The following is a 269174-nucleotide window of genomic DNA, read 5'->3' as shown; positions in this document are numbered from 1 at the left end:
CCCCGCTCGGCTCGGGGGCTGCTGCAGGCGCTGCGCGGGACGCCGCGGTTTTGGACCCCAGGCAAGGCCGCGGCAGGAGAAAGGAGAGAGAGGGGGAGCCTTGCCAGCGAGTACTGCACCCCCGTGGAAGATGAGAGCACAGCTTCGGAGCACACAGAGGTTTGCCGTTCCAGGTTTGGGGAGGGAGGGAGAGGGGGAGGGGGACGGCGCAGAGGGAAGGGTGTTGAGCTGGCCATGGGGGTCCTTCGACTGGCGGGTGGGAGAGCAGGGCTGTCCCGTATGAAACAGCACATCACATGTGAGCAATGCGCCTGGAATTTGTGGTAACACAGTGGAGGAAGGATAAGGTCTGGGTGGACAGTGGGTTCTTTGATTGATGGGGGTCCCGGCCAGGCTGGGGCCTTGTAAGGTACCTCAGCCTTGGACAGGTACGGGGGCCAGAACGGTTGGTCGGTTTGTTTGTTTGTTTGTCTATTTATTTCTTTCGTTTTGGCTCTCCTGCGGCTACTGCCCAGGTTTGGCATGTTCTGGATATATTTGCTTTGCTCTGTTACAGCCTGAAAGAGTGGGCAGGACAAAGGGTTGTTACTGGAAATAAAAGACTTGCCCAAATCGTTCTAACAGGAACGTAGCCTATGTACCCCTATGTGGTTGCGAGCTATGCTGGCGAGGGTTCATGCCTTCGGTAGGGTCACCCATGCCAGACAGGTCAAAACCATAGGACCAGATACACTACATTCTTGGGCAGGATGAGCTCATTAGCCTTCTGGCAGTCATCCTAGGAGAAGGACAACTCTCATCCCAAACCCGGGCAGATGGAGCTCGCTTAGCCCTGGAAGGCCATCCATCTCAGAGAAGGTCACTCTAATCAAACCTACGTCCTGAGGACCTCGCTGCCACCGTCCAAGCTTGCTTGGCCCTGGCAGATGAACCTCAGGATTAAAGGGTGGGTTCAGTTCCGCGCATACTGCATCTCACCTAAAAAATCCATTGCGCAGGCTTGAAGGCTTTACCCACATGCAAAAAGTCCTGCAGCGACGGGCGAGGGTCGAAACGGTAGGTGAAAGGTGCACTGGGAGCCGCAGACTCAACCCTGCATGCAGGCGGTTCAGGATATTGGTCATTTGAGACTGACGGAGATGAGAGTCTCTTGGGGCAGCACCCTGAACGACCAAGCAGCCTTTTCAAGGACAGCACTGCTTGCTCCACTCGGAGAGGGGCCTAGAAAAGGTGGCCTAAACAAAGCTCATCTCCACCTTCACCCGGTTGGTTAACCGCAGACCGACGGGCATCTTCTTCCAATGCGGTCGCACAAAGAGCAAAAAACAAAGGCATGCACCTGCCTCCAAAGGTGTACTCAAATTAACTCTAGCATGTTGGAACATCAGAACCATGCTCGACTCTGCCAATAGTGGACGTCCTGAGCGACGTTCTGCCCTAATTGCCCATGAACTGGCTCGTCTCAACATCGACATTGCTGCTCTCAGTGAAGTTCGCCTTCACGAGGAAGGCAGCCTCAGAGAACATGGTGCCGGTTACACACTCTTTTGGTCAGGCAAGCCCAGAACCGAAAAACATCTCTCAGGTGTCGGCTTCATGATCAAAAACTCCATTGTCCCTAAACTCGAAAATCTGCCGACAGGTCACTCTGACCGCATTATCTCCCTACGCCTTCCACTAAACAACAACCAACACGTTGTCATCTTCAGTATATATGCCCCAACTCTCCAAGCTGACCCTGCTGAAAAAGATAAATTTTACACTGACCTGCGCTGTCTTACCCAAAAGGTGCCCGCAGATGATAAGATCATTATCCTTGGTGATTTCAACGCCAGAGTAGGTAAGAATTTTGAAGCCTGGAAAGGAGTATTAGGCAAGCATGGTGTTGGAAACTGCAACGATAATGGTCGACTTCTGCTAGAATTCTGTGCGGAGCAACAGTTCACCATCACCAATACTATCTTTCAGCAGAAAAATAGTCTGAAGACAACCTGGATGCACCCCAGGTCTAAGCATTGGCACCTCATTGATTATGTCTTGGTGCGACGGAGAGATGTCCGCGATGTCCTCCATACCCGCGTGATGCCCAGCGCAGAATGTCAAACAGACCATCGGCTTGTGCGCTGTAAACTCAACCTTTATCTCAAATTCAAACCCAAGAGGGGCAGTATCCCAAGGAGAAGACTCCAAGTTAACGATCTCCAATCAGCCACAGTAAGATTCCAGGCAAACCTTCAAACTAAGCTTGATAACCATTCCACAGATTCTGCAGTTTCCTCTCCCGAAACAATTTGGCAGCATATTAAAAGTAGCATCCTCCAATCCTCTGAAGAATCCTTAGGGTTCTCCCTCAAGAAGAACAAGGACTGGTTTGATGAAAATATTCAAGAAATCCAGGAATTGTTGAGGAAGAAGAGAACTGCCCACCAAGCACACCTTGCACTGCCATCCTGTCACGCTAGAAAAACAGCCTTTCGTCTTGCTTGCAGCAAGCTCCAACAGAAACTCCGTGACATCCAGAACAAATGGTGGACCGATCTAGCTGCAAAAACTCAACTATGTGCAGATACAGGGGATCACAAAGGATTCTATGAGGCCCTGAAAACAGCATACGGGCCTACATACCAAGTCCAAAGCCCACTACTCAGTGCAGATGGTCAAACGCTCCTGACAGATCAAACCTCCATTCTGAATAGATGGTCTGAACACTTTCAGACTCTTTTCAGTACCAACCGTGTAGTACAAGACTCAGCAATTCAGTCCATCACACAACAACCGGTGAAATACGAATTGGATACTGCCCCCACTCTAGGAGAAATCCTCAAGGCCATACAGCAGGTGAAAATCGGCAAGGCAGCTGGGGTTGATGGAATCCCACCTGAAGTCTGGAAACATGGGGGCCTTGCACTCCATGCTAAATTTCATGAGCTTGTGGTGCGCTGTTGGGAACTAGGCGAACTACCATCAGACCTTCGTGATGCAGTCATCATCACCTTGTATAAGAAGAAAGGTACTAAATCAGACTGCTCAAACTACCGTGGTATTACTCTGCTCTCCATTGCTGGCAAAATCTTGGCAAGAATACTCCTGAACAGACTAATACCCGCTATAGCAGAAGAAATTCTACCTGAAAGTCAGTGTGGCTTCAGAGCCAACAGGAGCACCACAGACATGATATTTGTTCTCAGACAACTGCAAGAGAAGTGTAGGGAACAGAACAAAGGTCTCTATGTAACCTTTGTCGACCTCACCAAGGCTTTCGATACTGTGAGCAGAAAAGGTCTTTGGCAGATTTTGGAACGTTTAGGTTGTCCCCCCAAGTTCCTTAAAATGATCATCTCACTTCATGAGGATCAGCACGGCCAAGTCAGATATGGCAACACACTTTCTGAGCCCTTTCTAATAAAGAATGGTGTGAAACAAGGCTGCGTTCTCGCTCCTACCCTATTCACAGTCTTTTTCAGTATGATGCTCCAAAGGGCCACGGCAGACCTCGATGATCAGGACGGTATCTACATACGATATCGTACTGATGGAAGCCTATTCAACCTAAGGCGACTGAAGGCCCATACTAAGACCCTTAACCATCTTGTCCGGGAGCTACTCTATGCTGATGACGCCGCCCTTGTTGCCCACACAGAAGCAGCTCTGCAGCGTTTAACATCCTGCTTTGCAGAGGCTGCTGAGCTCTTTGGGCTGGAAGTCAGCTTAAAGAAGACAGAAGTTCTCCATCAGCCTGCACCTCAGGAAGTCTTCCATCATCCCCACATCACCATTGGCCAGTCAGAACTCAAATCAGCCCAACAGTTTAATTACCTAGGCAGCCTCATCTCCTCGGATGGTAAGATTGACGGGGAGATAGACAATAGGTTAGCGAAGGCATATAGTGCTTTTGGAAAACTCCATAAAAGAGTATGGCGTAATAAACACTTGAAGAAAAGTACCAAGATCAGTGTTTACAGAGCCATTGTGCTGTCTACTCTTTTATATGGTTCCGAATCATGGGTCATCTACCGCCACCACCTGCGTCTCCTAGAACGCTTCCATCAACGCTGCCTCCGTACAATCCTTAACATCCATTGGTCAGACTATGTGACCAATACATCTGTTCTTGAACAGGCAGCAATTACGAGTATTGAGGCCATGTTGCTGAGAACGCAACTGCGATGGGCAGGGCACGTCTCTAGGATGAAGGACCACCGCCTCCCTAAGATCCTGCTCTATGGTGAACTTGCCACTGGCTGCCGCAAGAGAGGAGCTCCAAAGAAAAGATACAAGGACTCCCTGAAGCAACAACTCAGCCTTGGGCATATTGATCACCATAACTGGTCCACTCTGGCCTCTAATCGGGAGGCCTGGAGACAGACCATTTATAACGCTGCTGATGCTTTTGAGAAAGCACGCAGGATCACTCTTGAGGAGAAAAGACAACGCAGAAAGAATCGAACCTTGCAGAATATACCATCTAAGGAGTCTTTCTGCTGTGTCTTTTGCAACCGGACCTGCCTTTCTCGTATTGGCCTTTTCAGCCACCAACGCGCTTGCATGAAAAATGGGTAGAGCCCTTCCCAAATCTTCGTTCGCGAAGCCTAGCCATGATGACTGTCCATATGTTTGTATACCCTACTGGGGGCCTTTAACTTTCTCCTCTAGAAACAGAATTGCATTAAGGGCTTCCTTTCATCCTTAAAAGATTTTTCTGATATTACAAGTTGACCACTGTCATTTCGAGTGTGATAAATACACATTACCCTAAGCAAGGTTCTTCAAAGATAGTGCTTGGTGTAACAGATTAGCATAAATACTAACTTGATTAATCCAGAAATAATTACAAGCACCAAAACAAGCCTACCTTTACTGCACAGTAGTCAAAGAATCCAGTCTCTGAAAATATGGCCACCAAAACCATCTACCAAAAGAGGAAGAAAAAATATAATAATTTGCAACGGAATTATTACTCAAAAACAAAGTGAAGCAGTTTGTGATACTGAAAAATGTACTTCTTATCTGACACAGCTCTGAGCATCTGATCACCTTCATATTAGAATATCCACTACAGCTGCCAGATATCTCTAGTTAATGCATCACATGCTGAAATTTACTTCTCAACTCTCAGCAGTCTGTACATGTCATACTAGTCTGGTTGAATTTTATTCATAGTGACCAAGTAGGCATCATACATTAACTACTCAATATATTTCCCTTATGTCATTAATCAAGAAAAACCAATAAGTGTATTTGCTTTCTGCAGTAATTCTCTACAGAGTACAGAAGATAGCAGCTTCAAGAATTACTTGCATTTTCCCACATGTCTGGGAGGTTTCCTGTCCTTCTATCTTTGCTCCCATCAGAAAAATTTTTGCTTTCTTTTTCTGTGGGGAAGGTTGGGAGCAGGGACCAGTGTCAGGAAATAAGAAAAGCTCAGAATGGCAACAGATAATTGTAATTTTGTCTCTGTATATTGTATATTCTGTGCCAGAGTTCAATAGCACTTGAACAACTCTTTTTACCACAAATAGCTCTGGGCAAAGTGATTAAAATAATACATGATTATAATCTAATCAGATATTTCTTCTCCATTTCTGTATTGCTTTTTTGTCGCTCCAAACATAGCAATGACTAAGATAAAGAAAACTAGTTTTCCAGCAGAGTGTGTTCGAGGAAGTTTTTGAGTAAACAAAATTAAAAAGATAAATGAGAGTGATAATACTTGCCCCTTAAACGGGTCTTTCCATTTATAGACCCTGAGGATGTTTTTAACATGTTGTCAACACAATTTCACAGATTAAAAAAAAAAAATAGAAAAGGAACAACATTTCAAAAGACTCATTCAGGGGTTTGATCATCCTCCATTTTGGTAAATTCCTTCAGGCCCAAATTTTCATCCTAAGTTATCTCAGTAAAGTGCAATTAACAAAATGTTTTGAAAGAAAACATCTCTATACTGAATTTGATTATTTCAGCACATTTAGAGCAAAAGGTTTGTTACCATTCCAAAGAGCAATGCCAGTGTCTCATAGTCAATCCACTCCACCACTTTGACCATACTTGGCCTCTGCAATCAAAAAATACAATTACCAGTGAATGCCACAAAACACCTAACTTGTGATTAGCTACGAAATACAAACTCCACTTAATTGATGAACCATTTAGCTGTGATGGAAATTAATAAGTGTTCTTACAAGGTACACAAAAGGACTCTGTATTATTGCCATTACTACTGTATTATTACTAATTCAAAGTACTGCTGGCATCCTAAGTGGGTCATTAGCAAAAGCCTATGTTAGGCTGTAGGTTGGTCTAGTTGTTCCTTACATGGCATTACAGAAATAAAAAATAACCAAATTATATGGTACACTCCAGTTTCCTTTTGGTAAGGGAACAAAAGCATACCACTTCACCTGTGAACAAACTGGAGGGAATTTAAGGGAACATAGCAATGATGTGACCATGAGAAAAATAGAGAACATCAATCCGAATTTTCACTATATATCAGCTAAGAGTAAGCAGCGGGGGAAACAAAAGGTTTGGAACATGCAAGCATGAAGTGTAATTATTTGGGGTAGTATAAAGCAATGTATTTCCATTTTGATTTGCTTGGTAGCCTAACATTACTGAAAATAACAGTATTAAACGAACTCTGAATTAAGCTGAAAATGGTTGTACTCCACTTCCTGCAAATCAGAACAAAAAAGCATTTACCGACTTTTTTGTACCCTCCTTGTCTATACAGTAGTCTGTCTGACTTGTTTTCCTAACCCAGTATCTGTCCTACCATCTCTCCTTCTTAAAAAACACTGCTCTGTCATGTGCCCAATCACAAAAGGGCAAACATGAAAGTTTATGATACCTAACACCATACCCAAAACCAAAGCGAGCACTTACAGTTTGGTAACTTACCTCCCCAACAATAGCTAAGGCGGCTAAAGCTGCCAAAGAGCCCAACATCGCCGCAAGGGTCCTGTGAACAATCTGCAACAAAGGGTAAGAATTGACCAGAGACTCCTCTAAATATCTCTTTGCTATCAAAAAGAAAGAGGGAAAAGGATAGAAATTGCTGTAGTCAATCCTTTTCTTGTTTTGTTTGGGCTTTTTTCTGACCAGAGTATGGTTAATTACCTTGCCTTACTATGGGATGTTATTAAAACCAAACCAAAAACCAAACAAACAAAAAAACCCAAACCATAAAAAACCAAACCAAAACAACAGCAACAAAAAAACAAACAAAAAACCAGCCAAACAAAAAGAAACCCACAAAAAAAACATGATGCCTGTGCAAACCCTGCTAGGAAGTCTCAGCTCTAATCTCCAGGTAGAGAAGGGACTTCAGCATCAGTTTCTTATGTCTGCCAGCAGTTCACCCAAGAAGGAAAGCAATTCATCTTCCCTAACTTAAGGATCAAAAAGCATAGTCCTGTTGGCTTCCCTTCACAGCCCATGGGAAGAAGATGCATGCCTAGGAGGTGCTCCACCTGATTCTTTATAGGTGCTTGTTAAGCAAGAATGCCCTGAAAATGTGTTGTTTTCTCCAAGTGCTCATTTGTAGTTATGTCTGGAAGATCACAGATTGTGTAAAATAACTCAGTTAAAGTAAGAATGTAATTAATGAAAATCACACTACCAAAGACCAAATCTAATAAACAGCTTTTACTATTAATGTATTTAAATATTACTCTGGCACAAGTTAGAATTATTCTTAGAAAGAAATAAGACAGTCTAGAAATATTTCATTTGCTGCTAACTTCATAAGAAGTATTTTGCTGAAAAGAAGTAGTAGGATGAGGGCATCTCAAGACCCTCCTGCCTGCTTGTAAAGGAAAAGCAAAATTTGATTTTGTTTTTCTTCCATGAAAATAGATTTTTAACAGAAATGGTAAATAACTACACAATTTACCAAGTTACTCCTGCTTTATGGTGAACTTGCCACCGGCTGCCGCAAGAGAGGAGCCCCGAAGAAAAGATACAAGGACTCCCTAAAGCAACAACTCAGCCTCGGGCATATTGATCACCATAACTGGTCTACTCTGGCCTCCAATCGGGAGGCCTGGAGACACACCATTTATAACGTTGCTGATGCTTTTGAGAAAGCACGCGGGATCACTCTTGAGGAGAAAAGACAACGCAGAAAGAATCGTGCCTTGCAGAATATACCATCTAAGGAGTCTTTCTGCTGTGCCTTTTGCAACCGGACATGTCTTTCTCGTATTGGCCTTTTTAGCCACCAGCGCGCTTGCAAGAAACGTGGGTAGAGCCCTTCCCAAATCTTTGTTCACGAAGCCTAGCCATGATACCAAGTTACTAGAAACATAAATATATAAATTACTAACTCGAGAGTAAAGAAAAAATATGTCTCATTCCCTGTTTTTCTTCAAAATTCACTGAAGAATAACCTACTTATATGATAAAGCAGGAGATTAGATCAAGGTTTTTATGTCCTAATGACCTAAAAGTACATAGCATAGATTTCAGCTCCCCCAGAAAATGTGTGTGATAAATCACAGGTTCATTTTTAATTTCCAGTTTCAGAGGATTATATGTACATACACATATGGCCCTTCTGATTCTGCAAAGGTGGGGAGCATTTGATAATTTTTGATAGTCCTTGTGTCTGACGATGGGGTGCAGCAATTAGACCTTACAGCTCTCTCCAATAAAAGATGCCAAGTAGAGATGTCTATTAGGGAAGGGGATCAGCTTCTTACCAGAGCAAAGTAAGTTCAAGTCTAAGCTACTGGGAAATCCTCAGACTGAAGGTTTTCTCCTCATCTAATCACCACCCACGTTAGATAGCTCTTTTGCAGTTCTCAGAAAGATATCATAGGTTTCCTGAGACTTGTTTGGCTATGGATTTTTTGCATGTTTCCACATAAGCATTTTTACTGTCACTTCTGTATACTTAATTGCATAAACTGGGTTGACTGCATTTTCAGTTTCCAAGAGTTTGCTGTCACCTATGGGTGAAGTCTGCTTTAACTTCTGGAAAGATGGAGAGGGGGAAACTGTACAAATGGAGTCATCCGTCAGTTCCTTCATCCTGTATATCCAAGAAGGATATACAAAAATATATCCTGAAGAATGAACAAAGAATATTAAGGTGCAAAACTCTATTACAAAAAATTTTTTAAATGTACAACTCTTCACTCCAGCAACTTAACAAGTGAAAGTTCTAAATAACATAAAGCCTTGAAAGCACACTTATGTAAACTCTAACATGTAAATATTCAAAGTTAAGATTTGGGAAGGTTTAGGAAAGGGTGGATTACTCTTTAAATTTCTTTTCATATAAAATAAACCCCAAACAGATAATTGCAAAGGCATTTTTTAAAGTCTACAAATGGAGAAATTAAGAGATGGAGGTCTTTGAACCACAGTTCCATCCAATACACATTTGGAGGTCATTATATTAGGTAAAGTTCCATTATTATTTTTTTGGAAAACACTGCAGATCTGATCCAAACCCTTTAGAAGCTTGGCAGGAGGATGAGTCTCTTTCCAGGTTGCATCTCGAAGTGTATCCATAAACAACAGCTCAGGTAGAGAATTGAAAGAACTCAGAAATAAATTAACACAAGAGATTTAATCCCAGAAAAGCTGAGAGATTTAGTGGACTTCTGAATCTAAAGATATTTTTAAAGATTAAGTGAGAAATCATCTGTACCTATCTGATCCTTCTCATGCCTGAGAAAGTGCATACCCTCATGCATTCTCTTAAAAAACAAACAATGACCATTGAGATGAGAAAGAACAGATAAGGAACACACACAGCTTTTAGTATATCAGTTTGCATGTTAGAGCTCCTCACCTCCCAATCCAACTGCAAACCTTATAGATACATAAAAATATGATATATATGTTTAGTATACACTACTGTATTTTATATCATATTAAAATATTAATATATATTGTATATAAATATAATACCTATAAATATATATATACAAAGAGTTCATACTTTTTGTAGAAAGGGCATATTCACCATGAACATCATTTTTTTCTGAAGAATGCCTAGCAGTGCTGACTTACTGCAACAGCAAAGGATAGTGCCTGCCTTTTACAAAGGGACAGTTCTTCCAATACAAACTGCTACTGTAAACAATGCAACCCAGATTTCACTCTTTACAATGCACAACTCAGTTGTAGAGCTCACTGATACAGGACATTACTAGGCTTAGAGATGAAGAAATTGCAAAAATAGGAATGGATATTTACAGAATTTTATATAAGTAATGAAAATACCCAAAGCTGCAACAATTATGGCTCTTAAAAGCAGCATCAACAATGTAGGTGTGTTGACAGCAACATCCTAGGGTCAATGCTACAGCATCAATTCAGAATGAGTGAAGAACAGGAAAAACTTCTACAGTGATTTTGTTTCATAATTTTCTGGTGAAATTTGTCTCACGATTGCCTACTGTGTGATAAACACAATCTGCTAAATGCTGGTTATGTATAACAGTTTCCATACTATTAATTCAGGAGTTTATTTTAAAGTAAGAAATTAAAGCAACCCAAACAATTTATGCCACAAGTTCTTGTACTTGATATGAATTAAAAATATATAATTCCAGAGATATAATGCAATTTGAATTTAGACAACCTAGGCTTTCCTCAGATTTAAATTTCTTTATCTATCTGAAAGTGCTTTGGAATCTTTACACTGAGTACATCGAATCGTTTGGTAGACTACAAAAGCATCATTATAAAAATGATTCAAAATTCCAAACACTAAATCGTGTATAGTGCTCCAGGAGGTAAAAGGAAATTATTTAGAAGGCAATTGATGGTGACCTGTATGACATTTCAGAGCATACATTTCCCAGTTGAAATCCAGGGCAGGCATATTTCCAAAATATGCTTCTGAAGATATTTGATAAATTCTCTTTTTACAAGTCCTTCATTATAAGTGATAAACAGCAGATGAAAGATGACTGCCAGTAATTTTGATATAAAGTTTCAAATGCAGCCTCAATTCATTTCTTATCCATTTTTTCTCCAGAGAAGCCTGTTGCATTAAGCTACTTATTTTACCGATAAATTAATTTACATTTGATTGAGTGGCAGCATTGCTGCATTTCAACAAGGATGCAGTTATTACCAAGCCTATATCCACATAGAGGTTTTATGCAATTTTTACCTACCTCCAGAGTAACTCAGATCTTCATTATAAAATCAACTGCCAAATCCCTCTTAGACTTTATGAAGTTTCTAGCTCAATTCTTTATTCTCAGGGGAAGAGGAGGGAGAGAAGGGGAGTAAGATTTGCTCTAGGATATCTTTTTTTCCTGACAATGTTTTGTATCTCTTCCTTTTTATGTTTTAATAATGGTTTATTTGGTTAAAAAAGATATCCTCAGCAGTGGAAGATTTTTTTCAGACAGAGTTTGTTTTTCCTATAGATAATCAAGACAGTATTAGCCTGAATGCCTCTGAAAATGTGTTTCTCAGTCAGATCCCTTGATGGTGTTTATCTTATAATTTGCTGTCACGTATCTTATAAATTTTGGTAGTCTGCTTTGCCTTCGAGCTATTTTAGCAGGATACAGATGAAACTTTAGTCTTTCATGTGTACACATATTTGATTCACTCATAAGGGAATCAAAAAATCCCATAGTTTGGAAAATTAACACCAAAGTCTAAAATTGGCATCAGAAGTTGAAATCAAAACTGAAAATCACAGAAAAACAATGGTAATTTAGCTAACTAATTAAGGTAATTTTTCCTAACTGTCAAGCTACATAGCTGAAAATTTGGGCTTATGTTAGAAAACAAGTATTAAAAAAAGCCTTGCAACACTTTGAATTCTGTCCTACTGTAGATGCATTTCAAAGCTGAGTGGTATCAAATTCTCAATTCACAGAAATTTGCTTTATTTCTGGCAAATTGCACAATTTGGACAGAACCTAGAGTAACAGATTAGAAATACAGGATATAGTCAGATACACATGAGGTCAGAGCAGCAGCAAAGGAAGGTCTGTGGTCCCAGATATGTTTACTTGACTTTCTACATGCCACCTACAGTAAAGAGGCTGACCAGTACCAGTTAGTGAAAGCAGAGCAACATACCTCCTGTATCCCCCTTGCAGGGGATGTGTCTTAACAGCAAGTGCTAAATGAATGATAACGTAAAATTAATTGTCTTAGAATTACTTAGTTAAGCAGTAGCATTTGTAGGGATTTTAATGAGGCAAAAGGGACCTGCTTGACATAGTTTAGAGAGTACGACTTATGCTGATGCAGTATTCAGGGATGGGCTAAAGCAGGTCTTAAAGTAAGCATGTAGGATACAGCTGATGATAGATGATCATAGAAATCGGTGACAGCAAGAACAGCTATTTTTAGCTTTGTCTGCAGATTAGTACTATCCGTATGTATTCTATACATGCAGACATGCAAATCCTATAATAAGACTTCACATTTGGTTAAATATTTAGAAAATCTTGTTATTAATCTCACTTTTTTAAGTCAAAATATGTCAAAAACATATCACCGTACATAATTATGCCTTGCTTGGGAAAAAACTAAAATCCTGGACCAAAAGTTTACTCATTTTTACAAGAAATCAGTGGTGATTCAGTATAATAGTACTACCATATACATGAAATATGTGACCAAGACCAGTTTAGAGCAGACTGGAGAAATCTGTGGATTTAGAAACATTAGCTGCGTATTTTAGTATTAACATGCATTCTTATTAATTGCATAATAAATGGCTGATGTCTGTAACTATGAAAATAGTATTCCTTATACATTCAATAAGCTCTTTTAAAGACAAATTCCCAACCCCAAAACACTTATTTTTTTAATGGAAACATTAGATTCTGTAACAAACTTTGTAACTCCTGAAGAACATCTACACAACCCCAAGGTAAGAAAGTACCCATCCATAGCATTCTGCTATAATACCCCTTTCCACTAAGATAGTATGCCAAATCACTTGTTCTGATTCGATGTCAGTGGAGGAAGTCCTGATATAAACAACCCTGCCTTAAGGAAAGTCATAGAAGGCATCAATCTACCACTTCCTGATGCAATGCTTCACAATATAGGAGGACACTACACAAGATTATCTAAAACAGAAAGTTATTAAAAGTAGTACTGTATGGTGTCCAAGACAATACCTGGATTAGTTCACTTTTATCCCTCTGGTACATTAACTGAACTGGCTAAGAAATACAAGGTATATTAGGAGTTTTGAAATTCTATGATTAGGTAACTACATAAATTTTCATCAACTGACGTCAATTCTATCTATGTGTAAAACATAGTGCATAGAAGAGAGAGAGACAAATTTCAGAAGATCAAATTATTTTCTGTGAAAAAATAATCTGATTACAGAATCGCAGAATATGAGTTGGAAGGGGCCTACAAGGATCAATGATTCCAAATCCTGGCACTGCACAAGACCATCCCCAAGAGTCACACCATGGGCCTGAGATTATTGTCCAAATATTTCTTGAACTCTATCAGGCTTGGTGCTGTGACCACTTCCCTGCAGAGCCTGTTCCAGTGCTCAACCACCCTCTGGGTGAAGAATCTTTTTCTAATACTCACCCTAAACCTCCCCCGACACAACTTCAGGCCATTCCCTTGGGTTCAGTCACTGGTCACTGCAGAGAGGAGACCAGTGTTTGCTCCTCCTCTTACCCTCACAAGGAAGTTGTAGACTGGGATGAGGTCTCCCCTCAGTCTCTCTTCTCCAGGCTAAATACACCAAGTGACCTCAGTCACTCCTCATATGGTTTCCCCTCAAGGCCCTTCACCATCTCCGTTGCTCTCCTTGGGACACTCTCTGATGGCTTAATATCTTTCTTATGTTATGGTGCCCAAAACTGCACACAATATTCAAGGTGAGGCCTCACCAGTGCAGAGCAAAGCAAGACAATTCCTTTCCTCGACTCGCTGGTGATGCTTTTCCTGATGCCCCCCAGGACATGGTTGGCCCTCCTGGCTGCCAGGGCACTGCTGACTCACATTCAACTTGCCATCGATCAGGACCCCCAGGTCTCTTTCCATAGCACTGCTTCCCAGCATCTCATTCCCAGTCTGTACAGACATCCTGGGTTGCCCCATCCCAGGGGCAGAATTTGGCATTTCCCCTTGTTGAACTTCATATGATTGGTGATTGCCCAGCCCTCTAATTTGTCAAGGTGTCCCTGCCTTTGAGGGAGTCAGCAGCTCCTCCCAGTTTTGTGTCATCTGCAAACTGCCTGAGTATCCCTTCCAGTCCTGCATCCAAGTCATTTATGAAGATGTTGAAGAGCACAGGGTCTGAGATGGAGCCCCATGGAACCCCACTAGTGACAGATCACCAGTCTGATGTTATCCCATTCACTATTACCACCCATGAGCCCATTGCTCACCCACCACATGATGTGTTTATCCAGCTGTGGGCTGGACATTTTGTCCAGAAGGATCCTGTGAGAGACACTCATTGAAAGCTTTACTGAAATCCAGAAAGATTACATCAACTGGCTTCCCTTGTTCAACTAGGTGGGTTACCTTGTCATAAAAGGAAATCAGATTTGATAAGCAAATAATTCCTTTCCCTCTTCTATATTGAAAATCTGTAAGTCAATTCTATACTCTTCAAAGGTATTTTCTATTCCATAGCTCTATAAAAAGCATTGAATGAACAAGGTGTGCAATTTGCATTTTCAGTGTCTGTGAGCTTTCTTCCTCAGTGATATCACTGCTTGCTCTTTGTAGAGAAAACCAGATGGACTAAAGCTTCATGCTGATATGGAACACTGAATTAACAGGTTCAAAGCAGCCCTTTAACAATGCAGGGACAAACATATCCTTAGTGTATGAAATGAACAAGACTGTTGAAACCCTTATATTTTCCTACCTTAGAAACCTGGGGGGGAAATCAAAGCTGGAAAAAAGAGTGTAGAGCTAGGAAGGAAGGAGGGCATTAATATTTGTACAGATGTTGGAGAGAGGATCCAGAAGGGGGTTTAATCCTATATGATGAGGGTTAAAATGACTGCTTGACTGCTAAGTTAAGTCTGGTTTTTAAATAACTTCCCACTTCAGAATATTAAAGTAAAAAGGGATAAAAAGGTATAGCATCATACCTAGTCAATATTTCTATTGGATTCATACAGAAGAGAGGAAGCTGCCATATCTACATCACTTCAGTCACACGTGGATGTTTTCCAACCTGTTGCGATGGCTCTGATGTAAGAAAAAGACACTCACTCCTGTAATATTTTAGCTACATAAAACATTTGCTATATAACTTAAGTAAAGAGTTCTGGTCATGAGCCAGTAAGGGACCTAGAAGATGATAAACCAAAGTGCTACTGTGGGCTGACATGACCAAAGCCACTGTGTATCAACAGAATGGCCTAGCAATGGGCTTTCAGTCTTGTAGACCCTTTTGCAAGGGTCAGTCCAGTCCTCCAGCACCTATCTCAGCAGGCTTAGCTGACTCCATCCACTCCACTCCATGCTTTGATACCATCCCCAATATACACCCTCATTTTTTGTGTCCTAAAAACATCATTTGTGAGGACTGAAGGACCCTCATCACATTTGCAGTTTCAGAATATTTTTTGAAACTGAAGAGGTTGCCACCATTTGTATTTCCCTAGTTTTTTGGCATTCTGAAGACTAATGAGATTGTGAATTTCTAGTAAAGCAATTACATAGAGCAAATCACCAAACTGTGGGGGAAATATGCTTTATTTTCCCTGTGTGAATCTTTGTCCTGGGATCTTCGTTCGCGAAGCCTAGCCATGAATGAATCTTTGTCAGCCTCCTTTAGAGAGTAGGATAATATAACCATATAGAATTATATCCATGCACTAAGAACAATGGTATGGCAAACCGCAGTACTTGCATTGCCTTTATAGGAAACTTTCTGCTCTAGCTAGCAGTTCCTCTGGAGAGCCTTTCACCCCTGCCATCTCCTCTCTTCTTCACGTCACTTTTCTATTCAGAATTTTTTTCCTCTTTAAATCATGCCATAACACCTCCCTACAAGCCTGCCCTCTACACTTACATGTTTTTCATTCACTTTTGGCCTTGATTTTGCTGAAAAAAGACACCATTTGAGGCCTCAAAAAGAACTGAGTGGTTCTCATTCTTGTTTATGTGCATTAGAAGTGTATGTGTGTTCTAACAACTTGTTAAAATTTTAAGACTTCATGGCTCTCTACCCCTCTGGTTGCCGTAGGCAAGGTAGAAGCTGAACAGCAGCATTCAATTAAGCTAATTTAATGTTCTATTGCATCTCTCAAACAGAAAGGAAAGACACCAATCCACAAAATACGTAGTATGCAAGGCAGGGAAAAACATTTGTGTTTGTCAGTCTTTCACAAATTGAACAAAATACAGTTCAAAATTAGGTTTAAAAGGCAATTGAAAATAGAAAATGGACATTCGGGAATTAGTTTTTGCATTTACTGTTGAAAATATGATTCCCATTATTTCAAAAAATCACATTCTGTGAAAAGTGGAGCCTGGGCAACAACATCTTTTAAAGTAGACAACCCTACCTAGTCCTTAGAATAGCAAGCAGCACCATCCAGTGGCAATTTTTTCCTATTAAGGCCTTAATTAGGGACAATTTACATACATCAGAAGTATCATAGCACCCAAAATAAGGTATTTTTCTTTAAAGTACACATATTTAGAGCACAGCTAGACTTCTACCAAGACAGATCTAACAATTAGACAGGCAGTAGTCTGCATAAAATCAATATTCATATTGGATTAATAATATGAAATTGTTATTATAACATATCAAGCTGGGATCCAACTGAGAATTTTGTTTGCTATTATACTGCATTTTTGTTTTGAATTGAAACTCATCCCTTCCTCATCTTTCAGCATTTTGCTTCCTTTACACTTCCTTTGCTGCAGTTAGGGCAGGTAAAAATGACTAGTTTATCTTACTGATGCTGGTTCTGGCCTTTTGTAGTGTCCTTCTTGGTGGCAGTGGCTTTGCTCTACACAAGCAGTAGAAATCCTGGCACCTCAGGGTTACTGATTCAATGCTCCACATAAGAAACAACTTGTAATGCTCCTGACAGCTGCTTTAAAATAACTTTGAGCCTCTCCAAATGCACAGAGGTCACAGCCTCCTCCTAAATTAGAGAAAGGCATTAAGGAATAACAGAAAACCTTAACTGTCTGTACTGCTTAATTGGTAGCTCAGTGACAGGCTGCTCTTTCTGCGACAATATCTAGGGTACCACTTGGTGAGTATTACACTCTGGGCAGAGGGATCTGCCCTATGTCTGGATCTCCTTGTTCTACCCAGTCCTCCAGCATCTAACTCATCGGGCTTTGCTGCCTCTATCTGCTTGACGTGCCTTGATATCATTCCCAATGCACACCCTCAGTTTATGTCCTAAAAGCATTACTCACGGGGACATCAAGAGTGCCCTCATTATAGTGCACCGTTTCAGATAAGGGGGAGGGGAAAGTAGACTTTTGAATGGTAATCATGCTTTAGGGTTATGGGGACTCCAAATTGGATCCAAAACCGCTTGCTGCCCAGGACGGATTGCAGCTAGACTGCTCCAGAAGCTAGATTTCTATTCAAGATAAGTTTTGCTACTGGATTTTATGGTTTAGGTTTCCCTACTCTGAATGTAGGTTCTGTGCAACCCCCCAGAGTCACAGCATTTATGACTTTTGGGCTCTTTTATTCCCTACCATCCTCAGACCAGAGGGCAGATGAGGGGAAACTTTTACTCTTGCCCAGGGAGGTATCACTTAGACTTACCAAAGACAGTAGGTGGTTTGTCCAATAATCAGACCCTAATTTTCTACCAAGTTCTACAACAGTGTTTTAATTCGTCTTCACAATTTTTTCATCCTAGAACAAATGAAATCAATAGCAGTAGGAATATCTTCTCTCCCACAAGGGCTAGGGAGAGCAGCAACTACTCTTTTCTTTTTTTACGCAATCTTTTCCAATAATGGCTATAGATTTTCTTCTGTTCCTTTGCTACCAATCTTTTGGGAGGATATATGTGGAGGTGGGAACATTCTAATCCACACTCTTCTCAGTCTATATTTAAAGACAGATCAATACAAGAATGGATGGGAACTGAGAAGCCATGCTGAGTAAGCTGATCACTTCTGTGATCACTCACAGTTTCTGTGACTTTCCTTATCAGGAAAAATCTCCCTTAAGATTAGCCTATTGCTATCACTTAGTATTATACTTCATATAACCAATGAATATTTCTTTCCTTTGCCTATTCCCTCTCTAGAGCATAATTTTCTGATGTTATAGCCTCATTACTGGAAATAGGCAAAAACTGGACTGCGTGAGCATAGACTGCAGTAATAACATCTTATTTCATTTGTAAAAGTGTTTCCTGCAAGGAAACAGCGGTTCAACCAGCCCACAATGCTAGAAAAATAGTCAGACTAAACCACATAAAAGTTTTGTTCTCTGAAGTTAATTTCTGCTGGTTAGACGCTATTAAAAATCACTCTGCTTTGAGTTAAGGAAATTAAGCTTAGGGGATGTTTATTCATAATTTAAGATAGTTAATAATAGAAAAGTAATATGGAGAGAAACTGACATGCCCCGTTTCCATTAAAGTAATAAAAACTGTGATTATAAGCCCATACTTCATGCTAGTAAGAAGCTGGAGCTTTTAAGGCCAGTTCTTGCACTTTCAAATATTTGTGCTTTAAGAAGAAATACAGACACGTAAATGTCATTCAAGATGACAGATCATTAAAATGCTATTTAAAAGATCCTGCAAGATCTTTTTTAGGAATACTTACAAGACAGGATATGAAGCTAAATAATAATGTCTGTGATAAAAAAACAGATCTATGGAGACTGTCACAGAATTTCTGATACTTGCTTGTATCACTTTTCTGCTATTTGCTATGCTATTGCTATCTCCTATTTTTTCTTATTTTTTAAATAATTTAATGTAATAAATTTCATTCTGCCTTTTTTTCCCGATTAAATGAAATGTTTTATAAAATAGCTTTTAAAAGGCCATTACTTTCATATTTGCTTCTGCTAGTTCATTTAAGTAGCGTAAACAGCTAACACTCCATTTTAACACACAACACAAAACAAATACATTATTAAAGGAAAATATTGGACAAGAGCACACATTCATTCATTTCAATTAATTAATTAATGAGCTATAACTGATGTCTAACAGTCCTCCTTACATATTTCAAATTAATGAAGCCTCAACATAGCTGTGAATAAGCAGTTAGTGATTATTAATAATAGCTTTAGCAATTCAAGGAACTTTTCTGAATACCAGTAACACTTTAACATTTTAACAGATATTTTAAGATAGAGATAGACAGATAGATCTCTTTTTAGTGTAACTGATGTATTATACAATTCTCTGTGTAGGCAATACAGGGAAAATGGGACACATCAAGGATATCTAACTGTATTTATCTAATATCTAACAATAGATTTTACCTGCACTACTTTTCCTTGACCATGCTGTATGACCAGAAACAACCATACACCACTGCTTATTGAACCTGAATGGTCACTTTAGTTATATACATAGGAAAATGTTTTTCTAGAAAAAAGAACAGAAATCAAAGAAGGCAAAGGATAAAATACACTCTTAGCTGAAAGAACAAAGATAATTGGAGCAAAAAAGAAAAAAAGTAAAAAAATTAAATTTTCTAAATTTTTCTTTGTTTGATTTTTTTCAAATTCTCAACAAAAGAGGCTACACATTTTGACAATCAACACTAGAAAAAACCTATCTGAAAATACATTGCGAACTAATTTAGGAGAGCAATATCATCTGTACATCAGCACTTTACATCAGATGTCCCTGTGGACCAACATGAAAACATACTTATAGGCTGCCTAACTTGTGCTCCTCAGGTCAGACAGCAGAGGTGAGATCAAAAAAGATAAACCTCTCTCTTTCTTTCTTTGTCTCTTTCTTTCTCTCTATTTCTTCCACTTTCTTCCTTTCTTTCATTCGAACATGCACCCGTTTGAAATTCCTGCATGGTGGATGCTTTCAAGAACAACATTAGATATGTTGTTGTATTCATCAAGTCTATAAAATAGTATAGATTAGATTTAAGCAAAAACCCCACAAGAATCAGAATGTTTTTCTCCTTTGGGAGAAGGGAAGGGATTAGAAGACTGAAATGCAAAGAGAGAACTGATTGATATTTGAAGATAAATTGATTTCAAGAGAATTAATATCTAGTTACCAAAGGAAAGGATGATTGCATAAGAGGAAAAAAAGAAAAAAGGCCTCAGATTTCAAACAGAAAATGTAACTAAGAGATAATCATCTAAAGAGAATTAAAAGCAATATACAAAAATTTCAAGAGATAGAGTAGTAGAATTGCAAAGTAAGGAATTATTCATGTTTGTGGTAAGCATGAAAATAAAAATCATTAGAAATTAAGGAGGAAAAGAGGCATCTTCTTTTACCAGAAACATATTTGTATTTTATGAATATTTGTATTTTACATATATGTATTTTATGTAATCAGTTTCAAAGAAACAATACTTTAAATAAATGCCTGAAGAAATTAAATTCAACAGTTTAGGATGTTTTCTGAAGAACAGCACTTTCTGAAACTTCTTCACTAACAAAGAATGATGCTGGATACAGAAATTTCATGCTAACATAGAGACAAACAGCTGCTTCAAAGCAGAATTTACGCTGTGTCTTTACAGTGGTAAAAGTTTGGAGATGATTGTTTACAATAAATGCACTTCAGTTTCCAACTGGAACCTCTTACTTCATCAGGTTCTCCCATCATCTGTACCTGCAGGATGCAGAAGCTCTTACAGCCTGTTCTGCACAGTCCTTGGTGACTAAGATAGCAAAGAATACAGGGAGAAGGGGAAGGAAGGATTAAAAGATGAGGACAGTGTGGTGAGCAGCTCGTGGGCACAAGATCCATTGTTCATGTTTGGGGAAAAGGGCTGTGCTGAAGGAACAGGAGGCATGCCTTTGTGTGGCTCTCATGATTTGAAAAGATAAAATGCTTCATTCTTTCTTCATTTTTAAAGAAAATATGTGAACATACAGCTCTAAAACTGGTTTGGGTGTCAACACCGTCTGAATTTGAAGCTATATTGCAAATAATAATTAATAAAATACAGGAAACTAATAAAGACTGACAAAAGATGGGGAGCAGCAACGCTGAAAATGAAAATCCATGAAAAATTGCTCCCACAGTAACACCCATTGATTTCTGTAACAGTGATAACAGCTAATGGAATAGAGAGTGAAATGTGTTGAGAAAGCAGGACTTCAGTCACTGAAGTTATAAATACTGAATAGAAGGAAAGCGACTATTACATATTCTAACAATATTAACATCCATTGCTTGCAAGAAATCCATGAGGGAACCATACAACACTCCAGTTTTGTTTCTGTGATAATTATTTCCAGCTTAAAAACTTATAGTTTAAAACTTACTCTGGTTGTAGCATTTGTCATTCCTACAGATGTTATGGAGAAAATAGCTAACATCATGACACAATACACGACTTTCCACACTTTAAATTTCAAAAAAGTTTACTTCTAAGTATTCATTTCTATCTTCGAATTTGCAGAAATAATTTTTCTGCCCACAACAGAAATCTTTCCTTGATCTTTTCACAGAAACAATAAGTTAACAAGCTGTTATAAAGCTTTTTCTTAAAAAAACCAGGAAAACAAATGCTTTCCCTTTTCAGTTTCAAGCCTTTATTTCCTTTTCCCCATGCATTTTTCCAAAGCAGTTTTCCAGGAAGCAAACACAAAACCACCCTTAACATACGTTTAAAACCTGATGCTTTTGCAATTGCTGAAGAGTTGCATAGTTGGGTTTTTTTGGAAAATAAAAGCTGCATTTAAAAGTATTAAGATTACTTTGGTGCTGTGCTGCATGTCTACATATCTTCATAGTAAAATCTAGTCCAATCCCACTCCACGCTTAATATTATATCTCTTTCCTCATTTATAAGGTACATAGAGGCATTTTTCAGTCCATAAAGAAATCACCATTGCTGAACAACATAATCTAAATGTCTGAAGCATCTGTCATGTTGTGTGCATCCATTATTGATATTTGATTAGGTGGTGTTCAACTACCTTACCATTTTAATGGGCAACAAGATGAAAAGCTTAAAAATATGCAAGATGTGGAAGAAAAATGAGCATGTGGACATATTTACTATGGAGCACCTTGTAGACTTGATCTGATTCATTTCTTTGTTTCATACTAATGTAAATCAGATGTGATTCAACTCAGAGAATTCATTGACAGTGTGAATGCGCATATGAATTAAAAACAATTTTTAAAAAAGCGTTCCTCCCCATTTGCTATTTTTTTTAAGTTAACCAGACAGTAAGTGTTTTCAGTTCAAATAAACCAGTCAGACTTCTGTGCAGTTTCTGACTTTTTTTCTATTCTTTTTGTGATGCAATGCATTTTCATTGGATTTGGTACCTCAAGGTTTTGGAATGATGTTGCAATGTATGTTTAAAGTTCCCTGTCCCTTGACTTCATGTTAACTCAGACTTCATTTTTCTTCAAATAATACAGTGAAACAATGCCTAAATGTTACTTAATAAAAAGTGTGTTCATTTTAACCTTTTAAAATTACACTAAATTCATAGCTTGAGGTACCTTAGGGAAGGCAAATATCCAAAGAGTTTTTTCTTTTACCTTACCTTAAAAAATATAACTTTAAAACAAAATTTTCACACCTTTTACAACACAAACGTATTATCACTGTAATGGCCAAACTATAATTCCCCATAATTCTAGAACCTAATAGAAAAATGTACAAGATCACTGTAACTTGCCAAAATCAGTTACAATTCAGAACAATTTCTTCACACATATCTTATTCATGTCATTAGCAATACTGATGGTACATGAAGAAGTTGCATACACATTTTAAAATCATATCAAAACCTAAGAATGAAACCCTTCCTTGTGATCCATTTACAATGTAGGGGAAAAAATAAAATCAAAGTACAAGACTGGCTTACTTCGAATATGATCAGCACGTAGACACCTACTAAGATGATGGATGCAACTGTTACTTGTGCCTCTATGTTTGCATGAAGGTATTGATGCTTCATGGAGAGAGGAACACTTCCAGACTCCTGTAGGAAAGCTTGAATGTTTATGAAGATGGTGCCTCTGGTGAAAGGAAAAGAAGTTTTGCTTATTCCTGGAATGAAATACCATTAGGTTTTTTTGTGCATTAATTTTATCTTGAGTGTCTGTAAATATGTACGTTATATCTTTAAAATTGCAAGCAACTCCTCGAACACTTTCACTCTATCCTCTAAATAGTATTGTTTGGAAAGTAACTTAAGTACAAACCAGCCTTGTAAATCCTTTTTAAAAGAAACAAGAAGTCATCCTTTCCTGCCCCTCTGAATCAGGCACTGATAGACTATTTTAAAAACATTTTCTATTCCTTCATAATCAAGTCTATGTAAACTACTACTTCAGTGGATCATTTTTCAGTCTCTTAGCCAACCTGTTTGGTATCTGAAAGGTTCTAGTTGTGATGATTTGCTGATTTCTTCTTGAACTTAAGGGTAGAGACCAGTTGTACACCACCTGCAAGAGAGTCACATTTGGCAATATTAACAGAAGTCAGTGATAGTGATATGCCTCTGATCTAGGGTTTTATTCCTCCTTTTTATCTCTCCTGACTATTTAGGAGAATTTTTTATGGGTCAGGCATAATACATATAAGTCTAAATTAATTCCCCCTGATTAGGTATGTTACAGATGCTGAGATTGGAGCAAACTCATCCTCATACCTTCATTCAATCAGTGAAATGACAGACACCTCTTGGAGGTCCTCCAGAGGAGGGATGCCAAATCACACATTGCATTGACTACAAGGAGCATCTAGGGCAGACAGGCTCAATGACTACAACATAGTTCACTTCTAAAGACTGACTAGGAGGAAAACTAACTTCCATGAGGCAGAGGCAACGAAAAGTACAGGAACAACATCATGACCCCAAGACATCACGAAGAGGACAGTAAAAATTCAGTAAAGAAAATGCTCCTTTAGTCATGGATCACCACTGGTGTGCCAGCAGAGGTGGGCTGCTGCAGCCAGCTGTGCTCTGGCTGCCCCACAGCAGCACAAAGGCTGCTTGGGGATCACTGCTAGCAGCACAGGTTGCAGCAATCTCCTCATCACAGGGCTGGGTGGTTTAAGATGGTAATTGGTGTTGTGGTATTTTTCGCCACACTGAGGTAGTGGGACTAGTCTTTTGCTGTAGACTGTGAGATGGAGTGTAAGTGGGAATACTGATGGCATTGTTCAGCTGTGCTGGCCCTGGTGGAGGCAGGTCAGCCTGTCATGTATACAGAATGAGAGACATTGTTTTTATGTCAGTGCTATTTATTAAATGATGAGGCTAATTTTTATTTCTCAGTGATATACACTGACAGGCTGTAAAAAAATCCTCTTTTACCAAATTGTCTGGGAAGAGCAGAAGGAACTCATTACAAACAACATCAACAATGACAAAGCCTTAAGAGAAACAAAGCCAATAAATGTGACACGTTTGAAAAAATAATTTGCAACAAAATGTGAAAATGTGTTTCAGTGAGCGCAAAAAGGCCCTTTGCAATCGTTTTTGCCTTCAAAGACAACTTTTTAAATATTGGCAATTTTAAACACATGAACATCCATACTCCGTGTCAGCCAAGGGGCATAAGTTTTATGAAATTTTAATATAGGAAGCCAGGGGAAGTCTTATAAAGGCAAAAGAAAATACAACTTTACTCTTACTACAGTAAGTTTTCTAATGCTGAAGTTGACACACTTCACAGCAGGAAAAAGCACGACCACTTAATTCACACAGTGGTGATGGAAATATAACTGATAAAACACATCTCAGAAAAAGTGAAAGAAAATTTAGACACCATCACCTGCTGCTGGCGTCTCCTCCTTGATCCTGTGTCTTCATTCTGGCTGATTTGTACTATGATGTATTCTTCTGTTTGCTCATCAACTACATGTGCTCCAAATGGGCCTCCTATGTCTAATTTCAACAGAGCAGAATCACGAAAGTCAGTCAGATTCATAGCTGTTAATAAAGTTAAGGTGTAACATTCCAGTAAAGATGAATATAGGCTGTACAAACTCTAGAAAAAAAAAATAGATTAGTCAATTCATATTGAAAAACACATTCTTCAGCTGAAATGTTTCAGAAACTGTGAAATGAACAGAATAAATGTCTACTTCTTAGCCAAGCAGTACTGTTCTGATCAAGTTTCTTAAGAAAACAGGAGTTGCAAGTTCAAAACAAATACACCTTTCTAGTGACTTTTGGGATCACCAGTCCTTTCAGAAGCTATTGCAGATATAGCAAAGCTTCAAAATAGCATACGGAACTACACAGAGAGACAGAGAAGTAGGGTTCTCTAAGCACTTGTACTAGTTGAAAGGCTGCATCGTTAGCTCAGCAATTTAACATCACAGAATTTGTACTGGTGAAAAGACTGTCGAAATCGTAGAAACTCCAACCACAGGGAAAACTAAATTAATATCCTATTAGTGCCAGAGGATTTGTTTCTTAGGCAAAGTTTTGCTCATGATGTTTCAAACATTTGAAAGATGTATTTTCAAGCTCCTCTTAGTTGAAGTTCTCACAGACTCCTTCACCTCCAGCTCCCTCATCTACTTTTTCTTTTTTGCCTCCTTAGATGTCTCATATGACGTGTGGTCAAATTACATTCCTAGTCTAATATAATTGAGAAATCAGCTAATCATAACCCACAAATCCATTGAAAATTCTGGTTCTATTAGTCCCAAAGCATCTAGGACTATTTAAACCTAGTATTGTAATAGTCCACTTCTGGTATGGTTGAAAAAGAAGCATCCCTGTGGGTTGGAGAAGGCAGAGGTGGGGGGAGGAAAGTCTGAGCTTTTAAACAGTTCACAGTTCATTTGTTACTATAGTAGAGCTATACTGTAATTGTTTTGTGCCCATCTGTGACAGATAGAAAGTTAAGGCATCACACAAAACAAAAAAAAACCCAAACAAACGAACAAACAAAACCCCCTTGATTTTACACGTATATGTTCTGTTTAAATCATAAATCTTAATCACATGCTTGAGTATTTTAATGGTTTTAACACCTAACATTTAACTGAGCTTACTACAAAGAGTGAACCTGTAAAAAAAAATCATATACCTATCAAAATAATTTTCCCAAAAGATGTTTTGTTGCCCACAGAACTCAGAGACTTTAACAAGAGAAGAAAAAACCAGCATAGTTAGAGGGACCCAGAGAAGTGCTCTGCCCTGCCTCCAGTGAGCCTCATTAAGGCCATCCGTGTTAGATCACTGTCTAATGGATAAAGCTTTGTGACATTATGCAAAGGTCCTTCTGGATCTGGTAAAGAGTAATCTCTCACAATAATCTAAAAAAGACCCTAGCAGATCTAGTGGCGAGTGGGCAGCCAATGCATTCAAAGCAATATATATGTCACCCTGCTTAGCAAGGCAAGCAGAGCAATCACCACCAGTGACACCCACATGCCATTCATTAAAAAAATTAACCTCCTACACCTTGCTTAAAGAAATCACAAAGGAAAGGATAAAAAGATAACCTCACATGCAACAAATCAGGAGATCAAGTCCAATTGGAAGAATTTACACACACAGCCCTTCGCAAACATAAACAGAAATTACAATAGTTCTCTTTTGTTTCTGAAAGTTTTAAGTGTCATTTGGTATTACAGTCTTTCTGTCCTGATTGATACATAATAATAGTATCAACTGGAACTATATCTATACCTTTAATTATAGACGTTTAATTATAGCTGAAAGATCTGCTGACCTGAAGTCATTAACCCAATGGTTTGGGACAACTTTTGACAGTCTGCCTTTTACTGGGAGTGTAGCAATTTATGTCTTGAAAAGCTTCAGGTGCACATAATTATGGCAGCTTCCTTTTAAGAAATACTTCTAAAATAAATCCTGTAATTACCTAGATGACACATTCAGGAGCCATTAGAAAGGATGCTTAAAATTAAAGGGGGGAAATTAAACCTTATTTTCAAGAAGAGTGGCTTCTTCCTTCTTTTCCTCTAAAGATAAGGATACTTTTTCCATGCACTTATAAAACCATCAGAAAGATCTATAGCAAAAAAAAAGGTTGTCCTTTGATTGCAAGTGCAACAGAACATCATTCACCAGTCTGCACTGAGGCTCTGAAATCCCATCAGAATTATCTTTTTCCAAACAATATTTAGAGATGCTGTCATAATTCCATTGTTAGACTGCAGGAGATAGAAGCCTTTATGAAAGGTGGAATCAAAATAAACCAGAAGAAAACTTCAGACATGCTTATATGAATCCAAATGCAACTATTTTTTCTCAAGCTGATCTTCAGAACATTTTTGTTCTGCTTTACTTTGGTTTTATATTTCCCTTAAACTGCCAGAACGTGATTTTCTCTAAATTTTAATCATTCAAATATGACCAACTTTTGGGGAAACTATCTTTTTATTTTTAATATCTCCTTTTATTCTGCAACTTAAGCATGCTTTTTCTCTTCTGAACTTTTTCTTTGTAATGCAGCCTCCAGTGTGTCCCTTTAAAGCAAAAAAATCTCCCTGACATGATTTACAGCCAGAGCTGTTCTTTTTTATTTCACTTCAGCTAAACTGCCTCATTTTGATGTAGTTCTATTCTTGAAATTACATTAATGCTGTGAGTTAGCCTGTTAAGGGATTTGGGTTTGTGTTTGCTTTGTGAAGCATTACACAGTGGCTGTCTGTATTTACACCTGGCACCAGACTGGGTCCACTGCTCACAGCTAAACCAAGAGCCGTTTTTTTCTGACCTTGGTGTTCTGACTAGTTGATCTTAGAAGGTATTGAAGAGTGTGTGAGAGTCAACTCATGTTATTTCATTTTTATGTGGCTCGTGTAGACAACATGATAGAATGGGATGCAGTAGCTAAACATTTGAATTGGTATTCATTCATCATAGTTTATGCATGTGTACTGTGGACATCTGCATCTAAGTTTGTTACTTCCTTAAAAACAGTGAAAAAACCGTGTTTTTAAGATGGAATTCATTGCTTCATTTTAGACTACTAGGCAAAGATGAGAGGAATTGCTCACGAGAAATGTCAGTTCTCTCTATTAACTATAAAGAGAGCCTAGGATGACTAATTCAGGTATAGCTGAGATGAGTCACTCCACAAAATATCTAGTTCCTGTTCTACCTTCCATCATGTAATTAATTCAATGTACAGAGGCAGCCAAAAAGCCACATTTGACAGAGATTCTCTGTTATATTTGCGTGCACATGGCTGACTTTAGGCTTTCTTTAACATCTACTTGTATATCCTCTTCTGCCTACTGTAAAATGTACCTTGAGAATGCTATATGTACTGATTATTTTTCACCAAGTTTCTGAGGTAGTTATATATTATTTATCCTGATTTATGACCAGGTCACTTATGCTTGCTTCTCTAGGATATTACCATTTTAAAGAAGGCCTTTTCCCTGGGTCTTAGCATCCATTTTTGCATAATGTCCTTAACCGTGTTTTTTTCTGCGTTAGTATTTGTGGTTTTCTCTTTTGATTTCCTATTCCTGTTAGTAGCTTATGAGGTTGTTTCTACATCATTGCCTCATGGTATAACAAGCTTAGCCACTTGTAACCCAAGTAACCACTCTGTCCCTACTGGTTTCCTCACTGGAAGAGTGTTGTATAACTTCCCCCCCACCACCTTTTTGGAGTTTTAGCAATCCAGTTCAATTTTTGTCTACATTGGATCCATCCTATCTCTCTGTGCTCCATCAGTTTTAGAAGTTCTGTGAGTCCCTAACAAACTGTTTTCTATAGCATTTTGTCAATTGTGCCTTGATGTTCTGCTCCTTTGCCTGCCTCTGTACATGGTCCCAGTCTTCATCCATCCATTTAACAGCTTGAACATTGCCTGCAGCCAAAATGCTTAGTACATTTCTAACAACATCAACAAACAGAATTATTTTTAAATGTTTTCTGTAAGGAAAAATGATGGAGGAGTGCAGTAGAGAACTAGAGTTATGAAATAAAAAATATTCAAAGGGGAAAAAGAATTAGAGAGTTTGTTTCATTCATTAAGTTAATTTATGCTCTGTGGGTGAAAAACCCATTTTTAGGATCTCCAAGGAAGATGAAAAGTTTGCTAAAATCTGACTATATTCTTTGCCTCACAGTCTTTTTTTCTATATATACATCTGATTCAAGGAGGACAAAAACATTGATGTAAACAGTATATTGATGGGAGTTTACAGTTGAAGTTGTCACTGGTCCTACTAAAAGTCTCTTTATTTCCTCCAAAAAGCAATCTCAACTTTTAATTATAAATTGCCCTCAAGCACTAACATTTTCTTCCTCATTTACCCTACTAATTAGCACATTATATAGTGTCATTATTGGCCACAATGAGAATGCTAATAATCAAATCTATTTAAAATGGACTCTCCCTGCTCAAAATCATGGAGCTGACCAGTTAAGTAGGAGAACTCAGCGTTTCAAAAATTGAATTCTACTGCAGCTTTTCAAAACAAGAAACCTTCCAACAGTTTGTGAAATATATCTACAGGCGAATCTTCTTTTAACATTAGTGAAATAAGAGTCAAGCAGATTGTGGATCAGACTAATTAAATTAAAACATAGTGAGAACAAGAAACTTAATTTATTACAATTTATTGTAATTTTTGTTTGTTTGTTTGTTTACTAACTGAATGTTCATCCCTCAAAGACTTTTCACATTCAGATCTCTACTCACCTGTGATGAATCATTTTTATTTGTGGTTATTCTATTGCTTATTCTTCTGAACAGTTTCTTGGTCCCAACAGGTGTCATTCAGTAAGACTTGGAAAGGGAGCATGGCTGTGGTCTGTGCCAAAGGACAAGTCCAAGTGCAGCCAAGGCTCTGAGAACATCCAGTCCTCCCATGGTATAAGACAGAAAACACCCACCCTTTCAACCAGTTTATCAATAAAACTTCAGATCAGGGTTGTTTTCAATGAAAGAAGGATACAGAAGCTTTCCAGAGGTGATACAGCCAACATCTGCCATGGAACACCTTGATCTGGATAAATGCCGAATAAAATCTAGGGCAAGGATAAAAACCAAACATTCATTAGTGACACAAAAACTGAAAAATACCTGCTAAACTTATCTCAAATAGCTAAAAAAGACTGTCTCAAATTGTACATTCAACTGTGAGACTGTTTCAACATTTTCAGGTGTTTCCACCACAGCTGTAAAGCACCTCTGTGATACTTAACAAGGGCAAGTAATATTCCACCTGTTAACTTAATACCAAAGTCACATATTTGATGTATTTTACTCAAATGTCTCTTTGGACAGGATTTGTCTGGAAAGCAACACCCATACCTTAGGAAATGCAGCGCGTCATATATTTTCCCCCGATACAGAAGCCCTACTACCCAAAAAGGAGTTCCTAACAACGGCTAAAAGAATACACTCCAACTTTTCGAAATTTTTCTCAAGTCTTGCAGTCTAAGATTTCTCTGATTTTGAAGATTTTGTTAAGAGAGGGCAGCACTTTGGCCACCCCAGTTAGGAGAGGCCCATCTCCCCATGACCTTCTGGCTTTGATGCTGTGAGGCACTGCCATTGCTGGTGCATCCTCCCCAGCACGTCTTTTTCTAGGAGGATTCCTCAGGTGCCAGTATGAAAAAACTCATGCCAAATTCAACAAGCAACCATAAGGGACACATTTGAGTGTAAGCTGCCTCCTCCTCCAACTCAACTGCTTACCCAACCACATTGCCCTGAGTGGTGATTAGTTCACTGAGCAGGGTTCTGATTAAGCATGAAGCCCTGTACGGTATTGTCATTTTTTGCTATCTTGCCCCCAACCTCAAGACATTTTTTATGAGCTAAGAGAAAATATCACAGCCCATTTTGAACTAATTCTAAGGCAATGTGGGCCAGGAGAGGATTGCAAATTCAATACTTACAGAGCAGACAACTACAAAGATAAAAAGGCCTGAAACTTTTAGGAATTTTAGACAGCATCTGAAATACAAGAAACATATATTTACTATATGGTTAGTTTAAAACAAATCTTTCTGTTCTCTTAGTAGCTCTGACATTTCAGAAACATCATGGTAAGAACTTTAGAGTGATAATATCACATCCGAGTATGGACATCAGGATGCAGGGCCAGTAGAGGTTTAGGAAGCCTTGGTGACTAAAAAGGCTCCTGCCCCAGGTCTGCTGCCAGCTGGATCTCAATACACAGGAAGGAGGCTTTACCCACTGGGAAAGCTAAGGGAAGGCTGCAGCGTGAGCTGGCGCTGGATCCTGGAGCCACTTCTCCACTACTACTGCAGGCTCCTGACAGATCCAGAGACCCATCAGCTCTTTCTGGTCTCTCCCAGAGAGGCAAAGGAACGCTTCCGTCACAGGGAAGCGTCATGGCTGTGCAGAAAGCACAGCTTATTGCATACAGGGATGGTGTCATGAATGACTTCCTCAAAACTGGACTTTTAATATACTCCCTGAAAAGTATTGGGGAAAAAACACCTGAAGACAAGAACAAGCTTTAAGAATCTTCTGGTTTTAACAGTGTCTCTTTAAATCAAATATACTACATGAGCATAAATCAACTAGCAAAACCAGGTATTTTTCCATAGCACACCTGTGCCCTTTGAAAAAAATGTCCTGTTCTGGAAATGTGATACCATAAAATCTTCTGAAGTGTCAGAGCTTACTATTGAGTGCATTAAGCAAGAATAACTCTAAATTAAAATATAGATGTTGAAAATGCATGCTCTTGAGCAACAAATCTCAAGATTCAGCACTTTTAAATTACTTTTTTTTTAACTGCACCCTGAAATACAACTCAACTAATAATTTTCTGACTGCCCATCAGTATGTCATGCAGATGTCTTAATTTACAGAACTCTTTCTGTTGATTTGCCCTCACTACATATTTTCGCTAATTGAAAGCATTAATGTTCTTAATCCATTTTTTTTCAAAGGTAAACATTCAAACGTTGCTTTTCCAACAGAATGACAAATGTAAGGTTTGATTTAAACCTGATGACAAACAAGAAGGAGAAGATTTCAAGTTACCAGGATAATTAGTTGAAAAAGGAATAGTGTAAAACCAAGCTGCATTGATAGATGCTATAGGACAAAATATTAAAGCAGAGTAGTCTGAAGAGTGTCAGAAATAATTTTTAATCACAGCGGAAATAAATCCCTAAATCAATTCATTGACTGAAAGAAACGTAAATGACTGGACACCTATTTTTGGAAAACATTGTTTTCTAAAGTTCTCCTCCTCCTTAGAATTTTCCAAGCAGAGGCTAATAAAAACCAGCAGCTAATAAAAATATGTTGCCACAGACAAACTGGTACAAAGGGGCTACAGTACTCTATGAAATACAGGTGGTAACAACTTTACACAAACTTTGCACAGCATGAAAATCTAGAGAAGGCAGAGGAAGAGGGGAAGGAAGCCAGTTGGCTTCTAGAAATTCCAAGTAGCCCTGCTCTACTGAAAAACAAGATGGCAGAGAGGGGGAAAAAGATAATAAAGGCTTGAAAATAAAAGAATGACAACAAAAGCCATTATCAGCACTTCATAACTGATAACTTTTATTGGTATTGTGTGATTTATGGAAAATACCTAGTGCCATCTTAGTCGTGAAGCCTCCATCCTGCTTGTCTACTCTCCCCATCTCTACAATACAGTTTTATTCTGGTGTTTTTGAGAATTTATTATGTTATGAATTAATAAATCCTAATCCATACTGGTTTAATTTTAACGTACTTGTTTTTTTTTGTTTGCACTTAGGAATTATAATTTACAATAGTAATTCAAATTATTATTGAAACAAGAAACATAAATAACTTGATTTTAAGACATAAGAGAAAAAACATGAATTAAGCATTTATAAATTCATAACAACTTGTCTGTAAATATCAGAAACTCATCTAAAGATGTTGGCAACATATAATAAGTTTTTTGAAATGGTTATTTTATTAAATGTAGAATTTAGAACGATCTTTTCCCCATCTGTTTGTTTTCATGGCATTTTTTATTAGGGAAGCAACACTTTTAACAGCTTAGAGTTGACGTGATTAGCTTTTGACTCACCCATGGTTTGCAATCTGTCTCTTCCATTCTACAGTGCTAATCTGGCACAGCAGTGCAAGTACAAACACTGTGCCAAATCCTATGCTGATATATGCCTCTGGCACAATCCTGTTTGACTTCAGTTGGAAATGCACGAAGCATAAATCTATGAAGGATTTCACCCCCCTGTTCTAAACCAAATGATTTTTAGTCTAATCCACATATCGTATCAGGCAGTTTAACTTCATTTGTTATCTCAGCAGTTATGCTGATTTGTGACAGCCAAGGAGTTGATCCCATATGTACAACCCACACTAAAGCAACGAAAATGGTTCAAGGGAAATTCTGCCAGAAGAATGTGCTCCTCCCCACATTATAAACCTATGCTGTACTGGAAACGATGGAGTCCACACTCATGATCAATACCTTTGTTCCATCAAATGCCAGGGAAATCTACCATAAATGTGAAGAAAGACACCTGCCATACTCCTTTGCATATGCTCGTTTTACACTAATTGCAGTCGTTTAAATCCTCCTGCTCCATTTGTTCAGCGGTAGTGCAGGAGAGCAGCACTCCACACAAAACCATATGCACAATTAAAGAAGGAAAGCAATTGTGGAGAGCTAAGACAATATACAGAGAAGGAAAAGATTCACTGACATCTCGCTGGAAAGGCTCCACGGATCAACGAGGAGATGGGGACACGCAGTGCTGGGCTCCATGAAAATCTGCAAAACTAGCTGCAGACACCAAACAAAACTAGAAAAACCCTTGAAACTCTGGAAGGGACAGAGGGAATTAGTATCCAAGATTAAAGGTTTTGCTGGTTAAATCCCCAGCAAAAATATCCTGTGAAAATTTGAACTTAAGGTCTTATCACATTGCTATCTTTTAATATATTAACAGATTCGGTTTCCTTCACGCCTAAATGAGGTAAAAGACTACTTTGAAGTAAGGAGTGAAATATGTTAATGTAGTTCAAGACAGAAAAATATTGTTATATTTTGCTTTGTGTGTATGTGAAAAGCTACTACAGTGACTACAAAAAAAACTTTTAGGTACATATTTTAATTAAAATGAAGGAACAAAACACTGAAGAAAAAAAGCTGTGGAATCAAACCAAAGGGCTTTTAAGAAATGGTTTCAAAGAAATGTTAAAAGCAATAAAGAAGGCATTTAATTACAATTTAGAATAGGTGCTATGACTGATGCTTGTAAGAACAAGGGGTTATTAATCATTAGGTAGAGACTGTAACCAATTTCACCAGGGTTTATTTCTAAACTATCAGTGGCAAGATATGGTCTAAACATGGAGCGCTATTTTATTAATTTGTGTAAATAAATAATTTTCTAGACATCTCTGCTTAATAAACTAATACCTGCAGTAATTAATATATATATATATATAAAAGGAAAAAGAAATAAATGAATGTTTGAAGTCAGACCTCATCTTTGATAAATTGAACTTGACATGAAGGTTGTCCAAGATTTCATATTTCTCAGAAGAAGCAGATCTGGAAAAACTTGTCATTTCACTTTCCAATTGAAACCTTTGCTCAAATTCTGCAGAGCTGTTGTCCCATGAATCATCATCTGTGGTAAAATCTGGATTATGAAGAGCCATGCACTGCAACCTGTCACACATTTTCAGTAAACATAATAAAACAAAACAGTGCTTTATTTCAACAGGTAGTAGATGCAACTGACCTTGCAAAACCTTATGTTCAGTGTGATAGATTTTAATGGAAAAATTAATAGAAAAAGAATTATTCAGTACAGACTGAGCTCCCCTTGGTAATACTGCTGAGTAGATGGCAGAGCAAGAACAAGGAACCCACTACATTTAGGTGCGCCTGAGACAACCAGTTCTCTGATACACCAGGCAGATGTGCTTCAAGATTTGGTGTGCAAATCGTGTTATAAGGACCTTTCCTACAGCTCTGCTATGTCTTTCAATGCACCTGATGTAACACCACATGGAGGAAATAAGAGCACAAAACCTGCAGTTCCCTATCAGGCTCTTTAATCACTCTGACCTCAGATCCTACATCCTTCCCTATTTACAGCCTCTTCTCTCCCCCCAAGGTCCTCCAGAGTAATTCTTTGCTTACAACCCCTGTCATTCATTTTATTTCCCAGCAGGTTTTGTGTCAGGATATAAGAAAGAACCACATACAATTAAATAGAAGAGAGCTTAGGAAAAAACATTTTGAGTAAAATGAAAGTAACTCACCCATTTTCCTCAGAGGAAACCTTCAGTAGTGGTGTCTTCTCTGTAAAGCCAGTGTTTTTTGACCTCAAGCTGAATAGTTTTGAAAAATTGAAGTGATATCTTTGGAGGGAAAAAAACCCAAAACAGAATAATAAGTCTAAAGTAAAATGATTCACTACACTTCTATGGAACATTTTGCTACAAGTCCATCTAATTAGTTAAATATTCTCTAAGAATGGTGCTCACCTAAATTTGGGGTTTCATTAAGTTTGAACTAGACATGGTAGTTACCTCCCTATGCTCACAGAGGACTCATTCATATAAGTTTACACTAACATACTTCTGAAAATATAGAACAAAAGGATAATTTATTTCTCATAAATGTTATTTCAGACATAAATCACCATCTGCAAATCCATTAATCTCTACAGTAACCTTGGCACTCTTGGTATTAGGGAAGAAAACTTTATCTCGATACAAGTATGTCATTCCTGCAGTACAATCCCTTCCAAAAAGTTTCTGTCAAGTCTTGCTCCTAGTGCTGCAGATAATGAAACAGAGAGCAAGCTACTTCTTGCCGTATTGCAGCTTAGCGTTGTTAAAAAGCCTTTTGCTAAAGCATAAATCCCAAAGCTTGAGAAACATCTGAAGACAATCAAGGACAATCACAGTAATTTTAGAACATCTTCCCAAGACCTGGCTCTTTCAGAGACATTTCCCATCAAAATCAGTGTTATTCGGACACACTCTGATTTATTCCATTCAAAACTGCAGCCACCAACCACCAGAAGGTCTCGAAGAAATCTCCTAGACATACAGTCAAAATGTCTGTACCTAGAAGCAGACACCTAGAGGAAACCTGAAATTTCTTTTACTGTTGCTGGACTGTGAGAGAAAAGAAATTATAAAATCTTAGACAACCAAATAAGTACACAGAGGTGACTGCTAATTCAATCTTCTAAATATAAGGCCAGTCCAAAAAGAAGGATTTGTGTATTTGACTTTATACCACAATGGAGGACAGAAATTCCTTGCGATTTGTAAAGATGTATGTAAAACTTTGTAAAATTCAAAATTAAAAAATTAAAACCTCCAGTTAATGCTTCAGCTTGCTTGTTCAGTAGTGTTTTCATTCAGAAGATGTGCTAGTGTGGAGCAACTGGATATGGTTATTTCAATCTTGAGTAGCCACAATGCTCATTCAAACTCTGCTGTAAGCCCCGTATTTTCAGTCTCAACAGAAGAGAATGAATGAGTTAGAAAGATTGAATTATCCAGTACCTCGGGTCAAATGTTGGGCAGATTACAACTCAGGTTGTCAGTGCCATTGCACTGACACTCCATCTGTGAAGAGATGATTGCATACTGTGAATTACATCTTTTAAATAGGAGAATATCATTCACACAAAGATGTTCAAGTGGAGAAACTTCTATTTTGAAGCAAGTGCTATTCTAATCTTATCATGGTCTTAGATGTAAATGGCTACCTAGAGCTTTTGCAAAAGGGAACCCATAAGGATAGCAAGAATGCTATCAGGACTTTAAAGGTGTGCTCACTGAGAGCTGCTGATATGCTCCTGGCTAATCTAAGCATTCTACTATACTCAGTTTGCATCCAAAGGGTACAATTGTGACAACAATTCTGATGGTGGACCTTAAATTTGTGCATTCAGAAGTTTAACTCATGCAAAGACCAATCAGCTGTTTCTGCTTTTAAACAAAACGATGTGACTTGTTCCACAGAAAAAAAAAAGGCTTCAAATAATATATACTCTATGCTGTTCTGATCTAGTCTCGCATTATGTACACCATTAACCTTTCCACACTGACTTGTCTACTTTTCTTCCTAGGACACATGCAAATTCCAAGACTATTAACCAGAACACTTTCTACAAAAACTTCCATTTTCTTCTACTTGTTAGGAGTCAGTACCAACACTGCTTTGTGTTACTCAGGCACATATATATATATCCACTGACAATCCTCACCTCAGCAACTCTTCACGACTACTGTGAGTGACCAGTCTGCAAAAAGTGCTGAAGTCAAAGCAGCCACAGGATTGGCAACCAGAAAGAGAGGACAAAGGTTTGGTGGAAGGTGGTTTAAGTGACAGAACCTGAGGTGAAGAAGGCTAGTTAAAGACATCACCTTCACTTTCTTTTTGCACTTCTGTTACCCCCGCTTGCTGGTATATTATCTGCCATTTTTAAATGGAACTGCGGAGCTGAACAGATGTCCAAGAATAATGAAGACAGTAAAAATGGAAAAGGTCTTCAGATAAAGTGAAAACAATTAGTGCATGACAACATCAATTTGCAGAGAATAAAAACACATAGACAAGAATAAGCAGCAGGAAACAGCCAGGCTTGACAAAACAAAAATAATTAGAGAAAAAGCAGAAGAGCCTTAACTCCCCCATGACATGATTACTCTAATTAAAGAATGAGAGCAACATAAACAATAAAGCTAATTAGGGCATAAAAGAATCTTGAAGTCTGAAAGCTCTAGAAAGAAAAGTTGGAAAAACATCACTAAAAAATAGCATGGATTATAAAAATCAAAGTCATCCCTGGACAGAGAGCCTAATGCAAGCCCCTCTGTGCCCCTCATACTTCTGCAGAGATGCTATTGGTGCAATTTGATCATCCACTTAATCAAAAGATAACAGAGATCATCTGCAAGCAAAGCATAGGAAGGCCCAAGGATCCCCCACTAATAGAGGAATAAGTCTACAGTGCTCAAAAAACCCTCTTAACATCATTCTTGATGCCCCTCAACACTGCAAGTAGCTGGTAATTGTGACACTGTGTAAATAAGGGAAAAAAACCAATGTGACACATTTCAAAACTTGGGATCAGTTTACACTTTGAATGTTTCTTCACAATCAAATACCTGGAAAATTTGGTTATACCCACAGGCAATCCATGTCTACTGAGCAATTCAACAGCACTACCAAGAGGCTAATCACCAGACCAGCTCATTAACCCATTGTGAGTAGGACTGTTAATAGGATGAGAAGACTGCTCTGGATTTATACTATGTGGGGGTGAGGAGCTGGTTAGCTGGACACCAGTTGTGTTCACCGTTCTTCTCTCATGGTTCAGACCCAAAAATCATTAGCATGTTTTACATCAGATATGAGAATCATAGAATAGTTTGAGTTGGTCAAACTATTCTATGATTAGATGACTAGAGGTCATTTAGTCAATTCCACCTACAGTAAGCAGGGGCATCTCCAACTAGATCAGGTTGCTCAGAAGAAACATGAAATAATTGCATTTACACATGTATATATTTATATTTAGATATGCACACAGATCTTCACACAAAAAAAATTAACATTCTCATTTCCCTTTCATTCAAAATGATGGGAGAAAACTAAAACCAAACCCTATGAAAAAAGTATTTTACAAGGACTTCTTCAAGGATTTGCAAAACATTACTTACAAAGAAAGATCCATGTAGAACTGACATCAGAAAAAGAAGTGCATGACCTGCCTGCTGTATAACCACTGCTGGGGACATATTCATTCTCACATTTGCTGCTGCTGGGCATGGGTTGTTTTTTAATTTAGAGGAATCTTTCTAACAGAAGATTGTGTTCTTAACCACATGGCCACTGCTGTGACAGCTATATATGCAGATTTTGGCTCTCTCTGCAGGAGTACAGGTTTGTTCCAAGGAAGCATGTCTTCTGAGCTGGTTACTTGCAGTCCAAGACATACCTTCCCATGCCTAATCTTTCAAGAAATTGCAATTTCTGTCTCCATAGTAACCCAGAGTAAGAACCGGCATTGTAGGAGGGCTGTCCCACCCCAGATGATATAGCATATTCTGCCAAGTCATGGAGATGTCCACAGGTGAAGTACCAATTGCCTGACAGCAGCTCTAGAAGGACCTCACCCACAGCATTAAATGAGCGTCCAATTGCAAGCCTTGGGCAACAATTGCAGAAGCCCTGAAAACCTGTGGCTGTGCCACTGCTCTCATGGATGAACAAGGGTCACACTCTTTTGGTGGCATTTTGTACTTCTCTACAGCTGTACACCAGAGACGTGATCTTCAATCTCCTATACCCTTTTGAGCAGCTTAAGGAGAAGCAGTTTCCCCCTGCCCTCCTGGGCCTATGGAGAGGTAAAGGGAGAGCAGGAGAGGAAGGGCATGTGGGCAACTCCAGTTGCTCCCACTGATGGGCTGATGACTCATTAGATATTAGTCAGAGGGCTGCAATTTTCACCTACAACACACTACTGTTTCCCATTACCTGTAGGTGATAACTTGCAAAATCTTCAGGGAACTTTGGATGAAGTGCAAAGAGAGAACTTAATTCCAGCCATTGAGCCCTAGATCTGCCCTCTGACCACATTTTCAAGCATTTGCTAATGTGATTACACCTGCCACTTTAAACAAAAGGAAAAGGAAGACTTTGTGGTGGCACTGATGTTAGTCCATAAGCAACCTTTCAATCCCAAATGCATTACAGCAAAAGACACCAAAAAAACACATATCCTACAAGAACCTGAGAAAGAAAAAGACCATACTCATCCTAGTTAGGCTGCCAACACTTAAAATAATCACAAGGTTTGACTGGAACCTATTATTTGCCTTGTATTGAAATGATAAATCATGCCACATAATGCATTAAGTTTTCACTCCCTATAATAAAAGGCATACATTTTAAATATTGGCTAATATAATGCTTCATCTCCCATATGCCACGTTATGCACACAACTATCAGTAAGAGAGCTATTTCTATAACAACAGAAGCCAATAATTCTCACTTCCATGGAAAAGATTTAGTCAGAATTGAAGACGATGTGAGTATGGAAGCATAGGTATTGTGCAAGAACATCAGTAGTTTTGAACACAACTTATTAAAAATTTCACTATATAAAAAAAATTAAAAGCACAATCTCTTCAGGGAAAAAAAGTTAGCATGCTTCCCTGAATTAGTAATCATTAAAACTATTATAAGCATGAGGTTGCCTCTTACACAAAAGCTCAGAAACACTACTGAACCAAGAGTTTATAACAAATGCAACAACAATTTAAGCAAAATTTCCTAGAAGAGAAGTCCAGAGTAAGAATACAAGAGCTAATTAATCATGCAGGAGACTAGTCACAACAGCATGATTTTAATTTATCATTTCTACATTCTTTTAGGCTAAAGTTTCATTTCAGAATCTTCCTATTCCCTGAATAGAGAACATTTATATTAAATCATATGTACTGAACTAATTACTCTTATCGTATCCGTAAACAAGCATAATGCACAAATAAATTGAAAAAGAGAATTGAAAGAAAAAAACCAAACCAAACCAAACAAACAAAAAACAAACAAACAAACAAACAAAACCCCACATCAGCTTTTGACTGCACTTGAAACACATTCTCCTACCAGATTTGGTTATTTGTCAGTTTCTAATAAAGTCTGCTTTTGGAGAACAGTTACATGGTACAAACCGTGCTGACCAACATCATAGCACTCAGCTCTTAGATATATACATGTACTGTGTGCTAAGCAGCTGTACACACGCATACATCCATCAACATTATGATATATATGTGCCCACATGGAGACACAACCCTCCGTGACATTTTCTCCTCAGTGGTAGGATGTCAGGGGAAATTGTTATGACTACCCGTCACGAAGGAAGTATGGTCAACTGATATGCTCAGAGCCAAGGGAAGGTTCAAAGACTCCTGAGCTCACCTCTCTAAACAGGCTCCAGATGTTTTCTGATGACTGTTTTATGTAGCTTCACCTAAATCAGAAAATAACCTCCAGACCCTTTAAAAGCATGCACCATTAAGATGTCAGAAAAATTTAGCAATGAAAGCATTACCTAATGCAGACTCATTTTCTCTTTGACTTTCCTTTCTATTAGACAGGTCTGTACAGGATCCCCCAGAGGGATCCCCAAAGGTGGATCATGTGGGGCTGGCACTGGCATTACCTGACAGCAAGACACTGTGAGAGGTACAGCCAACAGGCAGGTCTCATATTGAAAGACAGTGAGGTGCTGGAGAGTGTCCAAAGAGCAAATAAGCTGATTAAGGGTCTGGAGTACAAGTCTTATGAAGAGCAGCTGAGGGAACTGGGGTTGTTTAGCCTGGAGAAAAGGAGGCTCGGGGAGACCTTACCTCTCTCTACAGCAACCTGAAAGGTGGTTGTAGTGAGGTAGGGATTGACCTCTTCTCCCAGGCAACAAGTGACAGAACATGAGGAAATGGCCTCAGGTTGTTTCAAGGGAGGTCTAGATTGGATATTTGGAAAAAATTTTTTGCAACAAGGGTTGTCAAGCATTGGAACAGGCTGCCAGGGGAAGTTGCTGAGTTACCACCACTAGAGGTATTTAGAAGATGTAGATGTGGCACTTAGGGACAGGGTTTGGTGGTGGATTTGGCAGGGTTGGATTAGTGGTTGGACTCGATGATCTTGAAAGTCTTTTCCAACCTAAATGATTCTATGATTCCAAATTAATAAGTGTATACCGTGGTAAGACCCCAAACAATTAAAGAACATGTTTAAGGAAGATGTAGTGAAATGTGTGCTGAGCTTATCCTAGATGGAAATGGTTCCTTATATAGGACACACACAATATGCTTGCTTCATTCACTTCTGATGGATTTGGAGAGTGAACATGTTCTGCAAGGGCAATTGTAAGTTCAGAAACAGCTTGAAAAATAGAGTGCTTCCTGTGGTTCCTTTTTTAAATCAAATCGGCCTTTGTAGGGTTATAGTACTTTCCTGGAAAAAATAAAATTACATTTCCAGATATCTCCATGACTTGGTAGCATACCTCAAGAGTCTCTGTCTGCCTCTGTCAGGGAATGTCTTCATCAAGAAGACATTGGGAGGTAGTTAACAGACTAGGACCTCATTGCAGTGGGTGAAGCTAAAAGAAAGAACACTTAAGCTGCCCTGAAGCTTCTCTGACTCCACCTAAGAGGATTAAGTTGTTCTCCACACATTTTCTGCTCCCATGTCAGGGTACCATGAGGTCTGGCTGCCCTGTGGGAGGGAGCCAGGTCCAGAGGGTGGACGTGGGTCTGGCAAGGCCATGACCTTCCCAGCCTGAGTCCATCCCACAACATTCGACAAGGGCCCAGGGACGGGATGGGGACCCAGGCCAACCCAGACCTTCATGACTAACCAGCTGGACCACAGAGATAGGGCAGGTCAAAAGGGCCTACCATTTGAAGGAGTGAGAAGTTACCCTGAAAAGTGTATCTGCTGTTTCCTCCTCTACATTTTCTGCTTCAGTAAAAAAATTGGAAAGCTACAGGAAACCACATATAAAACTGCAGACAGTCTGAAGGAGAAAATACTTTTTGGGAGCAGGTGCTGCCAAAAGAGTTTAGCTGTTAGCAACTGCCAGCAAGCTGCAAATTTGAAAAAGGCAGCAGTAGCCAGTTTGGGTAGTGGTCCAAATTCAAAACCCCCAGTTTCTCTGTGGATTAAACAGATAACCTTTTAAGAGGTATTATCAGCAAATACTGCAAGTCATATTGAAAAATGAGTCTACAATAGGGAAGTAATTTATCAACACTTAAAGCATGACTGCACTTGTAATTCTTTAGCATATTCTGCAGGCTTGGCTTTTAAATGCCAGCATTTTTCCTTGGCATTCATGATGGGTTTTAGCTCAACCAGCACTGTTGCTAACTTAATTTATAATTTAAATAAAGGGGGATCAAATTTTTTTTCTAGCCCTTGAGGCAATTTAAAGAATATCAAACATTAAGAAAGTGGTTACAACTTAATATTTTGAATTTATATGTGAACATACTCTCTTAAAGATGCAATATGGGGCACTTGGATGATGGACACATGAACAGAGGGATGGGTCTGAGAAAAAATTGGATTATGTGACCATCTTGAGAGGTTATTCTTCAAGAATTACAGTGATACGATGTCATAGTCTCAAAGGTTTGGGGGAACACATGTTCAAGCTTTACTTACAGATTAGCTGAATTGAAGAATGATACAAGAAAAGAAAGCACTATTAAAGCAAGATCACAGACCACTTCTGAGATGAGGGAACACTTTCATGCACAACGGTAAAACAGGATTATTTTGATAAAATTTTCCTTAATTCAATTAATGTACTGACAAGCTGTCACATGTAATTATGCTTCTGGCCTTGCATAGTCTTGTAATATATTCTTATGCCACTCACCCCAGTTTTGGAGATTGAAAAGAGTAATTTGTGAGCTATGAAGTAATGAAGACTCTTTTTCCTTTTTTTTAAACACTTTGAAAATTGAAGTTCCATGTGTTTCATTCCAGGAATTTGGATATAACATTACTGATAACTGCAACTTTTAGATAAAAAAGTAACTTTGCCACTAAAAAAATTGTCTGCCTTGCTTAGAGTTAAAAAAAGGAGAAAGCCAGACATCTACAAAAAAAGGCTCATTAACATGAAAAAATAGGGTTGATTTCTGTGCCTGGAGGCATGTTAGAGAGAGAAGGTGAAGGCAAGCAACAGGCCACCACACATCTTAAAAACAACAAGTAGTCATCAAATTAAGCTTTGTTTTAAAAAAACCCACACGATGGATCCAAACTATTGTAAGCTTGCTGGGACTTGCATTTTGTCCTTTAGTCACAGTGAAACGAAACAAGTAAAGTTCAAGCATATTAATTTCTGCTAAATAGTCAGGTTCTCATGAGGTATTTCAATATAACTAGGACAACTTACGTAGTCTTTATGTAGATCCTGATCTCGGTGGACTAGACCCAGCAAAAATGCTAAAATTTGCTTCAAAGCTAGGGCATGAGATACTCAGAGTAGACAGAGAAGAAAGAACAATAAAATTTTCAGATAAATAATTTGTAGGGGGAGATATAGCTTCCAAATTTTGAATTAACATTATAGAGCTAATAAAATAATATGTATTTTTTTAACTGTATTGGAAGTCCTTCCATTATATTTACTTTTAAAATTATTTTAGTTATTAATGGAGGTATTAAGAATTCCTTTTCAGGTTCTGGCTGAGCATGAGACACTGAGGTTATTCATATGACCTTTGTCATCTAAAAGTCTGGTCTAGGATAATTACAGTCACTGGCAAGAGAGAGATCTCTTCAAATAATTTTCATCCTCCCCATCTCTCATGTTGACTATACAAGGAACCTGGGGAATTAACTTTGAGATAACAGACTTCTTCACTAAATAATATATAAGCCTTACACAAACAATGTCTATATTACAGTATACTAAAAATTACTTTTTTTCATGTACTTTTTATTTTCTCTTAGATTAAATCTCTTCTTCGTACAGAAGACTTTTCATCAAAAAGTCAATGTTGAATTAGGTATATAGAAAAATATCAAGTCCTTCCAAACATGACTTATTCATAACTTCCTACAAGTAACTTCCAAAACAAAGTAATTCCACATCATTGGTCATTGCTTTCCATCTTGATTTATATCAAAGACAAAAATTTTTAAAGCACTAAAAATCTCAGAGGAACAAATTAAAGAAACCAAACTGAATAAAAAGGTAGCTTATAACAATACAATATTTTCTCGTATGTTTGCAGAATATTCAGCGAAACCATTCAAGAATAAATGCAGTTTTATCTCACAAAGATGGTGCTCTTCCCTGCAATAGCCCTTCACTAAGATCATTGTAACATATTAACATGCACTTTAACAAGCTTCAGGAAACTCATTCCACAGTATTGGGTTCTGTTCTGCTACCAGACATCTTTTTCTGCCTTGAAAGGCCTTGAGTATCTGTAAGATCTTAAGGCTAAAATGTCAGAGAAGAAGCTATCTAATCTGTGTTAACAAACAGCTTTAAAACATAGATTTTTGATTCAGTGCTGATGTGAGACAAATTGGAAACAGAAAATTTGAGTCCATAAGCATATTCAACTGAAATTCTCAAATTAAAAAGAAGCGGGGAAAAAACAACAACTAAACAAACAAATCAAACCAAAACCCAAGGATTATAAATAATGCATTCCAAAGAAACTCTGAGAATTTTATTGTCTCATGAAAAGTAGCATGCAAATTACATTCGGCAATTCTCCCCTCGAGTGGTGAGACTGACCAAAAACAAAGAATAATAATGACATTTCAGCTTTCCTTCCTCCTGATTTAAGCTCTATCTTTCTCCAGGTAAGAACATACTCCTGTGCACTGAAAAGACAAAAAACCCCAAAATTATGGCTCTCAGAGTTCAGAAGGAAATTCCTTTCCCTACATGGCAGATGGTTTTGTTCCAGCAACATGGTTTAACTGTACATCATACTTCTTGATAGCACGTCTTTCCCCCCAGTCATACAGATGCCACTCTTTCCTCTCAGACACTACATTCCCTTTGGCTCTATATAGAATGGAGTAACTTTGATTACTCCATAGTCTCACAGAGGTGATTTCTTTCCATGTTGCTCCTGAAATAGCATATTCTTGATGAAATGCCATATAACCAGCTATGTATATTCTAAAAATCAGCACGGTACCAAAGCTAAATAAATCCTGGACATTGATCATTAAAAAAAATAGATAGTATTGTGCTCAGTAACCATGTGGACAATAACTCTTCACATGCACATGAAAATTCCCGGCCATCCAGGAATGAGGTTACATCAATAAAACTTCAGTCTGTGCTCCCAAAGTAGAAAAGGGGAAGTGTCAGTGCCCCTGACTTAAAAAGAAAATCCTTCAGCAAGGGATTATCTGCAGAAAAGGGGAAAGCCCATCCTGATACGGTTATGTCAGCAGCTTCCGTACCAGTAGCTTCTGTACGAGCAGAGATGCTGTGGAGCACAGCTAATATAGAGATTTAAAGACAGAAGAAATTTTACATGTGTTTTGATTCCTCAAGCAAATACAGTGCCTGAATAATTTACTAATTTTTCATTCAAAAACACCTGTTAGCATTCTTAAAAGGATGAAAAAAAGTATTTACATTTTAAAAAAACAAGTCTTGTCATTTTCCATGTGTTGGACCAGACAGTTATGTAGCTATTTGATTATCACCTCAAATGGATCAAAAAGGTTTAGTGTTCTTGAACAAACAGCTCCTCTGAATAAGAGAAATCTGAAATGTAAGAAAAAGTACTAACAGAACACGGCATCTCACACATATTTTGTCAACAGTCACTGCATCAACAAATGTCTTTTTTAATACAGTCTGCATGGGCACTTTGCAAAAAGAAATTATCCTCAGAGTGTGACGCAAGGAAAAGTGAAGCATAGTCTGACCATATGGAAGTGCAAAGGAAAAAGTGGATATTGAAACAACAGAACAATAAACAAAGTAACAAAACAAGACAAAACCAAAACAAACAACAACAACAACAAAGAGGACACTAAAATGCCCATAATCAGATATTTTTATTAAAAGTTACTGTAGAGGTAGCCCTTCTGTGCCTCAAGAATCAACACAGAATAATAGTTTTTCCTCTACATGAAAAAAACAGTTTAAAGCCCAAATAATGGAATCATGTTTGAGTCATGGCACTTAGAAGTAGGCTACAATTGCAAAGAAACATTTTTAAAACAAACAAACAGAAATGCTTATGAAAAAGCAGAGATCTATAGCACATTTTCATGGAGAAAAGTATAATTTTGTACTATTTTAATATTAGGGAATGCGAAAATTAATTAGAATAGTGGAAGAACTAAAGCTACAGAAATTATCTCCTTCAGTTGCATTAGGAAAAAGTATGGCTGGAGAGAAAAAATATCATGACACAGAGCAGAGCTAAAAGAACAGATTTTAACTTGAGTCAAAAGCATATAGACAAAATTTTAAGAGGACACTGATTTAGAAAGAGTGGACTCCATCAACATTTTTTCCTCATGGCAAGAGGTATGTTACAGTCTCATCTCTGAGGTGTTACTCCAGTTTATATATTAATTTATTTTGGTCCACAACCAAATGCTGTAACCACAATAGGACAAAGTATACTCCTACTTGCAACTTTCTTGTTAATGAAGACTAGATGCGATGTAGACCATAACACCCTGAAGACTTAATTTCTGAAGAGATACATATGCAGCATGGGTAGGATCCTGATGATTAACTTTGAGTAAAAGTAAATAAATTCCATTATATATAAGGAAACTGGTGTCAATACTTAATGTTGATGATCTCAAAGCATTATATGTATGACCTAAATCTTCCCTAGTTCATACAGAGTTTAGCAAGCATAAAGAGACAGAATTCTCTATTCTCCATCCTGTCTGCTTGAGCAAAGAAAACATATGCTGCCAATGTATGCAACAGAAAAATGCATATTTATATAATATTACAACATAGCCCTTCCCTTTTAGCTTGGAAGATTAAAGACACATCAGAGAAAACAGAAGGGTATTCCTTGTTACCCTCATTCTGGTTTTACTATTCTTTTTAGCAGACAGATTCACTAAATTCAGGTTTATGCTTTTCACTGTAAGAGGTTTACATGATGAACCAGCTGTCAATAAATTCCTAAAGAGGATTGCAGGTCACATGTCACTGATATGAGTGAAGAGGTAGAGATACTCCTATCACTTCTAGAAAGATTAAAAACAAAATAATATTTGAAACTGCTTTTACTTTTTTATTTTCTCAGCAGCAGAGAAAATAAATTACTTAAGAACACAAGAGTGAGTGGAAAAGTCCCCGCAAAATATTTACCTACCCTTCCCAAGAAAGTACTGTATTAAACCAGGATTAGACTTCTTATAATAAATTCCTCAAAAGCCTAGTGCTTCCTCCTCAAACGCCAAGTGCAAAGCCCTGCCAGACATATCAGTTCAATGTAGCTGCCAGCACGGCCATCTGAGAGAAATGCTTTCATAATCCCCCACTGCCAGAGCTCCATGTTGAGCAAGGGAGTCCTTACAGAAACTCTGCTCAAGGATACCAGGGAGTGAATGGCAGATGGGCTGTGTTTACTGTCCTTACTGACTAGCACAGAAAAAAGAGTGGCTCTGAAAGTGGGAGGAAAAGCCTTCAGACTTTCACAGCTGCTTCTGGATGCTGCTAATTCACAGACAGGACTGACTCAGTAGCTTCAGTTGAGCTTCTGAAAACTGTGAGTGGCTGTAACTGCCAATCTGTTTCCTATTTCACCCTGCTCAAAAGAAATCATATAAAAATGTGCAAGGGAAAAAAAATAAAACAAAAAAAACCAAACCCAAGTGCTTTACTTCTGAACCTACCCAGTTCTGACAGCCCTGGCTCCAGCTCACGGTGCTGTCCTTGATTTAGCTTCAACCTGCTGTGGACAGAGCTCTGTGTGGTCTCTGTGTGCTGCTGGTACATTAGCACAATTAATGCATGTTGCCCCTGTAGCTCCATTAGCCCCTATGAAGCAGAAAATTGCTTGCTTGGTCACTGGCTGTAAGGATTTTGGTGACTCATTTATCAGCTTTTTCTGTATTTCAGAGAGTAAATCACTTGAGCTCCTTATGAATAGCAGGTTTTTAAAAGAGCCATATGATTTGCCAGACTACAGAATGTGACCCTATTTTTATTTTTTTTTACTTCACTGGCTAATTTATTCCATCTGCATTAATCTATTTTTCCATCAACTACATTCAATTTAACATGAACTTCAGTTCTTAAATGCATGACCATCTTTATCTGGGAAATTTTTGCTGCAGTTGAGGAATGATTTCCAGTGCTCCTAACACAAGAGGACAAAACACTCTGATGTTAATTAATTCTAATAGGAGAGACATTTAAAATTTTGGACAAATTGAAACATCCCTATTGCCAGCAGAACTATGTTTTAAAACATCTGCTCCTAACAGTAAGCTATGAAAAGAAAAAAAAGAAAGGAAGAAAAGGGTTCTTTCTGTACCCCTTGCAAGGTAAGATTGTTTTACTCTATGAGGAATCATAGCCTTCCATGTTTTTATCTTGTTAACATGTCTTTTTTTGTTTGGAAGACCAAACTGTAAGTACTCACTACTAGAAGATATTCAGGGTAAGCAAGGAATGCTGCTAACTTGGCTATCCGGCTTCCAGGTTTGGGACTCACAGGTTCATACTCTTTTTTTAACGGCAGCTCTGTGTGGAGTTGAGGATTTTTTATCATATCCCAGGACTGATTGTATCAGAGTCTGGCTTACAACAACAGCATTAGCTTGCTTATAACTGATTCAGTCTGTAGCTCACTACACCATGCTCTCACTCTGTATTTCACGCTATATTTCACCTTCACCCAATATCTTTTCGTAGCTGCATGGAAGGGTTTCCATTCATCCTTCCCAGTATTCCTACTGTCTCTGCATTTTATTAATAGTTTTTCTTTCAAATGCTTCTTCTTACACCTGTATCTCAGAGTCCTCTCTCTTCCCTCAGCACTAGCTCTCCACCAGTTTGGGCAGAGGCTGAAGCAATTTTTTTGGTCAGTATGAGCTAAGCTAACCAAGCTCTCACCTGATCACCCTGACTGTTAGGAAAGACTGCAAACCTTCCTGTGTTCTTCCTTCAGGCCCTTATATTTTCAACAGAATAATAAAAACAAAAAAATAATCCAAAAAGCTGATTATCAAGAAATTTTCTTAGAAAATAGAATACCTAAGTTACAGTTGCTGTTTCAATTGATGTTTTATTATATATTTCAAATGTTACATTGAAAAAAGAAAAAAAAATACGATTGCCTTGGAGTCTGGTGACCCGTACGCTTACTCAAGAGTTAGGAGGTGTGTGTTTAATACCCCTCAGAGCAGAGTGGAGATTGTACATCCACCCCCTGTGGAACATTCACAGTAAGGAAGCCCCAGTAACATTACTTCTTTTTTTGACTGTACCATAAAATAAAGCTGCTTTTGTCCTGTATTCTCTCCCTCTATGCTCTGCAAAGTTTGAGGGCTTCTGCTCTACCTTAGGTTCATTGAGGTTCATGGCTTAAATTTAAGTGACACAATCTTACTGCATCAGTCCATTTCTCAACTATTTTTGGCTTCACTTTCAGGTCTTGTCTTGTTCTATCCTTCAACCTCAGAGCCTGGGCCCACAGAAAATTTTCCATGTTATCATGCAGACCATTTGTTGCCCAACAACAGCTCCGCAGCAGCTGGCTATCCCCTTGGCCACCTGATGCAGTGGTATATGTAAGGACCATGGATCTCTAATGCTTTATTTTCCTTCTTCCTAGTCACTGTCAGCAAAGACTCAATTGTTCTTCCTAACATAAAACTTTTGCACATCTACATAGTAGAAAAATTGGGACAAAGTGGAAATCTCATTAGTTATTAATTAATATTATTAATTAGTATAATTTGACCACCCGCAAATGTGAAGTTATGATTTCTGCAAATTATTTAGTATGTCAGAGCTGCCACCTGCACACATGCACATCATCCAGGAACAAAGCACACAAAACAATTTTTCAATGAAAAAGCTTCATGGAGAGATACTGAGTATCTGAGTTATTTGCTTCATCTTACATAGCTAGGTACTCCTCACATCAGCTATTTAAGCCCCAGGCATTCCATCCTGATCAACTGTGACTGTCCCTGTGCAACACATTTCTTTTCAAAGTCTGACTGACTGGTTGGCTTAACCCTTCAATGTAAAAGAATCATTGCTGCCATTAAAAGCCTTTCCTTGTTTAAACAGCAGTCTACATGAGGAAAGAACTGTCCATCCCCAAAGAGGATTGCATCTTGTGCATTGCTGGCATCTTTCCGCAACTGACCTAAGAGGTCTCACAATGACAAGCCCCACACAACCGTATTATTAACTATTAGGAAAAGAGCAGCTGCTTGCAAAATTTAACAATTTTGTGCAATGTCACAGGGACTCAATTGAAACATTTGATCTTTGGAGATTAGTACACTACAAGTTTTTCACTGAGTCCGGAGTTCAGTTTTTAGCCTGACAATCGGAAAAATGTGAAGCAGTTAATTAGTACCTCCTATTTCTTTCAACAGCGCACTTAGACAAAACATTAAAAACCGTGGGGTTTTTTTACAAAATGTTTTGTCAGAATCAAAGAGCATTTGAGTGGCTGCATGGTAGCTCCATGGTTTTAGTTTGTCAATGGCAGAACAGAAATTGTATTACATGACCAATGTCAGATACCATGAATAATTATAAGAAATAAGCACTGAGATGATGAATAATACACAGCAACAAAGCAATTAAATAACTTTGAACTCAGGGAAAATTACTATGAGTGAGGACTGTTTCTGTATGTTTCATTAAAAGCAAAAACTATGTTAAAATAGTCTTTTGCTGAACACAGCTCTTTTACTCAAATGAAGTCAAATCCTCTCCTTAAGTTACATTGTATAACCAGATTTCAGTCTTCCTTCTGTTACCACTGTGAGATGCCTTTTTCCCAGGAAATGGGGAACAGCAAATTAGAATAGGGCAGCAGAATCTTGCAATAACTTATTTGTTTGCTTAATGTGATCTTTCTGTTATACTTCCAATCATTCAATCCAAAGTTTTGCTACAACTTCTTATTGCTTCTTTTGAGCTTTTTAGGTTTTGAATGGTATTTTATGATACAGTGGGGGTAACAGCAGGGAGCTCTAACCCAAGCTAAGAGTGTCTCAGCAGTCCCATGCCCCTACATGGTTTGCTCAGGACAAGCTGTGTTGTAGCCACCTGCCTCCATGTCAGCAACAAATATTTGAGAGATTGTATCTAAAACCAAATGAACCAAACTAAATGAATCAGCAAAGTTGTGACTTTAAAACTTCTTTAATATTTTCATTGTCCTAGCATTTAAAGATCCTCATGGGGAATCAAAACTCAGAAACATTCACTATTGACAAGAAATGGAAAGAAAGTCAGAAGTGCCATCATTTAGGCAGCAAGCAAGATCACCAGGAGTCACATGAGAATGATGATGAAGGTGGCAGTTTGCTGTGAATTCATCTATCTGTCCTGAACTCTTATCTAATGTTTGTGTGGTTGACATGAAAAGTCGGAATGGTTCGCACACAAACATGCAATTATGATGTGAAAATTATGCTTTCCCTGTTTGACTGTTGAACAGAGAATGATCCCAATTTGCTCTAATTGCCAAAGATCAAAATTAATCTTAAGATACACAAAAAAATATGGTTTTATTGGTTTTGAGGGTTTTTTTTCCTTCAGCCTTTTCCCCTGTCTGAAGAAGCTTTTAAATTGTCACATAAATTTTACTTATTTAGACAGAAACCATGTCTTCTTGACATCTAATTCTAAATCTCATAAGCATCTTTTAAAAATAGTAATACATCAACATAGTTAAAAATCAAAATTAGATTTATAATCCCTCAAGGCTAAAGGCATAACTTCACTCTCATATTGACTTTTCATCATACATATCTTATCCTCTCCCAGTTTCTCCAACTAACAGGAAATAAAATTGCAATCTTTCCATTGTATTGCTACAAACCAAGAATTTGGTAGATATTTTTAACTCACTGATCTTCTCATTGCAGACCAATCTCCCTACTGATTCTGGATCCACAGATTCAGGACAAAGGAAGAGTTGGATTTGGTTGATTTTTTTAAACTTTTTCTTACATAAATGAGCATTACATAAGTGAAACTGAGGGACAGGAGAAATGCTGAGACAAATAGTTTTGCTTGATGAAAAACAAATTCAAGTAGATTCAAAAAAACCCCCCACGACATTAATTTCCATTATCCCATACATGAATCTTCTTAATCATAGAATCATAGAATATGCTGAGTTGGAAGGGGCCCATCAGGATCATTAAGTCTAACTCCTGGCCCTGCACAGATCATCCCAAGAGTCACACCATGTGCCTGAGAGCGTTGTCCAAACACTTCGTGAACTCTGTCAGGTTTGATGCTGTGACCACTTCCCTGGGGATCCTGTTACAGTGCTCAACCACCCTCTGGGTGAAAAACCTTTTCCTGACATCTAACCTAAACCTCCTCTCACTCTGTTTCATGCTGTTTTCCTTGACTCCTGTCACTGATCACAAGAGTGAAGAGCAGATTTAATACCAGGCAACAATTATGTTCAAATTTACTCTTTGAAGTAAAGAGAACAAGTACTTTGAAAGTTGATTTTTAGCTCTCAAGGTGTTTAAATATCATATCATAATATATTAACACAGAACATGTCTAAAAAATGTTGGAGTGTAGGAATTCTTTATGACACAGCAGACATAAGAAAGTATCCTAGCCATAACCCTTGGGCAACAGAGGCTGACAGAAGTCCCGTGATCTGAAGGAGCTGGACCCTTCTCACAAGACCTGTAAAAGTTCTGCCTTATGGATTAAGCCTGGCTCCAGCAGAAATCAGAAAGGACTCTTGAGATAATTGTATCAGACCGTATCTAAACCCCTTTAATCCCTTTCCCCCTATGTAATCTTGGTTGAGAAAAACATTAACCTATTGGCTAAACTGCAGTAAAACTTTTGTAGCTCCCTAATTAACATAGCTCGTCCTCCTCATTAACATGTCCTGCACCCAAGACCCTTATATTGTGAGGCGCATGTTCAATAAAGTATTCCAGTTATACCTCATACTGGGATTGCGTAGTTTTTGGACCCCCACTAAAAAATACTCAGATACAGATTTAAAGACAGCACAACATACCTATCTTTGTTTAAATGAGACACAAAGAATAAAGAAAAAAACTTCCAAGGAGTATCATATTAAATGACCAGCAGATTCCAGGGCCAAATTCATCCAAATTCATCACACAGGAGTGGAGTAATGCAAAGTAATTGTTTATATGGGATTAAGAATTCCTGTTCATCTCATTTCTGTAGAGGTCTTTGATGCTTACGAACTCATAAGCCAAAAATATCTGATTTCACCCCTTCCTGTGGATCACAAAGGAGGATTTCAGATTTGCTTAATATAAAGCTACGCTGTTAAGTTTTTCCCACTAATGATGATGAGACCAAAGGGGCTTTTTGGGGGCCGCATCCCACACATACAAAGACATGATGGAATGAAGCAGCCTGTGTCTTTGGAGATGTAAGTACTGAGCAGAAGAGCATTGCCCATGCTGCCACAAAGCAGCGTGGAATCTTCCTGCAAGGCAAGGGGCTCAGGAATTTGCCTTGGACTAATGTCCATTGACTATAAAAGTCACTTTCGTGCAACTGCAATAAAAAAGAGCCTGGTCAAGCCATTGTTTAAAGGCTGAGGAAAATGAGACAAGTGAAGAATCAAAATACAGATTTCACTGCCATTTTTCAGTACTTTAAAACCTTCATTTTTGATAGTCCAAACATACACCTAGGCCAGGTGCATTCCCACAGAACTGAACGCCACTGGAGCTCATTCATAGTCCACTTCAGAGAAGCATGCCTACATTTCCCACAGTGAGCAGGACTGAAGGAAGTATGTTGCTCACAAGAAGGCAGACAGGTTTATTTCTGGGGGAAGGATGCTCTGGAAAGACAAGGTCATTGAAGTGACCCAATGTGAATGGTCCAGACCTCCTCACACAGAGCCATGGGAGCCTAAGGCAATGCAGTCAAAGCTGGAGTCAGAAGGTACTGCGCTTCAATATGCAAAGTAAATGAGAAGGCATTTTGACAGGCAGGCAGCTGAGATAATATGGACTAACCACAAAATACCTGCAGGATTGTGCTGCAGTCAAATGGAAATGTTCAGTCCAGGATGGGGTGGACACCTATGTACCCGGAAAAAGGGCCCCATTTAACTCAAGAACACTTTTTTTAAGGGTAATTTTAGAGACCAAGATAAATCCCTTGTTCTGTTAAACAGTTTCTTTGGGAAGTCTTGTCTCAGTGTACATTTGAACAATTTAGAGAACCTAGGAATCTTATCCCTGGAAGATAATTCAGCAATTTACACTAAGTAGATACATTAAAACAAACCATACAGATGTGCCAATTCAGTGAACCACTTAATGGGGGGAAAAAAAGGATTAGGTGTCCTCTTTTTTAATCATTAATAGTTTTCTTTGCAAGCAAAATAACAATTTACATTTAAAGCTTATTCTCATTCTAATGAAACTAATCAAACAACTCATCAGTGTGCAAAGGTTTATCCATGTTTCTATCTGCATTGTGTTGAGTAGTCCCAATGACCTAAGGGTCATACTAGAGGGGTCATACAGGTCACATCAGTATTTTAACTGCACCTAATGTATATTGGTTAAAATACATGCTAAGAAGAGCCTGGTAAATGTCATTTCCATGAAAGAAAAAACAACACCATAAGAAAAATCAATATTGGAGGAGCAAGAGTTAAGGATCAACAAGAAGAAATTTCAGAAGATCCTTTCCTGAGCCCTAATATATTGCAGTAGAAGATTAGATATAGATTTGTCTGCAAGGGAACATGGGGATGGTTATTTAATTGTGCATTCCTAAATCACACACACTGACTACAGTTTACTCAACAGGAAAACAGTGTTAGCAAAAGACCTGGAGTTACTTCCTGCACTCGCAGGAAGGTGGACTCCCCCATGATCTTGTCTTTTCCATCTCTGACACCTGTGACCATGACTACCAAACCATGGCTCATGGGTTCACAGTAAGTTCCATATGGTCAGTACACAAATTCATATCACTCACTGAAAAATAACAGAAAGAAGTTTAACCAGAAGGGTGAGAGCTGGTCCTGTGCCAGGATAGTAAACACCACTGGCAAACAGAGCTGTAGCAAGACATAGATGTGAATTTAATGAAAAAAATTGTTTCCAGATGCACTCAGTCCTTCCCTACCCTGCTTTCCTCCCATCCTCACATATATGTGGTAGTTACCATGCTCTTTCAGAACAAGACATTAGCTCTTTCCCCCCATATGCTGAACTGAAGAACTTTTACAAGATTTAGTCCTTAGTAAAATTCTTAGTCAATACAACAAATACTCAAACACTGAAAAAAATTAATTTCTAAAGTATTTATAGGGGTTTTGTGGTAAAGGTGATAATTTGATTAATTTTTTAATATTTGGAAGCATAGTTATAATGATTTCCAATTCTCACTCTGACAGAAACACTTTCAGATTTGCATACTGGGTTTGCTGTAGATAAGTAAGAACCACAGCAAAACTCACCCAGCTAGCCTGGCTCCCCCTTGCCCAGATCTGGGAACTTACCAAAATGCCCCGAACTCCCTTTCTTCCCAGTATAAGCACATTTCTTTCTGAGATGCAGAGGCATTAGATGCAGACAGATCTCAGCCCTTCTCAGCAAAGCAGAGATGTGACCAGCCTGCCCAGAACTGGGGGGGGAGCCCCAGGTCTACACTTCCCACATTAACATGAACAGCTATGGAGAACCACATGATGAGGAGGGAGGGAAGGAGAGAGAGAAACAAAAGAAAAGTCTGGGGTTTGGATAAAAATTCTAGCTGACTACAGTTAAGACCAAGGATTCTTATCTGTATTACACTTCTAATTCACTTTAATTATATCATTAAATAAATCGTATTTTTGTGTTTGTGTAATTTTAATTAGTTAAAAAAAATCTGATTTAAACATTAAACTGCTTTGAAATCTACCCTGTTTTTTCCTAATTTGTAGCCATGCAACAAAGTTCTCCAGCATCAGGTTCCAGAAATTGTGCTGGCACTCTACTCACCACTGCAATGTAGGCCATCTTGCTTGATGCAGACATCCCCAGGTGGCATTTCAAGGCCTGTGCTCTACAGGAGCTTGGGATTAGGTACAACACTTCTCTCACTTTAGGCTCTGTCAAGTCACCTCCAAAAATTCTCAAAACTACCTGACAAAGTTGACAGTCCACCCTGGCTGCCTTCCACTCACTGTGGTTTCTTCTGGTGCAAAGCTTGCTCCATTCTGCCACCAAAAGTGGTAACAAAGTGAAAAAGCAAAAAAGAAATGTTTAAAAAGCCACCTGAAATATTTTGGGGTCTATGAAATATTTCTAAATACTTACAAATAGAATTGCTGATGTTGTATCTGTCACAACAGGAAAGATTAGAACCTCTTCTCACCAACCTGCACCTTTGCTGATGCAGGAGAGGATACATGAGGAGCACACACACCTTGTACACTTGATAGGTGGTGTGTCAGATGTCACAGTTGATGCCATTAGTGGCTGTTAGTGTCACTTTAGTGTTCACAGCCCTAGCTGTAGTGATTCTGTTTATGGCTTTATGATGCATTTTTCTGAAACAGGTAAAGAGGTGGGATGTGAAAAATGTCTCTGTGTTTTCTGACACGAAGTAGGGAAGAAAAGCCAAGTGTCTGATCTTGAAAACAGAGCAAAATTTGCCCGTGTCTGCTATTAAAGGTGAGATTAGTTTAGAAATCCAGTGATCCGCAACCCCTCCATGGCAATTACAACTGCTCTGATATTCCATTAAGCTTCCAGTTCTCTATGTGGGTGAGAGAAACAATACTCACTTAATGAACGTACATATCTGCTCTACAAGGAAATAAAAATTAATTTGGATTTGGAGAAAAAATATTCTGTTTGTCCTTATTCTTACCTTCCCTGCATGGGCACAGGAGTGAAATCCTTCCCCAGAGCAATGCAACCATCCTCCCCTATTGCTGATTTTTCACAGAGGTTCTGTGGTTCTCCAAGACTCGCTACCATGCCATGATACTCTTTTAGTAGATGCAGCTCATTGCAACTTCTGGTCACTGTTTTGGCTGCCACCTTTGCAGACAAACTGGTTTGATGTGATGTCTGATTCAGCTCCATTTCTTGTTGTCTAGAAATTGTACTGTCATCTTTGTTATCCAAGTACATCTGTCCCTGGTGGGCGTTCTCCTAAAGAAAGTGAAAACAAGTATATTAGGATTAAATTGAATTGACTCAATGTTTACTTCAGTGCAAGAGTGTTAAAAATACCAAGGAGAAGATTTTTTGAGTGCATCTTTGGATATTTCTCCTGTTGATTTATTTCCACCAGGAACATTTCCAATGTTTTAAACATCTTGGTAACTTCAAAATTAACCATTATAAGAAGCATTGAAACAAATACAGGCATGGGTCTTCTACTTTTTTCTTGTCTACCCACAAATTTCCCATCAACTTGCACTGACTTGTCCCATAAAATAAGCCAAAATCATCTCTCCATCTGTGGCACAATAGTCACCACTGCAGAACACCTTCCCAGCTTACACCAGCACTGCTTCACCACAACGCAGCTTTTCTCCAGCAGCTACAGTGACAGCAGCCTCATGGAAGACACCACTCTCCTCTCAGCCCCCGAGTTCCCTTGGAAAAGCCCTGTCATACTACCAATCTGCTTCGGATGATGACCCCTCGTTAAGCAGAGAGCAGGCACTTGAGTTTCATGAAGACGGTATGCTGCTCCAGCAGTTGCCAGGGGCATTCATGAATTGTAAATCAAATCTTGATGAAAATTAGGTTTTATTATATGATTATTAATGGTGATTATAACAACAAAAACCAGTGCATAACAGTCAAAAAGCTTTTATGTTCTCATAATTAAAATTCAGTGTGAAAACTTATAAAAAACACTTCAGAATCTGACAAAATGCACAAATCCAACATGATAACTGAGTTAAAGATCAGTCTGTCTTAAACACACGCTGTGGAGTTTAATCATGGGAATATTTCAGCATAAAGTGCCAAAACCACTGCAGGGGACAGCAAGAGCTTAGGAAACAGGCCCGTCAGCCTCCAACATCCCTATGATGGGGGAGCACAGCCTTGTCAGAGCACATACCTGCTCCTCCCTGTGGAGATCTCAGCACAGGACACACAGGTAGACTTGCAGGGCTGTGGGGCAAAAATAGCACAGTAATAGTCTCTGCTTCAGTCCCAGTAGGAGAAATCACTTGAAACAGAAATAACAAAAAGCTAATTATGATTTTGTGTAGACTTACGCTCTCGTGACCTTGCAGGCTAGAAGGTAATGGAAGCTACTGAAAAAAGACTGCACATACAAGCCGCCACAAACACAGGTCTTAGCTCCAAGCAAAGGCAGGCTTGCTAGCCAAATCTGAGTTAGAAATTCCCCAGGTGACATTTCCTTCCCCAGTCCTGCATTTCTTTTTCTTTCTATTCTCCATGCCCTTAGTTCATGTATCCTAGTCTTTTTCATCTGTCCTTACAAGTAGATTGACAAACTTGACTCTTCCCATAATTGCATAGTAGCTGGAGTACTATGTCCAGTCCTAGTCCCCACAATTCAAAAAGGATGTGGACAGACTGGAGGAGTCCAAAAGAGGACCACAAAGATGATCAAAGGGCTGGATAAAAGACTAAAGGATTTAAGAATTTTCCCCCTGCAGAAGTGAAGGCCCAAGAGAACCTCATCGTAGTATTCCAGTAGTTAAAAAACAACTAAAAGTAGACAGGCTCTCTCTTCACAAGGAGCCACATGAAAAAGAGGCAAAGGGTACAAGTTGCATGAGGATATAAGAAAGACATATTGCATCTCAATATAAGAAAGACACTTTTTACAGTAATAATAACAGTAACAACCTCCCTAAGGACAGTGTAGAGCTCTCACTGCTGGAGGTTTTCAAGACATAATTGAACAGGGTGCTAAATTACCTCATTTAGGCTCTCTTTCCCACAAAAGATTGGACCAGATGGTCTTTTGAGGTCCCTTCCAACTTGAGCTGGTCTACAAGTCTATATTTAACAGTCTGGAAATGATCAACATAAATAAGCCTTTATTTATTTACTTGTGATTTCTTGTTTTTCTTGAAAGGGAGAAAAATGAAAGGGAAGGTAGGGACAGTGTGGTGAGTTACTGAAATTTAGAAGGTAGCAGCTATTGGCCTCACAGGGTTCTCATTTTTAGACATTGCTAGCATATATCAAGAAACACTAAAGACAACACAATTTTCAAGGGATAATACCTCTTCTCTGGATATTTCCATGAGGGGACAAGCCCTTTTCTCACCTGGTGTAAGGAGCACAAACACGGATGAAGTAAAACCAAACACTGTCACTGAGCCAGTCCAGGGCTTCTCCATGGGCTGAAAATCATAGATCTTTTGTAATCCAAGACAAAATCCTGAGTGAAAGTCCTGGAAAGCCAGGTTTATCACTCCAGCACTGTGGAATCTAAAGCTGGAGGTGTTGGTAGGGCCAACACACACCACACAGAGGCCATCACTGCCTCACCAAAGCTTTCTCATCATCTCTGGTAGCCTACTGCCCTACCAGGCAGCAGTTTTGCCTGTTCTAAAATTGCAAACTGCCTTCCTTCCTAATAAATAACTTTGAAATGCAAATACTTCTCCCAACTCCAAGTAGAAGAAATAACTTTTTTTTGTCTTCAATATCACTTTATCTATTTACATACTGGTTTTATTAAGATACTCTGTAAATCATAATAGAGATATATGCCTACTTATTCCATTTTTTCATAACATTTGGTTTGTCTGAGTGCCTGCTGTGAAAATACACAGATTTTTTTAAATTATATTATGCTGTGGAAACATTAAACCTACAGCAACTCAGGCTGTACTAGTTTTTAAAAGATGAAAACCTGAACACAACCTTTAAAATTGGTTGTTTCTCACCCCATAAGTGGGATTTTTTTTTTATCTTGAGGTGAACAGGGACTAAATCAGTCAGGCTCTCATATGTACAAAGCCTTAGCGTGAAAGACATTTATTTTCAGAATTAACATCAGTGAAAAAATAAAGAATTACAAGGAAAAGAAGCTTGAGATAAAATCTGATATCTAGGTAAAAACTCATAAACTGCATTACTGCACATTCACAAAAGCTTTGCAAAAGGATAAAATAATGCAGCATCATTTTGCCACAAGAGACAGGTTGGATTGTGATTATCTACGTGGCTAAAACATTGCTAAGGCAACTATCTCCATGGTATCCTAGCTTCTAAGACATCAGTGCATTTACCATTCAAGAAATTCTCAAATGATCACATTTGTCTGTAGTTACAAAACTTCACTGTTATTTCTTCTTTCTTTTTCTCATCTTGCAATGGCTGCATCAGCAATTAGACATAGGTGAGATATTATTATGGGAAAGTACAGAGAGGTTTTAGCCAGGAAAAGTTCATTTTGGGTACATTCTGGAGCTATGCATCGGCAAGGGTTTTTTAGCCACAACTACATATTGAGCCAGCAACCATCCATTTTGTGTTGGTATAACACAGGGTTAATAGATAAATAAAACAAATAAAAGGGCTAATACAGTACTTAAGCCATCTTTGTCATCCCTTTCATCCCAACCCAAGTTGAGCATTCACTTAAAAATATTCGTGGAGAAGTAACTTTTCCTTCAACTTTTTAGGTGCAAATAAGATCAACAGGGTATGTTATTTTATTTAGGAGGCTTTGTGTAGCCTGCTTTTTGGTTGCAAAACAAAATGCTGCAGGTGAACTATGTATCTGGTAATATATCATCATTTAAAACATTGTTTTCCTGCGTATCAGTAAGCACAGCATAGCATTTTTGCAATCAAAAATTAAGAAGAATTGAATCTCAGGTTAGATATCACATCTGCTCTGGGTAATGCCCAGGAATAACATGTTTCCTGTCTTCCCCATCTTTTTATTTAGCAAAGCCCTTCTCCCACCAAGATTGGAAAAAAATATTTCCTCTGCACTGTCACCTTCCCATTATCAGGCATAAACTCAAATTCTAAAAAACTGCTACCTGAGGAGGGATGCATATATCCTGTATATACATCTCCCTCCAGGTATGCATCTCCCAACAGCTTCTTCACAAGTCAGACAGTTGACGATATACTGGCTTCCCATGGCAAAGACATCTGCAAGTGGTCACAGCAGCACAGAGATGAGTTGTTATTCTTAGCCTGAGGCCTGGACAAAGAGAGCAAGACTTCAGTACCACAGCTCAGAAATCCTCCACTGCAGGCTTGTCCTTGAATGGCCATTGACACCTGTATCCCTGGCCCTACCATCCTGGGGTCAGGTAGATGAAAACTCAGCTGAAAACCTATCCCTAGAGTCACAATCTAAAATCACACACACACACACACACACACAACCACTGCCAAAACACACTTACTCATATTTATTTATGTTAAGTAAAGGAAGTGTCTAATGTTGCAACATGTAAAAAAGAATTCTTTGTATTTCTTAATTGGTGTCTTTTCTCTTATACATTGGAAGTGTTTCTAACTGTAGGAAGGCAGCAAGACTGGTTTGGCCATATAAATCCCTTTGATATCCAGGATTTCACAGTACCTTCCAGTAATGCTGTTTTACAAAAAGCCCTGCCCATCTTACATATATGATCCTCATTATCCCATAAGGTAGCATTAGGGATTGCACAGAATAATGCTGCACAGAGCAGCCCTCTTGCATGACCACCTGGGAAGGCAACAGAATATGGTGTACAGAGTGGGGCTGCAGGACAGGCCACAGCAGGTTGACACTTCTGACTCTTCCATGTTTTTGGGATTGCCATCCATCAGTGGCAAGAGAAATGATAGCCTTTATCATTATACACCAAACATACAAATAAGAATCCCTGAAGCTCATGTTTAAGATGAATAGGACTCCTCACTTAAGTTCCCCATTAATTCTTGGCCCAGGGTTATGGGGAAGGTTATTTAGCAGGTGGAAATAGAGTGGTGGGCTATAGGAAGCTTTGTCTCCATTGGTCTGCCCAAGAAAAAATTGCTTCAAATTGTCCCCAAAAGAGCTGTTCCCAGATGGTGGCTCCCAGGCACACCAAACAGTTAAAGCCCAGACACCTTATATTGTCTCTCATCTGGTTGTAAAGAGTTTAAAATACCACAATTACAAACTGGAAGAACTTAACAGCCTTCAGCAAGTTGCTGCATTTCCTTAGCAAGGTTTCCTTAGGAGGGTGTTTGCCTGAGAGCATTTTCCTAATCCATGTACTACAGGGCCAGACCTGCTGGATGTGGGACAGTATGGAGCCATCTTCTATGGCCTCACATTTTATGCTATTGATCTGGCACGGACATTCATGTGTCTGGGAAAGTGAGAAAAGGATCCAGCTACAGCACCTTGCAGGAATTTAAGACCCTAAATCTTGGGGCAAGATGGTCTTTGCTGCACTTTATTGCCTTCCTGCAGCTGGGAGGCAGCCTGTGCTGGAACAAGGCTCTTACAGACTTCCCAACTCAGCAAGAGTTCCGACACCTTGCTGTCCAGATCTTGCTGTTTAGACCCTACTGCTTTGATCCTGATGCTCAAAGCCAGAAGCTCAGACCTTACCACTGTGTTAAGGCAGCAGCCCCCGATGCACACAAAAGACCTTAACTTTGCCAGTGTTTGTGCTGCTTCCCTCTCTCTCTCATAGTTCAACAGGGCTATGGGGATCCAGCACCACAGCTTCACCTGAGGACTCTGAGCATAACAGGGCATGGTAGAAAACTTGCTGCACTCAGAGTCAAAACCTGGCCCCTGCAAATGGTGAAGTTTCCAATCTCCTCTACACTCAGCTGATGATGCTGCAATCCAGCAGCTGCCATTCCTGGAGACACGGCCTTGCTTCCTGGGAACTGGCTTTCACTAGACTCCCACAGAACTCAGAGGAGATAGGGGAATGGAGGCCTTGCAGGATGGAGGTCCCTCACTGCAGTGAGGTGGTGGCTGGGGTAGAAAGTCCTGGATGGGAAAGGGAATGCACAAATTGTGATGGCGAGTCAGAATGAGTAAGTGGGAGGTCTGCACCAGAGGGGTGCTGAGGAAAGCTGAGGGCTTTGGGCTTGGCTGGTAACAGGTAACAGGGTGTGTGGAGGGAGTCCAGGAGTTTATTGTACAGACATGATTCAAACAGATTAAGAGGGGAGACAATGTGCAAGGCCACAAAGGGGGGGGGGGGGGAAGTAACATTGTGGAGAAACTCCCCTGCAGGCCATACACGGGCACAGGCTGCCGCCTGCCGGCTGCCTGACCACCGGTCAGGAACGGGTTTTCCTTGGAAAAAAACCTCCTTTACTAGAGAGTCCCATTTTTAAAGCCAAGTGTCAGAGGAGGGTCAGCGCCCCCGGGCCAGGGGGAGCTGCAGAATTTGCCTAATTGTACGCGGATAAAACATCTGTAATTACTCATCAGAAGCTGTTTCTGCAGATGTGGGATTGGTTTGACAGGGCATCCCTTCGTGTGCAGGTGTGATGGGAATTGGTTTGTCAGTATCTTACAGGGAAGTGACTGCAGTCGTTCACGCACAGACTACAGCAGTCAGGCCAGCTGGACCTTAAGAATTTCATAGATAGAATCACACAACAGTTTGGGTTTGAAGGGACCTAAAGACCATCTAGTTCCAACTCATCCCCCTGCCATTGGCAGGGACACCTTCCACTAGACTAGGCTGTTCCAAAGCCCTATCCAACCTGGCCTTGAATACTTCCAAGGATGGCGCATCCACAACTTCTTGTGGCAACCTATTCCAGTGTTTCACCACCCTCACAGTAAAGAATTTCTTCCTTATATCTAATCTAAACTACTCTCAGCTTAAAGCTTGTCCTATCACTGCATGCCTGTGTACAAAAGTCCCTCTCCAGCTCTCTTGTAGCTCCTTTAGGTACTAGAAGGTGCTGTAAGGTCTTCTCAGAGCCTTCTCTTCTCCAGGCTGAATAACCCCAGCTCTCTCAGCCTGTCTTCATAGGTAGGGTGCTGCAGCCTCCTGATCACCTTTATGGACCTCTGGACTTACTCCAATAGGTCCATTTCCTTGTGTTAGAGCCCCAGAATAGGATACAGTACTCCAGGTGGGATTTACCTTTTAGGGAATCTCATCTGACTCTATGGAAGATGGTACAGATTCCCGTCGTTGTCTGGGCAGTAAGTGATCATTCAGTTCAAAGATTCATTTCCCCATGTAAGCATTACCCTATGCAAAAGATCCCCATAAATTAGGATTCCTTTTTTTTTTTAAGAAAAAAACTCTGTCCCTGAGTGTCTATGTGCCAGCGCTTGGCTCTTGGTCAGAGTTTATTTTAAGGAGTTGGTTTGGGGAGTCCTTTAGCAGGAGCTTTTTCTGAAGGAAGAATGTAAGCGAAGAGCTACCAACCTCGCCATTAAGAACAGGGAGCACTATATGCATAATGACAATCAAATAAGCAAAAAAAATCCACATAAAATCCACATAAAACAGTAATTTCCTTTTTCCTTTCCTGTTACATCTGTCAGAAAGGTCACCACAAAACTCATTCAAATGAGTAGACAGACTTTTAAAGTGTCTAATCACATACAGATAAACAAATTGCAATATGTTGTATTGTTAGCCTCCCCCTCACCACCACTTTTACCTCCTAGGGTCCCTGTAGAACCCATGGAGAGAGAGAGACACTGACCACCCAGCTGCCATCCGACTCGTGCTACAGTGGATCCCTGAGACAGGGTCAGCACACCATGCTTTAGGAGTGCCTGTACCTCTCCCTGACCACCAAGAGACCTCGGTAGAGGGACATGTAGTAAAGGTATGATGTGTTGTAAAGACATCTCAGCTTTGGGGATTTCATTTCCAGAAATATCACCAGCTTAGCATTAAGGACTGGAGTCACTGGGAACATGAAACCTGTAGCACTGAGTAATGCTATACAGTTACCGGGACCAGCTCAGAGGCTTGGACCTTTGAAGACTCACTGAATGCTGTCTTGCTGAATGCTGTCACTGAAGTAGATTTCTTGCTGGTAAGCTGAGCAAGTAAAGGAGGAGGGAGGGTGAACATCGATATTAACACAACAAGCCACTGAACAACTTATTCTGCCAACGCCATTCAAGTGTGATAGTTGCTTGATCTGTGCACAGGACCTGTGAGGCACCTTCACTGGAACCAAAACAGTGCCCACAACTTAGACAAACAGGAGAGAAAAGCAGCTAAATACTATCTACATTTATAAGCCTGGAGATTCAGGGGGCTGTGTTAGAAGTAGGCTGTAACAGAAGGAGGACGATGCAACTTTGAAAGACTTTTTTGGATTTAGGTCTTACTTCGAAAAAAAAAAAGGAAACCTAGAAGACACTTGCAAAATATAGCTAGAGACCCTACAGCATGTGCAGCTTACTCTGATTAAAAGATGCTGAGAAATCAGGCAGATCTGAAAGGATCTTCCTGTCATGACCGAGGTGTAATCCCAGAGAGGATTTTCGTCTCTCCTTAAACCGTGAGGGTTGCTTTTTATGATATAAAGTTAATGTTTCTGTATTCTCTTAAAAATGAGATCAACAGCAAATACCTTGTCTCGGGAAAGATAAATAGCTTGTTGAGATGACCAGGGCCTTTCATGGCACTTCTGTGCAAGAACGTGAAATGATTCACACCAATGAGTAAAATTTTAGCACTATAGCTCTGCTAGAGGACTTTTGAGAGCTTGATACTTGTCTTTTGCACTTCATAACCTTTCCTTACATGATCATGGGAAGACAATGAGATCTCAGTTTCTCAGGTCACGCTGAAGAGCTTCTGTGGGTAACTGCAGAGGTCTCGAGGTAGAGAAGGGCAAAAACCACCCAGTCCAGCAGCCTCTGTAAGGGTCTACAGTCTTTCCAGCTGCCATAAGCAAACACAGCACAGGATGAAGATAACCCAGACAGGAAAGGCTTCAAGGAACGACTACTCTGAAATCTGAAATTTTTTCCAACTGATCTTTATTGGTTACTACAGACTGGTGATGTTACTTTACTTCAGGTTCTTTATCCTTCAGACATGTCAGACTAACTATATAGCAGTGCTCTATCCTGTTATTGGGTGCAAATGAAGGTTTTTATAGCTTCCTTTTTAGTAATGAGCAAGACAGTAGGAAGGGGTTGATTAGGTGACACTATTTTTAAATCATTAAAATAAGCCTGGTTAGTTTCAGCTTTTTTTTCCAGAAATAAATAAATAAATCAGGGAGTCAAGTGAAAAAAGAATACCTATATCAAGGGTTGGGGGTTTTATTAGTTTTATGTCCACATTCTACTAATAAATGTTACAGATCTCTAACAAATTATTCTACAGACTTTCAAGCTGAACACCAAGTTCCTTAAAACAAAGTGCAGGAAAAAAATGTGTTATTACCTCCTGAATGACATGTCTAGATGATTGTTATTCCCACAGTGTCAATTGTTCTTATGTTTAACTTGATAAACTGCAGGTGCAACCAGAATACTGATACACAATAAGCAAAAGCTCATGTCACATTTTTCCTGTCTGCTGTTAGCCTAAATTTACTTCTTGGAAAAGATGATGATAAGGAATCTCTGCACAAAGGAACTAGAGCCTCCATATGTCTTGGCAGCTGTACCATGGAAAAAAGATAATACCAATAAGGTGCAGAAGAGTAGAGTTCACAATATTGCTGGTTTCTCCTTTATTGCAAACAAATTGCAGCAAAGCAGAATAAATCATTTTCCTGGAGACCCAAGTGCAAATGGAGGTAACAGTGAGATAGACTTGAAGTTCTCAGCTGGTCTCTTTGCCCTAGTATTATCAGACTGGAGTTGGGTTTGTGAAATGCCCATTGGTGCAGCAACTACTTCAAGTGGTAAACAAAGCAGCATACTACTTTTGACTATATAATTATACTTTCGAAAATTAATGCAAAATTTTCATAGCCTGAAAATATGACTGGAGTTTTTACTTAACTAGTTCCCATAATGTCCCCTCTTTGGTTTAATTATCTTGAATGTATTATGGCCAGTGTCAACAAATCATGTTATTTTTACCTGCAGTGAAGTATTTTATGCATTCATTTCCATATTCAATGCTCAAAAAAGTTGCAAAAAAAGTTTTTGTTTACTTTTTTAAAATATTTTTTATTTATTAAAAGAACTGTTTCCTTCCTGTACTAAACAGTTTCATGGTTATATTCAGAAGTTAATCATCACCACAGGACAAAACTATTCCCTGTTTTACATTTATTTTTGCTATGAATGCAAAAATGTTACTCTTCTGAGACAGTCATGGCAAATAGCAAAGCACTCCAGGAGCCAGACAGGGACCCTGTAAATGGATGTAGCTGTACTGATTTCAGACATCATTAGTATTTCTTCTTTCCAGACAGCCAAAGGGATTTGGTTCTGTTCCTATCAAAGTTTTGCTTTGATTTTAGCTGGGACAGGGTCAGAACTGATTGAGCTAATAAGTCTCAGTTTGGATTAGAAATTTCAGTGCTATTCTAATAACCTGCTCTGGGGTATGAATTAAAAACAGGCTGAGCCTACATTGAGTAAGCAAGAGTGAAAATGAAAGCAGATACATTCAGAACTTTCTTTTCTGGATTTGGGTGCACCATTAGCACCCTCCTGCTTTACGTATTTTTTACCTCCCTCATTGCAAAAGAGTCTGCTATTATGTACATTCATATTTCTTATGTGCAAATGTTCATGCACTAGAAGTACACACAGCATCTTCGGTGAAAACTGGTGTTTCTGTGCTGTTGAGTTCACTGGTTCATGTTATAGTCCTGACAAATTAACTGTTCTCTCAGCTTTAAAGCATTCTTACAAAACCAAGAAGCTGAAAACACATACTATGGGATGTAGATTTGTGAAGCTGGCAGCTTTCTGGAGTGTTAAAGCTTATGAAAATCCAAATCCAAGCTAAAATGTATGGAATGTGAGTTGCACTTTAGGGCTTTATCCAAAATACACTGAGGCTAGTGAGAGTCCTTCTATTGACTTCACTCAGCTTTGGATCACACCTTTCAAAGATGTAAAGCAGAGGTTTGAAATGCTTAGCTTGCAGGAGAGGTTTGGTTACAAAAAGAAGTTGTCCAAGTTCATGACTCCAAGGGGAAACCTAAGTGATGCAATCTCAGGGCCAGAAGGTCAAAAATACACAAAGAAATTGCACCCTTTGTGTTGTCAAGTTGGCAGCACAAGCAGAGGAAACGTGGAAAGGGAAGGACACTAGACCAGCTCCAACCCACATCAGACGTGGAGGTCTATGAGTAGCAATGCTGACACTGGTACATTTCTATTTTATGGGACTGTTCTCTGCAGACCACAGTGTTTTCCTCCTCTCTCACCTATGGTCAATGCTCTTCTCACGCTGGTGGGAATGTGATTATTTTACTTGGGTGAATTGTGAATTATTGTATTTAGGTATCCCTGGGAAGAAGATATTTAAAATATAGCACAGAAACAGAACTTTCATACCACAGTAAATGGGAAGAGCAACAAAATCTCTAAAGTGTTCAAGCAACTTAACTGTTCGAGCAACTGGGGATTGCTTTAAGCGTTTAAGATGAGGGGGGGAAGCCACAGCCTAGCATCTGCTGGAGACAAGATGGAATTTTCTGTTCCCTGCTTTCCTATGCATTTAAGCTTGTCTCAGAGCTAAGGTAAGCATTGTCAGCTAAATAACATTTGTCCATCAGGTTTCATTTGGCAAAGCTGTAATTATTTTGGTCCTTTGAGAAAGTACGTTACAGTAATAACAGTAACAGTCTTTGTTCATCAACATCTTCAGCCTGTGTGTCAGAGTGCCGAGTGCCTTTCCCTGAAAGGGGAACAAGGGCGGCTTCTCTGTTCAGATTATCTTAAGCAAATCGCCCCCAATGAGCGACTGTGTTTTTTGGCACTCATGGAAGACAGTGCATTCCTGGGCACAAAGTTCACTGCACAGAAGAGTCATTAGTGAGCCCTTACGTGAATCCCTCCAAGTCTCCAGAAGGTCTGCTACAAGAATGCATTTGTGAAGCAGCTGCTTAAAGATCTGAGGGAAACTTGGCTGGAAGAATAGCCACATGATCCTCCAGCCCCTCAAGTATTTTTGGCTTTCAGATGCTAAGTCCAACGTGACATGACAGCCTTACACAACTGAAAATTCACAATTAACCAACAGAGTAAGTGAAAATTAAGCAGAGTGGGAGCAGGAGATGTGCACCCACCTTTCCCTTTCTTCTAAGTTTTTTAGCTTCTAACAGTTCAGATGAGAGCAAAAATATCCCACAGAGACTCTGGCTGTGGTGCAGGGCAGCACAACAGCTGCAAGCAAGTGGTGCTGAGCATGCGTGAGCACTGCGAACATTTTGTGTCAGGGCAGACCCCTGGGCACAGCCAATTCCAGGTTTTTGAAAAGTTTGGATGAGTTTTTTTCTCTACCTCTAGCTCTCCAACATCATGCTATCACTTTAAAAATCCCTATTGAAATATAGCCCCTGAAAAATATAATTTGCAGATCATAGAGCTCAACAGAGGGCTAGAAGAAACTATCACTTTGTCATGTGACAATTGCTGTCACTCTGCTCTTTGTCCGTATCCTTATATTCTGGAGATGTCACCCCATTCTCACTGTAGAACACAGGTACAAATAAGTGGAAAGGAGACAAAACAATAGGGGCTGATACTCACGCTAATTGCTCTACTCCCAACCACATAGCTAGAGCAAGATACATTTGCACTTTCCCTAAATCCTATTTTCACTGTCAAAGTGGTGTAAATGAATGGTAGTGTTGGCGGGAATAAGGACTATTTTCTTCAAAGAGATAAATTTATCTCTCTGAAGTTCACAGAATACAGATTTTTCTTTTCCTGACGAAATTTGGAAATTTTAACCTAGCAGTCATAAGAAAGTGAAAGACAATGACTAGATAATTTTGTGCATCCTAAAGTCTTTAATTTAATCATGGATCATACTTCATGAGATCTGAAGATATTATGTACTATTCAAAGATATGTATGAATTTCTCATCAAACTGCAGAGGTTTGTCTCTTCTGTTTCAAACAAGATAATTGCTAGATTATGGATAATCATTAAATAAAAGAGTCTTCTTCTGATTTATCAAAGTTTGCAAAAGCTTCCTCACAGCAGAAATAATTCTGAATTAACAGAGCAACAAAAAAGTCTAAATAATTAGCTTTCTCTGACAGCCAAATAGTCTGTATTTTAAAGCTAAATATCAGTTATTTGAAAGTAAATCAAGTTTCTTTGATGCTCAGAATTTTAGCTCAACTAATGTATTGTTTAGTAAAGTCCAAAATTTTTTGAAACTGTTCATGAAATATGTTGCATCCAAAATTACGACCTTTTTTTTAATGGTACTTTAAAGCAGTCTGTAGGTATAGGCAGAATAATCTGATTACCAAAAAATTAATTCGTTTCCTCTCTGTTGCATTAAAGACAAAGTGTTGGAGCTCTGGGTTGATTTACAGAGCAGAGAATAATATATGGCTAAACAAAACCAATTCATATGAAGGGGGGAAAAGCTGCCTACAGTCTGTGAATGACTGATAAACACATCTAAAGCATTTGTAAAAGAACATGTAGCTTTGTTCCTTTCAAAATTTAAGAATAAATAGTAACAACTGTTTAGCCTAAGTACTGCTGGAACTGGCGTGAGAAGTTTCTCTTGGAAAACACAGACATCTTTAGTTTAGGTTTATATGCTCAAAAACTATTGACATATCTTTACTTAATGGACAGCATTGTCATTTGAATTTTTTATACCTGTAAACTGTTTTTAAGGCAATGATCTGAGCAAACAGCTCTGTAAACAGACCTATGCAAACAATAGGTCTAGGAACGAGGGATGCAGTCTATTTACAGAAAAAAAAAATGAAGCTATATAGCAAAGAGCTGTGGCCCTAAAAAATGCTTCAGCATTTACCAGACAAAGCAAGCCTACAATCACCTGCACTATGTAGCAAAAGAACAAATACAGTCCTTGAAGGCAAGTCCAAATAATGGGCAGTAATTGAGATTGCTTTTTTCCCTTCAAGAATTTGTTACCCACCAAATGCTGGATACAGTTCTGGGGCTCCACTTTTGGAATACAGTTTGAAAGGAGGGAGGCAGTACAGAAAAAAAACCTCAATGAAAATAATTCAAGGACTGGAGAATTGTCTTACCACAAGAGAGATCAAAGGTATTCCATCTATCCTATTTTTAAAAGAAAAAAAAAAGATGGAGCAATGACTGATTTGCTAGGCCATCTTCACAGAGTGAAGGTGCTTGAACTTAGGGGAAAAGGCATAACAAAAAGTGAAGGCTGGAAGCTGAAGCCAGATCAATTCAAAGAAGAAATACAGCCTGAATTTATTTTTTTAAGTCATCACATTGACCAAGTACTGAAACAAACTACCGAGGACAGCAGCCTGGCAATGTTTTCTTGACTAGAGCTATCAGGGGGAAATCTACTTAGACAAGGCACGCTGCTCAGTCTAAATCTTGGAAAACTAGCCGAAATGTGCAAATGTGTGATAACAATGCGAGAGATGGAGTCAAGATTCCCCCTCAAGCCCCAAAGGCTATCAAAGTCTGGTGTACAAATTTCCTTTTGGTCCATGATCTCAAATTCATTTAAGTTTAATTTTTCAGCTCAGGAAATCAGTCTCAGTACCAACTGGAATTAGGTTTTTCAGACCTTGGCTTTGCAGATCTTTGATAACAACTGGGGAAAACAGAAATGGTTATCACAGTAGAAAAAAAGTTGTTTCAAAAATCCTTACAGCAATCTATTCCTTTTGGACCTATAAAGCCTCTAGGAGGCTTAGGTGAAAAAAAGCATCTAGTTATGGAGATTTTTTAGTACATTTTCATGCTTTAAAAGCAATGCTTCTGCCAGCAATTTTCATTGAATACTGTTATTTATAGAGCCACTTCAGCAATGAAATAGGAAGCTGTAATCACACTCTACATGCTTTGGCAGCCCTTGATATGGGCAGGATGTCTGAGAGGTACTGTATTCAGACTATCTTTTTTTTCCTTTCTAATAATAATGAAAAAGATAATAAAAATCTGTCTTCAGAGCTTCTCTATAAAAGGAGAGAACTCATTAGCTGAGAGACACACAAAATGAAAAGAGCTTATTACTCTTTTGTGATGAAGATACCAAGTTTAGCAAGACATTGTATTTTAATTGGATTTTCCAGCAATAAAAGAAGACTCTCAAAACAAACCCTCCAAGGGAGAAGAGGAATGGCTCTGCTCTTTCCCTTTGAGCCCCTGTGGCCAATGGGATGTCTCTGTCTCTTTGGCCCCATGATTCCAGCCTCAGTGGAACAGCTCACTCACCCTCCCTATAGAGGAGGAAGCTGATGATGATGATGACTGCTGGTGCCTGAAGCCTCCCCTCCCAGGCCCAAGGTGCTGAACCTGCAGAAATACCTTCAATAGGCCATGCCAAACAGGCACTTAGTTATCTCTGTTACTCTCATCAGCCCAACTCCTGTTTCAAACCTGAAAGGCCTCAGCCCCTGCTTCTTGGGAATCTGCTAAAAGGAACACTTCTGCCCAAGAGGAGCTCACTGGGTTCAGGCTCCTGCCTCCAGCACCCACACGTGCATAGGTGCTCTACTGCAGCACAAACAGGAATAGTCCAATAGCCTTACAGAAGAGAATTAAAATCATGCTATGGTTTTAATTCTCTGTGTGGCATAATAAGGGATTCTGGAAAATTAAGGTAGAGTGGCTTTTCTTCCTTTTAACAGTCAGAGTACAGGTAAAAAGCTCATGGCAAGCTGCTTTCTCACATAACTTTATATCTTTTGTTCTTTAATATCCTTTTTAATGACAAAGACAATGAGATCGACTGCTCCCTCAGCAAGTTTGCAGATGACACAAAGCTGAGTGGTGCAGTTGACACAACAGAAGGAAAGGATGTCATCCAGGAAGACCTGGACAAGCTTGAGAAATGGGCCCACGAGAACCCCATGAAGTTCAACAAGTCCAAGTAAGGTGCTTCACCTGGGTCAAAGCAATCCCAGACATGAACACAGACTGGGAGAAGAAGTCATCGAGAGCAGCCCTGAAGAGAAGGACTTGGAGGTTCTGGTGGACAAAAAGGTGGACATCAGACAGCAATGTGCTCTTGCAGCCCAGAAGGCAAACCACATCCTTGGCTGCATCAGAAGGAGCATGACCAGCAGGTCAAGGGAGGTGATTCTGTCCTCCCTGTATTCTGCTCTTGTGAGACCCCACGTGGAGTACTGCATCCAGCTCTGGGACCCCCAGTATAAGACAAGCATGGACCTGTTGAAGTGAGCCCAGAGGAGGGCCACAAAGACTGTCAGATGGCTGGAGCATCTCTCCTCTGAAGACAGACTAAGGGAGTTAGGATTTGAGCCTGGAGAAGAGAAGGTTCTGTGGAAACTTTATAGCAGCCTTTCAGTACTTAAAGGGTGTTTATAAAATAGATGGAGAGAGACTTTTTACACAAGCAGATAGTAATAGAACAAGAGGGAATGGTTTTAAACTAAAACCACCAAGCTTCATTGTGTTTTCCATATGCGTGCAAATGAACTATTTACTATTACCTGATTTGGACCATTTAAGTTAGTGAAGCTGAAGCATGTGTGACGTGATAGTTGAGCCCAATTAAGCAATAAGCAAAAAAATAAGAAAGAGATGCAAAAGGGTGCTAGGAGGAACAGTAAGAGGGAATGGAGAAAACAGCATGACTGCTGACATCCTCAGCCATATAATCTTCAGTAAATGCAAGAGTTTCATCAGGATCTTATCAGACATGTCACTTAGAATGATTCCTTACCACTTACCAAACACACTGGGTTCTAGTGCTTGAACAGCCTGTATATCCAAGACAAGAAAAGTGCTATGTATGAAATCTGATGCATGGAAAATTATATTCTCCAGGCTTTATGACCACACAGCTTTTATAAAGACATACCCTCTGAAGTTATAATCTTCATGTATTTGGCACATGTGAGTGCTAGAGTGTACACAACACCAAAGATGTCCCATGATGGCTGAAGACAAGTGACCAAGTGATGCATAAATTAGTACTTACCTGCTGAGAATTTCCTTGAAAACAGAAAAAGGAGTGTAAGAGGAGTATCTCCAGATACATTAGGTCCATACTCAACACCAGACCAAGTTACATGCGATGGTATGTAAAGTTATTCTATTTTTTCTGATGCCAGTTGCCATTTAGAATATTGAAAGACTTTCTGGCCCCTACCTAAAGCATCCAATGCCACTGCAAAGCAAAGTTTGCCTGGTGCAGACTTTCAGAGAGTTTGTTTTTTGATTAGGAGTTGAAACATTAGCTACATTTGAGTGCATCTCACACAGACAGTGTAGAAGGGAAGGAAAAACTGCTGTCATCATGGCCAAAGAGAGATATTAAAGAACTGACCTAGTAAAGGTTACCCTGCCCTGGTTCTATTGTTCCATAGTAATAAAAGAAGACAAAAGTGCTCCCCATAGTGTCTGTGGCTACATCTGTATTGGTAGCCACATCTGTGTTGTGGCACAATAGGCGTGAATCTATAGGTGAAGGGGTTGGTACTGAGGTCCTAAATTTCATTTACATCTCAGAAAGCCTTAGTGTAGACTATGCTTTGTCTGGTCCTGTGGACCCAGCAGCGGTGAGAGCACATCTCTTGGTTTAATTTCAGTTGGAGGTAAAGTTTGTGCATTCTGAGACTGTTCCCCCACACAAACCAAAGCAGAGCACGGGGAGATGGTGTGGAGATTCGGTTCAGACATACACTGCTGTTCCACCTTAAAATGCACCCAGTAAGACTGGAACCAGCACCTACAAATAGTCACATGAAATGGAGGAAAGGAAAATGTGTGAAAGATTAGCCCCACATGCCAAAGAAAAAATATACAAAGACAAACTTGCAACTATAGCCACCACTAGTTAAGAACACCTGAATAATTGTCCTCAAGGACGGACTGAAGCAAGTCATCCTCTCTACCAGGGCAGATCCAGAAAAAACTGTCATGGATAGTCTGAAAAAGTTCACTGCTTAGTGGGTCTTGGGAGCTAACAAGGACAATGCACAGAAAAAATCAAGGGAAAAAAGAAGAAAATTCCTTACCACATGGTACTCAAAAACCCCCCCACATTAGGTTATTAATTGATATCAAAGCCCATATTGTTCACTGAAATTACTCAGCTTCCTTCCTCAGAAGAACAATGTTACAGCACTGTACAATGCTCAGAAGGGAAAGAATGCTCTCTAACAGCCTGACAGTCCCTCTCTGAGAAATGCTAACACATCACAGGTCACTGCGGTTACAAAGAGCAACAGCCCTCAGATTCTTAAAACAAATAAGAGTTTTAGTTGTAAGGGGATGTGTATGTGTGACTGTTATATCTGATTTTTCAAAGAAGATGTTTCTCTCATTCTAAATTCACATTTACTTGTTTTAAACTCCATTCGTTTCCTGTTTTTCATTTTTACTCATCTAGGAAAATTGCTTGGAGGCAGGCACAATGCACTAACTGTTGCCCAAACTTGCATTTGAAATGAAAAGCCTGCAGCCTCACAAAACAGCAAATACACAATGACACAAGAAACTCTCATTTCCTTCCTCAGTTAAAGTCAGGGATATAGAAATCTTTGCAAAAATATTTCTACTGCAAAACACGTACATTAGGTTGTAAGACCGTCATTAGGATACAAGATAATGTGAGGATGTGGTGTGTGGAGTAAGAATCACAGCACTGCTGCTGAAATGCAGCAAGATTAAAGTTAAGGCACAAGTCAGTGATCATCCCAGGATAGCTCAGATGTCCTCTACCCTGAGTCCCACGTCCTGCCTTCCCCAGTCTACAAAGACTTGCAGCTCCTGAGCAGGTGATGGTAGCTTTGCTCTCCACAGCCCTTGTTGGACTTCATGGTATGAACCTGTCCAGACAGCTGTTTAACCCGAGAAAATACCAAGTATTCACAAATTCCTGCTTCAGAGAACTCCTGGCTCATGACACTTCATTGTAAGTGTTATTTTATTAGAAGAAGGTTTTCCTGGACAAGTGTAGACATTCTGGTTAAAAACAGACTGAAAGAGGGATCAGGAAGTATCAGGAAGACCAAGGGCTCATTGGGGATACAGGGAAGCTGAGTTAAAATCTCTGGTCCAAAACTATCTGCATCTGAATATCTCACTAGATCAGTATTTGACCTGACCTTTGATAGTCTACTGTTAATATCCACCAGTGCAAGCTATTGGAGCTATACCAGTTTCTATAAACTGGTTGACCACATCAGTTTCTGTGTATCTCGTGATTCAGGGAAAAGAACACTGGACAGCCTGTGGTCAGGGCACTAATTTCCTGTGGGTAAGATAACAAAACAACCCACTACAGGTACCCAAAGCAGCCCAATCTTTTGACCAGGAGCTTGTTGAGTATGTGAACCCAATATAAGAAGGGAATGGGCTCCCAATAGCTGGTAGGTTATGGCTCCTGGGAGGCACAGATATGGAGTTGGTGTATCTCGGGGCCAAGCTCAGCACAACCACCAAACTGTCCTTCAGGGAGTCTTCATCTGCCTCCTAGTCCTGAATTCTTTATTTCACCTCAATACCTATCATAAATTTTTGTGAAACATCACAGTGTCTGAGGACCACGCACTTAATCCGTTTTCCTGAAGGGTTTAGGCAGAACTCGGTATCTCCTTATCAATTCACAAGGTCAGTTTTCAAAGCTAATGTAGGTCCTTATTTTATCAAGACAATTCTGAAAGGTTTATCTTCCACCCCATATCTGCAAGCCACCACCTGAAACTACACATAGGCATGCCACGCGAGGGCCAGACCCCAAGGCACATGACAGCAGCCAGAGCACTTGGCTGACTGACGCTCATCCCTCAGCTGACCAGGCAGACCATTATGTAAAATTCCTCAGAGAGCAGTGAGGCATTCCCGGTCAGACACCAACAGTCTGAGGAGCAGCTGAACACAAAACCCAAAACCCACTGCAGGAGGAAGTGAGGATGTATGAACAGACTCCCTGTTTTCCCACACGCTTACAGAAACCCACTCCGGTTCTCTGCTCTGCCGGAGTCTCCCCTGAGCTGCTTCAGGAAGAGCCATTAATGAGCTTAGTCTCTCCTGTGCTTCTGAGCTTCCTGGTGTAACACACCACAAAAAAGAATTTCAACAAGAAATTGTATCTGCAGGGTGAGACACGGATTTATATATTAAATTAGCCCCTTTCAGTGCACTATGAAATTTTAAAATAAATGAAGCAAGGGCATACAAGTACAAGACTGCCAATTTTGAAAAAAAAAAGTATTAGAAGTTATGAAAACAAGTATAAAACATCAGAACAAAAAAAAACAAACTAAACACTTAAGGGGGTCTTGCTTTCAACAGACTGTAACAGGGTCTATTGTTGAAAAAGTCAGGTCTGTGACTGAAGCTTGAGCCATGTTTGAGGGTATTTAAGGCTCTCCCTTGAAGAAAATAAATTTTCTTTACCTATTAGTGAGTATGTTCAGCTGCCTCATTTCCTACAGAAGTGCTGCTGAAGTGTCTCTGCCTCTCCCCCCCTTACCAATTTTCAGAAGCTTTAGCTTTGAAGCACACAGCTGTCTATCCACATATATCCCATGGCTTACTCCGGGTTTTTTTCCAGTTGCAGTGATATCTGTATTCAACGTCCTGTAATTAGCCCATGGCTCTTCACAACTGCCAAGTAAAATTCTCCCTGCTATTGGTGAGACAGAGCAAGAAGGATTAATTACTTAATCGGTAAATTAGAAGATAATTAACAGAGATTTATGAAGATAAATTTTGTCTTTGAAAAGGTAAAAAAAAACATATTGCCTGAGCTACCAAACAGGTAGAAACTATTCTTGCTTTAAACAATCCCCCTAACCACAAGTCTTCCTGCATACATTCCTAAATATAAATGGCAAATATTCAGAAGTGCTTTATGGTATGAACATTACTGATGATAAGTGATACCATTTTGGCAAATATTTCTGCCTCCAGAACTCCAGTTAGTTTTATTAAAGCAAATTCCTAAATTACCCATCTATCGTGAGATCTCCACAGTGTTGAGAAATTTGTGGTGGCTTCTATAGCATGAACTATACTAGAAACTATAACTAAATGTCCCTGTGAAGAGCTACAAAGACCAAAATTAACAGACACAGTTGGTAAAGATAAATCACTAGACACAGGCATGCAAACACTAAAATGGCTCCTTCATAATCATACAATTATTAGATGATGTCTTTATAGATGAAGAGTTACTGCCTCAACTACACTCATGCCTATAGGCTACGACTAATGTCTGACTTAAAAGAAGCTGCAGTTTAAGAGCAGTTATAGTTTGACAGTAATCTGTAGTGCTAGATCCTGAGCAGTTGCATCATCATAGGTTGGACTCAATGATCTCAGAGGTCTTTTCCAACACAGTTGATTCTGTGATCTCTCCAATTTGTACTTAAAGAATCACAGAATCAGTTAGACTGGAAAAGACCTCTGAGATCATTGAGTCCAAATGACCACCTTATCAACTAGATCATGGCACTAAGTGCTACATCCAGTCTTTTCTTAAACACCTCTAGAGACAGTGACTCCACCACCTCCCTGGGCAGCCCATTCCAATGCCCAGTCACCCTTTCTGTGAAGAATTTCTTCCTAACATCCAACCTAAACCTCCCCTAGTGCAGCTTAAGACTATGTCCTCTTGTCCTATTGCTAGTTGCCTGTGAGGAGAGACCAACCCCCACCTGGCTACAACCTTCTTTCAGGTAGTTGTAGAGAGTGATAAGATTATCCCTGAGCCGCCTCCTCTCCAGGCTAAACAACCCCAGTTCCCTTGGCTACTCCCCACAGGACTTGTGTTCCAGACCCTTCACCAGCCTTGTTGCCCTTCTTTGGACACGCTCCAGCACCTCAACATCCTTCCTAAATTGAGAGGCCCAGAATTGGACACAGTACTCAAGGTGTGGCCTCATCAGTGCCAAGTACAGGGAAAGAATCATTTCCCTGGTCCTGCTGGCCACACTGTTCCTGATACAGGCCAGGATGCCATTGGCCTTCTTGGCCACCTGGGCGCACTGCTGGCTCATGTTCAGCCAGCTGTCAATCAGTATCCCCAGGTCTCTTTCTGCCTGGCCACTGTCCAGCCACTCGGTCCCCAACCTGTAGTGCTGCATGGGGTTATTGTGGCCAAAGTGCAGGACCAGGCACTTATTCTTGTTGAACCTCATGCCATTTGTCTCAGCCCATCTATCCAGCCTGTCCAGGTCCCTCTGCAGAGTCTTCCTGCTCTCCAGCAGATTGACACTCCAACCCAATTTGGTGTCATCTGCAAATTTGCTAATGGTACACTCAATCCCCTCATCCAGATCATCAATGCCCAACACTGATCCCTGGGGGACACCACTAGTGATCGGCCACCAACTGGATGCAGCACCGTTCACCACCACTCTCTGGGCCTGGCCATCCAGCCGGTTCTTAACCCAGCAGAGAGTGCCCCTGTCCAAGCCGTGGGCTGCCAGATTTTCCAGGTGTGCCATGAGAGACAGTGTCAAAGGCTTTGCTGAAGTCAGGTAGACTACATCCACAGCCTTCCCCTCATCCACCAGATGGGTCACCTGGTCATAAAAGGAGATCAGGTTGGTCAGACAGGACCTGCCCCTCCTAAATCCGTGCTGGCTGGGCCTCATCCCCCATCCATCCTGCAGGTGTTGTGTGATCACACCCAAGATGATCTGCTCCATAACCTTGCCAGGCACTGAGGTCAGGCTGACAGGCCCACAAATTCCCAGATCCTCCTTCCAGCCCTTCTTATGGATGGGCGTCACATTGACCAACTTCCAGTCATCTGGGACCTCCCTGGTGAGCCAGGACTGTTGGTAAATGATGAAGAGCAGCTTGGCGAGCTCTTCTGCCAGCTCCCTCATGGATGGATCCCATCTGGTCCCATAGACTTGTGAGGATTCAAGTGGCTCTGCAGGTCACTAACTGCTTCCTCCTGGATTACAGGGGGGCTATTCGGCTCCCCATCCCTGTCTACCAGCTCAGGAGGCCAGTTGACCTGGGAACAACCTGTTTTATTATTGAAAACTGAGGCAAAAAAGTTAGTAAGTACCTCAGCCTTTTCGTCGTCTTTGGTAACTATATTTATATTCCCCACCACATCCAATAAAGAATGGAAGTTTCCCCTGCCCCTTCTTTTGCTATTAATGTATTTATGAAAACACTTTTTATTATCCTTTACTGAAGTGGCCAGATTAAGTTCTAATTGAGCTTTCACTTTTCTAATTTTCATTCTGCATGACCTAATAACATCCTTTAACACTTTGTGAGTTGCCTGCCCCTTTTTCTAAAGATAATACACCCTCTTTTTTTCCCTGAGTTCCTTAAAAAGCTCCCTCCCCAGCCAGGCTGGTTGTCTTCCCCATCAGCTCATCTTTTGGCACATAGGAACAGCCTGCTCCTCTGTCTTCAAGATTTCTTTCTTGAAGTATGTCCATCTTATGTAGCATAACTTTTGGCATTTTTCACCTTGTACCTGCCCTATTTCCAAGAAAATGGAAAAATCTTACGTATTTGTGATGCTTGTGTTATGAATTAAACATAGTATTCACAAAGCAGTTTAACCAATCCAGCTGTTCTGCTCAAAAATCTAGTTGTGAATTTATAAACATATAAAGCCATAGCAAAAATGTATTTCTAGGACAAGCAATTACAAAATGCTGCATTCCATTACTTCTCTGAAAGAGGACCTCTTTTAGAGGAAAAATCACCCATAAATGCCCTTTATGACACTTTAAGAAACAGGATCTGGCACCAAATGTCAGACTTTAATTTCTGCTTTGATTTAGTTTCAAACAAACCAGTAAACTTCCCAGCACCCCCACTTGAAGCAGTTCCCACAACTGCACTTTCCGGCACTCACTGCGCTTGTCCTGCTGCAGCTCCTTGCAGAGCACAAAATACATCCCAGCTGGGACAGCTGCTTCCCTGCACAGTAATTAACAAATTCATGCTAATCACAAATCCACAAATCCAAAAGAAGTCATGTAACTCTACTGGCTTCCTGCCACTGGACTGAGATGAAAACGTATGCTTCAAGTCTCCCGGTCTGATGATAGGCAAAAAAAATGAGATTTTTAACAAATTATCCCATAAACAATGGAAAAGAAAATACTATACAGACTGATACAATGCCTGAGACCAGAGCAAGCCTCTGGATTTGGGGCAACCTGGGAGCACCCCAGCATGAGCAAGTCTCTCTCCTTTATAGTTGACTAAACATTTCTCAGGGGTCATTGTATCAGTCAGGGGAAAACAATGGCACCACCTCTAATCCTGCTAGAGAAGAGCACCAGGTAAGCCACTTCCATGAGGCTGCTGAGAACTGCAGCACAGCTATGGCAGTAGATGAATGAGGCTCTACGTCATTCCCCAAATCCAAATCTCTGATGGCTGAGCTACAAGCTGCAAGACCACAGCAATAACAGCAGAAAGCAGTTTTATTGGAGCTGAGCAGAGTTCAATAGCTGGGAATTACTGCAAAAAAACCCAAACAACCAACCAAAAAACAATGAAACATGAAAAAAAACCCGCTGTCCCTTTGTGTGAAGCAACAAAAGAGACCATAGCCCAGTCTATTGAAAAAGAATAATCAATGCTGTTGTCAATTTCGAAATTACAAGTTATAAGACTTATGCCAAGATGCTTTATTTAATTAACACAGAAATGCAGCAGATTGATTTTCTATGTTACATTAAACCAATAATTGTAATGATATGGGTAAAAAAGGTGAAGTTCTCTGCTACAAGCAGTTGATGTCAGAGAAGAGAAATGGTTAGAGGCAAATTCAAGTACAGCATCCACAGGGTGTGCTGGAATTGTCATAGATCAAATAAATGCAACAATAATTAGCCCTCCCAAGAGAGTAAAAAAGTCATGAGTTTATGCAAATCAGTAAAAGGCAATGAGCATCAAACGAGACCTCTACAGCGTTGAGCTGACTGACCCTGCAACCCTCTGAAGTGACATATGACCATGAAAGAAGGATATCTGCTGTTGAGGAATGGAGCCTGGGGGTGTGGGGGGGGAAGGGGTTATGTGTGGAGATGGATAGGGAATGGCAAGCAGACTAAAAAACCTGTAGAGGACAGATGCTCTCAAGCCCTTCTTTATCCTGTGCCATGTAACTAATGAGAGGCTTTTATGACACACTTCAATAGCCCCTGGATTGGGTACCTTTTGCACTTACTGATGGTCCATTTTAAAAACCATCCTCTTTGAGAAGTCCAAAGCCCCACAAATCCCCACTGTGGCTGATGCTACCAATTAGCAAAGTCCCATCCTCTGTCCTTGTTTTACTCTTTTTTGCAGGGTCCTGAAATACTGCAGACTTGGTACCTAAACCCATTGAATGTTGCAGAAGGATTTCTGAAGTCTAAGACTCCTTTTGATCGGTGTCATGAAGATGACTTCAAAACAAGGTAATGCATGCAATAAAAAGTCATTAATCAGCCAGAAGATATTGTACCCTGCATAGAATCAGGTTCATCCCTTCATTTGCTGAACAGGAACACAACTTTTATTTTATTTTGGGCTTTTTTATCTTTTCTCATCTAAAGACACTCCTTTTTCTGCTCTTTTTGACAGGAAAATGCTGTGTGCAGTTATATTTCTGCAGAGATCAAGAAATTCAGTCTTTTCAACAAGATCACAGGATCAGGGCTAAGACATGGAAATGAGAGGAGTATGAAAACCCAAATGTTGATTTATGGCTGAATACATTTTTATGTTCAATGTACCTTAGAGTGAATGGATGCTTTTGGCAGCACTATGCAGCTTTTCTAATGGACACAGAATGTTTTTTTCTTCTTCCAGGCAAATTAAAATATCAGTGGATTCATTTCTTTTTCCTATTTGATCTGTTTCTTGCTGGACACACAGATTTTAAACCAACTGATGATACTACAGTGACCACATTAAGAAAAGCAAACATCTGCCAATCATTACCACACAGTTTTCTGAGGTTTCTGAGATAATGCTCCATTTGTCCCTGCTCAGAGCAGTGACACGCAGTGTGCCCGTTGGAAACAGTAGGATTATTGCCGTATTCTGTCTCCTTTGCCCAAAAATTGTAGGAAAGGTTGTCTAACCTTTGCTACAGAGATTTCAGCAATTTTCTTTTCTAAGTAGGACAGGCTGACAGGGTTCTCTAAAGCTCTTGAAGAAGAAACCGGGTCATCACTGTATCAATAGGCAAACTTTATTGCACTATTAACACTGTGGTAATATTTGCTCAATTTTTTTCCCTTTGTTTTCAATGGAATGAAATAAGCTGAAATTAATATAGTTCCAATTGTTTCCCTTAAAAAATATACTGGCTATGTGGCTATTTAACAAAATGTACAAAGTTACAAAAGTAATTTACCAAAATCCCAGCGGTTTAATCTGTGAAAGAGCAATGGCTAAATCTTAACTGTATGAACCTGAAGGCTTTCTACTGTAACAGGATTTAGTAATAACTTTTAATTGGCAGTTCAAAGTTAATCCTCAGGGTAAAATGTGATCTGGCAAAAGCAACCAGTCACAGAATGAAGGAAAAAAAAAAAAGAAACAAACTATATTGGTCTATGGAGTTTTTTCTCAGTATTTTTACAGCTATTGTTGTTGGGAAACATTATAGGAATAGTTGTTGCACTGTCTCAGACTAATAAGGATCTTCTTCTGTGATACATTTTATCTGTCTTGTACTTTATTTCTCTACCAGTGAAAAAGAGGGCAAAAGTTTAAATTTCTCCGTTCTAGTAGGCTATAGTTTCATTTAACACACCTTCTGAAGGCAAAATAATAGGCAAATCCCTTAGACTAATACTCTCCTCTACCCTTTTTGTCCCTTGACATCATGCCACAAGCCTGAATTCTTCCTATTTCTACATAAACAGCATCTGAAAGTTTTGCAGTGAGGAACCATTTCTTCTCCTAGATTTAGCCATAAGAAAAACCTGTAACACAGGCAATTCTTCTGGATTGGACTCACTAGGACCTAAATTTCAGCAATTCTTTCATCCACAGTTTCTCTTATTTTTCCAGTGATGTTTAAGACTAACTCACGGTGGCCTGCTTAACTTAGAAGAAAACATACGGATGCCTCAAGAGAGAACTGAGGAGGTCCAAATTAGCCTTCTACCAATAGATCAAATTCTGCATTGAAAGCCAAGCTTTCAGCAGCAATTCAGGAGTTGCCCTCTTAACTATTAGGAATTCTGATGGCAGCATGTGAGAAGACCAACACTTCCTGTGAGAGTTCAGGTAGAAATTGTCTGGTTTTCATCTATGATTGTATTAAGAAAAATAAAAAGATTATATGTTAGCTGAACCACAACTCTTGAAAGTCACGGCTCTTCAACACCTAATTCATATGAGTAATAGATTTTATTCTAAAAAAATATATACATATAAATATTCCCCATCAAAAAATTATATAACTACATTTAAGGCACTAATCCGCTGGCCTCCTGTTTTAAGTTTCATTGAAAACCAAACATTCGTAGCTAACTTATAAAACCTCAAGCTCTTGGGCAGTGGGGCAGGTTTACCCTCTTCCTCATTTAGCAAAAACAGGGCTGAGCAGAACAGACCAGCCCATTGTTGGTCTGCAGACTGCTCTCTTGCTGGCAGACTACTACAGCAAAGTGACTGGAAAAATCACAACAGCTTGTTACAAATACAGCCAACATGAGTAAAATCCATGAAAAGGAATGCTTCAGAAAAGTCATTCATTTTTTATTAAATCATTTTACTTGAGAGAGGTATTCACTCCAAAACATCAATGTGTTATCTCTGAACACAGATATAAACATACTTTTTAAACATGCAGCTTCATGTTTCACAGAACATCTAGTCCAAAAAGTAAGACTGAACTACTTCCCTTACACATAAATTGAATATGAGGTGTAAAAAAAAAAATACATTAACAATTGCAATACGTTTGAGTCCCTAAAGAATCTACAATCTAAAATAAGGTAAAACAATCTCTAAAATATTAAATACTCTAGGAAAGGTTAATTTTTGAGACAATGTAAAGGTAAAAGGGAACAGAACTAAAAAAAAAGATTATTATAATATATATTCCATGTGCCTCACTGATGTTTTAAAATGCTGAACACTCAGGGACACATAAACCATGTCCACAGACCCTGCACTAATTGCAAAGTTTTACCAATTTTTAATATGTAATATTTTATTGCATACATTAAAATATATCCTCACAAAATAACAGAAGTGCATTAAACTATTGAAGAAAAACATTTCTTGTAGAAAAATTGCATTTTACCTGCTCTTTTGAAGAATTCTTGAAACGGTTCTTTTGTTTGAAAATAAAAACCTACAAAATGGAAAAAAAAAAAGAAGGTGCACAGATGTTAAAAATAAAAGACCTGCTTCAACTGAGGGAGCCGCAAGATCCTGGTGCTTTCTGATGAGAAAGTTTATTTGGGTAAATAACTTTGTCGCTGTGGAATTCAGTTCAGTTCTTTGTAGTAAGCATCTCTGGATGGAGAGAGAGTGACATTGCATACTGTGCACACTCATAAATGAAGCAGGAATTCTCAGATTTGCCATCATGTGATTTCAGTGAGGAACTCGACTTACTCCCAACACCCGTTACTTTCTGCCCAAACACAGCTCTTCTGAAGCCTGAGATGGTTGTAACAAGTGTCAAAGAGAGAAAGAGTACACAGATCACGATTAGCTTCACTGAACAGACACTTCAGGCACTGCCCGGAGTTCAGCAGGAGGCAGGAGGAGAACAGAGCAGAAGTACCATTGTTAAACTGCCATAGAAGTTATAAAAGAGCAGATAAGTTCTGTTATAAGAAGTTATAAAAGAACACTTCTCACTACGAAAATTTGGTGACATTTTTGGGGGTTGAGAGGTGGGAAATTCACTTTTTCTGCCATCAGAAATTACTAACAATATTATCCTGACAAACGCTCGTTCTCTTCTTTATCCTGGAATTTCAAGGATTTACAAATTCCACTGCAGTACTCAATGTGATGATAATTAAGCACCACACCAGCCAAACTCTTTTTGTCCGTATCAGACAAAAAAAGTGATAAAAGATAATATAAACTACACTCCACATACAGTATATGCCAACTGGAGAAACAGAGGCTACATTAATTTCAGAGCTACAAGCAGAGTAACACAATGGAAAAATTATACAACAATCATTCTTCACAAAGAGAATGGTGCTATTGACATTTTGCCTTGAAGAACTGCATGTTATTAAGTAGCAATGAAGGTTTCTGCTAGCTGAGCCTTCCTGAAGAAGAAATTGTTCTTGAAAGATGAGTAACCATTTTTGATCTTCTAAGATTCAAATCAGAGATCAACAGTTCCAGCTTCCTCAAGATTATCCATGATGTCATGAAACTTATATCCAATGTTCTCATCTGATGTGCATCGTGGATGCACATCTATGGCTTGTCTCCCTTATTGTTAGGGAGAGGTGCTTACTAGAGGAGTCTGGTGATGAAATGGAATAAGGTGGACCATTGTGGAATTTCTATTAAATTGTACCATTTGTGCTGTTGCTGGAGATACTTAATTGTACAAAAATGTGCTTTTCAAAGCTTGTTTTGTTTTGTTTTTTTCCCCATAGGCTGTAGAGCACACGTAATAGATGCTCTTTTATTGTAAAATAGGTTCCAGTTTAATCTGGTTGTCTACAAACACCAAGGTGACAATAGCTTAAGATACAGGAAGTTATTTATGCCCCCGTAACTCAAGAAGTGTCTGTTCATGTTTTGTGAAGGCAAACATCTTTGTACCTATCTCCTCATCATGGCTAGGCTTCGTGAACGAAGATTTGGGAAGGGCTCTACCCACGCTTGTTGCATGCGTGTTGGTGGCTAAAAAGGCCAATATGAGATAGACAAGTCCGGTTGCAAAAGCCACAGCAGAAAGATTCCTTAGATGGTATATTCTGCAAGGCACAATTCTTTCTGCGTTGTCTTTTTTCCTCAAGGGTGATCCTGCGTGCTTTCTCAAAAGCATCAGCAGCATTATAGATGGTGTGTCTCCAGGCCTCCCGACTGGAGGCCAGAGTAGACCAGTTATGGTGATCAATATGGCCAAGGCTGAGTTGTTGTTTCAGGGAGTCCTTGTATCTTTTCTTCGAGGCTCCTCTCTTGCAGCAGCCAGCGGCAAGTTCACCATAAAGCAGGATCTTAGGGAGGCGGTGGTCCTTCATCCTGGAGACATGCCCTGCCCAACACAGCTGTGTTCTCAGTAACATGGCCTCAATACTTGTGAAATACTTGTGACTGCTGCTTGTTCAAGAACAGATGTATTGGTCACATAATCTGACCAGTGGATGTTCAGGATTGTACGGAGGCAGCGTTGATGGAAGCGTTCTAGGAGACGCAGGTGGTGGCGGTAGATGACCCATGATTCAGATCCATATAAGAGAGTAGACAGCACTATGGCTTTGTAAACACTGATCTTTGTACTTTTCTTCAGGTGTTTATTTCGCCAAACTCTTTTATGAAGCTTTCCGAAAGCACTATATGCCTTTGCTAACCTGTTGTCTATCTTCCCAACAATCTTACCGTCCAAGGAGATGAGGCTGCCTAGGTAATTAAACTGCTGGACTGATTTGAGTTCTGATTGGCCAATGGTGATGTGGGGATGATGGGGCACTTCCTGAGGTGCAGGTTGATGGAGAATTTCTGTCTTCTTTAAGCTGACTTCCAGCCCAAAGAGCTCAGCAGCGCCTGCAAAGCAGGATGTTAAACGCTGCAGAGCTCCTTCTGTGTGGGCAACAAGGGCGGCGTCATCAGCATAAAGCAGCTCCCAGACAAGATGGTTTAAGGTCTTGGTGTGGGCCTTCAGTTGCCTTAGGTTGAATAGGCTTCCATCAGTACGATATGGAATGTAGATACCGTCCTGATCATTGAGGTCTGCCGTGGCCCTTTGGAGCATCATGCTGAAAAAGACTGTGAATAGGGTAGGAGCGAGAACGCAGCCTTGTTTTATGCCATTCTTTATTAGAAAGGGCTCAGAGAGTGTGTTGCCATATCTGACTTGGCCGTGCTGATCCTCATGGAGTGAGATGATCATTTTAAGGAACTTGGGGGGACAACCTAAACGTTCCAAAATCTGCCACAGACCTTTTCTGCTCACAGTATCGAAAGCCTTGGTGAGGTCGACAAAGGTTACATAAAGACCTTTGTTCTGTTCCCTACACTTCTCTTGCAGTTGTCTGAGAACAAATACCATGTCTGTGGTGCTCCTGTTGGCTCTGAAACCACACTGACTTTCAGGTAGAATTTCTTCTGCTATAGCAGGTATTAGTCTTTTCAAGAGTATTCTTGCCAGGATTTTGCCAGCAATGGAGGGCAGAGTAATACCACGGTAATTTGAGCAATCTGATTTAATTCCTTTCTTCTTATACAAAGTGATGATGACTGCATCACAAAGGTCTGATGGTAGTTCGTCTAGTTCCCAACAGCGCACCACAAACTCGTGAAATTTGGTATGGAGTGCAAGGCCCCCATGTTTCCAGACTTCGGGTGGAATTCCATCAACCCCGGCTGCCTTGCCGATTTTCACCTGCTGTATGGCTTTGAGGGCTTCTCCTAAAGCGGGGGCAGTATCCAATTCATACTTTACTGGTTGTTGTGTGATGGACTGAATTGCTGAGTCTTGAACTACACGGTTGGTACTGAAAAGAGTCTGAAAGTGTTCAGACCATCGATTCAGAATGGAGGTTTTATCTGTTAGAAGCGTTTGACCATCAGCGCTGAGTAGAGGGCTTTGTACCTGGTATGTAGGCCCGTATGCTGTTTTCAGGGCCTCACAGAATCCTTTGTGATCACCTGTATCTGCGCATAGTTGAGTTTTTACAGCTAGATCGATCCACCACTTGTTCTGGATGTCACAGAGTTTCTGTTGGAGCTTGCTGCATGCAAGACGAAAGGCTATTTTTCTTGCGTGACAGGATGGCGGTGCAAGGTGTGCTTGGTGGGCAGTTCTCTTCTTCCTCAACAAGTCCTGGATTTCTTGATTGCTTTCATCAAACCAGTCCTTGTTCTTCTTGAGGGAGAACCCTAAGGATTCTTCAGAGGATTGCAGGATGCTGCTTTTAATGTGATGCCAAATTGTTTCAGGAGAGGAATTTGCAGAATCTATGGAATGATTTTTGAGCCTAGTTTGAAGGTTTGCACTGTGGCTGATTGGAGATTGTTAACTTGGAGTCTTCTCCTTGGGATACTGCCCCTTTTAGGTTTGAATTTGAGATTGAAGTTGAGTTTACAGCGCACAAGCCAATGGTCTGTTTGTCATTCTGCGCTGGGCATCACACAGGTGTGGTGGACATCGCGGACATCTCTCCATCGCACCAAAACATAATTGATGAGGTGCCAATGCTTAGATCTGGGGTGCATCCGTGTTGTCTTCAGACTATTTTTCTGCTGAAAGATAGTATTGGTGATGGTGAGCTGTTACTCTGCGCAGAATTCTAGCAGAAGTCGACCATTATCGTTGTAGTTTCCAACACCATGCTTGCCTAATATTCCTTTCCATGCTTCAAAATTCTTACCTACTCTGGCGTTGAAATCACCAAGGATAATGATCTTATCATCTGCAGGCACCTTTTGGGTAAGGCGGCGCAGGCCACTGTAAAATTTATCTTTTTCAGTAGGGTCGGCTTGGAGAGTTGGGGCTTATATGTTGTTTAGTGGAAGGCGTAGGGAGATAATGCGGTCAGAGTGACCTGTCGGCAGATTTTCGAGTTTAGGAACAATGGAGTTTTTGATCATGAAGCCGACTCCTGAGAGATGTTTTTTGGTTCTGGGCTTGCCTGACCAAAAGAGTGTGTAACCGGCACCATGTTCTCTGAGGCTGCCTTCCTCGTGAAGGCGAACTTCACTGAAAGCAGCAATGTCGATGTTGAGACGAGCCAGTTCATGGGCAATTAGGGCAGAACGTCGCTCAGGACGTCCGCTATCCGCAGAATCGAGCATGGTTCTGATGTTCCAACATGCTAGAGTTAATTTAGGTACACCTTTGGAGGCAGGTGCATGCCTTTGTCTTTTGCTCTTTGTGCGACCGCATTGGAAGAAGATGCCCGTTGGTCTGCGGTTAACCAACCGGGTGAAGGTGGAGATGAGCTTTGTTTAGGCTACCTTTTCTAGGCCTTTCTCCAAGTGGAGCAAGCAGTGCTGTCCTTGAAAAGGCTGCTTGGTCGTTCAGGGTGCTGCCCCAAGAGACGGTCATCTCCGGTCAGTCTCAAATGACCAATATCCTGAACCGCCTGCATGCAGGGTTGAGTCTGCGGCTTCCAGTGCACCTTTCACCTGCCGTTTCGACCCTTGCCCGTCACTACAGGACTTTTTGCATGTGGGTAAAGCCTTCAAGCCTGCGCAATGGATTTTTTAGGTGAGATGCAGTATGCGCGGAACTGAACCCACCCTTTAATCCTAAGGTTCATCTGCCAGGGCCGAGCAAGCTTGGACAGTGGCAGCAAGGCCCTCAGGATGTAGGTTTAATTAGAGTGACCTTCTCTCAGATGGATGGCCTTACAGGGCTAAGCGAGCTCCATCTGCCCGGGTTTGGGATTAGAGTTGTCCTTCTCCTAGGATGACTGCCAGAAGGCTAATGAGCTCATCCTGCCCATGGACATATTATAACTGACCCTTCGGTTTTGACCTGTCTGGCATGGGAGACCCTGCCAACGGCATGTACCATCACCAGCATAGCTCACAACAATATGGGGTTACACAGACTACATTACTATTAAAACGATTAGGGCAAGACTTACACTTCCTGCTTTTCTGCCATCTATCTATATTCAATCCTAAGGAAATACGCAAAAACAACCCTTTGTCCTAACCGCCCTTGCAAGATGTAACAAATATAACCAGAACATACTGAGCTTAGGCAGTAGCTGCAGGTAAGCCAAAAACAAACAAAAGAATGAAACCATTCTTGCCTCTATACCCACCTGGGCTCGAGTACTTCTCGAGACCCTAGCCTGGCCGATACCCACAAACCCCCAGAAGAAGCCATTATCCACCCTAACCTTGCCCACCCTCCACCGTGTTACCTCATATCTTCCCACACACCACTTACTTGTGACATTTCATGCAGGGTTGCCCCACCCGCCCCGCTGCCCGCCCGCCAGTCCGAAGGAACTCCATGGCCCACCCACAGCCCACTCGGCATCCTTCCCTTCCCCCAAACCGGGCCGGCAAACCTCTGTGTGCTTTGAGGTCTCCCCTCTTCTCTCCCACAAGGGCACAGGGCCACGCCGGCGAGGCTCCCCATCTCCTTTCCCATGCCGAGGGCGGGGGCGGCCCCGCGCAGGCCCGGGGGCAGCCCCACGCTGTTCCAGCGGGGGGGCAGAGACCCAGTATCACAGTATAACTACTCCCCGAGTGCTGTAGTGTGGCAATAGATCTGCCAGCATGAGACAGATCTTTTTAATCACAGAAAATATAAATTCCATGAAAATATTTACAGAGAGATTACAAACATACAGGTGTTCTTTCATCCAATTTTATGCACATGAGTAAAACCAGTTCTTATTTCTAAGATTATTCTGATAAGGAAAAATGTAATCCCTTTATTAAGATAAATTATTCACCTTCAACTTTATAATGTATTTGTGTTTCTACTGCTTAGATACTTCAGCCATGGCTGAGGACCCCAAAGCTGGAGATGCTGTAAAAGCTCAGAAAAAGATGGTTTCTCTCTTTACAGATGATGTAAAATGCAGAAGAGAGCAAACAGAATAAGGAGCAAGTAAGACATCACTGATCTGTACAGAAATTGCAGTATTTGCAGGGGGCACACATCACAGGGAATGCAGACTATTCTGTTTACTGTAGGGGTTCACCAAACACCCATTACCTCATTTAACCTATATTTCCATGAAGACTTGTGCTACATCACTGAGATAGCCATATTAACAGTGGAAGGCCAGGCAGAAATCCAGAGAATTAGTTAAAGGAAATTAAATGGAGAAAATGAGAGTCATGCATTTGCATCTGTTTCCTATAAACCCTTAACGTGGCATAGAAGTGAGGGCATTTCCTGGTAGACACAGAACTAACCTAAAATCAACATATAAATTTGTGATACATTGGAGGTCATTATGCCCACAGAAGCTACAAACTCTTGCTGATGCCATGGACTTGCTGTGCTCTTCCAGGCTTACTGAAGCTTCATACATTACCAAGCTGGAAGAAGCTGCAGCATTTCCCTCCCAGATTATAAAAACCCTGGAAGACTCAAGTCTATCCAGATGAGTGTACTGAAGAAATTAAATGAAGTGATTCTCACCAGTCTGCAGCAGCAGAAGAAGCTTGTCCAGCATCAAAAATAGAAGCTAAAGTATCCTTAGGCAGTACAGATAAAGCTGAACTTAAGACACTCAGGATGCATGGGACAAAAAAAAAAAAGGAAAGAGATGAGCATCTTTCAATAGAAAGGGGTTTCAGAAGTAGGCTAGTTGCAGATCCTGTGCAAAGAGCAGCTGAGCAGACCTGAAAGATTCCATGCTTAGGAAGGAGAAGACACCAGATGCACTTCAGTACCCTGAGTTATGTCCTGAGAAACTGAGGCTGATGTCTGAGCAAGATGAGAAATGGGAGGAAAAGTGCATCTAGAATCTATTATTATTCTCCCAGATCCATGAAGTAAGAGCAATAGGAACTTCACCAAAAGTGTGCAAAACCAGTCAGGGTTTGTCTCCCAGAGCTACAGAACCAGCAACCAGGTCTTTACAAAAGCTGTGGCAGAAACACAAAGTAAAGGAATAACTTTATGGGTTATAGACAAGCAGGTATCAGTGCAGAGGTTGGAGTATAGTGGCTGAATAAATACAGTAAGTCCAGTCAGTTGTTTAAAAAGTCTGTGCCTACCAAGGCAATCAAAGGACGGATGAGGGGCAGAGGCGGAAGGGAAAATACAGTCAGTGGAGAGCTGGGGCCAACAGGCTTACAAATTAACAATGGAAAGCAGAAAGAGAGGTGCCAACAGAAAAAATCCTGGTGAAAACTGAAAGGCTGGAGAAGGCTCAGACTCTTAGGAGTGAACCTGACATTGAAGACCATACTCCAACACACACATGGACAATGGAGTTGGCAGAAACACTCCAAATTAGTGGCAGGCTATTGGCATGTGGAATTCTGTGGCCTTTGCCACACTGGTAGCAAACATTTGTGGCATTTTCATTCATTTCAGGAATACGATGGAATTGTGAAAGCTGGAGACACAATGTTGTTGAATGTGCTTATACTAGCAGTAAAAATATTTTTCTTCCCTAATTCTATTAGTAAATTTAAGGAAAAAAGCAAAGAAGCATTATATATTTGCACTAGAGAAAGTGGTGTTTAGCATATGCTTCAAGTCTCTGAAAATAATGCATTGAACATGCTGCTGATGTACCATGTGGAAGATCATGCCTTGCACTTGCAGAAGAGTCTGTAATGGCAACAAAAAGATATGCAAAAAATACTAGTTACTTATGAAATCACATCTAGAAAAAACTGCAAAGAGAAAGCTGTGATGTTGTTCAGTTTGATTTAGGACGTCATGTCTATAAGCCTGTACAGAAAAATAGGAGCTAACTGGGGTTTGGACTTGAACTTATTATTTTTGTAATACAGAGTTTTTAAACTTCTTGGTTTCCACAGGACTCACCAGAGCTGGGTAGCAAACTGGGCTGGGTTCTGGTTGTCTGTCTTTTCAGACCAAAAATGGGGATTCCAACAACTCCTATCAAGGTTTTTATGGAGAAACTATGGGTTTGAAGTTAAGATAAACAAATAAGTAGATAGGTAAATAGATAAGATTACAGCCCATGTAAACAAGTCCCTGCTGTGGAGGTGGAGGAAAGATTCATTTCTCAGTCAGCAGTAATGTGCCCGCCAGCAGCCTGGCTGTTGTGTGAAACCTGCATAGCTCAGTCCAACAGAAAGGGGCTTTTGCATTCCTGATGGGCTTTCCAGACAGGTGAGCACTGCCTGCCCAGCCCCGGGGGCTGGGGACAGAGGGGCTGGCAGGGAAGCCCACTAGCCGTGCCCTCCACTGGTGGAAGGGGCGACTCCTCCACCCACTGTCTCATCCCAAATAGGGATAGTAATAGTAAATAGGCCTCCACATCCCAAAACGGAGAGAACAGACATTGTGTTCACAGGTGGAGACCTTCAGCTTAGACATCTATATTTAGTGGGGATGAAGCCTTAGGTGACATAGTTGAGCGTTCTTCTTGAGGGAGAGGTCTACCTCTTGTGCACAATGCATGGGAAGAGGGAGATGCCTTTGCAAGGGGTCTTTCTAACCAGGAACAATTTGTTCCCCTTAAGGCAGGTGTCCGCACATGCCACCCTGAGGCCGTTTTGCTTTTTCTCCATGTTTTCCAGAGCAGCACTGGGCAAATGCACACCAGGCTCAGACAAGCCTGAGTCCAGCTGTGGTTGGGCTCCTTCTTTATCTGTCTCTTCTGTTCCTTTCTCCTTCAATTACCTGTTTTCTACTTGTTTGTTCCTGGCTCCTCCTCTTGTGTCCTACCTCTGTGAGGGCCTGTCCGCATGGATGGGTAGAGAAGCAGGAGTGAGCAGAGCTGGTGAAAACACGGAGGCAAAAACATCCATTTGCTGAACACCAACATGAACCAGCATAATTTTTGTCAGGGGATGGGGAAATCTGGTCTATAGCTTATATCTACAAATCATCTAGTTGCAGTAAGGGTGACAACTGGCAGACTTCCTCTGCAGTTGGTGAACAGGAACAGTACCATTATCCAGCAACAATGCCCACTCAGTGGCAAGCTAGCTGTTCAATGTTGATTTGTCATCTTGAACTGACCATGTGAGAAGCCTGTGCCAGTGTATGCCAGAGCTGAACAAACCAAACTTGATTAACAAGTCCAGGTTGCATGGGGCTTAGAGCAAGGTGTCCTTGCCCATGGCAGGAGGATTGGAACTAGATGATACCTAAAGTCCCTTCCAACCCAAAACATTCTATGATTCTATGAACCAGCAAACTTTCATTAAAGATTCAATTTTCAAAGCACACAGGAACAAGCAACCCTCCAAGCAGGGTTGCAGCAAGGAAAAAGAAAGGAAAACTCTGGCAGGCAACCTCATGATTTTTTCTTTCAGGTTGAGGCTAAGATAGAACTAGTGGTTCATTCAGTCCCCAGTGCTATTAAACAAACCTACCCCATGCTCTATATGGCTACTATTGGAGGTCTCTGAGTGTTTCATATCACGCTACAGTTGTCATCACACTAGTCAGCCCAGCACCTAGTGTGTCTCACCAGCAGTGGGACAGCCCACAGGAAGAGTAGAGCATCCATGAACTTTTGTTCCTTGCTCACAGCATACCACTGTCAAGGAGACAGATGCACATCCCAGCCCTGTTGTCTGGATCCACTCTGAAAGGCTGCACGCAACAGGTCATGGGATGTGGCCAGGGAGGGTTGCAGATAACAACAGTTCCCTTTTAGCTCTGGGCCCTGAAGGGTGGCATTCACTGCCCGCCCGACACTGCTCCCGCTCCTGGCCATAGCCCCTGGCAGTTGCAGCTGCTTCACATGCCAAATGCTGCCCATCTGCATGGGCCAGGGAGCCACTGGACATCTATACCTTGCTTCAGGGGCACAAGGACAGCAGTGTCTAGGTGATACTGAGAGGTCTACCAGGGCCATCACATTACTCTCTGTATAAGAAGATGCAAATACAAGAGCAAATGCCCTTTTATGCAGGAGCACAGACGTCAAAAGAAGCATGAGACAGTACTTATTTCACAAAAGGAGTTTCATGTTCAGAAGTCATCCCATATCCTTAGGGTTAATCATAACTCAGCTGAGGCAATTACAGAAGTAAACCTTTATCTGTGTGGATTTCCCATTTACACACAGAAACAAATACTGAATGGCACCAAATATTACATCTCTGTGCACCTATGCCAGCCTCCACATGTGTTCCAGAGTAACCACATATGCCCCCTCTACACTTTCCCACCCTGCACTGGTGTGGTCTGGAGTGGTACCAGAAAAATAATTACTCCAGGACAGTTATGCTGGTGCCCATGCAGATACAAACCTCAGTCTTAAATGGGGTTATGGAGTCATTATTTCTGTATACAAGGCAGAGCAGAGAATGACGTCTCTAGTGGAGATGAAACTAATTTACTCAAACTGGGAAGTTCTCTGAATTTTTCATAAAAGGAGGTATTTGACTACTATGATTTTTCAGTAAAGTTTAATAGTGGTTCACAAGGTTTTTTCTTCCCATCGAAGTTAAATATTTCTCTCCCATTTTTTCCCATATATGTGTATAATTAATGGCAATATGTAATTATAATTAATGATACACACTTACTTGATATATGGTTCTGCTAGGAAAGTTATATCACACATTACCTAACATGTCCCAGCTCCATTTCACAGACTCCATTGTGTTGGTTTGGTTGAGCAGAAACATCTCCACCTCTACAGCGTTTAACTCAGCATTTGCCAAACTGGTAAAAAGAATTTTCTTTCCAGACTCTTTAAAGCAGAGTTGGCTCCCATAAGCTCACCTATAAGAACATCTCATCATAAATCCTTTTCTCCACATTGGACTTGAACAGAGGTGTATTTCACAAGACACTCACTTTTATCTCACTTTACAGTTTTTGTTTCTGCCCTTTTACTCTCCACTGATGTAACTCCATCAGACTAAAAGCCATACCAAAAGGAAAACAGCTCTGCATCATCACCAGGGACGATCTCCAGGGACCATGGTCAACCTTGCATTTCTGAGTTACATGCAAACATTTATCTCTGAAGGGTGGATCTGGCCACACAGAGTGCTGAGGACTGCTCAACGTTGACAATGCTAAGTCCATCTCAGGGGTAGGAAAGCATTATTTCACTTCATGACAATTCGTAACTCACCAGCTGAAAGATTTCTGTCATGCCAAAATCCCACCCCTACATAGTATAGTTCCTTCTCAGAGCAGACAGTCATCCCCAGGGTGGCTTTTCAGGCTAGTTAATGGTTAAACCAGAGCAGATACTTTGCAACCCCTCCCAACACAGCAGTACCATCATTATGATATTATTATTAGGAACTGCTGTCTTTGTCAGGCAACAGACAAGTAAATGAAAACTCATTAAATGACCCCAAAACTAGCCATGTCAGTAAATGAGTGCTCAGTATGTTCAATTCATCTCTTTCTCAAAAGCACCAGGAAAAGTGGATCTAGGCTAGGTAGAAAGGGCACTGACTACTCCTGCAAATGCTACTGCCTCAGGGTTGTTTTGACACCATTAGTAACCCAAATCTCCCAGAGGTACCACAGAGAGTTGTTTTACCATCTCCCCCAATTTAGCAGCAATTGTTACCACTCCATAAGGGATGAGAAGGTGATACAGAGGGCAAGAATGAAGCCTTGATTGCATCAAAGAACTGTTTCTAGCAGTCCTAGGAGATCGCTTTCATCAATGCAGTCTATGTGTTGAAACAGCTTTTCTGAGCAACACAGAAACTTTGATCTCCTCACTCCTGGTCCTGTGCCTTAACCACAGAGCAAGCTTGAAAATCTCCCACAGGCTTCTTCTCCCTGGTCATGCCTATACATGGGTATTTTATCTGTACTGCAAACTGCCTGGGACCGTACAAGACCATCCTGGAAACAAATATCAACATGGTACTGACATCCTGGAGCATGCAGGCAGTTTCATTTGTGGAATCCAGACAGGGAAGCAAACCCAGGACTGAAGTCAAAACTAATTTCACTGCAGTTTGTCCTGTCTTCTTACATCTTCTTATTGAATCTTTTATTACCTATCTCTCTGCATGGCAACACTGCTATCCCACGTGCCCATGTGCCACAAGGACTGAGTGCCAGCTACCAGGGAGATCTGTGTGTGTGTGTGTGTGTGTGTGTGACAAGTGGTGCTGGCTGCTGGCACAAGTGGGGTCCTGGCATCAGCTGCTGGAACAGGTGGGGTTTTTAACTCCTGTGTGGGATTGGCTGTGTCAGTGTCCTGTGAGTGTCCATGCCCCTCTGGGACACATGCACGGCTTCACCACTGGTTGAACCTGCAAAGGGGAAAGAGGCAGCCTCGTCGCTGCCCCAGGGTCCCTTAGACAGATTTCAGACAGGAGGGTGCTGGGCCAGGATGGCAGGAAGAGATGGCCACACTCTTAACCATCCCTTAACAATACTGTAAGAGACAAAATATCCCACCACATTCCTGTCACTCTGTCAAGGTCACATGTACCCAGGGAGACTAACACCCTCCCAGGTATCTGGCTTCTAGACCATACCAGCCATTGTACAGTGTAATCCTCTAGGGATTGTAGTTTGCTCTGTCATACAACAAGTTTGTGCTATTAAATTGTCACTTCATTGGAGGGACAGAGGCAACATGACTGTTCCCTGGGTACCACCAGCCTAAATCCCCCATCTCCCCTACTGCTATTGACCACTCATTGTACAGTAGGTCCACAGGTGCAACTAAAATGTCTTCCTTTGTTCCAAAATGAAAAATTCTAAAGGTTGCTGGGCAGTATTCCACATGGGTTACTGGTACCACAAGTATCACAGATTGGAGCCTGGTCAGTGTCTCTGCAAGGAAGCAGCAGCCTCGACGATCACAGGAAAGAATGTGCCTCATTTGCACTCCACAGTTCATTTCCTTCATGGTTTTGTCCAGTCAGTTTTCCAGTCAGTTTTCCCCCAGGAATTCTCTGTCCTCTGCAGAAGCATGGAGGAAGAGCAACTCACTCAAGCCAGCTCAAATCTCACTTGGATTCCCAACACAGGTATTTCATGCATTTGATTTCTTTCTCCTGCTGTGCACAGCACTTCATAACCCATTGACTTCTGCATTGCTCAGGTCAGACAGGCCTTCTCCTATCAACTTCATTTTGGACATGGACCCTCTTCTCCACAGTGTTTCGAGGCCAGTGCGATGAAATCAATTAAAAACATTAGAAGCAGTAGAACCAGAAAGGACATGTGTGGAAGTCTTGCTCAAAAAAATCTCTCCAGTTTAGGAGGGACTTTAATGCTTTTCCTGAAGCTTTACCTGTAAAATTTTGATTTTACACTTTTTTTTTTCCCCTATGAGTTGCTGCCAAACAGGATAACAAAGCTCAGCCTAACACTGAGACCAAAAAACATTGGCACTTTTTGTCCTCTCACACTGATAAAGTTGTCACAGGGAAATGAGAAAGTTTATACTCCTATCTTGGACTTTATTTTCTAGGAGTGCTGTACCCCATCCCTATTAAGGTTTATCATCAGTACTAAGTAGATGTAAGTGCCCATTAAGTTTCTTTTCACTTAACACTGACCATTTACAAAAGAGAATCCCAGAGTATTTTATATCGTGCCCTCCATTTGACATTATATCATGTCCTCCTTTACGTTATATCCATGTCCTCCAAAGAGACTTCTCAAAACGCTTCTGCTGAGACCTTTTACAGGTCATGCTGCTAGTCCACCACATGCAAACTCACTGGAGTGAGCTGATCAAGGATGACCACAGTCAGGAAACAACTGAGACAATTCTACTCTGTGTTTCTGAGAATCTTTGCACAATCGTACTCACTGGCCATCAGATGACTAAATGCAAAGCTGAAGAATCTGGCAGATCTGCATTCATCTGCATTCAAATTTGAGACAGACACATAAATCAGCACAATCTTTTCCAAGTATCAGGAGCATCAATTCATAAATAGTTTGTGTGTCACATTCACAGTTCTGTTGCTTTACTGCAATTTTCACTTAAGAGAAGGACATGACACCACGATAGAATATTTTTTCCACCAATTTCACACCTTTCAAACCCATTTAGGCAAAAGAACTACAGTGACATGTTTTAGTTCACACCAAAATTTTTAAGGATAGGTTCATCAGGAGATTAACCTTGAAAGGCAACATCTATAGGAAACTCTACATTTGTACATTTTCTTTAAACTAAAAAGGGAAAATATTTTGTCAATGAGATCTCTCTTTCCACTTTTTCTAGAGGAGTACTGAACAATTTAGTTTTGCACATAGTCTGTTGATTAAGATGCTTGCAGGGAGGGCAAGTACCTATATATGCTGGCCTGAAGACTTCTCTGGCTTACATGTTAAGGAACGTAAATCATGATAAAATGGTTCATGTCCCAAACTCTCTGATGAGGGTTGAGTCCTTTTCCTTCTCAGACTAGGAATTTGCATCTAAAAGCCCATTAATAGCAAATCCCATTTTTTGACCACTTGAAACAATGCTTTTTTCAAGACCAGTAACTGGCTACTCAGAAATACTATAGCCTATTAAGGAGGGGTGGGATCCACCTGTCTAGAAAAGGCAAAGGAATCTTTAGCAGCAGGCTGGGCAGCTTGGTGAAGCAGGCTTTAAACAGAAGGACCCGGGTGGTAAGTCCAAAGTGGCAACACTCAGATCATCACAACCAACTCAGGAATAAGCCAGGCCAACCAGAGCAGTGACAAATACTCCTTAGGACCAATCACTTCAAGTGTATGTATACCACTGCATGCAACCTGGGATACAAACACAAGGAACTGGAGCTCCACACACAGTCAGAAATTTATTATGTCATAGGAATGACTGAAACATGACAGGGTAACTCACATGCCTGAAGATGAAAATGGTTAGAGGCTATAGGAAATGTGGGTGGATACCCATTGAGAACTACAAGGGCATTGTCAGGGTTTACAGAGGTACAGTTAGAAAAACAAAAGCTCTGTTTGAACTGAAATTGGCCATAGATATCAAAAACCACAAGAAAGGGTTCCTCAGGTATGTAAACAAGCAGAAACAGAAGGAAAACACTGGTTTGCTGTTTAACCAGAGAGGTGAATTAGTCACTAGCAATGCTCAAAAGGCAGAGGTTCTCAACACTTTCTTCACCTCAGTCTTTACCAGTACTGTTGGGCCTCTTGGCCTTGGGAACAAAAATCCCAGTTGATGCAAACACAGACTCACCACCATCAGTGAAGGAAGAGTTGGGTGTGAACTGTTACAGGAGTTCGACCCCTACAAATTGATGGGCCCTGATATTATCCACCCAAGGTTGTTTAAGAGAGCTGGCTGACGTTGTTGTGGGTTCACTCTCCATAATCTTGGAGAAATTGTGGAGATCAGGGGATATCCAGAAGACTGCAAGAAGGCTAATGTCACCCATCTAAAAGAAGGGCTTAAAAAGATGATCCAGGAAATTACAGGATCAGCAGTCTTACTTCAGTCCCCGGGGAAGTTATGAAACAATGCTCCCAGAGGCTATCACAAATCAGATGAGGCCCATGATTGAGAAAAGTCAGCACAGATTCACCAAGGGCAAATCGTGCGTGACAAACCTGACCACCTTTTATGACAAAATAATTTCTTGGCTGATGTGGGCCAAGTGGAGGCCACTGTCTACCTGGATCTCTCCAAGGCTTTTGGTATGGTTTCCCATAGCCTCTTCCCAGAAAAAGTGATGGGTCTAGAGAAGTGATCCATGTGGCGGGTGGGGAACTGTGTGGCTGACAGGCTGCAACCAGAAGGTGGGTTAACAAGAACCATATGAAGTTCAACAAGGACAAGCATAAAGTCATGCACCTGGGAAAACAACCCAGGAGTGCAGTGCAGGTTTGGATCTACCCAGCTGGGGAGTGGCTCCATGAAAATCGACTTGGGGGTCTAGGTGGACAGTAAGCTCAATACGAGGGAACAGTGTGCTGCTGCAGCAAAGAAAGCCAGTGGTGGGTTGCATCAACACAGACGTCACCAGCAGAGATAAAAGCAGTCTTTATCCCATTCAACACCTATGAGGGCGCACCTGGAATTCTGTGCTGTTTTGGTCCCTACTATGCAAAAAGATGTGGACAGGCTGGAGACAGTCCAGAGAAGGACCACAAAAATGATCAGAGGGCTGGGAGGCCTACCATGTGAGGAAAGGCTGAGAGAACTTTGTTCAGCCTTGAGAAAAGAAGGCTTAGGGGAGACTTTATCACCATGTTCCAGTATATAAAGGGTGGCTACAAAGAAAATACTGACTGCTTACAAGGAGTCACATGGAAAAGACAAGGGGTAATGGATACAAGATAACCCTGTGGAGATTCATATTAGACTGAAGAGGAAAGTTATTAATGGAACAATCTCCGCAGAGAAATGACAGATTCGACAACATGGACAGTTTTAAGATTCAGTTGGACAGGATGCTTAACCATCTTGTCTAGATCGTGTTTTTGCCAATAAAGGTTGGAGTAGATGATCCTTGAAGTCCCTTCCAACATGATGATCTATGCAATGCTGTAAGTCAGGCCACAGATGACAAGTATCACACTGTAAAAAGGTGTCTTGAGACTCTTCTGTTAGGATGGGAAAGCAAACAAGGCAGCTTAAGAAACTTCTTTTATGCAGTTCACGGATTCCTTATATAAACAATACTTTTAACTTTTCTTGAGAGAAAAACTCTGACATTCTTTTGCTTTCCTAGAAGCAAGTTAAAAACTTCTCCATCTTATTAGTAGTCCATATGCTCCTGAAATGGGGTTTCAAACTCAAGAATGGCAATTGAACTTGGACTGAGATTTGGGCATGACTCATTCATTGCATCTCCTGAAAAGCTGACTACAGAATCTCTTTGATCAAGCTAGATGCCTACAGGGTTCCAGTGTTACCACAGCGAAGGGCAACAGATGACCACATGAGCATTTCTGTACTAGCTTCTCCACTCTTTACCCCCAGGAGAAATTCAATTCAGCAGCAAAGATAAAAGAGGTTGCTTAAGGTTTTTTTGAGTTTTGCATCTTTCAGACTCAAAAAAGATACAGCATTTTTCATCAGCAGACAGAGTAAATCTGGAGAACAGAGCACAGGCCTGACTCTGGAATCTCCAACGAGACAGAGGATCAGGACAGTAGCAAGAGATCTTCAGCACTAAACAGAGGTGTCTAAAGCTAACATATTTCAAAACTCTGACATCTTAAGAACAAATAGATAGTTTCACCACTACTTTGGAATATCAACTTTGTCTCATGAGAACTTTGAAATAATATTAACTCACATTTAATATTTAAATCTAGCTGGAAGAGAAGTCAAATGTACACACTAAAAAACTAATTAATCCACTCAGAATAGTAAAATGTTAAATAATCACATATACCTATCCTGATAATTAGTGAAGCAATGGTATGACATCACCTACTACTGGATTTTAAAGTAAAATATCAGTGCCTTAGCACAACTAGATCTTATTTTCCTACTCTTAAAAACTAGTGCATACACTGTGTGGTCAACACATAATACCTGCCCAAAGGCCCTTGACTTTGATCACTTATTCAAACAGGTCACCCTGGATGCACAATCTGTCATGATCAAGCCTTGTAAGTTGACCTAATCTCGCGATAATATGTTATACAAGCATCATCATACTCTTCTACTCACATTCAGGTACTTGATGACACCTGCCCCTTAAACTTCCTCAAAATTTTTTCCCAGGTGTCCAAGAACAAATTCACCATTTACTGACAACAGCTACCTTAGGAACAACTGCAAAAACATGGTGTTCTGCTACCATTAACATATCACATAGACTTGCTCAAGTTTACTGTAGCCCACGTTCTGTCTCTGGCAATGCACCTACTATTGGTGCAGCAGCACCAACAACGTTTGTTCAGCAGCTGTAAATTGCAGAAACGTTTCTTAGTAGAGACGTTTCAGTGTTCGTCCCATGTAGCAGCTGCATTACCATGGAAAAACACATACTGTTTTTCAATGTGGCAGAACTTTTATTTGGAAGGAAATTATATCTTCTGCATTTACATGGCACCAATTATATACAGTACACTTTCCATGATAAGAATTATGATGCTGTTCACAGAAAGTATCAAATTTGAGATAAATAACGCATAAGCTAAAATATACAAACCAGGGGTGGAGGTGAAACTATTGGCCATTTTTAATTATCTATAGAAGAATTTCAAGGAATAATGTTTATTCAATGTTCAAAAACTTTTAACAAACTTCTAGTAAAGTTAAATGAAATATTTATAATACTATTCAGTTGTTGCACAGTATTTCCAATATACAATCAAGAAGATGCACAGAACACAACACTTAATATGAAAAAAAACCTATTGCACCCACAATTTAAAGGTTTCACTGCCTTTTGGATGCTGCACTACCATATTTATATAAACATTTACAACACTTCAGTAAACACAAAGGTTCTAAATGCAGTGCAGCATTATGGGGGGCCACTTTCAGCTCTTAAAATAAATGTTAAATGCCCATATACTGTGCCATTTATTTTAAGCTGATGGTTTAAGCTGTAACCCTTAACTCCTACTGTGAGTAGCAAACACACTTTCCCCATGTTCAGAAGATTATCATCCCTCTGACTATATAGTCTATATTCTGAAACCTAAACTGTCCTTGGCTTCATTGTCATTTTGGCATTTTGCCTCAGTGCTTGTGACAACTATTCCTTATGTTATTTTTCAATGTCCTGTTAGGTAGTCCTGTGTAGAATCTGAAGCAAAAGAGTCTGCATCTTCATTATCAGAATCATCACTACTGTCATCAGCTGCTGGCTCTCCTGTCAGTGCTATCCGGGCATAATCATCAGTGTCTATAGACTTGCAGAAGTGAATGGCATACTTCAGTTTTTCCTCTAGTACTTGCTTACAGGAATACCTGGGCAGCTTCAGGAGAAAGAAGCATGTGTACGACTCAGGAAGGAAGTGGTCTGGAGGATTGTATTTATCCAATACCTGTTGAAAAAAAAAAAGCATAATATTTTTAATTCACTGTCCAAACCACAAATGAGTATCAAAATAATAATTGGCATTTGTTTTTAAACAGGATATCATATTTTTGATTCTGATGCTGATGTTTCTTAAAAGAAAATTAAAAGGCCAAATCCATTTTCCCTACACTAAGTAAACAAATAAAAACAGACATGTATGAGTTGCTTTGATTATGAATATGTGGTGTATTACTTCAGCAAATATCAAAACATGATTTGAAGATCGTGGGGGTTTAATTTAGCTGAAATTACTAACTAAGCTGAAAGAACTGCTAAATACAGGCCAGCAAAAACAGCTGAATAACAGTGGAAAACTATCAAAATCCAGAGAAATAAGTGGTTGGGCAATTAAATGAATTGTCCAAGTCAAGAGAAAATATTTATATACATTAACAGTCTCTGTTGCACTGTCAAATCTACAATGTAATGTTGCAAAACAGTTTAATGAAATCAGCCTGTTCTCTTGTTATGTCATGCTACTACTTCTCCAGTAGCAGCTTTTTTAAATACTCCCCTACATCCTCTCCATCCCATACACCTTACCTGAATAACAAAGTCCCTCCCCCTAAAGTCTGCAATAGTCCTGGGCAGCCTTGTTCTGCCCCACACAAAACGCAGGAAGAGAGATCGCTCTGTATTTGAGAAGGACTCCATCACTTCCCAGAACCACTGTATCAAGGAAGCAGTTGGTTCAATGCCTTTATAAGTCGCTACAGATTTCAGGAGATGAAGTGGAATATCTGGGCTTCCACATACCTGAAAAATAAGATCTAGTGATAGGCTATACAAGTCTGATAAAATCAATTACAGGTGATTTGTTCCCTCTATTCCTTTAAAATATTTAATTATCTTTTACACTGACAAACTGAACATTCAAATATTTGAAGTGTCATGAATAGTCTCCTATTACAATAGTACTAAATACACATCTTCCCATCAGGGGACAGTAATGAACCTTCTTTCACATTCCTGAATCACATAACAAATTAAACATTTTGCTTGGGACAAATATCTCCAATTTACCTCCTAGATCCCTGTCATGTGGGGTTTTTTGGTTCTGTTTGTTTCTTACTGAAAAAATTCATTACATCACCGCTCAGCTATATCAAAATAATCTTACTAACACCAATAGAGAAATTAAACATTTTCTAAGCCTTTTCTTGAACTGAATGTTTGCAACCACAGAGCAATCATTGTAAACAGCATTTAATGTGGGGTTTGGATTAGTAAAATGAATGAGTAAATAATCTCACTTCAAATTAGTCTGACAGAAGTAATAAAGCAGAAATTGATACCATAGTTTCCAGTTCATATCCTGTAAAGAGCGAAAGTAGAGGAACTGGAACAACACGGGCCATGCCCTCACGAACTGCTGCAACCTGTTCATCGAATTCATGAAGCCTGCAAAGAAACATTTTTGGAGTTTCTGTGAATGTTATTTCTAGCAATTATTTATAGCAATTACTGTGATATCAAGGCAAGTTTAACCATTCTCCTCAAGTCTCCAGCTATAAACCAAGGCACATTAACATTTATCACAAAATACTTGACTTTATACATCAATTCATATTGCACAGCAAGCTCAATATGGAGAGATATCTCCCAATGTTTAGGATATTTTACTCCCAGTATTATTCCTGTGCTATGCCTGGCAAAAACAAACCAATTTGGCTTGTTTCCTATTTGGAAACAACATACTCTTGGGAAAAGAGAGGCTATGTCTTGAAACCTTAAACATTCTCCATATGAGATAGACATTACAGTAAAAGAAAAATGGGTCTAAACTAAAACATGATTTCTGTGGGGACAGGAGGTTTTCTGATTTCAGGGCAGATACAGATAAGTAACATTTTGCTGCTTCTGATGCCACACATGATTTGTGTTTTGGGTTTTTTGACCTATCAAATAATTTCTGAGATGTTTTACAGAGCCCTCCAGAGCACAGATTCACATGTTTCACAAGTCCTGTCTTCAGGCTAGTCATCACCAAAATAAACAAAGATGTCAGGACAAGTTTGGTCTTTTGAATCCACTTTTCCCAATGGATTCTATTCAGGTGCTAGTTTTCCCTCTCAAGGGCTTCATATAGTAAAAACTTGATACTTAATCTAAACCTTTAAATGTTTCCCCCAAAGGCCTTTTGACTGCAAAATGCTTTAGAATTGCTTGTGTCCTTTGAGAATAGCCAGAACTGGCGATAAAACAAAGCCATTTCTTCAGAGGAATATCCACTCCAAATGAAATCCCTCTCTCTACTGTCAAAATCAGGTTTAAGTATTGGTTCATAACCATTTATAGAGTAAAAAAAAAAAAAAAAGAAAAAGAAAAACAAAGACTAATTCAGTAATTGTTGCCAGACACTAACTACAAACTAATAAGCAAGTATATAGTGATGATAGTCTTGCTCAAGCACTCTCTGAAGCAGATGACTATGGTGGAGTGAATAAAACAGCCATGAATCAGTTTCTCACCCAAATTATCTAAACTTCCATATTTCAGTAGGCACTAGACTTACTACTTCACATAGATGCTTATGGTTGCTTCTTAGCTGTGCTCATCTAGATTAGCTACCTGGCTACACAAGCAACCAAAGGCCTGTCTTTTCAAATACTGAACAATTATTTGCATTTCAGTGCAATGTTTGGCTTTTGGCCCTTTTTGACTTTCGGTTTTTTTGGTGGGTGTGCATAAGTGTCATATCCAAGCAACAAACATTTTGTGTATTCCAACTTAGATAAGAATAGAGTAAGAATTCAGCTGATACTGCCTTTGAGTGCAATTGATGATATGAAAAACTATGAGTGCAGTAGCACTAAATCTATGTTCTCTTCACAAGATCAAGCCTATTACTTTAGTGCATAGGAAGAACTAGATGCATGGGATGTTTCTCCAGCTGTAAAACTGGCTGCCAAAACTGCTCGGTCAGGTCAAATCTAGAGCCATACCTGCTTGTTTGTTCCGTTTCCTAAAAACTAAGTTTAATCTTTCTCTCCTTGGAGAGATAAGTGAAATCAGAAATTCAACACTGCAATCCTGTGAAAATATTAAAATATTTGTGCATAAGAGGTTGAAGTAGTATACTGTTTAAAAGCTGTTGCATACTTTTTGAAAGAAAATGCATATCCATGTCAACAATTTTAATGATTTCTTCAACAAACCTGTAGTTTATTGCCAGCCTCACATATTCTGCTCTGTTATCCAGTGTAATATGGGTGTACTTAGAACTCAGCTGAATATCTTGACCACTTGCATTAGGCACAGTGAACGGCAGGCTCATAGCTTCAAACTCTTCTGAAGTAGCTTCATTGTCTCGAATGTACATAAGCCCAGGAATAAAATCCTTATCAACCTTTTGAAAGTAACAAACCCGAGTTAAACTCAGTTTATTAGCATTACACAACAGCATCTCTTGTATACCAAAAGCAGAGCATCATGTGTTATCTGCCAAAAGCTTTGATGAATGTCTGACCACAATTCATCGAACTTAATTTCAAAAACGTAAAACGGCTTAGTATTTTACATAAAATTTCATTATGCTGGATGTTGGAAATTGCATGTGTTCCAGATTTCAACCTATTTGGAGAGCATTTCTCAAGAAACTGTATTTTATGAGAAAATGGATTTAAAGCTTAAAAAATTAATTATCTCTACCAATGTTGGGTTTGGTACTAAAGGAATCCCCTTAGTGACAAGTGAATGACTCAATGCTTTTACAGTAAGTACATTTCTACACGATGGGATTTGAGAAGGAGCTCTTCTTTGTACTAAAGATCTAAGTCTTATCCCACATTTACTGAGCTCATTAAACAGACATTGAAAGCTTGTGATATTCAGTATGTGAGCACAAACTAGTAGTAGTTTGCACTCATTTTCTTTTACTTCAAAACAGTGCAGGTACGTGCACTCAAATCAGTTATTGCATCTTGGCACAACAGACAGTAACAGCTACAGAAAGGTCTACTGGAAGTAGGAATTCAACCACAAAGACTTGTCTAGTCAAACCCATGAGATTTGAGAATGCTCTAGAATTTAAATTGATTAACTACTTTTGAACAACTCACATTTACAGTTTTAACAGTCAGTACAAATCATCCTTGTATACTGGCTCAAAATGTAAAAGGCCAGTCAAAATACAAGCATATGGAAACCAGGGAAACCAATCACTCGAGAAAAACTTATGCTAGAATCTGCTTGTCTGCTGTAAGCTACATCCTACTCAGGAACTTCATCATACTTACTTCACTGAGATCAGCAATTGTTAGATTCATTCCTGCAAGCTGTTTCCACACTGGCTCAGCCAGGTTGAGGCTCAGAGGGCTGCCAGTCCGGATAGCAATGCCCAAAAGTACACCTGTAAGTTTAAACACTTTTTTTAGATTCCCAATATTCTGATCATGTAATGCCAGTAGCATATCACGAAGTAGGTAAGAAATTACCAAGAAAACGAAACATGTTCATATGCAGGAGCGACTTGGCAGCAGGATTTAATAGGAAACAATCTCTGTTTGCTCCAGATTCATCTCTTCCATTTGGTGTCACAATTAACAGAGGGGTCAGCCCATTCTGAAGCTCTTCACACATTTCTGCTATTGATTCACTATAACCTCCACCACAATCATCCACAGATTCACCTTGAAGAAAAAAGGCTCAAAATTAAATGTTCTTTCAAAAATAACTGAAGTATTGAAACAAACTGTATTTCCTTCCACAGGGATAACTGAGTAAACAAAAGTTTACTAAAAGCTGTGCTGTCTATCTCTTGAAAACGCTTGAAGTTTTGCTCTCTGTTTGGATGTTTCCAGCTCATTGTAAAATGCATTACTTAGAAGATTACATGACATATCACAGTGACAAAAATACTATTTTGACAGAGCGTAACTAATTTTTTTTATCGCTGTCCACTACTCAAAATAAAATAGAACAGAGATAGAAAAGGAAGTGTAGCTTTGACTTTCATGAGTGGCATTTTAAATTAGATATATTTTATTGAGCCTATATTCAGTAGATAGAATGGCTCTTCAATTTCAAATATTTTTCATTAAAAAGCTCAAAGTGATATGGTGATTTGTAGAAACAACCTTACCAGTAAAACCAGCTACCCAGGATTAATTACCAATTCAGACAGCTCAAAAACTGGTTTAGGTTTTGCAGAGTGTTTGCAGCAAGCAGAATAGCTGCCCCTGGAATTTGAGGAGAATCACAGACACATTTCCATTAAACTTGAGGGGTTTTATAGAATAATTTAAAAAGGTTTTTTACTTCCTAACATTTTAAGCACTTTGTCTACACACATACATTGTTTTCTGTATCACTTCCTTCCTTCAGGTTCTCCAAGAAAGTAAATCTCAAGAAAACTGTAAAGTTAACTGCAAAGTAGAGGGGTGGGGTGAGAAGAATTCTCTTACCAACAAACTTGACTTTCCAAACACGATGAGGAAGCAGAAGGCTATCAGGGCTAAAGGAACTCATTTTAGCACACATCTGTCCAAACACTGACTTTGTACCATCAGGTCCAGCCAGTCCTCCTTTACTTCTGGAACGCTTTACCTATTGAGTAAGCATATTATAAAAGTCACAGTAAGAACATGCTTCAGCTGGCATTACTGTGCATATAGAGAAGGAATTCTCAGTACCCTCAACCACCAACACCTTACTTATCTTTCATTTCAAACAGTTTGTTCATCTGTCACTACGCAGCACTATATCTGTTTATCTTTCAAAGAAAATGAAAAGACAGAGGGATGTCAATGATAAAGTCTGATGATAAAGACTTCTTTCCTTATTTCTGAAGAAGCAGCCAATGCATCAGCAAATTCAGTTTTTCTAATTGTAATTTTCATCCTGTCTCTATTCACACAGTCAATTGACAAATCTGGGTTTTTCATACGAGACAGATCAGAGGCTGTGTTGTTGGCCAGTAAACTGAATATGTGTTATTCTTATATTCGTTAATGATAAGAACTAAATATGCATCTATGATACTTACTAGGAGTCTCTAACAATGAGTAAGTGCTACTAAAATACATATGCATATAGACACAAAGGTAATGTATTCTAAGGCACCTATAGAAAAAGTGTATTTTAAGAGCTGATGAAGATACATAAGAATTGGCGTGCAAGGAAAATCCTATGGATTTTGCTGCAAGAGATGCACACAAAGATGGTAAGAATATAAAAAGCATTTCACCAGTATAGAGAAGAAAAGAAATGGAAAGTAAATAGAGGCCTGGAGAAACACAAGGTATTTTTTTCCCCTTGGTGTTCTGCAGGTTATATTCTCAACCTGTTCTGACTGCAAAGGAACTCCTACAGTGCACACAGTTCACCAATATCCGTGAGACTGTTCATTCAGAAATAAACCAGACTCATCCCACTAACCTGTATTTAGTTCCTCTACAAGCTACAGTGAATCTCAAAATCCAGTTGTTCTGATGGCTTTGGATAAAACAACCATCACATTTCTTTCAGGTTTTATTGAAAGACTGACACACCCAAATCTTCCTCATGTATAAGATGTTCTGTATCAACACAAGCTGGTTTTATTTCAGTGGATTTCTGAGAAATTTGTATGCCCAAGAAGTTTTACGTTGAGAACTAAGTCAGAGTCTTCTCTTAAAAAGAAGAAAGTTTGAATAGGTGGTCTATGACAGCACTAGTTAATTCACTGTTTTTTTCAAATCTCACACTTAACAAATTAATCAAGTGACAATAAAAATGGAAGAAATCCTGCCTGAACTGAATAGGATGGAATGCACATGCTATTACACATTCCATTTAATATTTATTTCCTAACACTTAAATTTCATTTGATTGATAATTTAGATGCAGGAATGATTAAAATTTGACTTTTAACAAAGCAATTTAAGAATGCCATGAAGGATTATTGGCATTTCTGCCAGCATCTTACTATATTGCTTGTTGACAGATGCCCATAATAAGTTATTTTAGGTTACTATCAAAGAGTAAAACACTTCACTGAAAAACGGCAAAAATTCATACAAATACGTTTAGGTAACAATCCACTACAGGTATTTTTGCTTTTTATTGTAGAGGTCTAGAGCACAGTATCTTGCTCAAAATCATCCCCTTTAGAGATGCAGTGAGCATCCTGGGAAAGCTATTTTACTGAACAGCGTCAGATATAACCCTCACTGAATACCTGAATACCTTATTAAACAGATTGTACAGCATCTCAATTTTTTAAAATACAGTTCCAGCCTTCTTGCAGATCAGATAATTTTTAGCATAAAACAAGTTAATAAGTTGATTAGAACCCAAGAAGGATTTTCATAAAAGTCTTCCATCAGAAGATACCAACCTAGGGAAAACTGCCCATTCTTGCAACAGAGGAAACAAGGCAGCTCAGAAGCAGCATTGAGTGAAGTGTGGAAGAACCAAATTCAAGAACTTGCCCTAATGAATAATCACTTATTGTGAGCAGCACTATTGCAACAAAGGGGGAGAGTCACTCAAGTCAATCTGTAAGCTGGTTAAAGCATTTTCAAGTGATGAAGAACAAAATTTAAGTTCTTTCTCTGAATCACAAAACTTTGTATTTGTCTAAAGCAGCTTGAAATTACCCATTAAAATACTGGCCATTCTATGAGACTCTCTTCAAACCACAGAAGTTGGGAGAAATGTAGTACATAAAGCCATGCAACTGGACACTAATAAAAAAAGTTTACGAAAAGATGACAGCTTCTTAGTAGGAATCAGCCAAGAAAGAGAAATATATACAGTTCACGGACAAGACAGATCTATGAGGAAAACGAACACAATTCAAGGATATGTCACGAAATCAATCTCCAGAAGAGGCGGTGAAGTATCAGTGTAATAATTATAAGAGCACAGACATAGTCTCACCCGTACACTGAGTTTCAGTTACCTATGTTCAAAATGAAATGCTACAGAAAAATAAGAGTATAAAAAGGCAAGGAGTAAAGAAAAGACTAGCAAAAGCACAAGCAAACAAAAAACCTCAGCCTGATCAGTGTAGTAAAATGAAGGCTGTCATGAAGTAAGAGTTCTTTAAAAGTACATTCTATAAGGGAGAAGACGAAACCAAGACGGAAGAATGATATTTAAACTGAAATATAACCCTCAAAAAAGAACAAATCATTCATTCATATGCTGTGCCTACTATAAGATCAGATCATTTTTACTCATCATGTTATTGAGATTTCTATAACCCACATTTAATAAGGAGTCCTAGTCTTAAAGTGGCATTTCATATATCCATACGTGTCACATTCCTCCTTTGACAGTAGAGAACATTAAACCAGCGGACTCCTTGCAGTATTACATTAATGAAAGCACACATTCTCCTTCATAACTGAAATTTTTTTCCTTTTGAAAAGGAAGGAATTCCTTTCAACTGCAGTGGAAAGATACGTTTTAACAGCATTCTGAAAGTGTCTGCCTATAAGTCATAACACACTGTCCAATTGACACCACACAAGCTACATCCATACTTAAACACTGGATAAATCTATCTGCTAGTAAGAGGGTCAGTAAGTAAACCTGAGCACTGGAACCCTGTCTAGACATATAACTGTTAGTTCACTTTCTGGACTACTTCTATTACACCTTTCCAGAACAAGGCCCAGATGCTGTTTTGGAACATTTCACTTAATGACTATTCCCAGAAATTACTATGGATAAAACTGCATCAAATATGGTTTTTATGCCCTATACAGTCCTCCAACAGCATCCTAAACTGTCTCTGTGCATTCAAGCTACACTCCTTTATGCTACACCTCAAAGCATAAAATATCTACACTCAATTTTATTCTACAGAAACACCAGGTTGGCACTTGGCTGAGTTACAGTACAGCCATCACATTGTATTTCACACACTCTGAGCAGGAAAACTACATAACACTATGATGTCCCACCTTTACAAGACTCCCAACAGAAAAAAAACAGGGCCAAGCTGTATGTAAGGTGAATGTGATCTACTCTAAAGGAATCTGGTCCATGTAACCCTTGATCTTAGGACAAGGGAGTGGTGTTTTGCTTGGTTTTACACTGCAAGTTAGACAGTTGTTACGTCCAGTTCTGGTACTTCCAAAGAAACCACTGAACAGCAAGGGATGCTAAGGAAGTATTTTAAAAAACAAGTTAATATCTGGAAAACAACTTTAAATTAAAAACTCATCTGTTTATTTTATACAATTGAAGATGAAGTGAATTGACTGCACCATATAATCTATAAACTGCAAGAACAGTTTTCTGAAAGCAAAGACATTTTAGGGCCTAGTTGCACTTTAACTTACAACTGCAAATAAGATGAACATTTTTAAACTGACAATTAGTTTTTTTGTGACTACGTAAAGCAGCTTTGAATCTTCAATTAAATATTATAAAGGATCAAATAAGAATCCACATTCTCATTCTCAGCAAAAGATAACTCAATAAATTGTGAGCCATCCTTTGTACATTGTAATCAGGTCAGATTACGAACATGGCCCTTTTTAGCCTTCACTTGGCTAAATCTAGGAAAGACTTGTGTTAAAGCAGTATTTCATTTCCCACAGAAGAGGGGAAGCTACCAATTCATCTCTAGAGTTCCAGACAGATTTAAGTAACAAACATGCAAAAATACATGAGAAAGCCTATCTCAATTAATGAACTCAACTGTTCATTAAGGAGGACAGTAGCAAATGAGCCCAAAACCTACTCACTAGTTTCCTGCCTAAAATGGTTGCACTCACTAATTTATTAAACTTTCTGAATACAAACACAAAAAGTAATAAGAAAATCTCTGGCACTATAAACTAAAATACCACATTTTTATCACAGAACATTACTACAAAAAAATTTTAAGTGCACATAGAAAAAGGCAAAGAAGCAGAAACAGCCACATTAGGGTGTATTTCTGTTCACTAAAAGAAAACTAATCAGTCAAAATTTTCACAATCTCTCCACTCTAACCTTACAAATAGATGTTCTTACTTTTTCCAATATACCAGGAAAAAAAGAAAAAAAAGAAAGCAGCACCAAAGAAAAGAAATGCATGAGGACTCTGTAAGATCAGGCTTCAGTCCATTTAAATGAAAACAATGTTTTACTATTCTATGTTACAGAAATATCTATGGAAAAAAGACACATCTGGCCTAAGGCACAACATTACATTTTCTAACGTCAATGATAAGGAAAAAAGCGCTTTTGTATCAAAGAGTTCTGCAATCAATATGACCACATGTGATGACCAGCAACGGACAAGAGTTGATCAGCCTGATATTTAACTATATTCAAAGGCTTTTTTTCCTTTGCTTTTTTTTTTTTGCCCTTCCTGTTCTCTGTTATGAAAGCAACAGCTGAGTAATTCAGCTGATCATCTGGAAAGGTAAGAAAACCATCAGAATCTCTGTTCCCTTAAATTATCTAATATAGTGAGTTTTGAAAAAGCAGTCCTTTGTCAAGCAGGACATACTTTGCTCATCAGAGCCTAAACCATTCACTTAACATTTCACAAAGTACCCCCCTCTCTCCAAACAACTACACTGTGGATGAAAACATACTAAAAATAAGTAGGCCTTACATTCAATTATTCATTGTTTGATTCACTGATAAAAATTAAACTCTTCAGTTCTCAGATACCAAACAGCTGAAAAAAGGGGTTTGATCAACATAGCACTGCAGGCTAAACATACAGATAGTACATGGAAACTTCAGCATCAAATACCTGTATCCTGTTGAGCTCTACAACTGGTCCATGCTGACGATCTCTCACCATAGTTGCTTGCACAACTTTTCTGAAAGCTGCTTCCTAAAAAAAGGAAAGTACAAAAAGTTAAGATAGTGGCAAAACTGCAATCGAATAAGAATGCTGAACATATTTCACAGATAAACACATACTTAGTTCAACTCAGGAAAAAAAGACTCAACAGAATAGAGAAACTGATCCTGCAATGCTATCCTTCAGCAATTTCTTTCTGAGTACACAACAAAACACTAGAAAAGGCATAACACATCTGAGTATTCTTTAGAAGAAATAAAACAAGCATCAAACAGTTTTGACATACTAAAAACAAACAAAATCAACAGAAGATAAAGCTGTGAGATGTTAGTCAAGGATCATGTTATTTGCACTAATATGATTCACATCTGAAACAGTGGGGATACTAAAAAAGTAAACAAGAAAGTCCCTCCTGTATAACTCAAAACCATGGCTTGAAAGGTTGCACTGCCCCCAGATTCAATTATTAAGCAACCAACATACTGATGAGTACAGGTATAAATTAAGTTTATACCAGAATTATATATGTATATGGAGAATAATTAATGTCACAGAACAACAACCACAAAAGCAAAAAAAAGCTTTTTATGCAAATTCAAATATCTTCACTAAATATTTGGATCTGATTTTACAGCCAGTTTCAAGCAATATTAAGAATTTTAAGTCTTTAGAAACTCTGACAGTAAGCCTGACTTAGATGTCTAGATATGAATATGGCATTGCAACTGCTGCTGCCTCTGTTGAATGTTTCTGAAATATACCTGATATCACATTTTATCTTGTATGTGAAACCTTTCTGTAACTATTCTGCAGACTTAAAGTAAATGAGGTTGAATGCGCCTCCTGCACGCCCATTCTTATATGTAACATCATATACGTAAAGACTGCAAATTAATAGCACTAATGTGTCATGAACAGAACAGCTAGTATTTCTGTTTCTTTTTTCTCCAGTGTAGGTTTTGATGAAAAATGTGTTGCCTTCCCTTGGTCTGTGAAGTATGTATACAGCTTGATTGTTCCACTACAAAATTTTACTGGAGTCTAGAAAAAGAGACCTTGAGACAATACATGCGCTAAGGAGTCTAGTTACAGGCCGTGTGTCTTGTTTAAGGACATAGAACAGCACTGCAGGGGGAAACTTAACTGCTTCTCTTTTCAAAGATATCTCCCAGCAGACTTGTCTTCTTATATAATGTTTTCTTTTTCAGTTAGACAAATTACTATGACAGTGAGAAAATTCAGATCCAAAACTAATGATTATACTGAAGGCAAGTCATGTTTTCACAGGCCTACCATATCTAAAATTTTGAGTAAGTCTTGCAGCTTCAAAGCATTATAATTATCTACATTTTCTCATGACTGACTTTACTTACAACTATAAAAATCCACTTTCATTACCAATTTGGGATTGAACTCTTAGGTATTCTATTTTCACTTTTAGCTCAGTCTAATAAATCAAGTTTGTACGTGCACAGAGCTTTGGATCAACTAGTATATCACCTGACCTTGACAGAGGAATGCAAACAGGTATGAACTGGTCGTCATCTACTATCTCACATTTTTTCCAGGAAACCATCTACTGAATTCTCCAGAAGAATTCAACTATACTGCAAACTAAAGATTTACAGTGTAAAGTTATTGTCAAGATCAACACACAAAAGCACTATGTTGAAGAACTGTGAAAAACACAGCAGAAAGAACACAAAGCAGTTTGCATCATCAGAATGCAAATATTTGAGATACAACAGAACAAATTGAGATATATCTTCTTTCTTCAGAAAGAGTTCAAACAGCACATTACACTTACAGTTACAAATCTCCCCCTAAAAAACACTCTGATAAAATACCTTTCCCTGTGAAATCAGTATTCCCCGTAATGTGTCAAACCCAACCGAGGGTCCTTGGCCAGTTTCTTCAAGTCTTCCTTCAAGATCAAACATTGGAATGCAAGGACAGAAGAGTTCTGAAATGTGGTGCAAGAGCAGAAGCCTGTTTCTTAATGAAATGATGGGAATTTCCTGCAGATGATTGTACTCCATAGGAACCTATGATAAAGCAGTGATATCTAAATGTAATTTAGAATTATTATATAATTTATTTTATTAAATGTAACAACAACCTTTACATTTGTAGATAAATTTGTAATAGAAATTCGGATATTTGTTTATTCATACTGTCAAAATATAATACATGGAGTTCAGTTGTTTCTAAAAGATACCAATAGTATCCATCTAAACTGAAACAAGTATTAAAAATATGATGGTTAGAATATAAGTGCTATTCCATATTTTACAATTTATCCAAGAACAAATACATTTTACATTCTGTCATCACTACACCCAGGCCTTATAGCTGAAATACATAATATTCAAAAAACAATCCTCTCAACATAAAGCAAGCAATGAAGAACTCCACTGAAAGGTATAACATTTTCATAGCTGCGATACAGAATTAAATTCCTGCCAGTGTACAAACTCAGTTACTGTTCTGCAGTTGGATTAAAACCTGAATGAAGATGCTTTTTCAGCTCAGAAAAGCAGAATCCTTTGAAAATACAAAAGTAAAACAAAGTAACTGGCTCAAACATGAAGCCAAATCAAAGCACACTAAGCTTATGCAGGGATTTAAAAGGAAATACATCAACTGAAAGAGCATATAAGCATACTGAGTACATTTAAATCTGAATTCAATAAGCCAAAAATATTACCTGTGTAGGGAGCTTGCCAGCATTAGCAGGTTTACTGGTTGACCAAGCTAAAGTATGTGCTGAGCCACAGGCTACTCTGTTGATCTTTTTACCCTGAAGTGCTGCAACCAAGCGCGGTCTTTGGATGGCATTAGTTGTTCCATCTCCAAGCTGCCCTTCATCATTATCTCCCCATGTATACACTTCCCCTAAATCAATAAAAATAATTGATCATTCTGAAGCTAATATACAAGCTTTTTGCCCTTTTTTTTTAAATTAGTATTTATAAAACATTTAACTGAATGAGGTCTTGGGCTGTAATCAAGACTTCTAGGACTGATGGCCATCCTGAAATCCACTATCTAGTACAGATAAATATTCAGTGACATAGCTAGGTCCACAGTCTATGTAGAGCAGCTAGCATAAGATGCATTTCTTTTCTAGCAGTTTGTATAATTAAAGAGTTCTGTTCAGAATAGGAGAAAAAGGTGGAGCAGAAGAACAACAGAACACCAGAAACATAATTTCATGGAAAAAAACAAAGCCAATATTAAAAAAAAAAAAGAATTTAAAAAGGCTTACCATTTTATATGAGACAAAAGATCCTAAAATAAGTTATATTACTAGAAAGGACATTAAAATAGTTGCTCACAGTTGCAAGATAATTGGAAAATACTTTTAAAGTAACAACCTTGATCCTGAGCATTCATTTTCTGCAGCTATATTTCACTAGCACCCATAAAACACTCAGTTATTGTGCAGATTTGTTAATTAAATGGGGGAGTGAGTCTGCTACAAAGGATATTCAGTATCTCAGCCTGCTTTGTAAGAAGCAATATTGTTTGTGCAATGCTTCATTTAGCAAGTTAAACACTTCAGTAGGCCCACAAGACTGCAAAAAAAAAAAAAGCCATATGCATTCAATGCTACTGCTTGATCATTCTGTAATTACTTTTAGAGTTCTATATTTTTCTTTGACCATCAATGTGTATGCAACTTGAATTCTTTAATTTTCATCAATTTATTTTTATGTGATCACTTCAAATCAACATCATGCTTGCTGCTTAAGAAACATACAACATCTGCAAACATAAAATGTATCCATGCACACAGAAAACCAGTGTTTTTTGCAAGGACAACCTACGAACACCTGACTAAAAGATTAAGTTTCATTTTATTCAAATTCAGTGCTGAGAACTAAATAAATTATTTGATTATTATACCATCTTCAGTGCAGCAAACACAGTGCAAAGACCCTGTAGCAATTGCAATGACTTTCTTTCCTTGCAGTCCCTGCACTTGTCGTGGTCTTCTAACATGGTCATCAGATCCATGACCTAAGCGATGATAATCTCCTTTGCCCCTGCACAGAGAAGAGTAAAAAAGTTCAAAATTAATTGTGGAAAAAATGTAACAACAGACCATGTCTGATATTTGATCTGCAGATGTAATTATAAAGTCCAATATCAAAATATTCTCCAAATATTCAACTTAATTATCCCTCTTTTGTATGGATGTGATTCTGCTGACACAGTACAAATTCTTGTGCTGCTCCTACTTATTCTGCGTAGGTCCTTTTAACACTTTTGCAGGGGATGGTTTATTTTTTTCGTCTTAAAGGGTCAAGTATTAGAACCATTTATCTGCAAAAACACTACGTTTACTGATCTCAGAGACTCGAACTTTGTACAGTTTAAGGATATCTAATGTCACGCAAACAAGGTGGCAGAGGAAAGCTGGGAAGGTATTTTGCTTAGTCTTTTTAAACATTTTAGTTTAGTGGTTTAAATGACAAAATTTGGAGTGGTGTAGGAAGATTAAAACAACGAATTCTAAAATCAAATTCTCACATTGCAGCCACCACAAGCTAGACACAATTTTGATAACACATGAGAATGTTATTTATGCTATCATCTTCCACCCTGCATGACACTTCATGCTTATAATTCTACTGTCTCCAAAACAAAATACTTGGATTTTTCATTCACAGCACTACAAAATGTTCCCAAAAGAACATTAGTGGATTACTAATCAAGATTGAGGAACTCAGAAAATTTTTGATGGGGTAGACCAAAACAGTGAAGGCAGTGTATTACTAATATCTGTTACAGACAAGGTTGCATCTAATACTGTCAAAATAACTAATACAGAATACTTACCATGTATATACTGCTCCAGATTTGGTAAGGGCCACAGAAAATTGTGATCCACATTCTACTTTAACCACTCCAAGGCCTGTGAGGGAATCAATCTAGAAAAATAATATCAAATCAAATCAGAGTTAATAAAGGAGGCTATAAATCCATAGACTGCACAGTGTTAAGTAAAATATAATGTTCAAATGTATAGCTATATGTATATTCACAAATTAAAATGTTTATGTAGATAATTTAGAAGAATTCTACTCCCTTCATGTTTCTACTGTTTACCACTTAAACACCAAAAAGAAGCTCAAATTTCACAAACTGTTGAAGATCCATCTCTGGTGTGTTTTTCCAATAGTTACTTGGCAATTGCCCCAAGTAGAAATGATAAAGCTTTTTCTGCAAACACTCAACATTAATCATCCCCAGCTGGTACGACAAGGATGTGATTCTGCTGACATAATAAAAATATTTATACCTCCAGTAGACTCTTCCTATTTATTATTATCCTTATGTTGCTTTACTATCAATCCTATGGGACTAATGACTGATGAAAGATAAACTATTTTCACATTATGTTACATCATGATGGAAACATTTGGAGACTGAATGGGGATACCTCTATCCAAGTAATAAAGTGTGATTCTGGATTTAGAATCTAAAATCCATTGTGCATAGGCATACACAATGAAACACACATTTCTCACACACAAGCAACATTCATCTTCATAGTAAGTACTGGAATTCAAATTTGATTGCTACACTGATTTAATTTGTAACGTGAAGAAATTCCAAGTCAGCCATGCACTCACAGGAAGGGTTATATAAAGCTTAATGTAAGTTTAATATAAGTAAGATTATTTTTCAATTAATTGATATCCCTTTCTGGAATGAACTTATGATTTTAGGAGTATTATGGAAATTTATTAACACAAACAAACACGAAGATTTCTTGGCAAAATGTAATGTTTTGACAGGAACCAAAATTAAAATGATAAATACTGCTCAAACCAGCAACGCCCTCCAAAGAAAAACCTTCAAGTGCAACTTCATCAGTCAGCACAAAACTTAGATTTGTTATTGTAGCCTATAAAGTTCATCTGTATGACAGGCACCAGAATCCTGACGTCCCAGGATGGGTCAAAGTTTGCACATATTGGCAAATCTGTCTTCAGTGTTCTCCACCAATATCCTGGTTTCTAAAGCAATGAAAAAATTACACTGAAATACCTTCATTGGTACTTTACAGCCATCACTGCCTCCTCTCCCAAGTTTTCCATAGTCTCCATCACCCCAGGACCAGACTGTATCATCATCAGTCAGGCACAATGTCTGTGCATCTCCACTGCCACAGGCTATATCAATCACACGGTAACCCTGGAGAGCTTCCACCTGTAACAAAATCACCCATTTTTGTTCACAATAAAAGACGCACTCATTTAGTTTCAGAAAAGATGACAAACCCAACTTGCAGAAGTGCTTCAGTGAAACTACAAGTCTGAAACAGCACAGGCATAAGCAAATAAAGGCAACTCAAAGAGCTTTGCTCTTTTCAAACCAGCAAAATGAAACTAACTATGCATTTTAAATTAGGATTTATTTATTTTAATTGGTGAACTAGTTAAATTTTTTGACCTAAAATGTCAGGGAAAACAATTAATACAAAATACCTAAGGTTATCAAAGACTATATTCTGTTCAAATAATTTCAGGCTCTGTGGGCAAATACAGTAAGGGGAAAAAGAAAAAGCCTTATTTTCAAATAGTCTTTTACTAGTTTTCAATTTTTGAGCACTTGCATCACAACCCGAATGCAATCAACGTCTTTTGAAATGGTGCCATCTAGTGACGAAGTATGGGATTTGGAATCACAAAGTAAAAGCTTAGTGACCCACATATACATCACATCCTTCCCATCTTCACAACTACTTGAATAGATTACAGGTGGCACAACCCATCACCCAAAGCAGCATGGAACTTCACATACTTCAACTCATCTACAGGTTATCTATTTTTGTACGACCAAAGAACATGGAGGGGGAAAAAGGAAAGGTGGGCAAACCTTGCTTTTTTGGGGCCCAAAGAGGACTAAGAATGTATGATACCTCATCTCACAAATTAAAACACTGGAAAAAGTTAATGCTCGTATGAACAGAAATATATACACAGAGCTATGAATAAAAATAACAAACTAACATTCAGTTTGAGTCAAAAAACGCAGCCTCAGCCTTTGCTGTATTTTCAGCAAGAGAAAGGAGGTAGCAAAATGAACTCTCATTTCAAAGGCTGGGCAATTTTCTTAATACCACTATTTCTGGCTAAAAGCTCCTAGTTCACGAGTACAAGTCTGAATTTATCAGTATACTCATTCTTCTTACATTCCACAGTGTCCAAGTTCTTAGATTTACTACTTAATCTTCTTCATCAAAAACGGCTTAACTGAACTTTCTTTAGCAAATAGCAATGAAATACTTCATAATTACTTTGTTAAATTCTTATTAACTTAGTGTATACTTCTGTAACATGTCAGTATTCAATCATGAGAATCAAGAGTATCATTATGTCAGGAGAAAAAAGTAGTTTGTAAGTAACTAAGTGGCTATCACTGTAAACACTGTTGTATTTTCCAGTAAGTAAATAATGAGGAGACCCAGAAGACAAAGAACTCACTTTCAGTGCAAACTACACCTGGGAAAGGGTGAAATTTACCTACTGAGGGGTGGGGGGTTTGATTTGGGGTTTTCTTTAAACCTCTCTAAAAGAAATTCCCTGTAAGCTGTTTAGTGAACACTAAAAGCCACAAAGTTTGGAGCTCCTCTTTCATTTTATCCTTCCAGGTGTGGCAATTTGTTAATTTCTTATAAATACATATCACTGTTTTGTCTTTTCATTCTCTATATGCAGAAATGCAAAAAGTTACAAATCAGAAGGTATAAACTGGACTAAGACTGTGTCATACTCCAAAGGTTTCTTACCAGTTTAGGTTTTAGTTGGTCCTCACTATCTCCGTGCCCAAGGCGTCCATATCTTCCCTTTCCCCATGTAAAAAGGTCTCCTGCTGCTGTAATACAAGCGCTGTGTGCTCCCCCAGCAGCAATATCAACCACTTCTATACCTCTCAGAGACTCAATTACACGAGGACGATCACAAGGGCTGAAATGAAAACATTTGTCTGGACAAAACTTTCGGAACAGACCATTTGTACTATAAAACACACTAGTATAAAACATATAATGTTGCCCCCATGGACTTGAGCATTCCTTTTACTTTTTGGATCAGAACACTTATCTCTAACACAACAAAACCTCTCACTTAATGTAGGCAACAGTGCATGTGGAAATAAGGACAATGGCAGTTTTGCTCCCAAAAGGTTCCACATACCCACCTACAAGACAGATCTCAAAGGAAAGCCACTGAACTTCAGCATCCACAGATAAGTTTGTTAGAAGATGATATCTATATACAGAAATCAGAGTAACTGCTTATCTGAAAAATATTTTGTGGTCCTCCAATTTTAAAACATATGTTTCCACATCACTACTTAACGGTGACTTCTCCATGTAGGCAGTACTCACACAGCACTTTTAATACATAGCAACTATAATAAGTATCCATTAATAGTTTCTTTTAAAATAACATATCGGAGTGTTACTTACCTTCGGTTTCCATGACCCAGTTTACCATCTTCTGCTTCACCCCAAGAATAAACTTCTCCCTCAAAAGACAATGCCAGACAATGCTTTCCTCCTGAGTTCACTGCAACTTTCTTTATGAACACATGTTGAATGGATTCCAGTAAAGTTGGAGTAGAAACTGACTCTGTTCCTCCAATTCCAAGCCTACCACCTGCTCCATATCCAGTGGCATACAGCTTTAGAGTAAAGAATAAAATTTAATTTTGTTTGCCTCATGCAGAACATTCACTGGAGATGTACAGAAGAATTCCTTAAGTATGTATGCCAGAATACAGTTAGAGGAAAGTCTGGAAAAAACAGTTTCTTACAGGACTTTTATTTTCTATCTTTTGGAATATAAGAAGTATTTTGAAATACTTCACAAAAGCTTTCAGAAAATATGGCTACATTCAAGCCAAGAAGAAGTCTCACTGACTTAACAGATTTCATTTGAAATACTAAAGCTTGTTTTGTAAAACTATCAAGAAACCATAGCTTTGCAATATAACATTACAAAATCATCTATCACTATCACCTGTAGCTCTCTTTCCAACAGCACTATTCTAATGTTCTTTCTTCGGCAGAATACATACACCTAAACACAATTGCTGCTTTCCCTTCCATCCCGTAAATACTGTTCTAAGTAGTGCTTTTCACTCTTTTTGTCTCTCTGAAAATAATTTCTTTCAACAGAATGTCAAGAAATATATTTAATCTGCCCTTTACCGTTCTCTGAATAATTAACAAGGACGATACTGACCCAAAGGAATCATTATAGTACCTCACTAGATGAATGTAAAATTCTCCATCATGTCCTAAACAGAGAGCTACCATCTGTATAAAAATAAAGACTTTTCGAATTCATTGACTTATTTTTTTCTCCTATACCTTACACTAAACTTCTGCACTGTGATTCCTTTTTGCTCAGGATTTAAGCATCTGCAAACTGGATCCTGCAATATCTAATTTACATTCAGCCAACTGTGAATAATCTGAGATTATACCTCTCCCCTGCTAGAGAGATATAATCATCATTACATTTTACTGTCTGTCCTGTTTCATGGAACTCTGTGAACACATTGCTTGTGCCCAGCTTTGTTTTCCAAAATCTGATCACATTTTTGAACCAAGAACTAAAATATGCAACTTGTTTCATGCATTTAATGCTATAGTACACTGCATTCTTAGAATGCACAGGTGGAGTTGGTACAGTTCAGATTCTTTAAAATAATAAAACAAAACTACTACTACTACCAATAATAATAATAAACCTGTGCTATGCACATTATTTCTTATTTAGTCAAACCCATTCTGACTGATGATGAAATATTTCAAGGGAATCAAACAAACAACCATTTGTTGCATCCTTACTTTCCCATCAGCGGTCACTGCAAACAGAGTCTGTTCACCACCAATTAACTGCACTGGTCTAAGGGTAGCAAGAGCTTCACATGGAGTTGGGACTTTGACTTTTGCCCCTTCAATTCCACCAAGTTGTCCTCTGTGATTATGACCCCAACCATAAATTGTTCCACTGCCTCCAGCTGAAAGTGTCCAATCATCAGGTCGCCTGCAGAAAATGCAAAACAAGCAAAATCTTAAAAGAGCTTTTAAAAAGTCACAGAAAATGCAGTTTATCATTGTACAATAAAAAAAGCATCACAAGACCAAACCAGTCACAGCTGAAAGAAATAACCTATTCATCCACTGGACAAGCTGCTCATCCTGTTCTCTCTTGAAGACATCATGGCACTCATGAAGAACATCCATATTTTCATTATCTGCCATTAATTCTCGGATTTTCTTTGCCACCTGTAAAATATTTTGTATTAAACAACTTTATTCAAATTATCAGTTACTCCTATCACAGTTGGAATAAAATACTTCAATTTCGGTGTATCTTTTTACATGGAACACTTTCACATGTTCCATTAACCATTTAAAGTATTCCCACAGTACCTCATCAAGGAAAAGGCGAGGTAATGGTGTCCTTTTATCAAGAGCCACAGCAACCCTGGATGCCATACAGTATCTCCTGAACCAGGCCCATTTGTGCGTCTCTGCACAGCAAGGGAGTGTGTCCAACTCCAGATCACAAGCCAGAGCCACAAGCACCTGCAGACAATCAAAAAACATTTTAGAGATGGATCAAAAACGTGCAATAAAAATTAATATGCATTTGATACAGTTGAACAGTGCATAGACCAGTAGGGCCTGAACATGGTCTCAAAGACACATAAAGTGCAAGGGACACTAAGAGTCATCTTCATTACCCTCACTGATGGGGCAGCATCAAGTGTATCCACACTATGTCACATACCTAATTTCCTCTTCCAATCCAGAAGTTTTCATAACTTCCCAGGGAAAAACACTCCTAGATTAATTAACTTTTCTATATCAAATACCATGTGCTGAACTTTTTACCTCCATTTCTAAACTAAGTCCCCTTCCTACAATTAAATGAATTTTCAACTGATTTTCAATGTGATTCGATTTCACATCAATGTTACCGATGAATATTGTGAACAACGGATTACTTCTTCCTTGTATAAACTTTTGAGAATTTCTTTTTGTTAAGATAGGTGAGCTATCTTTAATTTCACTTTTACTACATGGGAGGCTTCTTCAGCCTTTTATTCTTCTTGCTCTTCTCTACATCTCCTCAACTAGTTTATTTTTACTTTGAAGTATAGGGTCCAAAACAGAATAGCCTTCCACTTAAGACACTTATTTGTTCCAACTGGATGTAAATAAAGCCAACAGAGCATTTAACTAACTAAATAGAAATATACAACACTCCTATTAGGACAACTCAGAAATCACTTATCGAAAAGTGTAGCCTACTGTACTCCCAAGATGTTTTTCTGATCTACCTACCTTCCTCTGCCTAGCTAAGTACTCCTTATCCTTTATTTGTATATTTGATTCTCCTTTTAGAAGTATTCTGTTTTTTTCAGAAAACATTTCTGATATAGGTGTGCTTACCATGTCTTATAAAAAAATCCCAGAACTGTTCTAACGAATTCTTTACTGATTGTATTTCATTACCTTAAAGAAAGGACTATGGAGCAATTGTTTGCCACCTCTCACAATGGGGTCTTCATAGTCAAACTGTCGTTGCAAAGCTTCTGGAAGACCTTTAACCAAAGCAGCTAAAGCACTCCCTGTGAAACTCTAGAACATCACAGAACCAGAGAGTTAGTCTTACTGTATTCATTACAGAAAGTACATTATTTAGAAATAAAAACACAAATAACGTCCCAAACTACAGGAAGCTCTGTGAAGTATTATTTCCATCCGGTTCTTAACATTAAAGTATTTCTACCACTTTCTGGCAATTCCAAAAGCACATCTACACAGTCTTGGAATTAGCCATTTTTTTTCTAAAATAAAGTACCTTTACGGACTTGCAGACCTGTGAAAGACAACTATTCATTTGCCTATTTCCTATTTTGCCATTGATAGCTAAAACATACATCAGGGCTAGCATTTAATGCTTCACATACATCTTAATGTCAAAAATGTGAAGAGGAGAGCATCACTGCCTTCTTACCAAAGCTCGTGTCTCTCCCTCGTTATCCCCTAAGATCCGGTTGATGTTAATGGACTGGCCAAACTCGGTTGTGAGCAGTTTCCGTAGTCTCTGCAAGGCCCACATTCTGTGGCCAGCAGCTAAAGAAAAACAAGTACACAAAGAATGTAATTACTTAAAACAATAATTTTAACTTCAAACAAACAGACTTAATTTTAAGACTATACCTACCTAAGGCACTCAGTTGAGCACAGGCTGCAAGAGAAGCTGCCAAGCGAGGAACTATACTCCTGTTGGAAGCAAAATTTAAGCGAAAATCCAACAAACACGTAACCAGATCCATTGAGGGACATGAAAGAATGCAACGATCTGACAGAAGGTCTTTAGGGCCTACAAGAAACAAAAAGCAACAAAAAAAAAAAGCTGGGGAAAGTTTGTCCTCAGACTGAAATAAGAACAGAACACAGGCAGGATTTGGCTGACCAAATACATCACTCTAGAGTGCTAATCTGCACGTGAGTTGATCCATTCCACCTCCCTTCGAAGGGACTGAAGTAAGCGGCACTTTCGTTACCTAATTCACCTAATTTCAAAGCAAATGCATTGAAAAAAATAAAGTTATTTCAGATTAATTGTGCCCCAAAAGTATCCTCTCTTCACCAATGAAGAGGCAAACTAGAGTGATTACAAAATATTTTTATCTCTTCCCTATGAACAAGTACACCTTCTCAGGACTTAGTTGATAATGTTTCCTAACTATGAAAGTATATTTTTCTTAGTATAAATGTAAATGAATTATTGAACTTTGGCATGTAAATACCATGCAATAAATGCAACTGTAAAAAGCACACAAGAAAATCTACTCTCTTACCTGTCTATAAATGTCATATGTGATACCTTACCTGCAGCTGGCATGATCGGGTAAACAGTGAATCGCCATCCCCATCCATTCACAGACCCGTCGCTGATGAACTTCCACTTTAACTCATCCCCTGGAATTCTCAATTCACTAGACCAATCTGACCACTCACGACCTGTTACGGTAGGTAATATGAACATATTCATCTATACTGTCTGAGCCAATATGCAAGCCATTCATCCATAGCAATTTCCCTCCATGGTTATGCATTATAAACATTACATAAATGCATTTACGAAAAAAAGCTATGCAAAGCACATAAACATAACTATAAAGATGTTACATGAACAAAAAGTCTTTAACAGTATGGTTAGCACTGCTAGTAGATAGCCTCAGTGCTTTTATTAGCACATTCAAGAGGCATTACGAAAGCTTACTAAAATCCACTGTCCTATTTCTAATTTTCTTTCATACTACAAAAATATAGAACAACATATACATTAAATTAAGCTTTACAGCTTCCAACCAGGAATCCAGTCAGAAATATCTCAATAATGAAATGTACATCTGAAACAGTCTGGGGAAAAACGGGTCAAAAGTAAAAGCCCACATCATGATTGCCCAGAGATATTAAGCACAGGTAGTAACTACTGAGACCTTTGCACATGATGTAGTGTATGGGCAGGTTCAACATAAAATTTGATGAGATTAAAAATGTTCTTCTAAAATCTACTACAAATTAATAGTGCTTAAAAATTAAATCAGAGACATCAAGATTAAAGATGTGAAGAATTCATGTAGTGTCACATATATAGGCCAGAGTAGAAAACAGAGACAGCATCAAGCTATTATTTTGGACATTTGACTATTATACAGAAATTCACACATGTTGGCAGGGGTGCTAAACACTGATTTTTACACCCTTAACTGCTCTTAGGAAGAAGAGGACAGCACAACATGCTTTTCCGAGAGATTCTCTATAATTAAAGATGCAAGATCACTCTGTGTGTCTAGATCATATATTGTTTTTCGTTTAAAATAGAATTTGCATATCCCTCACAAGAAGTCTGTCACAGGGAGTGGTACATTTCATTCAGCATTTAACAGCAAACCACACAAGAAATTTTGGAAAAGCACTGGATCTCATAACCTGATCGGACAGAAACAATTCTGTTGACACCATCCATTATGGTGAGTGGGTCATGGCGCCGCTCTGTAGAACACTGGCGATCAAATTCTACTCTCAGTCCCTCGGCACCTAAACGGCAACAAAGAGTTTACAAAGTTTTACAGAGCAATCAATACCGCAAACAAATGCAGTATTTTAGAAATCCACATGAAATCAAACAGAGTTGCTTGGAAGTCATAGCACTCATTAATAAAAATAACTTCCTTTAGTTTAATGATATTATTTTTCTGTAATTTCTTCCCTTTGTAAGGCTTAGATCACAGCAAGCTCATGTGAGTAGGGGCTAGCAGACAAAAGACCATATTAGAACATTCAAAACTAAAGCTGCAAAAGGCAAAAAATGCCTATTTAAAAGTTAAGGCAAACAGCTCGTTATTGTCTGTAACTCTTCATAAGTAGTAGGTAACTTACTGAAGAAAGCACTACTGAAAGAACTGTTAAAACAAAAAGGTACTTCCCTTGCTCAAGACTAGAAAATAAGTGTACAATTACTGACCCTGAAAAAGACTCAGTCCTTCTCAGTTCCATAAATGAACAGAAAACAGCAATGATATACAAGTGCAATCACAGCCAGTGAACCCAAAAATGCACATTTCATCAGATCAAAATGTTCATGCAGTATGTAAGTGCATCAAAAAATACTTTTTTTATAGCAATATGATATGTAACATTTAAAAGCTCAATAAACATTTTTGCAAGCTAAGGAACAACTTAATGCATGCAAGCTTCAAAATAATTGAATCTTAGCAATGTAACTCTAGGAACTCTGTACCTGGTATTTTAACTGTGCCACTAGAAGAGGTATCATCAGTATATGGATGGCTGCTTTCTACCACAACTGGTTGCGAAGAGAGGCGACCACTTTGTGAATCAGTTGCTACATCTTCTAGTTCAGTAACACAGAGCTCCAACAACATATCAGCAACCTAAGAAAAGAAAAATGTACACTTTACACACAGTATGTTTGATTAGTCCATGCAATCTAAGTCAACTACCATTCTTCTCAAATTTAAAATAACATTTTCTGAATACTGATTCAAAGACCGCAATATTAATTCAAAAATACTCCTTCTTGTAAAGCTAGAAAAACTCCTGGAACTAAAAGCCAAATTATGTAAGTTTTCAGTAAGTAAACAACACATAGAATTGTTTTTCCTTACAGAATAAGCAAACTATTAAATCTATGCTGTAAAGGATAGAGCAAGAGATTAATGAAAGGTATAAATATTTAACCAGTATGTAATATTGCAAATAACTGCTTAGGGAGAAAATTCCAATAGTACTAATTTTAAAAGAGCAGTTTCAAATAAAAATTCTGACTGCAAAATACAAAAACCCCACGCAAACAAGAGTTGTTCTGCTACTTACTATTAATGCTAGAAGCAAAAACCCCAGAACTAATGTATAAGTGCACATATAGCATTTATCTATATGCGCACTGGGAAAACTACATCTCAAACCCAACATAAATATACTTAGCTAATTAAGGGGGTGGGGAGTAACAGTTTTAGAAATCTTAAATTAATTGTTACGTATTAGGAAAAACTACTATTTGAAGGGTAAAGCTACAAGAAATATTAAACAACTTTCAGTTCATTACTGTACACAGATTCTATAAATAATTTAGCATTTGCAACATTCTTTCTGTCAGCTATGCTAAAAAAACCTCCACACCCATGGATACTTTGTAAATAGTTAGAAAGTCCAATGCATCAAATGTAAATCTTAACAATTAAGAAAAATTATTAAATGTTTAAAAATTTATTAACAGAACTTGTAGCCAGCAATAATGACTGCATCAATCTGAGAAATAAACTCAGATGCAAAGCAAAACCACCATGGAAGTTTTCAAAGTAACATTCTACAGATCTAGCAAATAGGGCTTGGTTAATTCAGCTTCATTCCAATAACCACAGCCAATATATAAATACGCTAATTAAGCTTCTATTTTAATGCCTAACCACAGCATGACAAATTGAGAAATTAGTCTATTACTGACATTGGTAGCACATGCATATATTCATGTAGTATTTCCATTAAAATTATTAAAGCTTACATGCATTTAAGTTCAATTCAAATTTTCATGTTTATTAAGTTTCTCAGTGTGTTGAGCTGTACTTCCAATAAAAGAAAATATTCTAGAGAGCTACTAATAGAAAGGACATAGTTAAAATGTAACAGAAACAAAGCCTGACCTGTGGGTAAGCTGTGCCCATGCCAGACAGCACAGCTGAAAGAACATCTCTTCCCTTTTCACCTGCTCGGTTGGACACAGCGAGCTTTAGCAGGTCAACCATGACTCGCGTGTCATCTGGAACCAGAAGACTCGTAAACTCATCCAAGTACTGTGGTTCTGGACCAGATACCTTACTTTGACTTTCTACATCCTACAAAACAAAGAATAAACATCCCTCTGTCTTTAGATAGATTTAAAAATATGCAGTCATTTACAGAATAATTTTTAAAGCACACACACAAAAAACCTCCCTGCTTGATAAAAGCATGGTAAGGACTTAAGTTTTAAGGAAGGTATTGACAACATTACTTCTTTGGTTTTTGTCATGGTTTCTGCAATGATACTGGCAGCTCCAGGATCATCTGTGACTGGAATGAAAGGACGGGAAGAGGCAGCAGCAGCTGAGGGAGTTACAGCAGACGGTGTCACAGCATCTTCTGAAGGAACAACCTAGCCAAAACAAATAATAACTAATAAAAGCTTCAACAATACACTGTAAATCCTTTAAGAATTTAATTATTCATTAGAAGGGCTAGTGTTCAAAGACAGCGGCAATCTAAAAAGAGCCATAAGTTCAGATTCACTGCTTGTATTTTTAGCTTCTATTTTATGTTCCTAAGACAGAAAAACAGCCAACACACCCCCTCAATGCCAGCTGCTACAAAAACATACAATAAAACATCAGTGCCTGCAGAAAAGTCTACAAAGTACAACACAATCCCTAATAATACATGTCAAATTCATAGTTTGTTAGAGCAAAAGATCTCTTCAGTAGCAAGCCTTTTCTTTTTTCTGTTTCTGTTAGCAGTTGGGAATCAGAGTAGAATTTCATTTAGGGGCTCATGTCTACATTAACTGATTAACTAATTTCATTCAATAATGGTCAAATATCCTCTTATTTACTATTATTTACTATTTATTTACTATTATTATTGACTTTGTTTTTTAATATCACTCTTGTAAAAAATTCAATACCTCTAAAATATTACTACAAATCATCATAATTGCATTTAAGCGACACAATGCTTTCTGCGAGTTCAAAATTGAATTCACACTAAAATTTCAGCTTTTCCGAATCTGACATACACAGAGAAGCCAGTCCTGAAATCAGAGCATGAAAGATTTTTTCATTTTCTGCTATTATCAAACTAATGGAGATCATATTTTTCAGCTTTACTGTTAAAAACTGATGGAAAAAAATAATTTGACACTTTACCTCCCCTTTCCTGTCCTGCCATGGGTTTGGGCTCAGCCTCTCTTCTATATCTCCTACAAGCATGCATTCATCTCCATTTGCAGGGCTTCCTGCAGACGTAGCATCTGATGGGGGGGCTGGCGATGAAGAGGGACATTCTACTGGTGCAATCATACTTGCAGGCATCAAAGCTCCAACGACTGCATCCCTGAAATAATTTAGGACAGATTAACATAAACCTAACTATACTCCCTTGTTGAACTTGAAAAATTATATTAGCTTTTCTTAATAAAACAAGGTAAGGCTTCCAAGTTCTATTTAGAGAGTAGTTTATCACTCTTCTCCTTTGGGCCTAATAGTTTTAAGGCCACTATTTTAACCTGAGTTTCTCTTCATAAATTTTAGCACAAATACTCTGTTCTCTACTAACAATGAGGGCACTGTAAAGTTTTATTGTTCTTTCCAACCTGCCCCCAACTACTTCCTCCATATCATCTATCATGACTGACTTACACTGCTTCTACACTGTTCACTTGAGCATTCTTAAATAAACATCTTTTCCCCAGACAATTTAAACTTTTGTAAACATAAGAGCACAGAGGTAACATCAACATAAAAAAAAAAATTAAAGAAAGCTTAAGCCCATCCTGAGGAGTCCAAACTTGTTAAGCAATTTATACCTGACTCAAGAGACCCTAATACATGTAAGCTGTGTCATCTTTTGCTCTGCAACAGACAAAAATGTTTCCATGCCTACCTGGCATACATGATTTGTAACGCCATCAGTATATGAGATAATGCCTGCTGTTTGGCAACATTCCCATCCAGTGACAGGAGAATCTTAGCAAGAGAAGGACGATTTGGCTTGGAACTGTTTGCCCCACTGATTTTGTTACTGGCAGCAGAAGAATCTGCATCTGAAGGAACACCTGGAGGGTGGGGGGAAGAGAAGGTGAGCATTTTTTAATGGTGTAATAAATCGTTAGAACTGATTTATGTAATTTCTTATCAAATCAGAAAGATGACTAACTCTACAGTAGATTCTTAAACTGCAGTGCCTACAGCTACAATATTAAAGTCAATATTGAGGCTTTGCAGCAAGAGCCTTTGTAAAATAAGTGTTTGAACTTGTTACTTACTTACAAAGATTAAGTAATACAAACAAAATATTTTGGTAATCAGCACCTAAAACAAGGTTTACTTACACAAACATTCCCAAATAACAAGAATATATATTAGATACACATTGCCTTGATCATGAAAAAGCTTAATTAGCAAAATGTTTGGTGCTTTCATATGCAACACAAAACATTGCCGTTTTGACTCCTTAGTTCTTAAGTCTCTTACCTTAGAAACAAAAGGTAACAGGTGAAAAGATTAATATTACAGCAGCATTCATCTATCATTACCACCATAAAGACAAAGTCTTTGGGGTGTTTGAGAAACTATGCTGCATTTTAATCTTCTGAACAACAATTAAAGTTCAAACCAATATGACTTCTGAACAAGCCCTTTACAAGTTCAACTCTCAGGAAGAGGTTTTGTTGGCTTTTTTTTTTAAAAGTGTATTTTGTTGTTTTGTGATTTTATTTTTTTTAAGACCATTTTTTTTTGCATTCTTCTATCACCTGTTTAACCACACACAAAACAAACACTCCAACGGCTTTAAAAGAAAAAACAATGTAAGGCAACAAATACCAACCAAGATAAGAAGCACCTAAAGGGTCCCTTGCTGTCTGGAAAAGTACGGGCTCATGAACAGATGGCGTAGCTACATCCACCGTTGTCCATGCTACACTGTGGGAAGACCCACAAGCAACCCGAGTGATTTTCTGGCCTTCCAAGCCCTGGACAAGAGTGGGTTTTCTGTTGACTGTAGTAGTTCCATTGCCTTGTTGCCCATGGTCATTGTCACCCCAAGCGTAAACCTGCCAGTAAATATTCCCACATATAATTTCACTGCATATCTCATTTAAGTGTTTTCTTAAAAATCCCTACAAAGGAATGTTAGTAGTTTGTACTGTTACTCTAGGACACTACTAGAACCTACTGTCATGACTTTTTCCCACCCCATTCATTAATGCAGGCATTATCACATATTAGAAGAAAAAAATCAAGCAGCACTTTATCAGATGATTCATAAATTATTGCCAATTCATAAATGATCAGTTGATTCATAAATTATTCAATGTTCACAGCGAACAGTAAGTTAGAAGAATTAATTGCTTAGTAATTACATTGGAGATCTGAACCAATACTATGATAATGCTGAATCACAGCAGAGAAATCTGTCCAGAATCCTATGACTGCTTCTGCATTTCCAGAGTAAGAAGCAGGAAACTGATAATGAGATAATACAAGGAAAGCATTACAAAAGCTACTATGACAAAAAAATATTTAAACTTCAATACTAATATGAAAGCTAATATATTTTAAATTACAATAATGCTTTTATTTATGCAGGACTTTAAAAAGCAAATAAATATAACTAGAAATATTTATTTCATTTAATCAGCACCAATACCATTACACTTTTCTTCATCACCAGTTTACTTTATTCATTTCTGGATCAAGGAATTAGGGAAACGGAGGGTGAGGCACAACGTACCTGTCCAGTGTCAGTAACCGCTAGACAATGGAGTGCACCTACGGCCACATGCACAATCTTTTTACCCCTTAGTCCTTCCACAACCTGTGGCTTTCGTACATGTACATCTGTGCCATGGCCTAGCCTGAAGTAGTCACCCTTACCCCTGCAACAGACAATAAATGTAACACTCAGAACAACTACACTGTTTACACATTCCTCTGTCAGTGCAGCTTCCCAAATGAAAATACTTCAGTTATCACTGCATTAAACACAAACAGCAAGGAACAAATTCTTCAAAACTGAATTACAAAGGCCTAAGAATGAGGATAACTGCAGTTCTATGACTCCATAACTTCTCACCTCAATATAGAACAGGCATAAGTATGACTTTCTTGTATGCAAAGTAATTGGGATTACCTTTAATTTCCTCTGTTGCAGAAACACTGCAATTATAAACACTTGCAAGTTCATGTGTTTTGATAAGACCTGGATAGATTTATACTACTGAGGATAAACCTAATAACAACAGATCCTTTAAGAAGTCACATAAAAAAATACATAGGAATTAAAAGGTTTTCAGAATTGAGTTTTTTCACACTATTGGAAGTGTCAATATAGGTTCTCAAGTCTCCATAATTTAAATTCTACTAAAATTGTTATACACAAAGTGCACTAAAAAAAATAGCCTACACAAAACTAATGTAAATACCTTAAAATGCCTCTACCAAGAATGTCAGTAAAGAAGAAAAAACCCTGAGATTTCTTCCACTGCAGTTTTAGTAACTGTTCACTCAGTTCTGTTGCTCACCACCACCACCACCACCAACAACAACTTTTCTCAAGAAAGATTATATTATTCTGGAGATAAATATGATATACAGTACTGTTATCTACCTGAAGTTATAACCCAGAAGTTGTGATTTTTTTCCTCAAACCATTAAAATTCAAGAAGAATAAAAGTTTAGAAGCAACTCAGCCATCCTAAAGCACAGCTGAAACAGACACAAAAAAAATCTCCTTGTAGACATGTAATGTCATGAAATAGCTGTAGACTTTTGACTAGACACAAGTGTTAAGACAAACTGGGGCAAAGAAGGAACGAACAAGAATTTTGCAAAGAATTCTTAAAGACTGCTAAATTCCCTTTCCTCTTATCCCTTTTGTTACTACAAAAAAAAAATTAAGAGGAGGAAGGACAAGAAAGAAATAGTTTCCAATGGCCACTGAGAAACAACACCTCTGCTAAAAACTTTTCTTCTCTTTAACAACAGCAGTAACTTATACAAATAAAAGTTTTGTGGGTTTCTGTTCATATCATTTAGCAACGACTGACAAATAACACAACAAAAATGACTGGTTTAAGTCTATTTAGTTTTGATAAACATAAAATGGGCCATAGCCTTAATAACAAAGATGGGGTAAGACCTTGATCTGGTTAGAAGTCTGAAGTTGATCTGCCATGCTGTAAGCTCTGAAATTTTACAGAAAGGTTTATAATTTCAAAAAGCCAGAACTGTGTTCAAAACAAAGCAGAAGCAAGCACGCAAACAGAAGAAAAATAAAAATGTTTCTGACTAACTCTATGATCATCTCCTACCAATTCTTGCTTCAAGGCACCATTACTGACAACTCAGTGGCCTTCTGAGCAGCACCAAGCTCCACAAAGACCCTGTGTTTCCAAGGAAGCTCTTCCCATCTGCCCTGAACTTCAGCTTAGTTCCTTACCCTACTGCATGCTTACTCTCAGTCTCCACTTTAGCTGGAGATTACATACTCCATGCTATAGTTCTCAGGTTCTCTTTTTCCTCATTCCACTCCAAAGTCTTGAATTAACATTCCTTTACATGTTCCATTGCAAGGAAGAGAGGGAATGATCTCTCCCTTCCTCCACTAATTCTTTAAGACTCAGGCATTCTAACAGAATACAACACACAACTAAACACACTACAAGACAGTGTTAGAGTAATTGAACAGATACGGCTTGTCTCGAAGAGCTGCCAATTTAAAACTCAGAGTGCACTGAGGGAGTTAAGACAGTTGAATAGCAGTAAATGCCACACATACTTAGCAATTGCTTTGTTAGCGCTTCCTGGTAAATGTAACATACCATGTCCATACCACTCCTGACTTGGTCAGTGCCAACGAGAACTGTGCACCGCACTCAATTTGACAAACGCCTTGGCCGTTCAGTCTTTCAATGTTCTGAGGAATGTTGCATCCTTCACTTCCTCCTCGGCCCAGTTTTCCAAAATCACCATCACCCCAGGAAAACACCAAACCTACCAAACACCAAATTTCGGGTCAAACAATGATCGCAGTATTCCCATGTGCTAGAAAGCTTCTGGAACATGATACTCCTACCTTCATCTGTCAAAGCAAGAGTCTGAGCATCTCTGCTTCCACAAGCAACCTGAATGACTCGGTGGCCAAGCAGCACTTTAACCTACAAAAAGAAGGAGTAAGCAAGAAGTTTAAAAAAACCTGTGTTTTAAAGCCTTACAAACATTCCCAAGGTCTTATGACTAATCTTGTTCATTGTGCCCAGCCTGATCAAAGAACTATCAAGCCATGCTCCCTCAGAATCCTACAGTGCTACAGTAGCAGCTTCCAGTTACACATCAAAGTAGATGTAGGACACGAATGTTGAAAACAGCACTAGTCATTTTATATCATTTCCCAAGAAAGAGACCGGATCTTTTTGGCTTTTCTGAAATAGCTTTATTGTTATTAGAGGTAGGTGTACCAAAACCTAATTCAGATCACTCCAAAACGATGTCTTCATACTGCTTTCATGTTTTTTGTTGCTTTAGCTTTACGTTATCGTTTATTAAACACATTTGCATTTCATCAGAGACAAGAAACATTTATTTTACCATCTTAGGCTTCAGCTGTGTGGTATTATCTCCATGTCCTAGTCTTCCATATTCTCCAAGACCCCACGTATACAGTTCACCACTAGAGGTAATAGCAGCACTATGGGAACTGCCACAGGCAATATCACGGATGCGTTTGGTTTTCAGTGCTTCTATCAACCTGGGTTTATCACAGTTCCTAGAGAAAATGAACAACAAATTCATTGAATTAATTATGAAACAGTCACACAATGCAATCCAACCTTCATAATCCAAAAAATTCTGTGCAATAACCAATAGCAATCTCAAGATAAAATAAGACGCAACACTATGATTCCAAGATGTACTCTTTAGTAGCACCATAAATCTAAAGTTTACACTATTTTAACATGCTTAATTCAAGAAGTTTTTTATTTATATGCTGCAAAACTTAGGTGACAAAGTCAAAATATCAAAGTGATGAATCAGTTAAACAGCATATAATACGAAGTGAAAACCAATATCCTGTATTTCTCCAAAGTGAGTGATTTGTTGGTAGTAGACGGAGACAGATAGAAAGAGATGACACGCCCATCCCAACTTTGCTCTTTACGAGAAATCAGAACTAGAATTTACTGTTAGGCTTCTTTGTAAGTACTGGAAACTTTTACTATTCATATGTTTACATTACTCCCTTAATTCAGTGAAAAGATTTTCTAATATTGACTGTATATCAGAGCAACTTTTAAAGTTCTACATAATTATGCATGGTCTCTGGAAAATTTGCTCCCATGAAATGCTCCAGAGTTCCTAATCTCACTTCTAATAAAATTACAGAAAACATGAGACAGTTGAACAATAAACAAAAATACTGCTCTCATCTGACCTTCCCTTTTTATTAGTCTGACACACACCCTTATGAATATGTATTTGTTTTAATATATTAACCATCTGAGTGGGGTACTGTAATTTTTTATGTATTATAAGCAGGTCTTCAAAATATATCAGAATGACAAACAAAGATTCCCCCACAGGCTTTGTCTATCAGGTTTTTTTCTTTCAAAATATTGTCCTGTGAGTGCATACAGAGTAAAATCCTGAGAAAATTCAAATTTTCCTCAAAGCTGTCCTGTGGAGGATTAAACTCCGTATTACTGAAAAGTGTAAGAAATTTATTTCTGGCTAACAAGTCTGTGAACCAAAGTCTAAAGAAAAGTGCTGTAAAATACTGTGACAGGCTCACATTATGAACTGTTACAGCTCAGGAATGTAAAACTGCAATGGTTTTACTCCTCAAGGCACCTCTGAAAACCTTACCTTACAAAAATAACCAAAAACTGTGTGTCCAAAAGCATGCATTTTCATCAGTGACATTCCAAAATACTACTCAAGACTTTATCCAGTAAGTATGTTTCCAAGTATTATATTAATTGAATACCTCCCTTTTAAATGACTGAAAAGTGGCACATGCTGCTGAAAAAAAAGCAAGTCTTCTTACATGACTTTTTTTTTACTCCTATTATATTAAAAATCCTGTTACTGTCTATAGTGGTGATCAGCTGTGCTGTAACATGAAACACAAATCTTTTCTTACTGACATACACACAAATTTTATATCCTTACATTCTACTGAAGTGACCAAGTTTTCCATCATCTCCTTCACCCCACGAAAATACCTTTCCATCAACAGTTAATGCCATAGCATGTCGGCCCCCTGAAAGTATAAACAAAAAAATTAAATTCGAGCTTTCAAGCAGGCAGCAGTCTAGCTACAATCTGACACGGATGTACAATGCAACTGTACGAGTCTTTCTACTCCATACACAGCTCATTTTCTTCAAAGTTTTTATGTGATTTAATTTAAAATATATAACTTTTGTAACAGTAGGTTTCCTGGCACATTACAAAAAAAAGAAATAATCACTCAATTTTCTATTTTCAGTGTTGCAAGAAAAAAGTGAAAAAACAAACCTGTCATTTAGCAACATTAAAAAAGGAAAACACTTTCTCTGAATTAGACAGAAAAAAATTACCAAAGTTAAGTTCCAGCAGATAAGAAAAAATGTATGGTCTAAATTCATAGATTTTAATAACAGAACCATTAGATTTAATCTGACATTGTTTGCAACAGCCAGAATTTAATAACCTGTATTTATTTAAAAAAACAAAAAATCTGATATGTGATGCTGGGGCATCACAGCACCCAAGAAAATTGCAAAGCAACCATTTTCAGGCATATTATGTTATGTTTAAATATATAAGCATAGCAGTAGTCAGTACCTGAGTGAACAGCCACCTTCTTTACCACATAGTTACTGAGAGCTGTAATTTGGCGGGGAATAGGCACAGTTCCGCTAGATATTCCTAAACCCAGCCTTCCATTTGTGGCTTCTCCACAGGCATATACTTTACCCTCCACAGTCACTAAAATGAAGAAGAAAGTTTGAAACACCATTAGCATTTCACAACTGGAAATCTGCTTCTGGCCTTAGGTAATTATACTTATTTCAAACTTACATTACCTGCAAAAAGGCTTTTGGATCCTCCAGCTACTTGTACAACATTCAAAGCAGACAAAGTTTCAGAAAACGAAGGGACCTTTATCTACAGCAGACAGGAAATAAAAATTCCACTTTAATGTTTTACACTTTAAAAAGAAGAGTTTTTACAAGATAAACCAGTTAATCCAACAGGTACTTTCAGATGCCTTACACATACCTGTTAATATACACCAGGCATAAGACAGAAATCAAGAAAATGCATTTAATACTGGAACTACGACAAATACATAACCTGAGAAAAAATGAACTGTGACATAAACAAGGACTTTCTTTTAGTAAAGTTTTCTTGAGAAAACCAAAGAATAAAGGAAAGGCTAATACTTTGTTTCTTGAAAGGCACTCTATGGATACAATAGTATATATTCACAACATAAACTGAAGAATTGAATTACAACATAAATTGAAGAAATGCTCTCAACATAATTTTCATATTAATCATATCTTAAGTTGTTTAAGCATTTGCCTTGTATCTCCTATCTTGGATTGTACTAAAAATTATGTCTAAATGGCTGCACACAGGGCTGAAATTCCTCCTGAATTACACCGAATAGCAATCAAGTTAAACTAATCATTAGATCAGAATTCAGCTTTTTTTCCTGATGACTGTACTATTTCCAGGAACAAGTAATACATAGAAAAGTTCACCAATATCTTCACTTTATGCATGCAAACTCAAAAGGAACTGAATATATACAGAGTGCTACACATTTTTAGAAAAATTAGTTCACTATCATCTAAAATGAATGATTAAGTGGCTGCTAAAAATCAAACCAGATTTCAGAGTAACAAATCTACTCTTCATAGCTTTTGGCAATAAACTGTAAAAATCTGACTAAATTTGAATTAATTTTAGTTGTGTGAGACATACATTTTTATTTTTCTCTGTTTCTTTTTCGTACTGATGTATGAAAACAACAAAAATACCTTGGAGCCTTTCAGCCCTCCCAATTGGTCTTTGTCATTCAGTCCCCAAACAAAAACTTTGGTTCTTATTGTAGCTGCTGACTCGAGCCCAGCTGCCTTCTTTCTGACAAGACTGAAAATATTCAGAAAAGAAAATAAAGTCAGTTTAGCAAACAGCATGTTTAGCATAGGCAAACTTTTACTGTATTTCCTGATTTTTCAGTTTGGAACAGTTTCAGGACTCAGACTACACTACCACAGTTAAAAAAAAAAACCAGAATATTTTGCTAAGCACACATGCTACATACCAAATATAAGCACATCAAGTTTTTAGGTTAGTTTACAACTCCAAGTATACTGCAGAACCATATGAGATGTACAAAATGCTACCACCTGATCAGTGTGACAATCTTAAAAAATTAACTTATTGACAAAGGATCTACTTACAGTTCCGATAAAACTGATTTCTCTTTACTAGCATTCAAGCTAATTAAGTTACTTTTTACAATAATCTCCTGATTATAAGAATGTGTAGGTTCTTTATCATTACCCCCTGCCCCTACCACTGTAGTTACCTACCTCCCAGTGTTAGCTTTATCATCATCCTCTTCCTCATTATCAGAAGCCAGGAAAGGGACTGCAGCCAAATCTTCATCCTCTGCACGTATACGTCCCAGTATGCTGAGGCCATGTATTTTGCAATCAATCCCAGAGCTTCTGCACTGCTTGATTGCAATCTCAATATACCTGTGGTACTAAGAAGAAAAAAAACTATATTGTCATCTTTTGGGTTCTATGTAACTTCATAAAACATAGGAAAGAATTAGAACTTTTCCTTGACTTTATCACCTTAACAAAATGAATCTGTAACTTTGAAGACTTGGTTTTTGAGGTCTAAATTCATACTTTATGATAAACACATGGCCTCATTCATTTGAGAAAAATTTCACTTACAATCTCGTAAAAGTTTATTATGCATTTCTCCTTGCTGTTAGTCAAAAATATCAGAACTGCAGTCCAAAATTATCTCCAAATTTAAGTTTACTGCAATGTCTTCTTGGGTTCATAGATATATTGATTTACATGAAAATTCCCTAAAATACCATTACTACTATGTTTACTATAGAGTTACACCATGATTATGGTAAAACTTATCAGAATAATTGACTGTACTAAACTGCCAGAAATACCGCTAATTTAGAGGAAAAATAAATACCATATATTTTGATAATCACAATAGTGCTTTTTATCCATCCCTTGCAGCACAATATTTTTCTGTTGTACGTGAGGAATTCTCACACAAACTTCACTTACTTCAGTACAATCACTGAGTAGAGGCACTGTGGTGTCTGTAGGATTTATATTGATTGTCTTTAGCTCTATAAGGTTATTTAAGGAATTCCCCCCTAGAAAACATGGAAAGAAAAACATTTTAGATATGGTGTTTATTTCACAGACAGGCACTAAGCATGTTGAACAGCTGATTATGTTAACTGAAACCAGGTAAATATCTACTATTGAGCACAAAAAAGGTTTTGGACTTCTCAGAGAACAAACATACCTGAAACTACAACTAAGGAGGGCATGTAGCTGCTGTCTGCAGGGTCCACGATCATCTTTAGTCTGTGAACAAGAACATCTGGAAAAATCTCCAAGCGAATCCAGTGCTAGGGGAAACATACAGAATTTCATTGGTAGATGGTATTGTTAGGGCCATATGGTTAACAAGAATATATGTGTAATGCTTTTGAAGAAAACATGAAAAACAGATGCAATATATGGCCAATGGAAAATGACCTTGTGAACTTCTCGCTTGCCCTACCTCTAAATACAAGAAAAACAGTTGCAGCAAAAGATTTATTTCAGCCAAGACCAACATTACGGGGAAGACAGAGAGCACAGTACCAATGGAGGTCAAGAAATGGGATATAATATGAATCTTAGGTTTAAGACAGACAACTAGCAGCAAAATCCCAGTGCCTACGCTGCCCACAGAGCATTACTGCAGGCCAATAAAACTGATAAACCATTAAATACGGAACAAGGTTTTTAATAAACATCTAGACACAGAAGTCAATTTTACACTAAAGAACTTTGCCAACGACATTAAACTAGGAGAAGCTGTTGACTCCTTCAAAGGCAGAGAGGCCTTACAAAGTGACCTGGGTAGACTAGACAGCTGAACAATCACCAACTGTATGAAATTTAACTAGGGCAAGTGTGGCATTCTCCATCTGGGATGGGGTATTCCTGCTTATACTTACAAACCAGGGGATGAGAGGCTGCAGAGCAGCCTCACAAAAAGAGAGCTGGGTGTCCTAGTGGATGAATAATTGATTATGAGTCCCAGTGTGTACCCACAGTGGGCTTGGAATTAAATGATCTTTAAGGTCCCTTCCAACCCTACCATTCTATGATTCTATAACTAGAAAGATGAAGCACAGCTTAAAAAAATAGACACATTCATTATGAAGAAACATAGTTTTGTACTTCAGATGTCTGTTTTTACTACTCTTCTACCTTTGTTACAAAGGTAACAAATAAATATATTTCACTAACATAAATACTTTTCCTCTGAAGGAAGTATGCCACAATAAACCAGTCAAGGCTTAAACTTACCTTTCCTTGTGAACCAGAAGACTGCCAGCACTGCTCACTACCATCAATAAGACGTGAAGCCTGATTCACAGAGGATGAGACATTCAAATTCTTAACTATCCTTGACCAATCATCCAGTAACATTCCCCGCTGACTACTGTGCCGTCTCTTCAGCTGCTTTCCAGAACGTCCACAGAATACAGGAGACTGACCTGCATGGTTAAGTGAAACATTAAGCATGTATCACTCAAAGAAAATGGCTTTTATGAAACCATAAGCAATGTGAAAGGTAATATAACAAATCAAAGATTTCGGGTATGTAGTCTAAATATAGAACACAGAAGGATATCCTATCAGTATGATGATACTCAAAGAGCATGGTCTTTTTTTTAAAGGAGTTTCAAGTTTACAAGTTCTTGACTAGATAAATTCAAAAGACATTTAAAAGTTGTTTTTAAAAAAACAGGTTTAAATTTCAGCTCCTTAGCACAATGAAATTACAGTTCAGACTGACTCCATAGACAACAAAACATTTTTAGCAGATCACAGCACTGCTACAATTGCAAGTGGCAGATTACAACAAAACATTGACCTTTAAACCTTTTTTGTAACGTTAACAAGTTTAAAAAATATGTCATTTAGATTGTAAAACTTACCTGGCTCATTTATTCTGCCAAAAGTATGTCTGGTATTATGCTTCCTGGTTTTAAAACAGGTTTCACAAAAGTCAAAATCATCACAGTTCCTGCATTTGAATCTAGGCCCATTGATAGGAAACATCTGACAGCCATCACACCTGATTTGACAACAGAATAACAAGGAAATATGGTACAGGTTAACTGTAACACAAGACAAGATAATAGAATCAAGACAATAAAGTAAAGGATAACCCATATTCATCAAGAAAAAAGTAAATCATCACTTACGTGACTCCAGGATGAATGCTGGGGACCAATTCCATTTCTGACAATAAGCCGGTCCAATGAGACTGTTGAGGAAAGTCCACAATAACATCTTTTCCATTGGCACTAAATGCTGTGACAAAAACATGGAGAAAACACATGTTGCACATCTCTATAAAATAAAGCTGAAAGTGCTTAGAATAATATTCTATTTGAATTCCTCTACTCCTATTTTTTCATTTATTTTTTTAGAAACAGTTCCCAAGCAAGAGTATACTTCTAAGCACAAATACAGTATGATCAAAATCTACACCTCTTCAAAGAACCTATGCTTCACCGATTACTTCAATAACATCCCTTAGAGCTTGACACTAGTGCATCCCACTTTCTCCTCACTTCCTTATGAAGACTTAAAGTTAGAATTACTTCTTAAAGGAAAACCATTGATTCTTCCAAAGTATAAATGAGAACAGACTGCACAGATGCTTGAAGACTTTTACTGTATATGAATGAAGTGGTTCAAAAGCAGATGAACATGCTAAGAAAACGTGCTGCCCCAGAGTACATGTCTAAATTTGTCACAGACTTCAAATGCATTCTATATTCTTTATCATCATGCAATATTCCACAAAACAGTGTGATTTTTACATGTGTCTAGAAGAAAGTCTGTGTGGTTTTGAGTTTCATTACCTCGCCATACATTTGAATATACATTACCTTTCACAATCCCCACACTTCGGTGAGTAACTGATCCCCATTTGTACTTGGGTGTGGTAACAGTGCTTTTCACACGCACTTTGTCACCTATCTTGATATGAGAGGCAGAACTCTGTGGTGGGAATCCTAGTAGATGAAAGAATAAATGTACAGTGAGTGGGTTTCCCCACTACAAAAATAAATTTTCCTCAGTCACTTTTTTAATTAAAAAGCCGTCAGCAGTGAACTTACCTAAAAGCTCAACATGGATATATCTGACCCAGTATGTGCCACCCTTTTGTTGCCAATCACACTGTACGTTCAGGTCATGCAATCCATCTCGATCCAGTTTAATAACTTTGCCTACATCTCCTTCACAGACCTCTTCATAGGTTCTGCAGCACCTAACCATCATCCCCACCTAGGGAAAAAATGACAACAGAATGCAATAGCTATGCAAAGACTTTTGTACCAAAAGGAAAGTAGTTTCAATATAGCTTTTGATCACCATACTTACCTGAATATTCTCCCTCACGTACACAGCATAGTCATCATTACTTAAGAAATCAGCTCGTTTCTTATAGGTCTGGCTCTCTGTTACAACAGCACCACTTGACTGAAAAAAAATCCAAAATAAATATGTAAGAATTACAAAATTTGTTTTCAATTCAGATAAATAAAATTCTTAGCAAAGACTGAAGATAACCCAACAAAAATAAACATATATAATACCCAAGTTGCATGCCAAAATGGGAAAAAACTTCAACAGGTTCAATTCACTACAGGGGTAACATTTATGATCTACTTTACTTTAATTTAAAGTTACTTTCTAAAATTACTTGTCTAGGAATGCAGATGCAGATTTTCAAAAAGGTGTGAAACAAGCTGCAAGTTGCTTTTATGAAACCTGATTGCCAAGGAAAACCTGAACAAAGTGGATTTGTCAGTACTCTACTCAGCCTTGAAGATATACATCCACTTCTTAGGCTACTTGTTGGGAAAAGGAAAAAAACAAAAAAAAAAGTGGTAAACGGTACTCTCTAACCTAAAGCACACTAATTTTTTTATATAATACAATGAGATCTAAAGTATTCTTTTAGAAAAACAAGCTAAAAAAGATAACACTAGTTACCAGAAATTATTTCTTTCCAGATTTGATTAACTTCTTTAAGAGAATCAGAAGTCAATGTCAAGTTAATTTAATTGAAAATATAATGTACTTCTTTCAATTACAAAATCCCACATGTGAAAAAAAACATAACTCCTTCAAGAATAAACAGAAATATGGAACCCATTTCATTTTATTAAAAAATCGTTATTGAAACAGTTCCTGAAAGTCAACAGAAGAATAATACAAATTCACATTAAAGCTATCACACTCAATAGGCATTGTAAAGGTAATTTTACCACCAATAAGTGAAAAACATTTTTATAAGGAAAAGGCTAAGTTATTTAACAGACTTTTTGGCTATTTATTCACCAATTCCTCAGTCATTCCTTGTAGTTAACATACGTTTGTTTTTCAGACCAAAGGAAAGGAGAGGGTGGAACTCCTTTACAAAACATTACACTATAGCATCAACTACTTTTGAAGAAACTAAGAGTATCTATCAGGGATACTTATAGCTACCACCAATGAAACATCTACCTGCATTCCATTCTCCTCTGTGCTACTCATACATAAAGTATTTATAGATTATTCTCAGTTGTTTTATGACATGCCTTAGAAACACAGGGCAACCATGATCCTTGTTACTGTTCTGAAACCTTCAGACAACAGAATGTCCTTGTACTCTCCCCATTTTCACAAAAAGGAAAGAATTACAAAATTTGCAGCTAGCTAGCATAACTTAGGTTTAATAAGTTGATACTTACCACAGGACAAGCAGCTTCAGCTTCTTCCACCTCCTCTGTTATTTCCTCATCTGAATATTCGTCAGAGATAGTATCAGCATCAGAAAGATCCGTAATTTGAACATCAGGGTGATCCAACAACCAGCCAACTAAGGCTTCCACTCCTAATACAGAAAACAAACTCAGTCTCCAAGGGATTCTCTGACATTCTTAAAAAAGCATCCAAAAAAGAATAACAACTGCTACCTGCTAAGAACCATTTTAATCTGCAAGTAACTTTCCTTCTCCTTCTAATATCATTAATTTAACTAAATAAAATACCTGGTAATCCAGAAGCACTTCCAGAGGTTCCCGACAGAGATTTTAGTGCAAATTCTATGTTTTTCCTAGGAAATCCCATTTCCATAAGTTGAACTACGATGGGGAGGGGTGGAATTGGAGATTGTTTGCGTTTCTTCACTTTTGTGGGTCGGATATGCTGTACTGTGATGGGTGTTGTAGCTTCACTAGAGCTGCAGTCTTCAAATAATGGAGTTGAAGGATGTGTAGACTCTACAGCCAGATACTGACATACTGCCAAAGCAGCAGCCTAAATGGGAACAAATAAATCAGTCCAAGTAAAGCAAGCATATTTAGTATGCCTCTGTGTGTGTACACCTGAAATTAAAGGTTATTTGCTAAAAAGGGTTCAGTGTCACTTTTTTAAAGCTATAGTCTAAAAAGTTTCAATTATGATATGAATTATAAAGGGTTATTTATTAGGTTACTTAGCCAAAAACACAAACTCTACCTCAAGCTCCTGTTTGTCAAATATTGCTTTCACAGGTGATGGCTGTGTAGCAGCTGACAGAAGTTGCTGTAAAAGGATCATGGGAGGCTGAGGTCCTTCAGGAGACATATCTCCTATGTCAGGAGAGGCAACTGCTCCATCCTCTTGAAATAAAAAACATTATTTTAACCAAAACCATGTAACACGAATCAATCAGGAGACTTACTCTGAGGCCTACTGGTTGATCAAGCATATTGTTATTTTTTATGTACTTCTTCTTCATAGGAATCATGTGTTTAAGATTAAACGTGTACCACAATCTCCATACCAAAAAAAGCAAGCAAAAAATATGTAGATAAACAGTAAATTTACCAAAATACATCTAGAACGTGTCTAGCAGAAACTACTCAGTGCAGAGTGAATTTGCATAGGTATCTTCTGAGTCCAACCTTTTTGCAATGAGATTATTACCAAGAGATCCTTCTGGGACAAACCATTTTATATAGACAACCAACAGTCTCAATGATCCCAAACCCACGGTACATACTTCCTGGATTGGGTTATTTCCCCCATGATACACCTCTTGGGAAGAGCTCCCTATGGGAGCCCATAGTCCCTTCAAAAGAGGATACTTCTTTTGAATCCACTTGCTCACAATTCTGCAACTTTCTTATTTAATGTCGTATTCTTGTTAGCATAAACGTTCATATTTCCTAGATATTTTCTGTGACTATCTCAAGAAAGCGTTCTCACTTTTTATTAACTCAAACAAAAGAAAGCCTTATTTGAAACAATAATAGAACAGTTAATAGTCCTCATGTAGTTATGCTCTTCTGATTAAAAAAAAAAGTGTTAGTGTTTTTTTCCCTTAAAAAATGATGGCAGAGGTAAAATCACATTGCATTCCTAAAAAAACCCTGTGTTGACTTCAAATTGGGCAATTGACAAAAACCCACAGAAATATAGGAATAAAGCAAATATATCATAATATTTAAAGACAGCACGTTTCACAAATGCCCAAAGAATTAATATAAACTCTAAAGTCATCAAATAGCTATCCTGAAAGCTGACAGTTATTGTATTTATTTTTATATGTCAAATGTTATCTATAGCAGATCTAATTCAAATTATTAGAACTACAATTCCTTAAAGTCCTTTTGAGCTTATTCTTAAGGCACTGTATCCCAATACTTGTTTGACTGGAAACTGCAAAACATTTGAAGTAAAAGCAATAGCCAACTGAGAATTCATACTTTAAGCCTTGAAGTAGAAAAAGAAACCACTGCAAAAAACTCTCAAGTATTTTAAAACTACTTACAAAGTTTATTAACTACAGAAGACCTACAAATTTAGCTAATGCCAGTATTTCAAGCTTCAAACAAGCTTCAAAACCTAAGTTAAAAAGTCAAAATACTTTTAACACACAATTTTAATTTAACATTCACAAATCTTAATTTTTTGTCTTTAAAGGGCAAACTGAAATTTCTACCCTCCAAATGCCATTAGCAAGGGTTATAGTCACACCCTGTGTCTACCATCTAACCAAACAGCAGTACACTCAGGTTGCATTTCAGAATACCTGCAGGATTTAATGCACACTCCTGAACAGCCGGCTGAGATAAGATCTGCCTTAGTGTATCCTGGTGAGAAAGCAGGGCTCGGCCTGCTTTCAGTATGTACAGCTTTAATTGCTGACATCGCAGTAGATCCAGATCAACTTGACCTATCAGAAATATTAAGCAGCCATTAGTGCTAGGAATCTCTTGTATTAGATTAGAGAAGTTATCACCTCAGTCCAAACATCAGTTTATATCTTAACTCACTGTGCAAAAGTTTGTGAAATACCGATGATATAAGACAGTTTGAACAGCGCAGGGATTGAAGGTCTGCACACATTGTACAACCCATGATATTAAAAACAGTGCCTTCCTATTTTTCACACCCTGGACAATCATGCGGTTGATTGACAGCACAGTAAGTGCAGTTAAAATGTTATATGGATTCAATATTTTAGACAATTCAGTACAAGAGGCTCAGTCCCTAAACTTACTTACATTTTCTCATCAAAGTAAAAAAAGATACTTCACTTATAACGCAGAGCAATTCATCTCCTAGCTAAACTTGTCTCATAAGTGCATATTATTCAACGTTGACTAAGAAAAAATGTAAGGTTGGAGGAAACTCTTTTTCTTATGTATGTTTGCTGTTACCAGTATTTTTCCCTGAGTATATCCATCTACTTCCAAACAAAACAAATCGTAAAAAGCCCCCAGTTGTACCTGAAAGACCCTGATTGGGAGATTTCATTCTTTGTTTTTCTATTTTACTTCCAGCCAGATTTACCAGTTGAGCCCAAATGGATAGCATAGGTTCAGTGAAAGGCAAGTTGTTCACATTAAAAGCCACAACTGGAAGCTAAAACAGCAAGGGAAGAACCAGACAAAACAAAAAAAAAGCAGGTAAGCATTTTCCTAAAATCCTACAAAATCATTCAAAAGTTTCAATGGTTATTAACTGAAGAACAAAAGTAGCATTTGTCTTACTGCTCTTGCCAGGAACAACTAGAGAGGATTTCTATTCCCTACACAGCTCCTAAGCCTGTATTTGTACCACACAGTTGCACGTCTACATGATGAAAAGGCAGGACAGTGTCAGAACAAGGAAGAACTGTGGTCTCTGAAGCAGATCAAGCACTTGGCCCGTGCTTTCACTAATGCCATATCAATCAAATCAGGATTCAAATGAAAACACCCAAGACTTTCTACATTAGTTAGGAAATCAAGTTAAATGCAAATAAGCTCCTCTCATGTAAGAGCTATAAATCACATTGTAATGACTTGGGATTTTACCTCAAGTCAAAGAACTTCAGCCTAAATCCCTCCTCCTTTCAATCTCCTCAACAAGTGAGGATGAGATTTAAAGGCCCTATAGAGGTTTGCATGAGGACCATCTGAGATGTGCGTTCAGTGTCAATGTATTTATCCAATGAAGAATGTCCTCTTTGCACCATATTAGAGATTTAAACCTTACCCTTCCCAGTATTAAAGCCTCAATAAAACAAACTTACTGGTTTCAGCTGATTCAGCGGGCACACCCTACATGTCCGCATGTCATAGAACTGTACAGTGATTTTCCCTTTTGGGGTGATGCGTGTCACTGTGCCTTCTCCAAATTCATCATGAACTACTTGTCCACCCAGTCTCAAGCGACTGTCTATGCCACCAATCACAGCCAAGACTGCCATTAGAGCTCCCACCTCTGGATTCTCAGTGTCAGGAAAGTAGTCATCCAGCACAGCCTAACAAAGAACAATAAAATTTAACTGTAGGGAGAAAATATATACTTCTATCTGCCTTAAAATACAAAGTTAATCACAAATATTTCAACGCAAAAATTATAACACAAATATATATAAAAATAGAAAAATGGTTTCAAAATTAAGCTTAACATTGTTTACAAATATTTAGTGTTTATAATTTCAAAATAAATATTGCTATAAAAATGAGCTTATTTTAAAACGTGGAAACTACCCCTTCTGACTGTTTTCCTGCAAAGATGTGGGTGATGGAGGTTAGCTGAGAGTTGATGTACTTGTTTATGAGTCCATTCCATTGGCTGAGCGAATGGAGAGTCCTCAGCAGTGCCACTATCTCTTCTGCTAAAGTACTACTATGAGTGGCAGTTAGAGATGCTTGGGGCCTGGCCTTTCTCCTTCTCAGAGTAGATTCTGGAAAGACAAAGTAATTGCACAACAGTTACCGTTTAATGCACATATTTCCCATACATAAGAATAAACCACTGAGGGAAAATTCCTCTACCTCTGAGTAGTGGGATATCTGAAGAACAAGTACTAAGTAGGCTCCCTAAAAATCCAAACAGTTTTTCCACAAGAAATTTCATGTCTCTTGACCTTTCATTTTTATCCCAAGATGGAAGTACTGCTTTCAATAAATGGACAGCAAGGATCTAAAAAGAGAAAAAAATTAGTGTTATTCTATTCTAAGTCACCGCATATTAAAGAAACTTTCAAATATATCAAGTACAGAAGAATGACATTTTTAAAGTTAGCTCTCCTTTGTAGTTCTTTCTACAAGACTGATTCCTTTCCAGCTGTGGAAATTACAGAGCTACTGATCTTCAGTTTACTAAGGGATATTTTAAAAGAAGTTGTGACAGTTCAGAGTCAGTAACAATTTTATTGGCACATTTTATTAGTGAATCCAACCTCTTCAATACTCGGGACATGAGACAAACACAACACCGGGAAACAATGTAAATGACTAAAACACATAGGAAAAATCTGAATACAGAATGGGAAGGTTTGTTCAGATTCCAGACTCAGAAATTAGTACTAAGATGTACTTCAGAATGAAAGTTTCCAAGTGTTCTGCAATGAGGGTATAATAGTTAAAATTCATGAGATATAAAGCTGAATGCTAGAAGGTGACAAAAAGCAAATCACAGTGACACCCAAAAGTAGTCCCTGTGAAACTAGGGCCTCTGACAGTACAGAGGAACAGGCTGACATCTCTATACCTAGACAGTGCAGGACTAACAAGGAACAGGGGAAGGTGCAGCACTGCAGTATCAAAGAGCAGATGGGGTTCCATAATCTGAATAGAAGCATTTCAGGTTTTGAGCTTCATCATTTTCTACCCAGAAGACCAATACAAGTGACTAACAGTGAAGAGAACTCACTTCTTCTAAACTTCTGTCAATAACACATCTTTCTAGAACTTCAAGGTCTCATCTTTTCGTTGTTATTAAGTTAGGTGCTGGGACATGAGGAATGGTCATTTCTCTGAAGTATTCCCTGAACAGAACAGATGACTCTACTGCACTAAATCCTGGGTGATGACAGAAGTCTCAGCATATGAAAAATACTGGCAAGAATTTGTTGGAAAACCACACAAAAATGAACAGGCCTTTATGATACAAGGCTTTAGTTAAAAAATGCTGATGCCTTATCAAGGAAAAGATTAAGATCATCTTTAGATTCCCAAGCCTTGAAATTTGGCAGAGTTATTCCATAAGGTTGCTTTTCAGTCTCATGAAAAAGGTACTAACAAGATGCTAAGGAATGAAAAAGAAAAAAGAAAGAAAAAAAGAAAAAGAAAAGAAGAAATAGGGGGAAGAGGACAAGCGAAATACAATACCAAAATAAGATGCAAAGATGTAGCTTCTTAAGAGAGATTATAATTAAAATAATATTAGCCGTTTACTATAGAAGGAGAGACAGTAGCTAATACACAGTTGCATAACTTCTATTAAAATTGCATATTTCTCCAAGCCATCTTCTCGTTATTTTCTTTATTCACCATCTAGGGAACGTTACATGGGAGTTTCTGGAATATGCTTTCGGAACACTGTTTTGACCTTTTATCTCCTATGAACAGAACAAGGGAGTCTGTAGTACCCTGAAGGATCAAAACTTACAGGTGTATATTTAAACAATGAATCCTCAACATAAAAAAAATGTTATTTCTTTTAATTAACTAAAAACTGATTTAAAGACATTTCCCACCTGTTTTTTTAAAATACATCTTTTTTTTTTAAGACAACTAAAGTCTACCAATTTTATTTCCTATCAAAGCAATTTGGAAATACCCACATTACCTGTCTCTGGAGTGAAGCGGCAGTGAAAGATTCATGCCCCTCAACAATTTTCATTAGCAAAGTTATCCACTGAGATGTACTAAGAGTGCTGCACATCTGAGGCATGAGTGCTATGCTTCGAATGAATCCCAACGTGCACCAACTCCTATGCTGTTCTTTATAAACTAATTTATTTGGCAAGGAAGCTAAAAACAAAAAGATATATACATTTAACAATTGACTCTTCCACCAGCTACATCTATACACTACATGGGGCTTTTTTGGACAAATCAGAACACTGCGCTACTGCACTGTCTTTACATGAACTATTAACTTCAGTTTTAGAGCCTGTACTTAATTTTATTAAATATGTCTTTAAAACAATTCTCATCATTATACTGTTTTTTCACTTGAAAGTAGTTAACAGCATTACTTCTGAAATTACAAAGAAGCTACAAAAACGAATATGACATAGTCATATTGTTGTGCCAAACAGAAAAAGGTTGCTAAGAAATTAATTGTCTAAGCTAACAATTCATATCTCATGCATTTTTTCTGCCTTTACTGTTTATGTTCTACAAACGTTCAAGATCACTTACATTACCTTTAACAATTAAGATTTTAAAAGCTCTGAAAACACATTTTCTAGCCTTTGGCCTTAAAGAATTAAAAACTAGTAACAAAAGATTTACAAACTTACAAGACAACAAAGCACAAAACAGAAGCACACAACTGAATCAGACTGCTTCTATATAAAATACCTGATTTATCTATTGTTCCACTCTCCACAAGCATACGGAGTAGACCACACAAAGTCCTAGTAGCATCACTTTGCATGACTTCAGCATGGACACCAGCAGAGAGACACAGTGTCTGCAACAGGTTCACAGTACTTGTCAGCATCATGGCAGTAGGGTGGAGATTCCTTTCAACTTGTTCTCCTTCTGAAGAGAGACACAAAAGGCAAAGGAATACATTAATACTGAGTTATTTTATTTCACAAAGGTTCTGAAACAAACATGATGTGAATCGATTTGTTGTAAATATTTTCTCTGAGATGATTTGATAGGAAGAAGACTCCTTATTTCCAACTGCAAGAGCAAAATCTAAGCCAGATATTTTGTGCATACATTTTCAAGTTATTCTCTAGCAATACACAGCTTAAAAGAAATTCTAAGGGCAGTGCCAGGAATAGGGAAACAGTGTGACTAGATGTATAATTAGGCCATATAAAAATCAACTTTAGAATGGCATTAATATATGTTAAAATGTATACCTCCTGGTATCTGTAACTGAAACTATTTCAATTTAATAATACTGTTCTCTTTGGCCCACGAATATGCAACAAATCTGATACCATCCTTTCTATCCTCCTTTACCATAGTAAAGTTACATTAGGAAAAATTCTGGTCAGAAGTGTACACCTATTAGATGAATCTTCTTTGATTGAGCATTTGCTCCTGGTGAAAAATATTTTCATATTACAAGATATCAATTCTGAAATTTAACTAAAACTGTGCCTCCATTTATTAAAAAAAAAAAAAAAACCAACACTTTTTTTTTTACCAGAATCATCCTCAGTGTCTGAATCTTCTGTTGTGGGTTGCGTTGCAGGTGGTGGCTCAGCTAGTTTGAGATCATATTTTCCTTCCTTTCCCATTCTGTAAGAATTTGTACTTCCCGTGTCCCACTGCACTCTAATCCAGCCATCTTCTCCCAATTCTCCAATCACACGACCCAAACCTGGTGTGGGTCCATCCTGACAGAACAGAAAGGCTCAATTTGCACAATCAACAACACTAATTCGTATCCAAAGTGCATAAAATAATAATGCTGTTTCTTGTTGCTAACCTAAGGATTAGGTAGTAAACATTCAATAATGTTTCAACATTGGCATGAAGTTGGAAAGCATTTCACAATCTTCAAAAGAAATCACACCAGTAAACTGCATGTTTAGACACTCACATTTAGATCTATTTTATCTATCACTTATATCTCACATAAGTAGTAATATGTCCTACATAGTTGGAAATGTATAATGTTGTAGTAAACAAATGATCTAATTTCCTTGTAATCAGAATAGTCTCCATAAAGGGAATTTTCATCTCCAAAAATGAAGCTAAACAAATAATTAATATATTTTATGTTAATTCTCCAAGCCTTTTGTGGTAAATGGTCAGAATTGCACAGAGTTGCTTTAAGATGGTGTAGAATGAGGCTGGTTCGGAAAAACATGAGCTGGGCCTCTTGCTTATCCTGCACCTGGCTCAAGCAAGGCCTAACAACTGAATGATGTCTGGAGCAAAGCAGAGGTTTCATGGCCCAATGTCGTTTCAGTGAGGCACAGAGCACCCACGACTCTGCACCAGCCAATAGCCACACTCCCTTCTCCATGAAAAACAAGCCTTGCTATAACTCTGGTTCACTAAAGAGATGCACACAAAGATCCTCTGATGAAGGTCAGAATCCCTGCTGCCACTTCAGTAACATGGAGGAGGACCAAAGTGCTTATTCTACCTCTTTTGTCAACTATAAATCCTGAGCAAAAGTAACAAAGACCCTCATTAAGCTCTATTAACACATTAACTTACACACCCCATGTTACATGGGACATGTAACACATGTATGACCGAAGTCACCAAATCCCATCTATAATGGGACTGTTCCATTCCACTGGGACAGGACAACATTTTTAGTATAAAAGGGGGGCTTCAGAGGCAGAAGGGTGAACACAACTCTGCCTCCTCAAGATCTGGTGACAGACTGTCTCTCCTCCTGAAAGGAAGCCTTTAGGTGAGCTCTGTGCTTCCAACTGTGTTGGAGCATACCCATGTATATTCACGTTTTTTATATATATATATGTGTGTGTGTGTGTGTATTTATTAGATCTCTCTTACTATACTTTCTGTCTCAACACATATTAATACTCTCTAGTTAGTGCATTTATCACAGGCAATCCTGAACCTGCTTTTCTGGGGCTTCAATTCTTTTTGTTCTGGACCATGCAAGCCCTTACTGAATCAATCAGACCTACAGTGTTGCTTTGCTAAACTGCACTATTTGTGCATCTGTGCTTGTGCAAGTTCTTTCAAACTCAACCAGACTTATAATGCTGAATTGGCTATAATCAGAAATTAAGTCCAGGTGCACCCAGCCCCTCTGATCTCTAAGGAATGCAAGGGGGCTTATTTTCTGCTAAATTCCCATACCCTTAATTCAACATTTTTGAAATGTAAAATGACCCTAAAGTTTGAATGACCAGAAACTTCAAAGACAACCCACTGAATAGAGATTTTAGATTATAACACACCCAAACCTGTATGAAAGAAGTTGTACCTGATCACCCCATTTCCAGTCTACCCCTCTCACCACTCGGGTACCAATTTTCATCATGGCTGCCAGCTCTGGTCCAGAAACAGGGAGCTGAACAGGTGTAGTTTCCTTTCTTGACTCTTCAAGGACCGTGGCAGAAGCCCCATGAGAAGAGGCAATCATATCCTCTTCAACGTTGTCAGAACTGGGTCCTAAAGAGGCAAAAAACATGAAAAAAATTTAAACCTGCTACAAGTTTTTATATGTACCTTTGTCACACATAAACTTTCAGGCACATAAACTTTATAATGTAAAAGGAGTAATAAACAGGAAAGCTGACTGAACAGGTGATAAGTCAAATGACCTTTTAGAAAACTAGGTTTTGAATGCACAGGAATTTAAATACTTGAGCTTGAACAAAAAAATAAGTGACAAATAAGAGAGACATGAATAACGATGATTCAATTGGCTCAATGGGTCTACAAACAGATTTATTTTTTTTTTAAATCTGCGAGCACTCCAGTTAAGTATAAGTCACAGGAACAAATGTTTGCTATTATCTAAGAAAACCAAAAGAGAAAAAGCACAGCAATGGGAACCACGGCAAAACACCCCACAGAACTTCTTATAATAGAAAAAAGAAATTTGAAAGCTTAAATATCCAGACTGAGAATGTTTTTTAATGAGTAGAACAAATGAAACAGAGTGAGTAGAGAGCAGGCAGTTTTTAATGTTTTCATTTTAAATTTTCATTTTCGGTTTATTTGTAATATTTCCACCAAAACTACTCTATAACTCAAATTTTAGCAAGGGGTGGCCAAAGCAAAGGCTTAATAGAAAAAAAATTGTGACTGAATAAAAGCTACAGTTGAACTAAGTTTCTCAATCACACTTACAGATGTGGCTTTTATATCACAGTAAAGGTAAATAGCATTAAGCACTATCTTTAAGCAGCAAAATCATTCTGTAATTTGGGTACACCAACAGGTAAAAAACAAATGAGATCAATAAAGCACATGCTTTCTTCCAAGTAAGAAACAAGAAGATCCCGTACCTATCAGCCGCAGAGTTGTTTGTGTCAACGCCAGCATGCCAGAATTCAGGAGGAGGCTCAAGGTATTTGCACCATGCTGCAGTGTCAACATGTTGAGCATGACCAGCAGAAAACGTGCCTGTGGAACAGTCCCAAGACTTGGTCCTGCTGGATTCTCATTAGTAATTGTTTGCAGAGGAACAGGCTGCAGACCTAATTCAAAAGTAACATAAATAACAAAGTCAGTTCATATTTGGGAGCTACAGTAGAATAAGTTATTGATTCATTTGATTGATGGTTTAAAACATTTTTTATTCCCTGCCTGGCTTTAAGAACTTACAAACTGAAGTTCCAAGAAAGCTTTTATAATTTACATTTTAATGGTAAAATATTACTAATTAGTATTCAATCACCTGCTGCCAGGAAATCACCAACATACTCTTAAACACTGAATAGTGAGTTAACACGGGGTCAAGGTGGGGGGGTTGGAACAACACACAGAAAGTCAAGGTAATTTGCAGCACAAAACAAAGGAAGTGATTTTAACATTCCAATTATTGGGAACTTTAAAAAAACCCCCAAACAGCAATATTAATTTAAAACAGTTTTCTCCCCAGATGAGAGCAACAAAATGAGATTCACCTAGTTCTTTAAATTTTGCATTAGCATCTAGCAGGATGTTCCGGACATTCTGAATAGCCCACGCATACAACTTTCCGAAAGTTACTTCTAACAGCATTCTGTTAAATGGTGGGATCAGATCAACATCCTTCAAGCAGTCAGTAAGAGGTTCCCTTCATAGAAAAACAACAACAACAATAAGCATTTTTTTCTTATTGAAAAATTGTGAAAGCAAAAGCAACAAGAAGTTTTACCCTATATTGGCTCCTTCTGGAATAAGCCTCTGCCATCCACAGAACATAGCATACTGCACAGAGGGCAGCAAAAAATTTTTAGCTGCCAGTTTCAGAATAGTATCTATTCCCTCCAGACGAACTTCTGCTCTTTCCAACTGTAAAAGAGAAGAAATAAATTATCATACTTAAGTAAACTGGTAATATGTGCAAGCCCATTTTCATCCAGTTTACCTGTTTTAATAAACATTTTCTCATTTTTTCTACATCCACCGGCTCTTCTTTAAGTGCAAATTCAACAATGGTGTTAAGGAGGGCAGACTGTGGATACAAGCCTTGGACATTTTGCTTCAGCCACTTGTATTTGTGGACACCTGTAACTGTACTCAAAAGTGGTTGCCACTTATCCTGCAAAACAGGAAGGTAGCATGTTTAAAATTAAGTTGTTTGAAAAGTTTTAATTACTGAAAATAAGTTATTTCATGTAAAACCATGTCCAAATTTAAAATAATAGAAAGGGGGAAAAAAAAAAAGGAAATGTCTTCAAAGTTCAGAAAAGAGCTTGGTATTATTTGTAATTCATTATCTAGTTTACAATTGCTACATAAAATTTCAAACACATTAATATTCAAAAAAAGACAAAGTAACCCATGACATTTTATTTTGAAATGAAGTTTTATCTAAGATTACCAATAATCTAAAAATTAGAGAAGGTATCTTTACACATGTTAAATACACAGTACAAGCTTATTTTTAAAAATTATTCCAGGTTTCACTGAAACAACATGCCACATTTAATTATACATTCCAAACACCATTACCAGAACATTAAGTGCCAAGTTATACCAATCATGCTTCTTGTTATTTTTATTCACAGGGTTGATTTAAAATCGGATATCCTACCTTGGGTGATTTGATTGGTATGGGCTTTTTATCTATAGGTACAGGACTGTGAGGTACCACACAGGATTCTTCTAAATCACTTTCTTCGTTTCCAATTTTGGATTCTTCTACATCAGCAGATTCAGATTTTTTTGGCACTATTAAAAAACCAGTATTATTCTTTCATGTAACATGATAAGATAAGAATGTTTAAGATCTGCCTGTAATAAAATGGAAATGTACTCTTGGTGAACTCCGTGTCCAACTACTACCAAATTAACTCTGGTATTACCTGAAATATGCTTTTACCTTTAAAGACCAACTTCAAAAGCACTTTGGTGTCTGTTCACCACATTAATTTATTTCCAGTTGAACAGTTCTTTGACTACACTGCTTTAATAAAACATGATTTCTAAAAAGACGTCACTTCCAGTTAAACTTTATGAAAACCAATTCAGAGGGACTGACACTGAAGGATCATTTTTTATATACTGGAACACAAAGAAACATACCTCAAATAAACTTGACACTCTTGTTTTCCAGTTCCTGCTGTAGGAACTGTCATGCAACCATTGGTTTAGAAAACTTCAAGAAAATGCAGCAGAAAGCAAATGGTTTTAACTAAGTAGAGCCTCAAACAGCAGCAAACCTTGAAATAAGGTAGATTGTAATTTTTTCAAAGAGAATACAACATTAATGATGCCTTACCTCTTTTTTTCCTTTTTTCTCTAATAATTTTCTGAGCTACCCTTCGCCATCGGGGCAAGGAACTAAGAAGTTTAAATTTAGACATTATAGAGAGATCATTGCAAACTGCAGGACGTAGTTCGTTGAATAAGAATCTCAAACGCTCAATGACAGGAGCACAGACTTCCTTGTAAGAACGACCTTGTTCTTGATGGGTCTAGAAAAGATATTGAAAGATTAGGTTATTGCCTAATACGCAATAAAATGAACAATACATAACTTTTTAATAAAACCTTTAAAGTGGAAATTAATCTAAACTTCAGCAGCTAAGAGGCTTACCTTAATCAGTGAGCACTTTGCTTGGTAGACAACACGACACACATCCACTACAGATTTTGGTAAGGTTTTGTGCTTTACTTGGTCAACTCCAAGGGTACCAGGATGAACAAGAGACAGTGCTACATGACCTTAACAGGAAAAGACAATCTCTGAATATGCTTTTCCACAATCACCCATAGCAGAGTTTAAACTGATCCTAAAAGATATACCACAAGCCTACCTACCCAAATCTTCATGCTTTAGAAGACAACATAGTAACAGACGTCCTACTTCTTCCACAGGATGCTCAGGAGGGAATGTGATTGGTGTTGTTAAGTGACACTGTTTACAGTATCTTTCTATTTGACACAAGAAGTCCTACGAAAACACACAACAGCCTCTATTTAAATTTGGTTTTAAAATGCAATCAAAGGACTCAAAATACCACAGACAGCATTTCAGTAACACCAAATAATTTCCAGAATCTGAACTAATATTCATAAGTGAGATACAACACACAGTATGCACTATTTAATACACAGCAACTGCAACCCAGTACTACAAATACCCTTTATCCTTCTTCCTATATGAAGAGCAACATGGCTCAAGGAACAAAGCTACTACTGCTTTTATCTCTTTGTGAGATAGTCAGGTCACCTAAAACAATTTTCAATTGTCTTCTGATTCATTATCATTACCCTATCCTTCCAAGGACTTATTTGGGGTTTTTTGATAAAGGAGATGAACTCAAAGGGTTAGAAAATCTGACAGTATTACCGAAGACAGTGATCAATGAAAATCTTAGAGGTTTTCATATTATCCACAGTTCCAACTATGTGAAACCTGAACCCCAAGGCACAGAGGGACTTCTAAGACAAAGCCATACATGCACCTGATACAAAAAATACATTTGCACCTTGACAAAGAAAATTCCATCTTAGTTCAACTGGAGATGAATGGGATCTGTCAATGCTACTGAAACTTGACACGGAAAGTAATGCACTGTTAATTTTTTTTTAGTTATCCCTTGCAAAAAACCTAAAGAAAAAAATGTACTGTTACACTATTAAGTGAAACATATAAATTTTATCCATTAGTACTACTCAACCACTCCTTTCATATAAAGTAATTCTGAAAGAACTTTTTCAATTGTTTTGCTATAACTTTTGGAGAATTTTCACCACCACTATCACTCTTCAGCAACACTTTTTGTGCACAGAACTACTGAGGGCTTACCTTCACGGTGTGATCCTGAATATTATTATCTGCAATAGCTTGGAGGAAAGGTTGTGAATGGTCACTCAAAGTTAATCGATGTGTATATAGTTTTGATTTATTTGGGGTAGTGTTACCAGGTGAACTGCAATGGTCTTCATCTTTTTCCTCATTGTAACTGTAATGAATCTGACTAGTTTGCAAGCCTCCAGAAAAGATAGATGACTTCAACCATTCTGAAATAAAGAAAATAGAAGTGTACATTCTGATCAAAGACTAAGCTATCAACAATTTCCTCTAATCAAATGCATTCATAGCTTCAAGTAAGGTTTAGTAGCTCTTCCATTTGCTGAAACAAATTAGTGAGATAACTGTGCTATACAGTCTCTTCTCGCTTCCAATATTCAATGTTGTATATTATGAAATTCTGGATATTTAACTGTTAGAAAGCATCTAATCCCCATCAAAATCTTGTAAATTACTGGATTTTGATGACTGTGATAATTAATGTTAAGAATAAAAAAGTTCTGCAGAAGACAGCAAGACTAAAGAAGATTTTCAGTTCATTTATTTGTCCTTTGTTGTCTTCTTGCATGCTTTGACAAGTATTTATCACTTATTTAAGCTCAAAATGAAGTTCTGCTTACTGGCACATTCAATTTCCAGAGGAGAAAGTGGTGTGCTCATTGCCAGGTAGGAAGCATGCAGTCCAAGGAGAAGACCCAAATTCCGTTCTGTGTCTATTAGAGGTGATGACAAAGTACTGAGATCTGGTGTTGTAATCACCTCCTGGTCAGGCTAAGTAAAAGAAATAGGAGTTGAAAGGTAGAACTGAGCTCCAACAAGAATTTTGAAAGCAAAATAATACTTTACTTTAGAAAGGATTTACCCATTAATAACATTTTTACCTCTATATATTGGCCAACACAGAAAGCATGCATGGATTCCCGTGTGTCCTCAAATTGCAAAGCAGCTTCCAAAGCAACAACTGGGTCCTCACCTGCAAACTGAGCTAATGAAAGAATGAGATAGTCAATATAATAACTAGAAATCTGTTCATTTCATCTAGTCTTGAAACAGAAGTAATCCGTGTCTTCAAGTCAGATGAAAATTCTCACCAAGTATGCTACTTCCAGTTAAAGACTGGGTTTGGAAGTCCTTTATATCATACACTTTCCCATCAATCACTGTCCAAAATCCTCCATCTTTGTTATGGTTCTCTAGATCAGCCTTACGTATAAGTGTCACCTCCTCATTATTTCTGCAACTCTGGCCAGTAAAAAATGAACCTACAGGTATAAAAAAAGGGAATTTATCAACAGAAAACCAGAAAGTAAGTTTTTTTGTGAACATTCTTTTAATAAGCGCCTAATCGAATTCTTCACTTCCGTTTAAAGGCTGCTTAGTTTTTGATACGCTCAAAAGTCAAAACGGCTATTAATATGTTCCTGTCTACATATTATGCAATTAAATTGTCTGTACACTGTGTTCTTTTATGCACTAATCTCTAATGTCACACTGTCAAAGATCTAGCATTGCCCAATTATATGGCTGTTTTGTGTGGAGGTGGAGCAGAACAATCAGCGTTCTGGCAAATCACTGCTCTAATAAGTTCTTCCTCCAAATTCCTTCAGTTTGATTACTCACTTGCCTGCAAGGCATTTGCTGCATATTTAGTTTCAGACTAAATGCAGACTTTTTTAATATAAAAGAAGCTTCTCTTTTAACCACAGACACAGTTCATATTATAAAGCGTACTGAGAAAATAAAAATTCTTTATTTCAAAGCTTTCATATTACTCATCCTTTATGTTACAGATGGAATTTAGTAACAAAATGTCTAGATGTACTACTCATGTTTTCACTGCAACTTTTCACGCTCAAAATGCAAAATTATGTGAATTACTTCTTGAAAAAGTTGCATCTGTACTCTGCTTATCCTACCTCTCTATATGTAACTTCCTTAAGAATGTACTGACAGAAATAAATACTGCCATATGACTGTCATATGACTTGGTTAATAAAAATTTGTAAAGTAGAATTCCCTTCCTGAGAATAGCTCATGAACAGTCACCATTTTTATGCAGCTACTTTACGAAAACATAAATAACACCCCAGATGCTACTGGTACACACCCATTATTCCTGGCCATGCTAAATCCTCATTGTCATCCCTTTCCTTTCCAGGGGCTAAATGGTTAAATCTGTCTAGATGTTCTAGCAAGCCAGCCAACAGAGGGATAGCACCAGCTTCCTGCATTAATCCAGCATTTTTACTGAGGAGCAGCACTATAGAAACCACCAATTCTGGAAGAAGAATGCCTAAAACAGAAAACACAGAAGATACATTTAGTTCAAGATTTACGTTTATTGCATCACAGAAGTAAATCACCATCAGTAAATTCTGCCTTCTATTACTCTTTAGTACAAAGCTCTTGCCTTCCTTCTCTCCCATCAATCAAAACATTAAACTACCTCCTTTTTAGTCATTCAGAACTTTCAAGAATTTCTGCAATATAACTTTAAAATTCCACAGAAGGGAAGAAAAGAAGGACAACAAAACCCACCTGTTAAATCTCCATCCACGACACGAGATACTTCTGCAAAATGCCTATGACTAGTAGAAGCAATGCTGGTTGCCACAGGAAGTATATCACCAATGTGTGTGCACAGAAGAGCAGTGTATTTCTTCAGTAATGAACCTACACCTAAGAGGTCAGGACCTATATAAAAAGGAGGAAGAGCATGGAAAACCATCACATAGTCATATATAAGTAACAGGCTTCAAAAACTTTCAAACTCTTCTGAAACAATGCCACTCAGTATTAGCACTAATTTAAGAAACCACATATTTCTAAAAATTTATGGCAAGTTTATTATCTAGACCCTTCTATCTAACAAAGAAAAATTTTCATTTACAGAAAACAATTTAAATAAACTGCTTTCCAACACTGTTCAGACAGACTCAGCAACTAGGAGGATAAATGAGACAAGAAGATAAATTAAAGTAACAAACTGGTATCCTGTAGAAGTTATTACAGAAATCTGTGGGGAGAGGGCAGGGTTTTTTGTTTTGTTGTGGTTTTTTTAAACAATAACTTACTGTATGTATTAGGGACTTGTCCAACACAATCTGCTGGGTAAAGTTTACTAACAAGCAGACGCTGAAAACGGAGTAACAGATCCAGAGAAGCAGATCTCTCCTTGCTATAAAGTTCTTGGTCCATGCAGGAAGAAATGCGACGAGCAACATCTTTTAGTTTGGCTATCGTCTGTGAAGCAATGTTCCTAAGTGGTATAAGAGTATATAAGTATATAAGTACATAGGAGTATAAGTACTTAAAGGGAGCTCAGAGTGAAGACAGTCCACAGAAACATAGATTAAGCTTTTGCTAAAATTTCACACAAATATATAAGAAACCTATGCAAAGTTTCTTCATAGAATGTTCACTTCTTCGCACTGTAGTACTCAAAAAGTCAGTGGTTTTGTGGATACATTTTGTTTAACAGAATTCGTAAAATACCAAGTTGTGTATTTTGTCATCACTCACTACAAAACACAGTCTGACAATTTTTTCTGACAATGAAAGGCTGCAATGAAAGTCATGACAATACATAGCTCAAAACAGTCTCAGTATTGATTAAATTACATGGTTGCCATCAGAATTAAGTGAAAAAGCACAATAAATTTCTTCGTAAACTCATAATTACTTCCTGTTTATACATGCTACATGTTAAATACTCCTCTAGTTGACATAAAGAAGCTTTGTTCTCAGCACACTATTGGTTATGCATTCACAACTCTCTGAGTCAAGAATTTAAAATTCAGGTTTCTTCCCCACTTACAGCTCCAGATACAGTCTCCTTGAAGCAAAATATTCAGTTCCAAACAAATAGGGCAAAACATTCAGTTCTAAATAAATTCATGGTGATTCTCCTACTTTGTAAGGACAGGCTTTTGAACATTTGTCCTATATTTGGTACAAAAACTTTCAGACTAAAGGAATAAGTACTAAAATCCATTAAAGCAAGGTAGTAAGTCTTTCTAAAATTGGGTAATTAAGTATAGAACATTGCTTTTTAGCAAACATTAAACAGCAGAACTACAGACAAGTTAGGAGAACGTTCAATATTTTGAATGCTGAGGAGTTAAAAATGCTAACAGGAGACCTTATTTGCTAGCCAAAATTAACCATCCCTTAGTGGACTAGTTCATAAAACATCTAAATACATCTTCTGTACGAAAGTCAAAGAAAAATTCCAAGCAATTACCTTAGTAACTGCTGAATTAACTGAACTAATGGTAAACTCTGTTTTCCTGCAGATTCATAGATTCCAGTATTAATAAGGTCTTTGTCCAATGGAGTTCTGCTCCTATGAAGCGTTGATGCATTTGCTTCTTGTTCATCAATTTCTTTTTCTTTCTGAGCTTCTTTTTTTGCTTCAATATCCTAAAAAAACAAATCAAGTTAAAGAAAACATAAAAACTTCCACTCTGACTACAAAACATTTTCCTAACAAGTATCCATGGTAAAAAAATCAAGTCACTTTTACTTATGCCAGAAACGAAACAATTCCTAACAGACAAAACATGTATTGTATATTCCATAACAACCACGTGGGCACAGCTTTTTCAAAGAAATAATATAAAAAAAAAAAGGGGAAGGGAGGAATGAGAGGTTGTAAAGGCAAAGAAGAGTAGAAAAAGTCCACAAAACCGTGATGAAACTATGCCAGTAGCTGCTGCACAGTTCACAGCTGAAGGCATATTTACTCTGTATTTACAAGAGTAACAAATCCAGTACGCCACAAAAGAACATGAACTACAAAGTTGCTGAAACATACCTGAATTTCTGCAGTGATAGCAGCATTTAGCGCAGACTCTAAGCCTCCATCAGCCATCAAGCTGCCCACCAAGAGGTCAATCATAAATCTACGTCCTGGGCTTACGTTCATTTCGTTTCCTGAAACTAAGAGCAGGAGAAGCTATTAATGAACTCAAAATGCAAGCACCAAATGAATAGGTTTAAATCTGAGGACCAACCTGCACTGGGTAAGAGTGCTGAGAGCGCCCTAGCCCGCTCTTCCGCTGTTGGCAGTAACACAGACCATCCACTCTGCAGCACTGCTTGAGCAGCCGATTGCACTGTATTAAGGACCCCAGCATTGCTTGCCAATGTTACCACTGTCTGTTTCAGGCTATTGAGCAGGATACTGCCCAAACCTAAGCCAAGGCATTCTGGATCCACCTGATGACTAATAGCAGCATGAAGCTGAAAAAAAATGGAGGGGGGGAAGCAAATTTTAATTAAGAAGAGATATGAACTTGGCAGGGGTGGGGGAAAAGTCAGTCCTGGAGCAATTGAGTAAGTTCACTGACCAAGATACGAATTTGCATCTACAAATCTAACGGGTTTGGCTTCCCAAATGCATAGTAAATTTAAACCAATACTCATAAATTACGAACAGTAGCTGTGAACCCTGAAGTTCTGAACTAAACCTAAAGAATAACCTAATTTGTTTCTACCTCACTACAACTATGCTAGAAAAAGCAGCACATTTTCAGTGACTGTCAGACACCAACTGAAGAGAACATTCACTCTTAGAAATGCTATTTAAAAGTCATAGAAATGCTCAAAATCTCTGAGTGGGCCTAATCCATTTAGATACTGTTTTTATAGTTCATTTTTAATGAAACCCAAAAGCTGTCAACAAGAAAAAACCACAAGCACTAGATGCCAAATTTCAAAGAGTAAAAGCAATACTGTAATTATTTCACTTTTTAAAATCAATAGAAGTGTTTTAAAGCACATTAAATTTACTATTTTCATCCAAGCAATTTACTGAAAACATTTAGCTCAATGACTGCTCAATGTGTAAGAAACTGAAGGTACCTGAAGCCTCAGAAGATTTAATGTTGCCACAGCCATACACTCCTTTTCCTGAGGAGGGGGCCAGTCAGAGGATCCATCCATTCCCTCTGTCACTTGTCTTAGTAGCAGATCTAATTGCTCAAATGTCATGGGGCAAACATCCACCACAAAAGGCACCCGCAAGCCTATTGACCATTCTGAACATGATGACCAAGCAAAACTCTATAAATTGAAACAATATACAGAGTTCCACAGTTAGTTATTTCCTAAATACAAGATGGCACTGATTAGAGATAGGAGCATAAAGCTAACATCTGCCTTCAAGCAGCAAGAGACGATGCAGAAATAATACCAGCACATCTGCTGAAGAGAACCCTCCACTTGCATCCTTGGAAACATACATAAAACCCTACCAATCCAGAACTCTCTTATCAAATTTTCTAAAGTGCTGTCATGCCAGTCCAGATACCTCACCATCTTTACTGCAGGAAACAGTCTGGTTGACAACTCCTCAACTGCTGTACCAGACAAAACAAAGCAGGTAAATAGCTACTTGTCAGTATACCCAACAGAGGGAAAGCTAGTCAACCCTTTTTGGCAGAAGAACTGTACAAGATTCTTTTTTTTCCAAGTCTTCATTTATTCAGAATAAGAGTGAAAATAAGAAAAGTCACACAAGCACAGAAAGGGGGATTGGGATTAGAGTACAGAACTAATCTCAGTGGGAGACAAAACCAAATAATTAAAAAATAAAACCTACCTGAGCAGGCCCACAAGCAATTCCAACTATATGCTTTGTGTCTAATCCTGGGAGAGCTGCAGGCTCTGGCTTGGTGATACGCAAAGTATCAAAATGTTGACACTGATCATTACTCCCCCAGCTATGCACTTCACTGTCTTCAGTCAGTGCTAAACAATGGGTAGATCCAGCTGCCACATCTATCACTTTTTTTCCTGAAAGCCAAATATTGAAAATATAACCTAAACATTACAATTATTGACAGAAAAATATCAGAGATAAGGAAAACTGCTAATTGCAACCATACTTAACATATTAGGGATGTCAAGAGCCTCACCTTTCCTCTAATAGTGGATTGGAAGAGTATAGCAAAGGATAAACCAAAGAAATATTTTAAGATTCATAAGAGATAGTTTAAGTACAAGTTTAAGTTCAAAAAAAAAACCAAAAGATCAACTCTGTATCCCTTCTACTTCAAAACCTTTTCAGGAAAGATTTATTAAACAATCTCCCCATCTATGATGAGAGACTGTAAAGTTATTCGTAGTCGTTAGTTCAGAAGCTATTTTCAATTAGATCATTCAACACATATGAATAACAATTTTAGGAAAGACAGAAAAATAAAAAACGTTTCTTCCTCATCCTCCCCCTACAGAACCCAGATTTCTCACAAATGAAAGAAATACTCTTCACTCTGCTACAAACTAGTCAAAAATACACAACTTTAACACTACTTGTTGTCTGTGATTTTCATTTATTCCATTCACATGCCCTAATCTAAGCATATGATATATATTTATTTGCATGACAATGCAAAAATACATGCTTTAAGTAAGCATTTCGGTGAACCTAATAAAAGAAAACCAGTAAGAATAAAGACAACACAAGACAAGCAACATTTAAAGTAGTCATAACAGTGTCTCCAGGTCTGCTAAAATCTTAAAGGCATAAATGCAGAAATGATGGGAAACGTGCACTATTACCTTTTCCAATGCGACAAGCATCAAATACAACCGAGTACATGGTACCATCATACTTAAGTTTAGTTCATTTGTGTCCAGCAAAAAAACTCCACCAACAGCAAAAAGAACTTTGGAATATTCACAGCTCTGATAATTACCTTTCAAGCCTTCCAGCAGTTTGGGATATCGAACATGCTCTTCTGTCCCATGCCCAAGTCTCTGACTGTCACCTTTTCCCCAGGTGTAGACCTGACCATCTTTGGTTAATGCAATAGAAAACTGACTCCCACAGCGAACTTTCACAATGTCCAGATCTTGAAGTTTTTCTATCAACTTCGGAGTCTTGCAACCATCACTGCCTCCTCTTCCCAGTTTTCCATAATCTCCATCACCCCAAGACCACACTTGACCTTTAAATCAAGAGAAAGAAAACAAAAAATATTGCACTGCTTTTTTATGTAATGACGTTATCTATTTTGACAAGTAAGTTCTTAAAAATCTGAGATTCTGTAATAAGCACAATTTTTAAATTGTTTTTTAAGAATAGCAGTTACTAGTTAATTTCTAATTTTTTTGAAAATAAGAAGGAAGAATAAGATTTGAAAAGTTTTCATGTTGGTAAAACTAAACATAAAAAGTGTAAGACATAATATGTACTGAAAATTCATCAGTGTACTGAAAGTCCTTCTTAAAAACATATGAAGCATAGGATTTACTGTATATCAACCAAGTTAAAAACTGCTTTATTATTTATAAGAACTTGAAAAATCTTTTCCATATTAAATGGCCAAATTGTCTGCAAAACCTGTTTTAATTTTCAGTTTTTATCATTCAAGCATTTCTCAAAATGAAACAAAGAGTGCCATTGTCTATCATGTTTTTTGAAATACACTACTAAATCTAAGGACTGATGTAGGAACTTAGAAATAATCATGTCATTTTGTATCTGCATTAAATAAAATTAAGGTCCAAAAATTGAAAGCCACACATGTCCAGAAGGAAAGCCTTGTTTTACATTGTGATGCATTGCATTCCCTACCTGCATAAGCAAGTTCCTAAGGTATTCTCATAAGCAATGGAAGCATGGAAGGCAGAGACCAAAAGGAAAAAATGGGACAAAATCTGGGTTTCCATTTCCTTTATGAGCAAACGTTTCAGTTTTTAAATACTGCACATGGTATTAACCAGCTATATTTTAAAAGAACAACTACCTTCTGAGAACTATCTTCTTTCTAAGGGATTACTTTGGGCATAACCTCACATAATGAAATCTGGACTTCGAAGCTGTCTCGCCCTAGACAGCTTGCTCAGGGATGTTGGGAAGCAGAATTTCAATACAGCCTCTCTTTGGCACTTCCAATGGGCCAACGCAGGCAGCTCTCCTACTCAAAATTCTGGCTGTTGTGACAACATGAGTTTGCTAAATTTATACAGTAATAAACAGAATGTAGACACATAAGTACATAGATGTAATATTTGTGTGTCTATTTTATATTTACATGGATATTTTAAATATATATATCATAAAATATATATACCATTGCACATTCATAATGAACATACTGCATATCTATGCACAGAAATATATGTGCATACGCTGTATGCAAAATGTATAAATGTATACATATATATCTCCCCAAAAAGAATTTCAGCTTTAAATTCTTACCAAGTTCAAGCCACTAGAAATAAGCGTATTTGCAGTACAAGTATCTTCAGAATGAAAGGAAGAAAAGATAAGCTTACTCAAAATTTTAAGTTTCGTTTTGCTACTAACCATTTTCAGTAACTGCAAGAGTCTGAGCATCTCCACTCCCACAGGACACATCAATAACTTTGAGGCCTTTTAACCCCGTGACCAGCATTGGGATGGTCTGATCTTCACTGGAACCTGCAAAAACAAAGTAGTTCTATGAGAAGCAAAATCAAGAAGGCCTAATATGTTCTTTTGTGTTTTTTTGTTTGTTTGTTTGCTTTTGGATGTTTTGTTACATGGGTGTGGGGGGTGTTGGTATGGTTTTGTTTTCAGATCTGAGCATCATGATTAAGTTTCCATATGGTTTCTTAGGTATCTAATATGGATTTAGGTAACTCATAGAAATTTAGTGGGTTTCAATTCATACGAAGCCCCCTAAGGTTCTCAAATCAGCCTCAGGTAAGTCAGATGAAAGATCATTTGATACAGGAACTAAACAATTCTTTAACAACTTATTTGAAGATGGGACCCCTGGTGGCCTAGTGGTTAGGATGCAGCACTCTCACTGCTGCGACCCAGGTTCGATTCCTGGTCCCCCGGGCAGATGGAGCTCGTCAGCCCTGTGAGGCCATCCATCTATGAGAAGGTCACTCTAAACAAACCTACGTCCTGTCCTGAGGACCTCACTGCCATTGTCCAAGCTCACTTGGCTCCGGTAGATGAACCTTAGGATTAAAGGGTGGGCTCAGTTCAGTCCATGCTGTGTCTCACCTAAAAAATCCATTGCGCAGGCTGGAAAGGTAAAAGACCTTTCCCAAAATCTTCGTTCGCGAAGACTGGTTGAAGATATCAACTAACTTACCATGACCAAGCCTGCCATAGTTTCCTCGTCCCCATGTATACAGCTCTCCTTCAGCAGTTATGGCCGCACTATAGGTACTTCCACATGCAATATGAACAACATGTTTTCCAGCTTGCTTCCCAGATAGAGCAGATATCATCTTAGGTTCCTCCAGGGGGCTATTTAAAGAGAAGGTGACATACATCCATAAAGGTGATCTCATGAGTAGTTAATAAAAGGTGTGGCGTACTTGTTAGAAACTATTGCTACAATTCTACCTGCAAGCCTTATTACTAGTCTGAAGTATTAAGATATAAACAGAGCTACAAGCCAAAATTAAGTTCAAATTTATGTTCAACAACATCCAAACCACTGAAGGAATGTCTAACAGCTGTGAATTTTGTTTCCAATTGAACTAATGCAATCCTTTTAAAAAATATTTCATTGTTAAAAACATTATCTTTAATTACTGTATCTGAACAATTAGTTTCATGACACTGACAACCCTTGTGTAGTATCTCCCTTGCTTTACAGGGAATTCAGCATTGGGGGAAGACACTTAAAATCTCTAAAATTTGTTGATGCACATCCCCTACACAACACTGTTGCTGAAGACTGCTTCTATGCAAAAGCAGGACAGTAATGTCATCGTCTGACACATAAGAAAAATGGAATGATGTACAACATGACTGCATAGAAAATGACAACCCCACTCCAACATGTGAGTCAATGTTACAGGGAAAATATGCTGTGTATTCATAAAACCATTAATAAAAGGCCTAATAACAGTACAAGCACTACTACACCCTCTGTCTACAAGTATTTCAGAAAGTAGCATTAATACAGAACTGGGAATATTACAGACAGAAAACACGTAGGGAGAATGCAACTTCTGTTCATAAAACAAATGAATGTCAAATGCTGAGAATGCTTAAATACACAACGAAGTAATTTTTACTATGAATTCAAAACACTGGCAAATAAATGTTATGATTATTTTTAATACATACACTGTATCCCCATGACCTAGTCTTCCACCATCTCCACAACCCCAAGAGAAAACTTCACCATTTGCTGACAAAGCCAGATAGTGATGCCCATCTGAATGTGCTGCTATCTTCACAATATTCCTGGAAGCTAAACTCTGCACCAGCTGTGGTCCCTGTGAACCAAGCAAAAGAAATATGGTTACGAAAACTGCTGACAATTTCCTTCACTTGCCTATATACAGAATAACTAGGTACAGTTTTCCTATGGCTTTATCAAAAATCTGAACTCAAATTAATGAGGTGACAGTATAAAGAAAAAAAAAGGTCAAATCTGACAAAAGCAATGGTTTGAAATTATTTTGTTCCCATTTTTATAATGTCTTCAGTACATATGAAAATGGTGTTTCTCTTAACGTTACAGGCTATCTTAGTGACAAATGCTTCCGTTACAGTATATTTTTGTTTGAGAAACTACTCAACTGGGGCACAGTTACATCACCAAAGTAAAATTCATATCTGCCACTTTCTGAAGTTGTTACCAAGGCCAGCATACCAATAAAAGCAATTATTTTATCCATAATCTTTAGCCTGATAGAAATTACAGAAACAGTATTGATTTCATCAAATCAATACAAGAGACAAAACACACTATTTCTGAAAGTTCAAATACAACACCATAAAAGCTCACAAAAATCAGCATGTCTCCACCTAGTCTTCCAAAAAACTGTAAATAGTTAAAGGAGCAGACTTATGCTATGAAGTAATACTGAAGAGAACAAATTTTTAAAACCATGTAAAAAACTCTCACCAGAGTATCGCTGTTGTACGCTTGTGTATAAACTCTTCCATTTCTAGATAATATCAGAAAGCGTTTCTCTGCACAGGCAACCTGTACAACACCAAGGTTGGCCAGTCCTTCACACTGAATTGGACCACTCACATTAGCATAATATTTCCAACCTATTAATCCCCAAGCAATGACCTCTTGCAGTGATCCCTAGAAAATAAGAAATTCTGTAAGTACTAATTTTGAAGTACACAACTTAATAACATGCATAGAGCAGATTATTTTTTAAACCTACTCAAATCTGAGAGTCATTCCTGCCAGTAGTCAGTAAAACCTACTTAATTAGAAGATGTCAAAAATAAAGACTTGCATGCATCATATTCAGTTCAGTCTGATACTGAATGAGCTATAAATATCTACAGAAACTGTTCAGAGATTTTTCAAGTTGGGAAGTTTAGCATTTACTTTTTTCTTTATTTTTTTAATATGTCAGACCCCCAACATTTATAAAGTCTGGTCTTGAGAATTTACTCTCATAAACACAGGGAACAGCTCAAAATATGGCAGAATTAGCCACAGTGTGATAAGAAAGAATGGTTCACAAACCAAAAGTAAAATTTGTACTCTAAGGCTGATTGAAAAAGGGATGATGAAATAAAAAATACCCAAAGTAAGACAGATTTCAGCAACTCTGAGTTACCCTGTGAAAATCAAAAATTTGAATAATCTTAGGAGTCATTTTCCTTCCATTCTGAAAAATCAGTTATGCTTTCAGAGAAAAGATCTTACTAAATCTGACATTGCAAACAGTTACCTTATGAGACGTAGGAGAGCTACACTGAGGAGGCATACATGGGGTGGCTAAACGATCTAAATGGGCCATGATCACCACAGCTGTTTGTCTCAGATCAATCGCCAGTTCATTGTCCTGTGGCAAAGTCAGATACCTTAGAAAACTTTCATTTGGACTTAGAGGGTAAGTCAGGAGCTAGAAAAGAAAAAAGGGCAGTCAGAAGAATTCAAGGTGTATCTATGTCACTGCACATACACAATATTACTTAGACATGATGAGTATCTGCACAAGAGAAAATGAATTAACTCTGCACATCCTTTTTTTTTTACAGTAAAGAAAAATTCAAAACATGCACGATCAGAAAATAGATTGTGAATACAATATAAAGTTTCAAGCATAATAAAATTGATTTACTATGTTTTATTAACCTCAGTAATTTGCACAAAGAGTCACAGTCCAAGTAACTCCAAACACAACTAAATAAAAACAATCTAAATAGCAGAGAAGTTACCTGGCCACATCTCAGATAATTATCACAACAGTATTAACTATGAAACATAACGTTTACCTCTAACCGTACTGTGACATCCTTCCTCCTACCTAAAGAAACTCCAATGTACACATGAAAACCAAACAACAGTGGTGTATTTACATTTTACCTGGAAAACACCACCACCAGTTTTGGTTGGATAATTTTATAATCATTTTAGCCAGGCAAGTGAAATTTGATTCCAACATAATTAACATCCCCTTCAAATAACCCAAGGATAAGTACCTGAATCTCTTCCTCTGTATTGGGCATGTCTTTGTTACATATTATACTCTGAAATCTTTGTAGCAAAGGTAGAAGGGGTGCACTTGTTCCCTGTGCAGATCGCTCATTATCCGTTTCCCTTGTTCCATTATCCCAAAGTTGAAGCAACAACATCACTGCAGACAACATTTGGCTGAAAGAGGGAGTTAACACCATCTATTAATATGTATTCCTAAAAACATTGGTTTAGGTTATCCATATAATTCGCTTTCTACAATTTAAAGTTTTGCAATATCAGATGTCAGGGCTTACCATTTTAAACAGATTATCAAAATATGAAAAACCAATTTTGCAATCTAGAGGATATTAGATCTCAATCGCCACTGTGTTACAGAAAAGGTTCATATGCTTTGAACCACAATTATTACATTAAACCCAAACCCATGAAACGGAAGACAGGTACTACTCAAGCCATTCCAACAGACAATGATGGTTAAAAATCAGGAGTGCTCCTGCTTCTTACCTTAGTGTACCCCTCTGCACTGCCAGTTCAAGCAATATGGCAAGTGCCAAGTGCTGGTCTTGTAAAGGAATGTTTCCTGGCCCTTTGGTACTGGGAGCTCCGTGCACATCTCTATTTAAAAGTCAAACAGTATACATTAAGTAATAGGAGATAATATGTAATTGCTTATCAAAAGATCTACAACACCCCAAGAACCAGTAAACTTACAGAAAACTATAAAACTGGTGATGAAAGCAGCTGAGTAAAAAAGCCCAAACATTCTAAAGGAAATCAAGTGTTAGAGTGGCAGCTAAGCTTTAAAATTACCCCAAGCTTCAGTGTCTGTAGCCCCATTAAACATGCCAAGAACAGGAAAAACATTTTTCAAGGTGAAATTCAGGTATGTTTCATCATAGTTACTGTAAGGATGTAATTCCAGTATTCAAAAGACAAGTAATTTCTGGTAACTAATGTAAAAAGGTAACTCTAAGCCTACTTAAACAAAAGGAAAAAGCAGTGGAGGGCTTCAAGTCCAATATGACTGTATTTTCCCTCATGCACACAAGTCTGCATTATTTTACTTCACTAGAAAGGCATGATTAAGTGTGCACATACACAGTATTCCCAAAGCACTCCATGAGATATATTTACATTAGTGAAACACTATTCTTTGGATAAATCTACACGCAGTGATTCAGAATACTCAAACTCAGATTTTTCTTAAACAGCTACAATAATTTAATCATATTTAAAAAGCATCATTTCAACAGTTCATTAATATTTTGCTTGCCTGTATAACAACATCAGAAAAGGAATGCAATCTTTTTAGTTTTCCGCAAGCTACTATCTTTATACCACCAGCTACTAAGAGATGCAAATTTGCTGTTTAACAGCTGCTTCAGCAATGCTCAAGAAAAGAAACTTACCCAGTCACAACAGACCTTAGGAATTTAGTAGCTCTTTCTACCACTTCCAGCCATACAGAAGATACAGTCCCTTCATCAAAAAGGGACGCCTCCGGTAGAGCTCGCAGTGCATCAAGTGATTCCTGTAACAATTCACTGCACAGGTCTGCATCTTCACCTAAGGAACACAGCAATAATGGTTACATTCCCATCTTCAAATTGCTGTACACAATATTTTGTGGGGGTCTTTTTCAACCACAAGATTACAAGTTATTTAACATATACAAAGTTCTTGATTTTTCACATGAACATTTTAACTGCAAGATCTTGAAGAAATCTTCACCAAAAAAACATTCAGTAAGATAACAACTCTTAAACCAACTCATCCCACTATGTATCCACTGAGGAAATCAAAAGAAGAAATAGGGCTGGCTGGACAAAGATTAAGCCAACCACCTGCCATCTGAACAAACACTGTGGACTGAGACAAACAGGCAGGTTAAAGTGGCACAGGTGACAATTCTGTCAACCTCTGCAATTTGACAATCGCTGACAAGCACACAAACTAAACACAAGTTTCATACTTCACACCCTTTCTAAGCTGCCACTATCATGTAGTAATACAGTGGATTGACCTTGCCTGAAGAATAAATTTAACTTTTCTGAAATCTGGCACTAAAAATACATTCCCCTTCATGAAATCCCCATTTGCCCTCATAAGTATAAAATATCCCAGCACAACACAGCATTGGTACGGGCCTGGATGGCTTCGATCAGCAACAGCATTGTTGGGCATAGCACCACATGAACATAAATGCAATTATGCAAATCTATCACTTATAAATGTATAGTTCTATGCAAATACTTAATACACACAAATGCTTGAATAAACAAACAAAAAATATATGCAACATGCTCAAGTGTAAACCTACCTGACCTCCAGGCTCTACGAAGGAAAGCAAATGCAAATGAAAGTGCTGCCCGGGATCCAACTCGTGCAAGTCCTTCTACACCTTTACCTACAGGTCTTGGGCTAAATAAAATTATATAAGCATTTTTTCAATATAATTTATATTATAATAATATATTTATGTTAGTAAAACTTTGTATAACATATATTCAACAACTTTATAATTTAGCCATATGCATGCGTATGTGATTACACAATATTTTTATAAAGAATTGTATTTGCTTTGAGAATGAAGGTGAACAACATCAAAATATCAGCAGACAACATTCAACTTCAATTGCTTCAAAGCACCAATTCAATGCCCAACATCAAAAAGCTCCACATAGAAAAAAATAAACCAGACTGGCATAATTGACTGCAATCAGAAAAATGCCCATAGTTACTGAGAGTGAAATTATGATGCTGTATTCAAAACACACAGACATAACATACTTCATGTACTCATTATTTACTCATTAAGCTTATATTTTAATTTGGACTGCATAAACTATGCTTACAGATTTTTATGAAACTTTAATTATTGGTAATTAATTCCACCCATTTTGTCTTTCCCTTTTTTTCCATTCAAGAGTCAATGTCACAAATCCCTCTTTGCAGCTTCTGTATCGGTGTGTGTATGGAAGAGAGATAGCTTCAACTTTTGTTAATACCCACTGGACTTACATACACTGCTGTTAACTTTTCTTTTCATGGAGACAATCACATTAATTTAAGTACGCTCTCCTTTGTACTTAACAACAGGAGACTCCCTACAGCTTCCACTACTGAACCAACAATTCTATTTCCTTCTAATGTGAGATTACAAAGTGAATTGCTTAGGACTTTTCCAAAAGAGAAAAAAATTATACTCTCATTTTTAGCAATCCGATAACTTAAACATATCAGTGTTATTTTTAATCAGAACTGAAAAAAAAAATTCTAGAGAACTCTATTCAGAGAAATATATCATTGTCAGAACTCCAATTCCATAATAACTAATCATGATTTCTACTTACACTCTCCTTTCATATCTGAAGCTAGAGACAACGTAACATAAAAACTTTGCTAGCTGAATTGCTTGTTCTGTCAGAGAGCAATCTTGTTCAGCCACTGAACAGATTCTTTAATGCCTCATCTGAGAGATTTTCCTATTTTTAGGTCTAGATAGCTATCTAGTCATGGAAAGTAATCAGATAATTTCTTATTCCATTACTTCTCTTGAAATTGTTGCATATAAAATGTATAATTACATCATTTTTCAACCACACTACAGAAAATTATGTTCAGCTTTTATGTATTTGCATTTTTAAATTTATGTGCCTTAACTGAGTAAATATTGACAAAAACATATCAGCATTATTCAAACTATGTAACTTCCATCAGCACCATTTCTGAAACAGACTTCTTCACACTTTCTAGCTGAGTAGAACAAAAGGAATACTTTGATAAAAGTATGCGTATAGCTAAAAGAATAGTATCTACAGAAATGTATTACAATCAAAACCTACCAGTACAGAGACACTATAAGAAAGCATCAGGCAAGAAAGAAAACTGCATGGCAGATTGTGGTAGTTTAGTCTAGGCCTTCCTTAGTGACCAGTTTGTAACCAAGGAAGTGTCCAGATTTACCCGGTATTCCCTACAATTTTTACATAAGCCGAAGTACAAGAAGAAAGGAGGAAAGGCCTTCGCCCCTCTTCCCTTCCAGCAGCTTTGGAGGTGCTGGTTTCCCTGCTGTTGAGTCTGTCATGTTGGGGAGTGAGGTCTGGTAAGGTCTTGCCGACCTTGGGAGACGGAGGTTGCTGGCGGTCGTTCCAGAGCGACTTTCTGTTGTCCCAAGGAGAGTAGTAAGATATTCTTTTGCTAATTCTTTTAGTTGCTAGATCTTGGGCTATTGATCGAAATATATATATATATATATATATTTTTTTTTTATTTTGGTTTTGTTCCTTTTTTCCCTTCCCCCTTCCCTTCTGAAATTGTATATATATTTCAATTGTATATAACTAATATAAGTGTAAATATATATATATATAAACTTTAGCTGTCTCTCTCTTGTTTCGGTTCTCTTGGTTTGTTTTTTTTTCTTCTTCTCCCTTGTTTTGGGGGGGGGGGATTTCTTGTGGTGAAGTTTGGAGACTTGGCAAGGAGCCAGCTTCAAACCATAACACAGATAACACCACTTTTTACTTAATATGGTAAAACCATCTCAAGAAATAAGTTTCTTCACTGCTAATGTCTCTCAAGGAGGAACACATCACATCAAGCGCTGACACACAGGTTGATAACCTTTCTATGAGTTTTCTAATGTATTAATTTGTTTGTGCATGTCATTACCTTTTCTTATCCATAGTAGGCAGAGAAACACTACTGCTTTTCCACTTTACTTTGACATTCTCCTGAAGAACTGTTCTGTTCAAAGCAATGAAATATCGTTCCAGGATAACCAGCCGCTGTTTTAGCCTCATAGCTGATAGAGCTGTTGTAGCAGTTTGTGTGGCCAGACTTTGCTGTTCCTTCACTAGTACATGAAGGCACTCCTTCAATTCATTCACATCTGAGAATCAGAGAAAGATATTCTTTTATGGCTGTTCATCTTTGTTACATACAGTATCAAGAAAAATCAAGACAAATTGAAAACTGTAAACCAACCAGAAGTCTGAACTTCAGAACCCAGTGAAACTCCCTGTTCCCATACATAATGTGCACATTTCTAATCCACAGTACAACATAATCACAATCACACTTAAACAGGTGTTTCAACAAAGGTTATTATCAAAACTGGTTTTGTATAAACATATCTAGCCCTTTATATTTCATGTCTGAAATTAAAACACAGGAAATAGTTATGTGTTTCAAAAAAACAAGTTAGACAGCAAATTCTTATCACCATCCAACCTCAGTCAGACTTCTGAGTGCAGGCAAGTCCCCTGCATGTCCCCACAAGGATATGCTTTCCTTTTGCAGCTATACTCATTATCTTAAGTTTCTCAAAAGCTATAAAACTACTCTCAGAAGCGCTAGGATCACTGCCAAGAGCTGCTACGCTTCTGAAGCAAATAATGTCAGAAATTTAAGATGCTTGCAAGTACTAGCAAATAAAAGATCTGACTTATCTACCAATGTTAGAGAATTAATTGCTCACTAATCAGAGAAAGTATTCAACAGCCCAAAGTCCTAGTAATATAATAACTGATTAAAAGAAGTACAGTGTCAACAATAACAAAACCACTTTAAAACAGAGATGTGGAAACTATTTTTATATTCTGTGTAGCTTTAATTCACAGGATAAATATCAATGAAGTGCGTTCTTAGAGGGGTTCTTTTCTGTCCTGTCATTAACAGTCTGATCACTGGGCAACCCCACTCTGCTTTGTGCTGAATTACTGCACTTGTCCCCAAGCCAACCACATTTGTTGCCTGGCTGTTCCACAGAAGTACCTTTGTTTTAACTGACACCTGACTAAGGCGTATGGGAAAAAACCCCATATGTCTGCATATATGTAACAGGGCTTATGAGAAGATGGACACACTTTAAAAAAAAATAACCACAAAACCATACAAAACCAACATATTTTTTGGAACAGCTGCCTCCGAGCTATATACATTTATGGTAGTCTCTAGAGTTGAAAATTTTATCTAATGAGGCATAACTTTTTTTGCAGCTGTAACTGCATAAACTATTTCAATGTTTTGTCCCCACTCTGCAACACATCTTTGTGTACCCAGCAGAGAATTCAAGCAGCCTTTTCTGCCACGGGATCACATTGCACAGTCACTTATGGTTTGCTGTCAGCCTGTTTCCAACATTGCTACTCACATTTCACCATTTCATAATGTGTTAGATTCCTTTCCCTGAGGCAATTCATATCTTTCTACCTGACTATGAGGAACAACTTATTTTTTCACCAAGTAAGAATAGATTAAAATGTGTTCCTTGCAGTCTAGACCTCATAGACGAAAGCAATTGCAGCAATTATACATGTTGACTCAAACAACAAGAAATACAACAAAATGAACAAATTTGACAAAAAGCCACGCTGTCCTTAATATTAGCTCTACTAAATCTCCCAAGAACTCTGTGGCACAGGTGAATATCAGGAAGTTACGTACATAAGGCTCCTCCAGATCACAGTGTAAAGTAACACATAAATAAAACAGATGCCTGTCAAAGGCATGTTTGATTCCTTTGGTTTGGCTTTTATACTGCCCCTTAACATTATGGCCATATAGAAGTTAACGTGAAAGTTTTAATAGATGACTATCAGTACCTAGCCTGAAGCTTCTGTATACCTCCAGGCTTATGTAACAAATTTTGTTTCATTTAATACAATTTTGAGGGGAAAAAATCTCAGTTGCAGTGTTAGCATTACTTAGAATAGCAAAGTAAAACATTCCACAAAATATAAACTACATGTTCTGAGACTGCTGCTGTTACCTTAGGTGTGCCCTAACTTTTATTTTGTAAGCAAAAAAACCCATTTTGCAGTATATACTTCAGGGAGCATGGTCAATACTGATAAGTAAACCATCGGAAGACATAAAAATCTGAGTTTTTTCCTTCTCTTCCTGAACACTAAAGTCCTATCTACCTCTAAATACCAATAGTCTATAAGAACAAAGTATGAAATGACCATGCTCTCTGCTTCACAAAGAGACTTTGCTTAACATCACCGAATCACAGAATATTCTGAGTTGGAAGGGGCCCACAAGAATCACTGAGTCCAACTCTAGTTGAATGACTCCTACAGGGATCAAACCAACAACCTTAGCATTACTAGTACCAGGCTCTAACCAACTAAGTGTTAGTTTTGGCAATTAATTTTTTCCTGCCAATTCATTCCCCATCTTATGGTCTCTTGTCCCTACAGGAAAAGTAAAGAAATAGTCAATGAAGAAAAAACAAGGGACTTTAACACTTACATTTGGGGAAGAGAGTCTGTGTATGGTGCTACAGAAAACAAGCACTAGGTGCTAGACACAGCAGCCTGCCAAGTAATACAGAGATACAGCATTCATCCTTCCTTCCTGGCTAGCAAGTAATCCAATTGTGGATACCCTCTAAAATTATTTCTGAGAGTTGAAGACTTAGAGGAAAAGGCCTTCATTTCAAAATAACATGCTTATTAAACATATGTCATGGGTACTACTTGGGACAGGCAGAGACCACCTACAATCCTCCAGCAATTATTTTATGAGGAATTTTTCCTCAAAGTTTATAACTGCATACCTTTCACACCACTTTCAATCAGCCACAGTGATGTCCAGGTGTTACAAAGATAAATTACTTGTTATTAAAACTGCCTTGTTAAGGTTTAGGGCTTGGCATGCTTCAATGATCTCAGACAGAGAGGGAGTTAACAAAGCCTGGGGAGAAAGATGTGCCACTGAGAGTGGACACAAAGAATGCAGAATTTACAGGCCACGGGGACATGGGGTAGAACTCCCAAGATAAGGAAGAAACTAAAAAGTTAACTCAGCAACTGTGCTGAAATCAACTCCAACTAGATAAAAGATGATTCTGGCAGGGGAAGATTGTGACCACCGACTCACGATCCACTGATTCAAGAAACCCATTGACTCAAAAGAAGAGAAAGACCAAGCATGCAGTCTGAGTAGCATGAGAAATGAGACAAACATTTAACAAATAGAAGGTAGAACACTAATTAATAAGAGAACTATGTAACCTGTAACCAGTGAACCGTGATTTCTGTTTGCCAAAACATATAGATGGCGTAAAGTTTTGATGACTGGGGAGCCAGCCTTTTGTTGGGTTACCACCCAGCTCCCTACTTTGTGCAAACTAGAATAAAGAAATAGGGACACCTTGTCTTGGTGTTTAAACTGGTGCTGTGCATTGGGCAGCGAGCTCACATTCGGGGCAACAGCCCTGCCGTTATCAGCATCCCAGCCATGCCGATGTAGTAGGTGACACAATCTACTGTATGAACTCTGAATGAACAGAAACAGAATCCTACATTGCATACCATGTATGCACATCAGCAGTACCAGTCACAGAGCTGGGCCATTGTATACACACACAGTCCTGTGTGTCTGCAGAAAAAGTTTCATAGCAGCACCTACTGAATTAATTCCTAATGGTTCAGTAATACATACTAGAGGTAACCTGTAATATGCTCAACATCCTATTCAATGATCTGACAGGACAGCTGGTTCATTTGACAAAAAAAAAAAAAAAAAAAAAAGACAACATCACTGTAGGTTTTTAATACCTCAAAGGTTTAGTTCTGGTTTAATACAAAAACAGTCCATGGTTCCACAGACTTTGCAATGTCTCACAGAAAAAATCCTCACAAAAGCACTTCCTAAAGTTAAGGGATTTTAAAAGTAAGTTATTTTGCTTTTTTGTCAGTGAAGTCAATGTCAACAAATTAAGTCAAATTAAGACAATACAAAAGCTAGAAAAGGAATCAACTAAAATTCTGTCTTGACTTTTTATGAAGAAAAAAGGGCTGGGAAAAAATTCATTTTTCAAGTGATTAGCCCTAAAACCCACAAGGTCTTTGCATTCAGAAACTAGCAAGATGAAGAACTGTTCAGTTACAATACACTATTTTCAAATACTGAAACATTGCATGAAAATTTTCTTAATGGAAAATATCATTTAGCCTCACCAAGATCAAGCCATATAAAGATAACCTGCATAAAGAATAAATTTAAGTTTACTGAATTTAGCTGTAATTAAATTATTTTCTTTACCCCTTCTTGCTGTGCCTTCAAAATCTCAAATGGCTACAATTTTAGGAAGGCTTTCTACTAAAAGTAAATAACTCTACTCTTAAATACTTTATACAAACTCCTTTAGTATTTCAAGAACGTAAAATAAAGTTCACATACAAAGTGTAGTAAAGGCTGGAACAGGTCACAGTAGTCCTGTAACTCAGACAGCTAAGGCTTGAACAAAGGACTGCCTTGTTTTATTAAAAGTAATGCTATTTTTAAGTGAGATATATCTATATACTTCCTCACTTTAAATTTTCTCCTGTGTCATAAGTAAATTTATCTTTACAAAAATTCTGTTCATCTTTAGAAAGATTTAAATATATCTGGGAATCAACCCAGTGAAACTCATTTCAATAAACCCTCAAGTCTAAGCAACACTTATTACCAATGAACTAAACAGTCTAGTGAGAGAATAGCTTATTAATAGTAACGATTCAAGTTTCATCTGAGAAGGTTACAGGGAACTCTTTAAACAAAACTGTTCATATGTCACTACACCAGCCCTTGATGCTAACCATCCCTTGCAATGCTATACTTTGCCAGTTATTCTGTGAGGGTGGAGACACATTATTTACCTTATCTGTACCTACACTGTAGGAGTTGAAGTCATACCATACCAGTTTAAATTCTCAAATCACCATTAGCAGAATACTTGTTAATTGGCAACTATAGTTAGAGATGTTGCTGGCTGCAGTAGAGACAGGTAAGGGCTTTACCACCTTCTGTTCAAATTTATCACATCTCTCTCTCCCCTCAACAATTAACGTAATCACGTCTGCACTTCTTAATTCTTCCTGCCCAAAGTTCTCCGCATTAGAAGGAAAAAACAGTGGAATTGTCTAACCATGACTTTTTGGTAGAACAGTATTAAGAAATGACAGGTTATTTAGATATTTGAGCAAAACATGGAACAAAATAAGAAGACAGTGACTTCTTAAACCATCTTAGCCACAGCCAGAACACTAACCTGACCTGAGCCTAATATAAGTTACCTGTCCTAAGGTACATTTGCTCCTGCTTTAGCAGCTCAAGGAAACAACTTAACATGCTTCATCGTTTCCTCAGCTCTTCTAGGGAACACCACAGGCTTCTGACTGGTAAATTAAGCACCTTAAAAATGCCAATATCAGACTGAAAAGTTTCAAGGACTTAGGTTGAGTCACAAGCTTTAGTAACAGCAAACATAGATGTTACAGTGTGGAGAGATTTCAGACCTGCAAACACATTTCAAACAGAATTTGGCAGGAATCTACTGTTATAATGAGCACACATTCCTGTCATCAGCAGAACTAATGTGCTCTAATTTCCTAGAGAAATTTGTATTTTGTCTTTTCTTTCCCCTTCCACTATGTGCTATTTCTGCTGGACAAAGAGGAGATAAAGGATGCAGCTGGCTTGGCTTAACGGGCTTCTAATGACCCTCTAAGCCTGTAGAATAAGTGAATTCAAAAGTTAGAGGGAAGGACAAAAATGCAGTCACATACACATGATTTCCTTCAGAAACAAACCTAAATATGCTCCCAAAGTTATTTTATACCAACAAAGAATATATTGCCTAAAGGGCATTTAGCTTTTAGCTTTCTGAAGTTTGCTCCCCAATTAAAAACATGACCACCATCAGACTTCACTTTATTAGTATTCAGCAGGAGAAATAATGATTAGTTGCATGTGCATTCAAAATCCATCTCATTATGTGGCTGGACACACAAGGATGGTGAAGGGTCTGGAGGGGAAGCCTTATGAGGAGCAGCTGAGGTCACTTGGTTTGTTCAGCCTGGAGAGGAGGAGACAGAGGAGAGACCTCATTGCAGTCTACAACTTCCTCACAAGGGGAAGCAGGTACTGATCTCTTCACTGTCGTGATCAGCAACAGGAGTCGAGAAAACGGCATGAAGCTGTGCCAGGAGAGGTTTAGGTTAGATATCAGGAAAAAGTTTTTCTCACAGAGGGTGGTTGGGCACTGGAACAGGCTCCCCAGGGAAGTGGTCACAGCACCAAGCCTGACAGAGTTCAAGAAGCATTTGGACAACGCTCTCAAGCACCTGGTGTGACTCTTGGGGTGTCCTGTGCAGGGCCAGGAATTCAACTGCATCCTGATGGGTCCCTTCTGATTCAGCATATTCTATATTTTTCCAAGTTTTAAGTCATCAGCAAAACCTGTTTAAATTGATGTTCAAATACTCATGATACACAGAACAAAACAGCAAGAACTGAAATTCCTGTGTGTGTATAAAAACACACACATGCATACGCCCCCCCTTATAAGAGCATAAGTAGCAACCAAACAGTTATCTGGAGCTCAACAAGTGGTTTCAAGCTGGGGCAGAGGAAACAGGGGCAGAGGGAACAGGATGCAATGATGATATGAAGGCAAGTTAAAATCTGTTTCTAGTGGCAAGAAAGTAAAAGAAAAAAAACAGGGATGGAGAAGTTCTGAGAAATGTAGAACAGGAGAGGTCAAATTTCATCCTTTAGATTTACAAATGCTGAGTCAAATGAGTATTGATCAAGAAATTTGATAAAAACAGAAAATATCAAAATAAAGAAGGCTAAAAGCAAGTTTTTTCAGTGCCATGACTACTTTTTAATTCCTTCCATACACAGTATAAATTTAGATTTAATCATGTAACTAGGAGCCCCTTACAGGATGGAAGTTCTGCATATCTCCTGCTCTCTCACAAAGCAAACACAGGAAGAGTCAACTGCAGTTGCTAATGACAGATAACTCAACAATAGCCCACTGAAGTCACAGGGTTAATTTTAATCTTCCATGTTTGGTGCTGACTCTAAATCATTTCTTCGTGCAATCAGCTGTACTAACAATATCGGAAAACAAGATGTAGCACTGCCTGTAAACAAGCCCTCACTCACACATGAGGAAACCCCAGAAGTGCAACACCATGACACTGATTTACCATCATAATAGATTAATGCACCATTAATACAAACCAGATCTGACTACACAAAAAACCCATATCCTCACTTCAACTGTACATTGCTTATTCATTTAAGGACGTTTGCATTAAGATTATTTCCTCATTTACTTTCTTGTCCTGAGGGGAAACAGAACAGTAGCACCCCTACTGAAACTTCTAAGTAGAAAGTGGCATTTTCTAGTCAGAGAGCAATTAAGGTGACTTTAAACTAACTTTGTCTGTAAGTATGCAATATTTAGCATCTTAAACATAAGAAATGAGATCAGATTACAGTGAATTTGAATAACAATTTATTTGTTTGTAAAGCTCAGTTTTTAGACAGATAGTTGTTGCACCAGTGGAACTGTTTCTAATTTTTTCAAGAAATAAAAATTACCTTACATCAAGTGGTATTAAATACTCAACTATATCCACAAAGTCATCTGGCTCTACAATTCTAAACTTTGAGAAAGATTTAGCTATTTCTCCTTTCAAGACAGGAGGAAAAAAAAAAAAAACAATCAAAAACCAAAAACAAACAAAAAAAAACCCAACACACCAAACCACCACTGCCAAAACAAAAAAACAAAGAGGATTCATCTTAAGGGAATAAGGGAAAACTGCTCTTTTGGATGGAAATCAAAAATACTCAAATTTCTCAGATTTTATATCTACAACAGCATGGTGTGTACTGAAGACATTAGAAATAAACACCCAACAGTGACATATATTAAATGTTAAGGGTTCTAACCATTAGCACTGACAAAGATGCATATGGACTATGAACAAATAGCCTACATACACTACAAGCAACAACAACAGCAAATCCCACAGAAATGTGTAAAATTGGGTCAAAATGGAGACAAATATTTGGGCCATGAAGTCTGTGGGTACTACATCAGTAAAGACGACGGCCAACTGCAAAAACATGTAGGCACTTAAATTAGTCAGCAGTAAAATGTTAGATGTGCACTGATGAGGAAGGGAGACAAAAATTCCAGTTTTCCCTATAAAAAGGTCTCAAATCAACCTTCCACTGAGGGATAAAATCTTGGCACTGTAGCATAGTAAATTCAAGAAGAAACTGGTTCGCTGTACAACAGCAGCTGGAAAAACAGGGTATCAAGACAGACAAAACAAAAACCAGAGATTATTATACCACTTCATGAAACCCATGAGGTATCCACAGCTGAAGAAGCACATACATTTCCCAACCTACCTTCTCTGGTACAAAAATATAGAGGAAAAAGAAAAAAAAAAAACCAGAGGGAAGAACTAAGAGAATAGCTTCCATATGCAAAGAACTTGCATGAAATAAGATCTTTGGTGATGGAAAAATACAACTGGGAGGTGATTATGCCAGAATTCTTGGAACCCAAAGAATCCACCCCACCAGTGCTGGAGAAGTGAGGAACAACTACTCACTTTCTCTTCCACAACAGGGCATTAGGTGAAACCAACAAATGCCAAAATCAAGTCAAGGACCAGAAGATGAATATTCACAAGATAAACAGATGAATTACAAAGCTCCTTGCTACACAAAAATAGCTGTGGATGCTAAAAGTTCAGAATGTTCAAAAGGGATTAGACAAATTAATGGGGAAAAAAATCAACATAAAAAATATTAAACATAAGTATATTAAAAATATTAAGTTATGCCATGTACACATATGTTCCAGGAAAATAAAAGGGGGAGGTGGATGGAATTCAAATGCACGTTCTCACTGCCCCATACTACCACCTCTGTCTCAAGGACAATAGGCTACAGACAATGTATTATAAACATGGAACCTCATTATTCGCTTGGCTACTGTTATTTATGCCACTGCTGTCAGGACATTGGACTAGACTGTCCTTTCATTTGGCTCAATAGAGCCAACTTTAAGCATATCACCACTAAGAAAAAGAAGCCCAAGAAGATGAAATACCACTCTGTTTTCTGTAGGCTTTGAATAACCACTTCAAAGGGTTTCCTCTTTTTCTCCCCTACTAGGGCTGAACACCTGGACTACTCTCCAGTTCATACAAGATGTTAAAAATCAAGTATCTCCAGAAAAGAAAACTGATGAAAGTAGTAAACAGAGATTTTTAGGAAGAATCATAAGAACTGCTTTATGAACATACTCAACCTGGTACAAATACGACAGGGGGAACACATTTTAAAGGAGAATTCACATCACAAATGAGGCCTGAATAGTTCAACATTAATATCAGAAAAGAGCTGAATAAGAAATAGAAGAACAGGAAGATGCAAAAGAGAAGGAAAAACACCTTAAAGTCAAATAATTACTTACCCATGTATTTATTACTATCTTACAGATTTTTACAGTACTTGGAATAGTAAGACCCTGGGGGAGGGATGTCACAAGGCCCACTGACCTAGATTAGCCTGCTGAAGTGCAACAGCATGATCCTCCATGCTTGGCAAAAAAGGTTTTATTACAGCACTCTAAAACATACATATGCAGTGTTGAATACCTAGTTGCTATTTTCATAACGTAGGACCGTAAATCATTAAATTCACTAGAAATACCTCAGTGCATTGACCTGAAACACAGACTTTAAATGCCTCTTCAGATTTTTTGTAATGTAACTCTACATCTGACATCTCCAAATTATACCTTTCTTTTAAAGGAATACAAAACATAAATGAAAACATTAAATTAAAGACATAAAAGTCTTTAATTCTTACTTGATCAGCAATGATATAGTTAAGAAACAATTCTTTTCAAAAGTTTCTTCATGGTTTTGACAGGCAAATACTTAAAAGTTTGGTTTTTGGAAGGAAGACAGAAGAAATGCTTACAAGAGTTTTTCTCATTTTATGAAACATTTATACAAAATATCAAAACTGAACTGATTCTCTGTCATTTTTTCCAAACTAATTATCAAGCCAAAAAAAAAGCTAGGATGGCTCAAAAGGCAGCTATTACCTATATTTCTGACAAATGCAAACCAAAAATTAACAAGGTAACCTACTATCATGAACAAAAGCCACCCTTAACACTGCAGCAGTGTTTGCAGTATTTTTTAAGGATTTTTATGTCACAGTTAGATGATACAAACTTCAAGCACAAATGGTAAAAGAGACCAGGGAATACAAATTTATTTCTGACAAATTATAAAGTCTTCACAAGTTAGCTCTAGAATGTGCGCCAATAAACCACACTATATATAAACACTAAAAGTAACTATAATACAGTACGTTATTTCTTTCTGACAACTCCAAACACACATACATCCTTTTTTTTCTGAACAACTGCTTTTTCAAGAAATAGTTGAAGGGTGAGCTTAAAGGCCAGGTTTTGTCCCAAACACCTTGGTCAGACGGAAGAAATTTGGTAAGACACTTAACATTTAGGCTACCATTTCATAAATAGTTTTATTTTACTGTTCAGTAACAGACATTAAATAAGAATATAAAACATAAATAATGTGACCTTCTGCTTACATCTCTTCAACATATTCAATTCTCGCTCCCCTTCCACTGTAGTGGCAATTCTTTTCATTACTCCTATACTGCAAAATTCTGTCCCACTACCAGAGTGACACCACATCCATCTGTCCTCCTGTCCTTAAGAAAAGGGAGCAAGCTGGCTGGCACAGAGCAGAGTACGACTGGCAGCTGACCTGTGGCTCAACACAAACAAACAGCTTCCCTAGCAAACAGAGCTACACAGATGCAGATTCTGGCACTGAAAACATAATACTTTTCCCAGGGACCTTCAAGTGCTTCTGGGTGAGGGGAAAGGACAAGTGGCACAACAGATGTCTCTGAAGTTTGTACATGCCAACATCTGAATCAGGCAACATCGTGCACCAGAACTGTAAAACAAACCACTGAAGTGAAGCTTCTTCTGATCTGCTATTTTTAAACATGGACTATTTTAGACAATGAACTGCTGATCTACAGTAATAAACAGCCATGAACTTTAACTGGCTTCTATATCAAAATCAATGTTTTATAGACCCCCACATGAAGATGTGAACATACAAACCATTTTTCCACTGCCACCAAAGGGTAAGTTTACTGTCAACAAAAGTCAGGACAAACAGTTAATTGAATTAACCATTTCAACCTTCCTTCCATGATTCACTCAATCTCCCAGATCATGAAATCAAAGTGAAAAATCACCTATTAAACCTTTATTGCCTGCACAACATTCAGGCTTCATAAACTAAGCGACTTCTTTTTAATGTCTTCACCTGAAAAGAAATATTCTGAAGACATTGGAACATTTCATTGTATAACTTCATTTGTTCCAAGTCAGTTTATCACTCCTTCAAGCAGCCGAAAGGTGCAAATTGACTCTTCAAGTTATTAGTCTAATTATATCTGAAATTAATTATAGTAAATGTTTATTTAAATCATAGTTAACCACTTATCCAACTTATTTCACTAACCTAACAGATGCATCTGTCAGCAAGTACATTTGATGCAATTACTTCCTGATGCTACAAAAGTAGTGATCAATAGAGAATACGTAATGCTTCAGTGACAATGACCAAAACAGCTGTAATACCTGGTTGTTTGCCCCACACCCAACTCTCAACAATCGATTTGGCCCTGTAAGTGGGCAATGGAGTCTCTTCTTCATCTTTCTTTTCTTTGTCGTTTTGCTCTTCTTTCTTTGATGCAGTTTGGCATTCAGTGCTATCATCTAAAGGAAACAAAAAAAAGACGAGTTAAGCTACTTTCCCTTTGAATTCAGGTCTAGATTAGACATGTAAAGGTGAAATACCCAGCCCACAAGCTTAGAGCAATACTGTCTGTCATTAAGAGTACAGGGTGGGGGGAAGTAGTATTTCACCATGTTAACTGTCACAGGTGCTAGGTCTCATCTTACATTTCGTAAGACAGTGACCTTAAAACCCACAAATCCCCACTGTAATCTCCTCAGAGTGATGAACATTTAATATCGATACCGTCATGTAAGACTTGCAATGGATTTGCAACACAGTACTGCAAAGGATGCACTTTAAGTCAGGTTTTGCTTCCAACTATCAGCATTTCCATAGAATTTACCTGTTTCTATATTCCATTTCCAACACAGGAAAAAGATAGTAATTGCCTTAATTTCAAAATCATGGAGAGCTATATATTGGCATTTACATTACTTTTATGCAGTAGTATTTCAACATCTGTAATATATCCAGCATCTTAGTAATTACCAGTAAGTAATGAAAATAATACCACCATTTTCTGCCCAAGCAATAAAACAGCATTTGCAATCCTTTTGAGACTACTTTCATAAAGACAGAACACAGACATTACTCACTTATCTCTGTAATCAAAGGCTCCATGAAAGTCCCAATTTTCTAAACACAGCAGAATTAGAGAGCTGGACATCTGTCCTTATTCATGCTGGGAATATGGATTTCCATATCCATACTCTAGTCAGTTCAATGCATAAGATTGCCTTGCAATTAAGGGACATGTTGGCAACAGCTTTCCTCACCCTGATCTTCTTTTCAAACAATATCATCCAAAATTACTCCAGTCCAGCATTTGAAACTTATCCCTGAAGAGTTTAGTTTCAGCCATTTTCACCTGGCTCTTACAACTGGCCAGTCTTCCATTCCAATCTCCCCATTTAGTGTAGAGAGACTCCCTCCCTAAATGTCCCAGCTACAACATGTCAGATAAGCACTAGTATTTTGTCTGTTTTCCTATCTCACCCCACACATCCCCAGAAAAAATGCATTTGTACCAGCATTATTTCAGAAGACAATAATGAGGAGTACAGCTGTAGCCAGACACAGAACATCTGACTGCAGCCTGTCTCACACTGACAGAGAGTGAGTTCAAGGCTCAGAACATACAAAATACACCTATCACAATGTACAAAAACATTCAACTACTCTTTCCATCTGGCCTGACAGACAATTAATGCTTAATCTGGTTGTAACTGGATCTGTGATTACCTCTTTGTTTAAAATTTGTTAGGCTATAGACAACAGCACATCCCAAATAAACCTTTTTGGGGTGCCTTAATTATACAAGTTTTAAATTAAAGCCAGCGTTTCCTAATCTGTCAGACAGAAGTACTCAGGAGGTGGAAGATGAAGATTGAAGAGCAGGAAAAAAGGAAGAAGAGAGGTAACTGCAGTATCCATGCCAGAACTGAGACTGTGAGCTAAAGAGATAACAAAGTCACTTGAGAATAAGAAAATGCAGCTTGGATATCCCTCTTTACGTGGCAATCATAGAGGGTACAACTGTCTCCCTCGAACACTGAGGAACAGCCTATGAGTCATCAGTGTGATAACAATGTCCAAAAATGTGATTCAATCCAGCTGCTTCTATTCAAAGGCACAAGCAAATAATACCAGAGGTACAGAATCCATTATAACTAAGGACACTGTTCAGCCCCAGTGGTTCAGAATATTTCCACAGTAACACCATAATCTGTGTTTTGCCACTCACCCACACAGCTAGAGACACACTTCACAAGGTCTGGAATTTTAGTTAGTGGGTAGAAGGGTGCTGTGCCAAGACACTGTTTTGCAGGCAGCTTCTAAATAGATCCTTGGCAAAGGATGACAACCAAGGACTAAAAACTTAGTCATTTAGTCCAGCTCCTCACTGCAAATCCAGGTGGGACTCAAGCTTTGTACTGTAAACAACCTTGACATGTAAATCCATAGGAGAATTTTTTGTCTGCATGAACAGGAAAGGGGAGCAATGAGAGAAAAAGTGGGAAGGAGCTGAGCTAAAAATCTTATTAAAAGACAGTTCACTATACTTGCAAAAAACCACTTGCCCTCTAAGGGACAAAGCTGGTATCAGTCTAAATCAAAAGCAGTAACACAGACATAATTATGGAAGCTCAGTTACACTTATGAAAGAGATTTGTAAAAAGGGAGACCCAAAGATATTTCAGGAAGATGGGCAGGAAGGATGAAATCTTGAGCAAAGCCAGAATGGACCAAAGTAACAAGTTACAAGAGTTTTCAAAAAAATGCATGCAAAACCACAGTGCACTGTGACAACCTGATTTAACTTAATTTTTCTCAAAGTGAAGTGTGAATATAGCGGTGGGGGAAAACAACTGTGTAACATTTCCCTGAAAGAACTTTCTCTTAACTATGTTTTGGTTTAAGCTGAGGCAGGTAGGCATACCCAGTCAAAACTGAGCAACTGTAGTAACCATCCTCAACTAGAAGTTAGCTCCCAAATCAGAGAGCAGTAGCTCACCATGTGTGCATTATCTTAGACAGCCATAGCCCAACCCAGTATAAACCGAGGATGAAAAGGAAGCACTAGAAGTGGAACTTACATTTCATAATCAATGATGAAAAAAAGACACATAGTTGCCTCCACCACCTATTGCAGTATGGTCTTGTACTGCTCTGAAATGCCAATGAACGGGTATCATTAGGAATCTCTCAGTAGAAAGAGAAAGCCTGCAACACTTTTCTCCACAGATGTTGCCATTCACAAGGCAAAAAGTCACACAGGGTGCTTAGGCAAGGGCTGTATTTCACAACTACTCTAAATCAGCATTTGGTAGTCCCAGATTCAGGAAGTATTTCAGCTGCAATACGAAACAGTAATTTGTTTTCTGTCAAAGCGTTTTCTTATATGTGTATATATATATGTATGTATATATATGTGTGTGTGTGTGTATATATATGTAAACTTCAACTGATAGTTATTTGTGAGGGAAGAACGCATGCCTATACATTTGCAAGCCATGTTCACACATCCTTCCAGATATAGAAGTCAAGATGATACAAGATTCTGACCTCCTAACTCTAATCAGAAATAAAGTTTCTTTTCTTCCCTAGTATACTATTTTTTTAATGCGTTCTTTAAATTATCTGTTGAATTTGCAATAGAGCATTTTACACTTATGAAGTCAAACTGTCCAACAGGGTGATTACAGGCTTCCTTCTGTCCTGCAGAGAGAGTATAATAATCCCCAGCTGAGCACTGAATTCTTGAGCCACTGGGTACAGCCCGTAGCTGGGTCAGGGAAAGCAGAAGAGAGGGCGTGCAAAGCAACACTTCTCACTTCTAACAAGTTCTTTCTTACACAAAAGAGGAGGCTCAAAGCAGGAGCCAGCCTACATGTCTGCATACTACTATGGTTTGATACATACATGGTCTGAATAGCAGCCACCATCACCAATTCCATATGCTGTTATTCTTACCATAAAGATTTCATTTCTGCCAGTCTCTCTGGAATTGCTCGTGGCATTTGGACTTTATTTAATTTGCTTGCAGGTGCAACACTGAATGAGGTTTGTGGATTCGATGGCATCAGGCTGACAAAGGTCCAACTTTCAGTAACGGGGGAATAGAAGAGGAAGCCACAATGTTTACCAAAGGCAGGACAGAGGTATGAGGCTAATAATTTCATGGTTTTGCCCTGAAACTTAAAATAGCTAATTGAAACAGACATTCCCACCTATAAAGTCTGAGGAATCAAAAATAAATTAAAAATAGTAACCCATAAAAGAGACCCGTATACTTGACTGGTATGTCTTAAAAATTTACAGTAAGAGTTCTCTAACTTCAAAATTTAGTAAGAATAATATTATTTAATACTTTTTATTATTTTCAGTATATAGCTTCCAATATAGAAGATATTAATCTAATCCAAATTTCCCAAGGGCAGCCTGATTATCCTTTAAGTACATGCCACGCTGCAAATGCACCTGGATTTGGACATCAGTACTGTCACAGCTGTGTCCTCAGATGATATCTGGAAACGTGCAAACACATTCTGTTTAACACATTTATCAAACATGTTTTTCTGAAAGTGCCATGAAGAAAAAACAAAAAAGAGGTTATTCCTAACCAAATGTTCTTGCTAATAGAAGAGAAAAAACACACTACTTGCATATTCTTACTAGAGAGAAACGAACTGGTTTTTGCTATCAATAGCATGTCTATTGCCACTGCTAATATCCACTGAAAGAACGAAGTGCCTCTTTTGAGCAGTCCAGATAGCATCAACAGATAGAGATAGCATCAGTGGAGAAAGAGTTACTATGGAGTAAAGTACAAAGTCAAAACTTCTTAAAACAGACTGAATAAAAGGGACTACTTACAGCAGCCTCTCTTGTTTATCTCCGAATTAGTCAATTTAGTACCTAAGTCTGAATATTGAGATGAATATATATTCCTTTTTTTATAAAACCACTGGGTTTTTCATAACTCTCATTACTCATACGTACTTTTCCCACTCCTTGAATTACATTTGCAGATCATTTATGCAAAAAACTAAGCACAAACTAAACAGACCAATACCTAGATCTCGATTTCACAAAACTCAATTTGAGCTGCAAGTTCAGAGGTGCAAACTGACCGTCACTTTTTCTGATTCTGTGATTCACTACTGCCTAACAGCATCAAATATACAATCTGATTGACACTGATCAAAAATAGCCTTGATTAGCTCTTTCTTCTTAAAGCTCCAGTTTAGTAAGCAAGACAGTTGGATTTTACAATCCTGTAGGGCCCAGCACAGTGGCATTTATGAAAGCTAACTTCACTATAACAGAATTCACACATTGATGTTAAGCATTAAGAGCCTGAAAAAGCTCTTATTTAAAGTTCTAAATTACTGCAGCATTTAGAGTAGCAGATGTTTTAGAAGTACCTATGTAGAAGAACATACACTCTCCAGTTGTGGAAAGGAGCAGGTGTGATCTGTGCTATGTGGTACCCACACTTAACTTCTCTAGAAGCAAGGGCAACAGGAAGGTGGTGTTTTCATCTTTGTTACTCACATCCAATTCTATCTTAACTGGCACTAAAATAAACTAAATTAATTTTTCTCAAGACTATTTTACCCATTACAGTAACTGGTAAGTGATTTCCTTGGCTTTATCTCAATCCCCAAGCTTTTCCTTTTTAAAGTCCTATTGAGGAAGGGCAGCAAGTGAGGACCTGGAAGGGTGAGCAGCTGGCTAAGGTCAATCCATCACAATACAGTACTGGAAACAAGTGGCAGTCTGCGTTCAACAACATCACCACCACCACTATGGATATAAGAAAGCTTTCAAAAGCCTGATTGCAGCTTGGATGCTTTAAGGTAACATAAAAGCCTTTACTGTATAAACTGTCAGAAATTCTGTATTTTTAAGTAACAGTATCCTATAGCCTTTAACACCTTATACATTTTGATCCTTTGAAGTCACACATACATACATACAGCATTTTTTAAAAAATCACATCATTATTCAGAACAAATGTCCCAAGTGTGGATGAACATGTGAAGTCACAGAAGACTGACTTATCTAACACTTCTAGTTTTTTACTTTACACTGCTCTCTACATTTTGCATCAGAAGTGACAGATTGCAATTTCCTACTTGATATTTCAATGATTCCTCTGAAAACTAAAACCTATGACACCTTTCTATAAGCTTTCTCAGAATTACTGAAAACAGTACAGCACCATAACTAACAAAAGTACCAATTCAACTGCAGCTACTTAGCTATAAAGTTAGTAGAAGAATAGTTTTCTCTCAAAGACCAGCACAGGTACAACTCTAAAAACAAGGTGTCCGTATCTGGCACAGAAAGATTAATTAATCAATTTCACTAGTAAAGTAATTATTTACTTTATTATAGTCTTCCTTATTATAGATGTTATCTTCTCGCTACATGAAAGCCATGTGTGTAGAATTGTTATACTACGATCATTACAACTCCTCTCTCATGAGCTTTCCACAGGAAAGCATTTTCCACAGTTCACTTAGGGAGTAATCCTTCCTTTCACTGCATCAAGTTTACAAGGCCTTTTAGTAATACACACGGAACTGGCCAATCCAAAGGACAAAAAGTATTACACTACCTTACCTCCGCTCATTTCACGGGAAGCTATTGTAGCAGCCTTTCTGATAAGATCAGCTGTATTTTTGTCCAGCGTCAGCAATAATATTCCAAAAGGCCAGCAGCAGAAGAAAGACAAAAGATTTCTAACTCTGAAACAGCTAGGAGCATGACTCTAGTCCTTACTACAGCACGCAGCCACTCATAACCTACAAAGCTTGTACTCTTGATAAAAATAACACAGAATTCACTCTCCTCTCATAAACTATTACAGCTTCTTTCCTGTAGGAATAACTTCCTCTAGACAAAAACACATTCCTCTTCTATTTTTAAAGAAGATATACTATAGTTACAAAAAAAATTGTCTACATAAGGAATTGAGCATAACTGGTCTGAAATACCATGTCCATCCAACAGTACATTTCCAGAAGTAACAGATGCTGAAATAATAGTTCACTGATACCAAAGGCAGTATTTCCACTCTTCTCATTTATTTGGGGGTCTTATAAATTACTGACAAAACTCATCTGACCATTTGGTAAATCCATTTCAACCAGATTAAGAAACAAATCTTTTCTTTTTTTTGAACAATTTAATTTTCTCTTCAATAAGGAGTCGAAAAAGCACCATAATATGAAGATGGAAAAAAGGCAAGAGCAGAATCCCTCCATTCTGGCATAGCCCATCACAAAACAAAATTCACCTCCACCAAAGTAATCTTTCTAAATAGATGTACTTCTTTGCTATTTGTAGGAGTTGCAATGTTTGAACAGCTCTCAAGTACACTGGAAGACACACACACACAGAAAAAAGCACTACATTCTCAGTCAGATTGTGGACAGTTTTTTAGGTGACCTTTCAGTTACTTTATGAAGATTGTAAACAGTATTTGAAATAGCAGTATTGGCTTTATCCCATTCCTCAACCCATTTCCTTTAAACAAAGGCTTCAGCTGTAAACACACCAAGCATACCAAACAAAAAGACACTGCCAAGCTGTAGTGGGTTTCTGTGGTTGGGTTTTGGGGGGGGGGGGAGGGCAGCTACAGGGGTGGCTTCTGTTAGAAGCTGCTAGAAGCTTCCCCTGTTCCGTGGAGCCAATGCCAGCCGGCTCCAGGACAGACTTCCTGCCGCTGGCCAAGGCCAAGCCAATTAGGAGTAATAGTAACGCCTCTGTGATAATATATTTAAGAAAAGAAGATTGTTGCACAGAAGAAATTCCAGCCAGGGAAGAGCGGAGCAAAAACATGGGAATAACAATGTAGACACCAAGGTCAGTGCAGAGGAGGTGCTTCAGGTGCCGGAGCTGAGGTCCCTGCAGCCCGTGGTGCAGACCATGGTGGAGCAGCTGTGCCCCTGCAGCCCATGGAGGACCATCGGGGTGCAGAGACCCCCCTGCAGCCCATGGAGGAGCCCATGCTGGAGCAGGTGGATGCATGAAGGAGGCTGTGACCCCGTAGGAGGCCCAAGATGGAGTGGGGTCCTGCCAGGGACCTGTGGCCTGTGGAGAGGGAAGCCCACGCCGGAGCAGGTTTTTCCCAGGTAGGACTTGTGGCCCCTGTGGGGGACCTACATTGGTACAGCTCATTCATGAAGGACTGCACCCCATGGAGAAGTGACCCAAGGGACAGCAGTTTGGGAAGACCTGCTGCCCAAGGGATGGACCTCACAGGAGAGGTCCATCAAGGACTGTCTCCTCCAAGGAGGGACCCCATGGGAACAGGGAAAGGACTCCTCTCCCTGAGCAGCGGCAGAAACAACAACTGACCGTAACCCCCATTCCCCGTCCCCCTGCACCACTGGGGGGAGAAAGGAATATGGAAAGAAGGAGGCGTGGGGAGAAGGTGTTTTTTAAGACTGTTTTATTTCTCACTCTTTGGCTCTTATGCTGTTAGTAATAAATATAAGTACTATCCCCACTTTGAGTCTTATTTTGCCTGTGAAGGTAATCAGTCACTGACCTCTCCCAGCTCTTATCTCTATTCATGAATTCTTAGCTGGTTTTTTGATCTCCCCTCTGTCCAGCTGCAGAGGGAGAGAGCAGCTTTAGAGGGTACCTGGTATCTGGCCACGGTCAACCCAAGCCTCTCTCATAATAACATGCCTAGTTATGAAGTTAAATTTCACAAGGCTGGAACAGATTTAAGCCTTCATTTGAAGTACACTTTTAAGAAATCACTTTCAATTGTATTTCATTCAAAATAGGAACACCTGCAAATCATACAGATAGGTGATGATAAACCAAAGTTCTGTCACTGTATGGAGTTTGAAATCCAATTTCATCATCACAAGAAAAAATGAATAAATTAAAAAAAAAATTAAAATGCATACCTTTTCTTGGAGGTAGTTCACCACTTTGTATTAATTCTGTTCCAGGATACACAATCTCCCCATCTTTTACCATTTCGTTCCACAAGCCACACAGTCCATCTCGTGTAAAAGCGAGCTGTTAAAAATAATACATTATATATAGTTACACACAACAATTTTCTCTCAAGGCAACTCAAGCTAACATTTAAAACACATCTGATTTTATATTTTGTCCCAGAAGAAAGAAAACACATGTATCACCTTGCTAGAATGTTTATTGTGTGTGTGTACAATTGGGATTTAAATGATTTCCAGGATCTCTGATTCTCTAGCTATGCTATTTTCAGATTAAAAGTGTGTGAAACAGATAGGCTCAAAGACAGCAAAATTAACTTTCTTTTGGTGACAAATTCTCATCAAAAGCGTCACTCAGAACTATCCACACATTCAATAGCAGGTGGGAGCAAAGGCACGGGGTCTCATTTTTCCCTTCAGGAAAAGTTACTCAAACAAAGTCAAGCTGCGCATAAAGTCACAAAATAGAGAAGTATAAAGTCAACAGTCCCCTCACCAAACCAGCAACTGAAGAGCTAGGTATCTTAACCAGAACATACGATGACATCAAGGCACTGATTCATAAATTAATTTAATCCATTCAAACTGGTCCTCCTGTGCAAGGCATCTCTCACAGTCCCTCCTTCTTCCCTCTAACTGCTGCAATGCCTCCTCTCAGATGCAGAACCAGATTATGGAACTGATCAAGACTAAAACCAGCTGCACATGGTGGAAGAGCAAAGAGCTGCCTCAGCCCAGGTTAGTTCCCAATACGCTCTGTGTTCAAGAGGACAAATACTCGCAATAGAATAAATGGCAGGACTCTGGTAGCTGGAACCGCTCACAAAAGCACTGGCTGTAACACAAGTCTCCTGATGATTTAGTAATTTGGATCTCCCTTGGAGAATCCTAATGACCAGGATAACTTCTCTTCTATGGATGTTGTTCTCTGCTTCATAAAATGCTGCATAACAGGTATCAACATCCCTAGGGAATTCCAGGCTATAACTTGCAACAGTAACAGAGGAGAGCAATACATGAAATTGAAAAACAGAATATTTTTGCATACCAAAGTCATGAGTGAATCCATTTAAAAAAAAAAACCCTGCTGAATGCTTATTCAGAAGCATCTTTGTGTTATGTAACTACTATTCAAGTCTAAAGCTGAGAAGTAATACAAAGATGCTGCTTACACAACTACCGTAAAGTATTTACCATTACACACAGAACTCCACTTATCTTTAGGAAATAGCTCAAAATAAAATCTATTTCATCGATTATAAAGATTACAAGTTTTAAGAGACACAATCACAAGCAGGGAAGACATTTGCTAATCCAGTTTATCTCAGTTAACATGAAGAATTAAAGTCAAGTTGCATACTTTCACACCACTGTAACACACTAAATGACCATAGCAGTTTCTTGACTTCATATTGCATACTTCAGAAATTCACTCAAACAGACACTGATGATTTAGTAGTTTTTCTTTCAGCATAAAATGTAAGCTGACGTTGTACATATCTGTCACTTACTATGCCCTGAACTCAGAGATATAAGAGGGAAAAAAAATGATGCAGTGTGAGCTAGACATTAATCAACTTACGTGTGATTAATCAACTGTGTAGCACCAGAATTATAGTGACCATGCTTTACTGAAAGGTACAGTCCCTGTTCTTCAGGGCTTGACAGCACAAAGACCTTTTGCAAAGATTTGTGTTTTGCTAAAAGCTTCACATTTGGCTTAATTTTTAAAAAAACTGAAATAATCTTATAGTTCATTTCAACAATGAAAAAATTATTCACCATTAACTGATTTTCTTGCATTGTTCTCAGTCTATAAATATTTCAACAATATATGGGTTTTGCTTCTTCAGATGTGGTCTTTAGATGGACACCAAAGGAATTCATTTATCATAATTTTCTTCTTGTGAAAATAGCAAAACACAACTGTTTCATTAATTTTGGCTCATATGTGATAGATTAAAAAAAAAACTTTTGCCTGTTAAATGCTAACCTATGCTAAAATACAAGCTTGAAAAACAGCAAGTGAGGCAACCTTCCAGATGGGTTGTATAATAAGCTACAGTTTTCAAAAACTAAAGTTCTTTCTCTAATAAATTGTCTTTTCACACATTTTCTTTTACATTCGGACCACCTTGGTATGGAAATGATTCTCACAGTTTATAACCTAAAAGCCTACAGGCTTTGAATTCAAGGTTCTTTATAATGCAGCACTGTTTTATTTCAGAAAATTTACTACTTTTGAAAGCATTCCTGCAAAGTAGAATCAAGAACTGTTTTCTCCACTTTAACCTCTAATCCTTTTACACAGCACAAAGTTCACTCAGCTCTTTCACACAGCTAAAAACTGGAAAAGTAAACAAAATTTCTTCTGCCTTGGGTTTGGTCTTCAAATTCTTATCAAAGTAATTTTCTTGGTATGTTGCATAAAGATAGAGGAAACACCAAGACTACAGGTCACAGAGAGTTCCACCTCCTTCTCATGTGGAAGCTTACCCCATAAGCAGCCTTCAGATAAACAATTTTGCCTTTACTCAGGTTGTAGTTAACATTTTGTCAGCAGTATGTGTGTTGGGGGAAGGGAAAAAGGAGACATGCTTGAAAGTAAAGGAACACTGGACTTATTTTGCAGCAATAATCAAAGGAACCAACTGAAAGGATCACTAAGAAACAGTTCTTACAACCAATTCAACTGTCATAACTGAGGACAACTTAATAATCTACTCAACATTCTGCAAATAGATGCTATATGCTATACATGATAGCCAAAAATGAAAGAAAAGACTGAGTTTTAAAGTGATAAATTATTTAAGCAATTTTATTTTCATGATCTCAAAATTACATAATCATAAGATTTATCACTCTCTTGAGAGAAATATGTGATTTAACCTACAGAAATGGGGAGGAGAGGCTCATGCTGGCATCCAGAGGGACCTCAACAAGCTGGAGAAATGGGCTGACAAGAACCTCATCAAGCTGAACAACAAGTGTGAAGTCCCGCACCTGGGGAGAAACTTCCCCAGGCACCAGTACAGGCTGGAGGTAACCCAGGTGGAAAACGGCTTTGCAGAATAGACCCCAAGGGTCCTGGTGGAGACTAAATTGAACGTAAGCCACCAATGTGCCCTTGCCACAAAGAAGGTTAATGGGTGTCCTGGGCTGCATTAGGAAGAGTATTACCAGCAGATTTGGGGAGGTGATCCTTCCCCTCTACTCAGCACTGGTGAGGCCACACCTGGAGTGCTGGATCCAGTGCTGGGCTCCTTAGTGTGAAAAAACATGGACATGCAGAAGGGAGTGCAACAAAAGGCCACAAAGATGATTAAGGGCCTGGAACATCTTTCTCATGAGAAAAAGCAGAGACAGCTGAGACTGTTTAGCCTTGAGATGTCTTATGGGGAAAAAAACTCATCAATATATATAAACATCTGAAGGGAAGGCGTAAACAAGAGGGAGCTAGGCTTTGCCCAGTGTCACCCAGTGACAAGGACCAGTGGAACTGGGCATAAGCTGAAACACAGGAGGTTCCCTCTGACCACCAGGAAACACTTTCGCATTGTGAGGGTGACCAAGCACTGGCACAGAGGGCCCAGGGAGGTTGTTTTAATATCCTGGAGATATTCAAAAGACATTAGGACCTGGTCCTGGGCAATGGGCTCTAGGTGGCCCTGCTTGAGCAGGGGAGTTAGGCCAGCTGATCTACTGAAGTCCCTTCCAACCTCAACCATTTGTGATCCTATGAAACTAGCAGCTGAAGATAACAGTAAGTCAAATGTATGGTAGAAAACTCAAATATCAGCTTTGACTACATAATCCTGCTTTTCTTTCTTTCTACAGTATTTTATGACTATCTTAGCCAGAACAAGTATATATTACTTTCTTTTTTGGCTCTCATCAATATCTCTTGCGTTCAGTAACTTGCAAGGAGTCTATCAACACATCCAAGCAGTCAGAGAGAACTAGAAATTCGTTCAGAACTAATTTAGAAAGTATCTCTCTGCCTTCTATTTTGCAAAAAAAAAAAAATATGGCACTTCTTACACTAAATTCTTTAAATAAAGAATCACAAGGTAATCTGTGGTGAAGTGGAAGAGTCAAAAAACGCATCTGGTGTCTTCACTGTTTGCTGCTCTTGTGCTTGCAACTCAAGTATGTCAGAATCTGTGTTTTGTAAAGTCTAACACTCACTAGATTGCTTGATTTATGTGGACATCTTTCCCTCTAATACCTTAGTAACTTTATTTGTGAATGTTTAAAGGGATGAACTTGAACAGTAAGCTAATAAATTAAAAGTAATTAAGTTTCACTGAACTTTTGCAACTGGCAACAGTACCAGAGATGTACTTTATGTAAATCTCCCTCTTAAGTCCCTGCTTGCTCTACCACCCTACATGCTGGGCAAGAGCAGTTCCATGCTCCACTACTACTATCCATTGCCTTGCAACTTTAGCCCATGTTCCTAATCCTCCTACTCATTCCCCACGCTCAAAATCTCCCTCATTCTTCCCATGGCATCTGTTGACCTCCTCTCAATCCCCATCTCCTATGCACCTCACTTTCACAAACCCCAAGCCTCTTCCACCATTTGTTGCACCCTCTCATTCCCAGAGCATGTCTTGATCTCTGCACTTGAAAGCCACGTATCTCACCAAATCCATACTTCCCACACAGACCTAAGGCTCAGCCCTACTTGGTTATCCCAAACCAAAAAGGCAAGGCCCTAAGTAGACTTTAAAGTGAATTTCTACTGTAAACTGGGCAGCCCCCACTCTAATCTTTTGTTAATCTCATCTCCACAGTTAAACAGTAATTTATTCTCTCTAGTACAACATTTGATTAAGTCCAAGGGGTATCTAGTTTGGCTGCTGGCATATGCTGCTGCCATTCTCCAACAGGGCTGGCAGTGAAATTCCTGTCCATTCCCATCAACTCTAGACAATAAGACACTGGCATTGACATGGTATTTTAAAGAGTACATTAAAAAACATTTCTCCTTAGAAATATAATAAAATTAAAAACAGCCCAGTAATAGCAAAGAAAATCACAGAACAGTACGTCCTTTCCCAAGTCTCTCTTTTGTTTTTGCTTTTTTGAATCCATTCAACTCATGCTTCCTTTTTCATTGTTGTCTTTGTCAGTATTTTGTCCTAGCTTCCTTCCTTCCCTGCTGAATGAAGCATGCCCTGAAACCACAGCTGCTTATCACACCTATGCAAAGCACAGTGAACCATCATTAGATCTAAACATACTGCTCCAAAGCTCTGACAGTAAAGACAGAAAAGTTCGTCAGCCCCACATTTCTTCAATGGATTTGAGGGTTAAACTAGAAACATCCCCATAGTAACAGTCTGCTGGTCTTCCATTTGTTGGAAAAGTTTGTTAACAGTTAATAGTCATACGCAAAGAAAAACTATGCAATTCCCTCAAACCTAGAAATTATCTAACTTTTTCCATCTGAAAAACAGTAGTTCTGTCTGATCCCAAATATTTGCACAAACATTAAATTTAATTTCTCTAATCTATCACTCCACATACAGCGTTCATCCCTCCCTTTGGAAATCACTTATGTTGAAGAGATAACATTACTTCATTTTTTTCAATAATTTAAAAAAATCTCTACTGCAAACTTCACTTCCCATGTTTTCAAAGGAGTTCTGATTTGCAGTTTGCTATAAGAACTTCCAAATAAGAACTTCATTTTTTTATCAGAAAACCAAAACAATGAATAAAATTAAAAAGAAAGCAACAAAATAAAGAAAGCAGCTTTCACTAACTTCTTGCTTTTAATAGTCAAGATATTTATTTACATCATCTTCTTACAAGCAAAACACTGATCTAAATGTTCAAAGAGTAGGATTTTCATAAAAATCAAAATGCTGAATGTAATTTTGAAGGGAAAGTAAGATTTCAAACCAACACAAATCTTAAAGGTGGATTTTTCATCTTAAAAAGCTCACTTTCATCATGGCAAAAGATGATGACAGAAATAGTCTGCCAACAATTAACTCAATGAAAACTGATGAAAATGCATCATATTCCACTTGTAGACAGCTCTTACAACCTTCACTGTTGCCTAAAGTTTTTCTCCACACTACAGGAAAATGAAAGTTTTTCCCTCTAACTCCTGCTAGTAAGCACAGTAGTTCTCCACAGGATCCAGAATAAGCAGCCTAATTAAACACCATTTGAACACACACATGCATCCCCTTAGCTCACAGCAATTCTAGTTTTCAGTTATTCATCCATCACTAATTAAAGGTCTCTGCATAAGATTCTAAATTAGTACAGTACATCTATTTAATCAGAATTATTTTAAGCACAGTTTGATTCTACAAACTGGGTATCTAGGTTTAAATAAACAACTTTAACCTCTCCTCTTTAAAATAAAAGGATGTCTTCCTTAGAAACAGTCATTAAAACAAAATCTCCTATTCCACACAGATTTTGCTACAAATGTGATGGTTTCTAATAGAAATAGTCATAATTAGATAGGTGTTTTTAAATGTATTAATTTAAATCTAAATAAATAAATCGGAAATTGAAATTATATGCTGACTTTTCTAGTGACTACGTTAAACATAACACATGAAAAAGAGACCTGTAGTAAAATCCACCTGTTTTATAACTTCATAGGATTATTTTATTAAGAGTGATGTTATACACGCATATATTGATATACATAATCGGAGGCCAGATTAAATATTGTACTACTGTTGTTATCTTATATTCAGCTGAACTAATTTTTCAGTTGCTGTAACAGCTTGTGGTTTTTTCAGACAACACAGAATATCTTATTTTGCTCCACCAGGAAATTCAGAATTTCTAGAAAAACAATTGTTTCTAAGCACTTCAAAATTATACTATTAGTTGTAAATCATACAATCACAGGTCAAAAATCACAAAGTTAATAAAACGACACAGAATAGTCACGAGATGCATCTGGGTCTTTGTAGAGCATTTTGGCTTCCTATAATAGTATTATGTAGTTTCAGATAAATTAATATAAGCAAAAAGCTTATTGTTAAGATACGCTTCTATTAACATTTTGCACCACCTCAGTAAATCCTGCAGGCCAGAGGCTCACTGCTACTACAAAAGGGCTTGCACCTTTAACATTTTCTTAAGAACAGTAATAACATGCTACATCACACTGCCTTTGTTTCTTAGCAGTAACATCCCAAAAGTGAGTAAGAACATTTAAATTTGGCCCGGACGCCAGCTGCAACAGTGACGCACACAGGTGATTAAACACAATCCATGCTACAATCCACGTATCATTCTTTCCTTATTATATTAATACCACTATATTATAGACTTATTAATGCACATAGTACTAGAATATAGTGTATTACATTGCTAATGCAACAGCATCTTCAACTAAAGCAAAAAGGAATACAATGATTTTCAGAGACATTTCACTGGCTTAATCCACAATAACTGCCAGTCAAGTCTAAAGAGCAAACTGTCCAGCAGCAGTGACAAAGAGAAAGGGTAAGTCAGATTTTGGAGACTACTAGACCACCAAATGAAACATTTTACTTCCAGTTCTAGCTATACACCTTTGCTAAAGCAAAGGTTAGTTTTAAAGACTTTGTATGTCTCCTAAGTATAATTCTGTTTCTCCAAGAACTTTCACCTACTCATTCTTGGACTGATTTACAGTGAAAAGTTAAAAAACCTGCAAACTTAAGAGTTTCAGGGTCCCATTCTAAACAATAATTTGTAGTCATTTAGTGTGTCTTCTCCAAACCCCTCCTAGTACTGTATTCATCTTTTCAACTCCTGCTGACAGTCTCTTGAACACCAATAAGGCCCTTCTATGGTTGAGATGGCAAAAACATGCACGGTAGGAGATCTGCATATTCAGTACACATAGAACTCAAAGGATTAAGAGACAGGATTTATACCTATTAAAAAAAATTCACATGCAGCTAGGTCATGCTAGTCAACCAGTAGCTAAAATAGCCAATCACGTAATAGAAAAATTCTCCAGAGCCCAAAACCCCTTTACTTGACAGAAGACATCTGCCATTTAACACATCACAAAGATGCAATTCAAGGCTCACATGCAGATTTTTCAAAATACCAAATACATACATCCAAATAAGAGTTCTGTGATAAGGACCTGTGTAATACCAAAAAACAGTTAATCTAGTAAGAAAATTATATTATACCCAGGCAGCCTGGGTAGTCCTCAGATTCCAGAAAAGTGATGTTTGTGTCCAGCAGATTACAAACAACTACTGTTATTTTCATTAGTCTCATTATTTTGATTACAGCTTGATTAGAAGAAAACAAAGGGAGTACCCTGACAATTAGAGTCTAACTTGTAATTACTCATAAAGAACTCTTATAAGTAAGAGCATTTATTCATAGAACTGAGTTACAAATTAAGATTTTTATTATTAAAATGCATTATTACAACACATTAACTACAGTCCCATTAAAGACAAATATTTCATTGCATTTATACACACAACTAAAAATAACCGTTAGAAGTTTGAATGACAATTGAAAAAGTTTACATGACAAAGGGATGCAGAAAAAAAGATACTATGAATAAGTGGAAAAATCTGACAAATCACATGAATAGTCACATTTTTCACCCCATATAATACAGAAGAAAAACAGGCAACACATAGTCAGCAGCTGTTACAAACAAAGGTTGTCACTTTTTCAGCTAAAATTTTCCTGTATTCAACAATCATTGAAGCAATATATTTGTAATCTAGAAGCTACCCTCTTGGAAACAAAAAAATATTTCCGTATTTCTTAATAAGCTTATCTCCAAAACATTTTTTACCGTGCTTATTTACCACATTAGACAAAACATCTGACTTTAGATCAAAACTTTTACTTTTGTAAGAATAGAAGATGAAAATAGAACCAATATAGCCAAATCAAGAGCAAGCCCTGTCATTTTATAGCATTTACATACAAGACCTATTGAATAATGTAACCTCTTAGGCTATATCTGTCACTTCTGATTCCAATTTAGCTTGTTTGATGTAAAATACTGGAGAAAGGCTGCTTTCGAATCACAACTGCACAGGGAAAAATCCTTGTCTAACCACACGAACAGCTCAACTCAACCATTCAGACTATCAGCACATATTTGGGATAAAGTCACAAAGACAGAATTTTTGAGAAATTTTCAGTAGCATTATTATTAACTGTAACAAAGAAATAACGCTGGCTGGCCCATCCCAACAAGAATTTCAGAGTTTTGAGCAGGAACTTGCACAGTTTTTCAAGGTAAGGAATCTATATGCAACAACTGGGGAAAGGAAGATGAGGAGACAAGGACTTAATCTAGTTACTCATTTCATCTAAAACAAATATAACTGACCCAAACTACTCTATTTCTCTGTATTTTCCACTTGTCAAACCTGAATTTGGAAAGCATGATGGTATTCTCCTCCCTTATGCAAGTTGTATGACACAATGAACAGATCATCTTCTAAGACAAAAGAAAACTTTCACCAAACACTGGCACATTTCAAAGACCACTTCCATTTCAGCCACATATCTTTGACAAAAAATTAACTCCCTTCAAAAAGGAGCAAATTTAAAAGGATGCCTCTACCCATTATATAAACAGAGCTACAGTTAAGCTAATTTGAATTCTTGAAAACGTAAATTACATTTCCATCACCTTTTGCTTCAGTTCTCCCGTGCATTAAAGCTGCTATGCAGGCAAGACATTCAGCAACAGCCTAAATGAAGAATTTATAGTTCAAGCAGAAATGCCACATACTTAACTAAGGGTTTTGACACTGTGCAAAGATAACATACATATGTAGCCCAGCTTGTTTCAAAGCAGAAGGGATTGAACTGACAATGAAGATCTATTTGCAGCTCAAAATAAGTTCTTCAAAACCAGCTTCAAATCTGCATAGTCAGAAAACCCCATACACACTCAAGAGCAATGTTGCAGTCAGCTTTTCAGACTAAAAGCATCCTTGATCTGCACCTGAAAGGTCACGATGCAATATGACCATCAAACTCCTTACCTGCAAGTCTGTCTTCAACCATTTGGAGTCAAATCTTGCTTGAGCAGACAGACAAAAAGAATCAGAAGACATGTTTCCTTCTTCAGCCTTCTCTCCAGGCTGGTTGAGCAGCCCAACCGGCCACAGAATGAGGGGGGGAAAAAAAAAACACACAATCTAGCACATGAAGTAAACCACACAAGGTTATTTTTGTCCAGACTAGGATGGCTTCCACTTGATCTTTAAAAATGTATCATGAAGAAGGACCTCCCTCGCTTACATCCCCTGAATTTGCAGGGAGAGAGGAACACGCATTAAGAACCCTATCTGAACCCAGAAAAAAGCCTTCACTTCCCTATCACACCCGTGGGAAGAAAGCCTCCCTTCTGCTGCACTGAGCCACACCAGAGGCCTTAACGTTGCCCCTCAGCCCCGTAAGTGGTGCATGAAATAAATAATTGATCGCAGATTACGCAAGCCGCAGGCCAACATAAAGCGATTATCAGGGTCACTCGCACCCCCTCCTCCCCGCTGGCAGCCCAGGCCCGGGGGCTGCCGCTCTCCCGGGAGCATCCCATCCCATCCCACCCCCTGCGCTCACGTCCCACTATCACCGCCCCTGACGGGGCCAGCCGCGGCTTTCACCCACCTCGGCCAGCCCGGGGAGGGGGCGGCGGGGCGGGGGTCGCCGGGTACTCGGGCGGGAGGAGCGGGGAAAGCCCCGCCCGGGCAGGGGTCGCCGCACACGGCGCGGGGGCCGCTCCTCCCCTTCCCTCCCCTCCTGGGATGCGGAGCGGAGGCCGCTCTCCCCGCGCCGCCCGCCCGCCCACCACCGCTCCGCGGGGCGGGGGCACTGCCGCCCTCTCCTCCCCGCTCCCCGCCGAGCCCGAACGAGCTGTCGCGGCTCTCACACTCACCGGGCAGCTGCGGCGGCGGCAACGGCTCCTCGCGTCGCTACACCGCCGCCCGCTCGGCCCCGGGTAATCCTCGCCCCTCCTTCCCTCGCCCGCCCGCCCCCCACCCCTCCGCCGGCGGAGCCGCTCGCCGGTCCCTCCTTCTCTCCTTCGCTACTGGAGACGGGCTAAGCTTGGCTCCTGGTACGCCCGCGGAGCGCTCTACCAATCGGGAGAGCAGCGGAAGGCGGGACATCCTGTCCCGCAGCGGGGAGGGGAGGGGAGCGGGGCAGGGGCGGGCGGTGCCGCGCTGGTAATAACGGAGACCAAAACCTACTCGAAGCTGGGATGCTGTAAGAGATTAAACAAACAAACAAACAAAATAAACCACACAAAAAAGAAAAAAGATGTTTTGGGTTGCTTAAGTAATTGAGGAGCCATCTGCAAATGGTACTGTTGACTGTTGATTTCTCAAAGAAGGAAGCTCTTAAGTGGGTCAGAGGAGTAAGGTCATTAACGAGGAGTAGCTCAGAGGCAAACAAAATGACAGAATCACAGAATGGGTAAGGTTGGAAGGGACCTCAAGCAGGGTCATCGTAGACCACATGACACAGGATTCTCTTTCTCTCTCTCTGGAGACATTCAAAACCCACCTTGCCGTGTTCCTGTGTAACCTTCTCTAGGTGACCCTGCCTTGGCAGCGTGGTTGGACTAGATGATCACCAGAGGTCTCTTCCAACCCTTACAATTCTGTGATTCTCTGATTCTGTGTCCAGATGGTTTTTGAATATCTCCAGGGAGGGAGAATCCACTGCCTCTCTGAGTGATCTGTTCCAGTGCTCGACCACCCACACAGTAAAGAAATTCTTCCTCATATTCAGGTGGAACTCCTGTGCATCAGTTTCTGCCCATTTCCTCTTGTCCAATTGCTTGGCACATCCGAGAAGAGCCCGCCTCCATCCTCTTGGCACCCTTCCTTCAGATACTTATATCTGTTGATGATGTTCCCTCTCAGTTGTCTCTTCTTGAGGCTGAACACAGCACTCTCAATCCAGCCTCAGAGGGTTGAGTAGAGGGGCAGGATCACCTCACTCGACCTGCTGGCAATTCTGTTCCTGATGTACCCCAGGATACCATTGGCCTTGGCTCCAAGGACACACTGCTGGCTCACGGATAGCTTTGTTGTCCAGCAGGACCCCCAGGTCTTTCTCCATGGATCTGCTTTCCAGCAGGTCAGCCCCCAGCCTGTACAGGTGCCTGGGGTTATTCTTCCTCAGGTGCAGGACCCTGCTCTTGCCTTTGTTGAATTTCAGACAGTTCTCTGCCCATCTCTCCAATCTGTTGAGGTCCTTCTGAAGGGCTGCACAGTACTCTGAGGTATTGGCCCCTTCTCCCAGCTTTGTATTGTCAGCAAACTTGCAGAGGAGGCATCTGCCCCTTCATCCAAGTCACTGATGAATAAATTAAACAATACTGAGCCCAATATTGAACCTTGGGGGAGACCACTAATGACAGGCCTCTAACTAGAACCTATGCCACTGGGATGCCCTCTGGGATCTGCCAGTTCTCAATCAACTTCACCGTCCACTCATCCTGGACACAGGACATAATTCCTGAGTTTGCCTATGAGGATGATGCAAGAGAAGTGCTGAAAGCCTTGCTGAAGTCGAGGTAGACAACAACCACTGCCCTCCCCTCATCCATCCAGGTAGTTGTTTCATCATGGAAGGCAATCAGGTTGGTCAAGCATGATTTACCTTTAGCGAATCCATGGTGACTATTCCTGATCGCCCATTTGTCATCCATGTGGATAGAGATGACCTCCAGAATGAAATGCTCTATCACCTTTCCAGGGATTGAGGTGAGGCTGACTGACCAGTAGTTCCATGGGTCCTCCTTCTTGTCCATTTTGAAGACCAATGTGACACTTCCTTTCTTCCAGTCCTCAGGCACCTCTCCTGATTGCCATGACCTTTCAAAGATGATTGTGAGCTGATGTGCCAGCTCCTTCAGAACTTGTGGATGCATCCCCTCAGGGCCCATGGATTTGTGGATGTCAAGATTGTCTAAGTGTTCTCTAACTCAATCCTCTTTGAGCAAGGGTAAGTCTTCCTTCCAACATTCCTTTGCCCTGGTCCTTTATCCTTCCAACATTCCTGATCTCTGGGGCCAGAGATTCTTGAGGGCTGATTTTGTCAGTGAAAACCAATGCAAAGAAGGCATTCTGTAACTCTGCCTTCTTTGCATCTTCTGTTATCAGGGAAAGAGTAGAGGCTGCAAATAGCAAAGTGATGCCACTACTTGTGAAGGAAGAAGGATTCTGGGAAATAAAGCAGGGACTTGCTAATAGCAGGCAGTGACAGGAATTTGGAGGCAAATGCTGACTGATTACCTGAGGGAGAAACTGCTCTGAGGCAAATAATCATCCTTCAGCATAAGTTTGTTGAGGATGTATATCAGTAGCTTGAAATTCAAATTAAACAAGAGTCAAGCTTCTCACAATACTTAGACTCCTGTTCCCTTGCTGCTAAGGAATTAGGAATGTAGAAGCAAGACTTGGCAGATGGGACCATTATTGGGTTTGGCCAACATGAAGCCACAGACTGAATGTCAATGAAATGCTAACAGAACTGAGACCATTTGCTGGCATTTAGGCAAAGGTACACAACATTTAGTTGTTATTATGTAAGAAGCATTGTAATAAAACAGTGGATTTGATTCTCCAGCGTTCATTTTCAAAGTAACAAATGCAACCATGACCTAACTGGTTAGCCTTTACTTACCACAGACCTCTCTTGGATCAAGATATAGTAGGCACTTGAAGTAAAATACTGTACAAAATTTCTGAAGTGCCTGAAAATTTATATAAAAATACAGAAATACACAATTTCCTGAAGTTACTCCTAGAAATTTTAAAATATGAGCCTTCAAAACCAAACATAGTTCCCTTTGAAAAATTTTCCCAAATGCCTACATGTTAAAAGCTTTAAGTTGAGGGGACTGGAAGTATTGTCATGTGTATCATATTCTGTCTATTCTGACTAGTGCATGGCTGAGCAAGAAGTAGTACAGGATTTCCCAGGATGGGAAATATTTTAGTCTTTGCTTACCTGGCAGACTGAAAATATAAGATAGTCATATTGACATATTCTATATAGGGATAAAGACTGCTTTGACATGTAAGGATTAAGGGACAAACAAATAAAGTGGATGTTGTCATGCAAGTCTACTATAGGCCAGCCATCCAGGATGACTACACTGATGAATTATTCTTTAAGGAACTAAGGGACACCTCTAAATCAACCACCCTTTTTCTTAGGAGGAACTTCAACTTGCCAGATGTTAACTGGACTACCAGAGAGCTGATACAAACAAGTCCAGAAGATTCCTAAAGCACTTTTTTTACAGGTACTAAGGGAGCCAAATAGGAAAGGTCTTGATCTTTTTGCTTGTTAACTAAGAGGGTATTGTGAGTGGAGTGATGAATGGTGGCCATCTTAGCCAACCTCAAAACCTCAAAACAATCAAGTTTAAAATCTCTGTTGACAGGAGGAAGAGTGCCAGAAAAACTTCAACTCCTCATATGAAGAGAGCAGGCTTCAGGCTGCTCAGGGAACTAGTTAGCAAGGTCCCCTGGGAAAATGCTTTTGCAGGTGCAGGGGTCCATCAGTGTTGTCCCAATTTTCAAGAAAGGCAAGAGAGATGGCCCTGGTAACTACAGGCCTATCAGTTTCTGCTGTGCCTGCGCATCATTCGGCTGGATAAACACGTGCAATGGGTGAGCAACTGGCTCATGGGTCAGGCACAAAGGGTTATAGTAAATGGAGTTACAGCAGGTCACTGGTCACTAGTGGAGTTTGGCATGGTTTCATTTTAGGGCCAGTGCTCTTCACAATCTTCATAAAGGACTTGGAGCTATTGACTCCCTCAGAGAGGTTCCACAGAGAGGCCTAGACAAATCAGAGGGCTGGGCAATCACCAACCATATTAAGTTTAACAAGGGAAAGTGCTGGATTCTGCACCTGGGGTGGGGCGACCCTGGGTGTACAGTGCAAACTGAGGAATGAGACACTGGACAGCAGCACCACAGAAAGGGACCTGGGGGTTGATGGCAAGTAGAACATCAGTCAGCAGTGCCCTGGCATCCAGGAGGGCCAATCAGGCAAAGCATTGCCAATTGTTCGAGGGAGATGATTGTCCCATTCTACTCTGCCTCACCTCAAGTCCTGTGTGCAGTTGTGAGATCGTGGATTCGAATCTCACTGAATTATTGATATGGGTCAGAACGAAATCACTGCGTGTGTGTGTTTGTGTGTGTGTGTGTGTGTGCATGTGGGGAAGGGCTGGGCCTGGACCTGCAGGTCCATGGTAACGCCTGCACATAAGGCCTGTGCTGAGGGCACAGGACAGAGCCAGAAGGCAAGGCCTGCTGCCCAAGCAGAGCACACGGCATCACTGAAGGCCCTGCAGCCAGCTGTCAGTCAAGGCAGATCTGCCTCGTAGCCCACCCACACCACACCCCTGCAGCCTGTGACTGGCTACAGCACAACTCACTCCGGCCTGGAAGGCACTGACTGGATATCCTGCATGGGAGGGAAAACTGAACCCTATAAATACACGAGATTCCATGTGGTGTCTTCTCTCTTTTCTCCCTCTCCAGCCAGCACCAGGTGAATTAATGAATCTTGTTAGTAACTATTCTCCTCTATTCTCCTCTCCTTTTTCTCCTTCTCTCTTTCTTTTTTCCTTTTAATCTGTTTTCTTTTACTCTTCTCCTTCTCTTGTGGGTAACTTAAAACTAATGAACTGTGTTTTACTAAAGCTGGTATATGGATTGGTTTAGTGGGTGTTTCCCGTGGAATGGGTCTTTGTGCTGAATGTTTTAGTGAAATGCTTTTTTCTTGGTTGTATTTTACTCCTGTAAAAACTTTTTGCCAAAATATCTTATTTTTCTCACTAAATTAAAAAGAGTTCTCTTAGAGAAGAATGTGTGACTCTTTCTCCAGACACTGATTAGAGGTTATAACGAACCAAAAAGCTTTTAAAAAGTCTTAAATAAAAATGTAACTGCTCTGGGGAGTTTACAGCTTAATCTGGAACACAACAGCAGTCCTGTGTGCAGTTTTGGGCACCACAATACAAGAAAGATATAAAGCTGTTAGAGAGTGTCCAAAGAAGGGCAAGAAACATGGTGAAGAGCCTTGAGGGGAAACCACATGAGGAGCAGCTGAGGGCACTTGGTCTGTTCAGCCTGGAGGAGACTGAGGGGAGACCTCTGCAGTCTACAACTTCCTCGTGAGTGAAAACAGAGGGGCAGGCACTGATCTCTTCTCTGTGGTGACCAGTGACAGGACCCAATGGCATGAAGCTGTGTGGGGGAGCTTATGTTGGATATTAGGAAAAGATTCTTCACCCAAGGAATGGTTGGATTCCAAGCCTGATAGAGTTCAAGAAGCATTTGAAGGACACTCTCAGGCACATGGTGTGATTCTTGGGCTGTCCTGTGCAGGGCGAGGGATTGGACTTGATAATGCATGTGGGTCCCGTCCAACTCAGGATATTTTATGTTTCTATATTCTATGTATGAAGCCCAAACCAGAAGGAATTATGAAAACTTGGTTGAAACCACAGTGCCCACTGGTTGTGCCTACTGCTTGTTTAAGTGATTTGCAAGTCGTATCTGAATGACATGCTTTGCATGTGTAACATTCACCACCATTTTTGGTTTGGCTCTCCAAGAAGATCATCTTTAGACAGTCTACATTTTTGTCGAGAAGTTTTTTTAACTTTATTAAATATCAAATGGCAATAGCCTTTGCTGGCACTCTTGATGTGAATAATTTGAAAAGTACCTAACTACCTAATTTGTTAAGACTTGAATCACTGGTGCAATTAGCAGGTACACACTCGCTCCAACACAAATCATATTTGGGTGCTGTAACCATGGAAATTCAAAGTTAGAGATACTTGTGAAGAATTTATGGATTATTCTGTATTTCCAGATTTAGATTTCACTTCTGATGAATATTTTTTTTTCCATTTGAAATGCACTGTAATAGCATGGTGCAATCTCAAATGGCATTCTCAGTTATAAAACTATGTACCTAGCACATTTTCCCAAGAGAATGTATGTCTGGTCCAACAACATGAATAAGTACTTCGATAACATTATTAAAATAATTTTATTTTTACAAATAATCAGAAAATTTGAAAGCTCAGGAACCTGAAGTTTGTCTTTATATACAGCATTTGCAGTATTAAATCCACAAATAGCTGTTATTCTGATGTTATTTAAATAACAATGGCATGTCACTTTAGACCAAGCAAGGTAATAACGAAGGTGATGTACGGGTCTGACAGATTTCAGAAGGCAAGTTCAAGCCAAACGGTTGAATTGTTACCACTCCAAGCCTTGTGCTCCACTCATCTGATGATATTTCCATCTTAAAGCAGGGTTATATCATCCTGTGAATCAGATCTCCAGCCTTTATCTTTTTTGCCCCAGCTTGCTTAAGTAACCTACTTTACACCCAAGATAATCATTAAGTAGATCTGATGGATTTTCAAATGCACACCCTAATTAGATATTAGAAAGAAATTCTTTCCTGTGAGGGTGGTGAGGCACTGGAACAGGTTGCCCAGAGAAGCTCTGGCTGCCCCATCCCTGGAATTGTTCAAGGCCAGGTTGGACAGGGCCTGGAGCAACCTGTCTAGTAGAAGGTGTCCCTGCCCATGGCAGGGAGCTTTAAACAAGATGATCTTTAAGGTCCCTTCCAACCCAAATTATTCTATGATGGCCCTGTCTTAGAGACACCAACATCCTCAGGAGCTGCAGGGCAGACTTCTAGTGACATGGAAGGAACTTCAGTTCTCTGCTTTCACTGCAAGTCTGCCAAAATCTGTGCACCTCTTTCTTACTTCCTCCAGAGAAATGGTTGGACATGAAAAATCTAGTTTCTCTGGTCAGACAGTCACTCATTTACTTGTATACACTTCTAGGCATGTTCTAGGTCTATTCACTCTACTAGATTAAATAAAAAAGTAAATACATCAGAATGAAAGGTACACTAAAACTAAGGGGTCACATTTTCTAGTCTACCTCTTAGAACACCTTCAAACAATAGAGTACTTTACAATGTCTGCTTCTGGGCAGGAGACCACTCTTTTGTTGTAAATGTGGCAGAGTCGTCGCACTGGCTTCTACAAGAGGCGAGGCACTGTAAAGGTGCAGGATGTAGAGGAAAAGAAGGATGTTGGTGCACATGGGAACTGTGTAAACCACAGAAGGCTGAAGAACATAGGGTTGGTGGCATGAATGGGACCTTTAACTCCATGCAGTCAGTGCCAATTTATAGCACTGTCAGGCAGGCCTAAGGAGATGGGGAAGGACAAATACTAATTGAATAAAGTAAATCTATCACAGCAATCTAAAGCAGAACAGGTAGAAGAAAGAGAAGTATCTTTGGACAATCTGGGCAGTACCATATTTCTCTTTATTTCACTTGTGACAAGGGGTTCATAAGTATTGCTAAGATCAGTCTCAAAAATTGAGGCAATTGCATTCTCAAGTAACTAAATGCAAAACCTTAAAAGCCAACAAACAAATGGTAAGAACAACTTTTTTTTTTCATCAAAAAGGGCCAAAAATAAGCAAGTATATGTTTACATAAAAATAGTATCTAGTCCTACCTGCAGCTCTTCTCAGTGTCAGCACGAAATCTTTACTAATTAGTAATTATTTTTAATGTGTGAGCTCTAGGGAATCCATTCTAGTTATAACAGCAGTGGAATGTGGGGCATTTTTTTCTCTCATTAGTGAATATCAATAATTGTTATCCATGCAAATGGGAAACAAAACCATCTCTGTAAGAGCAGTGTGTAGCTGTTCCCTGCAAGACAATGCCTGTTTTGTTTGTAACTCTTTTTTCAAGAGCCATTTGTGTTGAGCTGTCCCACCGAGTTTGGAAGCCTTTGTGTATTATTATCCACAAAATGCAAAATCCAGTCCACTCTGGGCTTAAAACAAGTCTCAAAGAATTTCCTGGCTTAATCCTGAGGGATGAAGGCTTTCCCAATGAAAGTGAGAAATTTCTACAATTAGCCTTTATTATTTTAATACTCTCTGAACTAAACTGTTGGCCAAAATTTCAGTTTTATACAATTAAAAGTTCATGATAAGGCCCATTACTTCTTTATTGTATTATTTGCAAAGAATGCCATCAGTTCAAATTGGTTCAAATACGTATTATTATGCCACACCAATGCTTTCTGCAGGGGGAAAACAGGACAGTAAGGACATGAAAGGACTCTCCTCCTTTACCATATACACTAATATTTCTAAATAGTCACAACAGTACTTTCTACTAGCCATTTTCATTACTGAATAAATAATATTTACATTAGGAGAAGAATAACCAAAACAAAGAAAGCAGTTTCCATGTTCAGAAACCCAAGCCTCTTGCGATCAGTATCCTAACTGTCTTTCCTCACACCTCTTCAGGACAATGAAAGATCTTCCATCTCTGCGCATGGCTTTCTGCTCCTTTCTCATTTTCAATGGCAACAGCCCTGCTGCTTCTCTTCTATTCCTCTGACAGATCTTCCTTGCAACCTATATCCTTCACATTCATCCACACTTCCAAGGTGATTTCACTCCTACCTTTACTGAGTAGTAATCCAAGTCCTAGTGTGGAAACTGTATTGCTCCTCCATTAAACAGAATTAGGTTAACCCCTCTCCCTCTTTTTTTACTCTGATTTTAAATGACAAATATTGCTTACACCCCAAATTTCAACAAGTTCTCCTGTGACAATTTTTCTTTGCAAAAACAGTCTTGTGTGAATCACAGTATATTGTGCAGCTGATATAGCTCAATTGCAGAGGTGGTGTTGGAAAAGCAATTCAAAGTACAGAGGAGTGAAAAAAAAAGAAAAACCCATCACAATAAAGCCACAATTTCCACAGGTAGCTAATTAGAATTCATTGTTAATTACATTCTGCATAGTTAATTATTTTTAATATTACAGTGAATCCTGTCCTTGTTCAAGCAGTAACATTTTCATCAACTTCATTAAGTTCAGAAATTCAGCCTCATATATCATTTATTTTACTCACCCAATGCCAACCACGCTAGTTTTTAGTCTTTCAGAAAAACACAAGCCTAGAAACTTGCTTTCCAGGTTATGTCTTTCATTACAGAGAATAAAGGTTGTTTTGCTTCCCTTGGGCCAGGCCCAGTGTTTATATCTAGGGAGTCTCTTGCTTTACAGCCCAAACCAGTCTGATCTGATTTCATCTTACACCTATGAACTCAGCAACAATAATGAATTCTCTGTGGCTCTTCCTGTTATTTCTTTAAATTATCAATTCAAAATAATCACTTCATAAAATATTCAAGATGCATATTGTTCTCTGACTGGCAAAGTAGCTTTGGAAATTCCAGCTTGAGTATGCCCACTAGACAGATCTTCATGAGCCTTTGTAAGTAAACACTACATAGGTATTCAGATATCCATTACAGACCTGTTGAAATTAAAAGCATTGGCATACAGTAATGGATATGTCAGCAATTTAGATGGAAAATATATGTATATTTCATATATTAAAAAATAGGAACCTCCACATACTAGAAAATAGCAACTTCCTTAGGCTCTCTATCATTTTCTAATTGAATACAATTCTTAACTTAAAGCCAAGCAGAAAATGCTTGCATTTAAAAGGCCTTTTCAGTTACAGGAACATTCTGTATAAGATTAGCTCATAATACCATCTAAAGATATATTACAGTACTAAACTATATTCATAAAACTGTTCACCTACAAATATTAGATTTGCAAAATGATCGAGATGTAATTTAAAAATCCACCAAAACATCAAGGCAATTCTAAGGGTGGTAAAAATCTACATGTATTACACTGAAAACTGAAATATACCATCACTGTTACACTAACCTATTTATTGGGGACAGAATGATTCTGTATTATTCTATTACCATGCAAATAGATTATCAGTATTTGAATAGCAGTATTTAAATTTACAAATTAACCCTTCAATGGACAGTGCAATCTGCTTCACAATCACTTAAAATGAGGGAGGGGTGTTCAGCAGGCACTTTCAGCAGCAAGAACATTTCAAATTTTGAGTTTAAGCACATAAACAAGAATGTTGCATTTTTTTGATAAGTTAGTATGCAAAGCATAGGTCATTGCAGAAGACTTAGAAACAAAATGGAAGTGATTCACCAAAATGATAAAAAGCATTAAATTCATTAGATCTTAAAAATAAAAAAGTCTCATGCCCTTTAGTTAGGGTAGGTGGATGCAGTAGGAGGAAACTTTACTAGATAGAGATGAGAACAGTATCCTTCAGCCAAGAATCAGAGCATAAGAAAAATCTTGTAATATATAAGAAGGAAGCATGATGCTAATTTTAATTCTTTCCATTTAAAACCTACTGAGTATTGAGTTTCTCCTAAAGCCTGAAAGGTGGCCAAAACCTCTTTGGCTTTTGTACATTGCTTACTATATAGGGAAACCCTTTATGAATGTTGGTAGAAACTTTTATTCATTTAAGCAGGAAAGGAAGCAGTACTTCTATAAAGGATTTGTTAACCTAGAGCCATATGGTATCCTTTCATACAAAAATGCTTCATGGGGAAAAAAACCAAACTTACTTTAAAACTAAAAAAAGTTAGAACGAGTTGAGCTTATGCCATGGTTTGTCCTGGCTGCAGGGTGTTGGGAGGGGCATTAGCAGCGGAATAGAAAGGTCAAGGGCAGGTTGATGAAAGCACAAGCCCAGGAAAAATGGCTGGGGTGGGGGGAGGAGGGAAGGGAATCAAGACAAATTGTTAGGTCTGTCATTTAATATTTTAAATGAATACTAGCCCAAAATATCATCAGGCTACTTGTCTAAGTGAATCAGGCAACTGTTCACAGATCCTTTTCCACAGAGGTGCAAAAACTGTTGTGGAGAATCCCTGCTGAGTTTCTCCAACATGCCCATTTATAAAAGGATCTTTTTGCAGCTCTTCTGTCTTGCCAACTTCTACCCCGTTTAATACAATTTCAAGAACTGTTTTATCCTCAAGGGAGCATTGTGTGGTATTTCAGACATGATGATGTGTATTGCGCTCTTAAAGTTTGGGGAAGGGACACCAACAACGTTAGTGATCTAAAATTAATGAGTTCAAACAGGAAGGAAAACAATCTACTGGGACAATGTGTGCTTTGGCTTACTCCAGCACTAGATCTTCTGTTGATTTCATGTTGTGTTGACTGCAAGCACAATAAACTGTTGCAACCAACAGCATTCACACCTGTTATCTTTTCTGCTTTCAGTACAAGAGTATTAACACCACTAAACACTGCAGAGGACTTGGACCCATCTTCTAATGCTTTCTTCAGAGCCATAGTTTTGCGTCACCTCTCAATCAGATCACAGATGTGTCTCTATCCACATCATTTCAACATGCCAGTTATCATCGTTTTTGAAAAATCAGATCTTCAGTATCCTTTTCACCATATTCATATTCTTTTGAAGAAAATCGGAGCCTGGGAAATTGCTGCTATGAATCTTCTCTTCCGTATGAATTTCAGATTACTGCTGTATTTGCAGACAGTGTAGAAGATTTTAACAAACATTTATGAAACCTTTGCTATAAGATTGACCCAGTACTCCTCTGTGATAGAAAGCTGTAATGTCTGTGCTATGATGGTAGGACTCCAGCTTTGTCACTAAGTTCAGGGTCCTTCTTCTACAGGTTCCCTGCCTCTCACACAATGACTTGTAGTAATTGTGTGCACTTTTGGCTCTGTATACACATGCATTTCAAAGCACCAAATACATATCTTCATTCCACCACTTGGAGAGTGATTTCTGCTACTACTTCTTTTCCAGATGGACTCTAACTTTCAACATCATACATTTGAGATAATTATAATTTTTAGTTTTTAGTCTTTGTCACTCATATCATCAACCCTCTTAATTACTGATGGCATTTTAAGTTCTTTTCAGTTGCTTGTTTTTTCTCTTTTCTCTTTGATACTATTATTTATTAACATAGCCTCAAGAGAACCTGAGGAAATCAAAACTGGCTTTGAAGGTCATGTACTACATTTGAAAGCAGAGCCAAAAGGTAAATCTAGTTTTACAGCCTGTCACACTTATAATTAAATACTACTGAGTCTGACATTAATGATGTTATTATTGTTATATTAATGAACAATACTTCATAGGTAAAAGGATCTCCTTACTTTTACGAGTTACTCAAATTGTGAACAGCTTCCTTCCTGTTTGGAGGACAAACAGTGGAAATCCCATTTGAAATGTGAAGTTGTATTTATTTCTTGTCTGAGAAATACAATTGCAGACACAAAGTTTGATGTAGAGTAAATCAGATATAACTAATTTACAGTGGTATAAACTAGATGTAACTGGAGGTGTGTCACCAGGATTATATATATAAAATACAAAAATATCAGATATAATCCTCTAGAAACATACTATTTTTATTATAATCGGTGATCTTCAATTCTCCTCCCATTTACACTGTAGTAAAGTATGGGTAGGATTGATTTTAGCTAGTATTATTCACTCTAAGTTAGTTATTTGGATTACTTCTAGTGTCAGTGACAAGGAGTAGACACCTCAAATGCAACTCATTCTACCCCAAAGTAGGATGGAGGAATTGCACTCAGAAGTACATCGATCTCTCTACTCATTACACAAAAAAGAAAGACAGTGAAGTGAATTCTAAAGCAAGATAATAAGGCTGAAAAAATGGACACACACAGATGGTGCTGAGACTAAAATCTTGTCTTGACTCCTTCAATGATCTTTAAAAAAAATATGCAATACCTTTTTTTTTTAATAAGGAAGGTCACAGGGCTCCCACCTCATTTCTAAATTCAATTCTGATAATAAGTTAACTGCAGTCACTCCAGTTATGTCAGTCCTATTACATTACATTAGAGCTGGCTCACTCTCAGGAAATTGCAAACTAGATTTGGTTAGCAATTTATGTGTTGATGGTAAAATTCTCTGTTCAGAAAATGCTAGTTCAAAATTGTCACTACATCTTCTCTGAAGTATCAGAATACTTTTGCAGCAGAGAATTATGCTGCCTAAGTTTAAACAAATTTATTAACCTTAGTCACCTCAACAAAAATATCACTACAAATGCAATGCTTCTTGTCATATTAACTTAGCATTGTTTAATAGTAAAATAACAAGCTAGGATAACGTATTTCACATGTACATAAAAAAATTAGGAGAAGAGTTTAATTCCAAAATATAAGATGACAATATATTTAACAAAAGAGTTACTGAATCCACTTGGGAACCTGCTAGGGAAAAATCACATCCCTTAAGCCTATAGAACCACAGAATATCAAGATATTCTGTGTTATTCTAAAGTTGGAAGGGACCCATAAAGATAATCAAATCTAACTCCCTTCTCACAGGACTACCTAAAACTAAGCCATATGACTAAGACCATTGTCGAGATACTTCCTGAACTCTGATAGGCTTGGTGCCATGACCACTTCCCTGGGGAGCCAGGAGTTACAGTAGATGACCAGCCTCTCTGTTGTAAACCTCTCTGTGAAGAACATTTTCTTAATGTCTAATCTAAACTTCCCCTGACAGTGCTTCATTCCATTTCCTTCTGTGCTGTCACTGGTCACCAGAGAGAGATCATCACCTGCCCCTCGGCTGCCCCCCCATCATCTCTTTTCTCAGACCTTCAAGCCAACACAAGTTTCACTAGGATATACCTTTACCTAAAACTGTTCTACAGTGGGATTTTTCTCTAACACTCCAGCCCTGAGAAGAAACTCCAGGAACCTCTGTTTTACAAATTATTTTAGAACATTCTGACCTTTAACCCTGGCATGAAACCATGCTGGATTGAGGCATTAGAGCAGATTGTTCTCTGGAGTCTTCCTGCTTTCTTACTTCATTCAGTCTTTGAATACAAAGGATGCTGCATTGTCTGCTTTCATTATTCCTTATCTGGTTAATTAATAGTAATTTGCTTCTATGTCTCCTTTTGAGTACCAGATATGGGAGTTATCCAGACCACAGTCCAAAAAAGTTCAGGGAGTTCCTCCACCATTTAATGCAGTGATGTCACAAGAATACACTTCACAGAGTAGATGAGAAAAACTTGACTATCATAGGGTGAAGGCAAACTGAATTGGAAACAAAAGAGAGGAGCTAAAAGGGCCTTCCCATGCAAATGTTACTGCACATCCATCAACTCGTGCCCTAATTTTTCAGTTTTTACCAACTGTCCAGAGTATTAGAGACAATGCTGAGGTAACATCCTCACCACTATGTCAATCCCTTGCCTATAAGTACAGTAAGGTAGGTGATGGTGCATGTACATGGTTTTATGCATTCTGGAAGATTTTTCACATACTCGGAAATTAGTGTAAGTTATACTTGTCTTCCAAGTTTTCCATAAACATATGTTACATCTGATTTTAGCACCTTTTGCTGTTCTGTGGAAGAGTTGCACACTGTCTTAGCTGCAAGTTGGCTTCCCTGACAGAGGCCAACGGAGGCAAAATTAGCCAATGCATTAACTCTTTATAAGATGAGTGTCCTGGTTAGAATGGCTGGGACCAATTCATCACTGGATGGGTGTAACCCAAAACTGTGTATTCTATAGCCTTCCATGCCATTTCCCAAAAACTGTTGTCAGTAGAGGCCTGCAAGGTGGGAAGATGTTCCTGTACCCTTCTATGGAATTCCCTGCTCTGATACCCTTTTATGGAATTCCCCTCTCTGAGGGAGGGACTGAGCACTCCCGCCTGAACTGGAGAATATATAAACTGGGAGTTTCGGAACCTTGGCACCACTCATGGGATCCAGAGGAAGACTGCAGACCACCGCTCTCAACCAGACTGAGACCACTACCCTCAACTGGACTGCAATCACCACTTTTTGACCAGATTGCAGCAGCTCTCCCACCAGCAGGTTTTTCCCCTCTCCCTTTACTTTGGACTCGGGGGGGGGGGAAGGAACACCACTTTTGTTCATGCCCCAGGGTGCTGGGTTATACATTTGGGTTTTGTGGGTTAAAACCAATTGTCTGTCTGTATAATTGTACTTATTGTATTATTTTAATAAATTGTTATTCTGACTTATAATCTCTCTTTTGAGTTGAGTTCATTTCCCCTGCTGGTTAACTTTTAAACCAGCACAGATGAGCAACAAACGGACTTCCAACTAATTTACATAACTGTCATAAGTGGCTTCATGTATGATACTTTGAGTGGTCAAAACTACTTATGGACAGAAGTTTTGTATTTATACAAACAGCTATCATTTCAGTAGCTAACACAAGCACTAATTCCTCTGCATGTAACAAAAGCTTGCTGACTGCTGACTCTAGTCAAGTGACATTTCAGTAGCAATGAGGGCATCAATATAACTTTAATATTTCACTGTCTAATTCAAAAACTAAATCATTTTAGTCCCAGTTCTTTTACAGCTGCTTGGTAAATTGGATGCTATTAAATCTACATGGCAGTCTTGTTAGATTAGTTTAGCTGGAAAGGGCTGCTACTGGACTAAATTAAGTTAGAATTTGAACCTTAAAGCATTAATGACCATCAAATGGACAATAAAAACTGACGTGTCACTAATTCTAGTATGTCTAAAATATTACTACAACAAAGTAAAGAATTACAATAATGGGAAAAGTACAAAACAAGTAACTCTATCAATGCAAATTACTTCGCATGTATTAATTCAGCTTTGCTGTTTAGCTTTTCAGAGTTTTGTTTCAGAACTGTGCTGGTGATACAGAGTAAATATGATTTTGCACTGTAAGACATTTTTGCCTTTTATACAAATATTACATTAAAATTTAGCTCTCAGCAATATCCCATGTATTTCCTTGACACATCCACCCTGGACATGAGAAGAAATGACAAATGGTGTACAGTTAGTCTTCCTTAACAACCCAACTGGTAAAAAAAGAAACAATCAATTTTTTCAGCAATTGGTGCCTTTTGTAATGAAAGTATCCTGCAGAGCCATCTTTAGTACTTAACAGAATTCATCATCTAAGTTAAAGATTACAACTCTTGAGTCCTGATTTTCCTCAAGACTATTAGAAATCCATACAGACCACACAGGTTCTACTATTTTCATCACTTTAATATACAGTAATTTGTTATGGACTTCAATAATAATATATCAACCAATTTTGCTTGATTTTTTTATTTCCCCTCTCTTCAAGTTGCAATTCTGAACTAATATTATATTCCCAGACTTCTCCGATGTGTTATGGACATTAATGTAAACATCTATTTTGAAACAGATTCAAAAGCCAATATATTACCAGAGAGCACCAACAAGGTTAAGTAAAGTACAGAAAAGATTGTACAGAAGAGAAAGTACTTAGATAAGATTTTATAGATTCTGCCTTCACAAGTCATATCATTCAAACTCTGCAAACATTTTCTGTCCTACTGTACTGCTATGTCATGGATAACTCTGGAAAAATTTTATTGTTGCATCTTTTGATTAGAACCTCTCATAAATTACTTACTTTGCTAAAAATATTCACCAGGATTTACCATATACTGCATCAGCAGATGAATGACCTCCAGAGTATTTTGTAAAAAACAGTTAAAAATTTCTGAGTTCCAGCAACCAAATGGCTGACATGGAGACCACTTCCGGACTACTAAAAGTTTTAAGCAAACCCTGTAATCTCAGTGTGTAATATTACAAGAAAAATCTCAGATTATCTCAATGAACTTGAAAATCCCCTCTCCAGTTTTAGAATAGGTTTATCGTAGTACAGGAACAAAGCATGGGAGAAAAGCCAGAGATTTATGCAACCGTTGCATTTGAAACTGTACAACAATTAGGGTTAACAGTTTTGCATCTGTTGGAACTCATCCACTTTACAATGGTGACATTGTGGAGATCAAGGACAGGAGAGGGTGATTTTTATCAACCCTACTGTCATTGGACAGAAGAAAGATTTTAGGAGCTGCGGCACTGGCTGTGTGCCTTACAGATAATCAGATTTTTATTGTCAGTACTCTACCCTTATATTTAGAGCTGGAATTACAATGCATCAGTTTTTTCAAAAAATTCACTAAATAAATATACATTGCAAAAGACCTGTTAATTTCTAGGATACTTAGAGATATCTCATCATGATGAAACCAGGATATTTCCTCTATAATTACCAAGGCATTCCTTAGCTTCAAGAAGGTAAGAGGTATGGTGACTAGAACCCCGTTTAAGTGGTTAATTAAATGGCTTTTTTGTACAAGAGGTCTTCTGCCTCTCCATGCAAAAAGAGCAGCTGAAGTGCTCATCTTATGTATTTTTATTAGAAAATAAGTTTCCTGGAATTCAAGTACAGCCATTTTTGCCTCTCTATCCAAGGCATGTTTGTACAATTTAAGGGATGCTGGACTAGCCTAAGCCCTGGGTCAGAGACTGCATCACGTAATGCAAGTAAGTCTGTCATGAGCAAATTCCCAACGGCCTGGAGTACAGCCAGTGGGGTGAATAAATGTCACCTGAGAGCAGCCTGGAAGACGCACACTCTGGGGGCCTGAGTGTTCATTCACACACTAGGAGAGGTTTGAGGGCCAGTGAGCTTCTCTGCAGCAGAGGCCGAAGGGAGACACTTGCCAGCATTTCAGGGAAGCTGTGAAGTGGCCAGAATGCCGGGAGTTGAGATACAGTGACTCAGGTGCTCTAGTCCATGAGAACAAAGCTAATGAAAACAGTGGAGCAGGAAGGAATAACATAAACCAAGAAATGGCAATGAACTAGGGCCTTAGAACCAGAAAAGTTCTAAGCAGAAAAGCCTAACATTGCTGGTTCTAAAAGGATATGAATAAAATACTTTAGTGCAATTACAGACCAAAAGGAAACTGGCTGTAATTACTGTACTACCCACTTGCATAGGTGAACAACAAAAAGCTGGCCAGATACAAGAGTTCTTCTTCACTAAATGTTTTCTGATCAGCTTCCAGAGTGTTACATTATTACCTTCCACATCTTAAACAAATCTAACTTCTACAAGTTGATCATGTAGACCTTAGACCTTAATTTCCGAATTATTACATCATCCAGTCTACTTTTTCAGTACAGCATAAGCTGTAAAACTCTGTGCTTTGGGGATCAAATATAGTTGGCATAAAATAGGTACCCAGCCTAGATGTGAAGTCATCAAGAGGCAAAGGTGTATCGGGGCCAAGTGTATCCTTCCCCCAGTTGCTAGGGAGGTTGACTGCTTGGGCCCTACCCAGGCTAATCTGTGGTGCAGCAGTACAGCCTTGAATCAGAACTGTAAGCTTTGTTGGTAGGACCCTTCTTCTCTCTAGAGATGCTTTTAAGATGGGAGTCTTGCCCTTGGTCTCTGCTTAAGTTACACAGGAGCTCCACCATGCCTAGTATGTAACAGTGATCCAGACATTCACTTGCTGTCTTGACTTCCAGGCTTGACCTCAGACCTGATTCACCATTTTGGACTTGTACAGTAATCTGGACTGTTGAATGAACCTGGTTACACTCACCCTACTACGGGAATGCACCCTTTGTCAGTGAGGTCACTGCCTCTACCTGTCCTGCTGGCACAACTCTCTCCCTTTGCTGGGCAGATCATGGTTGGACCAGATCTTTCATTACTTCTCTTGGGAATATGCTCCAGCAGGTCATCACCACTGCTAAACAAAATCAAAGAAATACATCCCTTTCTAACTAGTAACTACTTATTCTTGATGCTTTTCCCATTGAACTGAAGAACATCAATGCCCCCTCATCATGAGGAAGGGATTACATGTTTTGATCAAATCACCTTTTGATTGCCTGTTGAGATGTAAAGCAAGATCTTAAAGTTGTTCACCTCTCAGACATATTTTTTATCTCTCAAATAATTTACAAGCTCTTTTCTACATCACTAGCTTTTTAACATGCTTTTAAAACATTATAAACAGAGCTGCACTTCCTGTTTCAGTATGCTGTATAGAGCACATCATACAGAAATCCTGTTCTTGTTACATTGCCTATTTCCATAAGTCCTTTTTGCTCTGCCATACCAAGATTGCACAGTCAGGTGCTTTTTCACTAAGATGCCTAATCCTACTCACATCAAACTGCTTTTGACAATATGCTTCCCCTGCCTTTTCTTTCTCAGATTCCATCCCCTCTCTGCAAGTGGTAATTCACCTTTTTTGTTCTTAGGGCACATTTGACAAAACCCAGACGATGTGACAGTGTAGGTTTCTCTACATGACGAGAGCAGGTCACTTCTCCTGTCCCTTTGTGTGGTAAATGGTTAGAATAGCAGTGTTGCCTTAAGACAGTGAAGAATTGATGAAGCTGGTTGAGAAAAACAAGCCTTGTTAAGGAGATAAGGATGCACATAAACACCCTCTGATGAAAGTCAGGGAGCCCCTACCGTTGCCTCAGTACATGGAGGAGGAACAAAGTATTTATTCTACCTCTTTTGTTAACTATAAATTTTGACTGAATGTAACCGAGACCTGCATTAACATATTAATTTATGCACCCCTCGGGATGCAGATGAAGGAAAACATGGGACATGTAAAGCATGCATGCATGTACTGCAACATGTGATCCCACTGAGACAGGCCAAAATTTGTAGTACAAAAACATCTCTGCCTGCTCAAGGTCAGTCGATAGACTGTCTCTCTTCTCCTGAAGAGAAGCCTTTATGCAAGCTTTGCATCTCCAACTGCATTGGAGCACACCTGGGAATATTAATTTATACATATATAGTGCTATTAGGTCTCTCTTACTAATATTCCTATTGCAACACATATTAAGGCTCTGTAGTTAGTGCCTTTATCACCAGCAATCCCGCACCTGCTTTCCTGGTGCTTCAATAAACCACAGTACTCATGAATGTGGAATGTGCCAAGTCTTTATTGAATGTGATCAGATCTACAGTACTGCATTGGTAAACTGCACTGTTTGTACGTCTGTGCTCATGCAAGTTCTCCTTTTGAACTCGACCAGACTTATAATGTTAAATTAGTTATTATCAGAAATCAAACTCTGGCACACCCAGCCTCTCTGATCTCTCAGGACCAGCTGGAATACAAGGGGATTTAAATTCTGCTAAATTCCCGTATCCTTAACACAACAGTGTGTCATCTACCAGGTTCATTATCTTCATGTTTGGAATAGTGCAGAGCCCCGCTGGATCATGTCTATTCAGTGACACAATGACATCTATATTATTGTATGTTCATGATCTTGGTATCAGTTACACTCCAACTATTTTGTCTGTTATGTACTTGTCTAATGCTGTACAAAACTAATTTGTGGTCAAAACAAAGTCTAATGTCTTAAGAAAATTATGTCTATTAAATAGATACAATTACTCTTATCAAATTTGTCAAAGATGAAGAACCAATTCTGAAGGAAGCTTTCCAAATCTCCTCCCATCAACCTCTTCTCTTTTAACTCTTTTGTCTTGTAATGCTATACCAGTTTTTCCCCTATTATTTTGCCTAGGATCAATGTCAATCCAACAAACCTTGTTATCCAAAAGGGGTAGATGAGATGTCCTAGGGCCAGACCAACATTAACGCCCCATCTTTCTTTACTTTCCAAAGTATTCCCAGATGTATTTGTATAACCAGTGCAGAGATCATCTCAGATAACTCTGTGAGCAGTTACTTAGACCTGCTGAATCCGAAGTGTCCATGAAAAGTTGATTGTGAAGACAGCCTAATTCCACATTCTCTGACTCCTGAAAGAGAAGAACAGGGATTTTAATGACAACATGAGGTCAGAGGAGCACTGGAAAGGGCAACAGCACAATGGGACACACACTGCTATTGGACGGAACTGCTCACACAGGCTCTACATCGTTGACAGACTGGAATTTAAGTCTTCAGCCCTAAAGTGCTGACCTTTATGAAGTCTGTAAGGCAATTGCTTCACATAATCATTATGCACCTCTGTCTGCACCACTAACAGGCTGACACCATGGGGCTTGGGCACAAACTCTTCAAAAGCTATAGGTAGAAGACTGCCAGAAAATGTGCTCCCTTTCCTACTTATATTATGAACTTATTATACAAAGATAAATGGTTTGTGTAGTATATAAAGAGATCTCAGGGAGAGCTCATAAGAGTTTCTTCTTCTTTGTGCCAGAGAAGATGGAAATGGTGCTGCTGCACTAGCTCCTCATCCACGGCATAGCAGGAAAGTACTTTACTTACTGGATAGATAGACCCTATAGGGCTAACAGAATTATCCACACCTGTTGCCCAATAGGACTTTGATTTCAGTCTCAATCATAATGAAAAATAGGTTTAAATTTTTCTTCATAATATCAGAAGCTCAGACTATTCCCCCCACCTTCTGGATCTTTCCAGAATCCCTTTCACTTTATCAAAACACCCACACATTTATGCTTCAGACTGGTTTATTCCTTAATTTTTCTTTCAGCCTCTTTAAGCTACATTTCTGGATCAAAGCCAGTACTAGCTGTCTCTCTAAGGAAATTAATTTAAGTCGCATCATATCCTGTCCTGCTGCTTTTATTTCTCTATCATGCTTTTGAGAAATATATATTTGTTTGTGACTGTTTTGGGAGCTCAGTGCTCTCTGATTTTAAATCTAGCTATTGTTCATCTTACCCTGGTCTTGTAACTGTAGCTGTTCCTGCAACAGCCTTTAAGAGTTAATAAAAAAAGAACAGCCATTTATAATTGCAAAATTCATGTTGAACATTATCCTAATGTTTGTTAGCCTCAGCCTAAAATCATGTTTTATGTAGTTGAAGTATTCTTAATTACTGCCAAAATTATCTTGAGTCCCTGAACAGGTGAAGGGCTGGATCCACTTTTGGCATGAAAGGCAAAAAAATCAATATCTTGCCTGCTGGTGCTCTGGTTATCTGGCTCTGTATGACTAATAGTGGCAAACATTTGCCGCAAAACCACTCTGGAGCTGACTGGCCAACTTTTTTCCCAGAAGAAGCCTGAGAGAGGGAAGGTACCTAGTTCTCTGACTTGAGGAAGCTATTGTGCTTTATGCTCACCTTTCATGAAGGGGCAGAGCAGAGAGCAGCACATGGCCAGTGTTAATCTCAGCCAAGCTGCTGCTCTGGGCACCTCTCCTGCACAGTTTATGCTCCTTCACTCAATAGTTGTTACTGTTCTGCAGTGCATTTTCAGCTGCATCAGATATTACTCCTGCTTCATCACAGTAGAGATTGAGCCAAGAAATGTAACTATTGATTTATATGTAAGATACCACTGTGAGCAAGAAAACAAATGATTCAGTGCCTCTGTCAGCATTAGTCTTACTAAAATTGTTGGATGAGTTCATTTTTTACCTCCAGACCTCTCAGAGACAACCAGCTCCTTTTCTAGTACCAAAAAAAAAAAAAAAGATTATTATTCTAGTTGGAAAAAAAATCAACTTCTGTTTGCACTTGAAATTTGAGGTGGAAAAGGGGAGGGGGAGGAATTATACAAATGGAAAGCATTTCTCCCTTTTTACCTACTGTTTTAGAGCCAACTAGGTCTCATATCCATATCATCTACTCATACAATAATTTCACAGGAACTGTATTTTGGGGTGGAATAGGGAATAGGGAGAGGACTTTTGCCTGTGTTAATAGTAATTATCCTAAAGCTTTATTTTTCCAAGGGAGGAAGAGGCTATTAGAGACATGTGCTAACACCATCTACCAGTAAGAAGCTGCAAGTGCTGTAACTGGCTGCCCTTCTAGACACCATTGTTCTCCCACATCGTGCTCTCAGTGACTCACCTGCCTGTGCTGTTTTTAGCTTCTGCTATAGATAGCACTATCCACTCAAAGACACAACCGTTCTTCCCCAGCAGCATTCATTCATTTACTAAAAGCAAACCTCCTGCAAATCCTGCTCCTCAATAGGCAAGCAAATGCTCCAGAAGAAAATTCAACCATGGACAGCAAAGTCCTTGAGCAGCAAGGGGATGATTAACTGCCATCTAACCCTGCCTGCCTTAAGCCTCTAGTCTCCTTCCTGCTGCCTGTGCTTTGGGCTTCAGGGAAGGGCCTGAAGGGAACCTGGACAAATGGAAATTCCTATTTGACACTTCCTTTCCTTAAAACTTTTCCCCTTAGGCACATAGGTTAATACTACAAGGAATCATATATATTTGATTCTGTCTCAGTGTTTGATGCATTGCTTTTTTAAGCCTTAGCTTTGTAACCATACAGATCTTCTGTAAAGTTTTCTTTAAGGCAGAAATAGCATAACATGAATTATACAGTTAAATTCTCAGAACAGGAATCTGAATCAAAAAAATAAGCCCCTCTAACTTTAACTTAGTGTTCCTTGGGTTGAGACATCATTCAAAGTTACAAGAAAGTGAAAACGACTGTATGAAAGATTGCATAGCTGATTAATTTTTTTTAGCACAGACTAGACCAGAAACATCTTGCATACTAGTGAGCACTTATACTCAATACCAAAAAGTCTCAGTTAAGAGCGACAGCCTACCCGTCCTCTCCTTGAAACAGCAAAAGCCCCAAAGGCAGCAGGCACTGTAAAGCCCTGAAGCTCTTTCAGTAGAGGAACAAGTAAGTCCTTTGTTCTCCTCCAGATCTTTTTCTTCTCACAGATATAGCTAAGGGTTTATCCCACCTGAACTTCAACTATGTTTCCAATACTATAATTTCACCAGTGACAACTTACAGTGGAGCAATCCTGGAGTAAATGTACCAAATGGCTCCTGTGTGAATCTTGTGTGATCACCCAGCCTCAGATCTGCCAGGTGAACCACATTAAAAAGACTTGAAAACATGTCCTTTGAACTGTGGGATCACCCCCACATCTCTGAAATCTAAAAGCACCTCACAGTCAAATTTTTTTCTAACCAAGTGCAGGGGGACCAGAGAAGAGTATATGGGAACTCACTTTTCCATGACCTCTGAAGCATGGTTATGGGACTACCTTTTGTGGAGACAGGCTCCCTGTTTCAACCAGAGTTTCTTGCCCCTCTCCATACTTCCTCCCCTCTTGCTGACTCCCTTTCTCCCCAGTTTGCCCATAAGTTCATTCTGCTGGTCCTTCCATAGGAACCATGGTCGCTCCTGCCTCCCTGCCACAGGGACCAGCATGACCAAAACTCAGCAGCTGGGGAGGAGGTAAACAGGCAGCTTTTCTCCCTGCTGCCTACTGACATGACTTTCTCATAGGTATACAACATGCAATATCCCTACATTGAAGTACAGGCAATTTAAAAATAATTCTGTCATGGGGATACTACTTCATACTCATAGTAGCATTCTCCATTTTCGTAGTCACGTAGCACAAGGTTAAAATACATCAAGATTTGTATGACAGTCAAAAATGTTTCAGACACCTTTTCCCTCCTTCACCATAAAGGAGGGGAAGAAACCTACACACTGGTCTAATCAGTCTATACAGGTACAGTAAACTGTGCAGTGCAGATACAGCTGCTGGCCTAAGGAAGCTATTCTGAAATGGCTTTAAATTCAGTTTGTCAGGGTTTGGGGTCAGCTGTTGCCTTTATATGAGTTTTAAGTGAATTATCTCTCTGAAAGGAACATAAAGTGTTTTTTTGAGATATGCATTCGAGAACCTATTTTTTGCATATATCACAAGAGCTATCTGTGTATTTGAATTTTCAAATATCTTGATCTTGAGTGAGCCACAATTCATGAAAATTCAGATCTGTGCTAGGCAAGAAAGGGAACCCAGGGAACCAAAGGCTGCAACCCTGAGCGCTGCAAGTATTTATGTGACAATTTGCAACATATTTTAAACAACAGGTTTCCTTCACTAAGCGTATTGAAAATAATTTAAGGCATTAGAACAAGATGTTAAATATAGCACTGATGCTCTCTTCTTTAATAACCCTCTTTCCCTCTGAAATGATGGCCTACTACCCAAGAATTTAGCATAGTGCTGCTCTTCAGTGGAAGTTTAGGATTTATCAACCCATCCTCCCATTTCCCTTGTGAGAGAGCTCCACAGTGTGGGAGGAACGTGCACAGTGAGCAACAAAAATAAAGGATGCTGAAAAGAGAAAGCATGAAAGCATTACACAAAATTTACTCTGCTATTTCACTAATCAGTTTTTCATGGCAGGATTGTCAGACAAAAACTCTAATCTCTCTTTTTTTTCAAAGCGTATAGAGTTATTATAACAACATTGCTTTACCATAGTCTTCCCAAGCATGTTAAATGCAGCAGAGAAGTGGAGGGAGTCATCCCAGTTCAGCCAGGTATTTAAATACATAGCCAGCTAAGATGATGGTAAGTTTAGAGGTCTCAGAATCATAGGCATAGAGCAGCATACAGAAACAATTTGAAGCTAGTAAATGTTTTCATCTTGCTGAAGCAATGATTTACTTAGAAAGTGCACTAGAATTTTCTATGCTGTCATTTCATACCTATTTAGTTTCTTAATCCATTTTAGACTTTAAAATCTAAACTGCATGCTTACCCCTATTATTTTTAAGAAAAGATAATAAAGGAAGCACTGTCTATTAGTTACCTAAAATGCAGGTTATGAGAATCAGAATGCCATGACCTTTAAAAATGAAGTTGCTCAGTACCATAAAATTTTTTTTGTATGCCATGATTGGGTGACATTTTGTTGTGCAAATTTTGTACCTGCCAAAAACTTTAATTAAAAAAAAAAAACTCTTCCACCCTGGTAGTGACAGCGATAAGCCTATTTCCTGTAATAATTTTTTTCTCTTGAGGCCAAATTCTGCAACCCCTGGGTGGTATGCAATTTTTAATGTCAGAATCACCCCCTCCCACTGCTGACCTACACATTTTCTTTCTGGTTTTGAGTCTTGCTTCTTTGCAGTTGCCAATCTAATCCCCTTTTTCCTGCTCACAATATTTTCCTTCCTTTACCATTGACAGCCAGCCATCATCTTTTTCACTACCCTTTAGTCTTTTATGTTTATTCTCCATTGAAATGGAGAGCAAGTGATAACACTCTCCCTCCTTCCCACTCTGACACTGTAGCTTGGGCCCATCTCCTTGTCCCTTCATAGCATGTTTAGGTGCTGAAAAACAGAAACTGAGGCAGCATCTTACAAATAAGATGAAGCTTTAACTACAGAAAAAGTTTGTATGAGGAAGGTTTGCCTCTTAGGCTGCTTAAACCAGAAATTCAGTATAATATTGTGCTTTCTCCCAAACCTCTTAAAGGATGAGAGCTTTAAAACTATCCACAAATCAGTTGACTTTCCCAGCTATTCAATTTAGCCTAGTACTATAGACGAGCAGCAATCTACACAGAGATGAAGACCCCATCCTTCCCACCCTGGGCAATGGAGTGGTAGAGTTTCTACCAACACAGTGGCCTGTCTCACTCCTTCTTTCTATGTGCATTCTGTCACTGGGATGAAGAGTGAAGTTGGGTGATCCCTGCCTTTGTAGACTTCCTCTGTTGGGGATTAGTAAAGTAGGACATGGCAGAGGTCCTTCAGGGGTCCAAGTATGTTCCTTTCTGGTGCAGCAACTGCCACTGTGAGCAGTGGTATCTGTTAAATGGGACCCTAGGCAGGCAGTAAAAATTAGCTGTATCTGTCTAGTAAATTTCTGTATGCTTAAGTTTTGCACCAGGAGATGCCAGTCCACGATGATACGAGTAAGAAAGTCACTCAGACTCTGTAAAGCGTCATATAAAATCTAACACTATAATAAAGAGAGAATAGTATAGGTAATCTTATGCCCCTTTAGATGCTGGAAACTCCAAGTCATGCAGCATCAAATGGAACACTGATCCACACACAGCATATTGTGCGGCCCCTGTCCATGGAAAAGGTTACACCATTTTGACCACTCAAGTTACTATGGGATTTCTTTACAAGAAAATAACTCTATTCATCATTTCTACTGTCAAACAGAAAGGATGCTCACATGACAACTTGCTACACTACTAGATAAGGACAAGGACAAACAGATGGTATAGTCACCAGTACCGAGTGGGAGCTGTTGCAGTGAGCTGGCTGAGGTTGTCCAGCAGCCAAGGGGCCATGTGCCACATGGCACAAGCCTGAAGGCCAACCTGTACATGCAGCAAAGCACAGACCTGGTCCTGTTCAGGTTCACTGTTACGTGGATCACTAACTCCTTGCTCTACAATGGTCTACTGCTTAGTACCAGTACCTCTTGGACAACTCCAGCTGAAGGATTCAAGGACCTGGGGGCAAAGGTGACTCTAGGTGTAGGAGATGTGAAGGAAAAACAAACCTGTTAGGCTGCTGCTGTCTGCCTTTGCATGCTGACCACAGCTTCCTGCAGGCTTCAGAGGTCAGCAAGAAGCAGCAGGGGGAAACACAGGGGCAAGCCCCTGTGCACAGCCTGGGAGCCAGTGGACAAGCTGTTGGGGACAGAGAACCTGGGGGAACAGGCTCCATGGTACTCAGCTCCAGGCTCTGGAAGACCTGTGCTAACTGTCACGGAACAGCAGCAGCAGTAGCAGCAAGAGAGCTACTCTATAAGGGAAGGCAAGCTGAGGGTGACCACGGTGCAGGCAATGACTTCACCAACACCGCACAGTCCCTGAGCTGGGCAAGCAGGGCAGGGTGGTGACAAGCAAAGGCAATGTGACAAGTCAGGTCTGAGGTGAGTCTTGGAGATACAAACAACAGCTCAGGCATGTCAGGGAGCTGCCTGGGAGCACACACTGCTATGACATAAATTATACCCGGGCCTGAGCTGCAGGGGAGCTCCTGCATCAATGGGCAGAGAGTGTGGGTGGGGGTCTCAGACAGTGGAGGCCAGTCAGGGCAAGTCATACCCACAGGGACCTTCATGGCCCTGACACAACACAGTCCAGCCACCCACCATATTCCGTTGCTGAAGAAAATTACAGTCCCATCCATCTGGACCCCTAAGTCACCTGACATCTTTCAGCTTCTCCAAGAAGCAGAGGACTTCTGCCTCATAGTCTCCTTCCTGACTCCTACCCTTCTTGTACGGGTTCAGTGATTCAGAGAGAGTTTGAAGTCTGAAAAAGAATCCAAGAACAAAAATCCATTAAAAAACAGCAGAGAGGGAGCTTTGGAAAAGGAGAGGGACTTTGTCAACATTTGAATAACAAGTGAAGACCAGCTGCCAAAATGACAGTTTTCCCAGCTGTTAGGTTTTGTATGAATGATGCAGATTGTAGTCCCTGTCATGTGATGACAGGAGATAAACCTAAGGCTCCCTCTGATGGAGGGAGCACCTCTGAGCACCACACCAAAGGACAGTGGGAGCTTATCAATAACAGTGCACTGCAATTTTTACACTTAAGCCACTGCTAGGCAAGTCTGACAGGCTGGACAACCACCTAGAGGAGACAGAGAAGGTGGGTGGATGACAGCTGTAATTTCTTCAGAATGAACATCTGTTCCCACAGATTCCCTAGCTTTTTCCCTGGGAGCCATACAAGTACTAGCATGACTTGGCCCCTACAGAGCTATTTCCTGTAACAAAGGAGAAACCCCTGTCATATATGCGCACAGTGACATTTGGGCATTCACATGTTGTCATGCTATTTTGGAACACAGAGAAGTGCCACTTCCTCCTCGGCAGTGTGGGAGAAGATGCACTGAGCCAACAGTCCTCAGATTGCTTATCTACATCCCCCTCACCATAAGTATGTTCTGGATTTTGGGTGCTCTTCCCACACAGAAGTTGCTTTTGGTCTGGATGGGTGCAGGATGAGTGCTGGCTGCAGTGTAGCAGGGGAGATGGCAAGCAGAGGGGGAAGGGGACAAAGTAGCTCCTGACAGCCAGGCTGAGAAAGGACTCAGGAGAAGGCTGTAACTGCTGCAAGCCACAGAGCCAAACCAGTATCCCTGAGCAGCGACACCAGAGCCAGAGACAATAGAAGATTTTTTCCCTGCAGCTCTCAAAATCTACAGATTGCCTCAGACATGCTTTTTTGTGCTGCCTGTCTCCTCACACAGAGGGAATCTTTTAAGCACTCTGCTTCCAGGCCATTTTCTTGTTTTATTCCCTCCCTTGCTCATCTCCCAGCAGTTCCCTAGGGCCAGGCCACCTTCCCTCAGCAGGAGATGTATTCCCTAGACCCCTAATGGAGCAAACCACAGTTTGACAATAGCTGTGCAAAAATGCCGTGTCCTCTCCAAAGATCATAAACAGTAGCTCACAGCCCAGTGTCAAATTAATTAATTAAGATGTGTGGCTTTACTGAAGAAAATTGTTGTCAGGCAGTGAGAGAGCCAGGCAAGATAAGAAAAGTACACATAAACCAAAAAAAACACTAAAAAAGAAAAGTGAAAGTGTTGACTCATATTCCTCATTAACTCAAGGCCTCAGGAGAAAAGAGCTAGAAAACTGAGGAAAAAACTCAGAAAGTGGGTAGAAGACAACAGCTCAGCAAGACAGAGAATCATCCTGTTCCAAGGAGCAACAAAGACTGATGCTTTCTCACTTGACTGACAACTGTGTGGCCAAGAAGAACACATTGCCCTGGGAGGCTGAGGTTTGCATGCCAGGCATGTTAGACCTATTTATCCCCATGAGCTAGATCTAGCTATCTTCTTTCACCAGTGAATAGTCACTGTGTACTCAAAAACCTGTATACTCCTGCTTGCAATCCTCTGTGCATGGAAAAAGATGGCCAAATAGTGAACCAGTGGAAAAGAAGGCTCACGGTCCAGACACTCAGGTGACATTTACATGTGCCAATTTCTTCTCACCATGCTGCTGTTAGTAGATCCACATGCCCAACCTTAAATACTGAGAAGAGCTCAGTACGGAATCTCAGATCCTAACTGTAATGCATTCATTTCACAGTTCAGATCAGCAAGTGTTCACATATATTTGCTTTAAACACTACCACAAATAGCAGGCTGTTTTCTTACTCGATAGACAAAAAATTTTCCATCCACTTTATCTCAGCACCTCGGCATGGGGGTCATTTCCTCAAGCTACTGCGTGGCTGTAGCCTACCTTCTAGCAGCAAAGCAAGCCATGGCTTTGTTTCTGCTACAATTGTTTTTCTCATTTAGATCTTCTTATTTGATAAGAGTTTGGGGTTTATGATATAGGTGCCCAGGCTCTAAAGGGAAGAGAACCTTTACATCCCTCTATATTGTCAGCAACAACCTGGCCACACTCATCACAAAGGCAGAAGCCAGAATGGGCTAATACTTGGTGCCCGCTGCCCCCACCATGACTTGTGCAGGACAGCTTATATGCTCCTCAGCCATTCCCATAGCAGAAGAATTGGCATGAGTATAGGAACCTGCATAAAAAAGCTGCCCAAAATGTGTCTTCCTCCTAAACCAGGTAGAAGTCCTGGGTGTAGTGCAGGATTAGTGAAGCATGCTTCTGGTTCCTGAGCTAAGATCTCTGTTTGCCTACTTGAAACTGCTGCTGCCATATTTCCTTCTCCGGACACATCTGACTAATGACCATCTCAAAATCCAGCTGGCTTTTTGCTTTTTGAGGAGAGGAAACTCTAACAACCATGGCTGAATGCCTTCCATGCTCTAACCTGGCAGGTGTTTCTGCACCTGTTGTTGTTCCTGAGTTCAGAGTGGGGCAAAAGACATTAAAAGGGGAAAAAAAAAAAGAAGAACAAAACAAACAGACAAAACCATGATTTATTTAAGGTCCCAAAGAGGGAAGTCTCCCAAATATTAATTTTGGGGGTTGGCAAAATTGAAGTCAGGCAAACAGAGTCCAAAAGAAACATTAAGGTAGAGAATTATTCTGTTTCAGCTACTGTCTAAATCACAGACAGGAAGGAGCTTCAGGCACTCCTGCTGTTCTATTGCTGAAGTAGCAATTATCTCCCTTTCACAGTGCTATTATGTGGCAGCCTCATTTGAAGGAAAGATGTCCTGAAACAAAAGATTTAAAAATACTCTTTTGTTCGCAGGTTCCTTTTAAAAAGTGTTGTTTTGTTCTGTTTCCTTTTTTAAGTGACATTTATTTGACAAAGGAACCTCATAATTTCATTGAAGATTAGATTATTAGACCTGAAACACTATTATTTGTTACAGTCATCTATGACTCTCTACCACAAGATCTCATTTCAGCAGTTGATATCATTAAAATCATCATTAAAATACTCTTAATCAGTAAAACCAGAGATAGTATGATGTACATCAAAGACCACTTTATCTCTCTGCGGTCTATACATAGGAAGATTTGCCCTGAAGACTGATGCTACCTACAATATTTGCTGGACATCTCACATAGCCAGTAAAATATTTTTAAGCACTTCAGATTTAGTGACAGCTAAGCACAGGGATTCCAGTTCTCAGAACTCATACTGACAGTTTAGCACCTAATGCCTTTTGTGCACAAGTCAGTTGCTGTCAGGGTGCCAGTAATCATGATCTTCATATATTCAGGATAAACATAACACTGTGACAACTAGCAGTACAACTGTGAGAGGGACCGAACCCTTTGGAGGAAGTATTTGAGGACAAAACAGTATCAAAGGAATCTTTAAGACAGATGTATGACAAAGAGACCCCCAAATACATAAGTAGAATAGCTTATGAAATAAGAAGAAACTCAGTAATTTAGTCTAATAATTGTCCCGCATCCCCAGTACCTCATCTGCTAAGGACCAGAAACATGACTTCCAATTTCACCTTAGTTAGCATTCCTGTCAGTTGCTTTGCATGAACGCAGACCAAATTCAACTCAAGCATTTTAATCGTCACTAAACCCCCCTTTATGTTAGTGTCCATGATATACAACAGGGCATTAATATTGATGTAGCACCTAACAGGTCCTTTAACTATTCTGAAAAATGACTTTTCAGTGTAGACATTGTCAGCATTCAGAGAAGATAAATAAAATTCCCTAGAGGGTGACAATACCATTCTGACATTGCCTAAGATCTTAATGTCATATTTAATGCAAATATAGCCTTGTTTTTTTTTTTTGTGGGACCCTTGGTGGCCTAGTGGTTAGGATGCAGCACTCTCACCGCTGCGACCCAGGTTCAATTCCCGGTCCCCCGGGCAGATGGAGCTCGTTAGCCCTGTGAGGCCATCCATCTATGAGAAGGTCACTCTAAACAAACCTACGTCCTGAGGACCTCACTGCCATTGTCCAAGCTTGTTTGGCCCTGGCAGATGAACCTTAGGATTAAAGGGTGGGCTGAGGACCTCACTGCCATTGTCCAAGCTTGCTTGGCCCCGGCAGATGAACCTTAGGATTAAAGGGTGGGCTCAGTTCAGCGCAGGCTGTGTCTCACCTAAAAAAATCCATTGCGCAGGCTTGAAAGGTAAAAGACCTTTCCCAAAATCTTCGTTCGCGAAGACTGGCCATTATTATTATTATTATTATTATTATTATTATTATTATTATTAGCCTTGTTTTATTAAAAGGTGCAGATCAGCATGTGCGATCATTGTGGCAAAACACTGAACATTTGCTGAACAAAGTGAGACTAACCTCATGCCAATGGGATTCCTTCCAGCAAAGATAAATAACTACCACTGCTGCCTTTCATTGCAACTCTCAAAACAGCTGTTTTAAATATTAAACTCAGTTTTAAATATTAAATACTGGTTTCGGCTGGGATAGAGTTAATTTTCTTCCTAGTAGTTGGTATAGTGTTGTGTTTTGGATTTAGTATAAGAATAATGTTGATAACACACAGTCTTTTTTAGTTCTTGATAACTAACTTTTGACACTAAGTCAAGGAATTTTCAGCTTCTCATGCACTGCCAGTGAGAAGGATGGAGGGGCACAAGAAGTTGGGTGGGGACATAGCTTGGGACAGCTGACCTAAACTGGCCAAAGGGATATCCCATACCATACGGCATCATGCTCAGCATATAAATTGGTGGGGAAAGCTGGCCAGGGGTCACTGCTCAGGAACGTAGCTGGCTTTGCAGCTGCCCTGATCTGAAGTAGACGAACTTTATAGAAAGCCTCCTGTCATGCAGTGTCTGGCAGAATCTCCCCAGAAACAGTTTGCATCAGCCCATCACCTTTGCATCAGCCTACCATCATTTCTCCAGCTAGAACCCTGTATAAGTCCATTAGCTGGGAACCCCAGCATCTCAGCATTGTTCTCTCACAGCACACAGATTGCTTCTTTGTGCTCTCAGGAGCAATGGTGAGGGAGGTTGGAGAGGTAGCTTTGCTGCAGAAAAGACACATATTTAGTAAATAGAACATATTACTATGGTGGCTTATTGTAAACACCTCGAATTGAATACCTGGGTCCCAGGAGCTCAGTGGCTTACAGTTTACAAATGCATGGTCAGTTGGAAGCGAAGCTTTGAGAGGAAAGAAGTTAAATACAGGCCATTCTCATGATGAAACTGGTACCCTATTGTTTAGATTGAAGACAAAAAATTCCAGTTCAGATACACAGCAATGCATTAGCAACCTTCCAACAATATTGGCTTGAAACCTCATACAAAAGTACCCACACAAAATAAACTTTATCATGAAATTCCAGCTTTGGAGTACAGGAAGCACTCAAGTGTACAAAGATTGATCTCTGAGCAGGCAGCTGACTGCTATATTCTCTGAGGTGTCTGCTAGAAAAGATGTTTTGCTGAGGAACAATGCGGTAGAAAATCCATATATATATTGTTGGAACTACCCAGCGAGTCTTACAAGTGAGTTTACTGGATAAGTAGGATTCTTCACTTGACAGAATTTTATTTGTCCAAGACTCCAAGGTATACCCTAAAACTTGGTCTTTTCTGATGGAACTCAGCAGCTGATTAGCTTAACAGGAAGAGACTTTCATCACAGGTGATGCAATGATTACTACACACTACGTTGATATGTAGCTTATGAAGTGATGTAGATCACCACGTCAAAGCTTACAATAGCACACAGATAACATCTGTAAGTTTGAAACAAGGGCCAGAATTCCCTTTATCTCAAACAGAACAGTAATGCAACTAACTAAGACAAGGTATGGGAAAGACAGGCAAACTCTTCTCATGCAAGATTGTGATAGAGCCCGGGGATTTTTTAAGATGATAGTGATGACCATACCTTGGAACCCTAGTTCTAAAGGTTTGTGCTAAAACACTTGCATGTGCTAGGCTTTTACCACACTCCTAATATAAGAGGACAAGGAGTTGAATATATACGTACTATATTCGTCACATTAAGACTGTGTATTCAACTTCCAAAAAATCAACATGGAAAAATATGTCCTGGTCAGAGTTTGCAACTAATGTAGGTGGACTATAGCATCTGCTACAAGATTAACTGGGAAATCTGTGCTTTTTCCTGTGTTCCCTAGTAACAGAGGATTCTAGAAGTGATTTCTGCAGAGCAAATGTGAGTAGGTATGATGTTAATTAACAAGGATTCTCCACACTGTGATCATGAACATACATCAGAACTAGCTGTGTAGCTTCTGCCTGCTGCACGAGGGGCAGGTTCTCTCTGAAGAGATATGTTTTCCTCGCAGAAGAGCTGAAATGGTGTGGTCTGTCTGCAGTACACCTGCTATGCTTTCTGTGTCAGTAACCTAACATCAGTCTTGCACCATCTCTTCAGGAAGGATGCCAAAATTCTCCCAAAACCCCAGAAATATTGTCAGTGGCCACTGTCATTTAACAGAGAATTTGTTTTCCATGTGCAAAAGTGGCAGCAAGCCTCTATTACTCATTTAGACTAGACTTTAGGAATTGTGCATCAATAACAAGCTCCAAAGACTCTACACTGTCTTCTCTGGCCCAGTTCAACAAAGTCCTTATTAATGGAATAGAGAGCCAAAAAGCTTACAGAACCCATCAGTGCAGAGCAGTTCCTTTGAGCAGGTTTCCATACGTTCTCCCATCAACAGATATGGATGCCCATAGCAAATCAAGACCTGGACTACAACCAAGATTCAAGTGACTTCCTTGACAAAGTAGGACCCACTCATACCAGTGATGGCCCACTTATACCAAAGTCACTTTTTATACTCCAGGCAACTGATCAAGGCTCTGTAGAAAGGATTTTTAGGTCACCTTCAGGCCTAGGTTCAGTGGAACATTACAGAAGCCTTCATATAACTGCCCTTATTGTGGTCTTTGGTTCTCAAGAGTTGGAAAAAGTAGGATTGTCGCTGTCTTCTTGCTGTTTAGTTTACAGTCTCAGTTCATACTGCTTCAATTACTGCCACAGCAGATCTCTATAGTTCTTCTGCCAAGCAGATTTACTGCTCTTGCCTCAAGGTCTGATACAGCTGTTGGTAAACTTCTACCTTGTTCTCCCAGCTATTCTGTAAGGAGTTTCACATTATCTTCTTGTCCATTGCCCCTGCAAAAAAATGGTGTAACCTCTACCAACTTTGCTCACTTGCTTTGAACAGATGTACCTCAATCACATCCCTTCCTCTGGGTAGGAGCCCTACAAATGTCTTATAAATACACTTCTACCTTTCAACTGATCCTGAACACCCATACTCTATCAGGGCAGTGTTAGCTACTTGGCTAAAGCAACCTGTACACTCTTTATACCAACTCTTACATATTGCTTGAATTAGCAATAAGTGGCCAACAAGTGTGGAAATAAAAGTACTACGAGTGCTTAGACTGGAGTTGGATAAGACTGATGGACGGGAGCAGAGTTTGTTGGAGGAAATGCCACATAAATCTGAGGTTCCTCCTATGCAATTTGTATGTTCACGAGACATCAGACTGCTGTGACATCAGTAATACTGCAGCATTGGAATGTACAAGCCAAACTAACTCAAGGCATTTTTTTCTGCTATATTACAAACGTAATGACACAACTTGGGCAGGAGGAATGCTATCACAATGAAACTCAGTCTCAGAAGACCAGATAGACCTCAGGAGTTTATACATATATACAGGATTATATATGTAATAGTTTAAGAAAGGCTATCTAATTTCCATTCAACTAATGATAACAACTTTTTTCTTCAAGGTACCTTTATGGTTTGGTCCAAATTATTTGTAAGCTATATAATACAGATATTATTAGTGAATTCAGGCTCTGTTTTTCAAGCTATTTTCAAATTTAATATTTACAGCCCTGTGTTTATTATTTTAGCCTCTCGCTGATCCTTACGAACACTACAGCTATTGTATGGCAAGTGTAATAGTAACTAATTGAATAAGGCAGACTAAGCATATTTAGAATAACCTATCCAAATACGTACTTTAGAAAGGCATATATAAATTTTACAAGTAGAATATTAAAATTACATGGCTAAAGAGAAATAAACTCTTTTCTTGGGATCTCTGGTACTGTTTTTTTCTTGGTTAAACCACACCAGAGAGATATTTTTGAGTATAAAAACTGGTCAGGTTTGGGCTTTGTTTAGAAACTTGCCTGATAATTAGAAGCAAAGGCTGTTAAATATATATCGTTTTTCCACTGTGCAAGCATAAATTATTTCCTGTAACAAATTTTCCTGTGCATGTTACTAGGCTGTATATAGATCAGAAGCGGATATTTATAATTAGCCTGTATTTGTCTTCACCTCTATCTTTGTTTCCAGGGGTTGCTATGGATAACTGTTCTTCCACCTCCTGTGTTCTCATTTTGCAGGTCTTGTGTGTCTCACAAGGATGAATCCTTTGTTCCATAGCATTAAGTATAGATACAAAGACCTGATGAAGCAATCTAGGTGAAAATACCGGTACTACTGCAGTCAGTATTACTTATCGTGTCACTAAACCTTAATAAAAGCATATCACAGCCCTCCTGTGCCTTCCTAGGACAACTGCCTTGAGCAGTGTAGGCAAACTGAGAAATATGCTGACAAGAGCAACATTTTCAGGAGTTTGCCTCTTCTCTAAACTCATATTTCCTGGGAATGCTAAAATGTATGCTAAGAACCATGCCCAATAGTTAAAAAAAACCAAAAATGTCCACTTTCACTTACGTTAAGCCAAGATACCATAACCCATTTCCCTAAATGGATGTTGCCGCAGAAATCCATTATGGATTGATTTATTTCAACATATATCTGGAAATGATAAGAACTGCAATGAGATACCTGCTACAAAATATTTCTGCTGAGCAAGGAAGATTGCTTTCAGCTCAGCACTTCATTTTTGAGAGACTAAGTTCTCTCAAAGAGAGATCTGTGGCCCCATGATGGCCCACCTGTATTGCTACCAGAGAGATCTCTGGCCCTTCTCCATTACAGCAGGATGGCTTATGTTCTGCCTTCCCAGAACCTGGAAGATACTGAATGATAGCTGAGAGGGGAGGGGAGGTTCTTGATTTTGAGCATCTCACCTTGCCTGTTCCATTAGGAGAGACTGAACTTTTTCCTGGAAATAAATGTAGATTCTGGGATTTACTGCTGGACAAAACTGGAGTGATTATGGTCCCACAGTTTTCAGGCAATGTGTATGACTCCTGACAGTTGGCCGAGGTTTCTCAGTCCGTAGCCACACAGTCCCTCGCTGATTCCCCAGCTCTGCCCAGCACGCTGACCTGGACGGTGGCAGAGCGGATGGAGCCGCAGCTCCGGCTCACAGCGGCGGCTGTAGCGGAGGCCTTGAGCCCCCGCCCGGCCCTCGGCTCGCTCCCGCTCTGCCGCCGCAACACCCCGTGCTTTGGCCGGACTGGGGACCAGACATGAATTTTAAAAAACCCGAAGGAAAGCGAGAGCGCTGGAAAGCAGCGCTGCTCCCATACCAGAAACACTGGCCCGGCGGGATTCGTCTGTCCTGCAGACCACATCTCTCTGCTCATCTCGCATCCCTTCGTCTCCCTGCATCCTTTCGCCCTGCTGCCATCCCCCTCTCCTCCCATATCCCTCTGCACATCTTCCCACATCCCTCTCGTCTCCCGCATCCCCCTGCATATCCTCCCGCAGCCCTCTGTCCACGGACGCTCGCAGCTCCGAGCTTCTGCTCGGTATGTCCCCACGCCGGCCCCCCGCACCGCCAGCAGCAGCAGCGGCGCCGGCCCGACCCGGCCCGGCGGCAGCTCCCTGCCCCGCGGTGCCAGCGCAGGGAGGGCGGCCCGGAGCCGTGATGTCAGACCTGCCGTCGGGGCAGCACTGCCGCGGCCATGACGTCACCCTGTGCCGTCCCCGCGCGGGACGGGCGCCAGGAGCCGCCGCTCCCGCCCGGAGCCGCCCCCGGCGCAGCGCAGCGCAGGGCGGGGCGGGTCCCGGCGCAGAGCCGCTGCCGGGAGCGCTGGGCCCGGGCAGCCGCCGCGTCTGCAGCTCTCGGCGGGGCCATGCGGATGGCGGTCGGTGCGGCAGCGGGCGAGGGGGCAGCGCAGAGCCCCGGCCCCGCCGCCGTGTCGCTGGGCTTGAGCGTAGCCGTGGTCTCCAGCTTGGTGAACGGCTCCACCTTCGTCCTGCAGAAGAAGGGGATCGTGCGGGCCCGCGGGAGAGGTAGGGGCCCGGCGACGCGGTGGCGGCGGGCGGGAGCACCCCTTCCCGGGCTTTCCAGGCTACCCTCGGCACCCCCGGTAACCCCCCGAGTGCGCGGGGCACCGCCCCCGGCGCCGTGCGGGACGGGTTCCCCTTCCCTGGGGCAGCCCGGCCGCCCGCCCGCGGGGCCGCTCCCTCCCCTCGCCCCCGCGCAGCCCTTCCCGCGCTGCGGTGGCGGCCGGACCGGAGGGGAAGGGGGAGGATGCAGGAGGGCTGCCGCGGGACACGGGCACCGCCGGGCCCTGACACAGCCTCTTCCGAGGGGGTGGCAGTGTCGCCTGGAGCGGGGGACACCTTTCTGGTGGCTGGACCGGGGGAGCCGGCCTCAGTTTGTCAACCTGAGCGTGTTTGACACCAGAGGTCCATGACTGGATCGCGGCGCCGGGGAGGTGATAAATGACCGGAGAGACGGCAGGTGGGGATCAGTCAGGATGTTTTACGGGTGGAGAGCAACGAAAGTGGGTGAAGGTGGGCACCAGCAACAGTTTTCTGATGTATGGTCAGCTCGCTGGTCTTACGTCTCGCTGTAGCACAACACTGGGGACTTGTGTATTGTATGCACGCGCGTTCCTCTTTTTAATGTACTTGTGGGATTTTTCCAACCAGTTTTTGTGGCTTTGCTACTTTCTTGCCATGAACAGCACCCGCACATCTTGTCACTTGTTTATTCTAGCCCTTCCAAGTTGCATCGTTGCATCAGTCACACAGTGGTTTTCTCTTGTTGAGAAGAAAGATGCACCAGTAACATCAAATAATTTATTTCTTTTATTTTTCATATGGAAATCCCATGCCTCATTATTGTTGTCTGAGGTGAACGTATTCAGGAACTGACTGTGCTGTCTAGACAGTCTGGCCAAAACAAAACTATATATTCAGACTGTGAAGATATTCTGTATTTTATTTTGAAATTGGAGCTCCCTAAAGCATGCGTCTGAACAGCACTTGCTAGTTGCATCATCATGCTTTGAATATAGGAGAATGCAATGTATTTGTTCTTAGTATCATGCTTTTATGTAAGGGGAAAGTTATAAACACAGGTTGCATGAGCCCTTTGGATTCTATTACTGTAGTCAATAGACATTTGTTTTTGTAGGTGATGGTGTCTGTGTATGAGCAGGTGTCCATAGGTTCTGGGAACTCCTTCTTATGAAAAATCCTTTTTAGTGACCAGGAGAGGCAAGGTATTTTCTTTGTATGCATCTGTGTATGTAAATATCTATATATTTGTACTTGAGATGGTTCATATTAGAGCAGCAGTTTATTTCCCGTGCCTGCTGCATTTAGCATGTTAATAGTGGATGCAGTGGAGTAAAGCAGGATTTGGAACTATGTCACTACCAGCTGCCAGCGTGATCTAAAAAGTTTGTTTTGCGTTTTCTGCAATGACCTTACAGTTAAAGGCCTCAGACAAACTTTGATTTTGCAAGTATAGTCTCCCTTTCTCTCCAAGATGGCTGTAATACATTTTTGTTGTCCACAGAGAGATCACGTTTGCATCATTAATACAAATTATTTCTTTTTTGTGAAGGAAACGGTGAGAAGACACAAGAGAAAGGAATAACTTTTCATCCCAAGGCAGCTGGAGAAAGTTTCCATTTTGCAGTATAGTCGGGTCTAATTACTCCTGAAGAGCTTTCAGTGGAGCACTGAGTTAAGTGTGATGGGCATGTGCCTACTTTCTCAGTGCTAGCAGCTGTAAAACATCCTGTTTTGAAGATAGTAGTGATGTTTATTTGTGTATCTTGCTGAGCAGTTCCTAGTACTTTCTATTGCTGTGCTCAGTGTGGAGGCATCCAGGAAAATACTCCAGGCTTCTCTCTATTTAATGTTATGAAGCAGTGGGGTTCTGCCTTGAATCTAGCAGTTGGAGCTGTGAGTCCAAGATCGTCCGTGTCAGATGATGTCTTTTTTCCATTGGCTTCAGCAGGTGTTATATAATTAACAAGGAGGCACCTCAAGTCTTTTCTGCCCTCTCTATTCAATCAATAATATAGCATCAATTCAATTAGTAATACTTGCCTGGTTAGAAACAGCAGCAAGTGACAAATATTTTTCAAAGTTACCTTACTTGAGTCAATATTTTCTATAATTTCTGCCTCCAACAGTGTTTTTATTTTATATGCAATAACAAAAGCCTAAAAACTTATTACACCCACTCAAAAGCTGGCCATTTTCATTAGTCATTTTTCATCTCATTTCAGTTATATAGTTTGATTTCCAGAGCTATAGATTACTGTGTTTTTCTTTCATTTGGGATTTCAGGGTAGGTACAATATTGTCTACTGCTCCAGTGGCTTTTGAGAGAGCACCTTCCCAAATAAATGCAGAGCTGTATTGCTAGAAAAAGGAACAAAACATAGAAGCATAATGTGATGTGAAGGTTGTGCTTGGAGGAGGCCATGCTTTAGTGTAGAAAGTCTTGATGTTCTACAGAAGCAGAACTTATAAAATGTGGTACACAGGCTCCACATGTGCATATCCCAAGGCCTATAATCTGACAGTGAAAAATAATAATCCCTAAACTTGGGACGTACTAAGGGATAATCCGGAGTTTTTACTCCTCTCTCTGAAACAGGGCAGGATATCAGGAATTCAGAGGCTTCAGTCATAATACTTCCCAGTGCTTAAATGCAGGAGGATTGGTCCATACTACTGTCCTGCCAACCTGTGCGCCAAAACAATTTCTCTGCTACAATTTTTCTGAAACAATTTCACTGAAGTTATGTTAGCAAACTAATTGATCCAAATCATGTTCTGTTTCCATAGGTTTCCCATCTTCCTAGTAGAGGTTTTAATCTGTATGTTTAAATGTTACCCTCAGAAGCATTTGGTGACATTTTGGATGCTTTTCTACACAATACTACATTAGCATCAGATAGGTACTTCAAACTGGAAATCAGAACTTCTGACTAATACGTTGTCTTAAGAAGGTCTCACTTGGACACATAAGCCAAATCCGAGAACCTTCTCTCTTTTTTTCCCCCTCACACTCAGTTGCCTTGAAGAATCGGGTTAAGATGAAGGTCCTTAATAACTATATTTTCCTATACTTCCTCTTCCAGGTACTTCATACTTAACAGATATAGTATGGTGGTCTGGCACTATTGCAAGTAAGTATCTTAGGAGATTTGAATTTTTTTTTTTTAAGAGGACTTGGGCTTAGATGGTGATACGAGACATCAGGAAATCTGGGTTTTCATATTGAATCTCATACTCACTTGTCATGAAATTCCCGCTCACCAGAAATATCCCACCATTAGTAATCTCCCACTGTGGCTACCATGCCTGCTGGTGTTTGAGAAAGCAACACAAGTCACATATCTTTCCACACTTCCAAACCACTGGGTACTTGCAGCCCTTGGCAGCCACACGCTGCTCTGACTCTGGTTCCTGCATGGTTTTGTCTCTGGGTTGTGCTGGCCTGCTCAGTTTTTAATAAAAGTCAAAGATGAATTAAAAATTGTCGCTCTGCACAAAAGGGCTCATTGAGAACATGTTATTTTTCAGATCAGAAAGCACTTAACCAGCCTCAATTAAAAAAAAAATCCTTTTTGAGTTCTAGTTCAACAGATATAGTTTCAGTTTTGCTTTTAATCTGCAAGATTAATATGAGGCTTTGTGTGGTGCTGATATGAGATCAGTGTAATTTTACCCTTAATTTCTTTTTAAACTCTGCTCACACCAAGTTCATTCTCTGATGTGAATGTGGAGCATGGGGAGCAGCTGGCTTTCTCCTCTTGCAGGTCAGCCCTAGTTCTACCCACAAGCTTAAAATTATACCCACTTTTAGACTCTAATCCAGCCTTTTGTGAATTATTTGGAAATGTTCTGATGCTGTTTCTGAGAAGTATATGAGTCCAGTTGTGCCTCTGGTTTTGTGGCAGCAAGGTAAGTCTCTGTTTTTTGGTTTTGTTGTCTTAAAGCTATGCCAAAGGAACAAAAACTGATAGATCCCTTTGAAGGACAAAGTTCAGAAGTGTAAAAGCCAACAGAGCTTCAGAAGAAAGTCTTCAGCTAATTTAACATGAGTTTAAGTAGTTCTTTGTCAGCTTCCTCCTCTGCCAGGATCACTACTGCCTAAGTAGAAATAAATGTATGCATCAGTCTTGTTGTTTATCACTCATGAGGCTCCCATCTGCAATCTCCGAGCAGAAGGAGTTAAAATAAGAGAGGTTTTACTACAGGACTTATCCCGGTGAATCGGAGAAAACAATTTCATGCTTAAAAGAGCTGACTGAATTGAATGAAGGCAAAACAGCTGAAGGGAATGGTATCAGTTGGCTTTTTTCCCAGCAGCTAGATGCAGGTATTTCAAAACAAAGCCTCAGTAGCTTTACAGAGGAACCAAGAAGAATTGTTATTGATATTATAGACTCAGAATGGCAACAGAGTCACAAACAGCAATAGCAAGAGCCAGGTAGGCACCTATGGGATGCAGAGAACAGTGCTATTTGGGGACTTAGCAATATTCCCAGTTATCTTGATGAAATTATAGCAGCGGATATAATTTTATCAAGCAGAGAACAAACAAAACCCACATAAACTCTGTCAACTTGTTTTCATGGTATTTGTTCAGATGGTGAACAAGCATTTCTGTGTTGGCATGCTGACTCAGCATAACGCTGCCTAACTGTTTTGGGGCCCTGGGATCCACTGGATTACTGAGGACTTCAAAGGAAGGGCTGCAGATTCTGCTAAGGGACTTTTTCTTCCACTGTAGTCAAAAGAGTGATTGCAGCATGTGTACAGGTATTTCAATGAGCATTAAACTAATTAATTGGCTAATTAATTACAGTGCAGGTTTTGATAGCAGCATAGAGGCAGCTGGTTCTTATAGTGGATATGTCTGTGTTAGTATTTTATTGCAGATGGGGAATACACTTGTGAAGTGAATCTCCTGTTTGTCACCATGGATTGGCCTTTGTTTCACATTTCATAGCAGAGTTGGAGCTCCTGAACTGGATGTTAAGATGAAACTATGCTGGAAGATGCACTCTAGGAACATGCTTAATGCATACAAGCTGCAAATAGAATTCCAGTTCATGGGAGCAGGCAGAAGTTAGCCTGAAATAAAGCCCCTGACATGCCTAGAGCAGATACCTTTTTCTGTACTCCCAGTCTACTCCTGGTCTCCTTGCTAATGTAGACAGGTCAGTGTGCATCAAGTTTTATGTTGCAATAACTTTGGGGATACTGGTATTTCTTTACCAAGGTTAAACCTTGTTGTGCCTTTAAGAACTGAAGTCATGTTTTGACTTAGAGCATTGATGTGTCTGGAGAGGAATTTTTGTCCAGAGAGAACTGGATAGGTTGGCAGCAAAGGTCCTCATCATCAGGTAGATGGTAACAATTAATGAGATTCTTTTTTTATGTGATCTTAATTAGTCCTGGTCTGTCGTTCATGGTGGTAAGGGACTGTTAATATTACTCACGGTGATACGGAAAACCTCCAGTAAGTTCAGTTGCCTTACAATATGTTTGGTTTGACTGAAGCTTCAGAGACCTAATTTATGGATTGTTGTTGGTGCCGTCTGTTAGGAGTTCTTCCAACAGAAAGTTAAGATACCTGACCTCCAAAAAAGCAACCTTTTGTCAGAGTTATTTGGAAATGTCTGCAATCTGCAGAAACACAGCATGCCAGCTGTGCTCCATCCTCCATCCAAGATCTGCCCCAGTGCCTTCAGATGCCTTGAAGATAATGCCAGAAGTTGCCACATCTATCTGAAAACTAAGCCTGAGGCTGATAGCAGAGTTACTCTGTTCCCAGGGGCAGGGAGACCACCACTGTCTCTTCTGCCTTAGAAATGCTGCTCATCAACTTCTCTGGCTCACTCCTGCACGTAGAGAAAACCTCAGTGATTTTAATTAGTGTAATTTTGCCCCACTGCAGTTTTGCAAGTTTGTTTGTCTCCTTCATGTTTCCTGTAGGTTACACAGGTCTTCAGCTCTACTGATAATGTGAGCTAAATTGGTAAATTAATTAATGTTTGCACAATGCTTTGCAGGTGTAAAAACCAGGATGATGGTAATGATATTTGATAGTTGAGGGCAATGCCAGCTTGAGCATAAAGACATCTTGGATTCTTGAAATGTTTTTAAATGCTGATAATGGCTTTTAAGAGCAGCTGGAAATTTGAGCTGTATGTAATTTGTGCTCAATCTCAAGCTTCTTTCCAGTTACCACAGACCCTGTAACTATGCAAGTACGTTGATCTATTATAAACTTGCCAGCACTTGCAAAACCATCCAGCTTTTATTTTTTAACTGAAAGCTTGAACACATGAACTGTTATCACAGCTGTGATATGCAATAGTGTGATACATCTTGGAATTTACTTGAATTGGAAGAAAGAAAAATAAGGTTTGAGGCTCTTTCTGTGACTTGCCAGGGATCTGTTTACAGTGATTAGGAATGACTTTTGATGCTATATACTGTTATTTGATGTAGTGTATTGAGGAGTCTTTATGCTTGTGCTTAGGATTTCTTTAGAATATTCCTCAATACTGTCCTTTTTTTCTCCCCAAAAGTAGCACTACTCTCAGGAACTGTAATCAAGTGCATTTTTTTATGTACATGCACGTTCTAAAGATGAAAACATGGGTCATATGTACTTTTAGTCTTATGTTCAACTAAGAGAAGTTACAAAAGAGATTATTTACTGTGCCCACTTGGATGCTCTTGTGTGGCAAATATAAATCCTATATTAAGAAATAATAAAGAAATATAAAAAAACCCCAGCCATTTTGTTTAAGTGCAAAATTAACAGAGCTAAGCAAATCTGTAACAGCTGTTTTCCAGTTAGCTCAGTCTTTTCCGAACAATATTGGGTAAGTTTTGATTACTTCTTTTTACAAAGAGATTTAAAGGCTTATTTCTGGTTCTTTTCTCAGTGGCTCTGGGTCAAATAGGGAATTTCTTGGCCTACACTGCAGTCCCAACTGTGCTAGTGACGCCCTTGGGAGCTCTTGGCGTTCCATTTGGGTAAGAGTTTGCTTTTCTTGTTCTTATCTGGATGTTGTCACTACTTAATAAAATGTCAGATGGACTCAGTGCTCACTGGAGGACCACTAAGATGATGTTGGGCTTATGGCTGTTAATGATGTATTATAATGTCACTTATTCCTATTTTCCCTGGCAAAGCTGGGGCTAGGGGGAGACTGTGGTGAAGAAGGCTTTTCCTGAGTATCTTTAGCTTTGGCTATCACTATGATTCAGAACAGATAAACATTTTTTTTCTCCCTTCACTGTGTTTTTTCTGGACTCTTCTGCCTATTCTCTTATTCACAGTTCCCTTACTAAGTAGATCTTTCCTTTTGTCTCACAGTCTTTCTCTGCCCTGCTATGCACAGCCCACATGGATTTATTAATGCTGATTTTCATTTCGTTAGATTTAGCCCCTGTCCTGAAGCAAGGGAGTTCTTTGCATATGCATGCATTCAGCTTCTTAAACGTTCTGTTTGTGGGGGGCACAGAAAAGGCAGTGAGTTTAAGGACTTTAATATGCAACTAAATGTTTTGTGAATAAGTAAACTACAGTCGTGGAACTAATGCAGTGAAAAAGCACAACTCTTTAAAAACAAAGCTGTACATTGCCTCAAGATTTTTCTGTTGATTGCACTGGCCATCTGCTTCAGAGTGTAGATGGCTTTGCATCAGCTTCATGGCTGACTTTAGTTTTATACGCTATGAAGCACACTGATGGTGCTCTACTTACCACCTATTATTTTATCCTAGGCCACGTAATTTTGTGTACTTTGGTCAGCTACTTCTCTGAGCTGAGCCCTGTGATCTTTGTAACCAAAGGTCACTTTTATCTCCTGACTGCTTAGCACCTATAAAATGGGGCTTGTTTATAGCTCACCAATTTAGGAATGGGTAGATAACTGCCTTCGGGGGCCAGATGTCTGGTTTGGGGGGTTGGGTTGTTTTGGGTTTTTTTTGATGGGGTGATGTGGTGGTGTTTTTTGAGGTGTTGTGGTTAGGAGTTTTGTTGGAGTTTGGGTTTTGTTTTGTTGTGTTGGTTTTTTTCCTGAGATGAGATGTCAAGGATTGAGTAAAACTGTGAATGGATGAATCTTTCCTAAGATAAGTCAGAAATACCTTCTGAGGATTCACCAACATTTGGTTGAAGATCCACTGACATTTGATAATACTCCTTTAAGAAGGAAATTCATGTGGCATAACACTGTTAGAACATTATTAACAGGATGTAGTCAAACTTTTATTTTTCTTCCTCTTTGTGAAAGGTCCATCTTAGCTTCTTACTTACTGAAAGAGAAACTGAACATTCTTGGCAAGCTGGGATGTTTGCTGAGCTGCGCCGGGTCTGTTGTTCTCATCATCCATTCCCCAAAGTCTGAGAGTGTAACGACTCAGGCTGAGCTTGAAGAGAAGCTTACAAATCCAGGTACTGTGGTTTTTTATTAACTCATAACAATTTTGTGACGTTGAGCAAGAGTACGCAGGAGGAAGAGGCTTAACACTTCTATCAGGTAGGAAAATTGACTTTTGAAGAAAACGTGATGTGACAGAGAGAAACCAGTACAGGTTTTGTATAGGAAAACGATGCCTTACTGTACGTAGAACTTGTCATATTTATTGAGATATGTGTGCAGAAAGGAAAACGTGGATACTTTTGAAAACACTGTCCTGCACAGCAAGCTCAGAACAATGACACAATAAAGCAAAAAATAGGCTGTTGTATAGAAATAGGCTGTTGAGACATATGTTGAAATGCCTTTTCTTTCTCACTAGCTGCTGGAGGACACATACTGGTGCTAATACGTTCCAGGCCCAGTTTTATTTTTCTTGCTTAAGAGCTAAACGGACAACTATTGTTTTTCCTTTATTTGCTTTAAGCGAAAGTCAAACCTAATAACATCAGCTATTCAAAAAATCTGCAAACAAAGAAAAGAAAACAAATACCCTGGTCTAAATTTACAGTTTAAATCTGAACAAAATGAATGGGCAATATATTTCTTTAAAACTAAAGCATGAGATGTTTTTCACTGATCTAATCTGTGTACTGATGCTATAATGTAAGTGATATGGCTTCACGTTTCTTCCAACTGTCCCTACTCCACTTGCTCACCTTAATGGGATCTAACTTTACATTTAAGCTCTTTGCTGGATCCACACACCATGCCTTATTGAACTGGTTGTGAAGGAGGTGTTGTCCCTGCTGTCTGTCATAGGAGGAGACTTTAAGGAGTATAGTCGTGATAGAAGAGAAAATAAAATAAAAATAGCAATCCAAAAATCCCGTTCAAATGTACAACAGTGTCATTTACTACATGATGATTTGTTTTACCCAAAGAACACGACATCATCAGTTGCGGATGCCAACAACATCTCTTGAAGCTCAGTGATTTGGATCTATATTGAATAGCAAATCTTAAGCATGATGTATACTGAAGTTCACTGGTATGACATGATTTGCCTGCTAAAATTTTTAGAAGACTATTATCTTGTTTCCTTTTTGTTTTCCAGTTTTCGTGGGTTATCTCTGCATAGTGCTGCTAATGCTTCTCCTGCTTATCTTCTGGATAGCTCCAGCTCATGGACCTACTAATATCATGGTTTACATCAGTATTTGCTCTCTGTTGGGCAGTTTCACTGTTCCCAGTACAAAAGGCATTGGGCTGGCTGCTCAAGATATCTTTCACAATAACCCATCGAGTCAAAGGGCTCTGTACCTCTGTCTGGTACTTCTGGCAGTATTAGGATGTAGCATTATCATTCAGTTCAGATACATCAATAAGGCACTGGAATGTTTTGACTCCTCTGTATTTGGTGCCATCTACTACGTTGTGTTTACCACCCTAGTCTTGCTGGCTTCTGCCATCCTTTTCAGGGAATGGAGTAATGTAGGAGTGGTAGATTTTTTGGGAATGGCTTGTGGATTCACCACAGTATCTATTGGAATTGTTCTTATACAAGTCTTCAAGGAATTCAATTTCAATATTGGAGATTTAAATAAACCTAACATGAAAACAGATTAAAATATTTTTTGAGGGGAAACTGGATGGCTCAGGGAAGGATGCAGAGTCCTTAATTTCTAGGTCACTCATTCAAATAGGATTCAGGCAGGTAACTACCCTCTGATGATTTGGTGGCCTAAATGAAATGAATTGGAAGCCTCCATCCAGTTTCAAAGGAACAGTTGTCCATGTACCCCAGTCGACACAATAAATGACCTTAATTGCAACCACTGATTGAGTCAGCATAGAGACCGATGTTTTTCTTTACTGTAAAAGGTAGTCCTTCAGAAAAGGTCTGTGGATGTTCTGACAGACCTGCATGTGAAAGCTTGTGTTGTGACTTCTGAGGTACCATTTCTGTTGGCAGAGAACATCAGTTTCTAACTCACTCAATCTGATACCTTCCATCATGAGTGATGTGCACCTTTAAAATAAGGGGGAATAAAAGTGGAACAATTTGTTAATTTCAGTATAGCAACGTGTTCACCGTCAAGGCTGTGAATTCCGAGATAAATGTTGTTTGAACCATGAACTGCAGATTTGTCCTTTTTAATGACTGTCTTGGCAACTTTGTCTGCCATGCGGTGAAGACACTGGGGAGTTCTAAATTGAATTCTTTATACAGAGCAGTGGACCCTTAAATTTCTTTCGCTAATTACTTATCAGCTGATGGTTGTGTCCAGGTATGCATTTTTCTTTGTAACTTACATGCATTAAGACATACTGCATTCATTTGAGAGTTTTTAATTGGGAGCAGACAAAAAGCCTGTGAAGGATATGGAAGTGATGCACAGACTCCTTGCCTACATGGTGGCTTATTTTTAAGCAGCTCAGAACTGTTTCAGTGCCTTTGCAATCCAAAAATACTGCATAATTGTGAATGTATTTGTTTCAGATGGCCTATACTGGTTTAATAATTCAGTTTCACTGTCTACAATATTGGACTATATTCAGATTCTAGACACATAAAGCATCTAGAAGGACCCATATATTTTTGGAAGAATCGACAAACCTGAACTGAAATCCCCAGATGCCTTGACAGCTTCTGAAAAACTCATAGGCCCAATGAGAAGAGGTAATCTACAGGAGTGTTGAAAACAGTCCAGCATACCTTTATTTTAGTTCAGTGACTAAATGCAGGAGACCATTTTGTGAAGCAGCTAATAAATAGAGACCACAAAAAAATGAGATGTCTCCTAGCTCAAAAAAGATGGTCTGATTTCTCTTGTAATGTGGGCAAATGAGGTTAAAGACCAAAAAAGCTTAGGCATTCAAAGAGCTGAGTTTTAGATAACTGACAGGGACACACATTCAGTTCCAGTAATTTATAGACCTGTGTGAATGGTTCAGCCATAATATTATGACAAGTAGTACAGATAGCTTAAGCTGTGATGGGGATGACTCTGAACAGTTCAGTTGAAACCATTTAGAGGATATTGATATGTCAAAGAAAGAAACAGTTAATGTTCATGTTCTACTTGTATTTGGTAGCTAAAACATCATGAGTCAAAAACTTGAAAGCTTGCAAAGCAGTGAATGTTTGTTTCCATGTAAGTACAAAACTAGAAGAGTACCATGGAACTCAACACCTCTAGATCAGGACGTCTTCTGAGAAAAACAAGAAAACCCAACGTGGTTACAAGACAGTATTTGAGAAAGTTCATGACACTTTATCCAGAAATCATGAATGTAGCTTTGTGGCTGCCTGACGTGGACTTTGATTAGCAGGGTGTAATACTGTCTGCTCTCATGATCGTTTTTGTTGACCTGAATTAATGTTTTCTTAAAACTCAGCCTCCACTTTAATTTAAAATGAATGCTATAAGCCCTACTAATGGCAGCAATAATCGTGAAAGTGAATCCTAAAGATTTAGTATTCTGAAGGGACTGTTCTGAGGGAGTAAGAGTCCTACTGTGTTATTTTCAAGCTTGTTTTATAACTCCAAATTGCAGGGGAGTGACTCTGAGTTGGCAAAAATGTATGTCGTTATAGGCCAGCACAGTAACTGGGTATCTTAATGAAATAGAGTAGCACTAGCAGAGAAAAGACCATCTACATGGATTTTCAAATATTGTGCAACAACTTGAAGCAGTCAAGTTGTCTTTTCAAAATTCAAGTTCAGAGTTCCTGAGTTGCATGTTGGTTTTGTGTTAGCCTTTAATCTCTGAAGACTTTGGTGAAAATCTTTAGGTCAGAATTGAAATGATTGTGGTCTCATCTTATTCCTCCTTTGGCCATCTTTGTTTGTCTTGGTTTGTTTTAAAATTAATTATTTATAAAGTGCCTGTCCTATTATGTTAGGTGCATATGCAAATTATTAGTTAATACTAGATTTAAAATAACTTGACTGCCCTGTCTAAACTTTGCCACTTTCCGCTCCACACAAAGTTTACTTGATAAGTGCTCACTATGCAGAGGAAAAATAAAGTAGCAGCCATGTTCTGTGGTTCTCTGACTATCCTTACAACTGATAAATGTCTGCATAGTTCTCTTCTCCTCAGCTGCTCCTCATCTGTGATGATCTTTCTAGAAATGTCTAGTTACCCTTGATGTTTAAAATAGAGATGTCAAAAGCCAGCACATAAGGTGAAAGAAATTCTTGTGGCCTTGCACATCACTTGTATCTGCAGCCTTTTACATCTTGAATGCTAAGTAATGGAAACCTTTATTTTTGCTATTTTGTTCAGTATGTAGCAGTTTTCCTTTGAGTTCTGCTGTACCTGGATCTGATTCAGTTCTAACTTTAGAAATGTATTAGCATTTCCTGTTGTCACTGTTGATAAGGTTCTCCCCCACTCCATCTCACAACCTCCTCTTTCTGGGTGTCCTACCTTTTTTAGTCCCATTGCTTTTCTGATTTAAAAGAAGGCAATGTTGAAGTTGAATTTTAGCTGTTCACTCTTTTTGTTTTTATTTCACCCCTTTAATAAGTAAGCACTTTGAATAAGACAGATATCTGAGTTTCATCATCTCAGGGAGCAAATATGCATAGTTGTCTCCTGAGCTTTGGTGTCCCTTATGGGTCTGCCCTTTTGTCGTTCTCTTTATTTATGTCTGTTGATAGCTGGGAGCCAGATAACTTCAGTTCTGATTCCAAAGTAGAAGTGGGAGAGGCTATGCATACAAAAAGTGGACTCGTTGCAGTAGTGGAATGCATTTGAATTCAATTCAAATCCACGTGAAAGGCGCTTCACTCTGTATGTCTGACTTCTGTTATACCTGTCAAACATATTTACTTGGTACTCACTTGAGGATAGCTCTTTGATCATTATCCCTTCAGTGTATGGAGGATTTGCATATGTCAGTCACAATCTTTATTAGGTGTCAAACACAAAAATCCCTCAAATGTCCAATAGGAGAATAGAAACCTTTTTGATACAACCAAAAATAAAATTTGTTACACCTGAAGTACTTCTGTAAAAAAGAAAAATATCTAAACAAGTTATCTGCTGTACTGACTTTCCAGGACTCTGTATGTGTAAATAGAGCCTATTTATTAGTGAGCTGCAACTAACATAAGAACCTGTCATATCACAATGTGACAAGTGAAGCTTCCTATTAATAATACTGATTTATATTGGAACATATGTATTTTTCTGAAGTAACTAGCACTGAAAAATGGAAACACTGGATTAATTTTTTGAATCACTAGGAAGTGAGGTTTACCTTTCCTCTTTATTTAAAAATAGAGGGTTTGTATTTGAAGAAGTTTAGGGTTAATAAATAGGGGGTGCTTTAAATGGGCAGTTGTTTGCATGTTATACCCCTCTCACATTCTTGTTTCACAAATATAAAACATCAAGGATTCTACAGATCTTCCTTCATTGTCTTGAGATGGTGTAACTGCTGAAGTTTTACTGTTAAATCAAGCATTATCAAATGTTTATCTATTACCTGTTATCTTTGTAATAATTTTTGGTGCTATATATGGCTTAAAGAATGCAGAATTTTAGTCTGTACTGTGTTAGGCACCAATGTGGTCAACAGTTATTATTACTAGTGCCCAAGTGTTTCAGACAGCAGTGTTGAAATGTTATGGATTAAGAAATCTTTTTTTAAAAGCTGAAAATAAGTTTGGGGTTTTTTATTATTTGTTTTTGTGTTGGGTCCTCCCATGTCCTCCCCCCTCCTGATACAGTTGCTCTACAGAGTGGAAAATATTACGCAAAAGTGGTATTTTTAAGTTAAATCCTTTTTTAACTGTGGAACTTTCTCTTCTTTTTTTTTCCCCTACTTTTTTTTTTTTCTGGAATGTAAAAAATAGTTCTATTGGGATATGGGGAAAAGGTGGATGGCAACAAACATACAGTGTCAGGTTTGGTTGCTTCAATGCTCTTGCAATATAGTTACTACAGATTACATAAAAATGGTTTATTTTATTAGCTTCCGAATAATGTATATATAGATTTGTTAACAGCTTACAAGTCAAGCTTACTCTCTTTGCTTTTTAAAAAATAGTTATAGGCATGTTGTATTTGCCTTGTGTAAATTATTAAAGGCTATTTATTAAGTTTTCTGATAACTAATCTATTTATTAACCTGTATTGTTTTAAAATAAATGATTTATTTCTAGCTCAATGCTTGTTTTGTGATTCCTCTTTATCCCAGGGGGAGAAGAAAATCAAGTTTCCCACACACTTAGCTGCTTTACAGCCTAATCCCAATTCATAAGCCTAAACTATTTCCATTTACCTTTCATGAAACAGCTGTTTTACGTTTACACAGAACAGCAGATTCTTGCATGGGTACAGATCAGTTGCCACACAAAGGGCTCAGTTGTCCTATACCGGAGTCTACCAGCAGGCTATAGTCTTAATGGCCTCCTTGGACTGAAGTTTGCTCACAGGTAGAATGAACACTTCTCTAGAGAAATATTTGCTGAGGCCTGAGTCACTTTAAACTGTGTCTTTAGGGTTAACATGTGCTCTGTTCCTGCATCGCTGTACACTGGCTACTTGCTAGTGCTTTTATTTCGAGATCTACTGCTTCACAGTTGGGTGTGCATGGAGTGGCAACAGCTGTAAGGAAGTCACCAGTCTAATTTATTGTCTGTCACAAGAACTTCCTGTGGAATCACTTGGAAAATTACAGTGACTGCCCATCTAATCCTTCATCTGAAATTCCTAGCTCCTTGTATCAGGTACTGGCAAATACATGGCTTACAATCTGTGTGTGTGTGTGTGTGTATGTTAAGTTTTGGGTGGTTGGGGTTTTTTTTAATGGTGGGATTTATGATTAAGAATTGTTTCAGTCTGTGATTCAGGCATTTGTGGTTTAGGGGATGCATTAGTTTTACTGCTGGTCAAAATTTAAAGTTATTTTTAGACAAATTATCTCCTCTCCAATATTAAACATATGCAGTGGAAAAGACTGGCATAGATTCTTTACTGTAATTTTATTTTTAGAGGTGCTGATGATATTAATGCAACATACAAAGATAGTCCAGAAAACTAGAGAGGCTTTTTCTTCTGCATGCAGCATCTCTGATTTTTAAGTAGGTAGCATAGAGGAGTGTGTATTTTGAGAGCATGTTTTATCAGGAGAATTCAACTTTTTATTTTCCTCTTGTTCATCTCTGGAGTTAGGCCTTTAAGGCAGCAGCATTGTGGTAAAGGCAAATATGCCATTTGCACCACTGGTATTGTTGGAAGTCTGGGACATAATCAATCCTGAGCATATTTATCTCACCAACACAGTTCATATAGGAAGAGTGTTAAAGACCAAAATCTGATAGTGTCAAAAGAAAAAAAAGTTCCACTGATTTTTTGTGAGGTTTGTTCTAAGAGTTTAAGCCTTAAGCTGAGTCCCTGAAGTTATTTGTATGTGACAGTGCACCTGTTGTATGAGTAGACTCACAGACATGACTTCATTGTTCTGCTCAGCTGTCTTCGCGAATGCAACGTGATGTGGACATCAGAGACCCTGTTAGAGCTTCCTGATTGCCTAATCAGTTTTCTGTCAGGTACTGACCTGACTAGATTCACCATCCTGGTGGGATGCTTTAAAACTCTGCTAGCTGGCACCATTCTGCCCAGGGACCATGTATCAGAAAGCAGCTGGGGGTGGATGGCATGCGGTGCCGTTCATCGCAACCCCTTTGCTGTGTCTACACCATCTGAAATCACTGCACAAGAGTCAGTCGGTACACAACACAAATGATTCTACCTGCTAACTTGGTCATGCTCCCCGAGGTTGTATGGGTGGTATTTTTGCTCTCTGTCCTTTTAGTACGAGTTGTTTATACACATAAGAGATACAAGCCCTGAAAAACGCTGTTCATAGCCTTGGAGAAGTACCTACGCTAGCTCACCTCCTTTGTGAAATCCACGGGGCACAAAGATGGCTTGTGTGGCTGAGCTTCCCTACAAGAATGGGTCAAGTTAGGCAGGTTACCACCATTCTCGTGTTTGGAGTTCTTTCCAGATACTCAGCAGACATGCCTGAAGTACCATGCTGTTGTAAATTACTCAGAGATGGTCTGAGTATTTTCTGTTACTGAGCACAACCCCTGGCTTTGGAGTAAATATTTAAAGATTTGTGCCAAATTGAGAGCACTTGAATTCATATTTTGTGTGAACAGATGACAGTATGTTAAGCAGTTGAAGAAACATGAGGAAGAGGATTAACAGAGAACGACTAAAGTTCCATAAGGGTCTATAATGCTTAGAGAAGTCCAGTTAATATTTTCAGGTGTTCACTCATTGCTTTAGGTTGGTTGAGAGGTGTTTTTGAAAGGAGGAGAGCAGGAGAGGAGACTGGAAAGAGAAGTTTAAATTGACTAGCTTCAGACATGACTGTTGTTTAACTCAGGAATATGTATGTGTATGCTTTACCAGCATTTGGCATGATCACAGGCACATTAATTCCGTTACCTCTTTTAAACTTTGAACTTAGCTATCAGTACTTAGATGCTTCTGTTTATACTGTACCAGTTTAGGTGGTACAGGTGTTAATTTTTTTTTAGTCCATTTGAGAAACCGTTTTCACCAGCTGTTGAACTTTTTTTCAAAGACTTCACAGTTTTGGTATCTTTGGTATCTGTAAAACACAGAAAAGCTAGCCTCCTACTGTGTAATTATGTAGGTAATGACTGCAAATTGCTTAGTAGTTTTATATGTTAAAATATATTTTTATATGTACACACATATATATAATTGCAAAGTTCATGTCAAGAATACTAGATTAGTTTTACATTGAGGAATGGAATGTTACCTTAGAGAATAGAATAGGCCTAAAATTTGTCTATATGCTTTGACTGCTGTAGAAATTTAATTTTTGTGACAGACTGAGGGACCATTTCTAATGAGAAAAACCACAGCAGGTAACGTGACACGGAGTGGCTTTCTTATGGGTATCCTGCAAGAGAAAGCCAAAATTGGTTCTCTGGTTTTGTTTCCAGGTTTTTCCAGGTTTAGCAAAAATGAAGCAGCTGTTTGTGCAGACTAGGATAATGTCAACACAAATCCTGAGAAACCTAAAAAAGTAGGAACTGTTGTCACTAAGGGCTGTGACAAAACTGTCTCGCATTGAAGAGGCAGAGCTGCATCTTCCATGTGGAGCTACCACAGGTATTTTGGCAGTGTTGTTTGTCCAGACTTAATGTTACAAGGCAGCTGCGTAAAGCCTACTCAGATAGTCCTGAAGAAACCCAACAGCCCTCTGAGCCTGAAGCCTGACTGTTTGAAAGACTCCTTGCTGTAAGCCAAGGACAAATATTTGTCTGACTATATTTACCAATTTATTTAGTATGAGATTAAAGCAGTTGGGGTTGTAAAGCATGCAGCCAGAGTGTGGGACCTGAATTAAATTGATTACTTAACCATGCCCTTTACCCAACCCTGTAAAATGCCACTCTCACTTCCT

At 38.9% G+C, this 269174-nt stretch overlaps 3 protein-coding genes across 8 annotated transcripts in view; 1 reads left to right on the top strand and 2 right to left on the bottom strand.

The window, feature by feature from the left end:
- Positions 1-58983, bottom strand: part of OCA2 (OCA2 melanosomal transmembrane protein) — a 171123-nt gene extending 112140 nt beyond the window's left edge. Inside the window, exons 1-12 of one of the 2 annotated variants that reach the window (XM_027674837.1) lie at positions 58906-58983; positions 57694-57980; positions 35335-35433; positions 34547-34735; positions 30972-31029; positions 30023-30095; positions 24898-25055; positions 23480-23562; positions 22980-23133; positions 6901-6972; positions 5990-6055; positions 4853-4909 (exon numbers count right to left, since the gene is read on the bottom strand). In XM_027674837.1, coding sequence (XP_027530638.1) covers positions 4853-4909; positions 5990-6055; positions 6901-6972; positions 22980-23133; positions 23480-23562; positions 24898-25055; positions 30023-30095; positions 30972-31029; positions 34547-34735; positions 35335-35433; positions 57694-57959 — 1275 coding nt within the window. In that variant the 5' untranslated portion in view covers positions 57960-57980; positions 58906-58983. Of the gene's footprint in view, positions 1-4852; positions 4910-5989; positions 6056-6900; positions 6973-22979; positions 23134-23479; positions 23563-24897; positions 25056-30022; positions 30096-30971; positions 31030-34546; positions 34736-35334; positions 35434-56335; positions 56385-57693; positions 57981-58905 lie in introns of those variants that run through there. The other variant, XM_027674838.1, reaches the window with a different exon arrangement.
- Positions 58984-104556: 45573 nt separating this feature from the next.
- On the bottom strand, positions 104557-213096 carry HERC2 (HECT and RLD domain containing E3 ubiquitin protein ligase 2). Of its 4 annotated transcripts, none has more exons than XM_027674833.1 (93): positions 212979-213096; positions 212083-212185; positions 202016-202130; positions 193421-193558; positions 181576-181795; positions 179222-179322; positions 178311-178467; positions 177406-177516; positions 176904-177075; positions 176150-176323; positions 175357-175545; positions 174570-174721; positions 173581-173738; positions 172800-172913; positions 171184-171435; positions 170085-170278; positions 169346-169546; positions 168496-168724; positions 168297-168421; positions 167724-167902; positions 166555-166739; positions 166019-166174; positions 165588-165773; positions 164572-164742; positions 164362-164465; positions 164101-164251; positions 163475-163689; positions 162484-162616; positions 162260-162387; positions 161942-162137; positions 161255-161391; positions 160586-160759; positions 160373-160509; positions 160140-160291; positions 159519-159710; positions 158489-158676; positions 156719-156911; positions 155914-156096; positions 155174-155358; positions 153376-153523; positions 153088-153284; positions 152625-152855; positions 151837-151972; positions 151137-151280; positions 149579-149721; positions 149110-149377; positions 148810-148952; positions 147452-147550; positions 147187-147355; positions 146956-147081; positions 146263-146371; positions 145993-146132; positions 145358-145548; positions 144300-144405; positions 144053-144144; positions 143318-143493; positions 142760-142871; positions 141797-141878; positions 141555-141698; positions 140898-140988; positions 139317-139494; positions 138805-138886; positions 138551-138722; positions 136462-136606; positions 135556-135781; positions 134611-134782; positions 133875-134061; positions 132968-133108; positions 132618-132809; positions 131195-131348; positions 130384-130491; positions 129277-129408; positions 128606-128764; positions 128396-128514; positions 127891-128016; positions 126802-126957; positions 126539-126654; positions 126214-126412; positions 124825-125039; positions 124144-124321; positions 122400-122561; positions 121185-121276; positions 120249-120388; positions 119047-119234; positions 118187-118384; positions 116286-116369; positions 111004-111145; positions 110035-110229; positions 109837-109949; positions 108757-108947; positions 106894-106999; positions 106142-106354; positions 104557-105563 (listed from the first exon to the last, which is right to left on the bottom strand). In XM_027674833.1, exons 2-93 carry the CDS (start codon positions 212152-212154, stop codon positions 105291-105293), a joined length of 14520 nt encoding a protein of 4839 aa, XP_027530634.1. In that variant the 5' UTR covers positions 212155-212185; positions 212979-213096; the 3' UTR covers positions 104557-105290. The 4 variants fall into 4 exon arrangements, with proteins under 4 accessions (XP_027530634.1, XP_027530635.1, XP_027530636.1 ...); XM_027674834.1 differs by having other exon boundaries at positions 104864-105563; positions 178326-178467; XM_027674832.1 differs by having other exon boundaries at positions 105291-105563; positions 212083-212181; positions 212979-213055.
- A 37976-nt stretch (positions 213097-251072) lies between these two features.
- On the top strand, positions 251073-265889 carry NIPA1 (NIPA magnesium transporter 1). Of its 2 annotated transcripts, none has more exons than XM_027674830.1 (5): positions 251073-251291; positions 254393-254440; positions 258221-258311; positions 259577-259737; positions 260820-265889. In XM_027674830.1, the coding sequence occupies exons 1-5, from the start codon at positions 251132-251134 to the stop codon at positions 261329-261331; spliced, it is 972 nt and encodes a 323-aa protein (XP_027530631.1). In that variant the 5' UTR covers positions 251073-251131; the 3' UTR covers positions 261332-265889. The 2 variants fall into 2 exon arrangements, with proteins under 2 accessions (XP_027530631.1, XP_027530632.1); XM_027674831.1 differs by lacking the exon at positions 260820-265889 and adding an exon at positions 260450-260786.
- The last annotated feature ends 3285 nt before the right edge of the window (positions 265890-269174 follow it).

The sequence above is a fragment of the Neopelma chrysocephalum genome, unplaced genomic scaffold (assembly GCF_003984885.1).
Source record: "Neopelma chrysocephalum unplaced genomic scaffold, ASM398488v2 Primary Assembly neopelma1_25, whole genome shotgun sequence".
In the NCBI taxonomy this organism is placed as follows: Eukaryota; Metazoa; Chordata; class Aves; order Passeriformes; family Pipridae; genus Neopelma; species Neopelma chrysocephalum.
Note: the sequence above shows the minus strand (reverse complement) of the source record. Positions and strands in the feature narration are given on the sequence as shown.

Bases quoted from the DNA above. Each gene is read 5' to 3' on its own strand.
- NIPA1 (XM_027674830.1), top strand. From the start codon at position 251,132: ATGCGGATGGCGGTCGGTGCGGCAGCGGGCGAGGGGGCAGCGCAGAGC. The intron at 251,292-254,392 runs GTAGGGGCCCGG...TTCCTCTTCCAG, and splicing joins CGTGCGGGCCCGCGGGAGAG to GTACTTCATACTTAACAGAT. The intron at 258,312-259,576 runs GTAAGAGTTTGC...TCTTTGTGAAAG, and splicing joins GCTCTTGGCGTTCCATTTGG to GTCCATCTTAGCTTCTTACT.
- HERC2 (XM_027674833.1), bottom strand. From the start codon at position 212,154: ATGTCTTCTGATTCTTTTTGTCTGTCTGCTCAAGCAAGATTTGACTCC. The intron at 172,914-173,580 runs GTAAGTTAGTTG...TTGTTTTTGCAG, and splicing joins CTATGGCAGGCTTGGTCATG to GTTCCAGTGAAGATCAGACC. The intron at 118,385-119,046 runs GTAATATTTTTG...GCTTTATCATAG, and splicing joins CTGGCAAGCTCCCTACACAG to GTTCCTATGGAGTACAATCA.